Source organism: Urocampus carinirostris, chromosome 16 (assembly GCF_059441175.1).
Source record: "Urocampus carinirostris isolate Australia breed hairy pipefish chromosome 16, RoL_Ucar_1.0, whole genome shotgun sequence".
NCBI lineage: Eukaryota > Metazoa > Chordata > Actinopteri > Syngnathiformes > Syngnathidae > Urocampus > Urocampus carinirostris.
In genome coordinates, this window is record NC_142364.1 from 20,847,261 (window position 1) to 21,104,554 (window position 257,294).

The 257,294-nt window shown below is 39.8% G+C and overlaps 7 protein-coding genes across 11 annotated transcripts; 5 read left to right on the plus strand and 2 right to left on the minus strand.

The window, feature by feature from the left end:
* The first annotated feature begins 6,378 nt into the window (after positions 1 to 6,378).
* On the plus strand, positions 6,379 to 40,439 carry agxt2 (alanine--glyoxylate aminotransferase 2). Its single transcript, XM_088356004.1, has 14 exons — positions 6,379 to 6,568; positions 11,277 to 11,365; positions 14,311 to 14,501; positions 14,571 to 14,694; positions 17,691 to 17,785; positions 18,091 to 18,184; positions 19,198 to 19,291; positions 22,902 to 23,002; positions 24,298 to 24,390; positions 27,927 to 28,059; positions 30,626 to 30,714; positions 32,130 to 32,279; positions 36,047 to 36,145; positions 38,431 to 40,439. Exons 1-14 carry the CDS (start codon positions 6,502 to 6,504, stop codon positions 38,530 to 38,532), a joined length of 1,521 nt encoding a protein of 506 aa, XP_088212130.1. The 5' UTR covers positions 6,379 to 6,501; the 3' UTR covers positions 38,533 to 40,439.
* Positions 40,440 to 45,428: 4,989 nt separating this feature from the next.
* On the minus strand, positions 45,429 to 54,639 carry dnajc21 (DnaJ heat shock protein family (Hsp40) member C21). The gene is made up of 12 exons (XM_088355614.1): positions 54,271 to 54,639; positions 54,097 to 54,190; positions 52,306 to 52,429; positions 52,093 to 52,221; positions 49,612 to 49,916; positions 49,366 to 49,517; positions 48,074 to 48,173; positions 47,032 to 47,223; positions 46,897 to 46,945; positions 46,609 to 46,799; positions 46,454 to 46,541; positions 45,429 to 45,759 (listed from the first exon to the last, which is right to left on the minus strand). The coding sequence occupies exons 1-12, from the start codon at positions 54,365 to 54,367 to the stop codon at positions 45,595 to 45,597; spliced, it is 1,686 nt and encodes a 561-aa protein (XP_088211740.1). The 5' UTR covers positions 54,368 to 54,639; the 3' UTR covers positions 45,429 to 45,594.
* On the plus strand, positions 54,087 to 58,365 carry LOC148350690 (ribosome biogenesis protein BRX1 homolog). 2 transcript variants are annotated; one of them, XM_088355615.1, is made up of 11 exons: positions 54,087 to 54,182; positions 54,859 to 55,078; positions 55,179 to 55,290; positions 55,416 to 55,459; positions 55,565 to 55,635; positions 55,714 to 55,763; positions 55,848 to 55,921; positions 55,991 to 56,041; positions 56,347 to 56,448; positions 56,512 to 56,640; positions 57,890 to 58,365. In XM_088355615.1, exons 2-11 carry the CDS (start codon positions 54,935 to 54,937, stop codon positions 58,136 to 58,138), a joined length of 1,026 nt encoding a protein of 341 aa, XP_088211741.1. In that variant the 5' UTR covers positions 54,087 to 54,182; positions 54,859 to 54,934; the 3' UTR covers positions 58,139 to 58,365. The 2 variants fall into 2 exon arrangements, with proteins under 2 accessions (XP_088211741.1, XP_088211742.1); XM_088355616.1 differs by having other exon boundaries at positions 55,565 to 55,632.
* Positions 58,366 to 58,770: 405 nt separating this feature from the next.
* Positions 58,771 to 64,833, minus strand: rad1 (RAD1 homolog (S. pombe)). The gene is made up of 7 exons (XM_088355617.1): positions 64,739 to 64,833; positions 61,834 to 62,032; positions 61,660 to 61,771; positions 61,406 to 61,563; positions 61,222 to 61,322; positions 61,058 to 61,156; positions 58,771 to 59,657 (listed from the first exon to the last, which is right to left on the minus strand). Exons 2-7 carry the CDS (start codon positions 62,026 to 62,028, stop codon positions 59,480 to 59,482), a joined length of 843 nt encoding a protein of 280 aa, XP_088211743.1. The 5' UTR covers positions 62,029 to 62,032; positions 64,739 to 64,833; the 3' UTR covers positions 58,771 to 59,479.
* On the plus strand, positions 64,800 to 68,829 carry c21h18orf32 (chromosome 21 C18orf32 homolog). Its single transcript, XM_088355618.1, has 3 exons — positions 64,800 to 64,963; positions 65,258 to 65,461; positions 68,543 to 68,829. Exons 2-3 carry the CDS (start codon positions 65,279 to 65,281, stop codon positions 68,606 to 68,608), a joined length of 249 nt encoding a protein of 82 aa, XP_088211744.1. The 5' UTR covers positions 64,800 to 64,963; positions 65,258 to 65,278; the 3' UTR covers positions 68,609 to 68,829.
* Positions 68,830 to 71,592: 2,763 nt separating this feature from the next.
* Positions 71,593 to 148,478, plus strand: dym (dymeclin). Of its 4 annotated transcripts, XM_088319620.1 has the most exons (18): positions 71,593 to 71,791; positions 72,951 to 73,011; positions 73,954 to 74,144; positions 75,942 to 75,994; positions 76,094 to 76,187; positions 79,053 to 79,189; positions 80,360 to 80,432; positions 86,634 to 86,759; positions 87,410 to 87,549; positions 97,040 to 97,225; positions 98,402 to 98,580; positions 98,797 to 98,922; positions 98,995 to 99,108; positions 99,189 to 99,283; positions 106,296 to 106,395; positions 120,480 to 120,662; positions 128,966 to 129,079; positions 145,430 to 148,478. In XM_088319620.1, the coding sequence occupies exons 3-18, from the start codon at positions 74,005 to 74,007 to the stop codon at positions 145,577 to 145,579; spliced, it is 2,010 nt and encodes a 669-aa protein (XP_088175746.1). In that variant the 5' UTR covers positions 71,593 to 71,791; positions 72,951 to 73,011; positions 73,954 to 74,004; the 3' UTR covers positions 145,580 to 148,478. The 4 variants fall into 4 exon arrangements, with proteins under 4 accessions (XP_088175746.1, XP_088175745.1, XP_088175747.1 ...); XM_088319619.1 differs by lacking the exon at positions 72,951 to 73,011; XM_088319621.1 differs by lacking the exon at positions 72,951 to 73,011 and having other exon boundaries at positions 80,363 to 80,432.
* An 11,112-nt stretch (positions 148,479 to 159,590) lies between these two features.
* Positions 159,591 to 193,827, plus strand: smad7 (SMAD family member 7). The gene is made up of 4 exons (XM_088355749.1): positions 159,591 to 160,653; positions 162,166 to 162,219; positions 171,454 to 171,525; positions 192,942 to 193,827. The coding sequence occupies exons 1-4, from the start codon at positions 160,185 to 160,187 to the stop codon at positions 193,478 to 193,480; spliced, it is 1,134 nt and encodes a 377-aa protein (XP_088211875.1). The 5' UTR covers positions 159,591 to 160,184; the 3' UTR covers positions 193,481 to 193,827.
* Positions 193,828 to 257,294: the final 63,467 nt, after the last annotated feature.

The window sequence follows — 257,294 nt, forward strand, 5'->3', positions numbered from 1 at the left end:
AACCAATCACCTGAATCATCTAATTAACTCGAAACACCTTGCGAGGGTTTCCTGAGCCTTAAAAACACTCAGCTTGGTTCAGTAAACTAAATCACAAGTATGGGGAAGACTGCTGATCTGACTGCTGTCCAGAGGACCATCATTGATACCCTCCATCAGGAGGGTAAGACACAAAAAGAAATTTCTCAAAGAGCAGGCTGTTCACAGAGTGCAGTTTCAAAGCATATCCACAAAAAGTCTGTTGGAAGGGAAAAATGTGGCCGGAAACGCTGCACAACCAAGAGAGATGACCGCAGCCTTAACAAAATTGTGAAGAAGAGCCGCTTCCAGAATTTGAGGGAGCTTCAAAGACAGTGGGCTGAAGCTGGAGTCCAGGTATCAAAAGCCACAGTTCACAGACGTGTCCGGGAAATGGGCTACAATAGCCGTATTCCCGTGGTCAAGCCACTTCTGAACTCAAGACAACGGAAGAAGCGTCTGACTTGGGCTATGGAGAAGAAGCACTGGACAGTTGCAGAGTGGTCCAAAGTCCTCTTTTCAGACGAAAGCAAGTTTTGCATTTCATTTGGAAGTCAAGGCGCCAGAGTCTGGAGAAAGGCTGGAGAGGAGCAAAATCCAAGTTGCTTGAAATCCAGTGTGAAGTTCCCACAGTCAGCAATGGTTTGGGGAGCCATGTCAGCTGCTGGTGTTGGTCCACTGTGTTTCATCAAGTCCAGAGTAAATGCAACTGTGTACCAAGAGATTTTAGAGCACTACATGCTTCCATCTGCTGAAAAGCTCTATGGAGATGAGTATTTCATTTTCCAGCATGATCTGGCACCTGCTCACAGTGCCAAAACCACCAGTAACTGGTGCACTGACCATGGCATCACTGTCCTTGATTGGCCTGCTAATTCCCCTGACCTGAACCCCATCGAGAATTTGTGGGGTATAGTTAAGAAGAAGATGAAAGACACCAGACCTACAAATGCAAATGAGCTGAAGGCCGCTATCGAAGCATCCTGGGCATCAATAACACCTCAGCGATGCCACAGGCTGATTGCCTCCATGCCACGCTGGATTGATGCAGTAATCCGTGCAAAAGGATTCCCAACCAAGTACTGAGTGCATCAATGGACATTTTCAAATGTTTGATTTAGTTTTGCTGTTATAAAATTATTTTTTTTACTTGGTCTGAGGAAGTATTCTAATATTTTGAGATAGGATTTTTGAGTTTTTTTTCAGCTGTAAGCCAAAATCAGCAATATTCAAATAATAAAAGGCTTGAAATAGTTCAGTTGATGTGTAATGAATCCAGAATATATGACATTTTTGTTTTTTTAATTGCATTACAGAAAATAACGAACTTTATCACAATATTCTAATTTTCTGAGACAGTCCAGTATGTGCTGATACCAAGTTGCAGTATTTTTACTCATACTAACCTTTTTGAAGTATCAGTATTCTCAATGGGAGTCAATACAGTATCGGCTACTTCCAGGTGGCACTTTAACAACCAGGAACATGGAATTAAAGGAATAGTGAATTGCCTCAAAAAATATTTCATTATCAAAAGGACTGCTTGTACTTTTTCGGCCCTCCTATTAGTAGAAAATGTTATTAATTAAACAAAACAATTATGCTTGAAACAAAAATACATAAACAACATGTAGTTATTTATATATACTGTATGTTGCAATGCAACTAAAAACGAGTGCTAATAAGCACAAGGAAGAATACAAACTACTCAAAGTGACCAAAACCCTTTATTTAACTTCTCATTTTTTCACCCAGCCTTTTACCCGTAGCAGCAGTATGGCAGCTTCCTTTAGGCCATATTTGATAAACTTATGGCCCATGGGCCAAATGTGGCCCGCAACTGCAGGACAATGCTGAGAGAAGCACAACAGAAAAATAAGCTGTATCAAGTCAAACAACGCCTATTAAATGTGTCCACTGGATACCGCCAAAGCCACTTGCCATTCACAAAGCACCCTCAGGAGTTGTATTTGCTGACAACCATAAATCAATCAGAAAACCTTGAAACTTATCCCACAGACACGCTGTTTCAGGCAATTCATAAATACAAAATTAAAAAAGATAGCACCTGTGTGTCTTTGCCCAAGTTTAAAAAAGCTTTAGCACCTTTCTATAATAGTCATGGAATCAAACAGTGAAGTTCCAGTATTCATGTAAACATTTTCATTAAAACCGTAATTAACCAGCACAAATACTTTTAAACCGTTTAAATCAATCATTTAAATCCGTGTTTGTACGTTATTTTTGTCACTTTCCAGTCTATGTGAGTTTCTGCGAGTTAAATAAACTGTAGTTGGAATAAATTTAATTGATTTTTGTTTTTAAATAGACAGTTAACAAACACTACTCTAGATTAAATCTTAGTGAAGAAAAAGTGTATATATATATATATATATATATATATATATATATATATATATATATATTGAGGAATTAAGCCCTCAACAATCTTTTCATGGTCACATCTTATATCCCTGAATCTTGATCAGGGTTGGGTAGGGTTACTTTAACTGGATTACTTTCAATTACTATTGGATTACTCCAATACCAAATATGCTAATAAATGACAAAAGAAACTAAACATGAATAAAATTACTAAATTTTTTGCAGGCTTGGGGAGTAACGGAATACATGGAACGGCAAAAATGATGTTGGCAAGCTGTTTGGATGTATTTTCATTTTGTTTCTGTCGCATTTTATGTTAGTTTTGCGGGAGATCAAAGAGATCAAAGCCAGGAGAGAAAGATTACCACGTGTTGTGAGTTATAATTTTATTCAGATTTAGTTTCTTTTGTTTTTTATAAGCATATTTGGTATTGGAGTAATCCAAAAGTAATTGGCAGACATGGGGACTTGAGACTTAGTGACTTGGACTCGAGTCGACTCGAGTCGCTGTTTTTATGACTTGTGACTTGACTTGGACTTGGCAATCTAAGACTCGGGACTTGACTTGTGACTTGACTTGCCCAAGAAAAAAATACTTGGGACTTACTTGGGACTTGAAGGTGAAGACTTGAGACTTACTTGAGACTTGCACATGTGTGACTTGGTCCTATGTCTGGTAATTGGAAGTAATCCAGTTAAAGTAACCCTACCCAACCCTGATCTTGATTTAGTGTGAGCCCCCACAAAGACCCCCAGCCTAGTGATGTTTTTTTCTATCATGTGGCCCCCAAGCTAAAATTAGTCCACCACCACGGTTTAAGATCCTTCTAATTTCCCTACCTATGATTATTTTTTAAATGCACGTTTATATGATAATTCTTGTATTTGTTCCCATTATTTAAATCAATATTTGTTTTTGTCTTTTTAATCCCTTTAACTTAAACGAGTAACCTGAATGACCTCATGAGCAACGCTGAACACAAATGAAAAATCATACACAGGATTGTACTCTTAACTTAGGCAACATGGTCATTTAAGCTTTAAAAAAAATAAAACTGGTGTCAGGAATACATTTTTAAACATTATAGATGGTGTGCTTCGAGTTAGAAAAAAACCACAAAAGCAAAAACTTTCTGAGAACGTTGCGGAGCCTGATTGGTGGGTGAGAGGTGGCACTTGCTCGAAGTAGGGATGGGAATTCCGGCTCTTTTTAGAGAACTGGCTTTTTCAGCTCGGCTCACTGAAAAGAGGCGGCTCTTTCGGCACCCAAACGGTTCTTAAGATTGTTTTTGTTGCTTTAACAAAAATGTTACAAAAATGCAAGAAATTGCTCTAAAAGGATTGGAAACAAAGCATAAAAAGGAGGGGAAATGATAAAAGCAAGAAAAAAAGTAAAATGCTTGGAGAGGAGGACAAAAGTGGAAAATCAAAGGGAAAAAAGAGAAAAAAAGAATAAAATCAAAAGGGGAGTGTTAAAAGCTAGAAAAAAAGATCAAAACAAGAAAAAAGACAGAAGAATAAAATGGTTAATGGTCTGCATTTATACAGCGCTTTTCAAGTCAATGAAGACCTCCCAAAGCGCTCTACAATGTGCTTCACACTTACCCATTCACACACACACACACTCACACACCATAGGAAATAAGAAAAAAGACAGGTGTTCTTTTTTGTTGTTGCTTTTTGGTGTCTTGCCAACATCAACGTAACATTATGAACACAATTATTTTTTCTAAACAATTATTCTACCAAATATGAATAACATTTATTTTTTCAATCTACGGTTAACTTTTAACTATTTTAACTTTTTTTGTGGTAAGCAACTTCAAAGGCAAGCAACGCCCAATCCCTGAAAAACATAGAACAAATGTCAATTAAAAATATTGCATTTTCAGTGCAACAACAACTGAACTAAGCATTATAAGTCAAGTCAAGTTATGTTAATTTGAATATCCCTTAATCACAAGGACAGACAGATGATTGCAAACCACAGACTATTATTACACCATCCCTAGATCTAAAACCTACACGAGGGCAAGGAAAAACTCAAAAACCTCAACATGAGGAGAATGAAGGAACCTAGAGAAGGGACCGCACATGAAGTGATACCCCTTCCAGGATGACCAGGCTGCAATGGATGTTGCAATAGTAAATAATACACAGATATTGTCAACGTAAAATATAGGTTATTCATATGCTATAGAATAGAATTGTGTTTTAAGCCTAAATTTAAACAGTTCCACTGAGATTGCAGATCGAATCTCAGGGGGGAATAGCATTCCACAGCACCGGGGCCCGAATGGAGAACGCTCTGGAACCTGCGGATCTCTTCTTGGCTCTTGCGATCACTAGTAGACCAGCATTTTCAGAGCGAAGGCTCCGGACCGGAACATAGGGGGAAATAAAATCTGAAAGATACGAGGGAGCAAGTCCATGCATGATTTTGTATAATACCAACAGAACCTTAAAATCACATCTCAAGCTAACAGGGTGTCATGATTACTCATTGCACTCACCTATGTCTGCTCGTTTGGCGCCAGCTGCTGCTGGTTACCTGATTGGTCCCCCCTCCTATTTAAGCTCAGTGATTTCACTCGCCCTTTGTCAGTCCGAAAGCGAACCTCTGTTTCTACAAAGCAAGCATTTTGACTCTGATTCCCGCCGGACCGGTTTTGTCACCCGTATCCCACTCGTCTGATTCCCCGTTTGTCTCCGGCTACGACCCATTTTTGACCCCGACCACGTTCTGATCTCCCGTCCCGGCTAACGACCCATTTTTTGACCCCGACCACGTTTTGATCTCCCGTCCTGGCTAACGACCTGTTTTTCCATCTAACTACGCTACGATCTCCCGCTCTGGAAGATCCCCATCCGCATTCAAAACACGCTCCGATCCCGTGAGCAGCTTGATCATGATCATTGAATAATTGAATCCCTGCCTCTTGAGTTAGTTTATAATTACGATAAAAAAAAGCGTAAAATTGTCTTTTTTATTTTTATTTTTATTAAATAACTGCAATGCAAAGTTTAACAGTATCAAACATAAATATTCATGTTTCTATTACAACAGTTTCAGAGCAAAGACCAAGAGAGTCAAACCAAAAAGCAGCACTAAAAGGAAAATACAAATATAACAAAGTCAACATGACAACCATAATGCCTTCAGGAGGTAAAGCGCTCGCCTTGAGATCAAGAGGTCGCAGGTTCGATTCCCAGCTCCTCCGTGCTATATGTCGAAGTGTTCCTGAGCAAGACACTGAATCCATAATGTCTCCAATAAGCAGGTAGTTGCCTTGGATGGCTGACGCTGCTATCAGTATGTGTGTGTATTTGTGAATGGGTAAGTGTGAAGCACATTGTAAAGTGCAGACAATTTACATTTACATCCATTGCACAATATTTTGAAGTCTCAGTGCAAATATGGTAAACATCCATTCATCCATTATCTGCATCGCTTATCCTCAGTAGGGTCGCGGGGATGCTACACACTGGGGCTTTAACCTGCAAAACAGAAGGGCCTTACTATTTGAGGAACAGATTTAAAAGGACTGTGTGTATTAGTTAATGAGTACGCTGCCCTCAATGCCGAGGTCGGGCACACATATGTAGAGCAGGTTGACGCTTGACACCCAAAAACAATGGCGACAAGATGATGAAGGTGCTGTATCTGAGTCATATCAGGCGGCTTCTCCTGCTACTGGTAATCAGGGGGAAACCAATAATGTGTGTTTTATGTGGGGGAGCAAATCCCTAACTAAAAAAATGGCCTGGAGAGGGAACCGCGTTTATATTACAACAACACGAACAACGTTATCAAAGTAATGGTTTTAATTGGAAAACAATATCGATCTGTTTCAAGTAATCACTCAGTGTTTGTAATATTAATATTTGCATCGATCCAATCATATTCACTTCAAAGAGTCGGCTTTCAAAGTCAGTTCGTTCGCGAACGAAACATCCCCAGGGCTTCAGGCATCGTCCACACCCCCTTTTAAACTTGAACTCTAAAAGTTTATAAGTGAAAGTGGCAGATTTTAGAGACTACTCGGGTGACAATAACGTAACGCAAAAGTGTTTCTCTTAAAGAAAACGTCGTCGAAAATGCACAAAATGTCTTTACGTCGATACGCGTCGTTGAGCGCCCTGGTTAAATTCCACACAGCAGCAGGTGAGTTACCTTGGCAACTGCAGTCTAGGGTATTATTTAGCAAGGATTTGTGCAAAGAGTATTGTGGAATTGTAGAGTACAAGTAACGTATCGGGACAGTTTTATGTGGGTCACAGAATACATGTAACGGCGTTACCTAATCAGAATACCAAAAAACAGTCACAGAAAAAAGACGTCATTCATTACAGGTATGATTTAAAAATTGAAGCTATCGTGTGTTTAAATCAATATTGGGTTCCTAATGTGCTCTTATAGTCAACTAAAACAGAGCATATCTTAAAGTTTATATTTTTGATCAATACATTATACTAGGTGGTTAAAATGTGATAATTTTTTGATGGACTACAAGCAACGAACTGATCCTCCATGGCCGTAACCAGCCTGTTTTGGGGGGTTCCCCCCCACTACCCCTAAATTTACACCAAGCTCCTCCTAAAATCATGGCACTTTTAAAACTCCCTTTTCCTTAATAAAAGGCAGGATAGGCTTGTAAATGATGAATGACATTGGATAAACAATAAAACAAGTAAAAGGAAAAAAAGTGAACACCACAGCGTCAGAAATACTCCACTGCCTTGAAAAGGTTCTGTCCATTTGATTCCTGTTTAGTATGTGTTTTTTTTATATAAAAATCAACATTGATATGATAGCTCAGGTATTTTTGCCTAGTATTCAAATCAATATTTCATTTTACAGAATGAACATTAGTTGTACCACTAGAAGGCACTAAATATTACACACTGTCCCTTTAAGGATGTTTTTGAGCGTTGAGTTAATGTTGATGATCAGTATCCAACTATATGTGATTTAAAAAATGACTATATTTTTAATATTTGAATTTAATTACGATGTGAAAGTTTTATATAAATTGCATTTGGGAAATATCCGACTACAAAAAATATTTAATGACTACATACTGTATATACACGTGAATCCATATTTAATATATACTCACCATACATGACTTAGACTCAGTCTTCCACAATTATAATTGCATATTTAAAAAATAAACTTGCATAATTATAAAGTCAAAAAATGGAAAATTGAAATCATCAAAAATAAATCAACAGTACAAGAATTTCTGAGCTTGTTTTTTGTATTTTGTTCAAATGTGACTACTGTCCTATTCTTCTCTTTCTCTGTCTCTGTCTCCTTCTTCTCCTTCTTCTCCTTCTTCTCCTTCTTCTCCTTCTCCTTCTTCTCCTTCTTCTCCTTCTTCTCCTTCTTCTCCTTCTTCTCCTTCTCCCTCTCCTTCTCCTCTTATTCCTTCTCCTTCTCATTCTCCTATTTCTCCTTCTCATTCTCATTCTCCTCTTACTCCTTCTCCTCTTTCTCCTTCTTTTTCTTGTCATCATCATCATCATTATCATCATTATCATCATTCTTCTTCTTCTTCATCTTCATCATCTTCATCTTCATCTTATTCTTCTTCAACATCCTTTTTATCATCTTCTTCATCATCTCACAGTTAAGATGTTTTAGTAGTTGACTGAGCCTGTTTTAACCCTACTTATATTAAGCCCTTGTAATAAAATGTAACAACATAGTAATACATTTTTATTTTAGAAATGCATTTCAACCTGCACTTATGATAAACTAAAAAGTAGTTATCAGTTTCACCGTTGGTCACCCCTATCAAAATGACCCAAATTATCTTGTACTCAATTTTTTATAGTTTGTATTGTGTATCATTATTATTTTACGCATATTATAACTTTCCAATATATCCACAATTATTTTAACCCTTTTTTTGCAGTACAGATTTTATTTGTCCCATATTTCGTAAGCATTTTTAATATAACAAGATGTGCACGCCATATAACATTTTTTCTACAGGGGAAACAAAAAATAAAAATAAAAACATGTTTCCCATTTCAGCTCTAATTCGGATCGTCTATGTCACTGGTAGCAAAAAATTGTCACGATTGCCCATTGCCCTCACTTGGGCCCGCTCGTTTGGCGCCAGCTGCTGCTCGTTGCCTGATTGGCTCCCCTCCTATTTAAACTCAGTGCTCCCATTCACTCCTTGTCAGTCCGTCAACAAACCTCTGCACTTGCAAAACTTGCATTTTGACTCTGTCCGGTATCCTGCTCGTGAAACCAGTATCCAGTATTGATCCCATCTGTCCCGTCCTGTCCGGTATCTTGCTCCAGTATCAGGTATCGATCACGTCTGTCCCGTCCTGTATCTTGCTCGTGTATCCAGGATCCGGTATCGATCACGTCTGTCCTGTCCTGTCCAGTATCTTGCTCGTGCATCCTGAATCCGGTATCAATCCCGTCTGTCCTGTCCTGTCCAGTAACCTGCTCGTGTATCGATCTCGTCTGTCCCGTCCTGTCCGGTATCTTGCTCGTCTAATATGTATCCGGTATCGATCCCGTCCTGTTCGGTATCTTACTGTTGTATCCAATATCTGGTATTGATTCCGTCTGTCCAATATGCTGCTCGTGTACTCAGTATCTGGTATCCATCCCGTCTGTCCTGTCCGGTATCTTGCTCGTGCATCCTGTATCAGGTATCGATCCCGTCTGTCCCGCTCTGTCTGATACCTGGTATTGATCCCTTCTGTCCTGTCCAGTTTTGATCTCGTATGCCCCTGGCTTCCTGTTTTCCCGCGCCTGACTTCTCTGTCTCACTTCTTCTGCCTAGTGATCGCCGAATCGCTGGCATTGGAGTTCCCGCGCATGACTGCCTCGTTTCCGTAAAATAAAGCTTGTGTGAAAACGTTACGCGTCTGGGTCCACCGTCTGTTCGGGGTCCGACAAAACGTCATCAGAGATTTCATATACCGAACATATATACATACAAACATTAAACACACATATCTACTGTATACAAAGACATATTATGTGTTGCCCTTCTTGTAAACCTCAAATAAAGCTTTTACCGTAAATTCCGGACTATAGTGCGCACCTGATTATAAGCCGCACCCACCACATTTTCAGAGGAAAACCGATTTCAGTCATACACAGGCCGCACCTGTATATAAGCCGCATGCGCACACGTTAAAAAATTGTAACACAAACATTAATTTCATCCAATCCCGACTTCAAGTCGCGCGGTTGAAACAAAATGTCCTTCATTGAAGTACACAGTCCAAAAATCACAGCCGGCAAAATGAACAGAAAATGATACCGGTACTAAGGTTTGATGCAGACCGGCAGAGTCCGGGTACCCGTTGAAAAGAATCCAAGAAAAAAAAGTCTATATTTTCAAAGGTAAGGGTGGGAAAAATATATATCCACTATTGTCCGCTGCGATAACAGGTGTCACTCACCTTTACCCCACTTCCCGTCAGCCCGCGTTGGCTCCGCCCCTATTTTTAATTTGCAAAACATATCAGAATAAGAGTCTCAAATAAATACATTACAAAAATATACAGGTGCAAATACATATTGTACATGGGTTACACATATTTACAAAGAAAGACGGTACACCGAGAGAGTTTTCAAAGCTTTGATAATAATAATTATAATATAACTTTCATCCCAAATGGTGCCTGACAGGGCAGTTAATGGTAGCAACACGCTAGCACCACGCTCGCAACACAGTAAACGTGTCACAATCACCCGGATTGGGAACACCTGTGTTCAGGATTTGGCGCCAACAGCCAGGACAGCTGATTGGCGCACCCTGTACATTTGAATCCCCAGCTTCCGGTAACACTTTTATCCGATTGTACTATGTGATCTGTTGCTATCCGCTCAGAAAGCCCGACCTGCCCTGCCCGCCTGACTCCTGATCTCTCTTCCGAACACAACAACGCCCTTCTTCTCCAGCCCCAACCAACAACACGACGACTACGCCTGTCCGCGACCATTCCCGCCAAGCCTTACCCGCCTGTCAAGTCTCGACAATCCGTCAAACAACGGATCGAAGATTCACGTCTTGTCATTCCTTCCTTCCAATAAAAACCAAGAAACGAGTGCAAGTGATCTCCGTTTTCCTTCCGTCCCGCCTGACAAAACGGGTCTGTTAAAAAAACATACCGTACTTGTAAAAATCACGGTAAACCGCCCTCATCTTCCTCCTTACAACTGAAGCCATCAAAGTCGTCTTCCCCAGTGTCGGAAAGAAACAGTGTCATATAGACGTCATCCCACGCTCCCGCAGCCTCACTCGCGCGGTCACTGCCGCTGGTGTGCCCTCCTCTCCGTCACGGCTTTTCGGAACCCGTTTGTGATGGTGGATTTTTTGATGCTGCCCCACGCTGTCAGGATCCGCTGTCAGGATCCACTGGCAGACTTGCGAAAAATTTGCCTTTCACATGCGGCCAGTTTTAGTGAAAGATTTCTCACAGCTAGTCAAGCCAAGAAGTTGCAGTCTTCCTCGGCGCATATATTCCACCGGTCTAAATCTTACCTTTGGTACTCGAGCGCCGCTGGCGGCCGTTAGAAAAATTACATAAATTGGCCGCATCACTGAATAAGCCGCAGGGTTGAAAGTTTGGGGGAAAAGTAGCGGCTTATAGTCCGGAATTTACGGTAATTTTTATTATATCATATTTTGTTTTTTTGAGTCTAATATGGCTCTTTCAACATTTTGGGTTGCCAATCCCTGAGCTAGGGTTATGGCAAACTACAATTGATTGTTCTTCGGGTATCTGGAGTAAAAAGAGTGCATGACCTACTTATTATAACAATTGTTGATTTCTACATGCTTTTTTTCTAGATAACAAACACCCCATTGACCTCCATTTTTCCACAGGCCCTTTGTGTCAAAAATCTGCTATGAAAACAGTTGATGCAGATCGGTTGGAGATGCCACCTTGCAACTTTAAACCACAAGAATACAAGGTGACAACAAGCACAAAATAGCTTTCATGTTTCAAGTCACTGAGACCGAACAGATGGACCCTGACCGGTCCCATCAACAAACATTCACAGAATGAATAATCGCTGCGACACGTTAAGACAAATCATCCAAAAGGAAAAAAACAGGTTGAAGCAAAGGCTTATAGGCGACCTGCCCCTAAATAACCATTGTCACGGTCATTTGTTTGTCAATTTAGAAATTATCACATAGTTTAAACCTTTATATACATTTTACATTCCCTCCCCTCATTCTTCTCGACCTCACTCACTAGCAACAATACAGTCCATAAAAACTGGGTCAAATAGGGATTTTCACATGTGAATTTATCAAACGGGATCGGACGTGATACAACCGAACAGTGACTGTCCGTGTCCAGCCCCCCCTGCACACTACCCCCCTCACGTTGTTCTTGTAGCACAGTTAGCATTAGCAATGATATCAGCTATGTTGTTTTGTGGCAGTCAAGAATGTGTGGACCAACATTTACCCTGTGCCGTGTCCCATATGGGACATAGCCCGGTCAGCATGCATTTTGACTACTGTATCAATAGTCTTGGCCCAGGTCCAGTAGTCTCACTGATTGGAGCTTTAATCTGTGTCTTCTCGGTAGGCCCTTCGACAATGATTGGCACTCTAACCGGTAAATAATTGCACATATTGTGTCAGGTGATTTGGTCCTTGAAACTGTTGAAATGAATGACTTTTCTTCCTCTCCGTGTTTGTTGAACATTTGAGTTATGAGACAAGCTCTGGAACTAAGCAGTTCAGCTTAGATTTTAATTGAACAGAATGGTTTTGGTGATGAGAGGTATAGAATTAGCTGTATGCTTTCACTAAATGTTAGGTTCAAGTCTCCAACATTTATGATAAAACGCTCTGAAATAAAAGACAAAGAGAATCAATTAATTAGAATCTTGCAAGGAGAGGTTGGAGAATGTATGCCGCCAATCACCCAAATCACTCTGAAGAAATCTCCGAATCTCCTTTCTTTTTATTTAGATTTTGCCTGTAATACATGAGTCTCGATTTACTGAGGGGCGGGGATTCTATCTAACAAATTGAGACCGTATTCTAACTTTTGCTACGTAGAGTTAATTCATCTTCTTTCGAAGGCCTGCTTTCCATCCGATGATGACAGGTGCCCTCTGTCCCGGGCAAACTCACCTCCTTCTTCCCAGGCTCTTTGGTGAAGAACAACTTGAGTTATGGCATGCACAGATTTATTCCAGGTCAGGGTGCATCCATTGGTATGTGAGACAAAAAGACAGGCTGTACAACAAAAACAACTTATGGCCTTGAAGAGCAGCTTACAGGCTGAGAACTCTTCAAAATGGCTGAGAACACATATAACATATTAAATGTCAACTGTAGGATAAATATAATTATACAATCCTAACACAAATGCACAAAAAATGAGTGACAGTCACTTTTATACTAGGAGGTCAGGACTTGACAAACAAAACTTTAGAGGTAGTGGAAAAATCCCTACTTCCCACCTGCCCTTTCTCTGGACCATGTCTGGCAAATAATGATAAAACTGAAGGCCCCCTTACTGCTAACTTGTAACACCAATTGAAACAATGAAGGGACTGAATAACAACTGAATGAATGGATGTTTCAAGAAGTCAAGTAATTGTATTAAGAAGTAAATAACAACACTCAAATATTTGAATAATCATCAAGTGCATTCATTGCGACTAAATAAGTGAAGGACATATAAATGAATAAAATGATAAAAAGGTTATACAGTGGAACCTCGGTTTTTGAACGCCTCTCAGTTCGAACAAATCGGTGTTCGACCAAAAATTTCGAGAAATTCTTGCTTCGCTGTTCGGTCAAAAATTCGGAGTTCGAACGCCAGTAATGCCTGAGTGCGTACGCTAGAGTGCGATGCTGAGCGGCGTACGGGTGTAGATTGTGTATATTGCCCCCACCCCTCGTGACCAACTGTTATCACGTGCGCGCTTGCTTCTTTTTGCTTTCGCTTTTAATATCGGTGAACGGAGTGTTTTAGCCCCTAATTATGCCTCCGAAGAAGGTCGGTGCAAGCAGGACAGGTGAAAAAAGAAAAGTTGTTCGTACAACAATTGCCTTTAAGAAAGACATAATAGCTTAATATGAAAGAGTTGTGCGAGTTTCCGATCTTGCTAAGGGAATACAGCATGCGCCTTCTGCTGACCACCACAAAGGGAAAAAATTATTTTCTTTATCTTTTTTTTTTACACGTTCGTGTTAGCGTTATCTTTCGTACGGAAGATTACGATAACGCGAACGTACGATTAGCCTGGGTTAGCTTTATGATTCGAAGTAAACATTCAGGGTGTTGGAACTGAGCCCAAAATTCAGGGTGTTGGAACAGAGCCCCCTTTCCAATGAAGCGCTAGCCACTTGTGGTGCTAAATGACTTGTAAACGACCTGATTTTTTTATTTTTACACGTTCATGTTAGCGTAATCTTTCGTACGGAAGATTATGCTAACGCGAACGTACGATTAGCCTAGGTTAGCTTCATGTTTACGTTAAACATTCATGGTAAACATTCAGGGTGTTGGAACGGATTAAAACGATTTACATTATTTTTAATGGGAAAATTGATTTCGGTGATTGAACAAATCGGTTCTCGAACAGGGTTCTGGAACGGATTATGGTCGAGAACCAAGGTTCCACTCTGTAATAAGAACCCATATAATCATCAGTGTACTGTATATGCAGTGACTTGTTGAAGCTAACTTTGTCACTTCCCTTTCTTTGAATCAGCTCTGCATAGTAGCATATAATAAATCGGAAATCGAATGCAAATCACTAAAATACTACAAAAGATGTTGGTGATGGCAAAATGTGTGAATTTCCCTACGGGGATGAATAAAATATCTATCTATCTATCTATCTATCTATCTATCTAAAATGTCTGGGCCTTGTCTGTTCAGGGGATGTCCAAAGAACGTATGCTTGAGATCCGCCAGACCATCTGCCATCCCATGACGATGAAAGTGACCTACTACAAGAAGCCAGTTTACATCCATCAGGGTTACATGCAGTGGCTGTGGGACGTGGATGGGAGACGCTACCTGGATTTCTTTGCCGGGGTGGCCACCGTCAGCGTGGGCCACTGTCACCCGTAAACAGATGTTCTATTTTTTCAGCACATTTGTTGCCTTTGAAACCAACTCACTTGTGGTGGGTGCAGAAAAGTGACGGCGGCTGCAGAACAGCAGCTGAGGAAGCTGGTACACACCACCAACATCTACATTTATCCTACAATTCACGAATACTGTGAAAAACTGGCGGCCCACTTACCAGATCCTCTCAAGGTACTGAAAAGTTTTATTTTTGTACACCCGAATTGCTTGTTAAATGCTTGTCAGTCAATTGCAGACTTTAAACATTGTGTCAAGGACCAGAAACGGAGACAGGACCCACTTGCGTTCGTTTTTACTCAGCTTTCGTCACAATCACCCGGATCGGGAACACCTGTGCTCAGGATTTGGCGGCAACAGCCAGGACAGCTGATTGGCGCACCCTGTACATTTAAATCCCCAGCTTCCGGAAACACCTTGTCTGATTGTACTATGCGATCTGTTGCCATCTGCTCAGAAAGCCCGTACCTCCGACTCTTTGCCTGCCTCCTGTTTTTCTACCTGATCTCCGTTGCCGACCCGTTTCCAAATTTGCCTACGACCTGCCCTGCCCGCCTGACTCCTGATCTCTCACGACGACGCCCTTCTTCTCCAGCCCCAACCAACAACACGACGACTACGCCTGTCCACGACCATTCCCGCCAAGCCTTCACTCGCCTGTCAAGCCTCGTCAATCCGTCAAACAACGGATCGAAGAATCACGCCTTGTCATTCCTTCCTTCCAATAAAAACCAAGAAACGAGTGCAAGTGATCTCAGTTTTCCTTCCATCCCGCCTGACAGCTTTATTTACAAGGAGGAAAGGGCTGGGACCCACGATCCGGTGATGGTCAGTCGCGAGTAGCAGATCACTTGGACCGCGGAAGTGGCAATTCCGTGGCGAGCGAAGGCAGTGTCGAGAGCGGAGGAAGAACAGGTCGATGGCCGGGACGCAGGAGCAGAACGTAATCGAGTTCAGAAAAGAGGTCGGCGCAGGGAATCAAACGGGAATCAGGACAGGATTGAGTCAGGGGTCAAAAAGTGCTTGCCTAGCGTGGGGCTGAGGTTCGCAGACGGACTGACAACCGGTAACCGAAAGCTGGGGGTTTAAAAAGTGATAAGCAGCCAATCAGCGTCCAAGGCAGTTGGCACCAAAGGAGCCGACTCAGGTGCCTCGCATCAGTAATTATGACACATTGCCCTGTTGAGGGTGCGAACACTGTTGACGTACTTCTTAAACAAGCTCATGGGATGGAACAAAGTTTGAAACATCATGGAAGTGAAAACAGACTCTGTAGTCCATGTAGAAAATAAAAGTACGGTACATGAGCTATGTAGTCGTAAAGTTATGAAGAAAATCATTAGGTCGCCAAATCTAAACCCAAATACTTTTGTACAAAGACGGTCCCGTATTTTCACGAGCATAAAGCGTACTGTACTTACAGACACAGTCTCAGTTACGTGTGTCGTTGTATTTAGCTGACTCATAAGGCGTACCAGGTTTATATACAATCTAAATGTTAACAGTGACGTCTTCAACACAAACACTGGGCGCACAGCACGATCGGGCACAGGTTTACTCACAATCTGCGCACAAACACTTAAACCTGTGTTCAACTCCGATCATCCAGGGTCACATGTCGTCCATTGTTTTGGAGGTCTTTCTTCTTTGACTCAGATAATAAAAATTATTAGCTCGTTAGCATGCTGGCAGGAGCTTAGAATCACCAGTATTGGAGCAGAGAAATGTGACCTTTGAGGACCGGAGTTCCCAGCTCTGCTTTAATGACACCTTTTAACTCATAGTGCCCTCTATTTCATGTTTACTACGCACACACTGGGCACACCGCTCGACAGAGCGCAGGTTTACTCACAATCGAACACTTCACCCTGGGTTCACCAGTAAATACTTCATCCTTTATCTCATGGGGCTCTTAACTTCATGTCCACAACACACACTCAGGGTGCACCGCACAATAGAATGCAGGCTTCTATGAACTCCAAATGCAAACACTACACTTTGTTTTAACCCGATGTTCAGTCGTTTAGCGCACATTTCACCGTTTAACTCATGGTGCAGTGTTAGCTCTTTAGCGAACACTTTCCCCTCTAACTCACAGTGCCCTGTATTTCACTCTCATAACACACACACAAGGCACACTGCACAATAGGGCATACAATCTGCGTGTGAACACTTCACCCTGTGTTCACCCTGTGATCACCCTGAGTTCCCCCTGTGTTCACCCTTCGGCGAACATTTCACCCTTTAACACACAGGTGTCAAACATGCGGCCCGCGGGCCAGATCAGGCCCACTAAGGGATTGAATCCGGCCCGCGAGACAACACTCGGAGAAGCGCAAGAGAAAAACAAGCTGCAGGTTGAAAAATGTCAACTTGATGTTGCCAAAGGCAGGTGCCTCGAACAAAGACACTGTACTTGTATTTATCTCTCTCTCTCTCCCTCTCTTTCTTTTCCACCCCTTTTCTCCCACTCTGTCTCTGTCTCCTTCACTCTCTGTGTCTCTCTTTTTCTCTTCTTTTGTTGCTCTTTGTCTCTTTCTCTCTCTCTGTCTTTTTAACTTCATTTGCTCTAACTTCCTTTTTTTCCCTTTCTCTCTTTTCTCTTTCTCTCTTGCTACCCTTTGCGCTTTCTTTTCTCTTTTCTCTCCTTCTGTCTTTCTATTTCTCTTTGGATTCCTTTCTTCCTCTCCCTTTCTTTTCCTCTCACGACTTTTTATCTTTTGTTTCTCACGCTCTCTCCCTCTCTCTCTTTCTCCCTTTCTTTGTCCACCCTCTCTTTTTCTCTCCCTCTTTTTATCTTATTTCTTTCTCTCTTATCTACTAGTCCGGCCCCTGAGAGAATATTTGTTCTATCGTGTGGCCCCCGAGTTAAAATGAGTTTGACACCCCTGCTTTAACACATAGTGCCCTCTACTTCACATCCACAACACACACAGGGCGTACCGCACGATAGGGAGCACCACAGGTTTTGGAGAAAATGAAATACGTTACTGTACGCCTTATAGTCTTGAATATGTGGTCATTTCATTTGATTTTCTGAATCACCTTGCAATTGGTCGATTAAAAAATGCAAAACGTTAATCGCCAGGCTATCACACGAACGAATGACAGCTAATTCCAATTCTGTTTGGCCATACTTTTGGTGGAAGTTCCTTTTTCTTCCTTTTTAGGTCATCTATCTGACCAATAGCGGCTCGGAGGCTAACGAGCTAGCCATGTGTATGGCCCGACTGTACACTGGCAACTTTGACATCATCACTTTCAGGTACCTGCCCTTTTGTTTAATCTTTTTGTCCTATTACTACGTACATGTGAATAACTAATGGTTGCTTTGGTATGCATACGTATTCATAAGTAATGATCATGTACAAAGGTAATTCCTTTTAAGGTTGTGAAGACTCACAGTGTAAATGTAGATAGTTGCTAGGCTGCAATCAAATGTAAAGTGTCCGGACATGTTGATCTCATTTAGGGTCAGGTTGTGAGTGCATATTGTAGATTTTTTTTTTTTAACAAAGTACGTTAAGTACATTTCAGTGGATGCTAAAGATTGTTACTTTTCATTTACAGGGGATCATACCACGGGGGTAGTCCACAAACCATGGGTCTGACTGCACAGATGGCTTACAAATACCCAATTGCCATTGGCTTAGGATGCACCAACGTACGTACGAAGAATTTTAGCAAACATCAAAATGCAAATTTTTATTTACATTTCAAAAGCAAGTGTTTGGGCCATAATTACTGCAACAAATTGTGTCAAGAGACGCTTTACTTCTTTTTAAAAAAACAACCGAAAGAGTAATATCGTCAGAAAAAATCATTCGGTATATATTGGAATAGAAGTCAGATCTTAGTGGGTTCTGTTCTTAGTGTATATATATATATATATATATATATATATATATATATACACACTTCAAAATTTTAACTATGTAAATACTACAGAAATACTACAAAAGTACTACCATGGAAATACAAATGCAGAAATACGACAAAAATGAAACATATATATATATATATATATATATATATATATATATATATATATATATATATATATATATATATATATATATATATATATAATTGTATTAATAATCTTCATAATGAAGTGTGAAAATTGTACTGATTTGGGGGGAAAAAAATATCCAAAATTGTGAAGTAAATGTTTATTTGTACAGCCCTGAATCACAATGATTCTCAAAAGGCTGCACAGACCACAGATTATTGCAAACTGCAAACTATAACGTCCCCTGATCTAAAACCTACATGAGGGCAAGGAAAACTCAAAACCTCAACATGTGGTAAACCCTGAGAAGGAACCGCACATGAGGTAATCCCCCTTCCAGGATGACCAGGCTGCAATGGATGTTGCAATAACATAATACACAGATATTGCCAACATGAAATATAGGTTAGTCATAACTCTTTAGTATGTTTTTATTTTATATTGATCATCCAACGGGACACGGAAATACATTTTCCCCATTTCAAGATAAATAAAGTAAAACCAGGCTTTACTCTGGATTGTTTTCGAAAATTGCATCTCTATTCGTGTAATTTCTTCGTTGTACACCTTGCTTTGTCAGATAGTTCGCCTTGCTTTTCATGTAACTGTGCACGATACACGTTTTGGATCCTGCTGATTTTCTTTCTGCCCTAAAAATCAAACAGACCATGTGTCCTGATGTGTTCAGAGGTCCCTGGGGGGGAAGCCACTGCAGGGACTCTCCTGTGCAGACGACCAGAGAATGTAACTGTGCTCAAGGTACTTTGGTGTCCACTCAAGCTCATACAAGCTCTTCACAGTATTTCCTTAAATCAAGCATATATCCTGAATAGCGTAGAGTGCCTTGCAAAAGAATTGCCCCCCACACCAAGAACTTTTTGACAAATTGTCATATTTCAGGCTTCAAACAACATGTAAGACACATTCTTAAGAAGAAAAGAATTGACATTTTAAATTGTGATAACAAACAAAAATTGAAAAGTAGACGTTACAAAAATATTGACAACCTTTGAGTTGATACTACTTCCCTTTGCTCTGTTTGAAACTGAAATATTTCCCATTCTTTCTTACAAAACAGCTTGAGTTCCATAAGGTTTGTGTCAGGACCAGGTCAGGAACCAGGAAGCAAAACCCACTCGCGTAACGTTACTCACATTTTATTGGGGAGAAGAGGAATGAGCTCACACTCGATCCGGGGATCGTTGGTTGCGGAAGTAGATTGATCGGAACGAGGAAGTGGTCAAAATCAAACAGATCGGGGCGAGAACAAAACAGGAGCAAAACACAGGCAAAAACAGAGAGTCACAGGGCTTGGCAAAACAAGAGCAAAAACGCAGGCAAAACGGGGATTCATAGGGCTTGGCAAAACAAGAGCAAAAAACACAGGCAAAAACGGGTATTCACAGGGCTTGACATATCACAACAGAGTTTCGCAGGAGTTTAGCAGACGCTCCGACACCAGGCGACTCACAAGACAGCGTTTAAGTAGTCTGGGAGCAATCTGACAACAGGTTTCAGCTGGTGTCCATGGGCGGGGCCATTTGGGCGCCGTGACAACCGTGACAGAACCTGGCGCCACACGGCGGGGACCACTTTGGCACAATGGCAACCGTGACAGCTTAATGGTTATCGTTTCTGTACATACTTTTTCAGATCTTTTTAGTATAATCCTCAATGTTTTTTCAATAAATAACTTTGTTATGATAGTTCCTGTATTTTTGCCCAGTATTCAAATCAATTTTTTATTTTTATGAAAGTTGTCATACTAGGAAGAACTGAATATTACATACTGTTCCTTTTAGGCTTAAAGCCTGAAATGCGGTGTTCTGCGGAAATGTCCTCCCTACAGTATTGCTAATCTAACACCAAATTTTATTTTCTTTCTTATCAAGAAAAACTAGCAACACTGAAACTCAGAATTATTGCAAACAGACGTTTTACTCATGACATATTACGAGGGTTGGCATGGATACATACAGTGCGTGACTACCGGTTGACAACAGACACCATGCTAAAACACTACCACAGAAAAACATGCCAGGCTTAAGGGCTACATCAGAGAACAGTATTTTGAATGAGAGTTAAATTAGACTAATACTAGAAAAAAATTGTAAGTACTCTCCATAGGAAATCACTATCAGCCTTGTGCGCAGTTAGTCCAATATGCATTGGTAGGACGTCTCCACAAAGAAGGACAGTTGAAATTAAACAAAAAGTTCTTGAGGGGCCAATACTTTCGCTAGGCACTATATTTCTTAAACCACTGCATCTTTGTTTATGGTAAATATTTGAGTAGTTTGCGTCTTTGTTCTAACTCAGCAACATAAGCTGAAGGTCTCCTACTGTCAATCATTGACTTTATTTTCTGGGAACAACAGAAAAGGGTAGACTGGGTACAGTTGTAACACATTTTGCTTTCTCCCTCCCCATTTTATGATCTTTTTTACCAGTCCTCTAAAACGTTTATATATGGTACTGAAGGCAAAAGACATTCCGGTGTGTCGCTGCGTATTCTTTTCCGGGACCAGACAGTGTATTCGGACTTTGAGAAATAAAACTGGAGAGACATTTATTACAAAGTTTTAAAATAAATATAAAACGGAGAACTCTGGGCCGGTCTGATCAGGAGACAGTTCTTAAAAGTTTCAAAAGGGCATCGAAAATGGTTGACCTCAGTTTTTATAGAAAAGGGGTGTGGATTTACAAAACGGAACACGAAACTTCAGCAGGCAAAAAAACAAACTCACACCTTATTTAAGAGCCCTTTGTTAAAACTGGTCACTGCTATATTTTGAAGGTTGTATGTTAACATAAGATAAAGGTGGAAGTACTGATGTAAAAGGATACAGCAAGTAAATACTTTATTCAAATATGTGGATGAACATAAGTGCATTTATAACAACTAAATGAATAATGTTATTAATGAAGTAATTCTGTGATGATTAAATAATAAATGTGATATAGCTTGTTACGGGCAGCACGCCGACGCGGTGGTTAACGCTTGTGCGGCACAGTTCTGAGGTCATGGGTTCAAATCCAGCTACCAACCTTCCTGTGCGGAATTTGCAATTTCCCCCCGTGCTTGCGTGGGTTTCCTCCGGGCACTCCGGTTTTCTCCTACATTCCAAAAACATGCATGTCAGGTTAATCGGACAGTCAGAGCGAGCGAATTGTCTGTCCCTGTGTGCCCTGCGACTGGCTGGCAACCAGTTCAGGGTGTCCCCTGCCCACTGCCCGAAGATGGCTGGGATGGGCTCCAGCACCCCCACGACCCTACTGAGGATAAGCCGTGCAGATAATGGATGGATGGATGGATAGCTTGTTATGGTGACAACATACTCAGTGACCTATTCCGATAATCTAACAGTACCTTAATTTGTGTTTTACAATTATACATCAATGGTAGAGTGCTAAGTAGCAGTCTCTCAAACAGAGAGATACACCATATTTCAACCGTACCCTACTGGGCAGTTGTAACAGTGTGATTTATTATGACAAATAAGCTTCAGTTAGTTCAATATTTAAAGAACTCTTTATTTATTAGAAATATTTGACAAGAAGAACAAAGTGCTTGTGTCATAGCTATACTTTTGTATGGAAAGCATTTCTAATCAGAGTCTGACAAGCAGTTGTGGCAAATGTATAAGCCCGTGCTTGGAGTGTAGTCTTTGTGGGAAATTTGTTTGCAATCAAAACAGTTTTCTTTTTGTTCTTTCTTTTCTTTGCATTCGTCCATACAGACTATATAGGAGTTGTAATTTTTGGATGTGTTACAACGGTTCCCATACTTATCAGCCATCATTAAGCTAACATTTTGTCTTTTTGGTTGTTAGATACATGGGATTTAAGCCAAGAATGAGGACATTACAGCCATGTGGCAGTTATGTGTCAATCCAGAGTTTGCATGTTCTCCCCGTGTCTGTGTGGGTTTCCTCCGGGCACTCCGGTTTCCTCCCACATTACCAAAAACATGCATGTCAGGTTAATTGGCCGGTTTAAATTGTCCCTAGGTGTGAATGAGCGAGTGAGTCGTCTGTCTCTGTGTGCCCTGCGATTGGCTGGCCACCGGTTTAGGGTGTCCCCTGCCCACTGCCTGAAGATAGCTGGGACGAGCTCCAGGTCCCTCGTGACCCTTGTGAGGCACAAAAAATCGATAAATGGATGACATGACACAAAAAACAGTTTGAAAACTTACCTGAATTTGTGTTGTTTGACCATAAAATTCAGACTGTCACTCAGAGTCTTCAAACGTCTTATGTGTGGTATCCTATATCAGTAGCATCAAAAGTACTGTCTTCCAATTGCTCAAACTTTGACTGTTATAACCGTACCCCGTCTCCACTTCTCGATTCTTGTTATTTTTCTGCAGGCTCATGCGTGGCAAACGAAAACTACATCGAACAACTTAAGGAAACGTTGTTCACCAGCGTCCCGAGTCGAATAGCTGCTTTCTTCGCCGAACCTATTCAGGTCTTTCTTCCACGTACACACACGCAAACATAAATATTTTTTTGTTGTTTATTTTAAAATTCCACAGTTTGTAAAATTTGAAAAAAATTAATTGCTGGGATTTTTTTTCTCTGAGTCATGTCAAAACTAGTGTATCGTGTTCATGAAACGAAAGGCTTTTGTATTTCTTAACTTCTTCATATACTGCAGGGACAATGTGTATCATTCGATCACTAGATGTCGCTCTATTGTGCAGTGCAACTGAAATGTGTGTTAAAAAGCACAAGGAAGAATACAAACTATGGAGAATCAGTCCATTTTTTGCTCACCTTTTCAAGTGGTGTTCGGTTTGTGGGGGTTCCTGTAGCAGCAAGATGTCAAACAATCGTGTTGGCTGCCTCGATTGGAGCATTATGTTATGTAAAAAAATCCAATTTTCTTAGCCTATGAGTATTTTTAAAATGCATCTTTATATTATACATCATGTAGTTTTATTTGGATTAATCTTTATTATTCAAATTAATATTGTATTTTGAAATTGTTTTACCACGAGGAAACAATTGAATATGACTCACTGTCCCCTTATTGGCAATCCATCATTCCCAGACCTTAGACCAGTGGTTAGCACGTGTGCGGCACAGTTCTGAGGTCGTAAGATCAAACCTTTCTGTGTGGAGTTTGCATGTTCTCCCCATGCTTGCGTGCATTTCCTCCGGGCACTCCGGTTTCCTCCCACACTCCAAAAACATGCATGTCAGGCCGGTCCAAATTGTCCCTAGCTGTGAATGGGCGAGCGAGTTTTCTGTCTCTGTGTGCCCAACCAGTTCAGGGTGTTCCCTACCCACTGCCCGAAGATAGCTAGCTCCAGCACCCCCGCGACCCTACTGAAGATAAGTGGTGCAGATAATGGATGGATGGATATATATATATATATATATATATATATATATATATATATATATATATATATACATATAAAACAAAAAGCCAGACAGCCATTTCCTAATATACAATATGTTTAAAATATTTTCAATTATTTTTTTGCGATGCATCGTCTCTCCTGCCCCGGGTTTCGATTGAGAAATGATGACAGATTGAATAGGTCAGTGATGTCAGGTTTCTTTTTTTCCCCCTCACACGCACTTCCGATTTACAAGGTAATAGAGTCCCATGCTCCCTTCCTGGTAAATTGAAGGTATTTCCACTTGGAGAGAAGACGTGCCTCGAGACAAAAATATTAAATCACAAACCTGATTGCCCCTTGGCTGGAACAGGAAGTCAGAAAAAAAAAACATTTGCTGTTTTTGTTTTCACAGGGAGTTGGTGGAGCGGTGCAGTATCCCAAGAACTTTTTGAAGGAGGCGTACAAACTCGTGAAGGAGAGAGGTGGCGTCTGCATCGCTGATGAGGTTTGAAAAAAATGGCGAAAAATTAAATGGAATTGTCATTGATTTCAACGTTTTTAATTTTGTATGATCATAATAATATTATATAATATTATTAATCATAATAATATTGAGGTTTTGAGTTTTTCCTTTCCCTCATGTGGGTTTTAGATCAGGGGATGGGTGTAATAATAGTCTAGTTTGCAATAATCTGTGGTCGGTGTAGCCCTTTGAGGCTCCTTTTGATTAAGGGCTATGCAAATAAACATGACTTGTCTAGACTTGATTATGCAATGAGATTGGACATGGCACTCCAGGGCAAACATGTAATAAAGGCTTTAAGAAAAAAAAGATAAGAGAATATCAGGATAAAAGGCAGAAAAAATATTTCCAAAGCAGTGCATAGAGACTGGCCTAATAGTGAATGTTCGTGAACGATAAAGAATAGTGCATAGTGCCCTGCCCCTTTTGTATTACAGACAAGCATGGCACACTAGCAACTTCACAATCAAGTCAACGTGCATAGGATGGGAACCGAAACAAAGTTATTTGTTCTACAGAAAGTGTTTTATTTTTATTATGCTGCTGTTGGGTCAGTTAGTTGTCATTGAGAGAAGTTTGTAAATTACTACGGCCGCTTTACTTGAACTTTCTATCACCGGCACCCTTGTTAGCACATAACAAAAAACAAATACAAGCAAAGGTGGCGTTTGTAAAGTAATTTTTCCTTTATACACAATTAACTCTGAATCTGAATCTCTTTCTATTTGTAGTTGGTATGTGTCAGGATCAGAACGGGGACAGGACCCACTTTCTTTAGGTTTCGCTCAGCTTTATTAGAAAAGAAAGGGTTGCACCCACGATCCGGTGATCGCTGGACGTGGGAAGCAAGTCACTCTGAACGTGGAAGTGGGACTTCCGTGGCAAGCGATGGCGGTGTCGGGAATGGAAAAAACGGGTCAGTAGCCGGGACAGGAGAGCAAAAAACGTGGTCGGGATCGGAAACAAGTCGAAGGCCAGGAGAGGGGAGTAGACCTGGTCAGGATCAAAAAACGGGTCGAAGTCGGGAAACAGACGGGAGCAAAAACAGGTGGAAGTCAGGGTCGAAAAAGCTTGCCTTGAGTACCCTGAGGTTTGAAGACGGACTGACAGATAGACGTGGGTTAACAGTCCGAGGCAGTTGGCGCCAAAGGAGCGGGCACAGGTGCATCACATTGGTAATCATGACAGTACGGGGCTTCTGACTTCAGATCGCCAACATTTTGTATCCACTCTTACAAGGTTTTTAGGTTCTTTGCACACCTTGATGGCATGAATATAACTCTGTATACAATAATTGAGACCCTTTTCTACTGTCCTTTGAGATAAGTTTGCATAATAAGGAAGAAATGATACGGCTATGCCATTAGGAATAGTGACTAAAGAGTCGCTCGCTGTTGTTTCAGCCGCCCTATTTGCTCCGCGTGTGATACAGGGATACTGTAACTATGGTGGGCATGGCTTAGCACTCGCTGTCGGACCTATTAATAAGAACCACTCTTGTCATCTCCTAGAGAGGATCGTGTCCGAAGCTCTGGAGTAACATGAAGGTGCAGTCAGTATTGGGGGACACAACATCACTAACTTCTGTTTTCCTGATGATATTGCCGGATTGGCACGAGACAAAACATGAACTCAAAGATCTGATCAATCGCCTGGACAAAGCATCAAGCCAGTATAGGCTGGTAATCAGCACAGAAAAAAACAAAATTCATGGCCAACAATCCCCAAGGTATCATCTTAATCAAACATCACCATCAACCACAGAGAGCTAGAACCTTTCACCAAATTTAAATATCTTGGTGCTGTCATATCAGAAGAGGGGTCAGAACCAGAAATTACGGCCAGGATAGCTCAAACCCATTTTGACGGAGAAGAACATAGCAGTGAAATCAAAGATTAGACTCATGCAAGCGCTGGTTACTTCCATCTCCCTCTACGCTTGCGAGACATTGACTTTCTCAGCAAAACTGGAGAAGAAAATCCAGGCCATGGACATGCGATTCGACATGAAACTTCTAGGCATCAATTACTTAGCCCATATGACAAATGAAATGGTGCACAACGCCATCAGAGGGCAAATTGGACCCTATGATGAACTGTTGTTGATTGTGTGCAGGCGTAACCTTGAGTGGTATGGTCACGTCACAAGATCATCAGGACTGACCAAGATAATTCTCCAGGGCAAAGTCCAAGGGGGCAGGAGGAAAGGAAGACCGAAAAATAACTGAGCTGAGAACATATTGGAATGGACTGGTGCCAACTTTGCTACAACCCAAGAACAGGCCAGTGGTCCTCAACAGTGGAGAAAGCTGTCCAGAGTTGCGACTTCATTGGTGCTCCGATGACCCATGCGGTTTAGGGAACTATGACCCTCTCATTTATTTTTTGGGTAAATTTCCTAACGTGTTGCGTCACCAAGGGTCCATCCCTGACCGAGAGCTTTACACACAGGGCTTGTAAACATTTGCACTGACTAATAAGTTAGTGAATTCTTATCTCAAGAGATAACGAAGGTTCCACAAAATCATATGTGTGAGACTCACGGCCCGCGGGCCAAAAGAGGTCCGCCACATCATTAATATGGCCCGTGAGAGAAGAAGCACAAGAGAATAATGAGCCACAATGTTTGCTTTTTTAAGTATGTCCACTGGATGTGGCCAAAGCCAGCCGCTACTTGAAGATAACCCACTGTATTTTCTGACTACCATTGATCAACCAGAAAACATTCAGGAAACCCATCCCGGTATTATTTTACTTCAAATAATAGTCACAGACATGCGGATTAAGGCAATATGAATAATACAACATTTCAAAAAATAGCCTCTGGGTGTCTTTGCAGAAGTTTAAAGAAGCGATTGCTTTTTTCTGTAATAGATTTGAAATCTAACAGCATGGTTTCCATATTCTGGTTAAAATGTTCACACACAAAAATAATAACAATAAAAAGCTGAAAAACTGAAATACAATCATTTCAATTCCATTGGTTTGCTATTTTTGTCACTTTCCAGTTTCCCAGAGATAAATAAACTGTCCTGGAAATTAATTCAATTGTTGTTTTCCTTTTTGCTTTACTAAGGCGCAGTTGATAAACACTACATAAAATTAAATCTTAGCGAAGGAAAAAAAGAGTGTCATGGATGCCAAAAGCCCCCCTATAAATTTGTCGGCCACCCTACTGGCTACCACGCTTGCCAGTATATCATTAGATTGCTGTAGCATCAGTTTTGGATTTTAGTTTTGGTGTGCTACCCCAAGATTTTAGATGGCCACATCTGGCCACCCCTATAAAAACTTCTGGAAGTGCCACCACCCACCCTACCAGATGATATTTTTTCTGCCATTAATTAAATAGTCGCGCCCTCGTAAGAATGGTTCTCCTACCACGTGCCCCCCTGGGCTAAAAACAGTTTGACCTCCCTGCATTCAGTCATCAACAAAAATAGTCTGACAAAGAGCAAGAGCAATTTTCCCTGCACAGACACTGATTGAAATCAAGTGCATCATCAATGTCTTTACAGGTACAGACGGGTTTCGGTCGAACGGGTAGCCACTTTTGGGGATTCCAAGGTCACGACGTCCTTCCAGATATAGTGACCATGGCCAAGGGTATCGGCAACGGCATACCGATGGGCGCGGTGGTAACAACACGGGGTGAGATGACACTCGCGCAAAAAATGCAAGTTGTTTTTACACAAAATATGCTGAAGGTTAAAACTAAGGTTTTAGCCGATAGTTTTGTACTAGAGAACAAAATGTGTCTTAAATTTTTGCTGAAGAAACTTTTGCTTAAGGTCATTGATTCATGTCAAGCTACTTTGCTATCTGTCAGCATCTCAACCGCTAGCTTGCAGCTTGCGGGTTAGCATTCAAATTGCAAAATGCATACCAGTCGGCCTGATTCCGTTTTCTACCCAAGGTACAATCCTGCATTTGATCAATTCATTTTATGTGGGCAAGTTTTTTTCCATTTTGTTCTTGTGATTCAGATTTTCAAATAAATAAACCTACATCGTATTCACCCCTTGATTGGCAGAGCAAGAAAGTGATAAATATACTGCAGCACTAGTTTTATTGTACAGTGGAACCTCGGTTCTCGACCATAATCCGTTCCAGAACCCTGTTCGAATACCCATTTGTTCGATCACCGAAAATCGTTTTTCCCAAAGTAATGTAAAATTGTTTTAATCCGTTCCAACACCCTGAATGTTTACCATGAACGTAAACATGAAGCTAACCCAGGCTAATTGTACGTTCGCGTTAGCGTAATCTTCCGTACGAAAGATTACGCTAACACGAACGTGTACAACTAAAAAAATCAGGTCGTTTACACGTCATTTAGCACCCGGGTCTCCACAACAAGTGGTGAGCGGTTAAAGGATAAAGAAAAGAATTATGAATAGGATTTCTTACCTTTGTGGTGCTCAGCAGAAGCCATGCTGTATGTGTAGCAAGATCGGAAACTCGCACACCTTCTTCATATTTTGCTATTATTTCGTTCTTAAATACAATAGTTGTACGCACTACCCTTCTTTTTTCACCTGTAGCAACTTTGCTGCTTGCACCGACCTTCTTCGGAGGCATAATTAGGGGCTAAAACACGCCGTTCACCTATATTTAAAGCGAAAGCAAAAAGAAGTGCGCGCGCACGTCATAACAGTTTTTCACGAGGGGTGGGGGCAATCTACACCCATACGCCGCTCAGCATCGCACCCTAGCGTACCGGCGTTCCAACTCCGATTTTTTTGAACGAAAAGCGAAGCAAGAATTTCTCGAAATTTTGGCCAAGAACCGATTTTTTCGAACTGAGAGGCGTTCGAAAACCGAGGTTCCACTGTATTACTTTGACTTAAAAATTAACTCTATGCGCTGCTTCTTTAGGATAAAAGTATCGATAATCGCCCATTATTAATAAAGAGTCCTTGCAATGAGGAAATAATTACTGGATGGCTTGACTTGCTGCTAGCTTGCTAATACTGTGACTAATTTTCTTATTTGGGAGAATGGCATCCACCAAACCAGACTCCTTGGTCTCACTCTCTGCCATGTGGCAAGAGAATTGGGTGCCTCACTCTCCATTTGAAAACACTCAGCAATAAAATTCATAAATTAATGTGACAAATAAGTGAGTTTGAAAAAGAAAGTCATTAAATTGTGCAGGTAAATTACAAAGAACTTTAACACTGAACAAATATAACTGGATAAGAGAGTACTCAGTTGGTTTGGACACATGGAGAGGATGGATGAAGAGCGAATGTTGAAGAGGATCTACAGAGCAGAAGTAGAAGTAGAAGGAGACCAAGAGGAAGGCCGCGATTGACGTGGATGGATGGTGTTATGAGTGCACTGCACAAAAGAGGTCTAAATATAACGGAAGCTAGAGCTCTTGTTGGTGATAGAAAGAGGAGTGGAGAGGTGTTGTAAAGGGATAGTGGGATGTTTAGACGTGTTCTAAGAGATTGGCAGGGCACCTGTATGATGCGGCAGGGGTAAACCAGTGAAAGTTGTCGGGCCCTGCTGTTGAACAGAAGAGTGTGTTGTGTCACCCTGACCCGAGTGAAATGGCCGCTTTTTTGTGTCCCTTTTCATGTGGAGGGACAAAAGCATGACCAACTTGGGGGCCGAGGTGCCTAACTTGTTTGGGTGTTTGGGCATTTGGTTTGGCCATGGTCCAAAAAATTTTGTGTGAGATTTTTTTCTACTTTTTCCCTTTTTTAATTTTCTTTGTTTTTGTATGTGTTTGTCTTGCTGTCGGTCACCCCTCTTGGTGAATATGACCAGGGTAGATAGATATATATATCGATACCTCAAATAAGACATTTCAACCTCCCCTGAACCCTTTCTTTGTATCAAATCTCCTAGATAACAAAAGCAGACCCACCATAAAATGTGTGGAAATAAAAAAAACTGATGATATAAACAGTGGCTTAAGGTCAAAACAACCAAAGACATCAAGGCATAATAGTCAAAATGAATAACTGGCTTCCTATGCACTCTCCTTTGCAGGTGTTGAATATCAAAAACAGACTCAACAACAATAACCAATTACTGTATTTTAAATGTATTCCATGCTAACAGGTGAGGCACAACCTCATCTGCCTCCCCTGAACTGCACATCACTGTCTCCATTTAAGAACTGGTGTCTGATAGTATTTTAATTTAGCACAATCCTTCGAGTTTTTACTTTTGTCTGACTCTTGTTATTGGAACTTTGTTGCAGAAATTGCAGACGCATTCGCAAAGGGCGTTCATTTCAATACCTTTGCAGGGAACCCAATGTCTTGCGCCATCGCCTCATCCGTCATTGACGTAAGAATTCCATCTTATGTATACTCATAACCCAGATGTGTTTGCATGTGAACAGTAAATGCCAGTACAAATAATTGGTATGGTTTGCCTGTTGCAATGCTTATTTAAAAAAACTGCAAAAATAAAAAGAATACTATGCAAAAATTCAGCTAATGGAGTAAGATTTGTACTGTTTATTTTTTTTCTTGCTGTGAAGTACTGTAATCCCTTGCTACTTTGCGGCCTCAGTGGACCGCAGGTTGGATTGTGGCTTGCCTAAAATGAACTGCACTGTTTTGGCCACATTTCAATTTCCCCGGTCAACTATTGCTGGGAGAAGATGCCGAGACAGGATTATGTGTCGAGTGCTCCTCTCCCTAAAGTGAACAGTACCTGTGCGTACGCAAGCCCTTATCACTGGTCGACTATTGCTGCAAGCGGGGACTGGCAGAGACAGTTTTTGTTGGGCCTAGCAGCTCTTTCTTCTAGTTCTGTCAACCAGAAAGTGAAACGCACTTGTGTGGCCAAGATCCATTAGCCCCAATCCAAAGTTACTGTGAGCACAGACTGGCATTTTTGTTGGTAGGCGATCTGTTCTAGCCCACCTGAACTTAAATGCACGTTTGTGGCCTGGATCCATTATCCATAACAGAGTGCACATTTGTCTGGACCATTTTTCCCGCCTTAAATGAACTGTACTTGTGTAGCCAAGACGTATCCGCCCCAATTCAAAATTACTGCGAGCACAGAGGTGAACCGCTTTAGCCCACCTAAACTTGAATGCACGTTTGTGGACTGGATCCATTATCCCTAGCAGAATGCACTTTTGTCTGGTCCGTTTTTCCAGACTTAAATGAACTGCACTTCTGTGGCTGCATTCTATTATTCCCAATTCCATATTGCTGCGAGCGGGGACTGGCAGAAGGCACTTCTGTCGGTAGGTGTGAGATCCTGGGCAGCCTAAAATGAAATGCACAGCTGTAGCTGTGATCCATTATCCCGGGTCGACTATTGCTGAGAGAACGGACCGACAGACCGCAGTAATTTTTCGGTTTGTGCCACTGAACAGTTTTATTGTAAGCAGCTTAAAAACAACTTCACTGTTTTAGACACAATCCATTATCCCAATTTAATTATTGCTGAGAGCAGTGGCCAAGAGAGCCATTTTGTGTCATCCGTGGCGGCTATTTCTTTCTATTCTTCTTCCTAAAATAAAGAGCACCTCTGTTTACAGAAGCCATTATGCCCTGTCGACAATTGCCGACAGAGCGCATGTTTAAAATGAGAGGTGGGGGTTGTATTTGCATATCGTAGGGGCTTCGTATCCCTAATAAATAAATGAGGGATTAATATATTGTCTTTGGGCTGCAAATGAACCATTGTTTGAAAACTGCTGCAGTACACGCTCACAATCTACTTGACCTCTTGCTCTTCAGACCATCAAAGAAGATGGAACACAGCAGAACAGCTTGAAGGTGGGCACCTTCATCATGACCGAGCTCGCCAAGCTCCAAGACAAGTATGAAATCATCGGGGACGTTCGCGGGAAAGGATTGCAGATCGGAGTTGAAATGGTTAAAGACAAGGTAGCGGCAATGTCATTTGTCGTGTTGTTTTGTGTATAACAGCACCAAATGTTGATAACTGGGATTATTTAGCGATATTGTGAAAGACTTTGCTGTATTTGTGGACTATGATTGGTAAAATGTGTGAGTGTTACGGGGGACTGTGGTTACCTTACTCTTCCATTTTTGTTGGTTATGTTTTTGTCCATTAATGTTTGAAGCAATCATTTTAACAGGCAGCTACTAAGAGCTGTGTGTGTGTGTGTGTGTGTGTGTGTGTGTGTGTGTTTGTGTGTGTGTGTGTGTGTGTGTGTGTGTGTGTGTGTGTGTGTGTGTGTGTGTGTGTGTGTGTGTGTGTGTGTGTGTGTGTGTGTGTGTGTGTGTGTGTGGACAGAGAAAATTGCAGTAAATGATATTTATTTAATTCAGAACCAAAATTAATTCGACATAGCCTCATATTGTGTCCAACATTTCTCATGAAGGAAGCAGTACTGTAAATATATTTTAAATATAGCTTTAAATAATCATATTCACAGTTAATTGATATGGTTTATAATTGAGGAGTCCAGAAGGAAAAAATTACAGACACACATATAAATAATGCAAGTGGTTTGATACTAACAAACTACGTTTATTTGCATGACATGGAAAATTTAATCAAACGAAAGAATAAAGGACATTGTTGACAAGAGAAGCTAGCATTTCTATTTAATAAAGGCTAAACAGTGTTGAAAAAAGGAGTTGAGTAAAGATGGCCACGTTGTAATTTCTTAGGGAAACACACGATTCTGTATTGTTGTGAGTAATCTGAGAAATGTTCCTAACAAATGCGTACTAAGTTTGATGGCTACCCAAAATCACCCACCATATTGTCCAATTTGTGCTCAAGTTACCTTGATGAATGAGTTTGTGAGTCACTTCTTGGGACGCGGCAGGAAGCATTTGGTTGCTCCCGTCCGCCGTGGAAAAGACATGACGAGGGATAGATTCATCCACCTTTTTTAGCGTGACTTAAATCCACCAAACCTTGCCCATGAGCCCCTCCCTTGTGGGCCTCCTGAGCAGAAAATTGATTTGATTAACAAAAAAGAAAACTCACAATTTGGTTGGCAATAGTCAGCTTTTCAACCAAAACGCGCATGTAAATGTACATTTCTCAAACTAAAAATCTTATGATCAGGACTCCGATAACATTGTAGGAGAAAATGTAGGTTCGATAATCTTTTAAGACTTCTTACGTGATTTAATAAAGTGCACCGGAGCTTGCCATGAGTGGGAGCCTTTTATTTCGTCATCCCAAAAAAACTCAGAGAACTCCAGACATAACAACGCTTTTATAGCTTCAGTTTGAGTACAACCCAAAAGGCGGCCCTAGTCCACAGTAACAACAGGAAGATGCTGTCGTACCCTTATTAGGACATGTTGTTCGCCTCAGTTTGCTCAGAGGGACCTTGCACAGCGGGACCTTGCAGGTCCCATGCCCTTTTAGGGAAACTCAACTGTCTTGCCAAGGATCTTCTCGAATGATGTCAACATTCCCTCACTACTGTAAGCAATGTAAGCAAGTCTTTCTACATTTCTAAATGTATGCAACTCTATTCTACAAATGCAAGTCTATTTTCCACAACAACATCGGCCTATCACGACATGAGAACACACCTAGGGATTTTTATTACATTTAATAAACTTGTTAGTCATCTCTGGTGATCCAATTATCTGATAGAACAAAAGAGTTGTCTCGTGAGGGTAGGGTGTAGGACTAGAGTCAAGACACTTAATGCAAAAGTGTAAGCAGTTTCTGTAGCAGGAAGAAAAAGAAAAGGTTGTTTCTGTAGCCCGTCAGAGAATATCTCTACATGTTCTTAACAATATATATATATACATCTATTGCTCAAACATTACACACAGACCCTTTAAAGGACAGAAAATAACAAGAAGAAAAATGGTGCAGTTTGGTCACTTTGGGTCTCCGTAAGTTCAATATTCCTTGTACTATTAAGAACTCATTTTTGGTTGCACTACATTATACAACAACATCTAGAGGTCAAAAATTACACCCTGTCCCTCTCGACAAGGAGTACTCATTGCGGTAGTACTGGTGGATTTTAGTAATGTGTATTCAGTGCTTTGTATTTGTCAGGGCACAGTGGCATCCAGCTGTCAAATACAGCCTCTCAGCATGAACATTTATGTTGCTCATGCAGCACAGTAACAAATAGGAGACCTCCTAATGTTTTAAATGAATGGTTTGATTTATTACAATTATGGATATGTTTTTTTTTAAATAACATTACATATTTACTGAGTTTTTGATGACTAAGTGTTTAACTTAAATGTCATATGTGAACTTGCATTAACTTTTTTATATCTTACAATATGTGGGATCGGACCTCATTGATGGCCTTTACAAATACAAAAAATGATATTGATTAAATTACAATATAGCAATACGTTGGACATTGGAATCATTGACAAAAACATTTGCAATTAAAAAAGACTGAAACTTATTTCAATTTTATTCTTCTTCTTCGTTTATTTGGATTTCCCATATTTGATTTATAAAAATGTCAAGGTTAAAACTTGAGATTGTATTTGGATGAAGAAAAGAACACACTCTGAGTTGGTCATTTAGGATTTTGATAGCCCTTCCATCGGAGGCGCATGCTTTCAAGGTCGGCTCAGGAAGGAATCAGGCACACCCAATGGCTAGAGACTCATTTATTTGTAAACACAGGCAGAAAAAAATCACATCTGATTGGCTTAAGCGAGGTCACATGAAACAATGAATTAAATAATGCTGGTCGCGTGTGAGCATAATAAATGATCAGTAAGGAAAGTGAAACTTTGTAACACAAAAGGTACAATGCGTTATTGTGAAGTCAAGTTAGTTAAGAAAGGAATGCAGTTAGAAAAGGGAGGAAAGCTCTTGAGCAGACTTCCCGGCACTAAAGTGAAGGCCATTTTGATTAATAGTGAGCCGGCCCCAAGAAGATACAATTGTTGCAAGAATACAAACAGTACCTGGATATAATATTTGGCTTCGTTAAGGTACTTTTGAGGATAATACCATACAAAGCCACGTTCAAACTAAAATCAAACTATAATTTCCATTACATTTAGCGTTCAGAAAGAAAAATAATGTGCACATTCAATTATATGTTTTCGCTTTAAAATAATTTCATGTACAGAATCACAATTGGATTTTTTTCAGTTTTGTGATGGGTAGATTATTTCTACTTTGTAATTTTATATGTAGCTCTACTGCTGTAAAAGTGTGAGCACCCCTGCTTTAGACAAATATTACTGTCCCAAAAGATAGTGTGTATTATATGACCACTAGATGTCGCTGTATAATGTCGTGCAACCGAAAAAGAAAACCAAAAAACACACGGTAGAACACAAACTACAGAGACTAAAAGCGACCAAACCGCTCAATTTTCCTTCTCCTAATTTTGGTCCAGCCTTTTTGCTGTTTTTGGATACCCTTAGCAGTAAGATGTTGGACAATTTTGTTGCCTCCCTTTAGGTTAGGAGATTTTTTTGGGTAGAACAAATGCTAATTTCTTGATCTACTTGCACTTAAATATGACAGTTAATGCATCTTGGCTCATAATTTAAATCAATATTGCATTTTATTTTGTTTACCACTAGGAGAAGCTAAATAATACCGTCCCTTTAAGAAATAAAACCTTCCTATCCTCAAAATATAAAAAAAGCATAAGATAAAAACAATCTTTTTGAATTTTTTTTTGTTTGTAATGTTTGGTTTCTTGTGTCGTGATCTCAAGGCAAGCAGAGAACCGCTACCGCCCCAGGATATGGCGGCCATCTTTGAGGACATCAAGGACATGGGGGTCCTCATCGGGAAGGGAGGACTTTATGGACAGGTGCTGTAACTGCGTGTTGAATTAGTATTAAGTAGTATACTTTTTTTTGTTTAAAAGGGAAAAAAGTGGCAGGATTAAGAAAAGGAAATATTTGTTTATTATATTCAATGCTATTTACGGTTATCGACATCAAACCTCAATTTTCCATATAGGTGAGCTGGCAGTTAATTATTCTCGTACAATGATTTCAATAAATGAATAAATATAAAAAAATAATATATCATTGCAGAATAATATAAAAAAAGATTAATCCTTTGCTATATCGTGGTTTACCTTTTACTGTTACGCTACTTGCCGGATTTTCATCGTGCATTGTTTCCGGAATTCTGATTGGTTAAACAGTCCCCACACCCATTTTCTGCCTGTGTCTGCCTGTGCGCAGTTGGTAGGAACAGAGTACATTTACCTGAAGAAGTTTTGGGACATTTTGTACCTCTAGGAGTAATTTGAAATCACTATACTGTAGTTTTTTCTTTTACTTCAGTAGAGTCTTAAAAAAGAAACTGTGCTCTTACTCCAACAATTTAGACAGCATTTAACGAGTTACTTAAATCCCCGCCACGTAAGTATGTGTCTATATATACTGTATAAGCTTAACCCTTATAGAACACAAAATACTGCTGGAAACAGTGCATAAAATAATTAAAGTTTTACAGTGTACTACCATATTGAGCAATGATTGATCATTCGGCTAACATTGCTTATTATAAATCAGGGGTGTCAAACAGGCGGCCCGCGGGTCGATCAGGCCCGCTAAGAGATTGAATCTGGCCCGCGAGACAACGCTGAGCGAAGCGCCAGAGAAAAATTAGTTGCAGGTTGATGTTGCCAAAGCCAGGTGCCTCTTACAAAGACGCTGTGTCCTTGTATTTCTCTCTCTCTCTCTCTCTCGCTCTCTCTCTCTCTCTCTCTCTCTCTTCCTCCCTTCTCTCACTCTGTCTTTTTCTCTTTCTTTGTCTTTTTACATTATTTTGCTCTCTTTTCCTTTTCTCCCTTTCTCTCTCTCTCTCTTTTGCTTTCCCTTTCTCTTTCCCTTGTTCTCTTTTCTCTCCTTTTCTCTATTTCTCTTTGGATTTCTTTGTTTCTCTCTCTTTCCCCCCTCCCTCACTATTTCTCTTTTTATCTCTTTTTTTTCATGCGTTCTCTCTCTCCCTCTTTCTCCCCTTCTCTCTTTCCTTGCCTCACACTTTCTCTTTCCCTCTTCTTTTTATGTTTTTCTTTCTCTCTAATCAGCTAGTCCGTCCCCCGGGAGAATGTTTTGTCTATCGTGTGGCTCCTCAGGTAAAATGGGTTTGACACCCCTGCCATAAATGGAAAATATTAAAAGCAATAGGAATTGAACCAGGGTCACGGTGGTGAGAATGCTGAAAGCTAACCACTATACCACCAGTGGTATGGACAATGTATGAAAAGGAATTCGATTTTATCTCATTATTACATTACATTTTGATTCTTAATGGTGCAAAAATGGAGAAGATTAAAAGTTGTCCTAAAAGGTATAAACACAAAGTCTGATTCATTTTTAGATACACCAAAGAATTGTTTCCCCTCCTTGTACTTTTTTGCGTTTATGTGTCTATTTAATTCAATTTCTGTTTTCCTCTTTCTCTTTTCTCTAACATTTGTTGGCACCATAAAAATAGTGTGATCATGAGAAAATCCAACGCCTCTTCCTTTAATCTGTACCACTGGTGGTTGAGTGGTTAGGGTTTCAGGCTCTCATTGCTGTGAATTGGGTTTGATTCCCTCTGCACGGAAGGTTTTGCGATTCAGGTTGACATTTTTCGACTGATAAAGAATTGAAAAAACATGTTACGGTCATTCTCAAATATGGTAGCTCTTCCTGTAGTTTTAATCCAGCGCGTTTTATAGTCAAGTGCTTCTTACATGGATGACGTAGCGGCAGTGGCTCAGGAGGTAGAGCGCTCGTCTTAGGATCAAGAGATCGCAGTTCGAATCCCGGCTCCTCCGTGTTACATGTCAAAGTGTCCTTGGGTAAGACACTGAACCCCTAATACCCCCAATAACACAACAAGCAGGTTAGCGCCTTACATGGCTGCACGGCCGCTATTGGGAAATGTGAGGCACAATGTAAAGCGCTTTGGGAAGTCTTGACTTGAAAAGTGCTATAGAAATGCAGATCATTTCATTTCATTTCATTTCATTTCATGACAAATACACTACAAAAGGCTATTTTTGGGTGCGTGCCTTATAATCTGGTGTGCCCTGCAGTGCGGAAAATAGAGTGCTTTTGTGTGAGTTTCTCATTTTTTGTGCCCAAACAGACCTTCCGCATCAAACCCCCCATGTGCATCACGATGGCGGATGCAGAGTTCTTCTTGTCTGTTTTTAACAAGGCCATGCAACGCTTCACGGAGAGGTCATGAGCCCAGCCAGGGGAAAATGGCCATCGATGACATCTGCTTTCTTATCTTGTTCCTCATGTCATTGCAAAAACCTGAACTGCATTTGGATAACTACGACTTCAGTGTTACCTCACTTGTCGATGATAGAGTCGAAGCTACTCTGGGATAGGTGAAATTCTGCAAAAGTTGAGATTTTATGTGCACGGGATTTGACGTTGTCTGTGGCCACACATGTCCTCTCGTTCCGTTTTAACAGCACTGATAACAAGGATTCAAAACACCAATAGACTCACTTGGATTGTAATTTGATGCAATGTGACCCAAAATTCTAGTTCAGTAAAGCTCTTTTTAAATATGCGGGGTGAAATTTGAAAATGTATTCCTCTCTGCCTCCATCTCCTGGCTTAAAGTCATCATCGCAACCTCAGTCCTGATCGTTTATGAGTACAGACGCTCCCCTACTTATGACCATTTGACTTACGAAAAACGGTTGATACGAACATTTTTTTCAGGATGTTGAAAAATACCCGAACATTGCTGTAAATTAGATATTGTATTGTGTGTACCTTGTGTGTACAGTACTTCTTTCCGCCACTACCGGCGTGTGGCGCTGTGAGAGCTCACCCAGCATCCACCCCGAAGAAGAAATCTGGCTTCTTCTTCCTGGTTCGTGTGTAAACATAACGTGTACTGTATCGCTAGCGCGCCAAGAACTTTGACGTTTTTATTGTTTAATATCTCATGCATCTATTCAATATGGTTGGTGTAAAGTGTAGAGACGAGCCGTTTCTTTTGAAATAAAAGTGGAATAAGAAAGCTTGATGCGGTCGAGAAAATGGTCAGAACTCTTTTTCGGCCGATTTTAATCCACGGAGGAGGACCCCTTGAAGCGCATCTCCCAAAAGTAAGTTAAACCTCACTTTATTCATCTTTGTAGAGCATATTATTTTATGAAGTGTTTGTTTATTTAGTACAAAGCAATATAGGTGACTTATACAAGCCTAAACCTTAAACATCAAAAATATAACACTGAAGAGACTTACGAACAAAATCAATTCATGAACGATCGTCCGGGACCTGACTCGTTCGTAGGTCGGGCAGCGTCTGTACATGCATATCTCGAATAAACTCTTCTTTTTTCATGTTTTTCGGGGTTTGGATAGGGGTTTGGACTGTATTTGTAACTGGCCTTTTCTTACTTTAACCATTTTCTTGCTACAATAACAAAAAAACCCAGATGACAAGCGAAAAGTCGCTCTCCAACCTTACCCCCCCTCCTTCTACCTGATGTGTTTTGTGTCCCAGAACAGCGTTGCTAATAGAAAAATAAAAGCAGATAGGCGCAGAGGAAAAAAAACATTAAAGGCCCTTTGTACTCAGATAAGGACGCAGGCGGCAGTATCTCAGGAGGTAAAGCGGTCGTTTTGGAATCAAGAGGTAGCAGGTTTGACTTCCGTGTTAGATGTCAAAGTAGTTGCCTTGCATGGCTGACGCTGCTATTGATTAGTTAGTGTGTAAAAGGGAGTGAAGCAAATTGTAAAGCGCTTTGGGAGGTCTTCATTGACTCTAAAAGCGCTATATAAATGCAGACCATTTACATTTTAACTTTCTAAGGACACCTCAAACAATGCACGCCACCTCAATGAAAAAGGATCAGATCTGTTTAATATTTGGGATTATTTTAAAAACACTGTTTTTGTTTCTTTCCCAAGCTCTGGCAATCATTTCAGTATGAATTTATCTGCAATAAACAAACTGCCAAGTAGAGAGAGGACACTGTACAAATTTGAAAACGGCTAACAAACAAAATATATTACAAAAAAGAAGATTAAAATCTCACAATGAACTTGTCAAATATGCTACTGTGTTGTAATGCTAATTTCTTGACTGCTTTTGTTTAATAGAAATTGAATAAATTTGGGACACTACATGTGTGTGCTGTTTAATTCATCACAATGGATCAAAATTTATTTTAATCATCAATCTTAATGAAGATGTGTGAAGAAAAGAGAGGAAAAGGACAAGGAAGGGAGGAAGTAAGAATGCAATGAAAAAAAGGAAAACACAACCAAAAGTAAGGAAGGAGTGAAAGAAATTGAAAAAATGAATGAAACAGAAAATAGAAAGAAGGAAGGAAACTGATTAAAAGGAAGGAGGTAGGAGAGGAAGAAAACAGAAAAAGGAGGGAGGAAGGATGAAACAATAAAAAGAAAAAAAGTAAGGAAACCAAAGAAAGGGAAGGAAAGAAACTGTTTTGATGGTAGATGAATGGACCCATGAGGGAGGGGTAGGCAGGAACTTGAGGCAGGGGCGCTGAAAAAGAAGCTTGCATTTAATTCCAATACCAGGATCAATGTAGCAACAAAGAAGTGTCCAAAATCTCCAAACAAGAATCCAGGGACAAAAACCAAAACTACAAACAATGAAACTGCAAATGGAATAATGGAGGTAACAGAGAAACGAGAAACAAACTAACCTGATATAAAGGTGGATATGAAAATGACAATGAAAACCAGGATGACAATGGCAGATAAGATGAAAAATGACAACGACCCAACCAACCTGTGGGGATAAAAATGTATTCTCTTAAGGGTGCAGGTGCCCCGTTCAAACCAGGGTTGGGACTCTCTGACTGCAGGAGGCATGCCATATCCCGACAGAAATAGAATAAAGAAAGGAGTAATGACGGAGGACAAAAGGGAATTAATGGAGGAAACATTAAGAAGACAGAAAGTAAGAAAACTGAAAAAAAGGAAGAAATCTATCAGAGGAAGAAAAGGAGGTGAGAGAATAAGAAATTAAACTGCAAAATAGAAAGAAAGAAAGAAAGAAAGAAAGAAAGAAAGAAAGAAAGAAAGAAAGAAAGAAAGAGGTTACATTTTGTCAGGTGACCAGGGTTTTAAAATTAAACATAGTTTAATGAAATGTTTTTGGTCCAGGACCCAAACCATGGCTTGCTGGTAGCTGGGATGTTCTGGTGTCAAATAAAAGTAGGACCAAAAATTGGGTCTTTTCAAATGACAAAATGTTGCTAATAATATATACATATATATATATATATATATATATATATATATATATATATATATATATATATATATATATATATATATATATATATATATCCGGCCTGTAAGTTGAATACTTTATTGCATGTGGGTCCAAACATTTGAAAAAGCGAACCAGATTTGGTGAGCTGAAATGTGTGAGGGCAGAATATTCAGCCTGGCATTCTTTGCACAGTCTTTAACCTATTCACCCTCCGTGAAAGATTTGCACCGCTTGGCAATCGGCGTCTCGACGTCTAAGCTTGCCTTTGTAGCATTTTCATTTGATTCGTGAAAAAGTGCTGCTGTGTTTTTAAGATAACTGCCAGTTGCTTCACCTTTTCACAGCATTCGTTTTCCCTAGCTTTTTGTAGTCGGCGTGTTTTGTCTGGCATTGCCTCTTTATATTATACACTGTGCTCTTGGCAACTTAGCAGTTGTTTCGGATTATGATGAAAAATATTCCAATTTCCACTTTCGCCTGCCCTCACAGTCAACTTTCCTTTTTTTTCGTTTTTTTTTTTTTACAGTCGCCATATCGGAAATGTGGTGGGATAAAAATTCTCACGAAAGCGAAGAGCAAAGTGGTCAAAGGGCTACTGTAATCATATGGTGAAATTGTGATTTTCTTTTAGAACAAATTATTTTTATACTGCGGTCATTATTACTGGTGGGCTGCTTTGGATGAGCCTGCTTTATTGCCATATTACACAAACCAATGCATTTAGCTCAAAAGAATCAAATGGCAGAATTAAGCATAATGGCAAGCCTATGCCTGAAAATTTTTCTTTTAAAGTCTATTTGTGGAAACAAACTGCACTCAAGTTGCGTTCAACGGCGAACAATCATGTGGCCTTTTCAATAACTGCTGAGAGCTTTTTGTTACCTGGAAACTGGGCGCACTCAAGCGAGCATTTGATGAGCACACGCATACCTTCCCACCTTGTATTTTATACGTTTTTTATCATTTCAAATAGCAAAACCTGAATAATATTTTTCTGCGGGGAAAACATATAACAAACGTTTTTTATGTTGGACCGATTACGTATTGCCCATTTCAGCTCCAATCAGGATCGTCGACATCACTAGAAGCCGACGACAATGTCTCGTAGATTGCTAAAATCAGGGTTCGTATTTGTGAATGAAATGGTTGAAAATGCTTGAATTTTAATGTTGAGTTTTCAAGGACTGAAAACTGCTTGAATTTTGGATGAAGATGTTGTAAATGTTTTAAAATGTTGCCATGTTTTTCAAAGAATCTGCTTAAAAATGACGCCGACACCGCTGTCTCTTCGTCATTCCATTTATTCCTTCCTCGTGATAAATGGCAGCTGGTATTAGTTTGTAAGGTGTTGATTGTATGAAGCATCATCGCCTCCTATGGGTCACGCCTAAGAGTACAAGAGCATGCTACACATACACAGGGCACTATGAAATGTGTGCAATTATGGACATGGCACACATATATATATATATATATATATATATATATATATATATATATATATATATATATATATATATATATATATATCCCACGGGATGTGGAATAAAATAGCTTGATATTGCTGTAAGTATATATATATATATATATATATATATATATATATATATATATGTGTATATAGAGTTTCTTTGGGTATTCTATGGTTATGGGAGTCACTAGCGATAGTATTGTAGGTTTGGAATAACATTTTTTGTTTTGCAATTTTACTTTATGGGGTTTGGTTCTGTTTTCTTGTTTTGATTTTGAATAGATCTTCCTTGCAAGAAATCAACAGAATAGGGGTACACACTTGAAAGGTTCGGCTTCAGCTTACTCCCTTTGGGCCCCTGTTTATGTAATTTAAAGGGTGTTTCAAAAATGTTGATGTCCTCTGAATATTAATCATTATTGTAATTAGGGCTGCAACAAACGATTAATTTCATAAGTAATAAATAGGTCGTTTTTTTTTTTTTTTGATTAATGGATGAATTGGATTTCTAATTCCCCTCCCATTTCTTCAATTATTGACATTTTGGACAGATAGACGAACAATTTTTTTAAAAAGTTGTCAATTACCTTAATAATAGAAAAATGCATAGAAATGTGTGCTATACACCTGCAAATACTGTACGTAAGATACTTTTTTCCTACCATCTTATCCACGGATCATATTCAATTTAGATTTATCATACAAAACAGAAAAGAAATACAATACATTTTAATTTGTGTAGATCAAAAATGTAAACAAATCCACTTTTCAAAATGTTGTCAACAGATTTGATTTTGGGGGTGAAATTTTGGAATATGATAAACATTGCCAGTATGAAAATGATACATGCTCAATAATTTGCCCCTTGGGTAGAATTAAGCATGTAATTATTATAAATTTTCTTTTTACTTTATTTATTTTATACTCATTTTCTGATTTGGATTTTCTGCATTTTTTTTCTATTTCCTTGAAAATTGTTACCTATTTCATGATGAAACAGTCAAACACTACAAGGTTGAAACTTTTGTGTCAATTTTGTTTGGAAATATTGCAATGTTCAAAATGTATTACCAATGCTCCCCTACTTACGAACATTCAACTTACGAAAAATGGTAGATACGAACATTTTTTTCAGGATGTCAAAAAATATAGGGACAGCTGTAAGTTAGCTTTTTTATTGTGCACATTTTTCAGAGTACAGGACAGTACTGTAGTGCTTCTTTCCACCGCTACCAGCGTGTGGCGCTGTGAGAGCTCACCCAGCATCCGCCCAGAAGTCCGTCTTCCTCTTCCCAGTTTGTGTGTAAACATTCTATACTGTAGTTCCAGCGCGTCAGGAACTTTGACATTTTTACTGTTTAATATTTCATGCATCCATTCAATATGGTTGGTATAAAGTATAAAGAAGATACAAGCAGTTTCTTTTGGAATGAAAGTACAATAAGAAAGCTTGATGCGGTTGAGAAAATGGTTGGATCGCTTTGTCGGCCACTTTCTACCACGGAGGAAGTCGCCTAACTCTTGAAGCTCATCTTCCAAAAGTAAGTTAAACTTAACTTTATTTATCTTTATAGAGCATGTTATTTTGTGAAATGATTTTTTTTTAGTACAAAGCCATACAAGTTATATATACAAACATACGTATATAATCCTTAAACATACAGTCAATACAAAAGATAGCACTGGAGCAACTTACGAACAAATTCAATTTCTCTCTCATTCTTAAGTAGGGCAGCGTCTGTGTACATATAAAAACTTAACATAGCTTTTTTACAAAAACTGTCTTGGCGCCCTCTGCTAGACCAAAGCGGTACTACAATTCCCAATGTCACAACAAAATGGTGTGCACTCTAATTTGCATTGATTTAACGTTCTAGGTGGCTCATAAATCATGTGATACAATGAATCGATGATCTAATTAGTTGCAAACGCTTTTAATCTTCGATTTGAATCGATTTTGTCGATTCGTTCTTACAGCACTAATTTTAATACAAATGCTTCCATGTGCTAACTCGCAAGCAGACCATTTTAAAATAATAAGAAACAACTGGTAATCTGTTGCAGACTGTTATCCAAAATATGCTTCTGGGTGTTTGGCAGGAGCTGGTTTACAGACTTGATGTATTCCGTGTCTCAGGCGGTGCGCGTACTGAACATTTGTCAAATCGTTCACATATTACACATGCTTTGGAATTTCTCATTCAGATTTGAAAAACAAAATCTTATGATCTTCAACATTAATACTATAAAATTTAATTGCCTTAATCGTGTACTTTTTGTGATAGTTACATCTCATCACTCTCTATTACAGTATTGTAATGCACAACTGTTTTTTTTCATTAGTAGTTGATGTTGGTTTTTTTTGTACTGTGCCTAAATAAAAAGCATGACTTGATATAGTGAAAATCATTTAAATTACTTTATTTGAATATTCTTTTAACAGCCCATGAGAGATGACAAAAAACTGAACGTCATGCACGGCCACTACTTTGCACAAAAGTAGCACATTTTGGAGTGACCTCCTTTCCCAGAAGTTTGTTTTCAGTCTATCAAAAGCCATGTCATCTGTTTTTTCGTTTTTCTTTCTTATTCCGGCTGGCGGAGACGGGCAGGGTGGGATTGGAGGAGAGCACGGTGGCGTGGCCGCTGGATTTGAGGTGGTCGAAGAGCTTGTTTCTGGTAGGGAACTCACCGTTACATGTCACGCAGCGAAGCTTAGCTGGCTTCTGCGAGGAAGGAAAAAACGCTGAGAAATCCACACGGAAATTTTAATACTGTAAATTCCGGACCACAAGCCGCTACGATTTTCTCAACAATGCTGCTTACAATATTGGGCAGCCCACTATTTTTTATCTTTTTGCAAAGCTTTTGGTTGGCGGCGACATCGGACAAATGCCAGGCCCTTCCAACAGCCCGTAGATATGCGACTGATATTAAACCCTCCCATCCCTTGCACACATTAAAATGTAATAGGAGACCAAGTATTGTAACTACTACATTAAAATATAATTGTACATGCCAACACAAGTTGCTAACTAGGGAGAGGTACGCGATAATTATCAAGCTGATAACAGCTAATACGACGTTGCAGTTTTCAGCCCAATAAGGAAAAATAATCTGGTAATTACCATGGAGGGACAATAAAATATTCAATAGCCGATACTACTTGTTAGAAAGTTTGCAAGTATTCATGTACCATATTTTCCGGACTGCGCGGCACACCCAAAAGCCCCATATTGGGCAGAAATTTGAACGTGCATTATTATCCGATGCTCCTTATAATCCAGTGCGTCTTAAAAATCCGGTGCGGCTTGTACAAAAAGTTTCTTCCTTCAATTTGCGAATGTGGCTTTTCATCAGGTGCGCTCTGTGGTCTGTAATTTATGGTAATTCAGCCCTTCTATGCACGTCTGTACCAACCTCCGGAATCTGCTCCCCTCCTGGTTGTTCCGTGATCTGCTTTGGTTTGTCTTTCCCGCTCACCTTTTTTGATTTAATCTTTACAGAGCTAGCAGACACGGAGAAATGGTTCAAATCTTATATCAAAAAGAAGCAACAACAAAAACCAAAATCACCTCTTGGGTTCAGGAGAAGAAAGATTGTCCTCCTCCTCCTCCTCCTCAGCTTCAGCAGGGTTCGACAAATCTTCTGGAATCTCTCCCAGATCTTCAACATGGAAGGGTTCTGGGTGCTCTCCTGAAAAATCTTTAGCAGGTGGGGTTGACTTTGACTTGTCCACCTCTTTATGCTCCTTTACTGGAGAACTCTTTATTAAAAGTCAAGGGACAAAAAAAGATTTATTCACTCAGTAGTGGTTTGAAATTGTACAAAAGAAAAAAAAACAGTCACAACATGAAACTTACATCGGCCGCTTTCTGCTGCCTTCTTTTCTTCTTCTGCTTTTTGGAGAGCCTGTGTAATTACCAAGATAACGGTGTGTAAATATAAACAACGAAGCAAATATAATTGTGGCAATTGTGTTTTTGCTTGGGACCAACTTTTGTCTCGGTCGATCCGCCTCTTGTCCTTCATCCTCTTCCTCCTCTTCTTCTTCTCTTTCTTGGTCTGCCATGCAATTGTTGCCCTTGGTTTGGTCCAGAATCAAAGAGAGTGAATCTTCATAATGGAGCTGCTGCCGTAGCAACGCTACCATCTCTTTATGCTTCCTAGAGTTCTCGTGGTTGCTCATGCTGTCATAAGGACACAATGGAGTTAAGCCTGGGGGAGATTTCATTTCTGATAGCAATGCGATTCTGTAATCACCATTTTTATACAATGTTCTTATGATATAAAAAAATAAAGATATCATTGTATAGCAAAAAATGAAATGAAAATTGATATGTAGGGGGGAAAAGAAATACAAAACCAAATAGTTTTCCCTTATTTTTTTACAAATCCAAGATTTATTTTTATTTCAGGGAAAACTGACTTAACCCTAATGGGAGTATAAATAAAAAAAACAATGCTATCTACACTTTAACCAATTAGTTTCTTTCGGAAGAGCTGCGCAATAGAAATCTCTGCTGGCACAAAAAGGAACTGCAGTGATTGTATTTTTCGGGGTGCTAACAAACTGGATTGGAAGTTAAAGCAGAAGACTTCTCCAAAAATTATGAGCAATATCATAAATAAAGTATTTTCTACAACCAATAATTTTATTTAGATAAATTGCATTCAAATCGTTTTGGGTTAATGTTGGGCTATATGTTTTATTCTCTTTTCAAGGATGAATCATTTGACTACATTGTTTGCTCAAAAAGCAAATGTTTGTTGAAAAATGTTTTTATAAATACAGTATAGCCATTATGTATAGTACAGTAATATCAAGGCATGGATAGGGGGGACATGTCCCCACCAATATCGAGAAATCAATGTTTTTCCCTCCCTCACTAATATTATGGTACCGTTCAAAAAATGTGCTACCTTCCCACTGATACCAAGACCAAACCTACGCCCTTTAGTAATACTATGTAATAACAATTTTAAAAAATGTTTCCACTTACAAGTACGGTAGCTTAAAAAAAAATTGAGGAAACTCACGCTTTGTCTGATTTGAAGCATTTGTCACAGGCTGGGCAATAGAGATTGTCATAATAGTCGAAATTGCTATCGTCTACCACCAGCTGGTCTCCATCTGGACCTGTTGTTCAAAAAAATTCATTTTTGAGTAACCAGGTCAAGTCTTGCTCCGTACGGTGAAAGTCTAAGAATCCACAAAGTAGCGGCAAGTCTATTTTATATCAAAATGACGAATCGGTGATTTACACCGCCCCTTCCCCCCTACCCAAACATGAAAATGTGTAGATAAATGACTCCTATGTAAGGGGTGGAAAAAATTATATACAGTGGGAGCTCGCGAGGGTCTAAAAAAATAATAATAATAATAAAATAAAATTTAAAAAAAAAAGCATTTTTGAAGGGGCGTCGCTACTTCACGGTTCCACGTTAACAGGTTCAGAACTTTGCGGGTCTAAAATAACAATAATAATAATAATAATAATAAAAAATAAAATATAAAAATAAAATTTTAAGCATTTTTGAAGGGGCGTCGCTACTTCGTGGTTCCACATTCGCGGGTTCAGAGCTTCGCAGGTCTAAAAAATGATAATAATAAAATAAAATAATAAAACAATGTATTCATGCATTTTGTCATTTATTCATTTCAGTATTTATTTTGTCATGTATTTTGTTATGTATTTTGTCACAACCAAAGCTGCCCGAGCTTTTCACCTATCGGTTGTTTAGTCATGAACGAATCGGCTATATGTGAAGCCAGTGAAGACCACAATACACTAATTTACATCCCGTCAAAAGCTTGCAATAATTAATATGAGTGTGTCTTAGGGTGGTCCTTATTTTTCGACTTTTAAAATTTCATGCTCTGACCCCTTGAATATGTTCCAATATATACAAAACGTAATTAGGCAAAGTTTCATCAAAATCAAAGGATATTTAGAGGTCGCTCAAGGCCTCTGAAATTTTGGTATGAAAAATAAGGATTTTTCGCACATTATATCAGACCTAGTGTACAAAGTTACTTGTAACTTTTCTTGTGTTACAATTATAAGCAATGGACTGAAATTGGATGTTCTAAAACGCCGTACACATAGGGTTAAGATTTCCGTTTTTTCGCGAAAATTGCCAAAATTTTACCATTTTGGGAAATTTCAAAGTCGTTGAGCTACCTCTAAATATTATCCAAATTGTTCAAAATTGCACACAGTGTGTTTTTATCGATATAAGAACATATGCGGGGGGTCAGAGCCCAATATTTCAAAAAAAAAAAATTTCAACCCCCATTAAGGACCACCCTAGTGTGTCTGTCAACCCACCTAACGGTTCCTCAACAGTCTTCTGCAGCTCTTCGTCTTCACTCTCAGATGCGTCTCCAAACTCCTCCCCGTACTGCGCTTCCATTCGCTGCAGCTCCCTCTCCAGCTCCGACATGGCTGTCCAGCTTTGCTCCTTGTACTCCTCCACCAACCTTGAGAAAAAACAAATCCACAAAAGGTTTTTAATGTAGTTTTTGGAACACTGTCTTCCTGATTGATGGTCACCCTTCCATGGTTAATATTTACTTGGCCTGACTGAGCCTCTGCTGGCGCCTGAGCTCCTGTGCCTTCTTGTTCTTCTCGACATTGCGTTCCTCGACCTCCTTGCGGTGCGCCTGCACGCGCCGGTCACGCTTGCGTACGAAAGCCACTAACTGCCTAACTAGGTCGTTGTGCTCTTTGCGCGCTTTGTCCCGGGTTTTCTTGTTCTCCTTCTCCATGGCACGCTTCTCCCAGCGGTTGGACCCCTGTCGCGTGTCATACTCCTCCTTCCACGCAAAGTTTTTACGTGTGCAGAAGCTTTGCCAGAAGCCATAGAAAATGTGGACCACCTGTGATAAAACATCACTATAATTTACACTTCATCAGTGATCCCAGACAACAAACAAATATAACCGCAGTCCAATTTAGACCAGAGAATAATAATAACAATAATAATAATAATCTGTGGTCTGTGCAGCCCTGAGACTCTTTGTGATTAAGGGCTACACAAATAAACATGACTTGACTTGACTTGTGAAACATATGTCAAAAGGAAGTCTTATCTCTAGGGCTGCAAAGATTAGTCAACGTTGTCAAAAAAAATGGATAAAAGCATTAGTCGACGGACTCGACAATGACTTCCATTGTCGACCATCGTCGCCAGATACGGTTTTCCAACATCCCAATATCTGCTGAAATTTGCGATTATGCAATAGCGTCTATGCCTTAAGGGGTAACATACAGAAATTACGTCAACATCAAGCCATCATACCAAAACTATTAGCCTGGAGACGGTGAATAAAAAGTTTGCATAGCAGACTTTGCTTATTATGGCAGTACCTCAATGATGCACAAACATTTAAAAACCAAGCACGGCAGACATTTGAACAAAACCCGAGTCTGACTTGCTTCGGTAAGATTCAAGCAACATACAACATTGTGCATTTTTACTCATCTATTTCGCTATAAAAGAGAGCCTGAGCGTTACGTGAGAAAGACGTATTTGAAATTAAATGCATGCAGTCCAAAGAACAAACGTCAGTTGTTAAAACCATTTGATTTCAAACTGGTGAGAACCGTTAAATACTTGTATGACAGACTTTGCAGTTGAGCACTGAATGAACTTTACAAAATGCACTCCGTATTTGTTTTATTTACCATTTTACTGCTGCTGACAAGAGCACTGTGTCTAAATGGTTTTACCGTATATATGGCATTTTCATTGTATTCTTTTGCATCAATAAATGTTTAATGAAATATTTTTCTTTGAATCTATTTTCCTTGTGTTTTTCATTATTTGCCACATAATTAAATCAACTTCATGTAGACTTTAAGAAATAATATTAGAATTGTTTCAACAGTTGGTGACAAGTTTACTATTAGTAGTCATTAATTGCAGCCCTACTCAGCTCCTAATGTCTTTTTCTCATAAAACAATAAAGCCTAGAATACATAAACATTCATTGAAAATAAATCAAAAAAAAAAAAAAAAATAGAAGGGGAAAAAATAATTAAAAATAAAGTAAAAAAAACAAAACAAAAAACAATGACTACTTTTATTTGTCTTTTATTGGGAGTTCGCCAAATGATTGTTATGTTTATCCAACAAATTACTTTTTATGTGGAAAAAAAAATGATATAGGTATTTTCTAAATGAACATACCTGAAGGATAGTTTTCCTTTCCTACCCTAATAATCTAGCCCGCCCTTTCCCCTCAAAAAAATATTTTCGAATACAAACTCAATTTACTCAGGGGACGCTGGAACTAGTGTCAGCGTGAGGTTGGGCCGCATCGGGTTTTCAAGGGCAGAAACTCACCGAAAGATACATGTAAAATGCATCCAATGTCTTTTGAGCTACAGTTCAACAGCATTGACTATCTCCTTCCACACAATCAGGCAGCGTCTTGTTCCACATTTCAATTTGAATCAAATATTTTGAGTTAAGTTTGCAAAAAAATGGTGATTTAAATCAGCTTGGTTGTTGAAACTTTGAGTCTGTATTGGCGTACACGGCTTTATGGGTCTAACCAGGATGTAGCTAGCCAATCATTTTGCAGGGCGGACAAACATAGATCTCAAACATGCAGTGTTTCCAAACATTAATTGCCGTACTGTGTCGTGGGAAAGGATCCAATTTGTGTGCAGTCTACATATGGCATCTTTTATTTGGATGTACTTTTACCAGAGATGAAACGGCACGGACAGGTGGTGTCCCCGAGCGATTTTCTTATAAGAAATGTGCCTTCGTTAAATAAACGTTGAAAAACATTGAGTACATTTTGAGAGCTTCCTAAATAGTTATCACAGATAAGGCATTCATTTCAAAACCACGTGGGCCGCTTAAAAATTAAGCTTTCATTTTAGGTCAGGGGGCCCAAACTATTAAATTGGGGCCCGAAAAAGACCCGCAGGTCGCGAGTTTGAGGCCCCTGATATAAAGTCTAAAGCACTAAATATAAAATTTGAAACGCATGGTTAGAAATTCATACTAGCCCATTGGTGACTGATGAAGTAGGTACTTACTGTATCGTAGTCACTTTGAGAATCCCCAAAAGGTGGAAACTCCTCATCCTCACTATCTTCCACTTTTCCATGCTCCATCTCCTCCTTGACAACAGACTCAAAGACATTCCTGTAAACCGAGTAGAAGCCCTGCAGTGAAAAGAATTTAAAACTTTATATAAGCTGTAATGTTTCCAAGGTTCCTGTTCTTTCCCCCTCATTATAATCGCCAACCTTCTCGTCGTCGCCGTAACCCGAGTAACAGGTGACAGTAAAGAATTGCAGTAGGTCAATGCTGTTGTCCTCGTAGTCACCACTCACGCCGCCTTTGAGCAAAGCCTCTCTGTGATTGTCATACCTGAGAAACAGCATTCCCATTTGAGGTTTTGTTTTAAAACAAAGTGGTCCCTTGCCCTTTTGTGGTCCAACTTTTGCAGCCTTGGTGCATCGCGTTATTTATTTTATTACCTAGTTCTGTGGATCTTTGAGTACATGATTTCAAAATCACTCTAAGAGCGCCAGTAGATTGAAAGCAAATCAGAGAGCTGCCATTTGTTTCCTGGGTGCTGGTTAAAGCGATATGAATGAATTGTTGACATGATTATTCAAGCCATTTCCGAGCAATCCGATAAGAGGGGGCAACCACGAACGTCTTCATTACACAAATAGACGTTGTTTCCACAATCAACTTTGGGAAAATGTGTATTATTTCACCACTGTGTCATGGCAACGAAAAACAAGTGCAGAAGAAGAAAGAATAAAATTTACAGAGACTCAAAGTGACCAAACCGCAACTTTTTTTACTTAGCCATTCGCAAGGTTGGCAGAAAGATGGCAGAAAATCATGTCAACTCCAAGTGATGCTCATTTTAAGTCAATAAATGCATAATTTTTCAACAAAAGAGTATTTAAAAATGCATTTGAACTGCATTGTCTTTGTTGTCATTGATAAAAGTTGTGAAATGAGATGCAACAAGATTAGATATGACACTCCGGGCTAAACATGTAACCAAGACTTTAAAGAGAGACAAAAAAAAAAGATAAAAGAGTGTCAAGATACAGTAGATAGATAAAACTATTTACAACATAGTACTAAGAGATTGGCCAACATAATAGTGCAATTAAAGAAAAGTGCATTGGGTCAATGGTGCAATGAAACGTAGTACAATAACATTTAGCGTCAACAAAAATTCCAAAATAAGTCACAAGATATATATTTTGGGGCAGCACGACGGATGAGTGGTTAGCGCATCCGCGGCACAGTTTTGAGGTCATGAGATCGAACCTTCCTGTGTGGAGATTGCATGTTCTGCCCGTGCTTACTTGGTTTTACTCCGGACACTTTCCTCCTACATTCTAAAAACATTTATGTCAGGTTAATTGGCCGGTTCAAATTATCCTCAGGTGTAAATGAGCGAGTGAGTAGTCTGTCTCTATATATAGCCACGATGGGCTCCAGCACCCCTGCAACCCTACCGAGGATAAGCGGTGCAGATAATGAATGGATATATATTTTCACAGCGGTGCGCACTTGTTTAGTGAAGTGATGGCCCTGAGGAAGAAAATGTCTCAGCCTTTATGTCCTGTAGTGCCCCTACCAGAGGGTACCATACTTGTTCGCACTCACCCCAAAATTGGTCTACATGACTGTGTCCTTCTGTTTACAAGGTATGCAGTGTGTGGCATGTTGCAAGCATAGACTTACACTAGATATGAATGGATATGACTGTTGCATTCAATATCCATGGGCTGTAGCATTTTTGTCATAGGGGCTTTAGATAAAACAGGAGTGTCCCATCAAAAAAAATCAACCAATACACATGGCTTTTTGGCAAGTAAATTGGATTTTGTGTGCAGCATTAATCCCCGAACTCCAAGCTCTAAAGCACTTTGCTGCATATCCAGGATAGAGGAATACCTTACAACAATGTTTTCCTGTTGATATATAACACTAATTTAGCCTATAATGATGTAGACCTTTCAACTGTTACATAGCTACAAAAAAGTAATCAAAACAGTAGTTACCAAGCTCTCTCCTGTGGGTCACTCAGGACCTCATAGGCTGCCTGGATCAGCTTAAAGTGCTCGGCTGCTTCCTCGGCTTTATCCAGGTTTTTATCTGTAATTATTTAATAATAATAACCAATAAAAAGGATAATTTTCAGTAAAACAAAGATTTGTGAGGCATGTGCCACTTGCCAGGATGCCATTTGAGGGCCAATTTCCGATAGGCTTTCTTCAGATCGTCGTCGTCCGCGTCCCGCTGGACTCCGAGTACTTCGTAATAACACTTCATGGTGGATCTTGAAATTATAAACTGTATTTGCACTCTCTATTGCGATGTTCGGTGTTAGCATGTAGCTAAGACACTTATGCTAAGCACCATCCTGGATGTCAGTTCATGTAGAATACACAAGAGCTCCGGAATGTATTCAAATGATTAAAACAGTATTTTTTTCCACATTTAGGATACGTTTCTACTAAATTAATAATATTTTTTAAAAAACGGATACTGATTTTACAGTAAACGACTAGATGTTTGATTTTTCACTCGTACCGGCGCTAACTCACGCGAGAGTGAGACTCTCGCGGTCGGTTCTTCTTTACGCACATTGAAAACTCGTTGTTGCCACCTTGTGACGTAACGTTGAACCCTTTACAAACAGCTTATGACCCAATCATGACCGTTGCTCATTCATAAAAAATGTTATTTAAGATAATTTCCTAACTTGACAATTTTTAAAAGTATTTTCTTATTTTTAAAAAGCTTGTCTGCCTTCAATCTAGTGGAGTTTCCGGCCAACGTCGCTGTCGACCCCTGAATCTCGTTCTCGTCTATTCACGCGAGAATTACCCAACAAACATGCCGACTCGCAAACGAAAACGTGGGGGCGCCGGTGAAAAAAAATCTAAAAAAGTCAAATTTGATGTCAATGGAAGCAAAGACACTGCTGATAAACAAGAGGAGAAGAGGGATGAATTCACTGTTCCGCCTCCAGTTTCTATGGTACTTGCCAAAGCCGGCTTTAAGTCACTAAACATGTGATTTTGCTAGCTAGCAAGTGGCTAACCAATCAACATCTTGGGGGTTTTGTTTTATCTTCTAGGGAAAATGGACCAACAAGGAAAGGGTTCTCATCTTCTCATCCAGAGGTGTTGACTACAGAACGCGACATTTGATGCAAGACATGAGGAGCATCATGCCACATTCAAAAGCAGGTCAGTTTCTTTTGAACCCAAACAGTGATACTCTATTAACTTCAAAAGTATGGTCTTTAAATCTTTAGCGAATGGGAACAAACTAAACTTTTAATTACAATCTGAAAATGTTTACTTCACTCCAGATACCAAAATGGACAGAAAAGACAAGTTATTTGTGATCAATGAGGTAAATGCCCATGATATGAAATTACTGTATTGAAATACTACGAGGTCAAGCAAATAAGACACAATGATATAAATGTACCGTCAATGTAACCCTTTATCTTTGTAGGTATGTGAGATGAAGAACTGCAATAAGTGCCTATTTTTTGAAGCCAAGAAGAAACAAGATCTCTACATGTGGTATGAGTCTTCCAATACTTTGCTCAACCGTGGGGCCTGAAAATCGTTTTAAAATAACATTTTTTTTTAATCTCACAGGATATCAAATACTCCTAACGGGCCATCTGCCAAATTCCTGGTTCAGAATAGTGAGTGCCCACTATTCAATTTATTATTATTTTTTTTTACAAATGCCTCAAAGTGCTTTATAAACCCTGTATACTTGTGTACAGTTCACACTCTGGCTGAGCTCAAGATGACTGGGAATTGTCTGAAAGGTTCCAGACCGCTTCTGTCCTTCGATCCTGTGAGTGATGCCAGAATTGAGACGACTGCTGTTGGAAGGATATGTTTTTACAGCTTTTCTCTTTTGCAGACATTCGACAAGGAGCCTCATTACGCATTACTGAAAGAGCTTTTTATTCAGGTAGGTCTTGCCTTTCAAGTTTGATTAGATATTAAAACAAGGCTTTTTATTTCACTGAATGCATACCAGTGATTAAAAAAAAAAATCAGTGTCTTTAATCTTTGTCACAAAACGGTTGTCTCTGCTGCGTGCATTGTATTTGTGTAGTGAAGATATACTAGAGCACAAGGGCTTTCTCAAGTTAAGACGTTATAAGTGCAGTATGTGGCGAAGCCTTCATGTGTGGACCTTTATTCTCATTTAGTTAACAATTAGGAAGTATTAACCTAAGAATTTACGACAAAAATATCTCTTTTTTTCCCCAGACGTTTTCTACGCCACATTATCACCCAAAAAGCCAACCCTTTGTAGACCATGTCTTCACCTTCACTATTGTGGACGAAAGGATTTGGTTCAGAAACTACCAGGTAACTTGTTTCTAGCCCAATACAAAATGAAATATGCCAAATGTGACTCAATATTGTTTACAGATCATTGAGGAGGATGCAGCGCTCGTGGAAATCGGACCACGCTTCGTTTTAAACCTCATAAAAATGTTTCAAGGAAGCTTCGGGGGACCAACGCTTTATGAAAACCCAAACTTCAAGTCGCCAAATAGGGTAACCACCATTCTAAACTGAAACTTCCCAAAATATTTACATTTTAAGTAATGACCACTTTGTGCAGTGTTAACAACTCTTAAGTACAAAATCGTTAGGCTATGTTTTAGTGAAATGTACAAAAAAACATTTCACACTTGGTTTTTTTTATTTTACATTAATGGATTAAAGGAGAAAGAAGCCCTCCCCAAAAAATCTCAAAGGCAAGTTGTTGCCACCTTTCAAATGCCAATATCATAAGTATAAATTACGACGGTTAAACATTTACAGGCTAGCTGAAGGAGATAATGAAGGACTAGATGTAGAACGCCACTACGTTTGTCATCTTCACTTTTCAGTGTTTCCCATACATTGGAGAATCCAGGCGGGCCTCCAGAGTTGAATTAGCCCCGCCAGGGTCTTATAAACTTGTTAAGAACATATTTCTAAAATTAAATTAATGCAAGTTAATCAAAATAACTGTTTGATATCTCATTATAGAAATGGCTTCAAACACTGGTGTTTATATGTGCTACTTATCTCTGTCAAAGGGAGAAATTCGCCCTTTTGAATTAAAAAAGAATGACCAACCTGGAATGTATAGCAATGAGAAGCAAATATTTTAAGGAGGGGGTATTTTGAAATTTCTCAGAGTGGATTGGGCATTTGAGGTGTTGTGTTTGAATTCATCAGTGTAGTTTGCGCGTGGAGTACTGTATTTGTGTGTTACGCGCATTGGACTTTCTCATTTTCACTCTTTGTCTCAAAGTCATCCTAAAATATATATATACACACACACACACACAAAAAGCACAGCGAGGGAAACAATTATTTGGTGTATCTGACGATGAATTGGACTTAAGGACATGAACTCGATAGAAAACTGTAAATTTTATGTTGGTATTGTGTTCGTATTTGTCAGTAAATTATTTGAATCATGGCCGCATGTATTCAAAGTTTCACACTCAACTCAAAGTTTGAGTTTATAAATAGTAGCAAGTTTACACCGATTTTTATCGAATATTGGTGCGCGTGCTCTACACATACGGCCTTTCCTCCACACCCTTCTCACCTTTTTAAACCCTGCGCCATTTTCATGCCTGAATCATTTTTCATGAACCATGCATAAAAGTACTTCTAAAAATATCGCTTGAGGCATTGGATTATGAATGGTACAGGCCTGATACAAATGTATGGCAGTAATACTGTAATTTAAAATAAATTGTTACCAAGACAATTCACTAACAATTATGCCGTCGTGTCCATACAGCACCGGCGCGAGCTCCGCATAGCAGCAGCGGCCCGTGTGCGTGAGAGGCAGGTCGTGAAGGAGATGCAGAAGATGAAGAAGGCCGAGATCAAGCCAGAGATTGTCAGCGATGTGACCGACAGCGTCTTCGATACACCGGCACCTAAGAAACCGGTCGTGATTGAGACGGAGCCGCCCGAACGCGTTTCAACAACTAAAAAGAAGGGCAAAATGTTTAAAAGGAACCGGATGCAGAAGGCCCGCCTGTAAATGGACGGACTGTTAAGTGACAGGGAGAGAGTTGAAAGTACATTCATTAACTTCATGTTTTTTTAGTGTGTGCAACATATCAAGTTGCTTTTTGTCATGTTTCGAACGAAGCTTCATTTCTGCTTTTGATGTTTTGTACATTTTCAGACCAAAAAAAAGTACTGGCATAAAAATCTTAAACCTTTGGGTGAAAGTCAGTTTCAAGTAAAAATGGTGATCTATGTAAATTGTGTGGTTTCAAAGAGGAAAATGGTTAGTGTGTATGGGATTTCACATAGTGAATCAGGCGTTTGAGGTGGTAAGTTTGATTGTAGATCGCAAAGGTGGGAGTATTGTATTTACACGTGTATAACACTTTTTTAACCCCAAAAAATCAAAGTTTGTGTGTCGTTTACAATATTTTATGGTAGTACCGGTATATTACCTTATGTGTGCAATAGTGCTTTGGGAGGTCTTCATTGACTTGAAAAGCGCTGTATAAATGCACACCATTTACCATTTGATCAGTTTATAAATATCGCTGATCACAATCTCAAAACATTGGATTATAGTCTAATCGAACCCGGATCGTGGCATTGAGAGTACCGAAACCTAACCACAAGCCCTCTTGTAACATACAAAAAAGTATTCGGTTTCATTTCATTGTCAAACTATTTTATTTACAGTACCAGAGAAATGTCATTGAATGGAGAAAACGTCCTGAAAGATTTAGAGGCATATAAAGGCACGATGAGGGAAACAACTCTTGTGTATCTGATGATGCATCAGATTTTTAGGGGAAATTTTATGTTATTGTGTTCAAAATGTATACTATCAATGATTTTAATCATTGCCACACACATTCAACGTTTGTCACTTAACATGCTTAGTTTAATCTGAGAAAAAGTGAAACAAAATGGTATAGATTTTTAATCAAAAATTAGGACTGCATGTAACACGAAATTAGTGTCTTCTACACACCCTTCTCGCATTTTCAACCCCTGACTGTTTCAGGCTAAAAAATGAAACAATTTATTAAACCAAACAGTAGAGATTTAAAAGTATGTAGCCGCGTGTACTCAAGTTACTAAATGAATTGTTTTGTAGAATGGGGTCAATTGTTTGAAAAAAAAAAAAAACTACAGTACAGTAAAATTGACAACACAAAAAAAGCAGCAGCTTGCGCCCCTAGTGGTCATGTACCACCCTTACAATAAATGTTTTCTGACAGAGTCTACATAAAAATATATTCAAAAAAGAGCCAAAATGAGAAACAAGTTCAGTTACTTTGAGCACGTGCTTAATACAAGCTATGTGCAAAACCTCTAATTTATAGCTGCCTTTTCACATTTTTGTAGAGAATCACTGGTCATCCACTTCCTCATCCGGACAGCAATAGTAATCCACAAAACAGATCTGTCCATCGTCATTGCGCACCAGATACTGCAGCGACAGGACGCCCCTTTTGTCAGTCCTCACAGATACTTTGCTGGACAATGCTAGTGCCTTGGTGGACGGCTTCAGCAGTGACATTTTATACCTGTTCAGAAAGAAAAATAATTGATCAGATTACATGTTCACTTAGTCCCCATGTTGGTATCATTGGGACACACAAACTCCTCCACCATGGTAAGGTAGCGGATCACGGAGGACATCCACTTCCGAAATACATTTAAAAAGACCCCAAAAACAGTAAATTATTTTTAAATACATTTAAAAAAGAAACACTTTGTTAGGGCGGCAGTGGCTCGGGAGGTAGAGTGCTCGTCTTGGGATCAAGAGATCGCAGTTCGAATCCCGGCTCCTCCGTGTTACATGTCGAAGTGTCCTTGGGAAAGACACTGAACCCCTAATGCCCCTCAATAAGCAGGTTAGCGCCTTACATGGCTGCATGGCCGCTATTGGGAAATGTGAAGCACAGTGTAAAGCGCTTTGGGAAGTCTTGACTTGAAAAGCGCTATATAAATGCAGATCATTTCATTTTTTATGGGGCGGCAGTGGCTCAGGAGGTAGAGCGCTCGTCTTGGGATCAAGAGATCGCAGTTCGAATCCCGGCTCCTCCGTGTTATATGTCGAAGTGTCCTTGGGTAAGACACTGAACCCCTAATACCCCCAATAAGCAGGTTAGCGCCTTACATGGCCGCTATTGGGAAATGTGAAGCACACTGTAAAGCACTTTGGGAAGTCTTGACTTGAAAAGCGCTAAATAAATGCAGATCATTTCATAAAGCTGCGTTATTAATCTTTGGGGAAAACAATTTCTCTCGCAAAAGATGTTACCATTTAAGTTGGTTTCCGTCATCAAAATATAATAGTCTTTATTTGCTAAAGACAAAACAATATAACAGAGTAATGCTTACTGGTAAACTGAAAAGATTCAAACATTTTATAAGCCAAATGCATCTAAATAATTACTATAACAATAATTAACGATTAATTTTATACTCTACTACACTGTGGGAAAAAAAAAGTCATTTCACTGTTAAATTATTTTCCTCATTTTAACAATTATTTCTCCAATTTACATTGACCTTGTTTTCCAGTAAAATACGAATATAAATCATCTTCGTTATCCCTGTTTTCCATATCAAATTATTTGCCTATATCTCTTATAATATAAAATGGAAAATAATATTTAAAATAAATTAAAACTAATTGCGACTGGCTGGCAACCGGTTCAGGGTGGCCCCTGCCCACTGCCCCAAGATAGCTGGGATGGGCTCCAGCACCCCTGTGACCCTACTGAGGATAAGCGGTGAAGATAATGAATGAAAAACAAGTCTGCCCGTGAAGTAAAATAATTACAATAGAAAACAATTATTTTAAAATACATCTTTCTAAATTTTCTCAGACTTTTAAAAATTAATATAATTCCATACTTCAAGGTTAGTTCCGTCGTCCCATGAAATGTTCTTACAAACACACACAAAGTGCACTTACTTGTTGGTTTGTGTAACTGTGCAATGGAAAAGCTCCATCATGTCAGAATCTTTAGGATAATCATAATGAGCGCTTCCAGCATTGCCGAATGTTGACAGCCTGGTGTGAGAACAAATGAAAATTAATTTTATAAAGAGACTTTAGGATATAAAATAGGTCCTTACCGAAAGTAAGGCTGTTTCGGGGACATGGTGATCTGAAGCACCTCACTGGTCATGTCCAGTTCGGAAAATGCCTCTTTTAGACTCTCTGACAGCAGGATCACCTTTAAAACAGGTTTTCATTTTGGTTTTATCACACTTTCTATCACTTTCATTTTTTTTTCCCACATCATGACGTGCTCTCCACCTTGTTTGTAACGTTGCTGCTGCAGAACTCGAAGTCAATCAACTCCTCTGGCTCTTGAGTGTTGATCTTGCAGACAGTTACCACCCCACCCTCCTCCAGGAACAGGTTCAAGGGGTAACCATAGCCTCTGTAGCATAATCGCAGTGCGGTTGTCATGCCTAAGGCAACCACAGATACAGTAGATAAGAAATACTTCATCTGTATGTGGATTGAGAAGATATTTGAAAAAGACATTATTGTAGTATTTAACCCACCACCCGGCACGTTGCTTCCTCCAAAAATATTGAGACAATCCATCAGAACAGTGAGGTTGAGCTGCAGTCCCACCAAATCTTCCTTGATTGTAAATTCCTGAAAGATTTCAGCCTGGATTTGGAAGAAAGAATAGTTTTAGTATTAGCATTGTATTAATCAATCACAAAATATACCTGGATAAAAGCGTTGGCTTGAAGACATTTGGAGTCCTCCACTGTGACTTTAAGGCCATTGGGTGTAGCAGTGAATAGGGCGTGGTCTTTGAAAGCGATGGCTTTCAGGATGTTGGACAGACTGCGAGCATTGTCCAAGCTGGCCACCAGCACGTATGGCTCGTCCTCACCCTGCGACTGAATTGAAAGCGGCATTTTTCTGAGAGAAAAAGCACAAGATGAAAACTTTTTAGGTTGCCTGATTCATAAATAGCATTCAGTAAAAACGTTTGTTCAAATGTGAATACATCCCCTCTGAAATGGTGATTCATAATACAAATATCTTAACATCAAGTACACACTAATTGCCTTGATTGGTTAGAAATGAGCACACAGTCTTATGATATTGAGCAGTGCCCAACCTATTCTCTACCACGGACCGGTTTAATGTCTGACAATATTCTTACTGCCCGGCCCAAAATAAACATTAGTAATGATAGTAATACTATTGATAATAAAAAGCCTCTATCTACTGAGTAATCACTAGACCACTAAAGATCTCATCTCCCGCTTATCCTCATTAGGGTCGCGGTGGGGGCTGGAGCCCATCCCAGCCATCTCCGGGCAGTGGGCAGGGGACACCCTGAACTGGTTGCCAGCCAATCGCAGGGCACACAGGGACAGACAACTCATTCGCTCATTCACACCTAGGGACAATTTGGACCGGCCAATTCACCTGAAATGCATGTTTTTGGAACGTGGGAGGAAACCGGAGTGCCCGGAGGAAACCCACGCAAGCACGGGGAGAACATACAAACTCTGCACAGGAAGTCTGGAGCTGGATTTGAACCCACGACAGGTTCCCATTTTTTGGTTTGAACAAATTTATTGACACTAAAAACAGAAAACAATCATGACAATCTCAACAGCAATTAAGCACATTCACAATATTATATTCCAATATTACGCTTTTAACAGCAAACACAAAGTGAGGTTTGAACAAACCTTCTCGAAAATCAAACATATTCACAATTTCATTATATAACATCTTTGTTAGTGTCAATAGATCCGTCCAGGCCAAAGTCGATTGTCCTCGGTCTGAACAAATCCACTGACACCAACAGCAGCAAAACACAGCCATCAAGCATATTCACATTTTTTTTATATTTGACAATATGACGTGACGATATGACGTTTTAACATTTTTTCCTGACATTTTCAACATCAATGAAACAATTTCAGAGTTATTTTCTTTTAACAGTAGTTAACCAGCGTGTAAAAGGCAATACTATTGTGCAAGGGCATAGCTCTGCCATCCCACCCTCCCAAGCAGCATTCCCGTGACATGAACTGTGCCGCACAAGCGCTAACCACTGCGCCGCAGATGGCATGATAAAAATCATTAGATTTACCTCATCATCACACTATTTTTACTCACTGTACCAGAGATGAATCTAACATTTGACAAATCTAACATAGTGAGTAAAAATAGTTAGATGAAATAGAATCCAATGCCTGTTCATATGTCCTTTACATCCCTAAAGAAGGATTGGGTGCCCTCACCAATGCGATCCAGGTTCTATTTCCTTTAGAGCAAATATGTTCAACAATATTTTTCGACTGATTTATAATTGCTCAAATACAGCAATATACCATTGGAAAGTTATTTTAGGTAAAATGTGTTTATTATACGGTATAAGCACAAAGTAAGACTACTTTTTTATCAGATTTTTTCCCTTCAAAAATATGGAAAATGTATTTCTGTCTGAGCGACCCAGTACTGGTCAGCGACCTGGTAGTTGCTAACCAGTGGCCTAGAGTGCTAGAGCTTGAATCTTGTATTCTACTGTATCTGACTCACTACTGTAGCTTGGTGATGAAGTGCTGCAAATCGATTTTTAAGACATTCAAAAACTTTTTTTAAAACTTGAAACTGTTCAACACGCATAAATAGGCGTAGTTGGAAAAAATACATTCCCTAGAAGCAGTTCCCTGTTCATATTTTCGCCTATGTAGCTTAACACCGCCACACTCTCTCCCCATTGCCTGCTCCACCTAGTGCCTGATTCTCCCCTTTTTTTCCCATTTTTATTTTTTTAACAAATGTACACACACCCACTGCCTCCAGGAAACTACATCGCTTTAACAATTCAACACTTTAGGACCAAAATAAGCTAACCTTGCTCATTGCACAATCATCTACATGTAACATCCTACATGCCCACATTTCTTGTGTAAATATTGTGTCAATTATAACCTTTATCTTCTTTGTTTTCTTTTATCCTCACTGTTAAATGTGAAACTGGAGTGCCACGTCCAATTTCATTGTCACAATATGTTCAACCCATTTTGTAACAATGACAATAAAGGTATATTCTATTCTATGTACATTTGTTTACAACTCAGAACTTTTTGCACAACTCAGAACGTTTTGCACAACTCAGAACTTTTTGCACAACTTTTTGTTTACAAGGTACCACAATGCACTTTATGAATTACGTGTGCACTGTCTATTTACCTGTCGTACCGTCTACATGTGTGTCCTAGTATAGTGTCCTAGCATTTTTTTTTTATTTTCCATACACCAAAGGCTGAGATAAGAAATCTAAATTCTCTGTTTTTGCTGCAGAATTGACGATAAAGCTGTATTTGACTTGACATTCATTTCTTTTTTATCTTGTTTTTCTCTTTTAAGTAATTATTACAAGTTTATCTTAGAGTGCCATGCCTAATTTCATTGCAAACAATGTTCACGTTGTAATTTTGATGACAATAAAGACTTTCTTATTCTGAATGATAACGCTGTCAACTATGATTGTTTTACATGGCATGTAAAATTTATGCCTCACATATATAAGCTATCATAACAAAAAGTTCTTATTGTATGCATGTTCTAATATTCAAAAAACTCATAAAAGTCACTCACGTAAGTTCCTATTCAGAAATCCATTCTGCTAAGTTTTGAAGGAAGGCGCCCGATATGCCGCTACTGTACTTCCGCCTTCTTTTTTTTTCGACAAGTTCCGCTAGTCACCGCATGTGACCCGGAATTATACTCTACGCATGCGTGTTAGTTTACGCTTTACTGCGCCTCGTTTTCATCCCGACAGCTAACAAGTTAGATTCCGATTGTGTTTTTTGTCTCTCGTAGGTGAGTTACTTGGCGTATTTATGGTGACTTGCAATATTCAGTGGGGTAACTAAAATATGTTACCAACATCTCTGCTAATATATCAGCGTTAACCACGTAGCTAGTCATATAACCTAGTAATGACAGCTACCAAATAATCAACACGTGACGTCATATACCTAATCATATACTGTCCTGTATACTATGTGACCGATAATGGAAATTTTGAATTAATTAAATCCATAGGGTTTATGTATTTTTACAAATAAATAATTTGCATTTCACGGATTAACTATGTATGTCTTTGTGTTGTAGGTTTTGAACCTCGCCACAACCATGGTTTGCATCCCCTGCATTGTAATCCCTGTTCTGTTGTGGGTTTACAAGCGGTTCCTAGAGCCCATCCTCTACCCTTTTATTTCGCCCATCATCAACACATTTTGGACCAAAAAAGCAGTGCAGGAATCCGGTGCCGGTGACACTGCTGTCGGTGAAAAATGCAACGGGACATCAAAGGAGGTAAAATTAGGTTTTAAGTTTTATAAAAATGCATGTGACGATGCGATGGTAAGGCAGTTTCTTCCCTATGGCTATAGCCTTTACCACTCTAAACAAGTGCACAAGACTGTGAAAATATAGATCTTGCCTATGTAGCAGTTAGAAAATCTCTCCTTTTGGTGAAATTAGCTGTTTTGAAGTGAAAAGGAGTGACCCACGTGAATTGTGTAGATCCAAGGAAAAAATGTTTTGAGGTGATGGTGAAAACATATGGTGGCCAGAAGAGGGATGGGTGCCACCAGGCTGTACTTGCCCAAGACACACTACAGGAAATAGTGCCCCTACGACCCAAGTGGTTAAGGGAACCAATCAACCATACTGGGTTGTAGTTAGTAAATTTGAATCAAAATAGCGTAAATTCCGGACTATAAACCGCTACTTTTTTCCCAAATGTTCAGCCCTGCGGCTTATTCAGTGAAGCGGCCAATTTATGTAATTTTTCTAACGGCCATCAGCGGCACTCCAGTACAAAAGGTAAGATTTAGACTGGTGGAATTGTGCGCCGAGGTAGACAGCATCTGCATCCTCTTAATTTACGTTTGAATTGTCCGTACGACAAAGGTTCGTTCTGATTATGAGGACAGTTATAAGGAGAAAGCTGAAGACGGTTTAACGTGAATTTCGCAATTGCGGTACGGCTTTTTTTAACAGCTGCGCTTTATGCGTTGCGAGTGTGTTAGGAGTAACGTGGTAGTACCTTTCACAGGCACGATTTGGGATGAAAGTTATATTATTATTATTAAAGCTTTGAAAACTCTCTCGGTGTACCGTCTATCTTTGTAAATATGTGTAACCATGTATGATATGTAATTGCAACTGTATATTTTTGTAATGTATTTATTTTAGAGACTTACTGTGATAACTTTTCTACGAGCGAATCAAAAAGAAGGAGCGGAGCAAACGCGGGCTGACGGGAAGTGGGGTAAAGTTGAGTTAAATCTCTTTGTTGTTGCAGCGGACAATAGTGGATATATATTTTTCCCACCCTTAACTTTGGAAATATACATTTTTTTCATTGGATTACTTTCAACGGGACCTGGACTTTAAAGGTTTGCATTAAATTCTAACTACCGGTATCATTTTCCGTTCATGTTGCCGATTGTGGTGGATTGATTGTGTACTATATCTGCAGTTACAATCGCGGCACTTAAAGTCAGGTTTGTGTTAAACTTGTGACTGCGTTACATGTTTAATTGTTGGCGCATGCGGCTTATATACAGGTGAGGCTTGTATAAGGACAAAACTGATTATGTTCGCAAAATGTGGTGCGTGCGGCTTATAATCAGGTGCGCTCTATAGTCCGGATGCTCTATAGTCCGGCTTTTACGGTACGTGAAGTTCGTGCGGACGGAAATAGTTTCCTATTGGGCTGTGCACCTGTTACATTAAAAGCGAGGATCACAGCCCAGGGAAGATACAGCAAAGGATGAATCAAGCCGAACGTGTGTTTTTAGCCAAACGGGGGAGAGAATGTCCAACATATGTCATGATACATAGACTAGAAAGTAAAACAGCTCAAAGGATGCTAATTGTTAAGATCGACCATTGCGGTACGTAGAATCCAAACATCGAGAACTACAACGCAAATAAACTATAAATTTATTTGGTGAGTTTATATTTTTAATTTCTTGGCACATGGATCAAAGTGACTACGTTACAAAAGCAACCAGAGCATGTTGTAGAGAGCGGAGTTTCCCAGGGGGGTATTTGCACGGAAATAGAATAAAGAAATCCTGGCTGACTGATTAAGTGCAGCTTGAACTACTCGTGGATACCTGTTAATTTATACATTTTTTCCGCACGTTTTATGATTTCGATCATTTTGAATTGTGTGCGCCGTATATCAATTTTAGTACGCAAAGGTTTTCTTACCACAAAAGACAGATCCCGTCTTGTCCATTTCCGCTCTGATCCGGATCGTTCAGTAACTGGTAGTACGACAACGTCATTGTAGATTACTAAAGTAGATGGAATCTGCAAAATCTTGCACTGCTACGTTTGATAAGTAACACCAAATTTACTGCAAGTGGAGAAAGAACTAATTTTCATTGATACTTTATAAAGAACAAACCTCTCTCTTTGTCAAGGGAACAGATATTGGGAATTGGACCTACCGTAAATTCCGGACTATAGAGCGCACCTGATTATAAGCCGCACCCACCACATTTTAAGAGGAAACCGATTTTGTACTTACACAAGCCGCACCTGTATATAAGCCGCATGCGCCCACATTAAAAAAAATGTAACAAACACAAAATTAACCCAGACCCGACTTTAAGTCCCGCGATTGTAACTGAATATCCTTCATTAAAGTACACAGTCCAAAAATCACAGCCGGCAAAATGAACGGAAAATGATTCTGGTACTTCAGGTTTGATGCAGACCGGCAGAGTCCGGGTCCCGTTGAAAGTAATCCAAGGAAAAAAGTGTATATTTCCAAAGGTAAGGGTGGGCAAAATATATATCCACTATTGTCCGCCGTGTCCACAAACACTCACCTTTACCGGTCCCCACTTCCCGTGAAGCCCGCATTTGTTACGCCCCTTTTTAATTCGCCCGTCTAAAACATATCAGAATAAGTGTTCAAAATAAATACATTACAAAAATATACAGTTGCAAATACATATTATACATGGTTACACATATTTACAAAACAAGACAGTACACCGAGAGAGTTTTCAAAGCTTTAATAATAATAATATAACTTTCATCCGGGCAGTTAATGGTAGCAACACGCTCGCAACACAGTAAACGGGTCTGTTAAAAAAACATACCGTACTTGTAAAAATCACGGTAAACCGTCCTCATCTTCCTCCTTAGAACTGAAGCCATCAAAGTCGTCTTCCTAAGTGTCGGAAAGAAACTTTGTCATATAAAGGCTTTGTCCTATTTTTCCTCATTTAAGCCTTTTATCATGTTTTTATCCTGGAGTTCCAGGGTTAATTTAATTTTAAACAATGTTCACTATGTTGTTATTAATTTCATTAAAGGACAATTTTTATTCTTGAGAAAATAAATTTTGTATTGTTCCTTGTTTTTCAGATTGAGCAAAATGGAGAGCTTACCGCCAATGGATCCATTGCAGTGGGCGATAAGAAGACAGACTGATCATTCCTACTGCTTATGTGATGTAACACATTGATAAAACTGTAAATATTTGAATCTAAGTTAGTTGACATTGTTGTTAAATATTTCCACTGATCTTTTTTTAATCCAGATGAGTAAAATCTCAAAGTTGAAGGAAATAAATTATGAACTGTGTATATATATAGAGAGAGATTGTTCAGTTGAGATTATTGATGAAAATAAAAGCAGCAAAGAGTCTGTAATCATGTTTTATTACTTTAGTTAAAATATGTAGTTGTATTCTAATGATACACTTTTATTCTGGAATGAATACAATAAAAAACAAAGTAAACAACAAGGTGGCATGCTAGCCTGGTGTCCTGTTCACCTCTAAGAGTTGATCTTATTTGTCCACATATCAGTATAATAGTGTCGCTTTTTTAATTAACTACAAAAGTGAATCAACTCAAATCGCTTTATAAAAACAATGTCCAATAAGAAAAAAAACCTCCACATTTTCCCCAACTAACAAGCCAGAGCGCAAATACACACACACAAAGGCTAAAATAAAAGTGTCATATATCCATCCATTATCTGCATCGATTATCTTCAGTAGGGTCGCGGGGGTGCTGGAGCCTATCCCAGCTATCTTTGGGCAGTGGGCAGAGGTCACCCTGAACTGGTTGCCAGCCAGTTGCAGGGCACACAGGGACAGACAGGTCACCTGCTTATTCACACCTAGGGACAATTTGAACCGGCCAATTAACCTGCCATGCATGTTTTTGGAATGTGGGAGGAAACCGAAGTGCCCAGAGGAAACCCACGTAAGCACGGGGAGAACATACAAACTCCACACAGGAGGTTCGATCTCATGACCTCAGAACTGTGCTGCCGTGCTGCCCAAATGTCATATATTTTTATATAATTTATATCTTATAAGTATTGTGTATTGAGCATGGTCACGTGCATGTACCTGTCAGTATTAAAGGAAGCAAATGCCAAAAGGCCTATGGAGGTTGGATTAAGACACGAACGTGATTTGTTCAAACTGCCCTGCCAGAAATAATAAATCCTCAGACAAGACAAAGTCGTACGCATCATCAAGATATTACAAAAAATATGATGAATACAATTATGGCAAGACATAGTCTAACAATGCAAGGAAGCACTTCTGAATATGATACCAATTTAATTTATCTTTGAGAGTGTGAGGTACATGTAACTTGAATTTCGCCCTTAAAGTACGCACTGTTTCATGCCTTTAATAACTTTGTGTTCTCAGAGGAAAATGAATGTTAAATATTAAACCCACAAACTGAACCTTTAAAGCAGCCATGTCCAGAATTCGGTTCCGGGGCCAGTTACGCTAACGTGTAGCCACCCGGAGCGATCCGGCTTCAACGCCGCTAAACAGAGACACGAAAACCGGGGAGAATCGGAGAGGAGGCGGACTTGCTAACACGAGGTGGTGTATCCCTGGATTTTCACAAAGAAAAGTTTTCCATCTGCCGCAGGGATGTCGAAATTTTGGACTGGCGTGACGTCATCCACTTCGCTACAAGCACCCCTAGGGCATCATGTTCATCTGTTAATAAACAACAGGGTAGACTGCTGGAAGTGTGAATTTCCCTACGGGGATGAATAAAGTATCTATCTATCTATCTATCTATCTATTACATTTTTTACTGGTCTACAACCTCTGTCATAAAATTAATAATATGTGGCCCACCAATAGTTTTGCCTGCCACATAAAATAAATCTTGGACAAAAAAAATAATAATGACAATTTCACCAGATAATGTCCATCTTGCCCATGGCTTTTTGTGAGAATTTTAGCCCACCTTATATCCGACTTGGCGACTTTAATAAAAAAATGAAAATTGACTGTGAGAGCCAACGCTTCCACAACTTGTGGAAATGGGTGTATCTTTTCAACAAAATCCGAACCAACTGCCCTTCCCCTGAGATTTGATCTGCAACCTCAGTGGAAATGTTTAAATCTAAGCTTAAAACACACTTATATTCTATAGCATATGAATAACCTATATTTTATGTTGACAATATCTCTGTATATGTGCATTATTTGCCCTCATGTAGGTTTTAGATCAGGTGATGGTGTCATAAAAAGCAATAAGCTGTGGTCTCTGCAGCCCTTTGAGACTCTTTGTGATTAAGGGCTATACAAATCAACATGACTTGACTCAACTTGATTTGACTGCGTTGGCCTAATTTGCCAGAGACTGTGGCTGTTTTTAAAAAATATAATATTAAGAGGCACTGCCAGACGAAGCATTCTGACTACAAAAAGCTAATTGGAAACAAACACCATGACAAGATGAAGCAACTGGAAGGTGTTTTAACGGCACAGCAGCGCTCTTTCACGAGACCCTGCGAGTCAAATGAAAATGCTACAAAGGAGAGCTACGAGGTTGCGACACTGATTGCCAAGGACTGCAAACACGGAGGGTGAATTCATTAATGACTGTTCAAAGAATACCAGGCTGAATGGTCGGCCCTCACACATTTTCTGGCCTGCTTTCTGAAAGGTTTGGACACCCCTGCTTTATAGAGTTGTATTATTTAATGCTTCATATTTGTGAACAAAGCTTCATTACAAGGATGCTTGAGATGTGACAAAGAAGACAAGGAACTAGCAAGGAACCAAGGGGAAGGAATGCTAATAAAGGTACGAGAACAATAGAGGGAGCCACAAAAAACAACATGGGTGCAGGATCGTGACAGTGTGTCAATAACATTGTGGTTTAATATGCACTTATATATGCAAAATAGGTTTTTGTAACGTAACTCCCACAACAAATAAGGCTTCACAGTGTACATAATAGGTACAACAGAAAAGCGATTAAAGAACAAAAAACATTATTTGCAATAAAATAAAATATATTTGAATTTCGGTTTTTTTTGGGCGTAAGGACGCTCATGGGACATCACATGGAGGCGGGGCTCGATTGGCGTAAGGACGCACATAACGACCGGTTATATGACGTCATCACGCACGGGGTCTGTGACGTGGAAAACATGGAGGCAACACAGTGCATGTAGTAGAACTTACCGCCTTCTTTGTAATTTTTCTGCCATTGAAGCTGGTATATTTTCATTTCACAACTAGAAAAAGAACGCAGCTCTTTTTGGGGCAACACCAGTCTGGTTGACTTTGGTGTAGCACTCTTGGACAGAGCTACGGAAACGGCTAAAGCGTTTTGACAGGTAAGCTAAGCGGTCAGCTGATGGTGAACTAGTGCCTATCGTTCGCCGTCACAACAACAAGCTCAAATACAGCTCACCTGCTATTCAAATTAATTTAAACATGGCGTCTGTAAATTGCAGTTTTAAAGACAGCTCTTTAAGGTAAATAAACTGCGCTTTTCGGTGTGAGCCTACGTCATGCTAAATGTAGGACCAGGCAGTGCAGCATGAACTCATTTTCAAATGTTAAGTTTGCAGTGCACGTTGGCCAGCACACGCTTCACTGTTAAGCGTTAAATGGGTTCAAATCGTTTGGTGTGAAGTTTGCATGTTCTTCCCATGTGGATGAATATACCCCCCTGCAATCCCCTAAAATTATGTTGAGTGGATGAAGATTACACTGTTTTAAATTAACAATGTCCTACAACTGCATAGTGACCAGTTCAGATTGTAATCTGCTATTCAAGAAAGTCACCTTGGGTTTGTTTTTCTACACATCAAAAACAACAACATGGTGACTAGGTGAACATGTAATAAGCATACAGTACTATTATCAGGAAATAAGTGATATTCAGTCTTGAAAATACCTCAGCCTTGGGTAAATTTTGCCGTTTTGAATTAGAAAATTGTGGCGAGGTGGGCATTATGAGATTTCATTAAGTGATTTGTGCGTTTGAATCGGTACACTTGAAATAAAATTGTGTAGTTTGCACGGGCGGGAGTAGTTACCTGTTGGGCCGTGCAACTCTTAGTCTGTAACGAAGTGTATAACAAAAGTACTAAATGATTTTCAACAGTTTGAAATAAAATGGATTTAACGACTGACGTTTGTTCTTCAGACTGCATGCATTTAATTTTAGATATGTCTGGCACAGTCTGGCATAACGCTCAAGCTATCTTTTATAGCTAAATATTTGTGTATAGGATGTAAAATGCATGTCATCTAAAATAAAAACAAATTGTCTTCAACGAGTCAGACTCGGTTTTGTTCAACTGTCCAACGTGCTATTTAAATTTTTGTGCGTCAGTGACCTACCGCCATGATATGCAAGGTTTGCTTTACTAAAAGTTCAAGTACTGAAGTCTTTTTATTTGCCATATTCAGGCTATTATTATATTCTCAAATCGTTAAAAAATTTGCTACGCGTAGTTAACGTTGAGGTACCATTTCTGCATACAGACGCTCCGCTACTTACGAACGAGATACGTTCCGGACGATCCCTGGGAAGTGGAATTTGTTCGTTGCTTTTGTATGGAATGTATGTTTTAAGGTTTATATAAGTATGTTTAAGGCTTGTATAAGTAACCTTTATTAATTTGTACTAAGAAATAAACATTTAATAAAGTTATATGGTCTATAAAGATAAAGTAAAGTTTATCTTACTTTTGGAAGATGAGCTTCAAGAGTTAGACGACTTCCTCCTCCGTGGTATAAAGTGGCCGAGAAAAAGCAATCCAACCAATTTCTCAACCGCATCAAGCTTTCTTATTCTACTTTAATTTCAAAAGAAACGGCTCGCCTCTTCTTTATACTTTACACCAACCATATTGAATGGATGCACGAGATATTAAACAATAAAAATGTCAAAGTTCTTTGCGCGCTGGAGATACAGTATAGTATGTTTACACACGAACTAGGAAGAGGAAGGCGGATTTCTTCTTTGACGTGGATGCTGGGTGAGCTCTTACAGCGTCAACACACGCTGGTAGCAGCGGAAAGAATCACTACAGTACTGTCCTGAACTCAGATTTTGTATTGTGGACCTTTTTCTAACACACAGCAATGGCCGGGTATTTTTCGACATCCCAGAAAAAAATGTTCGTATCTACCGTTTTTTGTAACTCGAATGGTCGTAAGTAGGGGAGTGTCTGTAATTGTTACCGTTCGAGACAAATATGCTATTGGCTCTTGCGCATGCGTATTTTTCAGCAGTGATTATATTTCTGCAGAGATGTCTCTCTATGCTGAAAAACATTTCTGGCGAAAAAAGTCGACTATTGAATTCGTTTTCGACTATTTCTATAATCGATTTTTATTGATGTCGACAAATCGTTATGGCCCTAGTTGTACTGTGTAACATGTATCCTCCACACCTTCTCACCTCTTAAGCTCCTGACACATTTTAATGCCTGAATATTTGAAACATTGAGCGGCAGTTGTCACAATATACTGTTTTTCTTAGGAGTTGTCATATGCCTGCTGAACAAGCAGTGAGGCAGCACTGAGTCTGGAAATGGGTGCCAACACCAGCCAGCTCAGTGACCTGTCCAACAACGCTAGCCTTAAGGCCCTGGTAGGAGCGGAGTCCATTTCTGAGAATGACCCCTTCTGGAACCAACTCATCTCCTTCACTGTCATCAGTCCCACTAGCAGGTACTTGATCCTGAAGTCTAGTCACGTGTCTGAAGTTGTTAAGTCCCTGCCAGGAAGTACTCCAGGATGTTTGCAAAGTTAGCCACCACTTGAGTAATGATTGATCAAGGTAGTTGTGCATGAAGGGATCAGCTAGTTTGTGTTAAATTCGTTTTAAAGAAAGTATTGTTTATGTATGCCAGGGGTCAGCAACCTTTTCGGTGCGGAGTGCCACTTTCAAATTTTCTTGTAAATCAGTGTGCCACACCAAGATTAATGACTCTTGCACAACATTTTACACCAGTCCAAATATACAACATGGATATACATTTTAATCGTATAACTCAGTGTTTTTAAACCCTTTTTGTACCAAGGTACACTTTTATTTATAAAAAAGTTCCGAGGCACACTCTCCGTCGAATTTTTTTGAAAATGAAGTTATGTCAAATATTTCACTGTACTACCTCATAAGCAGAAAATTGGTATTTAAAAAGAAAATAATACTTCAAATAAAAAAAGAATGATGTGCTTTGTTTTGATTTTTTTACAGTACAATCTTAAACCGCTTTGTCAAACAAATTAAGTTATTAAATGTACTGTGCTACCTCACAAGCAGATAATTAGTACATAAAGAGTATATAAAAATCGACTGCCACCTACTGATATGGATAACTATTACAGTTCCTCGTCTGAAGAGTGCAAAAATACAGAATAATGGCCTGATTTTTTTGGAAAGATTAAATCCCAGCGGCACACTAGACAAGGTCTTAAGGCACACTAAGGTGCCCCGGCACACTGGTTGAAAAACACTGGTATAACTGACCTATTTATCTTCCACTATTCTTGTCCATCACTTAACTAAAATATGAATGTGAACAACATGTGGAAAGGCCTGCAGCCATTCTGACTACAACTCTTTACCACAAGAATTAACCAGAATCAACCATTATTCATCAACTATAAAGTACAATCAAAAAACAAATAATATGGTCAGCTACTATACCATTCATCAATGATATCTTGCAGAAAATATCAAAACTTGAAATAACAGGAGCAATGCAGAAGGCACGGCGCGCACACACTCAGACACGCGCACGCTCACACGCAATTTGTTAGATAGCTTCAGTGGTGGTGATTTTAGCAGTGACAAAGGTTTTCAGCGTCTGTGTTTGCCGTATCTGGACACAGCGCGTTTTAAAGTATCCGCCTTGAATACATGTTCATGTTTTGTCATGTAAAGACTTTTAACACTTGATGCGCGAGGTACAATGCTCTCGAGGCTTAATGCACAAAACAGCACGGCCATTTTTTCCACAAAGCCTCATTCATCTGTCCTCGCTGGCTGAAAAAAACGCGATGTTTTCGCTTTTTGGAGCCGTAATGATTCTTTCATTTATCGCGCGCGTGTGTTTCGTTGGCTGGGTTAAAACATGGATCTCTCCTCTGCGAGGCGCCGCGCAAACACGCACTGACACACGGAGGGGCGCTAACGTAAATGGTCAATGGTCTGCATTTACATAGCGCTTTTCAAGTAAAGCTTCTAAATAACACGGTGCACAACTGAAAATGTCTAAATTTCAGGTAAATGCGCTTTAAAAAAAATATTATTATTTTGCCGTAAGCTCGCGTGCCACTGGTTAACCCCTCGCGTGCCACTGCTGGCATGCTTGTCATAGGTTGCCGACCCCTGATGTATACTAATACAATTTGAATTTCTCAGCTGGGCTTTTTATGGACTTGCACAGACTACAAATAAATATTGTAGTAGTTATTTCATATGATGCGTTTGATTTTCCTTTTTTCCTCCTTTTTAAACAGTGGAGACTCCAAGTTGCTGGAAGAAGTTGTGTTGCCACTGGCCAAGCTCCTTAGTATGGCGACCTTCCTACATTATATCTTTATTAATACTGTAGCCAGGTACACAGAAAGTAGTTCCTGTTGATTAATGATATTTTCTTTCTTCTTTTAAGTTGAAAACAATCCCAGATCAGGAAACCTTGGCGCCTTGGTTAGAGTTTTTCTTGGACGCACAAAAGAACTGAAAATCTCCACAGAATGCCAAGAGTGAGTGTGGAATATTTTAGTGTTCCTTGAAAATGTGTTTTAAGATGCCAAATTAAATCAATAGCAGGACTGGTAAGGTCAAGATAATCAATTCAATGGGAAAGGTGATGGGCAAAATCATGTTATCATATTTTTCCACTGTTTTCCGAACTTGAGTTGCTTCTGTTTTTTTAGATTTAGCGACTGGTTCCCTCGAATTGATCATGTAAATTCAAATCATCTGTTCCACAATCAGACTTTCCACAACTTATATATTTATTTATTTTTTCCTTTTTTTTTTTTAAATATTTTTTTTCTTTTTAAACCTTTTGTGTGTTTTTAAATGTGTTATGGCGTTTAAGTCCCAATAGTGCACCAGGTAAGACCACCTGAGTAGCCGACGGACTGGTTCTGAAAATAATTCACAAGTGATGAGTCATCCAGGTTTTGATTTCTTTCTGGTATGAGAAATCATTGACATGATCAGTGTCTTAAAAAAATGTTTTGGTGGTTGACTTATTTTAACCCTACTTCTAATAATGATAATCTGGTATTGACAATCATTACATTGTAACAATATATTAATAACATAATTGGCAACTTCTGAAATACATTTCAAACTGGTAGCCCTTAGCTCTAATCATTAAAAACAACACAACACAAAAACAACACAAAAAAGTAACTCTCGGGTTAATACATTTTGGCGACCGCTGTAATAGGTCTTTATTAGGGTTTTGTTTTTCTCACTTGTGAATTATAGTGATTGTATGGTAAAACTTTTTAAACCACTGTTCATATTAGGGTTGTTATTTTCATTAGTTCCCTGATTGAAATTACACCTCATAACTCACTCACTAACTGACTTGAGATTAAATTTTAAATTAGAGCACCTCACATTAGGAGATGCCTCTGAGCTAAAATAAACAATAACTCAAAGGGACATATTATAAGGATGTGAAATGAAAGTATTATGACTAGAACTTTAATTGAGGTCTCCTGATGTAAAAATTGTGCAATGCCCGATAATCCAGTTTTGATGCAAAAGAAGATGTTCAGTAAGACCAAATAAAAGGCAAGTAGGAATTTAAAAGTGGTTGAAATTAACAACTTTAAAGCAGTGTGTAAATACCGTATTTGTTAGACCATAAGGTGCATCCAAAAACCTCAAACAGGCCACCACAGGGTCTGTGTTTGCCGTATCTGGACACAGCGCGTTTTAAAGTCTCCGCCTTGAATACATGTTCATGTTTTGTCTCGTAATGACGTTTAACACTTGATGCGCGAAGTACAACACTCTCGAGGCATAATGCACAAAACAGCACGGCCATTTTTTGCACAAAGCCTCATTCATCTGTCCACGCTGGCTGAAAAAAACGCGAAATAAATAAAAATAAGTAAACGTGACCCAACATAGGGGGGATTAAATTCTCGTAAGATAAATACAAATTTCACGACATGAGTGCTTAAAAAGATTGGGTTGCCCAAGCAGCCTTGGGCAACCCAATCGTTTTTATGATAGTTCATCTATTCTTACTTATATATATATATATATATATATATATATATATATATATATATATATATATATATATATATATAATATATCATCTCATTAGCTGCACCGCTTATCCTCAGTAGGGTCGCGGGGGTGTTGGAGCCCATCCCAGCAATCATCGGGCAGGGGACACTCTGAACTGGTTGCCAGCCAGTCACAGGGCACACAGGGACAGACAACTCGCTCGCTCATTCACACCTAGGGACAATTTGGACCACGGGTAGAACATACAAACTCCACACAGGAAGTCGGGTAGCTGGATTTGAACCCACACAGGGGAGGTTCCCAAGACCTTAGAACTGTGCCTCCACAGACTCCGCCACTCTTCCGCAAGTGACACTAGCCGGGTGAAAGAGGAGTGAGAGCAGTGCAAGGAGTGGACTGAACCATTTCAAGGCAGTGGAGTTCTGTATTTCTGAAGCTGCGGCGTTTACATTTTTTGCTTTTACCTTTTTAATATTTTTTTTCTATTCTGTCTACCCTGGTCATATCCCTCGAGAGGGGTGACCGACAGCAAGACACAGACAAAAATAAAGAAAATAAAAAAGGGGAAAAAGTAGCAAAGAACACACGCACAAATTTTGGACCATGGCCAACCCAAACACCCAAACAAGTTAAGCACCTCGGCACCCAAGTCGGTCATGCTTTCGTCTCCAGATGAAACGGGACACAAGAAAGCGGCGGCCATGTCACTCGGGTCAAGGTGACACAACACAGAGCAGGGCCCGACGGCTTTCACTGGTTCACCCCTGCCCATTATGCAGGTGCCCTGCCCAACCCTTAGAACGCGCCTAAACATCCCACTATCCTTTTACAACACCCCCCCACTCATTCCTATCACCAACAATGTTTTTTAGCTAGCGTTTTTAATTAAGACTACCCTGTTCTTTTTTAAGGAAAAGTGAGTTTTTAAAAGGCTTTCATTTTGGGGGTGCTCTGCTTTAATTTGAGGCTGCTTGGGCAACCCAAAAACGGGCTGGTTACGGCCATATACATGGGTAAATATGTTTTCATCTATATCAGAATCTTTACTCAAATTTCCTTTGAAATAAAATAGTAAAGTGTGTTCTGTTAACTTATTAACATACACCTGCATTTTTTCCCCACCAGTAAAAATGCATCATAAGAGATCGCTGCTGTTCCATTCATTCGGTAAAATTCCTCAAATATGGCTAATCGGGCTGGCTTTGGATAGAAAACTCTGGCCATGTCTACCAGTACTTATAATTTTGTATTTTCGTGAAAGATCGTGTCTCACAGCAAAACATTGTTTCTATAAGTTTCTCAGAAACCAAAATGCCTTCTTAGGTGGTTCCTTCTTTCTTCCACAGTCAGTTGTTTATCTGGCAGGCCCACAACGCTCTCTTCATGATCCGCTGCCTGCTCAAGGTGTTTATCCGGGAGATGAGCGAGCATGAGCTGCATTTACAGTTCAGCTACCAAGAGAGGGCGCCAGGCACCTGTGGGGGTGAGTCATGGCAACAACTCGTTAACCCACGCACACATCACACGCATAGATGATCTAGGACAGGAAGTTGTTGGAGGGGGGCATGGGAAGAGGAAACAATTCGACAAAATGAAGTGGTATGGTACATTCAAGGAAGCTGGGGTATTTGGACATTGTTCAAGACCCCTGTTATAAGGGGTGTGTGATACCAGATTTTTTTTAGATCTTTTCTGTACCCATGTCTCCTGTAATCTTGATACAGATACCACATACCAACACCATAAGTGCTAAACTTATCTTTCCTCTACAAATATATATTTTTAAACCACTTTTAAACCAAGTATTTATATATATATATATATATATATATATATATATATATATATATATATATATATATTTACAATATTAAATTTCATCAATGACACAGTACCATTCATTTTAATTTCCGGTTTTTGATTTAAAAAAAGGCCATAATAGACATTGGATACTGGTATATTGCAAGTATTGATATCTGACAAAAGGCTGCCATCAGCACTTAAATATATAGCTAGTATCAGTACTTTGCCATCCACGGTTATATTTCCCACACTTTAAGGCGCACCGGATAAAAAGATGGACCCTCGAAAAATGTCTCTTGTGATGTATTTTTCATATATAAGGGGAACTGGACTATAAGACACTTGGAATAAAAACTACAGTCAGCACTAGAGTTGCATAAATGAATAAATAAAAATAAATAAAAATTATGTATTTCACAAAACATAAATTAACATTCTGACCTCTGGTTTTACCACAAAAAATAATTTTACCAACAAACAATGAACTTGTTAACCACAAGAGAGCACCCGAAGACCACTCTTTATGTTCCTCAAAGGCAGAACAGTCAAGTTATGCATTGTCATTTAATCGTAACTGTATTTCCAATTTTATCCACCATATTTTCTGGTATATTAGGCGCATTGGAGTATAAGGCGCTCTTTCAATTCATGGCCAATTTTGTGTTTTTAGGTGCGCCTTATTGTCCTTTTTATTGCTTTTTATCTACCAAGTATTGTTTTGGTTTACGTACCTTTTCTAGATGACTGATTTATTTTTCCTTCTACAGACAGGCAGGGATTGTTGTTTTTAAATCGCTATACAAAGTTGAGCGCAAAAAGGGCTTTTAACATTTCTTTTTGTTGCTGACAGCAGCGAGCCATGAGGACCTCCTTGAGGAGCTCTTGTCCAACCTAGTGCACCTGATCGTTGAAGTGCCGCTGCTGTAAGTACTTCCAGCACGTATGTATGCACGCATGAGTCATGTACGTAACTTGTGCACATTTGAAAAAGGTCAAGATGTGCTCAGACTGTTGAGGAATAAAGACGGTTATGTTGACCGGGATCATTACAATGCCCCAACTGTTCCTACGCAGCTATTTAATAATGTCACTTGTCTGACATTTTATGTTGCAGTGTTGTTCCATTGCCTCCCTCTATTCTTCTTTTTGTCTTGATTTATTATGTCTGGGATGATACTTATCAACATACATATTTTAAAGCATTTTCGTTTTTAAATCTAAACAGAAACCTCTGCATCTTTGTGTTCTTTAAAATAAAAAAGTATTTATTCAACATAAAAGCTTCTTGATACATTAGAGTAGGAGTGGACAAACTATGGTCCGTGGGCTACCTTAGGCAATCCAACAGATTTAATTCGGCTCGCAAGACAAAGCTGAAAGAAGCTCATGGAAAAAATTAGCTGCAAACAATGAACTGCATATTCAAATATTTTAGCTGGATGTTGGCTAAGCCAAGCACGACTCCCTACTTTTTATCGACCAGAGAACATTTGAGGAAACAAAGCATCCAATGTAATTTTACTTAAAATAGAAGTCACGGACTCGCTGTTTAAGGCAATACGATTTCAGCCCACCTGGATTAAAAAAAATACACAATTACAAAATATTGGCAAAAGTTTTAAGAAGCTTTAGTTCTTTTCTATAATAGATACAAAATGTAACACAGACATTCCCAAATTCAGGTAAACATTTTCATTTAAAAAAAAAGGCTGATAAAGACTTTTAAAACATGAAATCAGTCATTTAATAAACTAACATATATGTTAAAAAAAAGTATAACTAATACAAATGAAAATATTTTTGGGTGCGTTTCTTATCCTGTGTCCCTTTGTGTAGCCATATACAATTATAATTTTCGTTGCACACAATTCAAATAGCTGGCTACATTTTCCTGTACTTGCTTTTTAAAATCAATTTGATCAAAATATTACATTTTATGCAATAAAACACTTCTGAAGTAGCTGCTTTGCATTGAGCTAAAGATCAAATGTATTGCTTAAAAAAGATAAATATTACTCCTAAATAAATGAGTTTTCAGACAATAAATCTGTTTATTTGTGTATTATGAGTGTTTCAAAAACCAATTGGGTGAAATTGTCCCTTTATCAAAAAGTAGGCAATAAAACAACTTGTGCAGATAAATACAAACAAAAATAAATGGATTTGCTTATGTTATCTATTTTTCTCATTAATTGGCGAGGTATTGGAATTAAGTCTATCCGCATATACAAAAAAAATAATTACCATGACTTGGCTATTTTTCTCTGGCCGGCCCCTATGCAAATTCCTTCAAACCACTGCCGCCTGTGACTCCAAAAAAGTGCCCACCCTTGAAGTAGAGTCAAGCTCTTACCCTCTGGAATAGCTTTTATTTTTGTGCGTTTTTCTTTTCTTTCTTTTTTAACCTTTTCCGCCGTGTTCCACCCATTAAAAATATTATGCAGGGTTCAAATATGGAGCAAACATACTTCATGTCTATGACATAATTTGAAATGTGCAATTTAACTCTAAAATGTCAAACTTGCTATTTATTTTCAAGTTTTCTATAGTAATTAACTTTTTTTACCCCTTTTTGTTATGATGTAAATCTATATTTTACAAAGTTGTCCTATCGATTCTCCAAACAATATTATTTACAGTGTGTCATAAAAGTGAGTACACCACTCATGTTTCTGCAGAGATTTCATTATAATGTTTAATTGAATGGCACTGAAGAAACATCGCTTTGACACATTAAAATGTGCTCTGGATAAAGCTTATATAGCAGTGTAAGTTTAATCCCCCCCCCAAAAAACTCAAAATATAGCCGTTAGTAGCTAAACCCCTGGTAACAAAAGTGAGTAAACCTTCAAGTGAAAGTTCCAGGAGTGTCAGTATTTTGTGTGGCCACCATGATTTTGCAGGACTGTCTTAATCTTTTTGGGCATGGATTCCACCAGAGCCCCAAAGGTTGTCACTGGAATGCTCTTCCTCTCCTCCATGGGGGATTATTGTGTTTTTGTGCTTCTTCTCCTTCCAGATACCCCAAAATGTTCTATTGGGTTTAGATCTGGAGACATGCTGGGTCAGTTCCTCACCTTTACACTTTGCCCCTTTAGAAAAGCTTTGATCATCTTAGAGGTGTGTTTGGGGTCATTGCAATGCTGGAACACTGTCGTGCGGCCTAGTGTCCGGAAGGAGGGGATCATTCTCTGCTCCAGTATTTTAACAGTACATGCTTGAGTTCCTCAACTCCAGTTGCACTCATGCGGCCCCAAACTATGACATTACCTCCACCATGCTTGACTGCATCAAAGATACAAAAATCTTTGTACTACTAACCTGGTTGCTGCCACACATGCTTCACATCCATCCATCCATCCATCCATCCACCCATCATCAGCACTTTTTATCCTCAGGAGGGGTCACGGGTGCTGGAGCCCATCACAGCTGTCTTCGGGCAGTGGGCAGGGAACTCCCTAAATTGGTTGCCAGTCAGTCACTGGGGACATGCTTCACACCATCCGAGCCAAAGGAATTAATCTTTGTCTCATCAGACAAAAGGATATTTTTCCATTAAGCCATTGCTTTTGTTAACATATTCTTAGCAAACATTTGGCCAGCTTTCTCATGGACAGCCTTCAGAAGAGGCTTCTTTCTGGTGCAACAGTCATTCAGAAAAACTTGATGAATTAAGCAGCGTATGAGTACTTACAGTCTGAACCCACACCCCGTCAATCTCTGCAGCAAAGCTGACAACACTCCTGCGCCTATCTCTCTTTGATAGCATTTGGATGTGACGCTGTGCCCGTTCACTCAGCTTCTTCGGATGTCCTACACAAGCCCTGCTCTATGTGCATCCAGATTTTTTTTATAACGCTGGGGAATCTTGGCCACTGTATTGCTGCTTGGTCAGGGTTTTGGCAATTTTCTTGTAGCCTTTGCCAGCCTTATATAGTACCAAAATATATTTTTAAGGTTCCCTTATAGTTCCTTGCCATATATATATATATATATATATATATCTCATCTCATCAGCTGCACCGCTTATCCTCATTAGGGTCGCGGGGGTGCTGGAGCCCATCTCAGCAATCATCGGGCAGTGGGCAGGGGACACCCTGAACTGGTTGCCAGCCAGGGCACACAGAGATATACAACCATTCAAACGCTTACTCATACCTAGGAACAATCTGGAGTCACCAGTTAACCTGCCTTGTCACGCCTTTGTAATTTTTGCGGGAACTGGAACCACTGGAGGAAACTCCATGTTGGCACGAGGAGAACATGCAAACACTGCAAATAGCTCTTTTTTTATATTATACTATACTATACCATATACTATACTATACTATAACATATATTATACCATACACAGCATTTACAAATTTGTAATTGTTTAACATGAGTAAGAAAGTGTAATTCACTAGTTTAAATGCATTTGTAGAGTGGGTTTAGCTAACAATGAATCACAGTTTACCTGCTTTCTGAAGCAGAGCTATAATTATTCGTCAGCTGAAACCCTAAAAACCTTCATTTCATTGTCACTAGACTGAAAATGTTCACCCAAGGGATGGATAACAAAGGGTAGATTGCTTCCAATCTCATATTCCACAAGCCAAAAATACTGCCTTTAGATTATTGAACACAACTGGACATTGTTAGGATTTTTTGGGGGTTGACTTCTGCTTTATTATAGAGTTTAATTAAATTTGACAGAAGTTTATAAGCCCGAGGAAAATTCAAATCAAATTAACCATTTGGAGTCCAATTTTATGTCTATTATCAGGCTATTAGAGACTGGTGGACCCCATTCAGATATTTGCTCAAATTTTATAGTAAGTAAATGCGTTCTCAATGTTGTACAAAACACGACCATCAGCCTGCTTTGGAAGGCCAGTTTTATCACAGGTAGCCATCGGCTTTAAAAGCAATGAAAATAGTCCTGACGAAAGATTAAAGCTTTTTCTGTAGTTGGTCAAAAGTCTTATTTTTCCACACCGATTTCACCCAAACATGGCAAGAGGAAGAGAATGGGCTTCTCCGACTCTGTTCCTATTTAATCCTGAGCACGCCGTCCATCAATTTTTGATAGTCCGTGGCAAAGCACATATTGTAAACAACCATTTGCACCTACACTCTTTAAAGAATCTCACATTTGTGTTTTAGGAATGCCGACGGGTGCCTGCATACTAGGAGGGATCCAAAATTAACACTTAGAGGATATGCAAACGCAACCAATATTCAAACACTGATGTCCCATTTAGTAGACATAGTGTGTGTAAGGTTTGAGGTCAAACTCATGATTGATTGAAGCAATCATTTTTAAAGAGGTGTGTTTGTGTTGAGTGAATTGTCATAATGGAAGACATCCTTTCTCTCTCTCTCTCTCTCTCTGTCTGTGTCCGCAGACATCACTCAATCCTTTGCGCTTACATAAACGCTTTGGACATTCCAGCATATTATCATTGTTCCTGTCTCTCAGACTTACTCTGTTCCATAGCTTTTCTCCCAGTCTTCCACCGCCCCTCCCGACCTCCACCACTTTGTGGCTCTCAGCCCATTTCCTCCTTAGTACGTGCTTGCAGTGCCGATGCAGTCATTACTTTGAGGTTACACACTCTTCTCGCTTTGATCGCAGCCATGGAAGACGTCTTGTTTTCCTTTTCCGATTATTGAAGCTTATTTTTTACAAGATAAATGTCGCTCCTTTCATTGTGTTTTTGACAGGTTTTCCCTTGATGGCTTTTGACATTTGAGAGTGATGATGATCACATGCTGTTTCATTTAGTTCTTCATATAAGATCATATAATATCTATTTAAACCTGTTTGCTTACAATACTTAGTGAACTAACCTCTTATTAGTACACCAAAATTATATCTTATTTTTTGTTGCATTATCACTTTTTATTACTTTTCACTGGAAAATGATGAACGCATTTTAGTGACAATTGTAAAGCCTTGTGATTCAGGGCTGTACAAATAAACATGACTCGACCTGTAAATCCAATAAAGTAACATTATGCATGATTGTTAGTTAGGGCTGGGCAATATGGCCAAAAATCAAAATTTCAAGGTCTATTCATCAACTGGGGACATTTCAGTATCTAATCAATTATAAACAGAACTACATAACCTAACCAACGTGGATTTCAAAAGCATCCTGTGCAAAAAGTACAGACAATAGTGATTTTACATCAGTTTACGGTAACAAGTTATTCATAGCGTCTGTGTAATTACCATTAAGACGTTCTTATAACCATCTGTTTCATTTGAGAGAGCAAACCCCTACCCAAAAAGAGAGCCTGGAGAGGGACTGGCTGTTTTTGCCCAGGACACACTCAGAGAAGTCGTGCCCCTACATCCCTAGCGGTTAAGGGATCCGTGAACCATGATGAATCATAGATACATTTGTAACTCACTGTATCCAGCTTTTCTGCACCAGCATTGAATTACTCAAGTCAAACAATTTAATTCCCACCCTTTGTTTCAAGATTTAGCAATTTATCTAGTTATCAAATGTTAAATCTGTAATGTTACAGTAACAATTTAATAGCTGTAAAAGTTAGACTGTTGTTGTTTTTTTGTATTGTAGCTTTATCTGGCTCAAAATATTTAAACATGGACCTTGTAAGACAAATACAGTATACATTAAATTGAATAAATTGGGCCTGTTGAGAAAAAAACTACACTCCATAAAATGCAAAATACTTTTAGGTAGCCTACTTCGGTCTTTAACTGATATTGTGGTTATAAGATGTAATCAAAAGTTAGTGCTGAATGCAAAACTGAATGTAAAACTGTAAGACTGTCAAAATTGCTGAAGGTGCGATGCCATATGACCTTAAAAATGTGTATTTCATGTATTATGTAATGACATTCACGTAGTCTTAGCACCTCTGGAGAGGTGTATTTGCTATATTTTTAGGAACAAATGCTACGGTTCTGTTTTTAGTCTCAAAGGATTGTTTGGTAGGCTGAGAAATAGAAGTAGGGGTTAATTCAAACTTTATTTTTTCCTGACAAAACGTTATTAAGAAAACACAGAATGAATGACCCAGTTTAGCCAGAATTACAACAGAAACTGTTTACTGATGCTGCATATTTGGACTTTAATTTCCACATTGTCACCTTGTATTCCTTACAGTGACATCACCTACAGCATCTTATTTGAAGCCGTCACAACCCTCCTGGTGTTCTTTTCCTACCAACTTTTCTGCAAGGAGATCCTCAGAGATGGTTTGATATACCAACACTTCATGAAGGGACGATGGTGAGCTCGCACACGATTTAACGTTTTTCGGAATGCTTTCCAAGGAATATGTTATTGATAAAATGTAGTGATGAAAAAAAAAACCGAATTAAGTTATTCAACCATTGCAGCTTGTTTAATGTCTGCTTACATCCCGATAGTTTAGTTTTTGGTTTTGTGGTCACAATAAAGACATTTTCTAAACCTAAAGCTGCAAATGCTAACCGTAAAGTTGGACCAACGTTCTCACTTTGTCCCTGAAGGGCCATGCACATTCTGTTGTTGACATAAAGCGTTTTAGATCTTCTCCAGCTTGCCGTGGGACTGTCGCAAACCACTGTCTGCTTCCGTGCAGCCAGACAGTTTCATCACGCACATGACAAGCAATGTCTTCATTTGTCATTCCGCTACAGGGAAATGGTTAGGCAGCCATCACCCCGCTGTCTCATTTATGACCTTTCCCTCACTGTCTGGGAGATGGACGTGATTTTGGAATTTTCAGGGATGACAGCCATTCCATTAGTTTCCGACCCAGATTTCTATTTTTAGTTTACATGTTTTAAACAATCTTGCTCCCACGTTATAAGAAAAAACTTGCGAAATACTGAATAATTTCCTTTTTGTACACATTTGGATACGCTTGCAAAGAATATACATTCTTACCCCCCCAGCTTGCCACTGACAAGTCGTCTGGTGAAGACATTGCTTTATAACTTCATCCGGCAAGAAAAATGTCCACCCCCGACAACGCACATCTTTGAGCCCAAAGAGGAGGGCGGTCTGCTATACGGCCTCGCATCTGGCGTAGCAAGTAAGAATGCACTCAAAAGCACTGAAATTCTCTCACAGCCTGAACTCCAACAAATGAACCATCAGCAACACTATGCACCACTATGCATGTCAGAAGGTTCGCCATGAGAAAAGAGAAGTCACTAATGGCAAACTGTAATCATTCAACGAGTTAAACTAATTAGTCACCTATAAACATTTACCACTTTTTTGGTCGGTTAACTAACAGGTCTTTTATTTTTTCTAGTCATTCACTATTTTTTAATTGCATTTGCGCACTGTATTTCATTGATGCCCAAGCCATCGATTAATGCCTGTGTGGATTGCCCTGTAGAAATGTGAAGTAGTATAGATTGATTGGTTGACATTTTTATTTTTTTCCATTGGTCATTACATATAAGATGAAAGTGATGTTTGAAATGCTACCTATCTGTGTCAATACCGGGTTAATACTCATATCCGTGGCTACCCTTTTGCGGGAGATCTATTGGATATTATTTTGCGAATATCTGGGGCTTTAAAAAATTTAATATTTTGGGTTTGTTTATTTTCAATATTCTGTAGCACATTTTTTAAAGTCATGGCCTGCAGGCTGGATGTGAGCCGCGAGAAAGTATTCTACGGCCCCTTGAGATTATCTTGATCCACTATTGGATTATACACAATTGTGTTTTTTATTATTTTATTTTCCATTACTTCCCCTTGCAGTAGGTGTGAATGTGTTCACTTCATTATATTTCAATCCAACTACTCATGGTTCTTGGTTAATTAATTAATGCCTTAACCGCTTGGTTGTAGGGGCGCCACCTTCTCTAGTGTGTTTTGGGCAAGTACAGCTTGGAAGTGCCCATCCCTTTCCAGACCCGTTTTCTGGGAAAGGTTTTGCTCTCCCACATGAAACAGATAGTACTGGTTTCCATGGTCACCAGTAGCAGGAGAATCCTCCTGATCTGACTTGGATACAGCACCTTCATCATTTGGTCACAGTTTTTTGGTTTAAAGTGCTATCCCGTTCTTGAGAGATGAGCCGGACCCCGTCAGTGACTGGCAGCAGCATCTGACGTACCAGATCCTAGTTATATTTAAAAACACATTTAATTTGAATAAATGATAGAAAATGGCGGTTTTTTTTTTTTAGCTCTTTTTCTTCTAAAATGTAAACCAAAAAGTACTAATGGTTCTTAAATAATTTGTTTTTTTTATTTAATATTCATGCTATGGAGATTTGTATACAAGATATATTTACATTTTTGCCAGTTGGAAGATTCATTTAATTTAGCTATATTGATGGAGCCATAAGATTTTTTTTTTAATTGATTATATTCGGTTTACTAAACTATACACATAATTATAAAAAATTTCAACATTTGTCCGTCCGGCCCTCAGCTTGTAGCCATTTTTTGTTTGGTCCACCGTCTGTCTGACTTCGACATCCCAGTATTTGACCCTTTCATTTTGCATTAACATTAAACCATGCTTATTTAATTAATTACTGCAGTGTTTTTCAACCGTTTTTGAGCCAGGGCACGTTTTTTACATTGATAAAATTTTGCGGCACACCACTAACCAAAAATGTTATAAAATGACACTGAACAGTATGTTTAATTACAATATAATTTATAATACCCGGAGTCTTTACAGCATAGACACTTGACAATGACATATTTGCAGAAGATGATAATTGTTTTATAAAATTTTAAAAAGTGACAATGGATAATTTTTCACGGCACACTAGTGTGCCCGCGGCACAGTGGTTGAAAATCACTGAATTGTCAAAAACAGATACTTAGAGCAAAGGAAGTTTAGGCAAATATACTCTTCCGATATTTTATCAATATTTTATCATCGACATTAGACACCACTAAAATGTTCTACCTATGTCTCTTTTCTTCTCCGACAGTTTCTTGTCTTTTTCCTCCACCACTATTAAAACAGCGCCCTCATTGTACTTCAGTTGCATTTGAAATTCCGAACTGCCTCCAATAAACACCTTGTTGAACCATGTCAATAAATCTTGCTTGCTGTCGGCGTCACACAAAAAGCTGGAGTTGGCGGTCTCGCAGTTTCGAATGCAGGAAAAAACCTGCACTAAATACTTGTCTGTCTTTTGTAAACGGTTGTGATTATAGATGTACGCCCACGGGGTTCTGCCTTGCAGAAAAGCGTTCATTGTGGGATGCTGATGCTAGATGATGTCCAAAGAGGCATCGGCATTTACAGGATTTTCTGTCTGTGCGTTTGTGTGCATGTATGTGGAAGGGGACCAGGCACAGACGAGCCCAATAATGAGTTATGGTGCCCTGTCCTCTTCCGTAATCCCTCAGAGCCCGTCTGTCTGCAGCCGCCTCCCTTGTATACACACGCACATCAACAAAGACAGGGCAACCCTTATTGTCACCACTAGGAGAGAGCTGCAATTTTTTTTCCTGTCGAGAGAAGTGCGCACATTCCATTTCCATGTGGAAAATATTGTTTCCAACCAAAAACAGCAGGAAAAACTTCTGAAGGAACATTTTCAAGTTGTTTTTAAGTCTTTTTTCCCTAAAGCTGCCGAGGGAGATTTTCTATTTTTTGGGTGGTATAGCTTTTTTCTTTGCTGCACTGCTACGTATGCATTATAGGAAAATATATTCCTTTGAACACGCACCATTTTCTCATATGTATGAGATAATTTGATCTGCGTTTTGGCATCTTGTCTAAAAAGCAACAGAAACATCCCAAATCTTTGACCTCCTTGCTTTCATCTTTGTTTATAAATTATAATTTGTAACCTGACCCAATACAATAGCTGCCTGAAAATTATCTCTCTATTAATATACTGTAGATTTGTTTTAACTGCAATGTGAATTAATTTGTGCTGTAGACCCGATTGAACTACTTTCACAATACATCCCCCAATCTTGGCTGATATTGATCTTTTTTTAGAGAGAAAACCTAATATTAAAGGTGGGGTGCGTCATTTTAGGTGTCCTTAAAAAGTTGAGAGTTACATATTTTCTGTATTAAAGGGACGGTGTGTAATATTTAGTTCCTCTTAGTGGTACAAAAAATGATAACTCAGTTATAAAAGAATAACACCTTGATTTGAATATTAAGCAAAAATACACAACCTATCATACCAATATTAATTTTTATAAAAAAATAATAGGACAAGGGATGTGTAATTCTTTTACATAGTAGAATCTATACCTAAGGTTGCTGCAATGTTTGTGTGGCTACTTGCTGCTACACTGTGCTCTGTAGCACTGGTTTTCCTGTGCATTAGACAATGCAGTGCCTTCTAGTGGTAAAATATTACAGACTGGGGCTTTAAGTATGTGTTAACAATTCCCAACTAAGTTCAAAGATCCTTTATATTTTTTTCCCACTGGACCTACCTGCCTTTATCTTACATTTATCAATGCCGTTCAGGACACGCAACACATTAGGGATCACAAATGGGGCAACATGCGGGGAAGGAAGGTGGAGAGGATGGTCATGCTCGTCCCCACGGTTTTTCATTAGTGTAGTATTAAAATGGCGAAAGTAAGATTACGCCTGTTTCAAAGACAGTCCAAACGCCAACGCAAAAAGAGGAAAAAGGAAAAATTATCAGAGTGCGTCCAAAAATTGTACGTACAGTGGGCCCTCTGTTATCGCGGTTAATGGGGACCAAAACCACCCGCGATAAGTGAAAATCCGCGAAGTAGCGGCGCACCTTAAAAAATGCTTTAAAAAATAAATACAAAAAAAAATATATATATATTTTTTAATTTGTATTTTATTATTATTATTATTTTTTAGGCCCGCGAAGCTCTGAATCCAAGAACGTGGAACCACGAAGTAGCGACCCCCCCTTCAAAAATGCTTAAAAAATAAATACAAAAAAAAAAATATATATATATATTTTTTTTTTAATTTGTATTTTATTATTATTATTTTTTTAGGCCCGCGAAGCTCTGAATCCGCGAACGTCGAAGCGCGAAGTAGCGAGGTCCCACTGTACTTGCATGTGCCACAAATGAGCTTGAAAAGAGGCACTGCAAAGATGACTTAAGCCAGAAGATGGCATCCGCGAGTAGAACGTCTTTCAAATTCTGGACAGCACATATAGAGTAAAGGATGGATAATTGTTATCGTAATTCTTTTTCTTTCCCAACCCTTTGTCCCCACAAGGGTCAAAGGGATGCTGGAGCCCATCTTAATACCATAAGTTCTCCTTGACATTTTGTTCTGATGGCAATGTTTTGAATCTAACACAAAATGTCAAATATAAGTATGTGTGTAAAGCCCATTGACTGTGAGAATCTTTTATGAAGGACTTTACAAATAACAGAAGATTGCATATACCTCCTGTGCTTGATTGACGCAGAAAAGTTTTCCACCTATTAATTGCCCTAATCTTAAATCCTCTTTAAGAACAGCTCCCTAGGTGTTTTATCAGCCTCTATGTCACTGTGTAACCCTTCCCATTTTTGCTTCTCGCTTCCCTTTCCTCCTTTTCAGCTCTCTCGAATGGGCGACTGTAGCTGAAGCAGTCACAGCAGTTATTTAGGGACTGGAAAAAACCCTCAGCGAAGGTAGATTAAAGCTCAGTGAGTGCAGGAAGTGCAGCAGCCTGACTGGCTTCAGTGACATAGTCGGCCAGTCGCTGTGGTGCCAGCGAATCTTTGAATATGGCCGCGTCACTTACTGGCGCCGTCTCTTGGGTTCTTGTTTTTTTCTCAGAAAGACTTTGCCTAAGCACATTTGAGAATGGGGCGCTGCAGATACGTCATTTTTTTCCCACAGAAGAGTTACACACGCACGTTTAGTGACGAAGCCCAAGACCACATATCCAGAATTTGAGTGAAGCTCATCTGAAATTGAATGCATATGATGATCGATTCATGTGCTGTTTACAAATTAAGATAGAAAATATTATTGATGAGAAATTGCATTTTTTGGGTCCATTTCATGGCTTAGATTGTAAACGTTTCAATTTTGAGGTACGTTAAAGCCCCAGTGCTTATTATATGGTGCCTCCCAGTGGTGAAAAAAAAGTCCTTAATGTACATCAAAATGCATTTTTAAAAATACTTAAAAAATACTACTACTAATCTGAACCGCGAGATGATGCTGCGAAAAGCATAAGAAAAAAAAAACGAGCCGCTTCTCGTCAGTTTTGAATATTTCCACTTGATGTTACAAAATATGCCATCATTTATCAAACAGAGAATTTTTGTGGAAACGTCTATCCCAATGTTTTTTTTTTAATTCAATAAAAGTCTTTGTTAAAGGTGATACTATTGCACTCACCTGGATTTCTTAGCCTGTGTCTCTTTATGTGCCTCCATAAAAACGTTTTCATTGCGCTCAGGGGCAACATTTGAATAGCTGGCTCCATTTTTCATGTATGTTTTTTTTTTTTTTTTTTTTTTAAATCAATTCAAGTTGTTTAATGTCATGCAATAAAACTTCAGAAGTAGCTCCATTGCTTCGAATTTTTAATGCAAATGATCAAATTTAGTGCTCAGAAAGTAATATATTACTTTGCTATTACTCAAAATTTGTATTCATAAATTAATATATTTGTGTATTTTGTGTGTTTTAAAACTATTTGGACGAAATGGTCCCTTTTCAAACAGATACACAACTTGTGCAGGTAAATGCAAACGAGAATAAATATATTGGCTTATGTCAGGTGTGTCCAAACTTTTCAAAAAGCGGGCCACATTTTGTTAGCTGAAAATGTGTGCACAGCGACTATTCAGCCTGGCATTCTTTTGAACAGTCTTTACTAAATTCACCCTCCATGAAAGGGATGTTGCGTTTGGCGTTCAGCGTCACAACCTCGTAGCTCGCCTTTGGAGTATTTTTGCTTGAATCGCAGGCTTTCGTGAAAAAGCGCTGCTGTGCCGTTGAAACAGCTTCTAGTTTCAAAGCGTTCGTTTGCATTTAGCTTTTTGTAGTCAGAATATTTCTTTCTGGACTGCCTCTTAATGTTGAATACTTGGAAAACAGCCAAAGTCTTTTGGAAAATTCGGCGGCAGTTTCAAACTCAGATTTCCACTATACGGTCGACATGTCAGAGAAGTTCGGGGTGAAATCTCACTTAAGGGCAAGGTGGCCAAAAGGCTACTGCCATCTGGTGAGATGGAAACAATTTTTTTGGTACCAATTTATTGAATACTGCGGTCAACAATATTGTCGGGCCACATTACACGGTATCAATTTTATAACAGAGACCGCTGGCCAGTAAGAATTTGATAACTGGTCCCCGGGCCAGACTTTGTACATGCCTGGCTTATGTTATCTATTTTCCTCATGTAAAGTATCGGATTTATACAAAAAAATATACACACATCAATTAGCTATTTTTTGTTTCTCCGGCCCGTGTGGAATTTTTTTCAAACCAATACGACCTGCGACTCAAAAAGTTTGCTGACACTTGGTCTAGATCTTTATTTTTATAAATGACATGGGTTGAGATGCCTCATTTAAAGAAAATTGATATTGTTAAATATCATACAAATGAAGTGGGCAGCTTTTGTCAGCATGACAACGTAAAATGGAGCGAAGCCCTGTTCTTGGAGGGACCGAACCCGTTCAGAGCAGACGTTCAACCTCTGTGTCCAGACTGCAAATGAATGACTCTTGCTAAAGGCACTTTTACCAAGATTTCCTGTAATGGTCCACTTTATCGCCCAAAACACCCACTTTGATAGGTCAACAAGTCTTTCGTAGAGATCTCACAAAAAAAGTTGGAACAAGAGCTGAAAACAACTGATCAATCTACCCCCCCAATGAGGCATTTAATGTTGTTGCTTTTGACACCAAAAACAGGAACATGGTGTACCATTACACACAGGCCTGGTTCTAGTTTTGTTATGGTTCATATCGAACCTAGTAAGATGTGTAAAACTGCCAAAACCGCTTCATGTCACCCACCACTCCATGTTAGTGCTTTTTTATACACAGCTGAGAATTTAACAAGCAATGTAAAAGGGCCTGTAAAAATACACCATTCCTGAATATAACTATCAAATAAAAGACACTCTTCATAGATTCAAATCACAGGACATTAAAGTCAATGCTAATCTGGAATCTTCTTTTAGGGCTCTGATTAGTTGAAAATTATGATACAATACATTATACAGTAATCCGCCATTTTCCGCAGGGGTTGCGTTTCAAAAAGGTCTCGTGATTGTCGAAACCCGCAAAATAGAAACCTTAAGTCATTTATTTAATATATATTTGTGTATTAAATACTAATATACATTGAAGCCAAAGAACAAATACAATTTCCAGGGTCAAACAATTGTTCATCAAAACAAAGTACTCTAATTTTATAAATACGTTTTAACAAATCATTTGTAAACTGTCATTTGAAATAAAAAAAAATATCTTTTGAATTCAGGACACTACGTTTTCACTTCACATGATTCTTTTTTGCCATCATGTAGCCATTATGGAAATCTGCATTTACTTTCCATTGGGCAAGGGTCAACAACCCAATATGTTGAAAGAGCCATATTAGACCCCAAAAAAATGTCTGGAGACGCAAAATAATAATACAACTTTCGTGCACCTTATAAGGAAGGAAACACATACAGTACTGTGTATATTTATAGTCATTGGAAAACGTTAACAATATGTTGTTTTTTCATTCCTAAACAAACCATATATTTTTCTAGTGTCAAATACTTTTGAAAATGCGCCAGAGAGCCACTAGGGAGTACCAAAGAGCCACATGCAGCTCCAGAGCAAGTTTAGCGTGTGGAGAGAAGTCCAACTCTGTTGGCGATAGAAAGACTCTTCCTCCATCTTTTGGCCCCAGCCGTGGGTGCTTTTGTCAGTTCAGAGTGATTTTGACATGATTGCTTTTAGCAAAACGTCAAATTAAGAAAGATTTGCGAAGACAAACACAAGCAGAAAAGGAGCAGGGTGACTTTTTAGCCAATCAGAATGCAGAACACAATGCACAATGAAATCCACAAAGTCGCAAAACCGTGAAACGGCAAGTGATTACTGTGTAGTCAATAAAATAATACACTCCCCTTTTAACATTCACCACTAGATGGCAAAATATCTGCTTGGCTCCAGCTCTCAGGCTGGGCCAACAGCAGGCTGCCTATCAGAACCCCCACCCGGCTTCACGCTTGCATCATCACAGCTACCCTGTGGCTAGACGTCCGGGAGCCAGAGGGCGGTCATCCGTGTGCCTCGATGCTCATGCTTCTCATGACGCCTGAACGCGCCTGCACTTCAATTGAGAAACTCAACACATCCCCTCACCACCAGCTAAAAAAATTGACTGTATTAGCTTCAGTAGGTTTTTGTTCCATGGCGCCGTCTATGTTTTTTCACATTGCAGGCGCTGCAAAGGGTCACCCCTAATTCCATTGTGTCGTTGTGCTCTTGATTACATCAAGTCTGGCGGCTCGTTTCCTTTTGCATTCCCTCTCTCTTCAAGCATAAATCAGCCTGACTTTTTTATACAGGTTGGTATTTTTGATAAGTAGATTAGAGTGATACTGCAGAAAATTAGGCGTACATTTTGATTTATTGCTCAATGGTGCCACAATTTACATCGTTTTGACAACCGTTACTTGAATATCGAAAGCAAGAAGGCATACGATACCAAAGCATACCTCATCAAAGTCCAATTTTTGCTGGATTTACACCTTTTAAAACTTTATTCTAGCAATGTTAGCAATGTTTGAGGTTTGAGAACTTTTGTCTAATTTTGACTTATTAGAGACAGGTGATAGTTTGTATTAAATGTTAAATGTAACCATTTTTTAGTCACATACTGAAACACTACAAGTCAGTTAGTTATACAAATGTCCCAATTTGATTAAAAATGCAGTATGACCCGAATTATAATATTGCAGCGAGATCATCAACTAGAAAATTCTCACATACACCTGTATTGTAATTTTGTAAATTGATCCGGTGACAATGAAAATAAGCCTGGCCTTGCTTTGTCTTGTGATTTACCCGCTGAAAAGGGCGGAGGGTGATTTATTTAAATTGAATTATAGAAAATACGTTTCCTGATATGAAAGATTTATGCAGGTATAACTGCTAAAGTGGCCAAAACATTCCTAATTCAAATCAAACTTCATGAGTAAAGTTGCCACCAGAGCGAGCCTGAAATTCAAAGATGGACGTCATCCTGTATTATTGTGACATGCCTACGACAATTTGATGTGCCATTTTTTGGTTGTTTTACTTATCGTTACATCAATTATTACCATGCTACAAATGACGATCATAAAAAAACAGGATTTTGAATAGCATTTAAAGTATGATGTAATTTAGCATGGTGCTGACAACGTTATGGGTTTAGGTGTGCACTTTCATTTTCAGAAAGTTTTTGTTTTTGTAGTGTAACAGATGACTGTTTTGCTTTGACAGTCTTACACCGTAAGGAAATAAACCGAGAAGTATCACACGTGAAATAAAACGTCAAGAAAATTAAGCGAATGCTTCCCTCCTTTTGTGAACTACAGTAACAATATCAATCATATTATATTGTGTGTCTCCAGGTGGTTTATGGAGTGTCTTCACTTTGGGTGGAGCTGGCAGTAAAGTGGGGGTGGACCTGGACCACCATCCATTACCACTGTCCAATCAGAGTCTTCTGTTACTGCTGGTTCTGGCCAACCTGACGGATGGGCCCGACTGGCCCAACCCCTACCGCCAGGCTATTACAAACTTCAGAAACACACAAGGTATTGAGCAGAGTGGTCTAAATTTTTGGCAGCCAAAATCACCCTTCCTCCTCCTCAGAGTCCTCACAAATGAAATATGAAGATTCGGGTTTGCCTCAGGCTTAAATCAACTTAATTGGTCGGTCTCAGGCTGGTTCTGGCTTTTATACTCGTGGGTCGGAATGATTTGGGCTAGACGGTTTTAGGCACAATCTTACCTCGAATCAACAATTTCGACAAAAATTGCTGATTGAAATCGTCAATTAATTCGTTTGTAAACTCGGCAGACACGTCTTCCAACAGATTTAGAGTTATTTTCACTTGAATATAATCTCTGCTGGGAGTCGCTCATGCGCAATAGCATCTCTTCTCGAGTGATTAAATGAACATAAAGAAATGGCGGCGTCAACATCAAGTACGCATACCAAAACTTCTCAAGTTTGGGAGCATTTCAGCCTGGATACGACAGATAAAAAGACTACTTACATTGTTTGCAAAACAGACCTTGCGTATCATGGCAGTAGCTTGGTGGCGAACGAACATTCAAAGAGCATTCCAGATAGTTGAACGAAAGTGAGTCAGACTCACCTCTGTACGATTCAAGTAATGTTCAAGCCAATACGGTTTTCATGACATACATTGTACATTTTATTCTCATATATTTCGCTACAAAATAGAGTTTGAGTGTTATGCCAGACTGTGCCTGACAAACGTGTTTAAAAGAAAATACATGCAGTCCCAAGGAACAATGTCAGATGTTAAAACTTTAAAAACGACAAATTGCAGTTGTTAACTGTTTGATGTCAAAATGTATGTTCAATAAAAGATGTATTTTCCATTTTACCCATTTCTTGACTACAGACGCTGTGCTTTTTATGAACGAGACGATCGTTCGTAAGTTGAATTTGTTCGCAAGTTGCTTCAGTGCTATATTCTAGGTAGAAGCCAAATTTCTTCTTCGGGGTGGAAGCACTACAGTAATGTCGTGTACGCGGAAAAAGGTGCACACAATACAAAATCTTGCAGCAATGTCCGAAAATTTTTCGACGTCCCGAAAAAAATGTTAGTATCTACCGATTTAAGTCTAATGGTCGTAAGTAGGGGAGCATCTGTTATCATTTCATTAGTCTGTGACTATTAGAATAGTCCTTAGTTGTAGCTCTACACTATAATAAATGAGGTTTGTGTCCCATGCAGACACATCTTCCATTCCTATCGATCAAACCCACACGTTCCAGATCAATTTCAACAGCCTCTACACAGCGCTCTGCGAGCAGCAGTGCTCTGACCAGGCTACCCTGCTGCTCTACACGCTGCTCCACCAGAATGCCAACATGAGGACCTACATGCTCTCCAGAACAGACATGGACAATCTGGTGGGTAGTTCTGCATCCAAGTATTTTGGCAAACAGTGTCTGGGTAGCCGTTAGTTTAAAACCACATAGTACTGACAACCACTCTACATGACCAGCCTTGTTCATGTGACTGGTAAACCAGGGCAGACTAGTTGAATCTGTGCTTCAGTAGGTGCTGATGTTTTGGTCTGCAGCAGAATTACAGCAAATGAAAACTAAGCTTTCGACGTCTTTTAGGTTTTGCCCATTTTAGAGATCCTTTACCATGTGGAGGAAAGAAACTCACACCATGTCTACATGGCACTTATCATCCTCCTTATCCTTACGGAAGATGATGCCTTCAACCGCTCTGTTCACGAAGTCGTATGTTTGATACACAACTACATGCAAACTTTATGTACAGGTTTTAAAATGTTTTTGGTTTTTTTAACACAGATCTTGAAGAACGTCACGTGGTACTCAGAGAGGTCGTTGACAGAGATTTCCCTCGGCAGCTTGCTCATCCTGGTGGTGATCCGCACCATCCAGTTCAACATGACTCGCACAAGGGTAAAGGAATAGATCACTGGAAAAGTGTCCTAAAATGAATTATATAGTTTTTCTAAAATTTGTACTGGTTCCGTTGGTAGGATAAATATCTCCACACCAACTGTCTTGCTGCACTCGCAAACATGTCCGCCCAGTTTCGATGTCTTCACCAGTATGCTGCCCAGCGTATCATCAGGTAGCGATTTTCCTCTTTACCTAGATTTTTTATTAGATGCATGAATGGAAAGATAGGACACTTAAGACGGATACTATACCAGGGCTTACCAACCTTGTTGAAGCAGGGAGCTATTTTTTCCTACAAAGAGCGACCTATTTAATATGCATTTATAAAACAACTGATCTATTTATCAATGTTATTATATTGTTACTTGGACAAAAACGGCCTTATTTGATCACAAAAGCGTCTTTTTTTAATATATAACTTGTGGTCGTTTATGCTTAAAGGTGGGGCAGCACTGTGGCGCAGTGGTTACCACGTGTGCGGCACAGTTCTGAGGTCATGAGATCGAACCTTCTTTGTGGAGCTTGCATGTTCTCCCCGTGCTAGCGTGGGTTTCCTCCGGGCACTCTGGTTTCCTCCCACATTCCAAAAACATGTATTTCAGGTTAATTGGCTGGTCCAAATAGTCCCTAGGTGTGAATGAGCGAGCGAATTGTCTGTCCCTGTTGTCCCTGCGACTGGCTGGCAACCAGTTCAGGGTGTCCCCTGCGCACTGCCCAAAGATAGCTGGGATGGGCTCCAGCACCCCCGCGACCCTACTGAGGATAAGCGGTGCAGATAATGGATGGATGAATGGATGCTTAGAGGTGGCATTCTTTTGATTATATTATGATTAAACATGTTAATATTTTTTATGATGTAATTAATATTTTTCCCCTACTTTCACTTTGGAGTGAATCATAGTCTAGAAAATATTACTTTCAAAAGTTCGAAAATATTTGTATTGACATCAATCTGCAAGGTAAAATTAGACTAATGGACTGTATATCCAAGTTGGATATGATTATTGAAACTAAAGACAATTTGACTTTTTTTGTCTCAAGGATTTATACAGTCAATATATTGGATATTGACAATTTACCGTAAGATGATGATTTTAAAGTGTATTAAGAAAATACTTTTATAATGGAAACTGTTAAAGGGATATGATGTTTGTGTATGAATACCGGTTGGATACAATTAAATGTATAAAAAATGTGAGCGTTGTGATAACAAACATTTTACCGGTCGATATTATTTTCTATGATATCAACTTTTAGAATTTGGTAGAATTCATAGCCATTTTTCCTACTGCACTGCGACATTTCCTTTTGAAAAACAATATTTGAATAAAAGATGACTGCCAATATGAAAAACACAAATATCCAATAGAACAATGCCATTTTATTAGTTGATGCTGAATCAGCACAATGCGCACCCACTGCGATTATGAAGTGTCAGCGTGAGTGTGCGTGCTTTCAGAAAAGGAACAAAATATGAAATATTGAGTTTGTGCTGCGACTGTGTTTGGAGGATTATGTAACGTCAAAAGTAGAGATGTGAGAATACACATCGAGGCATTCACTTTTCATTGTCGAGTTCCGACCGCACAGGAAAGAGCGTTTCCTCCCCTTGCAGACACAAACACGCACCCATCATCATGCAAGCACAAACATCCTCTTATCTGTCCTGCTGCATAGCTTCATATCTCTTTTGCTGAAGAAGAAACCCGTCTGTGAACATTGCCAGTCACGCCGCGGGGTCCAGCTAGCGCCACAGTGATAACCGCGATGAACTAAATGGACTGTCTGAACAGATAAAAGGGGATTTCCTGGGCCGGAATTTCCAAAAGTCCAGACAACAGAGAGTCAGACCGTTGACCCGGCCTCCTTTTAATGGAGTCCCAGACAAGCACAGCGGCGGTTGTTTATTTACACGCCGCCGCTTGAATTTCCTGCTGACAGCACACCCGATGCCGCCATTTCCTTTTATTTACCGTTCATTCTCTTTCGCCACAATAACGCGTTCTCCCGCTGCGCGGTCCCTGGCTGCATTAAATCACTTCCGCTGTCTCTCTTTTCTGTCTCGCTGTTATTTCTTGTATACTCACAAATTGTGGGACGTTGGTGCGCCAAACAACATATTTCCATCAAGTATCAGAACAATCTGATTGGCATTCATGAGGAAATTGATCCATCCCAACGGAAACACAAGCACACGGCAGTTTAAATTCTGTGTATGTCTTTGAGTTGAAGGAAAAGTTAAGTGCGACACGGTCATGCTTTGACCCTCACTGAGGCCAAGAAGTCCAAATATGGACCTGCTCAACCTCCCGCATCCAGAATGTCTGAGTCTGTCAGTCCAGTGCACATGACACTGTTTTTTACTGCCTTTTTTTCAACGCAGTTTTGATTAAATTCTGTAAAACGGTGTGGAAGAAAATAACTTGTAATTGTTTCTAGTTGTGCCAATGTTTTCCTGCCATTTTTAAAGTGGTCAACCCTTTTTATAGTCAAATTTGAATATTCACGGTGATAACCTAGAATTTATTCGGCCTTTGTACGACGTGTAATGACTAACCTCGTGTTTAGGGATATTTTGCAATCCCGAGACTGCAGTTTCAAGTGTGCAGACTGGAATGTTTGAGCTTTTTTTTCGGTTTGCAGACAAAATTGAAGGGATGAAGATGACTCTGAATGTTTTCACCTAAATTGGCGGCATGTAAATTCGGAGCATGTAAACGTATCATAGTTTCACACTCTGAATAAAGAAAAGTTATATCTCAAAAAGTACACATTTTGCAATGTTTTTTTCACCGTTTGCTACGGACAAAAATTAAGTGACAGTGATCCTTGCTAATTTTGTCTCTAAAACCGAAGTAAGACAATTTGAAAATAAAGTAATTTTTCCACTGATCTCTTCTGCCCTCTTCAACTGTGATAAGAACTGGTAATAGACATTTAAGTTTTATCTGGGAAAACTATTCCATATGCCAATTTAACAACCATTTACTGGCATTCCAGTTATTTGTCAATGATTATTGATAAAACAAAATTGGATAGTTAAAGGTTTTTATGCTATTAAAGAAATCGGGATTGACAGAAATCAAGATCGGCAGGTCCAGGTTCATTTGCCAGAAAGTTGTGGTCACTGCCTTCCATTTTTATTGCATTATTTTTACTTTAAATGTGTTTCTTAAGGGAGGAGTGCATTGAAGGTGAAGGTGTCCTTAAAAAGTTTAGAATTAAATATTTTCTCCATTAAGTATGTGTTAACAATGCCCAACTGAGTTCAAAGAGCCTTTATGTACCTTTTTCACCGTGCCTATCTGCTTTTATCTGACTTTTATCATTGGTGTTCAGGCCACAAAGTGCATTATGCTGAAGGGAAGGAGATGGGGCAGTTTGGTGGAGGGGACTGAGTGGTTTTCTAGATCTGTGGGATGGTGTAACTGTTTCAAATACAGTCCAAGTGGCTATATCCAACCCCTCTAAAAAAGATGAAAAAGGAAGAGGTTATCCGAGTACATCTGAGATTTTCAAATACTAGCACGTGCAACAAAAGGCGATTACGACCTTGAAGATTTCATTTTGTTTTGTTTTAACATTTGTTCTCGTTTGAAAATATATACAGCATATTACATATTTGAGTGCTGTATACAAATATTTTCTAATAAATGAACAATGTCTATTAATTATCTTACATTATTCTGTACATCCTAACATTGCAAACAGTAACACTGAAATACATTAAAAAAAAACGCTCAACATAACTTTTTAATAATAAAATGTGATTTTAGGTTTTGTTTTTGTAAGCACATAGGCAACCACACAAAACGGTAAGAATCCTTAAAAAGCTATAGTACCAATGTATGACAAACTCATACATTTTGCAGAAGTAACATTAGCTTATAGATAACCTATTTCCGCTGTACTTTTTCATGCAAATATACCAATTTTCTTCACCATTGAGCCGTAAATGTCACAATCCCAATGTAGAATATAGGAATAGAAATCAACCATACATATGTACAAAAGATTGACTGTTCAGTATGCAGTCTTCGCAGTATGTGCATAAACACAACAGAGGGGGTCTGTGTTTATGTTGATAGACAGAACAGTGAATACCTGTGCCGTTAAATATCGTTACTTTCACCTTTTTGACTGATCGACAACGTGGGAGTCCGCCCGTTGTGCTTATTTCAATGGCGGTCGCTCACAACACTGAACCTTATTGTGCGGCCGGGTCCCAGCTGGTGCTCAAAAATCACAAGACAACATGGCCGACTGGCTTAACAGACATTCGCGCAAAATTGCTCAATGCGTGTTTTATTTAATTAAAGCAAAGCCATAATAGTCCCAATGCTGACAGATGAACAGGTGTGGCTGGAAAAATCCCTTGTCTTTTATGGCCCTCACTTTTTGTTAAACGCATTCCAGTGTGTTCTTCTCTTTAATTGCTCCCCAATGGATGTTGGTTTATTTAAAAACTCAGTCATGAATGATTGACTTTTTATCTTTTTCCCCTCTGTTCATTCAAGTACAATATTTTCAAGATCAACCAATTTATATAACCACGGAGAAAAACATGTAAAAATAGGGCTTACAGGAAAAATCCCGGACCTTATCTTTGTCCCATCTTCAACGTGGTGCCCCATAAGGACAGCTAAGATGCCCGCGGACCTGTTCTGAAAATAGCTCACCATTGCTGGGTCATTGGGATTTCTAGTAAAATTATTTATGTAGTGTCTGACTGAATCTGTTTATCCCTACATGTAATAATTAACCTGTTAATAACATAGTAACAACATGGTAATAAAATTAGTTATTTTAGAAATGCATATCAAACTGGGTGCCCTTTGCGTTAATCAGTGCCAAAAAGTAGCTCTCTGCTCTGAGAAGGTTGGAGACCCCTGATCTAAAGACTTTTCACAATAATTGTCTTATATAGACGCCAATGGTAGTGAATAACCTAAAATGAAATGTGTTTTTAGTTATCATTGGCAGTGAATACTTTAAAAACACTTAAGTACCATGCCTATTAGGCTAGTTCTTTTTAATGTAGACACCATTCAAAAGTACAAAATGTTGTTTTAACCCCTTAACGGCCCGTTGATGGGCCATCAGACTTTTGATATTCAAATACATGTCTGTTAGATGTCACCAGTCACTGAAATACGCCATGCCTCATATCAACCATTTTAAAATCTACTCATCATGTAAACATCACAATCAGTCTGAAACAAGATACCCGAAAACTATAAAGCCCTTGTAACTCACCAATAACTTCCCTTGGCCGTCATTAAATTCTGTTGTCTTGAATGTATGCAAAAAGGGTTTTGTTACATCCAGGACAATTCAGAGATACCAAGCATGTAAAATATTTACTTTAAAACTTAAAATAATGCTGGCAGATAAATAAATATCTGCCTATATCTGCTTTCTGGTGTTTTTTTTTTTTTGTATTTCGTTCGTTTGGTTCCAAAAATAAACAGACTTGTCAGATGACTTTAGGTATTTCTGATAGCCTCTGACCTTTTTATTGACACCACTCTCAGCCAATAGCACGCTTCTTTTCATGGTCCACATCTTGCATTAGTCTATACAGGCTTTTTTGTTTAGAGGAAGATTGCCTCCCGTAGATCCAAATATCTTCAGCCACTAGTAACCAAATCAGACGATGATTGACACATGGGTTAAAAAATGAAAATCCAAAATATTTTTGGGCCATTTACCAGGGTTGTATTACGATCAGAGCCAAAAATAACATGTGCAAGCAATCCGTGAATCATTATTAGGCACCAATTATTACCTTGAATTGTGCACAATCATTGATTTGACTTCTGGAAAGAGGAGTCAAACATTTACAACCTTTTCACAATGTCTAAAGTATTGGCCAAAGTATGGTACACATTTGCAAAAGTTTTAGTGTTGTAAACTGCTCGTCTTCAAATGGACACTTTTGGAAACGCCTAGACCTACCCTTAAAAAAGGTGCAAAATACAAGGCTTAGTTTTTCAGATTGTAATCAGATATATTCTGTGTTCTAACTCTGATTACTCAATGTTAGTAGCATTTGTGTTAATCATTTAGATTTGGGACAATACTTAAGAGTCTACCTTTCAAAAGAGGCTCAATCCGTCCATATTCTCCAAATGGTACAAAACCAGCATTTTACTTTGGGTATGTCTTGGATTGGGATTTTAGCCAAGTTGTGAATTACACCTTACCCAACCAGGTTGATATTTTTCTTTCATATGACAGCGTTTTTAACTAAACATTACCAAATGTAATCATACATATAATAATGTCGTATAATCCAGGCCAGGTGTACCATATTACAGCCTAGTGGCAATTTACAGGTCTTCCAACTATTTTGCTGCTTCCCAGTGAACACATTAAAAATTAGTAAATATTTAGTCCTATAATATATTTTATACACTACGTTTTTCTCAAATATCCAAAGATGAAAATAACTTAGTAAAAATTTTAAGGAACTTTTAGGGGATAAATTTATAACTTTTGTGAATTTTGAAACTCAAAAGAATGCTATTAGGGTTAAAACAAAAACCACAAAACAAAAAAAACCATTTGTAGTTTTTAAGTAAATTGGCCCCTTGAAGAAAAATTCCTTCAACAAGACTAAAGTGCATCCTACTTCCTGTCCTAAATCGATGTGCCAATGCAGATTTAATACTACTAAGATTAAGTTGCCTAAAAATGATGGATCAATTAAAATGAGGTTTTATCATGAAAAGATGACATTTCAATTAAGTGAATGGTGAATTTATTTTGCTATATGGGTAGACTGAGTTTGGTCCTGTGACCATTTCAGCCTGCAAACCCAAAGAATGTTTATTTCCAATTGTGCTGTCTGCCTGTCACCCCGCATATGTTAAAGTGTGTCAGTTTACTGAGACTTGAACACTATTGATTGTGTGGATGCGCTCGTGCCCAAGGTCGCTCGAGCACATTCCATAACTCCTGACTTATATTTATGTGAAGCCATCACATGCAATCATGCATTCCCATAGGGTTAAGGGCAAGAGCTGCTTGCAGCTCCGTCATGTGGAGGGATAACAAAGACGAGACAATTTCTATAGAAAAGAAAAAAAGGGGTAAATAAGTTGTTGGTATTGTCAATGCCATCTTTCAGCATTGAACTCACTTCTGCTTTTTCTAAGCTCATTTGTTTGTGTCTCCTATAGTCTATTTGCCTTGCTGTCCAAGAAGCACAACAAAGTGTTGGAACAGGCAACACAAAGTCTGAGAGGCAGATCAGGTGAAAACACGGTCCTGCCTGACTATGTGAGTATTATACACGGAGACGCAATTGTTTGTTGTGAATAGTTAAAGAATATTTAGTTTATGCTCAATGCTCCTGATATTGTACTCAGCACACCATGCTCGGTTTGCAGACAAACAGGTATACTTTCTATGACCGTCTCAGCTCTCATTCACGTCTTCCTTCAGGTTTGGCCGTTTAAGTCTAGCTGTCACATTAAATTTGCATATTTCTTTGCTTAAGTGCGTATGTATGAGAAGGCGCGACATATATGAGGATGCCCCCAAGTGTATTGGAAAACATGAGTGCTCCTTCAAGCATGCAACTGCTGTCTGAAGAGACACTTTTTGCAGGCACATCAATGCGCGCTTAAAGGTTCTATGTGAAATGCAATTATTCTGATATGTTTTTAGGCTTGCTTATTTTGCTTGAAGTGCTGTGTTTTATCAAACAGACTATATACGCTCGGGCTGTCCTTCTTTCCTTCTTTCCTTCCTGCCTTATCATCCTTCCACTCACTACTACTTTCCCTAATTTCTTTCTTCCTCTCCCTCCTTTTTTTTCCTTCCCTCTCCCTCATTTCCTTTTTCTTCTTTCCCTCCTATTCCATTCTTTCCTCATTTTCCTTCATCCTTCACTTCCCACCTTACTTTTCTTGCTGTCTTTTCCTTCTTTCTTTCCTAGCAATTCTTTGTTGATTATTCAGGGAGTTTCTTCGTTTAGTGGACACTTGGATCAGTGGTAGAGTGACCACCTCAGATCCTAAAGCAGGGGTCGGGAATCTTTTTGATCCGAAGAGCCATTAAAGCAAAATACTTATATTTTTTTCTTTGAGAGAGCCACACAATGAATTTTAGGACAAAATTAAGCGAACCACCAAACCTGCTCTCCAGATAAAAGATGGGTCTTTAGCACATTTTACTTTGTATTGTGACGTTTAACGTTTTGATAAAATTTGTAATAATAATGCTAGAGCCTGTGTCCCGCATCAATATAAATTTTTCTCCCTCCTGCAGTTACTTGAGTGTGTTGAGGCTCTTTTTGACCATCATTTTTGTCATAAATATTGGTTTCAAAACACGGCATTTGGTGAAAGAGAAGGGAGTATGAGCATAGGTACGCCCATCCCTACCGACCACCCCTACCGCCCACCCAATAAAATTGCTCTGGGTGCTTTGCGGAAGTTTTATATACTGGACAGAACCACAAGCGATATTAGTGTTGCTTGGGGCTTTGCTTGTATAAAAGTTGGCTTTGCACATACCATAATTGGAATGATATAGAGAAGATTTGCTTGACTTAAATTTTATCTCTGAGCCATATGTACTCATGAAAAGTGCCATATCTGGCTCGCGAGCCATAGATTCCCAACCCCTGTCCTGTAGGTTTTGTCTAATACCTAACTTATACCAAGTATGACAATATTGTGAACATGTCAAAGCAATTTACTGTATCCCCCAGTGCATCATATATAAATTGAGCAATCAAAATATTCCTTCTAATGGGGTTACAAACAAGTCAAGACTGATAATTTTGAATAATAAATTAAATAAATAAATAAATAAAGATCAAAGCGGCGCTGCCACGAGCGGCTGCCTTTTCCAGCAGCTGCCCAACTGTTTTATTGTCTGCTCCTATCTTCGGTGTTTTTTCTTCCCGTTTTGACAACTACACTATGGATTACTTCTATCCTATGGACATGGGTTTTAACGCACAAGAAATGCGTGTATTTCAACTCCTTGCCCTGAGGAATTCTCGTGCCGGCATGATGAAGGGGCCCATGGTGGAAGAAAAGCCGAAGCTAGCGAAGCGGCTAGCGGCGTTATAAGTCTTCGGTACCATCCGTAATCATGGTAAATGCGAACTCACGACCAAATAGGATCATCGAGTGCTTTTTGAAAACATCGAAGCGCACAGGGAGCGCAGTTGCTGTGTTTTGCGGAAACGTGGCTCACGTTTAGCATTCCGGACGCTAACGTGTAGCCACCCGGAGCCACCTGGAGAAATCCGGCTTCAACGTCGCTAAACAGAGACATGAAAGCCGGGGGGAATCGGAGAGGAGGCGGACTTGCTAACACGAGGTGGTGTATCCCTGGATTTTCACAAAGAAAAGATTTCCATCTGCCGCAGGAATGTCGAACTTTTGGACTGGCGTGACGTCATCCACTCCGCTACAAGCACCCTCGGGCATCATGTTAATCTGTTAATAAACAACGGGGTAGACTGCTGGAAGTGTGAATTTCCCTACGGGGATGAATAAAGTATATATCTATCTATCTATCTATCTATCTAATTGAAGGGTTCGATATTTCTCTCAAAACATCTTTAAGTGTATGTGGAAAACGCAGATCTTCAGATTGAGTTGACTCTTGCAACGTGAAAGGATTGTAGCCAGTTGACAAAGCTTTCTGTCTTACTATAAAGCAATCTCTTGTAAGTTAAACAGATATTCAAACTAATCTATTTTTTACCTGACATATTTCTTCACTTCAGTCACAAGTGCTGAAAAATAGCTGCTTTTGGGTTGGAGGTGACTTAGAGGCGATTGAAGGCAATTATTTTCCTGACAATCCTGTACATTACAGTGATCGGTGTGTATGTATATATATATATATATATATATATATATATATATATATAATTTTTTTTTTTTTTACCTAAACAAATTACTTCGGCAAATATCTCAGCCTCTTTGATTACACAATGGGAACAGTTAAGCAAACATGACATTCCCATTCTGACACAACCAGCAGTATCAATAACCAATAACCCATCGGTACGCCATGAAAGCTCAGCCAGACCACAGCTTATTAACCAAAGACATTTTGTCCTTATCCCAAGGGGACATTTTCCTCTCTGGTCTAACTTGGTATTCCCCCCTCTTAAATGGTGCGTGACATTCAGTCTGGGTCAGAGAACTGGTCAGCATCTGTGATAGCGCTGTTGTGCTTGACTTTAGACTACACCAACATGATGTGACATCAGTTCCCATGTCAGTCAGTTTTCACAATTTACTTCTTTTGATGTTTGACCATGAAAAAGGCCCATGATGTATTGTTTGCTCACAATCACACAGACACACACACACGATTACACGCCTCGCCTTTATCTCGCCTTTGTCACAAATCACAAAAGAATACAACTTCAGGCAGACAGATCATTAGATTATTTGGCGCCCAACGCATTTAGCATGGCCTGATTAAGTTGTATTTTATATTGAAAGGTCATAATTTAATTACGATGCATTTGGGACATTGTATTATCGTAAACATAAACTGAATAAAAAGAGCCCATTGATTTGCAAAAATATTTAACCTTTATTGGTTAAATACTCTACAAATGCCAAACTAATGAATTGTATTGTGGGGGACAGGTGGTGAAATAGACAAATTTAACAAACCTCATCAAACACCTATTTCAAACACACTGTAGTTGAACAATCAGATTGGAAACTACGTGCCCTGATTGATAACTAAGATAATTCCGGAAATGGTCATCTTTTTATAAGCAAAAAAACAAGTCACAATAAAAGCAACAGAACCCCCTAAATTAAAATAAGGCTGATAGGAGAAGCCGTTTTAGCTAGTAGCCATGTTGGTGAGCTCAAACTAAGTCAACTGGGCCAATATGTTTTTTATTTCATGCCTCAAGTGGCAACTTTTTCATGGGCTTCTTTGCTTGGAGTCAGTGAAATGTAACTGCAATGCATTATTGAACAGCAATGTGAAAATAAATGGAAAAAAATTGAATCCTGCACTCACTTGACTTTTCTGTAATCACCTTTGCACCGCTTATATGTACCCCTGGTTATCATTCAGTCTTTGCAATTTTCCCTGCTGCGTCAGTACTCCATAGTCTATATTGTTCCTTTACTGATTTGCAGTCCGCATCCTCATTTCTGGAAGTGAATATACAAAGAATTACATGCTGCAAGCATAGTTGAAACGCATCCCTATAGAAAAAAATATATTTGCTGAGGAGGTGGCGAGGGCCAATGGAGACAGGGCATCTGGAAACAATGTCATTTGGCGGAGCCTGGCCCTGTAGAGAGAACTGATGTTTGTTTAATGTGGGATTGCCTGGACATGTAATAGGTTCCTTTACCAGAGAGGTTGTGAGACAGTAGAATAAATTTGCAGATCTGATCAAAGATCTGTTGTTTTTCCTCTCTCGTCAGTCTTTCCCCTCCATTTTTATTGCTCTTGATGTTGTCTTTGCCACAACACGACCAACCCCACCCTCTTTTTCTCCAACCAATATCCTCATCCCTGAACGTGTTGTTTACGCTGCTGTGTCTGGTTAGCATCAGCCAGGCAAGAGTGACGAGCAATGGGGCCCCCTTGAATCACCTCCAACCCCCACCCTCCAGGGACAGCCAAAGGCTCCCCGGTTTAGTCGTCGCTCTCCTGCGCTCGTTTGCGCTCTCCTTTTTCTCTTTCTCTTTGAGAAATGGCTGAATTATCAGCGGTGACGTGCTGCGTACGTTAAAAGATGTAATTGCGTGCACAGTTTTGTATGTCGATGTTTACTCTCCCAGCCAGTGGTCATACTAATGGTGCTTCTGTTTGTCCGTTTACTGTTGTTATTACTGCCTTTCTGGGAAAAGACACCCACAGTCACCCATACCAAGCAACACGCGCTGAGCCGGGAGATTACAGGACCACCCTGTCAGTGTTTATGCAGCGGCAGTTGAGTCACAAACAGTGATTTTTTTTTTCTTCTTTTATTTTTGTATTTTTTTAATAGCCTCGTACGTATGCTCTGTAGAGGTACTCGATGAATTGAGGGTAATAGTCCAGGGCAAGGACACATCAGGTAACATACAAATTACCTCTGTTTTTTTACATGGCTTTACCAAGACTTGTTTTCTCGCTAACCATGCAATAATAGCTCCTATTTACTGTCAGCAAAAATTCTTGGACCGGCTGATGTTTTCAGATATTACTTCTAAAAAAAAAAAAAAAAATTCATGGTGGTTTTCATCATAAAGTGTCTTAACATTGAAAATACATTGTTTAATGAGATTCCGTATACAGGAAAGAGACGTACAGCCAAAATGGTGTCTGTTGGTCTAACACCGTGACTGTAAACTGTAATTGGGCCTCTACCTGATATATTCTAGACCAAACCAATTGTTTTGCATTTACTAAAATTTGAAACGATACAGAGAAAGTTAGCATGATCTTTAGTTTATCTCTGAACCAGATGAAATGAGCCATACCTGGCTCGCAAGCCATACGTTCCCGACCCCAGCACTAAGGGATGGATGCGTACCAATACCTGGTATTTGTATACAGGATTCCATTTTTTAATTATTTAGAAGCCAGATTAACAGAACTTCAGCTATAGTGTGTTTGGGGTGTAAAATAAAGTGTAAAAAAAAGTTATTCAAAGCTCCCTTTTAGAATTAATTATTAAAAAATGTATTTGATGCGTGCGTATTAACCTTCAGATGCAGACCTGTAAGTAAGGTTATTTTTTCAACATGGACCTTTGTTTTCTGAAATAGTTAGACTTTTTTCTTTTTCAAAAAAAAGACCATAAGCCCCTTTGGCATTTCAAAATGTGATATAAAGCTTGAGAACTTGTTGCACTTTAGCAGCTTGTCTAAGAACTAGAAGAATGTTTTTGTGGGAATCGGTGCAGTTTTCAGTGCCTTCCCGGGAATGATGACTACAGAAGCATTAGACTGAAAATAATTTAAGATCTATTTTACGTGAAGCCAATATGGGTTGTCAGCTGCAGTTGCTTATTTAGGTTTCTAGAACCCAACACAAAGTCAACAGTAAACTAAAACCAATATTAGCATCATTTTCTTTAAATTTACCCTGAAATAGAAAGCGATAAGTAAATGACTGTTCTCGCGAGTACTTTACAAGCCTGGGATGCCTACGCCTCCAGGCTTTTCTTGCACCTCTTCAGCCATATCGCCCTGATGTTGACAGTTTTATAAAACAACATATTCACATTCCATTTTTTCCGACGAGAAAATTATTGCGTTTTTACGTTTATCCAAACAAACCCCAGGCATAATCTTTATGTGTGAGAATTTGGCTTGAAACAATCAGCGCCGTTTTGACGGAACCGTATCAGAAAAAATGCGGGTCAGACCATGACCTATTTAAAAAAGTCCCCAAAGACATGACAGACACACAGACTGCTGATGGGTCTGCTAAGTCAGACTGACCTCTATGCTTATGTGTGTCCACAGGGTATATGTGTGTGTTTTCTGATACATTTTCCGGATTTTATCTTTTTGATTTTTTTAATTACACTTGTTGTTTGCCTTCTACTGCTCACAATAAGCATCTTCCCATTGTTCATTTGACCAATGCAATAGTCAGTCTGCTTTTTTCATTCCATTTGGTAATTTGAGCTGGGAATCGGTAAATTTGCATTCCCTCTGGTGACGTGTGTTTTCTTTTCCGTTTTGAGAATCTCAGCATAGACTTGGATTGGTTTGGGTCCCTCTCAATTCTTCTTCTGAGTAGCCATCAAAACATGAAATGATTTAATATCAAAGTTGGGCATAACTCTTGGCAATTCATTTTATCTTGCATATAAAGTTTTTATTAAGTCACTCGTAATCCGCAATCAATTCAAAATAGACTACATCACTATTTGCGCGCTGTTTGCTTTCAATGTTTTATGTTACTGGGGCACAATAGTTCAGAATATTTTAATCAATGTCTGTCTTCAAAACAAAACCGTAAAAATAGATCAAATTAATAATACATATTTTGGGTTCTGCTGTCTTTAGTTAAAATATTGAAATGCAATTAAAAGCATGAGGATGCAACAACAAATTGATGCATTGACAACTAATTAATTTTGAAAAATAAATCACCATTTTATAGGCTTGCGCTTGAAGCTTTAGTTATGTTCTTTTATGTTTGAAAAAAATTTTTTTTTTGCATGTTTTCTGACATATTTTATTAATTGACATGTATATTTAAAACAATGCTCTCTTTATTGTAAATATACTTATAAATTATTTTATTAAAATGTTATGTGAATTTAAAATGAGGCTGTTTTTAAACACAAGTTTCTTTTGAATCGATAATCATTCAACAAATATGGTGACCTTTTAGTTGGTAGGTATGGCGGGGGATTCAACCCTGACCTCCCAGTTTCTTGGCTGGTACTCTACTACCAAGCCACCGGGCTCAAGTTTTGGATTTTAACAAAGATGGCCAACAAAGTAGCACACGCCAAGGTTAAACAACAGTCAAATGTAATTTTTTTGTTGCTAAATTGTGCAAACTAGCTGACATTTATACTAGAATGTCAATTGTGAATAACGCTACATGTTTCAGATGAAAACAAGTGGGCTTAATTGTTGAAAGAAAGACTGAGAAGTGGAAATGCTGATGGTATAAATACAAATGTGCACATAAGGGAAAGGTTTGTGACCTTGCTCAAAGGCTACATTGTAAAAAAATATTTTGAAATCTATATTCGAAGTTGGGCAGCACGGCAGCTGAGTGGTAAGCACGTCGGCAACACAGTTCTGAGGTCGTGGGTTCAAATCTAGCCACCATCCTTCCTGTGCGTAGTCTGCACGTTCTCCCTGTGCTTGCGTGGGTTTCCTCCAGGCATTCCGGTTTCCTCCCACATTCCAAAAACGTCCATGTCAGGTTAATTGGCAGGTCCAAATTGTCCGTAGGAGTGAATGAGCGAGTGTGTTGTCTATGTGTGCCCTGCAACTGGCTGGCAACCAGTTCAGGGTGTCCCCCGCCTACTGCCTGGAGATAGCTGGTATGGGCTCCATCACCCCGTTGACTTTACTGAGCATAAGTGGTGCCGATGATAGATGGATGTGTGGATGTACAGAAGTCTTCATGCTGAAAAAAAAAATCATATTTTATTGAATGATCCTCATTTTAATTTTAGATCAACAAAATAATATACAAATATCGTTTTTAAAACATTCAAGTGCCCTAATGACCAAAAACTAGTCCAAGAACGATCAGCAGTGGAGAAAGCTGTCCAGAGTTGCGTCCTTAGTGGTGCTTCGATGACCTAGGCGGTTAAAGGATCTGTGAACTGTAAAAAAAAAAGCACGTTACTGTACATTAAACTACTTCTTTTGATATGTTTATTGGCGGTCGTGACTTGCATCTTCCTTGACACCACCTGTCTCACTCTTACCTCGGCTTATGGTCTAGAAATTACGATAAATGGTTGTTGCTGTTTCCTACTTTTTTGCTAACTTTGAAACAAAGTACAGATAAAAAAGTAAAGTATCGGAGACTGATACATATCTGCTTTTCAGTTCTGTCAACTGTGCCTTATCTTTGTCAGCTGTGCTACCTGATAGGCCCACCCGCTTTGTCTGCCTTGCAACAGTATCCAGGGAATCGCTAAGCTAGTGGTTCAATTCCGGCACCTACTTGAACGAGGAGTTACAGGCCTGCTACTTCTTAGTGCCTGGAACCAGGAAGCTCTATTACCTGCTGTGGAAAAAAAGGCAAACCAACACGAGTTTGATGTCTGGTTAAGCTGCAGTGATCGACCTTGTCAGATGTCTGGCGCAGGCAGACATTTGCGCTCTGCAGGGGGAATAGCACCATGCCTCTTGTCATTTTTGTGCAAACGACTGTAAAATAGGGCCGAGTGAAGATACGGTCTGTTATCCTGGGTGTGGGGAGGCATTAAACAGCAGCAGGATTGGTTCGTAACTCAACATTGCGGGGAGGCGAGGGAGGCACACCAACACACAGCTGGCATTTGTATGCGTTTCTATTTTCCTACACTGTCTGGGGTATTCAAATTTGGTAAAAACAAGCACAAAAACCGAGGAGCGCGAAGAAATGAGGAGTTAAGATATTTAAATCCTGTCTGGGTTTCAAGTAGACCTCTTAATCTCATCCACTTGACACACACACACACACACTGGGCCAGTCAGACGTCTAGCTAGCCTATTTTCTTCTGACCTGAATTCCCTAGCGTGGCATTTTTTCCCCCTGCCAGGCCAATCTCATTAAGCCGCAGCAAGCGAACAAAACACACTTGCCACCTCAATTCTACACTTCATCCGCTTCTCCGTTTTAGTTCTTGCTCCCTCTTCGACAGGCTCAGGAAATTACGGAATACATGTAAAGGCATTACGTAATAAGGATAGAAAGAAACGCAAATGTATTCCATTACTTTTAGGGAAAAAAAGACGTAATCAAATTACAGGTATATTGAGTTGAAATACAGACTACTTTGCAGGATTACAACTCAATTTAAAAGTATATTTACATATACATAATTTGCAGATAAACAAATTGTTTCTATCATCATTATTTTAATCACTGACACTAGAGAGACAGACGATATGAGGCTTAAACATGACATGTGCACGGATCGTGCATCTGTTGCGCGGATTGTACGGATTGCATGTTGGTCACACTGTGTTGCAGGTAAAAGTACTTTTGTGGTTGTTTGTATTTTATTTCTGCTTCAATGGAGATCTCATTTTGTTGAATTGGCGTTAGCCTGCAGTTTCATGTGGCTATTTACGTATGTGTGTACTCTTGCGCTCGGGACTTGAGTGACATTTAGTCAATTTTATTGTCGTCTTATTGTATTTTTGTAGTAATTGTTGTTCAAAATTCCCTAGATGGTCACGATATGAATGTGATCTTGATATTGTGAACCAAAACTGAGCATATATTGTCTGCAACCTCAGTGGAACTGTTTAAATGTTGGCTTAAAACACACTTATATTCTATAGCTTATGAATGACCTATATTTCATGTTGACAATATGTGTGTATTGATTATCCTAGATGATTTCTTCATTTTCCTTGGGTTTTTGAGTTTTTTCATGCCCTCATGTAGGTTTTAGATCAGGGGCTGGTGTAATAATAGTTTGTAGTTTGCAATAGTCTGTGGTCTGCACAGCCCTTTAGAATAGAATAGAATATACCTTTATTGTCCTTTTGATTAAGGACTATACAAATAAACATGACTTGACTTGGCTGACATTGGGAAAGAGAGTTTTTTTTTGCTCGATAAACAATACACTACTCTTAATATAAGCTGCAAGAAATTTGACATGAGATGATGCCCGACATGCTAGAAGAAATCCAAGTCACGAGAATTTCCAGACAGACTGAGGATTTAAAGTCAGTTTTTTATCATCTTATTTATCCTATTACTGTATTTTTATTCTAGATTATGATTTGAATGTGTTTTTAGTGATCAGGAAAATGTGTTTTTATAGCTATTTAGGGTTAACTTGGATATTTTTTTGATGCCAGGAACAGATTAATTGGTTTTTCGTTATTTCATATCAGGAAAATTCGTTGAAGATATGAGGAATTCTACATACTTGCCTTCCAAGCAGCTTGCCGACTTGCAGTGCTACTGTTCTCAGACTGCTTTCATGCGGTGTTAGCAAATTCTTGTTGAAAACAGGTCATCGACATCACAACAACGAAGGTGTTTGTCACAGGCGGATGCCAGCAAGTTGCTTATTTTGTCTGAAAAAGGGTTAGCGTATTTTCCAGACTCTTAAGTAGCTTTGGAGTGTAATTTAATCGACAATTATTTCACTAGTACATTTATTTTTATTGCCAGCTTTATTTTATAATTTATAAACTGATTCAATGCCAGATGTTCTTAAATTTGGAGAGACGATGCCTACCAATTGTTGCCTTTTAGACCCATTTTTGAAGGCCTACAGAAAATATCGTTTTGTAGCTTCATAGTCATTGGACATATCAAAACAAAGCCTCAATCCTCATCTTTCATCGGAAAAAAAGTATGTATTTAGCTTTTACCATTGTTTAGTAAACAAAAGTAGAACATTGCAAAGTGTCTTAAAAATACTGGTTTCCAAGAAAACTTATGAGAAAAACGACATTTTGTCAAAGGAAGCATTTCAAGGAGAACTTTCACTTCAGTGTCTTTTTTTGCATTTGTGATACCGCCAATAGCTAAACAATGCTTTTCATAAACACATGGGTGCTTTGATTACAAAATAACATTTTATTGCAACAACATTGAACCTATTCATGAATGATGCGTGCAACTTTTTAAGATATTTTTAGCGCGCAATGTTTTCGGCTGACGTGATCAAACGATTTCGCTCCCCAATGGTGATCGTGTTTCTTTGTACCTGCACAAAACCTCATCCCTGTCTGTCCCGACGATGACTTAGGGACTTTGTTGGAAAAGGAAAAAAGCTCGATACAGTCACTGTGTACTTATTCATATCTTCACTACACTGACTACACTGCTATACTACGCTTCTACTTGCTGGATACAGGAAGCAAGACTAGGAAGTTGGGGCTCTCTCAATGTTTAAGGAAAGATCTGATCATATCCACTTCTGCCATCTAATGGTAATTTATCATACTGACATCATTCCCAGAGGGCAAACCCTATATAATAGTTTAAAAACAAAAACAGTATTTCTTTTGTTTTGGCACTCAGGGAACAATGCTTCTGACAACATACTTATGACACTGGATGATTTAATATTTACATGTATAATGATGGTCTGTGAAATGAGCAATAAATATTTAAAAAGCGTGGTATTTTGTTTGTTTGTTTGTACATGATTCAATTGTTTGTTTGTTTGTAAATGATTCAAATTGAATCTTTTCTTCCGGCGCCGTCACGAATGGCAGCCACTCCAGCAGCTCCCGTGTTATTTTCGATTGTTCTCGATTGTTCTCAGCTCAGGGATGCTGCTGGAAATGTGAATTTCCCTTCGGGGATGAACAAAGTATCTATCTATCTATCTATCTATCTATCTATCTATCTATCTAATATTGTGCAGTTTGTTATTGTAAATAAGGAGTGTGGGAATAGTTTGCGTTGCGTGGAAGATCACAATGTCCAATTTTGTCGTTTCCTTGTTGAATTGCTGTGCATGCAAAATGTGGATGTTATCTCGTCTTGGCGGCAACTGTCTTTTGAGGCGCTGACACGTGACAAACCCGACCAGAGGAAGCACCATGTAACCCATGAAGAGCAGAGGGATTGATTTGAAATGTATGTTCTATCTTTAGCATGCTTTGACATGCATAGTCAGTCTGAAATAATAATGTAAGGGTACTTAATGTACAGCTGGACCCACTGAACCAAGAATCTGATACTCCAGCTGATGAAGCTTCGTTTGTCAGAAATACATGTCTTCAATAATATTGACTTAAAAATAATCTGTATAATTGAAACCACCTTAATTCATTAGAAGAAAATTGGAGGATACACAGGCCACTTTTTTTTTTTACATTAAATTAACTAGGTCACACCAAAACTGTTAAAAAATACACCACACAATTAGCTATCAAATTAATTTAGAATTATGTATAAATTATCAACAATAATGTAAAGAAAAACAAATTCTTTGGCAGAACATTTTGCCCCTTTGCATATGATTTTCCTCTTTTGTTCCTGACTTAGGTAAAAAAAACATTTCATGATTTTCTCAAAGGAAAATATATAATACCTGTATATATCCCTCCATCCATCCATTATCTGCACCGCTTATCTTCAGTAGGGTCGCGGGGGTGCTGGAGCCCAGCCCAGCTATCTTCAGGCAGTGGGCAGGGGACACACTGAACTGGTTGCCAGCCAGTCGCAGGGCACACAGGGACAGACAATTCGCTCCCTCATTCACACCTAGGGACAATTTGGACCGGCCAATTACCCTAATAATGCATGTTTTGAGAATGTGGGAGGAAACCGGAGTGCCCGGAGGAAACTCACGCAAGCATGGGGAGAACATGCAAACTCCACACAGGAAGGCTGGTAGCTGGATTTGAACCCATGACCTCAGAACTGTGCTATATATACTATATATATATATATATATATATATATATATATATATATATATATATAAAAAGATCAGCACAGCGGCGCAGTGGTTAGCACGTGTGCGTCACAGTTCTGAGGTCATGAGATTGAACCTCCTGTGTGGAGTTTGCATGTTCTCCCCGTGCTTGCGTGGGTTTCCTCCCACATTCCAATAAAAACATGCATGTTAGGTTAATTGACTGATCCAAATTGTCCCTAGGTGTGAATGAGCGAGCAAATAGTCTTTCTCTGTATGCCCTGCCGACTGGCTGGCAACCGGTTCAGGGTGTCCCCTGCCCACTGCCTGAGGATGGCTGGGATGGGCTCCAGCACCCCCACGACCCTACTGAGGATAAGCGGTGCAGATAATGGATATATATATATATTTTTTATATATATATATATATATATATATATATATATATATAATATGTGCCATATTAGATAACTTTGCTCTTATACATATCTTTTTATTTCACCAGAAACAATTCACATATTGGAAAATTAGGGTCTTAATGCCTAAAATAAGCAAACTCCTTTGCCAATCAAGTATTTTTTACAATGTAAAGATCAGAAATTAATATTTGTTTCATTGGACATTTAACACATTCATTGCTATTAAAAACTATGAACATCAATCAGCCATTTTTATTAATTCTTTTTAGGAGTATCAGTTTTCATTATATGCTGAGGGGTGCTTAAAAATGGCCAAATGGCCCTCTGGTAGTAGTTTGGGGTTTCCTGTAATAAAGTTTGGTTTTATGTGTTTGAATCAATAAAAATGACTCTGAAAGAAACATGAAGAATTGACGGAGAATGGGTGTTACAAAGTCTCGAAGTATTGACACCCCCAACATTGTGTCGGGTTCGGACCACTCGTGACTGTGCACTAGGATTGACAATTGTCTTAAAATTACGTGAACTTGGTCACCAAATGCACCTGAATTCATTTGAAATACTTCTGTTTTGGTTAGGGTATGTTCAAATAGCTTTTGATCATCTTTATTTTTCTACCTTGGAAACCAAGGTATTTATTTTTTAGAGATGTTTATTTTGGAGGAGTTGAAACCATCTAGTCGACAGATATCGAGTAATACGTTAAATTGTAATGATCTCCACCAGTATTAGCTTAGCAAATGAAACGCTTTTTATAGCTTCCATATTGCCTTTAGTATTTTTGCCTTCATCCCCCAAAGTACAAACATTAATCTCTCTGGAAGAAATAATTTGAAAACACCATTATAGGCAAAGCGAGTGTTGTGAGAAGGCAATTAACCTTTGATGTCGTCCTCCTTCGTCTTCCCCCTCAGGCTCAGGACTTGAATGTGATTGAGGAAGTGATCCGCATGATGCTGGAGATCATCAACTCTTGCCTCTGCAACTCATTGCACCACAACCCCAACCTGGTCTACGCCCTGCTCTACAAGCGGGAGCTCTTTGAACAGTTCAGGACACACCCGTCCTTCCAGGACGTCATGCAGAACCTGGACACGGTCAGTATCCAGCAAGGATCACTTCAAGGTTTCCCTGTTTTCTAACATGATCATGAACAAATTAAAACTCGTTCGTCTTTAGGGCCTCTTCATTTTTATTTAGGCTTGACAGTTACGATTAAGTGCATGCTTTTCCTTATCCAGGTAAAGACTATCTTAAAAAGACTGAAATGATAATCATTGGTCCATCTAAATGCCATGACCTGTTCATAAACACTGCTCTGAACATTGGCAAATGTTATATCACCCAGAGTCAAGGTTTCATAGTTTCTTCATGCAGAGTTTTCCCCTTGCCCTCATGTAGGTTTTAGATCAGGGGAGGGTGCAATAATAGCCTTTAGTTTCTACAGCCCTTTGAGACTTCTTTTGATTAAGGGCTTTACAAATGGTGGAAAAGTAGGTTCGGAATACAAAAAGATTTTGCAACATTTACACATCTTCTAGAACACTGTGCAAAAAAATAATATCAAAATAGAGAGTGCATAAAACCACTGAAAACTTACCAAGACCTTGCCGTCCCTATAAACCTTCGGCCTAATAAAGGAGAAAACTAATCAGAGAATCAACCAAGAGGGTAATTATCACATTGGATGACCTGCAGGTACACAGCTGAGGGCGGACCATCTGTGCACAAGACAACTATTAGTCATACTCTGTATAAATCTGTCCTTTATGGAAGATAGATAGTGATAGATAGATACTTTTTTCATCCTTGTAGGGAAATTCACACTTCCAGTAGTATCCTTTTGTTGAAAAATAAAATAGTAAAATAAAAGAAATAGAATACAGAAATACCCAATATAGAATAGAATAGAATAGAAAATACTTTTATTGTCATTGTTACAACATGGGATATATTGTGACAACGAAATTGGACGTGGCACTCCAGGTCCACATTTTACAGTGAGGATAAGGAAAACAAAGAGATAAAGGAACAAAGAAGATTTTTGTACTGTCCTTGTTGTATAATAGGCTTTGTTTTCCTCCGGAGGGGGGGGGGGTGTATGAGGGGGGAGAGGGACAGACAGAGATTGGCGGATCTAACTAGATGTTTGATCTTACTGTACACACGGTCCAGTTTTTTTTTTCCCTAATTGCTCAGTCCACGTATTTATTGAATTTGGGAACTACAGTCCTTAAACATGCCCGATTAAAGTCGCCGGCGACGATAAAAGACGATAAAATAGCCTCATGGCATGAGGAAGAAATGATCTCCTCAGTCCGTGGAACAAGACTATGACAGCAGTCTGTCGCTGAAGCTGCTCTTCTGTTTGGAGATGATGCTGTGTAGTGGGAAGAGTGGGAAGACAAAAGCCTTTTCTGAAAGAATACTATAAAAAAGGCCCATTTGGCTTTTGCAAGATCCTCATGGGAGAGAAATAACATGTGGAACAAGGTGCTCTGGTCAGATAAAACCAAAATTAAACTTTTTGGGCTGAATGCAAAGTGTACATTTGGCCTAAGAGTCACACTGCACATCACCCTGAAAACACCATCCTCATTATCAAACATGGTTGTTGTAGCATCATGGTCTGGGGTTGCTTTTCTTCAGCAGGGACTGAAAAGATCGTTAGAGTTGATGTGAAGATGGACGGAGCCAAACACAGGGCGATTCTGGCAGAAAATCTGTCACTAGCCAATGATGTTAATGTCGCTAATGCGCCTACAATCTCATACACTAGCTGCTATTGCAAGCAAGGTGAATGAGGAGGGTTAACACTCATGCTCGTGTCACACCTGCTAGCATTGCGGCTGTGAGGCACTGATTAGTTAATTAGTGGCTCATTGTCAGTTGCAAGAACATTTCCAAATCTTCATCAGTCATATTCAAAAGTGATTAGAATATGATTTGAAAACTAATATCGGTCTTGTTTTCAACCCATCTGATGAGCATTTTTGGCACATGCTTCCTACTTAAAAGATCACAGTTGCCCAGGGCCTCTCATAAAAACTCTAAAGCTGAAGTGCGATTGGTTATTATCCGAACCTTGAGCAACTGTGGGGTTTTGGGTTTGGGTTTTTTTTATCCAAAAATGGTTGCCCCATCAGATTATATCTACGGAAACAAAAAATGAATTGTCTTTCTTTACTTTGATAACAATGTAGTGAAACAATGTATGCAACAAGAGTAGACTTCTCATTCTCTGGTAAACCTATCATAAACTTTTTACTGGGAAAATAAGATGAAAGGCGGTCAGGATAAATGGGAAAACATACTTAGGATGTAGTGCTTAGAGAATGGCCTAAGTCATGACAATCTTGCAATGAAAGAATAGTGCCAGAGGGCAACAGGTCAAGGTGGTGGTAGCTGGGGTGAGAAGAGTCCTTTATAGTGTTAATGGCTATGCTGCAATATAGCAACTTTTCAGTGTCCTCCAGACTGGGCAGAGAGAAGTCAATTATCTTTTCGGCTGTGTTGATTACTCTTTGTATGTTCTTTCTGTCTGCTGCTGTGCTGCCATCATACCACACAGTGAGACCGTATAAAGGTATTATGTTAAAAAATAATAATGATAATCAGAATGCTGCATTAAACAGGCAGGAATGTATTATTGCAAATAGCGTTTTATCAATCGATTGATCTGTTTATCTAAAAAGGAACGATGCAATTTTTGTAGCTACTTTTATTTTTAATAAACAACGTTAGTTTCAATATTTTCATTTTTTTTTTCTACTTCCCCAAAGGACGCCCTTTTTTTCTGCTGCGCGTGTTTACTGATATATTTAAATCTATTGGTTACAATTTCAAGTGTTCCCCTTTCAATTTGACCCAGACTATGATGTTGTCGGAAATTGATGAATTCATTAATTCTTCTCTTGCATGCATTGAATGCTTTTCAAATATTTATCAATAGCATTTATGTTGATAGGGCAAAGTGGGGGTGCCAAGTGAAAGCTGCCACTCACTGCTTTATTAATAGGGGGAAAAAATGAAAGTGAGCCAAGCTTTCTCTTATTTGCTTATCTGTATGTGTGTGTGTGCGCGCGCCATCAGGGGGGTTGCTGCATAGTACATCACCATAGGCACCGCTGTTCTCCATAAGTATGAGGAAGCATGCTTCTGGATTCCCTCGGTTAAGTCAGCTTCCCTCAGGCATTTCTCCAAAGTCCCCCCCCTTTCCCTGCTCGCCAACCCACGCGTATATGAGATGTCGGATTGAGGGAACCGCTCCTCAAAATTAACCCCATATGGGAGGCCTTCACAACTGATGAAGAGATTAGTTTTTCGCTGCGGACGCGCAGGATGCGCTCCTGGGCTCTGTTCAGGAGAGACGAAACGCGGCATGCGGATGTGTTTAGGGTTGTCGGTTTGCCAGATGAGTGTATTGGAGGGGGGGGGGGAATATTAAAAAGACTCTGTTACACAGGGATTTTTAATTACCAAAGATCATACATTTCTCTAGGGCAGAATGAAATGCAGCAAACATCAAGAGCGCTGTGCGCTTGATCTCTTGTTTGGGCTAAAACCCAATAGGCATCACATCATGGATGGAAGGAATAGTTTGTTCCAAGCAGTTCCGTTGAGTACATGAAATCTTGTCATGTACTTAAATAATTAGCAGAAGGCCAACTGTGCATAATTCTTTGTTTTTTTAGATTCTTTTGTTAATTTTGTAACTTATTCATTGCCAGACGTTTCTCTTAAATGGGATGAGCTATTTTTTTGCCATTTAGACTCATATTTGAAGACTTACAGAAAATGTTCTTCTGCAACTATGTAGGCATAGGACATATTAAAAGAAAGTTTCAACCATCATTAGAAAGAAGTATGTCTCTAGCTTTTTTCAATGTTGAGCATTGAGTTGAACATTACCAAGTTTCTTGAAAGTACTCGTTTCATGAAACTGGACCGAAGACAACGAAGAGACTCAAAGCGTAAACTGGCTTTACTTATCCATTTCTTCGCTACAATGACACACTGCTTCACTCCGTCCATCCTCATTCTAAGTTGGCCGCCTACAGTCTTCAATTGCTGTATACAGGAAGCAACACAAGGAAGAGAGGGCTTCCTCAATGTGTGGACAAAGATCTAATCAAAGCCGGTCCTGCTATCTAATGGTGATTTTTTTTTATACTGAAACCATTTCCAGAGGCTTGACACTGATGAACTCTGTCAAACCGTTGTGAAATGCCTTTTTTTTAAAAAATAAAACGAGAAATTATTTTTATGTTTTGGCACTCAAACACAATGGTTCTGAGAATGTATTTATACTTTATGGCGCTTAATGACTTAATATAGGACACAGTCAACCGTAACCGGATGACTGCACTGCCAAGGGTTGTGTATGTATTTATTCTCTTAATTATATCGAAGACAAATTTTTGCCAGAAGTTGAGCTAAATGGCTAGGCTGTAAACAAAACTGTATAGCTAAAGTGTGAAGCAGTTGCATTTCTTGCGCTTTAAAGCTAAGGCTCCCAAATGGGTGTACCGTAATCCCTCGCTATAACACGGTTTTATTTTCACGGTTTCACTACTTCACGGATTTGCATCGTGCAATGTGTTCTGCATTTTTATAACCAAACAGTCTCCAGGCTATTTATTATTTGACGGTACAGTAGTTCTTTTACAAATAATAAACATTTACACAATTGGTTTCAGTGTACAATAGAGTATGTAATTGTGTAATAATTGTAAAATTATATAGGTTTCTACTTAATGGATTTTGCCTATCATGGTAACCCCCGTAAAATACGAGGGATTCCTGTACTAGATATTTAGAAATACAACTTAAAAAGTACCATCAATTGATCAAAAAAACTTGTGCCGGTCTTCTGGTGGTCCCAAGAGCAGAGAAGTGTTCTGCTGGTTCGAGAGCGTTCTCCATCCGGGCACCGGTGCTGTGGAATGCTCTTCCCCCTGAGATCCGATCTGCAACCTCAGTGGAAATGTTTAATCTAAGCTTAAAACTCACTTCTACTCTATAGCATATGAATAACCTACTCTTCTTGTCGGCTCCAGAGCAGGGGAATGTATAATAATAGTCTGAAGAATAGTCTGTGTAATATAGTGTAATAACCTGTGAAGCCCTTTGAGACACTTTGTGATTTAGGGCTATACAAATAAAAATGACTTGAATTGGCTTGACTTTTTACCTCCACTAAAATGTGTTAGCAACTATTAGCAAATAATTTTGCTCATTTTATGTGTTTATTTATCTTATTTTATTTTTGAACCTTTTTTTGGTCACTTAAATTTAAAGAATAATACTTAAGAAATCTTGAAATAAATCTAGAAAAAAAATCCTCTGAAATGAAAAAAAAATTTTTTTACCCGGGTTAATAAATCAAAAATGTAATCACAACTACCTCCCATTCCATAAAATTTTCCCTTACTATTAACAGAAGATCTAGAATAAAATCTATTCTTTTTTACAGACGATACGAGGAAGAAATATTGTCTTTGCTAAAAAAAAAAAACTTGTTTGCCTCCATGAAATGCGTGCATTGTAAACATTGTAGTGTTTATGGAATGTGAAGTTAACAAAGTAAATAAAATGACAAACATATCGAGACTGTTTTCGATGATATAATAAAAATTTTAAAAAAATCTAAGAACAGTCTCTGAAACCAGAGTAGGCAAGTAATTTTGCTCATTACTAAAAAGTTGAGCTATTAAATATAAAGATAAAAAGAAAAAACACAAATTTTAGAGCAAAACGTGTTGAATACATTTATAAATTAAAAAGTAAAACCTGAAATGAGCTAAAGGATCAGTCAATGGACCCAGATTTATGTATCTATTAATTAATGTTTTTTTACTATTTACAATGTGAAATATCCTCCGTGAAGCACTGCTTGAAGGTAAAAACATATTTTACAAATACGTGACATTTGGAAACATAATTGGTAGCTGACTTTATTATATATTGTAACACCCCTGTCTTTGCTGTGGTATTTGTAACAGAGCTAAGATTTGTTGTGAAGCCAAATAGAATGACCCTTAGGTTTTCTAGCAAAAACTAAAACAAAAGAAAAAAAAACTAAGAATTGTTTGTCGAGCCTGAGCTAAATTCAATTTAATAAGTGCTGATATCTTTTTTTTTTTATTTCAAGCAGAAATTTTCCATTGACCGTTACTTCTAACATTGCATGTGCAATTGTGATGACAACGTCTTGATCCTGGAAATGATTTCCCAAAGGGTAAATCTTAGGGGGGGGGGGGAATTCCGCACTAAGAATTCAAATAAGAAATGTCTGAAATCATTGTGATGTTATTACTGTTTTTTTCCCCTCCCTACTCTCGATTGCGCGAATGTTTATCCAGCCTTTGTGCTTCTGCATCAATGATGATTGCCGTCTTGTTGTTCAAGCTGCGACAGCTGACATCCTACAAACCCCGGCGCATATAGGGAAGAGCTTGCTTTGTTGCGCGCTTCCATACGTATCATTAAAGCTCCATATTGCGAGGAGTGTCATCATATAAGGGCGCTCCTGCTGCAGGCCTGACACACTCATGCTGGGATTAGACCAAGCTTGGGCTTGCGATTGATATTAAGCTTTAATGAGATCAGCATATGATTGTCTCAAAAGAAGCAAGAGTTTTTGTGCTTGTGAAAGTCATTGGCAGCGTTAATTTCCGCTTTTTACGTCGACATTCTCAAAGTGAGTCATTATTTACATATCTAAGGGATTCTAGCGCAAGAGAACTGTTGTTTCAGGTAGGTTGTTTGCTTGTTTTCAATGTTGTGGAAGCTCCAACACATAGGCAATAAATAGCTTAGGGAAAACATGGTGTACTTGAGCTTTCCGTTTGACTGATACTTTCTGGACTAAAAGCCGCACTTGACTATAAGCTACACCAAATACATGTTTTGAGGAAAAAACAATTTGTATGTAGATAAGCTGCACCTGACCATAAGGTTTATGGTCACAATGGAACCACTTTGGCCATGTGTTCCAGTTTAGGCCACCACCTTTTGTTACCCCTGAAAGCTTTATTTTTTATATTTTTTTACATTGCTCCAGTTCCTCCCGCTGCCGTTTCCAACCATTCGCCATTGATTCATTCAGTTCAAAAATGATGTGCAGCAGCTCCTTTTTACATCTTATTGGCCAACTTGATTGCTTCTAATTTGAAAGCTTTTTACATTTTCTATGGTGAGGGTCAGTTTATGCAAATTGTATTTATGTACAAAGCAGATTACCTTCTGTTAAACTTCCTTTATGTTGTTTTTTGGCAGCTGTGACTTGCATCCTCAACACCACCTGTCACATTCTTACCTTTTATAACAGAGCGCCACTGGCGGCCATTTGAATACTTTTATTTATTAGCATCTTTGCACAAGCCAAAGGGCTGAAATTGTGTGACAAAAGTTGCATGTTGTAGTCAGGAAATTACTGTAAATTGTTTCTCTTGGGGGGGGCAGCACGGCAGCACATTGGTTAGCAGGTGCGCGACACAGTTCTGAGGTCGTGAAGTCAAACCTTCCTGTGTGGAGTTTGCATGTTCTCCCCGTGCTTGTGTGGGTTTCCTCCGGGCACTGCGGTTTCTTCTACATTCCAAAAACATGCATATCAGGTTAATTAGCCGGTCCAAATTGTCCTTAGGTCGGAATGAGCGAGTGAATTGTCTGGCTCCATGTGCCCTGCAACTGGCTGTCAACCAGTTCAGGGTGTCGCCTGCCCACTGCCCGAAATTAGCTGGGATGGGCTCCAACACGCCCAGCGACCCTACTGAGGATAAGCGGTGCAGATAATGGGTGGATGGATGTTTCTCATGGGGATATTTGTCGTAATTCAGATGTTGCTACTGTGTAAATCTGGGGTCTCCAACGTGGTGCCTGCAGGCAAAGACCAACTAAGTAGCCCGCAGACAGTTTTTAAAAATTGATGACGCTCACTATGATTTTCTTGGAAATTGGATTTTTGACTGGCCTGATTCTAGGTGGTTGACTGTCTATTTTAAGATCTAACATTTACAATGTGATAACACAGTAATGACATAGTAATATTATAGTGATAACATGTTATTTTACAAATGCATTACCAACTGGACCCCGCTCACATCAATCAGTAACAAAAGAGTAGCTCTTAGCTTTAAAAAGGTTGGTGAGCCCTGTTGAAGACACTATTCCTAATAACAATCCAGTATTGACATAATAACATAGTAACAATGCAGTAATGAATGGTCCTTTTTTTCAGAAATGCAAATTGAGCTTTTAGCCCTTTTTCCTAATCAGTAACAAAAGCATAGGTCTTGGCTTTCAAAACATTGGTGACTCCTAGTCTATCAAATTTAAAAAAAAATCCCATTTTACGTGGTTGAACAAACTTGCCTTTTTGTAATTTCCTCTGTTTTAGGTAATTGCCTTCTTTAGCCAACGGCTAGAGCAGGCAGGAACGGACCTGTCCGTGGAACGGGTACAGGAGGTGATCATGAAAGGAGCCCAGGCCCTGCCTACAGACAGGCTTAAGGTAAGACAGGTCCACGAAGCAGTCTGTAATTACGATTCATGTGCGGGGACGGCCGAGGCGTTAAGTTGAGTGCGAAGGTGGGAAAGGAATTACGGCAGAGGAGAACTGGGAGGAAAACGAAAGAACCATTGAGACATGTGACAAAAGGCCAAACCTAGTTCTCATTAGCTGAAACGCCCCTGTGCCTTCTATCCCTGCCGGCCTGCTCCATGCGAACACGTAATGACATTTCAAGGAGATGGGATGGGGACCGGGGGAACTTTGTCACGGGCACATGCGATCAGGATAGGCGGGGCAATGCTCAGGGGTTTGGATATAAATCTACCTCAGCGCCTCGTTACCCAGCACTCCCACCACTCCTGCCGGGTCTGCGAACCCCGGCCTCTCTTGGCGTGCCGCCATTAATCAGCAAGGAAATATGTATCCAGTCCTTCCCCCTGCTCGGCTCCATGCCGCCGCCAAAGATCCTAATTGCGTGTTTCATCATGTGTTCCGTGTTTTATACTGGCCACAAGGCATTTGTCTTGCTAGCGTTTGGAAGAGGGATGCTGCTTGGCCTTTGCCGTCTCCACCTACGCACAAGGTAGCCGTTGATGAGCCGTGTGGACAACCCCGGCTGAGCATGTCCACAACCCTGCTGTGTCTTTCATCCACAGTGCTCGAAAACAAGGTCACATATACCACCGCCTGAGCCAACATTGAGCATTCTCTTTTCTTTGCAATCAAATTCACCATAAACCTGATTGTCCAAGACCTTGAAGTTTTATCAATACTGATTATGCTTATTATCTTAGCAAAAAAGCCTAATTATTTCACTTTGCAAAGTCTTGTGTTTGCATTGCCTCAGAACGATAGCCAATTAGCAAGCTGGCTGAAGGTTCCAGTGGTGCTAGACACATTGGATTGAGTCTTTAAGTCCTTCTATAGTAGAGGTCAAACAGGCAGTATGGTCTCCTTGTGGGATTGTTGCTGGAAAAAGCAGCATAGGGAAAATTGTCAAGGTGATGAAGAGAATGGTCCATATTACCATTGCCAGTGGTTAGCTCCCAAATATTATTTTAGCAACTTATTAACCTTTATAGAGATGTAAATATTATTTCAAAGTACAGTGATATATTTTTTTAAAGAAATTGCTATATACCATATTTAAATACACCTGCACAGAGCTGTAGCCATTAAATATACAGGCTAATGGGAAATAAATCATTTTGTGAAATGCTGAGATGGAGGGTACTTAGAATCTAAGGGTGATCCTCAAAAATCAGATCATTTAAGTCTATATAATCTAAATTGTATCAAAATGTATCTTATCAATCTATCTATCTATCTATCTTATCTACCAAAACTACTTAATAAATCCCGTTGGTTTTTTTATCTGTGTGTTTGTATGTAAATCATAGGCTCCAAAATGGCTGAACAAATTTTCGTGAACATTATTCAGTCTTACTTTTCCACAAGTGTCTTTAGCTTGGTTTTGTGTGAAGACACTCCCAATAAATACAAACAAAATCGATAAACATCTGCTCCGGGATCGTCTGCAGTAGTGGGGTCTGTAGTGGCCAAATTGGGTACTGCTGCGCTCCCGACCACTGACAACTCCAAGCGGCCGAATCCAATCTCCAACGCCGGGCCATTTTTCTTCCTTTAAAAAGGATGTCCATTCCAATCAGGATCAACCGTTCACACCCCTTCCGCTGAATCCTTTTGACCTGTTGTCATGCACATCTTTTATGTTTTGAATCATGCAATCTGATTAACAACTCAAATACGATAGCAAAGATCAAACATATCGCAGAGGATAAAGATCGATTGAGGTAAAACTAGGAATTCTCATCAGACTGTTAACATATGGAGATTTCAGAATTTTTTTATGCTGACTCTGATATCCGTTGCGAACCACCACAGACCTGAGGGGCAGACCTAGTAAGCCGTTAGCCTGGTTGCTTAGCTTCAGCAATTGTCACATGTAGCTTAGACATACGCCATGTTTGACCTTTATTCTGGATTTTAGTGTCTCAAAATACCTTTTGCTAAATTAGAAGATTACAGTACCACACTTGTGCTTAGGCCTCACAAGTGCATCTGAGGGCGCGGTGAATGGAGGAGACAATTTGGGCAATGTGTCCTCGGGGAGACAAGGGCCACTATTTGATGGTGGCCTCATTCTACAAAACAGCTGTCTTTCTCCACATCTCACGCCGGCCTCCGTATGATGAGCTCATTCGGCTACTCAACACACAGCACGGAAATCCTTAGGCTAGATTAATGTTGTGTGGAATTATCAATGAATTGGTAATTACTGCTAAAAGCTCTTGGCAGCGGTGGTGTGGAGAATGCTGACAAGGTAGCAGTGAAGGATAATCGCTAATTGGGTCAAGTATCGTTGACTTTGAGGCTTTTTTTTCTTAACTTATTCCAGTGTCTTTGCCAAGTTTGGGCATTTTGCCTTTGAATTCCCAGGAAGCGGTGACAAGTTATGATCCACCTACTCTAAAGCCTTCAACACCGTAATTCCGGATTTCTTTGGCACGATACCATCAAGTCACATTGGCTTCATGTTACTTTGGTGGCTTATTTAGGTGGTAAACTATCTCACACCATTATCATATCTATGGTTACTTTGATGAAACTCCATTTATATACCCTTTAATTGCAAATTCTGTAATACTTTTTTTTTTTGCTGTTCAAAACAAATACTCAACAATTTTAAAATGTCTTTAATAATAGAATCAGTGTTAACTAATTTTTTGTCCTAAAGTCTGGTCACGTTTTTTATTTTTAAACACATTTTTGGCATATTGTGAACTCACTTTATATCATAGAACTTGGCCTGGCTCCAGTGATTTGCTTTAATCTTGCAAATTGATGATTAACAGTAACTAACCAGTAACTAAATTATAATGAATGCTTTTTTTAACATGTTATTCATGTATCATTTTTTTTCCGATAAACCAATCAACAAAAAAAATCAACAAAATCTATTATTATTGGTTGTACTTATGTTGATGTAATTCTCAAATTCTCAAATAGATGGCACCCATGAATTTTGACCTCTTTATTTAATCTCCAGTAGACATCACCTAAACAGACAAGCAAATGTTCAAAGACGAAGATTCTTAGGAATTTTATCTTTCTGCCTACTGAGAGATTGGTGGATTTTTTTTTTTTGCTTCTTGTTGTGTGGATTTAGGGAACAAGGTTTTACAATTTCAAAGCACCCAGTCTTGGTGTTTTCAAAGGCCTTTCGGTGACGTTAACATTTGTGGACCACTTTGCTAACTGACAAAACTCTTGCTCTTGATCAATGGCAAACTGTTCGCCCAAAACATGCAAAAACAATAGCATTCAAATTCTGTCACAACTAAAACAGGGGTTTTAAATGCAATGGCCTCGGGGAAGACCGACCCTCATTCTTGTTTGTGGGTGTGTATTGTCTGTTGTTTTAGCAACTCTCATGGGCAGTGGTTGTGGAATGTGTTGTTTAGCCTATCGAAATCTGCCTTATTGAGCAGCGATAACTGACAGACTCTCTGGCTCCTGAGGACAGGGGCCAAGGGAAGAGGGCGGCTAGTTATCTCTAGACCATGGGCCTTTCTCCGACCAGAAACTTGCTCACATTAGGAATTCCCACTTCTAAATATTTTAGACAAATAATTACATAATAACATACCCTTATCTGAAACTTGTATGCAGGCAAGGAAAACGTCAAGAACCTCAGCATGAGAAAAATTGTAAACTTTGAGAAGGGGCCACACAAGAGTAAATCTCCCTTCCAGGGTGACCAGGCTGCAATATATGTGATTTGGGTAACAAAACATAATCAACATCAACATTAAACTTAGGTAATAACTAAAATTGTTCATGACATCCAAGACAGTGACAACGCAGCTTAGTGCGTGTGATAACATGGCTCAGGTCCAAGTGCTGGTCCGCTGACTCTACCACCAGCCTGGGCTCAGAAAAGGACAGGAAAACACAAGTATGAGGTCAACATCAATTATAAGCTATGGAATATTATATGTGTCTTAAGCCTAGATATCAACACTTCCAATGAGGTTGCAGATCTTCTCGAGGGGCAGGGCATTCCACTGCACCAGGACTCGAATGGAGAACGCTCTTGATCCTGCAGATTTTCTACTTGGCTCTTGTAGTCACAAGTAGAGCAGGAACATAGGCTGAAATAAAATCAGACAGATAAAATGGATATGTCCATGCAAGCTTTTTTATGTTAGCAACAGAATCTTAAAGCCAAGAAGAGATCCGTAGAATTTGAAAAGTAGAAAAAGACTTGTTTTCTCACCCTTCATTTGAGACTTATTTTGTCACGTTGAATGACTCCAGTATGTTATATAAGCTATTTGCAGACATAACAATCAAAGTGATTAGACATTTTGAAATAAGTTGGCACAAACACACAATAGATCAAAAGGTGAATATGCAATTCAAATCTGCACTGCAGTTCCTTGTAGGAAAGTAGACTATTTAATGGTACATCAGCTTTTTTCACTGCTTCAAGGAATTATTTTCATATGAATATGTAATTAAGTGATAGATTGTTTTTTTAATCTAAATGGGGGACTGAAAAATGAGAATATATGGATTATTAGTGATCATTTTAACATCCCATGCAGCCCATAATGGATACATTTAGACAATATTACCTTCTTGGTAAGTATTTGATCATTTTTTCCAAGGGATGCCCGTTGTTCATCATGGAACTAATCCACGTTACGATCTTGTTTGAAATTAAAAGTAACCTATTATACAATTTCACAAAAATATATTAAAGTAGCAAGCTATATACTTTTTTCATTAATTAAAAAAAATGCTCATAAACCTTGGAGTTACCTGAAATGTATTGTAAGCATATGAGAACTCATACTTTATAAACTGTGTTTAATTAAAATGAAAAAATATATTTTACAATGTAAGAAGGTTATTCATCTTGACCATAATTTAAATCCAACTCCTTTATAAATCCCAATGTGTGTTTCCACATGACTTATTGGCTCCGAAACGGCTGAACCGATTTTCTTAAAAATTGACACTGTTAAACTTTAGGCCTCTGCAAGTGTCTTTGCCTAAGTTTCATGTGAAAGTACCCCAATAAAAAACAACAAAATTGATAATCGCCTGATTTGCTTCTGTGGTGTCTCTAATGCCTTCTGGCGGCCAAATTGGGTACAGCAGCTGCCAACCACCGACCACTCCAAACAGCGGAATCTAATCTTTTATCAAGGGCCATTTTCTTGTATTTCATATTTGTCAACCTAACTACCAACACCTACCGTAGTATTGGGCCTGGGAAGAGTGTACATCTCTATAAAGGTTAATAAGTTGCTAAAAGACACATGAAACATTGTTTTAAAATATTGCTGTATTTCTTGACAGCTATAACAAATATTAACATTTTCATTACATTTGATCATCCATCATAAAGAATATTGAAGCCAATATAAAAGTTGTAACTTTTGGCAAGTTGTTAGTGTTAACATCAGCAACTAAAATTATATTGGTGTTTCGGATAATGGGTCAAAATAATCTGCCCTCCAAAAGTAAAAATGTATTTGGATTTTATAGTTAACCAAAAGTGTTAAGAAATTTTAGGTGTGGGCTCATACAGGCTCGAAATATTATATAGCAGTGGCCCCTATTGTTTCTGTACCACAGACCGGTTTAATGTCTGACAATAGTCTCACGACCTGGCCCAATCATATTAGTAAGAATTATGATAATAATAATAGTCAGCTGAAATACATGTATTCACTGAATCACTAAGGATCTAGATGACATTGGAAAAGACATTCAATTTCATCACACTATTCTTCCTCATGGTACCACATTGTATGACGTAGTTTTAAGTCAAGTCATGTTTATTTGTATAGCCCTTAATCACAAAGAGTCTCAAAGGGCAGCCAAACTCGTCCTCATAGTTCTCTATTACAGCGTCTAAAAACGTGGCACTGTAAGTTAAAATAGTTTGATGATGAGATAAAATCGAGTCAATCTTATGTCATCTATAATCCTAATTTCATAGCAGTTAGGATTTGGCATTCTCACCACCGCAATCCAGGTTCAATTCTCTGCATCCAATGCTGAGCATTAAGTGGTCAGCAATATCTGTTGATTGATAAATCATTGCGAAAATACAGAAATATACTTATGAGTTTTTTAGGTAAGAATATGTGTGTATATGCTAATAAATACAGTATATGCAAAAAATAAGGCAACTGTATTTTCTTTGCGACCCATCTGCGGCCCCGGTGCTTGCCGACCAGTTTTCTTTAGTATTCAAGTAATCCAAACTTCAAGTTTAAAATTGTGGCATATAGCAAACAACTTTAGCATGCTATCATTCTATAGGTTACAAAACTGCTTGAAGAATACAAATCGATGGATTTATTTCTGCAGTAAGACAAAACTACTGCACAGAGTAAAACGTTGTCAAGAAAACATAAATCTATTATTCCTTCCAGTGCGGTCTGTGCACTGAATCCAGCTCCCCAGGATGGTGAGCATTGTAAGATTAATAATAGATGGTCTTTTTTTGACAGATCGCCAAGCTCTGCTTATGTGTATGTTTCTGAGAGGTTTGTTTTTGACAGATTACAGTGCTGTGCCTTTGTGAGTCTGTATGTGTATCTGATGGCGGCTCAGGCTCGTTCCTTAACTCTCATTTTTCTCCGTCAAGCCGAGCTCTTGACAGCGGGAAGGGAACACGGCGCCCTCGAGTTAAGACGTGAGGCCAGCCAGTCTGTGTCCAGAGGCGAGGCCGCGACCCGCCAAGACCTCCAAAGAACTGATAGGAGCTCAGGCCAAGTGGGCCCTGACAACGCTTCTGACTGCCAGGCAGGGCGAGACGCTGTAGATATATTAAGAGGGGAAGGCGCTGTGCAGACAGCCCAGGCCCCAAGATAATGTTCCAAGAAAGTGCCTGAAATCCAGGGGAAACATGTTGTTTTCAGATACTGGTCGTGGCTTTATCAGATACCCCCAATAATGAAAGAGGAGGAAAGTCTTGCCATTTTGACGCAGTGCTGAGGAGAAACTGTTCGACAAACCTATTTAAATCTGATGATAGTTCTACTAAAGCCAGCTTTCACTTTGTGACTGTTCAATCTTTGTGAAAACACAACACCGTTGAAATGCAAAACAGTCAATCCAGCTCCTTGTGATGCTGAGCCTTGTAAGATTACCATGGATACAAAGATTTGCGTCCACTATAGTGGTCAAAAGCATGAAAACCCTTACCTCAAAGATTATTTGTGTTAATTAACATTAGCATAGTCCAGAAACAACTTGAACTCTTGACAGTATTTTTTCACTTTAAAAGTGAGACACATAGTTTGAGAGGTTCTCAGGAAAGTAAAAGTAGAGTATTTTCTTTATTAAGTATGTTCTTACCTTGCACAAATGAGTTTGCAGCGCCCATATGCTTTATTTTCAACTGCTTTTATCTTACTTATAGCAAAACTATTTGGGGCGTAACACATCTGTTAAGAGAAATGAGGGTGCGGGGGAAGTGCTGGAAAATGACGTCATGCTTGTCCCTACAGGTTTATTTTGTTTCTATTTGTCAGTGTAGAATGAAAATGGTGATAAAAAAGTTAATTCATGTACGTCTAAGAAATGCATGTACGTACACTGGCATCATAAATGAGCTTATAAAGACTGCAATGATGACACAGGTCAGGAGAAGAAAGCCTTGAGTATTAACGTTCCAAATTTTGTACACCTCCTGACTTTAAGGACTCGTGACGTACAGCCCGATTTACTGACTTTTGGAATTTGGATATCGAGGCCAATTATTCAGCCCCCCTCTCAGCAATAGTAGACTTTGGATAATGGATTCCGACCAAAACAGCGCAGTTCATTTCAGGTGTGCGCCTATGGCATGGTTCAGTGGCCCAAATCCCCCCAAAAAGGGTTTGCCCCAGCCCCCTGTAAGCAGCAGCAGCCAGCCGAGGGTAATGGATCACGGCCACAATCGTGCATTTCAATTTAGGCAGGCAAGAACGGGCATCGCTCCCAACAATATTGCCTTCTGCCAGTCCCTGCTCGTAGCAATATGGGATTATGGGACTATGGTTCACAAGCATACTGTTGATCATTTCAGGGCCTACTAGAAAATTGAGTAACTGCAAAAAAGAGCTGCCAGGACTGAAAAATGCCCTCCTGCATGAAATGTGCCCCCTCGCACAAACGTCACTGAAACAACTTTGTATCTCATTGTTTGGGGAATGTTATAGACCCTAAAAACACTGAGCTGTTGCACCTTGCATACCTTGTAGAAATGGCTTGATGTATTTTTGTGGTTGGTGACATTTTACAGACACATATTTGTTTTTCAAACCATTGTGGGTCCACATTAACAACTAGAGAACGACAGATGTGATCTTGTGACCTAAATTCTGCACATCAAAAACCTATCGCAAAATCCAAAGGTTTATACAATTAATACTGGATGACCTCTGCTAAGCATTCTGTCAGAAAACAAAAGCCCAAGAACCACTTTGCGGGCCAAATCCAGGAAACAGCAGGTAGATAGAGGTGGGGCATCAATAATACAAGAGCGCCTCATTATAGGCTGCTGTCTGCACATGCATACAGGATCAAGGCGCATACATTCGGTAATCAGCTGTGGTGAAAGACTGGCTTTTTTACGTTCGGCCTGTCCCTATTCGGCGCTATGCTATCGCTATCACAATGACCCAGACATCGGGGCTAGCGGGGTCACAGGCCATATGCCAGAAAACACACGCAAGCGTACATTGTGTTGAGCGGACAATGCAGCCTCGCTATTATCTGTCTCGTAGACACCAGCTCATCAAATGTTAAACAGCGGCTGTGCTTACCTGTCGCAGCGGAAACACAATATTCCGTTGACATTTTTGTATTTTCAATTAAAATCTCCCCAAATTCGTAAACATGCAAAATTTGAGGGAAATAGTACATGTTTTTTTGCATAAAATCTATAAATATTTTGTTGCTATATTGCAATTATTGTCCGTGATAATACATTTTGAAGTCGGCACGGCTTTAGCATCTTGAGGTGTAAAGTCATCGGAGGAACACAAGCACCCTAGCAAGCCACTTCTAATATTCTTTTACATGTTAATTAGTCAAAGAGTGTTTTAGTAGTTTTTGTGCAGAACGCCTTGTCACTGTGTCGTAGGTGGATGCAGTAATGGTAAAACAAAGGGTGAAGAGTCCAAAAAAGGCTAACTGAAAACATAAAGCACATGCGGCTAACTGGGTCTGTTCAGCAAAATGCGGCCGCAGCCTCGGTGGAAAATCCTGAGCCTGGCTGAGCAAAAAACACGTGGTGAGCAGACAGGCTAATCAGGAACATACAATTAAAACCGGCAATGGCTATGGCAGCAACAAGAAGCTAGCAGGGAATAAACCAAGGGCCACAGCTATCTGGTTAAAAAGCATGCAGTGAGCTGCCAGGCTAACAGGGACCAAAAAAAAAAAGTGGCAATGGCTCCGGCGACAATAGCAAAGCCGGACGGGCATAAACAAATCAAGGAACACGGCAAAACTGGTGCTAATGGCAGGCTAACCTTTAAAAAAAAACAGTGAGTAGCTAGGCAAACCGGGAACCAACAACGAAAAGCAAATGGCAATACATGCGTAGCTGGCCAGGGATAAACCAAAGGACATTGCAAAACCGGCACTTAAATCAAGCTGCTGGCCAAACAACACACAGTGGGCAAACACTGAGCGCCAACGGGGAGCAAACATAAGAGGAAGGCCCTCAGCAGCCCCAATGCTAACCGGGACCTCATCTCATCTCATCTCATTAGCTGCACCGCTTATCCTCAGTAAGGTCGCAGGGGTGCTGGAGCCCATCCCAGCAATCATCGGGCAGTGGGCAGGGGACACCCTGAACTGGATGCCAGCCAATCGCAGGGCACACAGGGACAGACAACTCGCCCGCTCATACACACCTAGGGACAATTTGGACCGGCCAATCCACCTGAAATGCATGTCTTTGGAATGTGGGAGGAAACCGGAGTGCCCGGAGGAAACCCACGCAAGCACGGGGAGAACATACAAACTCTGCACAGGAAGTCCGGTAGCTGGATTTGAACCCACACAGGAGGTTCCCAAGACCTTAGAACTGCGCCTGCACACGCGCTAACCACTGCCCCGTCGTGCTGCCCTAACCGGGACCTAGCCGGACAAAATTAAACCAACCACGCCACATGCAGTGAATAACAAATGAAAAGACACAATTGCCTACCTCCAACCATAAATGGTATGCAATCGCTGTTCACTACAATCGCTTGCTTTTCCTGAGCTGGCCTCACATGTTGTGATAATTTAATTCACCGTTTTGAAAGTGTTGTGATCCTTTAATGACATCACAGCTCTTCCGCAAACAAGCCAGATGGAATTTCGAAACTTTATTTCTCGAATCCCCCAGCGCGTAATATTTTTCATAATTGTGAGGAGGAACACTACACGATCTATGCCTTGTTGGGAAAAAAAATATGTTTGAAAAAACCTTTAATCGCCATGACATTAAGGAGGATCTTACCTATTATGGGACAATTGTAAGGCGACAAAGATAATTGAAATGTTAGCAAGAATCGCTTTCAGTCGAAGGTGGAACTCTGCCGCAGGGTGTCGTACAATCCTAATTTGGATCCACGCCCGATGGCACCTCTTGTTGAAGTTTTCTTATTAAGATTCATGCATAATTCAGTAATACATGAATTGAAAAGGGCAAAAAACATGCCCTCTTGTACTCGAGTAGGATATTCAATCGTTTTCTCTTCAAGTGTTGTTGTCAAATGTTGTGCTAACAGTGTTCATCGTTCAGCAATTTCAATATCAGGACTGCTGCTGTGTATTTTCAAGTAGACTGCCGCTCTATTGAAATATGACTTCCACTGTATTGGAATTCCCAAGTATTGAAATAAAACACTGAAACAGACAGAACGATTCATTTTCTATGCCACTACATTAGGGAGCACAAGTCTACAACGTGTTAATAATAATATCTTGAGCATAAGATAAAACAAAAAAAACATGAACCTTCAAGCTTTGACCAATCATAAACGAAAAGAAATATTCTACTATTGTATAAACATTCTGGTGCAGAGTTCCTACAGCTAAAGGCAAGTTACATTCAAGACCTTTGAAGACTCTTTTATTGCCTTTTGAAATCAAATTTAAGACCAAGCCCACAAAAAAAAACAATCGGAACAAACAAAAAACACAAATATTTTCTGCACTCAATACATTGTACCTCGTACGCATTACCTGGGGTTTGTCTAAGGCCACATTTTCCTAAATGTACACTTTCCCATGGTCGAGAGTAAACACCTCTGTCCGAAATTGCTATATGTATTGTGGGTAGACTAAAATATGCATCTGCTCTATAAGGCCCGACTGAAACCGCATCATTGTTTTGATAATTCCGATATCATGGTCACGTGAGATTGCCACAAAAGTAAATTGGTGACTTATTAAAAAAACAATAGACAAATCGTATTAAATATTTTTAATCAAACAAATATTAATCTTATGTGTTCAAATTTTAAGACTGGATTTAAAACACTTTAAAGCTTATTCTTTTAAGAATAGTAAATTCAATGCCGTTTAGGACTTTTCAAGGATCCTGTGGTATTGCTTCTCTACTTTTACCATACTTTACATTGTTGTTGTTTTTTTACTAATAAAAAGAATTAAACAAAATATATATATTTTCTCTAATATTGAAAACAGTACTGAAGCCACTTAATATGTATCGTCACACTAATTGAAAATTATTTTTTCCATAAACCAATCTACAGTGAAGAAAATAAGTGTTTGAAAACCCTTCTATTTTGCTATTTCTCCCACTAAGAAATTATGGAGGGGTCTGAAGTTTTCATCAAAGGTGCATGTCCACTGTGAGAGAGATGAACTAAAACGAAAAATCCAGAAATCACAATGCATAAATATTTAATGATTTATTTGTGTGGTATAGCCGCAGATAAGTATTTGAACACCTGAGAAAATGAATGTTAATATTTGGTTCAGTAGCCTTTGTTTGCTATTACAGAGGTGAAACAAATCCTGTAGTTTTTCACCAGGTTTGCACACACTGCAGGAGGGATCTTGTCCCACTCCTCCACACAGATCTTCTCTATATCAGTCAGGTTTCTGGGCTTTTGTTGAGAAACACAAAGTTTGAGCTCCCTCCAAAGTTTTTTGATTGGGTTCAGGTCTGGAGACAGGCTGGGCCATGCTTGAATCTTAAAATGCTTCTTATGGAGCCACTCCTTGGTTTTCCTGGCTTTGTGCCCTCGGGTTGTTGTCGTGTTGGAGACGCCAGCCACAGCCCATCTTCAATGCTATGAGTGAGGGAAGGTTGTTCCCCAAAATCGCACAATACATGGCCCCAGTCATCCTCTCTTTAATGCAGTGCACTTGTCCTGTCCCATGTGCAGAAAAACACCCCCTTTAGACCCCCATGCTTTACAGTAGGGATGGTGTTGTTTGGATTGTACTCTTCATTCTTTTTCCTCCAAACACGCTTCGTGGAATTATGACCAAAAAGTTCTAGTTTTGTCTCATGTGACCACAAAAACTTCACCCATGACTCCTCTGTATCATCCAAATGGTAATATGCAAACTTAAGAAGGGTCTTGACATGAGGTGGTTTATGCAGGGGAACCTTTCGTGCCATGCATAATTTCAAATCATGACGTCTTAGTGTATTACCTAAAGTAACCTTAGAAATGGTGGTTCCAGCTCTTTTTAAGTCATTGAACAACTCATGTCGTGTAGTTTCGGGCTGATTCCTCACCGCTTTTAGAATCATTTAGACCCCACAAGGTGATATCTCGCATGGGGCTCCACTCCGATTAAGATTGACCGTCATGTTTAGCTTCTTCCATTTTCTACTGATTGCTCCAACAGTGGACCTTTTTTACCAAGCTGCTTGGCAATTGCTCCGTAGCCCTTTCCAGCCTTGTGGAGGTGTACAATTTTGTCTCTGGTGTCTTAGGACAGCTCTTTGGTCATCGCCATGTTACAAGTTAAAACTTTACTGATTGTATGGTGTGGACTGGTGTCTGTATGCAGCTAATGACCTCAAACCGGTGCATCTGATTCAGGATGATACATGGAGTGCAGTGGACTTCTAGTGGCCGGACTAACCGGTCTCTCAGGGTCAGAATTCTAGATGAAACACAGGTGTTCAAATACTTATTTGCAGCTGTATCACACAAATAAATTGTTAAACAACCACGCATTGTGGTTTCTGGATTTTTCTTTTCAGTTTGTCTCTCTCACAGTGGACGTACACCTATGATGAAAATTTCAGACCCCTCCATGATTTCTAAGTGGGACAAACAGCAAAATAGCATGGTGTTCAAACACTTATTTTCTTCACTGGATGTATATCTTCTAAAAGGCATCCCAACCCGAAAATACAGGTGTAAATATTACCCATCTTACTCCCCTGATTGTCACCCGAGACAGCGTTGTTTGTCGTCTGGACTGCAGTGTAAATAGTACAACAATGCGTGTGTGCGTTTGTGTGTCTGCGGTCCACGCTATCCTGGGGAGTCCGACCGTCGTTAGCGAGTAATCATGTAACTCGGCACCTCGCCGCCGCAGGCTCAGACAATAAGGTCAAACTGTTGTGCAAAACGACACCGCTCCGTGTTCGGTTTCATTTTATTACGCTCCCCTGATGTGTTTACCTGTTATGAGCACAGGTCAGGCACATCCAGCAAAGATGTTTCCTCTTATTTCCCCGGTGTGCGAGCCACGCACCGCCGCTTTGATTCGGCAAACAGGAGCCGGGGGTCAAAAGGCGGGAGAGGCGTCACGCGGCCCCGTTAGTTAAGAGGTCGACCCTCGGACCTCCGAGTTGATCCGTGTCTCAGTGGGACCTGTAAGCAATTCAACTTCTGAGTCAGGTGGAATTACATCTGCTGCTACTGTAGGAGCTTTGAGTGATTGCTTAGTTGCCTCCTGTGTGAAAAGATACCTGCCACGCCATTTCATGGAACATAAACGAGTCTGTATGGCATATAGGTGGCCCCCTAAACCTGATTTAAAATAGCCACATACAAAGAGAAATTCTAAATATTAATAAAGCGTGTGCCAAACATTGATGATTATTTAATTATGTCGTTAATGAAGATTAATATAGTGGGCGGTCAGCAACACTATTTTACTTTTTTTTTATAAGATACTGTTAAGGGAATTTTTTTAAAACTCTGTCACTCCCTACAGTGAAGAAAATAAGTATTTGAACACCCTGCTGTTTTGCTATTTTTCCTAATTGGAAATCATGGAGGATCAGACTTTAACTTATAACATGGCGAAGGCCAAAGAGCTGTCCAAAGACGCCAGAGACAAAATTGTACACCTCCACGAGGTTGGAAAGGGCTACAGAGTAATTGCATATGACCATTTGGATGATACAGATGAGTCAAGGAAGAAATTTTTGGGGTCAGATTAGACCAAAATAGAACTTTTGGTCATAATTCCACTCAGCGTTTTTGGAGGAAGAAGAATGAAGAGTACCATCCAAACAACACCATCCCTACTGTGAAACATGGGGGTGTAAAGGGGGTGTTTTTCCGCACATAGGACAGGACAAGTGCACTGCATTAAAGAGAGGATGACTGGAGTCGTATTATAGTAAGATTTTGGAGAACAACCTCCTTCCTTCGGTCTGAGCATTAAAGATGGGTTGTAGCTGGGTCTTCCAACACGACAACGACCCTAAGCACACAGCCAGGAAAACCAAGGATTGGCTCCATAAGAAGCATATCAAGGTTCTAGCATGGCCCAGCCAGTCTCCAGACCTGAACCCAAACGAAAATCTTTGGAGGGAGCTCAAACTCAGCAACAGCCCAGAAACCTGACTGACATAAAGAAGATCTGTGTGGAGGAGTGGGCCAATATCCCTCCTGCAGTGTGTGCAAACCTGATGAAAAACACAGCGAACATTTGACGTCTGTAATAGCAAACAAAGGCTACTGTACCAAGAAATAACTTTCATTTTCTCAGGTCTTCAAATACTTATTTGCAGCTGTATCACAAAAATAATTCGAAGTGCGCTGCGTGGATGCGTGACACATAAAGCCTTTTTGTAACGAAATCCAAGTTAAACAAGACTAGTTAAACAGAACAATGACACAAGGATAATACAAAAAAAATATGTGAGGGCAGCAAGGCCCAAACGTAATGATTGATATTTTAGGCCCACCCAGCCAAAAATTTGATTGGGTCGGACTTCGACTTACAGGCCCACCTCACTACCCACTACCGATGCTTCTCATATCTCTTCTGTGCCTAGTACATAGGAGCCAGCATGCTCCCTGCTGTGATCCGGCTTTAATTCCCATTGCATCCAATGTTTTTCGGGTGTGATCAGTGATATATTCTGACTAGAGGTAAGATTTTAGGTACGGAGCCCGAACCAAGCCCGAGGTCGGGCTTAAAATGTCAATCAAATAAGTTTGATTTCGGGTCGGGGACGGGTTTCGCGCTGTGTTTTTAAGAATTGTCCTTCTTGTGATGTGATTGAATATAAGTAGTGTTAACCACCACTAGATGTAGCTATCCCTTTAAGAATGTGCGCCACTGCAGTGACGAAATGTTATTAATATCCAGTTCTATGCAATGCCATGATGGTTTGGTGATTTCCAAAATAAACATCTTCGTCATGGTTCTGTTTTTTTTTTTCTCTTTGTGCAAGGTCCGCGCGATGGAATCTGGGTGGGTGCTGTAGCAGAGTATGTCCAAATTGCCCTTACCCCTCCGGATTCCTCAAAAAGATTATAAAAAAGCCTGGGTTTGTTTCCTGCTTGGTACCTTTAATGAGGTCAATTGGGCTGTGCGGGGGGTTTAATACCTACAGGCCGGGTCGGGCTGTTTTTTTTTTTTTTTTTTTAAGAACCGATCTTGGCTCTAATTCCGACTGATCACTGCATAAATACGTTATTGTCTTTATTGATCGTGCAACCCAAACAGTACTTTTAATTCCAAGGGCCTTATAGTCCGGTGCACCTTATTCATTAAAAACGAATCACTATAGATATTTTGCATCCCTAGGATTGAGGTGTTATCAAGCATGGCAATACCAGCCAAAAATATTTGTTGTTTATATCCACAATCACCCTCCCCTAAATATAGTGCATACAGAAAAGGCTGCAGCCTCAGTACATGCATAGCAAGGTCATCATCTATGCTTTTGCGTCTTATCGACTGCAACGCTGAGAGACGTGAGACCTTGAAGAAGCGAGATGTCACTCTTAGCAAATTTCACAAGTGTGCCTTTCCTCTTCATGCATCTTAATCACTTTCCTGAACATCCCTCCCACTGTGCAGAAGTTCCCAGAGCTGAAATTCAAGTACGTGGAGGAAGACCAGCCCGAGGACTTCTTCATCCCGTACGTTTGGTCGCTGGTCTTCAATTCGGGCGTGGGCCTCCACTGGAGCCCGGACGGCATTGAGCTCTTCAGCATGGACTCCGGATGAGGCCAACTTGCGGTTTTTGTATGAGTATGTGTGTCGAAAGGTGTTTTTTATAGGACACTGCTTCATAAACGCTCGGACTTTAAGTTACAGCGCAACCTCATTTTATTATTTTGTCGTTAACCAAACAATCCTTCTGGTTTCTCCACCGGGAATCTTCCTGGAGGCTTGACCTGCTTCCACAGCGCAGTAACGCTTGCATTCGCCATCTGGTTGCTACGGCAACAGGCGACTGATAATCATCCTGGTCGTTGTTTCTCATTTATAGAAAAAGAATTGTATCAAAATATCATTGAAGAGAAACCTCATATGTCACAATCTGGCCCACTTTGGTCAACGGGCGCAAAGCTCATATTGAAATATGGAGAACATGCAAGAAAATATTTACAAGCGCCATGAGCATTTCCTAAATATGCTTAAAATGCTCACTTTTTACGACTGCTTTTTATGGTACACATTTTGGTTTTGAAGGAGCATTAAGGCCATGCTGAACAAATATTTGACTTCAGGAAGATTCTGAAATCGGAGAAACATCTTCAAATATTTAATAAATAGGTTTTTTGTTTTGTTCTGTTTTGGTTTTTCCTTTCTCATTATAATAGGAATGTTTATAAATACCTATAGAATGCACAGGAAGGGAGTGAAATGGTACCATTAACTCATTCAGTGCCAGACATTTTTTACGACATCTACCTTTTTTCAACTGACTCTCCTCAAAAATGAATGAAACTCTAGAGAAGACAAATGTGCATTTTTAAGTAAAATTTAGTTATAAACTGAATTAAAATTTACTGAAAATTAAAAAGCTTCAAGGATGTTTTCTTCCGATATTTGTGCTTCAATTTATTTCTAATTGTGCTTAAAAAGGCAAATTTGTCTCTTGCTGCATTTGATAACATTTTTGTCATGTAGGTGGGAAAAACTATAGCACTGAACGATTTTTGTAATTTTCCGATTTCTTTTACTTCAATTTATACGTAAATTGTACCTTAAAAGGGCAAAATTGTCCTCCTTTGCATGTCATGACTTTTTGGCGGAGTGTTGGAAAAATTCAAATGTAAAATATGTCTTTGGCACAGAATGAGTTAAAGAGGCTCTCATGCTTATTTTCATTCATTGTATTTGAACCAAGATGGACGACTTTTGTCTCAATATTGCACTTCAACTCATTTCAACGTCTTTGATACCACCATGGTGAGCAAATAATACTTTGATTGCTATGTCCTACCGGTAACTAAGATTTTCAATACCAGTTTTGGTTTTGGAGCTGCTTTAATGCAAAGTTAAAGTTTTAAGGCCTCTTTACCTAAAGCAGTTAAGTTGCTTTAATATTTTAACTAATGTGTTCAGTTTCAGTTAATTCAAATTCAAATATAATTTTAAAACTTTAAAAGCATGAACTGCTCTCTTGCCTGTTGTTCTTTGGGTTTGTTTGAGGTGGGATTTATTTATTTTTGTATAGAAACTGTTGAAATTGTTAATTATACAAAAAGAAACTTTAAACGCATTATACCTTATATAGGAGTTGAAGTTTTAACTCATAGTTAAAGCTATAAATCAGTTAACTTTGAGTTAAAGCTATAACTCTTAACGCAAGGATGAAGCTTTAACTCAAAGTAGAAGCTTTAACACGGCCCTTAACAAGAATTGACTTTTCCCTATCACAGCGAGCATATGTCTCATAAAGGTTACAGCGTTACAATCGGGATGTTACGAGTTTTATTGAAATATTTTTCGTCATAGTACTTTTAGAATAAACATGAGATAAATGAATTGACTCCAAATCAGATATTTGAACTATAATTATTCACTTGTACTGAAATTAAGGTTGTGATTTAAAAGTTAAATACTGGTTGTGCAAAATACTATGAGAGGGATTATATGACCGTTAAATTGTTTGTAGTAACCGATATACTTTCAACAATAAAATACGCCCTTCGAATTGGGAATATGTATTGCTCAATAGTTAAAATCATTATATGATAGATAGATAGATAGATACTTTGTTCATCCCCGAAGGGAAATTCACATTTCCAGCAGCATCCCTGAGCTGAGAACAATCGAGAACAATCGAAAATAACACGGGAGCTGCTGGAGTGGCTGCCATTCGTGACGGCGCCGGAAGAAAAGATTCAATTTGAATCATGTACAAACAAACAAACAATTGAATCATGTACAAACAAACAAACAAACAAAATATTCATGTTTCAATAAGTGGAGTGTTAAGGTGAAATGTTCTAGTACTTAATCTAACTTCTATTAAGCAATCTGGAGTATTTTCCTCTTAACTGCTGTGTCAATATTTTTTGGGGAAAAATAAATCATCTTGGGGTATTTTCCATAAAACATACTATGGTAACGCTGTTCATTGATTGATATATAATTCACAGTATTATGAGATGATGAGAAATATTTGATTCTTAAATGTTGAGGTGGGGTTAAAAAAACGTTTTTGTAGGGTCCCCCCACCACCACTTTTAGATTTTTCTATTTGATTTCTAGTTTCTTATCAATTTTGTCGAGGGGAAGGCGTTTCAGTGTGCTTCTAATACTTCATTGTACTGCTTGAATGCATTCAGCTTGTTAAAAATGTTTTATAATATAGCATATTGGAGTATATTTTCAGATGCAGTACTGAAGCAGGTTACTTCACTTCCTTCCTCACGTTGTCTGTCATCAAGAGAAACAAACTGGTAAAAGCAAGTAATCCAACCTTGTCTTCTTTGTATATTTATATGCATGTTTAGCATTTTTATTGAATTTTGTTTCCCCTTGTAAACAAAAAAGCTCCTGAAATGTGTGAAAATAATACAAAATGCTTCCAGTTATACCTGAGAAGCGCATAGCAAGAGGTGAATTATACTTTTTCAGTCGGGGCTTCAATTAAAAACGAGTCAAAGCAGCAGTTGTGTCAAATTATTCACCCTGTGAAACTTCATCCTGGTACAAATTAGATTGATCACTGTCATAAAACCAAAGGAGGGAAGAGTCGCAAAAATAAAGTAGCGTAAATTCCGGACTATAAGCCGCTACTTTTTTCCCTAACTTTCAACCCTGCGGCTTATTCAGTGATGCGGCCAATTTATGTTATTTTTATAACGGCCGACAGCGGCTCTCGGGTGTTGCTACCATTAACTGCCATGTCACAGCCACCGTTTGGGATGAAAGCAATATTATTATTATTAAAGCTTTGAAAACTCTCGGTGTACCGTCTTTCTTTGTAAATATGTGTAACCCATGTCTAATATGTATTTTCAACTGTTTATTTTTGTAATGTATTTATTTGTAAGTATTTTAGACACTTATTCTGATTTGCACGGGTGAACGAAAAATTAGGGGCGGAACTAACGCGGGGTCCCGAGTTTAAGTGGGGACTGCTAAAGGTGAGGGACAAAGGAGGAATGAAGAGGGGGTAAAAAGTTGGTTAAAGAAAAAGGAGTTGCATGAGTAAATGTGTTCATCTGATATATTTTTCCCACCCTCACCTTTGGAAATATACACTTTTTTCCTTGGATTACTTTCAACGGGACCCGGACTCTGCAGGTCTGCATCAAACCTTAAGTACCAGTATCATTTTTCGTTCATTTTGCCGGCTGATTTTTGGACTGTGGACTTTGATGAAGGACATTTAGTTTCAATCGCGGGACTTGAAGTCGGGTTTGGGTTAATTTTTGTGGTTGTTTCACATGTTTAAATGTGGGCGCATGCGGCTTATATACAGGTGCGGCTCGTGTATGTACAAAATCGGTTTTCCTCTTAAAATGTGGTGGGTGCGGCTTATAATCAGGTGCGCTCTATAGTCCGGAATTTACGGCACTTAGTGAAAAAACTACTGAAGCACTGAGTAACTGTAGCAACGTCTTGTTTATTGATTTTGTTTTTAAACAACCATTACGTCCAATCAACAGTAAATTCCAAGTCTGTGTCATTTTAAGTCTATTTACTCAGTTTGTTTAAGTGAACCCTCTGTGGATTAAAAAAAATATATGTGAGGCGACAGCTGTTTACACTGCGCATACAATACCGTTAAAAAAGTTCTTAACCCTGCTCACAAGTGCCACCTGGTGGTAGTTTGGGTCAAATCTAAATAAAAGAAGGTCTCTGACAAAATAAGTGCACCTTAGCAGAGACAGACACGTATTTAGTTGGAGAGGATTTAAGTAACTGCTTTAATGTAGCCCGATGTAGCAGAGTAAGAGTAGTTTCTTCCCCACAAATCTACTGAAGTAAAATTAAAAAGTATAGTGATTTTGAAATACTCCTAACTAAAATGTCCCAAAACGTACTCAAGTTAATGTAAAGGAGTAAATCCAACTCATTACTATCAACCTCTGCATAAAACAGATAAAACATTTGTAGAAAAATAAAAAGCGAGACAGTGTTAGTAATACAAGGTTTGATGTGGAAATCCTTGATGCTCACTTATTATCTCTAGTCGTCTTGTGTTTTCTTTAAGTGAAAATAATGCATAATATAGGAAACATCATATATAAAATAAGCAAATTTAACTGCCAGTTCAATAAGATAACATTATTAATTTTATTGCATTTTCCGAAGTGAATTCTTTTCACCAGGGTTGTCAAACTCATTTTTTGTCGGGGGCCACACGATAGAACATTCTCTCGGGGGCTGGACTAGTAGATTAGAGAGAAGGGGAAAGCGAGATAAAGGCTCTTTAAACGCTGGGCATTGTTAACACACACATAATAGAGAAAATATGTAACTTTCAACTTTTTAAAGACACCTCACCTAAAACAAGTCACTTACATGCTTAATTGAGCCGTGAAATGTGTTATGTCGATTTTAACCAAAAAATGAGGGTTGAGGGGTACACCTAAAGAAATACGCCACAAAGCGTAAAATAACAGTCCCAATCCTGTGACGGTCGAGGTCACGGAACCCAGTCGCTCTTCTTGCCCAGGAAAATAAAACGGAAATTACAACTGCTCCACAAAGGAGGTAAAAAGGACATTGAGAGAATTTCACGCCATTGTATGGATTTTCTTCCCTCAAGTTGTGGCTCGGTCAAGGACAATGCTAATGCTTTTCTCTCCAGAGTGGCCCGCTCTCACCTGCAATATGGGAAGCGAGGGGGGAGGGGAGTATTTCGGGGGGCTTATCTAGCAGATGGCTGAATGGAGGTTCTTTCCTAAGTGACACGGCCCTCCTTTGCGCCGCAGGGTCACCTTACCGAGGGCTCCCATTTCAGCAAGATGGATGAAGCCGCCCACTGCTGGAGCTAAGTAGGACGAGGAAAAGTTCCATTTGTGGTCTCTAATAGAAGTATGGGAAAGGGGAGTCTGCATCAAATTGGTCCACGTGAAAAACCCTCAACCAGAAAGACTATTCTTAAGCTCATTCAAAGGCACAGGCAGACTAAGAAGACCTAAACCACACCCTGTGGTCTGATGAGACCAAGATAAAATTGATTTGGGTTTGGAGCGTGTCACGCAACCGTGGGTTCGTCTGCCTACAATTAAGCCTGCCGGTGGGAGTGTCCTTATTTGGGAAGGGCTGGAACTTGGCATCCCATAACAGAGAGGCGGAAAGTCAAATGTTGGCTGTGTGATACCATCGTGGACAATTGAGAAAGAGGGTTCGAATGGTTCGTGTCTGGTGTGGTGCAGTCATTTACAGATAAATCAACTTACATCTTTGATCATTTAAATGGGAAAGCAAAGTAACTAATAAGCTAAAGCATGGATTGTTTTTTGTCTTATAAATAGTCTACACTCTACAATCACAATGGCCCGGCATTGCCAGGCATTCTACTTGGGCGAGGTTGTTATGTTTAAAAAGCGCCAGATAACCACTGGAGCAGCACTATCAAACAAGACAAAGAGAAAAAAGACAGAGAGAAAACTCAAGCTAAAAAAAAGAATGGGAGAAAGATAGAGGGAAAGAGAAATAAATAAAGAGAAAAAGAGAGAGAGAGAAAGAAGAAATAGATTAGGATAAGGGAGATTACAAAGACACGGGAAAAGAAAGAAAAAAAATGGTAAGGAAAAATTGAGAGAATTGAAAAAGACAAGAGAAAGGATACGGGATAGAGAAAGAATAAATCAAGAGACAGGAGCAGCAAGACAAGTAATAATGGGACGGAGAGAAGGAGAAAAATAGAGGGTGAGAGAGAAAAACCAGGGAGACTGATAGGAAGAGAAAGAGGGATAACTAGGGAGAGAAAGAGCAAGACATGAAAAAGAGAGTGAACAAGAGAGCGTGAGACAAATAGAAAGACCGATGAGGAGAGAAAGAAATATAGCCACCGTTGCTTTGTGAGTAATGCCTGGATTTGGCAGCATCCAGTGGTGTAATTTCAAACTGCAAGTCATGTTTCTCTTGTGCTTCTCTCAGCGTATTCTCACTGGCTGGATTAAAACTCTTGGCAGGCCTTAGTCGGCCTCCGGGTTGCTTGTTTGACACTGGAGAGTGCCAAGGAGCCGCATGCGGAGCCAATTGTACTAGAAAGCATATGTTTATCATGTTTGTTGATATCTAGTGGAGGTGTCTTGACACAAAAATTAGCTAAAGACACTCGCAGGGGTGTAAAAAACAAAAATATTAATTTTCATGAATACCAGTTCAGCCATTTTGGAGCTTATATGTCACATACAAACACATCCACACACAAATCGGGATTTATAAAGAAGTTTGGATTTAGATGTGCTGTTCCTTTGGAATAAAAACATTGATAGCAGTGGTGGGCCTTGAAGGTCTGCAAGGCCTTCTTTACTTGCCTAAAAATATCAGAATCATGTGACGTTATAAATATTTTGTCAATCAATACTTATCATACAATTCCAGCTTGTCCGCCAACTTCCTTTCATTGATTCCAGATGTGTGATTTTATATTTATGCATATAACCAATCACAATTCAGCAATTAGTTGTTGCCAGGCTCAAAGAGATCGTGCCGACAGCTGTTGAGCAAGGAAATACGCTGGTCTGTTGATTTAATAGCAAAAGGTCGGCCAACTCCGAAGCAAGCAAGCTTTTTGCAAGAGGGAAAAAGTTGTGTTTGCCACTTACAGCCTAGAGGTAAGATCTTAAACCAATTTCGGCCCGTGTCGGGCAGAGCTTCTCTCTCGCTGCCTTTTTTCCCCACCTGTCAATCTTTATTGTCTCTGTTTATGCGGTCTTGTTTGACTTAGATTCCGTTACAAACGAAAGGCTTTATGTGTTCCGTGGCAACTTGGGGCTGACGTATGCGCCAAATCAGAATCACTGGTCTCCCGATCGCCCTATGCCATGAGGCAGGGGTATTACGTGCATCACTCTGCAGATGCTCAGCACAATAATATCTTACATACTATCTGTATCATAAATATTTGAAAAAGAAAATCCCCAAATAGTGTCAATATTTGAGAAAGAATTGAAACACTGAATAAATCTAACCATGACAGGTGAGGCACAGGCTCACCTGCCTCCCCTGACTGCACGAAAAATCAACAACACGAATCCCTCATAGGTTTCCAATCCCTTTTGTTGCAATGCGTTTAAATAATCAAAACTTCAATCTACATCTATCAAATGGGGTGCACACTACTTTTCTTTGTGCCATTAAAAGTGAAACAGGCTCAGCAATTTCCTATTCAAAATTCATATTTATGTACTGTACTGTGTATGTTTGCTGTAAGCTGTATGCATAATGCAGAATGTCTTGGAAATGAAAAAGGACAGAGATGCTCGCTTCATTCCTCGCCACTGTACACAATATTGATGGGAAATCCGGTTCTCTTTTTGGAACCGGCTCTTTCGGCTCGGCTCCAAAAGGCTCCTCAGATGTGTTTGTTTTTAACAATATATACTGCCAATAATGATGAAACATTATGCACCAAATTAATGAATTTTGAAAATGGATGATACTATAGTTTAATAGCTCTCATTGTTTCAAGATAAAGCGAACATTTACTTAATTTAAACTCTCAAATTGTTCATACCGAGCAACCAACAGAGATGGCGCCACTCCTATTGACTAGTCACGAGCGCCTTCAAGAAAGCGGGATGAAAGAAGAGTATGAGAAAGTAATAGTAGAGAGTGGGAAAGAAAATAGAGGTGTGAGAAAAAGTGTGAGAATGGAGAGAGGGATTGGAGAGAAGGATATAATGGGAGGAGTAGAGAGAAAAGCGAGGACAGAGAAAAAGAGAGCGAAAGCGCATGAGGAATATTATCTTATAGACAGCGAGAAGGAGAGAGAAAAAGCAAGACAGTTATAAAGATAAAGGAAGAGAAAAAAGGAGAAGGAGCGAGAGAGTGGGAAAGAGGGAGAGGGAAAGCGATAAAAGGAGAGGGAGAAAGAGATGTGAAGAAAAAGTGAGAGAAAGAGGGGGATTGAGATAAAAGGTGTGAAAGAGCAAATAAAGGAGAAATAGAGCACAGCAGAGAGAGAGCAAGAAAAAGAAAAGAGAGTTATTATGAGAAGAGAGCAAAAGAGAGAGAGAAAAAGTTTGAAGAAGTGAGCGTGAGGAAAAAGAGTCACAACGAGAGAACGCAAGAGTGCAATAGAAGGAGAGCTTGAGAGAGAAAGAGAGACTGGATAGAGCGAAAGAGACAGACTGGATAGAGAATGAGAATAAAATAGACAGAAAAGAGGTAGAGAGATAGAGAGACCGTGCATGAGAATGAGAAAGCGATTGAGGAAGAGACAGTTAAGAGAGATGAGAGGTAAAGGGAGTTAGCTAGAGAGAGGGAGCCGGCTCATAAAGCCTGTTTGCTAGCGAACGACGCATCACAAGTCCATAAAGAAGAAGGCCTACACGGAGTCACTTCCACAAGCGACTGATGACTTGTAGACGAGTTTCCCCAAACTCGTCCTGCTTCCAGTTCTCAATGGCGCCACGCCGCGATGACAAGACAATAGGAAGGAGCGATTGACTCCAGCCTCCTCTCCCCATAAACACACAAACACGAACGCACACATCACGACCCCATCGGCAAACATGGAAACCCCCCGCTTCCCAGTTTTTGCCCCGCAGCCATGTCGCCACATTAACATAGTGATGCGTGCGTGCATGCAAGTCGTCCTTGTGTCTAGCGGGCAATTACACGCGCACGCGCACTGACTCATGCAAATTCAGCACAATGACTGGATTCTTCTCCGAGAAACACAATTAGCATCTCGCTAATAATAACGAACCTTTAACTACAAGGAAATCTGTAAAAAAGGAGCGGGTGTGAAATGATATTACACTTGTGGCTACACCCATAGGGATACTTTTGTATTTTTTAGATAACAGAAGCCTCACCTAGAGAGAGATGAACTATATAATCGTGCATTTTGAAGATATTCATAGTTCAAGAAATTTGGGTTTATTTTACACGGTTGTGGGCCGTGGGGGCCTGCAACACCTTCTCTGCTGGCCTAAAAGTATCGGAATCATGTGATGTTAGTTATATTTTGTCCTCCAAGTAGTCTGTCAGCTTCCTTTAATCGGTTCTTCCTGTTTGTGTTTCTTACAGATGTGCGCTTTCATATCTAAGCATTTAACTAATCACATTTCAGTCATTAGTCGTTACAATGCTCGGAAATCTACTGTAAGGCCTTTCATAAAAATCCTGAAGGCTGAGTCATTAACATCAGTCTTCAAAAAAGCTGATGGTTTAGCCATTTAGAGAGATAGATACTTTCCTATTCATTCCTGCAGGGAAATTCACAAATTTAGATTCTGAGTTTGCGTCCGAGAGCCTGCAAGAGGGCCTTACGAAATGTCACCAGTTTCTCAAACTATGATTGGCGACAGTGTGGTAATTTATCCGGCAATCGGCCATTAAACTTGAAGAGACTGGGCTGCACAAGGAAATGTATTGTTGTGTTGATTTAATAGCGGAGGGTGGGACAACTCCAAAGCGAGCAAAAAGTTTTGTCTGCCACTTACAGCCTAGAGGTAAGATCTTAAGCCCAAACCCAACCTCATCTTGATTTCGGGCTGGGTCTGTACACTGGGGTCAGGGCAAACTTCTGTCTCGCAGGTTTTTGTATTGTATGGTTATCCACCCGTCATTGTTCTTCTTTGTCTCTGTTTATACAGTCTTGTCTAACTTTGGTTTTGTTACAAAAGACAGGCTTTACGTGTCTTCTCACGTTCTTCCTCCTTATTGCACGGACCGCGCTGTCAGCTCCCTGAGCGGACCATGCTCGGCAGCAGCGTTGTCTGGCATAGTTGGACCAAGAAAACTGGTCGCACGGGCCAGGATCTGCAAAAATCACTTCTCCACCCGAATTCTCATAAACAAAATGGTAAATTCCACACGAACGACACAACGAGTCAAACCAGAGCTGAAGGCCTAGGTGTAAAATCCAAAACCCGCCACTGATTTTACATAACATGAGTCTCACTAAGGGAGCTGACATGATAGTCTGCCTTTTTGCTGCTAAGGGTACCAGAAAAAAACAACAAAAATAATAGAAAAAATATAAAATTTCAATCTCCATAGGCATCATTCTTCCTTGTGCACTATAGCACTCATTTTCAGTAATACTTCACAACACAAATGTATAGTGGTCAAATATTACACACTTTCCCTTATACAACATACAAAAACTCTTCTTACAACACAAACTAAATGAATTTCCCCTTTATCATTTTGCGTTTCGCTGTCCATTGTTCTAAACCAGAGGTCTCCAATGCCGTGCCCACGGAACTGTTCTGAAAATAGCTCATCAGAGCTGGGTCATTCTGATTTTGTAGTTAAAAAACTTTTTTCCTATTGGTTGACTGAGTCTATTTAACCCCAATTCCCTTAATTAACCAGCTAATAACATGGTAACAACATGGTAATAACATAAGTTGTTATTTCAGAAATTCAAATATACAAATTCCAGTTCATGGGCTTCATAGACAAACAATGTATTTAAGTATTGACAATTATTTTAAGCAATTAGGAGAATAGAATGAGAATATATGAATGTATTATTTTGTTTTTTAATCACCTTATTTTAATGTATTTCGTTTATGAGGTTTTTTTTAGCTAGCCGTCTGGCTACTTTTTTAGATTGTTTGTTAGCAAGCTTCCAAGCTTTTTAGATATGTAGCTAGCTTTTTACATGGTATTTTTTGCATGATATATAGCAAGCATTTTATAAAAATCTAGTTATCAAGCTCATTTATGGCCTGCTTTCTCGCAAGCTATCTAGCTTTTTTTGTTTTGTTAGCTTTCTAACTGGCGAGTTTTTTTTTCTCACTTTTTTAGCTAAGCTAATTAGCTCCCTTTAAGTTATTTTTTAACCTGTTTACCTTTTTAGCTAGTTATCTTCCTACCTCTTAGCTGTCTAGCTAGCTTTTTACATAGTACTTTTTGAATGATATCTAGAATTTTTTTTTAAACAAATTGTAGTTTTCAAGCTATATTTTGGCCTACTATCTAGCAGCTATCTAGCTTTTTAAATTTTTGTCAGTTTTCTATCCAGCGAGTTCGCTTTTCACTCCTTTAGCTAGCTAGCTAGCTCCCTTTAAGTTTTTTTTTTACCTTTTTAGGTAGTTTTCTTTTAGCTAACGATCTGGCTACCTTTTTAGACTGTTTGCTAGCAAGCTTCCTACCTTTTAGGTATCTAGCTAGTTTTTTTTTGCATGCTATCTAGCAAACAATTAAAAGATAAATTCTAGTTATCAAGCTAATTTTTGGCCTGCTTTCTGACAAGCTATCTAGCTTTTTTATTTTGTTAGCTTTCTATCCAGCGAGTTTGTTTTCACTTTTTTAGCTAGCTAGCTAGCCAGCTATTTTAGCTTTTTTAGTTTTTTTTATACCTGTTTACCTTTTTATATAGCTATATTCCTACCGTTTAGCCATCAAGCTAGCTTTTTACATGGTATTTTGCACGTTATCTAGCAAACATTTTTTTAAAATGAAGTAATCAAGCTTAATTTTGGCCTTCTATCTAGCTATTCTATCTCTAGCTTTCTATCCAGCGAGTTCGCTTTTCACTCTTTTAGCTAGCTAGCTAGCTAACTAACACCCTTTTAGTTTTGTTACCTTTTAAGCTAACTAACAAGCTCCCTTTTTAGATAATTAGCAAGCCATGTCGCTAATTTTCTATTTTAGAAATCCATATCAAACTTTGCGGTAATTAGTAGCAAAACTAGCTTTCGGCTTGAAAAAGGTTGAAGACTCCTGTTCTAAATAGACACAGGCACATTGAATATAATACATGTGAACGTTTTTGTTAATTATTTTGGTGCAAATCCAGATTGTAAAGTAAATGTGCAGAAAACACTATATAGAGTGCGTTCTTAAAACGTCCATGGGGCGGCAGCCGCGAGCAAGTGGCTCAATAAAGTTACATGGGACTTTTGTTTGAATCCTGTTTTTTTCCTGCAGGCGCACTGAAACCTTCAAGTGTGTTGTGTTATAACACGTAACAAGACGAAAAAGCTTTTAAAGGGTCATTTGGAAACTTTTAGTGCGCAATATGTCAACTTGAGAAGCGAAACGAAAGCGTACTGTGGCCTCTCGAACGAAATCAGGGAGAAGGATTGTAACAGTTCAAAACGGAAAGAGTCATCCTTTGAATGCAAAAGTTTTGACTCTTTTAGCAGCCCAAAACCAGGTCAAGTTTTATAAAAGGTGGGATCCTGTAAGGGCAGTGGGGTGGTGTTCTCGCGGTCGCAATTGAGTCTGCGACCGGATTAATAATGCGTGTTTGCAAATGAGGCGAATTCCGGCTCTTTTTTTAAGAACCGGCTCATACGACTCGGTTCCCTGAAAAGAGCCAACTCTTCGGCTCCCAAACGCCTCTTCAGATTTTTTGATTTTTTCTTTTTTTTTAATCATCATACTTTACCAAAGATAATAAAACATGATGCAGCAAATTAATTTATTCAAATTTATAAAATGAATGAAATGCAATTAGGAAATTCTATTTTTATTTTATGTTTACTTCGAGGATTGAAAAAAAAAAAACAATAACAAAGGTTCATATTGTGCTAATGCTAGAAAACGCAGCATGTAATAATAAAAAATAAAAAGCAACCCTTTGAAAAGGTAAATCAAATCACATTTTCACTGTTTAAGATTTAATTCTGTGTCATTATTTTTCTGTTTTAACCTTTGGGTTCCATGGCGGATCACACACACACACTAGTTTGCTACCTGCCTGGCTAGTCATACTGCCCCTTTAAAAGAGACAGAGATTAGGCCGCCCAGAACGGCTCTCACACAAGGGACATGGAACAAAATTAGCAAAGGAGGGATGCGCGTACCTACTCAAGTAACGGGTTCAATGTAACCTAATGTAGCGGACTGAGTAAGAGTACCGTTTGTTCTTCACAAAAAAGGCTGAAAGGAAAGCAAAATAAAGAAAATAAAAGAGAAATGGAAAGAGGGAGAGCGGGCAAGAGTAATAAATAAAGAGAGCGGGTATAAGAAAAAAATAAAGAGGGAGGGAGAAGGAGAGAGAAAACAAGACCGATAAGAGAGAAAGATAGAGAGAAAGAGCATGGAAGACAGATATTAATAAAGTTAGACAGAGAAAGATGGAGAAAGACCGTGAGAGAAAGAGTGAGAGCGAGAGAAAGAAAAAAGAGAGAAGAGAGGGTGCAAAAAGAGTGGGGAAGAGAAAGATAGAATAAAAGCAAGAGAGAAGAGAGCAAAAGAGGAAGACAGAGCAAGAAAAAAGAGAAAAGCAGAGAGTGAAGAAAATAAAATAAAGAGAAAGATATCTAGAAGGAGAGAGAAAAAGAGGGCAAGAAAAATGGTGAAACAGAGTGAGAAAGAAATAGAAAGAGAGAGAAAGAGAAAGAAAGAAAGAAAGAAAGAAAGAAAGAAAGAAAGAAAGAAAGAAAGAGAGGGAAAGAAAGAGAGAGAGAAAGGAGAGAAAGAGAGGGGAAAGAGTGAGAGAAGGAGAGAAAGAAAAAGAGAGAGAAGGAGAGAAAGAAAGAGAGAGAGAGAGAAAGGATTTCGAAAGAAGCCGGTTCCCTATTAACGGGGAGCCGGCTCCTGTCGTTTAATTCAAAGAGCCGGCTGATAAAGTCCTTTCGTTCGCATGCGACACATCCTTAGTGTTTGCGCAACAACACAATCCCATTTCTTGTCGAGCGACAGGCTGTCTAGACGCCCATGTGACCGGGCGGGCGCGTCAATGCGCACCGTGGAGAGGACACGCACGCGCGCACACATCCACGCGCGCGTGCTCGTTCACTTGTACCCCCGCTCGTGGGGGGAGGACACACACTCGGTGCCACGCACAGACTTGGCCGTGTACGCGAAGGGAAAGGCTGCAAGATTCCACGCTCAAGGATTGCACGGAGCGAGTTGAGGGAGAGAAAGCACAAAATCCCGCAGTTTTTCCTTCTTTTGGAGGGATTCTTCTTCGTTTTGGGATTAAAAGAGAGTCCATTTGCGTGGAAGTCCTCCTCGATGTGGGTAGCGAGGATCCACTAAAGCGAGCCGAGTACCGGCGGCGGCCCAGCGGACTGGCCGGACTGCGAGCTCTCTTTCCGGCGTCGCGCTGCTGCTACCGCAGCCCCGCCGGTCCGCTTCTCCGGCTCGCCGCCTCTTCTCCACCGCCGCCGCCGCCGCCGCCTTCCTCATTCCCGGACACGGACCCGGCAATCTTCATGGTTTGCGGACACCATGCCCGTTGTTTAGCCGGGGATCCCTCATCTCGTCCCGCATGTTCAGGACCAAACGATCGGGGCTCGTCCGGCGACTGTGGCGGAGCCGCGCGCCCGCGGAGGGCGACGGGGAGGCGGACAGGGGGACGCATGGCCCCGGGGGCTGCTGCATGGGAAAAGCGGCCAAGGTGGCGGCCAAGTCCCACGGGGGCTCGGAGGCCGAACTGAAGGCGCTCGCCCACTCGGCGCTCAAGAAGATTAAAGAGAAACATTTGGAGGTGCTTTTGCAGGCGGTGGAGTCCAAGGGGGGCGCCCGCAGCCCCTGCCTCCTGCTGCCGGCCAAAGTGGACGCCAAAGTGGGTCAAGTGTCTTACTCTCTCCCCATGCTGCTCTACAAAGTCTTCAGGTGGCCCGACCTCAGGCATTCCTCGGAGCTCAAGAGGTTGTCTTGCTGTGAATCTTACGGGAAAGTCAACCCGGAGCTCGTCTGCTGCAACCCGCACCACATCAGCCGCCTCTGTGAACTCGGTGAGTCCCCAACAACGCAACGCAAAGTCCTCATTTCTGAATACAAACGGTATTACAATTAGTTTCATATTTTCTTAGCTCGAAATAAAGAGTTGTAAGCCGCAAACGTTTCGAATACGATATCTTTAAGAAGGAACGTAATTACTTCCCACGATGCCTTTCTTTTCTTTCAGTCAGAAGCTTGTGCGCTTCACATAGACTTTGCAAGTCGGCAATTTGAAACTGTATAGGAGTTATTTTGAAAATGTGTTTCACCTCTTGTCATTGTAAGTGAGAAACGTTGATGAATATGTGCAGCCACAATTTAAATCACTTAGATACTTTATTCATCACCGTAGGGAAATTCACACTTCCAACAGTATCCTTGTGTTGAAAATAAAACAATAATAAAGGAAAAGTAATATATCACATAAATACCCAACGTGTTGATATAGAGTATTCAAATAGTGCTACATAAAATACACGCTGTAATAAAAATAGGGTAATATGCAAATGTGTGGGTGTGGTTTAATGTGGGCTTTTACTCCCCCGGGTGGGGTTAAAGAGCCTCATGGCATGAGGAAGAAATGATCTCCTCAGTCCGTCCGTGGAACAAGACTGTGACACTTATCAACAACGTAAACTTTGAACACAATACATTATAACATTTACAATGTCTTTATTAGATGTCTTCAGATACACCAAATGTTTGACTCGCGATTTGACCTCTAGAGGCTGCTGCAACCAAAAACGAGTGCTACACAGCACACAGAAATATACAAACTACAGAGACTGAAAGTGATCAAAAAGCACAATTTTTCATTCAATTTTGCAAATTATAAGAGAGGAGAAATGAAGATATAGTGAAAAAGACAAAAAGGGAAATATAATGTCTCAATGACAATAACTATGACATTAATATAAAAGAATGTTCTATTATAGTTCATGTATCTTTCCTTATTTTTTTCTATCATAAGGTTTTTTCCTTTCTTTTCTACCAGTAAAAGTAACAAAATACAGACTGTCCCTTTAATAAAAAACAACGTATTCCAATATTTCAGTCCTGATTGTTTGATCTACTTTATAAAAACTCGTTTTTTAAATTTCCTTTAATTAGTTCCAGTCAGTTCACTTGGTACTCAACTCGTGTAAAACGCACAGCCATGTTTATGACAAGCACCTATCCAAAAGTGCACGGGGAAGTAAAGTGTGTGTGAGAGCAAGGGAGTGGGGCCCCTATCTGAGTTTGTCCTAGACGCTGATAGTGGCCCTCCTGGCGCCAGGCGGCCCCCTTGTTTATCTGGCTGTCAGTGAAAGGCAATAGCCAGCCCCCGGGGCCTCACCGTCTTGCTCACAAAGTCCCGAAACCGACAGGGGAAGGTATCATTATGTTCATTATTGGATACCAGGAGGAGTTTTTTGTTACATTTAATTCCCGACTATTGTATTTATCCGGTGGGTTTCTTTAAAAACATCGAAGTTTCCCTCACTTTGTATTTCTTTTCTGACTATTTTATTTCTTCCCCCCCTTAGAGTCTCCTCCTCCTCCATATTCCCGCTATCCCATGGATTATCTTAAACCACCAGGTGAGCTCACATACATTTTTTGTACTAATACTAAACGAGGATTAAATATTCGACTTCATTTTTCAATCGTGTAATGTGCATGCCGGGCCACTAGTTGGCGACATTTTTTTGGGGTGAGCGACGAAGCGACTTTCGGAACGTAATAACACAGCTTAGCATTGGGGCAAGAAATTCAAAATAGAAATATCCTTGGATTTAAAGATCTTTCTCTATTAATTATAGGCATTAAATGTGATACATTTTATTATTAGTCTTAATGTTGTCCAAGTCATAATATTTTAATTTGCATGTATTCCAATAGTGTTATGTGTATGTCCGGCCAGTAGTTGGCGTCATTTTTCGGAGTGAGCGGCGAAGCAACGTTTGAAATTTTATTACAATTTAAAATAGTAGTCCTTCACAATAAATTAAATGTATATTTTTTAAATGGGTACAAGTTCCCTTTGATGCATTGGAAACATTTATATGATATAATTTATATAAAATAAAATAAATCTGAATTTGGTGGGGATGTTTTTTCCCAGGAGAAATTCCGCATTGTTCACATGCTGGACTTGCGATTTATTCAAAGACCAGACGCGCAGTTGGAACTTTTAAATATTCAAAGAAAAAGCTCTGGTGTGTGTTTTTTTTTTTAAGCTTAAAGGGACAGCGTGTATTATTTGACCACTCGACGTTGGTGTATTGTAAAGTGCATCCAAACACAAGTGCTAAAAAGCACAAGGGAAAATACAAACTACTGAGAACCAAAAGTGACCAAGCCACACCGTTTTTCTCCTCATTTCTTTGCGTAGCCGTTCGTGAGATTTTTGTTTTTCGGGTACCTGTAGCAGGAAGAAGTCAAAAAAATTCTATCAGCTCCCTCTAGATGAGGCTCAAATTCAAATTTCCAGACCTATGAGTATTTTGAAAATGCACGCTCTTTTTGCTCATTTTTTAAAATCAGTATTCTTTTTTTAATGAATGAAGGTGTTTTTTTTTAACCACTAGGAGTCGCTAAATCTCTTTTTATCCCTTTTGATTCTCAGTCTCTCTCTCTTTCTCTCGCTCTCTCTCTCCCCCTTTCTTCTTTCTTTCTTTTTCTTTCCTTCCTTCTTTTTTTCTTCTTCCCTTGCTTTTCTCTCTTTTTCACTTTCTTTGTTCCTCTTTGTTTCTTTCTCTGTCCTTTTACTTTCTTTTGCTCTCTCTTTTCTCTCTCTCTATCTTGGTTTCCCCTTCTCTCTTTCTGTTTTTCATTTTCTCTTTGGATTTAATTCTCACTTTCTCTTTTTTCCCCCTCTCACTTTTTATCCCTTTTGTTTCTCATGCTCTCTCTCTCTCTCTCTTTTTTCCTCCTTTCTCTCTTCCCTTGTTCTTTTTCTCTTTTTTTCTTTCTCCTCAACCGAGAGATAGTTTGTTTTATCGCGTGGCCCCCGAGTTCAAATGAGTTTGATACCCCTGCTCTAAGAGCAATATCCTGGTTTTGTCTAATTTTGTATTATTTTTTTGTAGTAATTTTTTCGTACTTTTAAATGTTTTACAATTGTATTGTCGACTTCTTTTACACTTTGACTTTATTTCTAAATAATCTGCAATAGGAGGTATTTTAGTTGCCAAGTTTGAAATCAATATAAGTGAAATGTCCCGGTTGTGTAGTTTTTATATGAATACTTTTTCCATTTTTTAGACTTTATATTGAGTTGGTTGTCGCGCGTGCGCAAGAATGTCGGCGAGCGCGCACAGGAAGCCTCTCCGTGTTCGCGGATGATTTATGACCGCGGTGCAGAGGCACCGGTGCCGGCTGCGCACTTCTCGCGTGGCCGGCGGCCAAATGCCTCCGTCGGCCTGCCACTGCGTCTTGGTGGAGCCTCTTCGCACCCGCGTTTAAAATAGGAGCTTCGCGTGGGCTTTTTTTTCTAAATAGCGTCTAAGGTTGTTTACGTGACGGCTTGTTTGTTTGTTTGCCGGCCTCCGCGCAGCCTGAGCCAGACGAAGGTTGTCACCTCGGTGCCAGGGAGGCGCAGCGGGTTATGTCATGGTTTCAAGTGGAGCGTGTCGCCTCACAGACACGCGTGGACTGCGTGTTTTAGGATTGCTTCACGCACAGCGACTTCTATTTATGACGTGTTTAGAGGGCACTTCCCTAGGTGACGGTTTTTTTTTTTGAGGGGAATGGTGTGCGTGCGATGATTCCCCAATCAATAGATTGGAGGTGGGTAAACTTGTGACCCGCGGGCCGGATCAACCCCGCCAACAGATTTAATCTGGCTCGCAAGAGAACGCTGAGGGAGGTGCGAGAGGGAAAAATGTCAAATATGAGAGGCAGCTTGAAATGTTTTCTTATTCTTTCTTTTCCTCTCTCTTTCATCCTATTTCTCTCTTTCTCGTTAATTCGTTTTTCCCTCTCTCTTTCTTTATTTCTCTCATTTCCTCCTTTCCTTTGGTCTTTTTTCTTTCTCTTTCTCTGTTTATCTGCCTTTTCTCTGCCTGTCTCCACATTTTTCTCTCTCTCGCTCTCTTCTTTCTCTCTTTCAATATGTTTCTCTATATTTCTTTCTCTCTCGCTCGCTTTCTTTATCTAACTTTTGCTCTCTTTCTCTCTTTTCTGTACTTCTGTCTCTTGTCATCATTATTTCGCTTTCTCTTTTACTCTCTTTCTCTGACTTTTACTCTCTCTCTCCTGCCTCTCTCTTTCCCTCTTTCTACTTCTTTTTTTTAATCTACCCTTTCTTTGTCTCTCCACATTTTTTTTCTTTTCTTCTCTTCCTTTTCTCTTTCATTATGTCTCTCTCTCCCTCTCTCTCTTTCTGTTGCTTTCTTTATCCCACTTTTGCTCTCTTTCTCTCTTTTCTCTACGTCGCTCTTGAAATCGTTATTTCCCTTTTTCTCGCCCCCATCGTTTTTTCTCTCTTACTCTTACTTTTTCTTTCTCTCTTTTGTCCCCTGCCGACTGCCCGATGATTGCTGGGATGGGCTCCAGCACCCCCGCGACCCTACTGAGGATAAGCGGTGCAGCTAATGAGATGAGAGAGATAATGAGACTCTTACTTTTACTCTTTCTCTCTCTCCAACCTTTTTCTTTCTCTTCTTTAGATTATTTTCTCTCTTTTTTATTTCGTTCTCTCTCTTTTCCTCTAATTCTCCTTTTTTCTCTTTCTCTCTCTTTTTTGTTTTTTATAATTTTTGTTTCTCTTTTCCACCCTCTCTCTATCTCTCCCCTCCTCTCTCTGTCCCCTCCTCTTTCTTTCTCTCTTTTTCTTTCTTCAGGATTTCTACAGTTTAAGAGAAGTTGAATTAAAGACATTTTAATGCCAAATTTAGGACCAAGTCGACAGAAACAACGCTACAGTTGAAACAAACGAAAAAAAAAAAAACAGCGTATGATTTAGAGGCAATTTTAAACAAATGTTTATTGTATTTAGTTTTTTTTAGATAACATTTTGGTCCAGTAAAAATCCTTTTTCTTCGAAAATTATAGCACTCTCCAAAGATTTAGACCTGGAAATATATAAATAAAAAGGATGTTTACTGTACTTCAGTCAAAACTGGCATTTTTAGTATGACGCATGAAAAGTGACTTTTTCTCTAAATCCATTTAGTTCAAACAAATCTAAATCTTAATACTGTAGTGTGTTCACATTTTTAAGACTCTCAAAAGTTGGACATTTTAATGACAATTAAAGACCTTATTTTTAGAATTTAATGCCTTTTAAGATATTTGGAGGATATGTGGGTACCTTGTTCGTCCTTTCTTTCTCTTTCTTTCTTTCCTTTTCTCTTTCTTTCTGTCTTTTTTTTCTGTCTTTTGTCTGTCTTTTCTTCTTTCTTTCCGTAGAGTGTATAAATCAAATGTTTTCGTTGCAAGTATAATTTGCATCAGTGCCGATTCCAGCCTTATTTTAAGATATTAGTACCAGCTGATACCAGTAGGACCTGCCCTCTAGTGGCCGTTTAGGAAATACAAATTAGTGTAATAAATCATTTTTATTTTGAGTAAATATGTTGCGATTTAAAAAATACAGTCATATTTCCGCGAAGAAATTAGTTTTTCTATGTACTAGTATTCTCCGGATTGGATTTTTTTTTTTTTTTTTTTTAAGTATGGCAAATCCCTGTTAAAGATACCAATCTCTAACATTTACATGTCCCAGATTGGAGCCGTTGGCAAGTTGAAAGACGTCAATTATACTTGTTTACTGTTTACGGATCATCAGAAGTATCTTCGGGCATTTTTGCCAAAGTTTAGCAATGTTAACAATAATCAAAGGATGCCTTTGATAGTTGACGCAAGGCTCAACATGTCGTACGAGCAGGGTTGGGTAGGGTTACTTTAACTTGATTACTTTCAATTACTTTTGGATGACTCCGATACCAAATATGCTAATAAAAGACAAAAGAAACTAAATATGAACAAAATGATGACTCACAACACGTGGTAAGCTTTCTCTCCTGGCTTTGATCTCCGGCAAAACTAACATCAAATGCGACAGAAACAAAATGAAAATAAATCCAAACAGCTTGCCAACATCATTTTTGCCGTTCCATGTATTCTGTTACTCCCCAAGCCTGCACAAAATTTATTCATTTCATTCATATTTAGTTTCTTTTGTCTTTTATTAGCATATTTGGTATTGGAGTAATCCAAAAGTAATTGAAAGTAATCCAGTTAAAGTAACCCTACCCAACCCTGCGTACGAGTATCGCGTGCTCTTAGATACAATCACAACGGGAGAATATTGAAAATGTGCCACGTCGTTCTGAAAACAAGCGTCCTTTCCTAGATTGAGGCACGGGAGGGAAGCTTTAAAGTGAGAGTGTGTATTATTGGACCACCATGTGTTGCTGTATAATGTAATGCAACGAAAAATGAATGCTACAAAGCACAATGAAGAATACAAACTATGTCGACTCAAAGGGACCAAACTGCACCATTTTTCTTCCCCAACCTTTCGCCAGCTTTTTGGTGTACTGTATTTATTCGAGTATAATGTGCAACCCTTATTTTTGATTAAAAACATCAGGCCAAGCTAAGCATTGTGTCAAATGTTGATGAATATGTGAGGCCATGATTAAAATAATTTATTGTCAACGTCAACTACGAACACAATACCCCAAAAATTTAAAATCTATGTATTTAAGGTCCTTCGAAGTCCGATTCATCATCAGATAAACCAGAGTTGTTTCCTATGTCATGCTTTTTTGTGTCTTGTTTTCCCCATTCAGTTTCCATAGTCTGTGTTTTTTCGTGTGCTTTGTAGCACTCGTTTTCGGTTGCTCTACAACCTTTAGCGACATTTATTGATCAAATACAACAGTGTCCCTTCAACTCAAGTGGTCTTGAAGACGCTTTAAACCAGGGGTGTCAAACAGGCGGCCTGTGGGCCGGATCAGGCCCGCTAAGGGATTTAAACGCTGTGTTCTAAATGCGGTATTTTGAAGTCAATGTCGAAGTAGAACGAAGTTGAGTAAAGTCAGTAGAGTTTTTCGAGAACCGGCTTCTTCGGCTCGGCTCGGCTCACTAAAAAGGACCGGCTCTTTCGGGTTGTTTTTACTTCTTCAATCCCTACATGACCAAATAATATGTAAAAATTATGCACAAAATGACAAAGGAAGGGGGGGAAATAGAGCAAAAAAGAAAAAAAAATACCAAAATGAAAAAGTAGTGAAAAGCTGAGAATAAACAAAAAGAGCGAAAAAGAGAAAAAAAGAGCAGGAAAAATTCAGGGAAAAAGCCAGAAAAAAAGAAATAAATAAATAAACGAAAAAAGGTAATAGAGAACAAAAAACAAGAAGAAAAGTAACAGTTAGGAAAAAATAAACACAATGAGATTTAAAAAAAAAAAAAGAAAAAAACAGGTACAAATAAAGTTTGTGTTGCATTCAAATAATTTCCAATTTATCAAGTCAATCTTGTTGCCAACATTGTACTTCCACTAAAAAATGTGACTAAATACAGTTCTGCATCTTGCAACCGACCCAATAAGCCCCCAAAAATGTTAATATTATGCGAGAAAATATATCAGCAAATAAAAAAAAAATGGATATCTTGTGAAAGAATTGTAAGAACAAACGACGTTTGTAGGCCCTACAACCTTTGCAATAGTACATGAGTCAATTCATTCAAAAGTGAAAAATAATTTTGCATTGCCGCAAAATGTAACTTGATGTCAAGTTTTGGACATGTTTGATAATGACTTAGTTGCCACACTTGGGATTGCTGTTGCTCACTGTTGTTTCGAGCGTTGCTCACCGACTTTGTGTGAACGCTCAGACTCGAGGACTATCGTACAACTATCTTCATTTGCGAGCAGGCTGGTCGCAGCTTCAAAACTTGTCTAAGTACGACAGAACACGGTGCAAAAAACATTTTCCACAATGTTAGCATTCTCGCTAACCTGGAGGAAGTTGTCACACGGCCGGCTGATTGACAGATGCCCCAGGCTGGAGGCAGGGGGGGGCGGAACCGTCTACGACCTATTGTCCTATAAATACATGGCCGCGGAGTCTCTCCCGCGGTCGCGATGGTCATAGCAGCTGCGCCCGCTGGGTCACGACAAACGGCGGAAAAAAGTCTGACATTTGATTTAGGAGCTAGGCTAGCTGCTAATTTCCTGCTTCTGCCACCGCGCTCCCACACTCATTCCCGGCCCTTTTTCCAGTTACATAATGGCTTCCTGTATTCCTGAACGGGTTTCCTATTTACTTCAGCCTGCGGGATGCCGGCCGCTAGCGTGAATGACAGCGCCGACGCGCAGCTTTGGTATGACGCTGAATAAATAATGGTGGATAATAGGGCAAAGAGGGGGAGGGCGAAGGGGAGGGCAGGTGCAGAGTGGAGAGGGGAGCTCGGACTATGCTATGGAGTCACAGCTGCAGCTGCAATGACTTCCTATTGTTTCCACTCACTGAAAGCCACTTTCTCCCATTCGGGCTGGCGGACCCCCAGCCAGCTGCTCGTCTGGCAGGGGTCATTGTCTGGACCCTCTGCTTTCTTTTCCGCTACTGGTGCACACCCACGGCTAAATGAGCAGCCAATGCTGGCTGGGGGGGTAAGGGGATAGAGAAGACTCCCCCCATCCCCAGTACTTTGTGCACTGTAGTAACCCCCAAGTGACAGTTTGACTGCAGCGTTACAGTATGAAAGGGGCGTGGCTAGACAGAAAAGCGTTTTTTTACTTTAATACACGTTTTTTATATTCTCTCCATTGTAGCTACACTGTTACCGGGCAGATTTTTATTTGGACTTTTATCACCAGAATCAGCATTTCCCCTAATATTTTCAAACGAGCGCCTACTTACCATTTTTTACCTCGGGACTGTGTGTATCATGTAGCGCCTCTAGTGGTGAGAAACAATATTGAAAAAAATACATGAACCATCACTTCAAACTGTATCTTTTAAATATTTGTGAGTCAAAAGATTTGTATTTTACTTATCATGAGCCTCACCTAGTTTATATGATTGTCTGCTATCTTGCTACCAAAGGTACCATATTTATTCGCGTATTACGCCTTTTTTTTTTACAAAAAGAACAAAACAAAACTCAAGGTGTTGCACGTTATACACGAGGTTTTACGCAAGCACATTATCGTTTTTTGTGCAATGATTGATCCGTCGAAAAATATCGCAAACCACAATCACAAAACATTGGATCTAACGGGAATCGAACACGGGTCGTGGCGGTCTGAGCTCCAAATCTTAACCACTACATCACCAGTGATATAGATGACACAGAAAAGGCATTATAGTTTATCTCATCATCACACTATTTTTACTCTTTGTTTTGGCAACCGTAGCAGCAAGATGGCGGAAAATGTTGTCAGCTCCCTCTAGGTTAGCCTCGTGTTCAGTAACACAAACACAAATTGACCCTTTGAGTATTTAAAAAAAAACGTGTTTATATGATAGTTCATGTACTTTTTTTACGTTTGAAATTAATTTTGTTCTTTTATTTACCACTAGGAGGCGCTCAATGATACAAGATGTCCCTTTAAAGTTCTACCTCTGTGTTTTGTGTTTGTAGATGAGATTTTCTAGAGAGTTTCTATATCTTGACTCTGTTTTAGTTCTTGTACTTCCGGCAGTAAATGGCAATTAGGAAAAGAGCTTGTCTATCTTTGAAGAGAAACACCCCTGGGCAAATTGTGTTGCAGGTTTTAACCTTCTTGACATGAATTTTAATCCTCTGGTCGTAGTTCTTTTGGACAAGGTACCCAAAAGTTGACATACTGTATCTCCCTTTTGTCGTATGCTCTAGGTCAGGGGTCAGGAACCTTGAATTTGTCCTTAATAACGGTTTCAAAACAATGTGCATGCAAAGTTCTTTTGTAAATATGTCACAAGTTACTGCAAACAATAAGCATATTGTCATATTCACTTTCGGTGTAGACTGCACTGAGCGAGAGAGAGAGAGAAGGAAGTGCCTTGCGCTGTGTGCAGGGATCCGCCCACCCGCACTGCTCACCCAATCAAAGTCGTTTGCCAGCGGTTTTATTTATCAGTTTAAATGGTTTGTTATCGAACTTCTGCATTAAGTTGCTTCGGCTGTATATGGACCAAAATCAGGATGAAATCACTTGACTTTGGAACGCCACAGAGAGATGTGCAATAGTTACATTTTATTTTGGAGCCATACGTATGAAAAGAGCCATATAACGCTCGCGAGCCATAGGTTCCCTACCCATGATCCAGGTTGTGTATGATTTTACCTTGAGAGAGTGTCAGAAAGGATGTAGAAAATTCACAGTTCTTACCGGCAGGAAGCGGAAGTGACCTGAGTATCCTTCCCTGCCCACTGCAGCGTTGGCATCGCCAACGTCCATACATGAAAGCAGCCCTGAAGTCAATCGCCACCTTGTGGGGGCTCCGGTGGGATATAATCCAGTTAGTGTTTACCTCCACGGCCCCCACCCCCTTCCTCGAATCCTGCGGTCGGTTGTGAACTGTCGCCCCGGTGACCAGGCCAGGGCCGCTGGCAGCCAATGAAAGCGCGAGCGAGGTTGGCCGGCCAAAACGAATCGTTTGGCCGCGTCGCAGCTCGTTAGCATGAGCGTAGCAATGCCAAAACCCGCCAGTAAAACTTCTCTGTCCGAGCTCCTTCCGATTTTTAGCCTACGGGGTTAGCGTGTTTCCTGAAGCAGGATTATAAAAGATCTTCCTAGCTATTTTTCTCCATCAAGCATTGATTTAATCTTGGTGAGGGACAGTCTTGCAGTCTTTGTCCACCTACTAATTCCAATTCTTTCTCGACTATAGATTCTCCGGACTCAGGACCTTCATCCAGTGAGACCGGGGGAACAACCTACTCAGCCCCTGTGGGGCTTTCAGGTAAACTTCTTTACCGTGCTCTTCGTGATTGCGCTAATGTGAAGGAGCTGGTGGTTTGGAACACAGTCTGGGTTCTGTGTATTTGCAGAACCACAGCAGAGCATAGTTAGCAAGAGACGCAGTTGTTCTCCTTTTATTTTTTCAGGCCCTAGTTTGGGGCTTCCTCAGCTTTCCTTTCCCATAATCCTCTTTGGCCAACCTCCCGAGCCGGCGCCGTGGCCGCGGGCAGAGTTGTTCTCTTCGGGCCCATCAGATGGTTCTCATTACCGGGCCCTTTTAGAGCCTGTTTTATGTCGGTTGGTGTTAGCGGCCCATACCCCAACCCCCATCTCTACATAACCACATCCACCTCCCTTTTAACCCGTTTTTGTTTCGTAGACGCGGATTCCCAGAATCGCTTTATTATCTTTATTCTTTAAATTGATGGATATTGTCAACTACCAATGTGGGCAAAGACATCAAAGATCCATTTTTACTTGGAGCTTGGAAATCCTATAATATGGGTACTCTGTAGAACTGTGCAGTACTTGCTACCCAAACACGTGGTTTGTTATCTGTTAAATTGAGCAAATTTTGACCCATAGAGTACTAATGACGGCCACAGACGTCGTAGATCCATTTTTACTTGGGGCCGGTATTTAATGAGAGATCTCTCCAACGTAGGCACTCTAGCGAACCACCCACTGCTTCTTCACTGTTAAACTACATTGATTCATAGAATACCAATGACTTCTATATATATATATATATTGAAGTTACATTTTTACTTGGGGCTGCCAGTAAATGAGATCAATACAATAGAATAGAATAGAATAGAATGTACCTTTATTGTCATTGTTACAAAATGGGTTGAACATATTGTGACAACGAAATTGGACGTGGCACTCCAGTTTTACATTTAACAGAGAGGATAGAAAAAAACAAAGAATATAAAGGAGCAAAGAATATAAGGTTATAATTTACACAATATTTACACAAGAAATGCGGGCATGTAGGATGTTACATGCAGTTTTGGGATCGTAAACCCTCGTACTGAGGTTCTTGGGTGCATCCTCTACTTGATTCCCTGTGTGCCCTTCTCCTGCGCAATTTCCTGGCATCAAGTAACTCAGTGAATGGGCCTCCTCAGCAAAGATGCCAGAAAAGCGGTACCCTCATGGTTTACCCTGGCAAGCTTCCCCCCTCTCACCTCCCTTGCGCCCTCCCTCAGGGGCCCTGACAAAAGAAACATGGCTGTCCCAAGAGGCCTGTAGCTGACCTTCTAGCTCCCTCAATCGCCCCCCTTTTTTATGTTCCTCTCCAGACGGCGCAAGAGGGGAGCCAGGGTCGCAATTTATGTTTTTCCCTTGGGGTGGGGGTAGGGAGTGCGCTGGCGTTGAATATTCAAGCGCTTCTTGACTGGGTAGCATTACCAGTGTTGGGCGCGTTACTGAAAAAAGGAATGGGTTACAGTTGTTGGTTACTCCATTTAACAAGTAATTGCGTCACAGGTTACTGACTCTGAAAGTAACTATCCGCTTGCAAACTACTGTATTTACTTGCATTGAAGCATACCCCCTGAAACTACTTAAAAATAGTGACATAATAAAAGGAATAGAAGATCTTTTTCACAGCTTGCAAACTTACACTGCCGAGACACTCCATATCCATTTTGTCCTTTGTTTACAAACCTTCCTTCTCCGTTTTTGGGTAATGTCCAAGGCGTGTTTTTTTTCCATTTCCACCCTCTCTTACTGTAAATTCTGTGCTGACGTTTACCCTATAGATTTTGTTGCTCCTGTATAAGCCACGCCCACTCCCAAGCACTGCCTACCATTTGCTACTGGTGACATAAAATCTCATTTGCGCATGTTAATTGACTCCCTGATTTTAGTATTTTAATTCATAGTGTTAAATGTGCCTTGGTATAACCAGCTCGGTGGCCTTGGGCGTAGGGCGCCTGCCCCGAGACTGGGAGGTTGCAGCTTCAGGCCTCGACTGAGTCATACCTAAGACTTACAACATTGGTACTTATTGCCTCCCTGCTTGGCGCTCGGCATTAGGGGTTGGAATTGGGGGGTTTGGTCACCTAATGACTCCCAACACATCAGTTGGGTTGAGCGAGGGGGCTGGGAATCCCCTCCTCTGTATCAATTCCCAGAAAGAGTCAGAAATGTGAATGTGTTCTTGACTCTAGCCACCTCCCACTAGGGGGATATGGCTCTGGTCATATAAATGTGCCTTAGATGTGAGTATATATGATAGGGAGAATATCAGTAGGGGACGAGCGTTCTCGTACTCTGGATCCAGTTGTGTTTTATCGGTCCACCCTATATATAAGTAACCAGCGTTGTGTTGCTGGTAGAGAGCACAGGAAGATCTGAACTCGCTGTAGTCCATGGTCTGCTTTTAAAAAGTAACTGTGAAGTGCAGGTTTTAACAGCAGTTGAGTAACAAAATGGGATTAAAAACGCGTTACTGTACTCGTTACAGAGAAGAGCAATTGCGTTCCGGGACGTGTTACTTTGTAAGCGTTACTCTAAAGACCCACAAACTGCCAATCGAGGGACTCGGACCAGAAGGAGTTAAGCTAGCTGCGGCGACAGTGACAAGCACGAACGCAGAGCGGGCCGCCTGCCAGGCTGGGGGCTCCGTGGCGGGCTCTCGCTGCCTCGCGCCATTCACTTGGAACAGCAAGCAGAACAACGAGGGACGGTTGGAGGGGGAGGGGGTTACAGTCGATTGAGCGGGTTTCAGTCGACCACAGAAACCGATGAGACGGTTTTGTGAATGGAGAGCGGCACGGACGTCAGTATCTCCGCCAAGGAAGTTTTTTCCGCTGTTTGTTACGACTTAGCCCAGTTCCCGAGAGAACAGAATCGACTTTATTGTCTTCCAGATGTATTTAATAGTTTCGGGATGGTTTTGTTTACATTACTAGCTTAGTAAGCATTAATGAGGTAATCGCAACAGGATTTTATTAACATGACCCCTATGTCATGTTTTTCGCATAGCCGAGTGGACAAAAACGCTGAAATTCTATCGTGTAGGAGAGTTGTGATTGTTTAATTTCAGTTTAGTTAATTAGATTCACAATGATCTACGTACTGATACGTCTATAGTTTGGTAGTAGTCGTTTTACTAGCATGGTATTTTCCCAACATCAAGTTTTTGAGTTCTTATTGATTTGAATAACTAGCTAAAATACACTTACTATCATATGAACATGCATTTTCTTTTGAAAAATCGTAGGTCCAGAAATTTGTTTGAGGGAGTTGACAATGCAAGGACATTTAGTGGTCAAATATTACACAGTGTCCCTTTAGAAATTGAGGGTATTGAGAAACCACCATGTTTTCACATGACACATGCATTGTTTTAGTTTCATGGCGGTTGCTTTGTTTGCTCGTGTTCTTAGCATAGTGGCGGAAGTCATTAATTTTACCTGAGAACATTGGCTATACACATAATTTGGCTGTTTTGCTGGCGAGCCGGGTGCAGTGTATATATAAATAAGCTTCTTTTTTGTTTTACAGTACGGTTTAGCTTTGTTAGCAAAGCATTTTCAGTCCTTAACATAGCAATTCTTTGTTCACTACAATTTACATGACAAAACAGTGTAACTAAAATCTATAGAGCATAGAATACCGCTCATTGTATTGGAGTATTTGGCCATGTACTGTGAAATCTATAGTTCCCGGTATTTAGCTGACCTTCTGAGTATATGCTAGTCCTTGTTCTCTTTTGTTTTTCAAATAACTTGGCACAATGTTAGAGATGTTTTCTTCACTTTCCGTGTTAGTTTTGTTTGCGTAACGTCTTAGAAAGTCTACATCTCCTTGTTTATCGGTTGCTTCGATCCCAACCTTGTAGCACAAGTGGTCCATCACAGGGTACATAATGTTTAAGTAGTAAATTTGTCATGTTCATTAGCACAGCATTTCATTTTCTCTCTCAAAACGCCTTTGACATGCGGGGCATCCATAAAATCAATGCCAGTGTGGTCAGAATTGTGAGTGTCTGGCCTTCTTTAGACTTAGCATTGATGCTATGTTTTTTCACCAACCCTATGCGCATCCTGTGCACGCAACCTTCACCCACGTTCGGTTTAGTTTTTAACAAGATTTGACCTAATGACCGCTGAAGTCGTGGCACCAGGCCACCGCTTCCATGTGCTGTCTAAAACGCATCGAAGCTTGGAAGAGTCTCCAACTGCGTGTATTTGGGCCATTTACTTGCTCTTGGATCGTGTTTTTTTTTTTTATTTCAAGCCCGCCAACTTCTCAACGGTGTGTCAGTGGCATGCCTCATGGTGCCACCCTGGACTGACTGTGATCCAGTCAGGCTGTGATGTCTCACACATACACACAGGGATTGAATGACCAGTGCGAACCCTGGCAAACTGCCCACTGTCACACAGGCGCTTCCTCCCGCCGCCGTTTAAATATAGCCACCTTTTTTTTCTAAATTCCTGTCATGTCTCTTGGCAGCCTGTCCGTAGGAAATTTATGACTTTTTTCGGTTTCTTTTTCACAGACTTAATATATTTATGGCCTAATACTTTAGTCCCAGATCATCGACACATCCTAGCGGAAAAAAATCATTGGCTGCTCTGCCCAAACTGCCAGTTTGCAATACTCTAGCAGATGGTAAATGGTCTGAGTTTATATAGCGATTTTCAAGTCAATGAAGACCTCCCAAAGCGCTTTACAATGAGCTTCACACTTACCCATTCACACATACACTCACACACCAATAGCGCCGGCCTGCTTATTGGGGGCATTCGGGATTCCGTGTCTTGCCCAAGGACACGGAGGAGCCGGGAAATCGAACCTGTGATCTCTTGATCCCAAGACGAGCACTCTACCTCCTGAGCTAATGCCGCAGACCCAACAACATTATAAAGGACTTATCTCACCCCGGGCACCACCTCTTTGACCAGCTGCCCTCTGTTAGGCGCTACAGGTTCTTTAAAACAAGGACTCTGAGATTGTTTCTTCTCCAGGGTCATCACCATTCCAAACAAGTGCAAAAGACTAAAAATAGTATTTAGCCTATGTATATAAACCATAGGTATTCATGGATTTATTTTGGAATTGTGTTTTTTCGCAATATTTTTCTTAGCAATATTGGGCAAACAACGGCCTGCGGGCCACACGTGACACGTCAAGCTTTTAAATCCGGCCCGCCAAACGATAATGGTAAAAATATAATGATCATAGATTGGGAAATTAGGTACTACTAATGAAAAAATGTGTTTTACTGACACCTTTTCCATATTGTACTTTTCCAAAAATATGTTTTTTCATGAAGCATTATGTGTAAATACACTCAAACCTAACAAGTAAAGTGCTTGAAAACAGGGACGTGATATATATATCTTTAATTCTGGGTGCTCAAAAACCAATTTAAGACAGTTTTCTAATCGTAAACAAATACAGAATGAAATAGTATATGTGGACATCTGCATCTTTATGTATTCATAATTAAGAACAATTGAATAGTTACTATTGTATTTCTGATTATTGAGTCAAGAAGGGTTCAAGACTATCGGTAGATACAAAAGAAATCAAATAATCTTTTTTTTTTACAACTTATGTGAATTTCCAAACAATACATTCTAAATAAGTTTGCCTAGTTATGCAGACATTCTTTTATGTTATTTTTTTCTTTTAAGTCTTTATTCTGTTTATCCTGGAGTGCCACATGTCATCTAATCTCGTTAACATCGGTCACTACGTTGTTATCAATGCCAAAGACAATTCTCGTTATAATTTTTCGAACGGCAGGATACTCGCCACCTGTATAACGAAGCCATATTTTTAAGAATTCTGCGGCGCTTTTTAAAATGGTGTCGAAAAGTCCTCAAGCCACTGGAAGTGTGAGCGCCATCGTCGTCTCCGGTGAGGGGGATTAAATTTAGTCCAGGCTCATTAAATCAAACCTGCCGTCCTAACGACTGCCCTATTTTTTATATATTCACTAATGACTGGAAGTGAAGTGTCACCCTCATAATCATGTACATTGTTTCCTTTTTTTTAAATCCGGAAATGTAGTTCCAGTTTGACTGCTGAACAGAGCGCTTTCAGTGTTACTGCTCTTGCTCTCTCGGCATTCCCGCCTTGTTTGGGTTAGCGAGGAGAGGAAAGGGCAGCGCAGGATATGACTTCATGTCTTTGAGCCGGCGGCGGTGAAAAAAAGCACCCGCTCAAGAGAAGCAGAAAGAAAGAAGAACAACTGAGTCGGTTAAGCGAGCATCGAATAATTGAATCTGGATTCGAGCATCTTAGTCTCGAATACGGCCAACCAACCTACACACCAACACACAAAGTTATGCTGATTGTTTCCCTGTGCAGTGGGTGTATTTTTACAGGGTTCGTACGGGTGCTTGGAATCTGTGAATTTTAAATCGTTGTTGAAAAGTGCTTGAATTTTGGGAGAACTTTCTTGTAAATGCTTGAAATTGTTGCCTACAAGTGGGCTTTTAAATGATGCCGTCATTGGTTTCTGGTGGTTTTGCTTTGCCATCGCATTTAGTCTTGCCTCGTGATTAACGGCAGCTGGCATGAGTTTGTGTGGCGTTGTCCTATGAAGCTTCATCGCCCCCTTCGGGCCGCGCCCAAGAGGACAGGTGCATGCTGTGGTGAATTGTAATGGGAAGAACTTGCCGTGAATGAAAATGTAACCTACATTTTACTGTCATTTCTACCCAACACCTATATTAGAAGAGATTTGTCTCCAAAATATTTACACACGTATTGTTCAGGTTTACTCATATATTTGTGTATGGGGCGGCAGTAGCTCAGGAGGTAGAGCGATCGTTTTAGGATTAAGGGATCCCAGTTCGAATCCCGGCTTGTCCGTGTTACATGTCGAAGTGTCCTTGGGTAAGACACTGAAAACCCAATACCCCCAATAAGCAGGTTAGCGCCTTACATGGCTGCACAGATCACGGCCGCTATTGGGAAATGTGAAGCACAATGTAAAGAGCTTTGGGAAGTCATTGACTTGAAAAGCGCTATATAAATGCAGATCATTTCATTACATCACTCAAGATCTAAAAATGATACGTCTTGTAAATGCACATGAAAGATTCAAAATCTCATATGTAAATTTTGATTTGATTTTTCTTTAGATAGCCACACCATATACTATAAGAGAAAATTCAACAAATCCTCCAAATCTGCTTTCCCGCATAGTTTTGTAAAATTATCTCAAAATACTGCAAATAAGTATAACAACATATTTACCTTCGTTGCAGACGGCACTTGGCGAGGGGAAGAAAGAGTATAGCTCCACCCATTCCTACCGCTTACCCAATCATATTGCTCTTGGTGCTTTGATAGAGTTTTGGGGTGTTTACAGTTTGTTCTGTGGGTTTTCATCCTAAGTGTCACAACAGTGAGCTTAGATTGTTTAATGATCTTTTATAAAAAAGATTCTTCAGTGATGTAGAACCAAAACGAGGTCAGTCGGTGTGACCCCATTTAGTGTTGTTCCAGCTTTGCACGGGCTACATTAGGCTTCGCATGTGTCAATGCAGTAATTAATCGTGCAAGTTCCATTTCTGAGCCAAATGCTCTCATGAAAAGTACCACAAACGTCTCGCGAGCCGTAGGTTCCTGACCCCAGCAGTAAAATCAGTTTTAAATGCTTGTAGATGTGTTGTTTGAATGACTTGACCGTTCTTTCACTACTCACCACCTGAAACCGAGCAAATGGAAGCCAGTCGGTTTTAGAGACAAATACAGAAGCTTCGTGTTTTCTTCGAAACGGCGTATTCTGGGCGGAGGCCTTACGCGGCCGTCCTCTGTAATTTTCAGCGAGCGAGCGAGCGGAGATGCCGGCCGGGGGCCTCGCTTTGGAACCGGCGTCTCTCATTACTCTCCCACTTCCTCTCTTTGCGAGGCCGCCAAAGCCGCCTCTTGGCAAGGGGCGGCTCCATTTTGGGTTTTGGCCGTCCTCTCTTCTCTCCACCCTGTGTCATTACGCCGAGCAAATCGAAAAAACAGCGAGGTTAGGGATCGGAGGGGGAGGGGAACGGAATGCGGGTAGTGATGTGTCACTCGCGAACGAAAAGACATGATGGGCCGACTCTTTCGACCGTACGAAGGGAGCCGGCTTCCCGCCCATCAGGAGCCGAATCCCTTCGAGGTGCTTTTTTCTCTTTCAATAGGTCAATATTATTTTTTCTTTAGGGATTCTAAGTTGTTGACTTTAAATTTGTTGAGTTTATAAAAAACATTGGTTGTGGTTTATCTGTTTGTTTTTCTGGAGGATTTTAATTTATTTTTTGTTTCCTGTGTTTCTTGAGTATATTTCCCGATTGGCTTTTTAAAAAAAAAGTATTTTATTTTTGTGTTTCATAGTTTATTTGTTGTTGCACTGAAAAGAACATCTTCGTACTTTACATTTTGCTGGTTTCGCGTGTTTTTCAGGGAATCCGAGTTGCCTGACTTCAAGTTGCGTTGTATGAAAAGTTTAGATAAGTTCGTAGTTCACTGTAGAGTGAAAAAATAATGCTATTACAATTTAGTAGAATAAAAGATTAAAATATATTAAAATATGTATTCATTTTGGGCATAGGGCCACATTATTATTGGTAAAACAGTATACTGATTGAAGCAAAAAATGTCCTTTTCTTCTTTTATTTATTTTTTCCTAGCTTTTTTCTCACCTTTTTCTTCTTTTTTCTCACTTGTTACGTTTTTGCTTCTATTTTGTCCTCTTTTGTTTGTTTGTTACAGTACTTTATTCTTTTGTTTTTTTCCTATTGTTTCTTTTTCCCTAGTTTTTTACTTCTGTCGTTTTTCTTCCGTTTCTCTCTTTTACCCCTCTTATTTTATCTTTTTCTCCTTTACTTTCCTATCTTATTACTTTTTTTTCTTGCCTTTATCTTCTTTCTTTTCTCTCCATTTTACCCCTTTTTCTCTTTTTCCATTGTTTCGTCTTTTCCTTTTTTGTCTTATTCTCTTTTCTGCTTTATATTAAGTTACCTTGTGCAAATTATCACATAATCATTGGTAATATTCGGATTAAAGTAACAAATCCAATCCGAAGAGCCCTTTGAGAGCCGAAAGAGCCCGTTCTCTAAAAAGAGCCGGAATTCCCATCACTAAATGCGGGGCCCCTAGCTTTGCCTGCTTTATACTGAATCTTCTCCCTTTCCGAGGCGTTTAGGGTTACCTTTAAGCCGGTGGGAGAGCAGAGATTTTTTTGGAGGGGAGCCCAGAACAAGTTGAACATTGTTGCAGTGGAAACGCATTCTGAAAAAAAAAAGGGGGGGGTGAAGTGGAAATACATGCCTACGCATTCCCGTGCATGTGTTCGATTCCTGCAAGTCTCATTCATTCGCGTATGAAATCAACTGGGCAGAGGTCAATTTTGATAATGGCCCCGAGGCTCCAGATTGTGTAATGAAAACAGCATATTGCGTAATCATGCGCACAGAATAGGTGTTTAGGAAAAACACAACAAAAGGCCAGGCTGGCTCTGTGGAGTCTTTTTTTTCCCATGATACACAAACGCCACGGGGGGAGCAAGTGGACGTGACCAGCTTGACCCATGATTGTTTGGGTGTTGATTTTATCGGTTATAGTTTTTGGCTTCATCAAACAAAGAAGACCTTTTTAAGGTTCCTCATGTAATAGTTGTGCTTTTTTTTTGTTTTTTGTTTTTAAACATTTTATGATTATTATCATTTTAGTTCTTCTACCCAATTCACTTCATCAGAAGGCGATCTGTATTTAATATTGTGTTGTACCTTTTTGTGTCAACAAACAATATGTTACATAGAGGAGAAGTGTGTAATATTTGGCCACTAGATGGCACTGTACTGTCCAATGCAAACGAAAAGCAGTGCCATTGAGCATAGCGTAGCAGCAAGTTGCAAGACAAACGTGGCAGCAATCAGGGGTAGGAGTCCACTAAAGGGAAAAAAGTGTGGAAAGTGTTTAAGTTTTTTTGTACCATTAAGAGGCACTAAATATTACGCACTGCCCCTTTAAGGAACAGTGTGTACTATCTGACCACTAGAATCCGCTGTTTTGTGTACTGCTACCGAAAACGAGTGTCAAAAAACGCAAGAAAGAATACAAACTACGTGAACTAAAAAAAAACGCAGTTTTACTTTTTTTCCCAGCTTTTTTGAGTTTTTAAGTACCCTTGGCAGCAGGATGGTGAACACTGTAGTCAAAAATATGTTGAATAAATGATAATACCTCAAGTGTGTTAAAAATGCATCTTTATATTTTTGTAGTTATGTTAATTGATTTAAATCCCTCCATTGGCTTCCCATTTTTTCCGCAGTGCAAACCTAGCTTTAATCAGTTATCTCACAGCCTCTTCAATCATGCTGCTGTCTACAAAAAGATTGCAGAGTCTCAAAACCAGAACCAGCAGGCTCAAGGACAACTTATTTCTTCAGGGTTTTAGGACTCCCTTTCTCCCTGCCTTCTGCCAACTTAATTCAAAACATTTCTACTTAAATTTTAGCTATACTTTACACATTTTTGTATTCTGATTCTTATGTATTTTTATAATTTTATTTGCATACCTTCTTTACCTTACTGTTATTTGTTATTTGTATTGTGTCTTATTTATTGTTTGTTTGCACGTAGGGCAGAGAAAGTCATTTTATCTATGCTGTATGTTGTGTATATAGCATATTTGACAATAAAATTCAAAGTTTAGGTTAGTTTTACTTCCAAATAAAACAGACATAGAGTAAGAAACAAGTCTAGAGGCAATATTTTTTTTGTTTAAATTTGAAAAAAAAGGGTTGATTTAAAAATGTATTTTTCCAATCGAAGGGGAGAAAAGTGGTAGTCTCACGCATAAAATGGTAGTGTTGGCGAGTATGGAATACAGAAAACTGAGTGGGTGTGTCCCACCATCCATTTGCATTAGTCAGAACAATATAATTTCCTCTGGCGCTCGCGTGATGACATCATCAGCGCTCGCCTGGCACTTCTCACCGGGCAACGCGGTGTGTTTATTTGTCCTGTCGTCCTGGGAAATCTGGCCATCGGGGATGATGATGATGACGGTGGTATGTGTGTGTGGTCAGCCTGATGAACTGTTGCAAAAATAAAAAGTCAGTCAGCATGAGGAGGTAGGAGGCGTTCCACAAGAACAGAATGTTCTTCTGATGATGATGATGTTTCTTCTTGTGGCGGTCCAGACGTGGAGATCATGTGATTATGTCAGCCAAACATTCCAGCCCTTATCTTCCAGCCCGGATGCTTCTGGGAAGAAATCGCATGTCTGCGAGTGGTTGTCCAAGATGTTGAGATAACCAAAGTGAGCAACTCCCATGCCAGGCTTTTCCTGCCATAGGGGCCCGCTCGGATTCTCTTCCATTGTGAGAACGAATATTTGGAAGGACCAAATGGTGTTTCTCTTTCCTTGCCAACACAATTAACAGACTTCTTTTTTTAGAGACTATTCACCTGACTTAAAGAGCCAGTGTGTATTGTTTACTGCCACCTAAGGGTAAAAACCCTTTGTAAGTCATAAGAAAAAAATATTAATTCCAATAATTTAAAATACTATTATTACTATCTATTACTGCACCCACTATCATTTAAACATTTTTATTTCAGATCAAAATATTTGAATTTATTTTACATTACGTGTGTCTCACTCAAGGGAGCTGACTTGACACAATCTTGCTACTACGGATACCCACCAAAACCCCCCAAAAATTGTAAAAGTCACTTGGTAGCACTCGTTTTTGGTTGCACTACACAATACGACAACACCTTGTGATCACAAAGTGTCCCTTTACAACTATAGATAACTTGTTAAAGTTTGTCTATCAGCAAAATATGATTACAGCATTCACACTTGAGTGTTACCACAATAACCTTGCAATATAAAGATCTAGTATTACCATATTTTCTGTAGTATAAGGTGCACCTAATTACAAGCCGGACCCTCAAATTATTGCTATGTGAGCTCTGTTAGCACATAATCAAAAGGCATGACATTAAAACTACAGGGTTGCATTAAAATAGATAAGCTAATAAATATATATGTATATCATAGAATACAAATAAATCTAATTTTGCATATAAGTTACCTTAGCTTTAAATGGTAACCGTATGTATTAGCATTTTATTGTTATGCATTTGTAATTTTATTTACTGTATTTCCTCTCTGTAAGGCGCACCAGATTATAAAGCGCACTTTCTAATTCCTGGCAAATCTGTTTTTTAAGTGCGCCTTATAGTGCAGAAAATTCGGTAATAGTTTTTGTAAACCAAAAATGACCTCTTGTTATATCAAAGACATTCCCTAACCACATTTTGGGAACAAAATACAACATTACTCTTACAACTTCAATTTTACCACAGCAAACTTGTTGGCTGTTGTAATTGGTTGTTAGCATTCAATGGCTACCCCAAGAGATGGATAGAAACGTGTGAAACTTGCCTCTAAACTCACATTTTACAAATAAAATATTCATTTTAGATTGAGTTCATGTTGTCTTTCTAAACATTATAGGGACACTGTGTAATATTTGACCGATAAATGTATTGTGTAATCCACCGGAGAACAAGTAGCATAAATGTAAAGCACAAGGATAAAGAAAAACTACGGAGACACTAAGTAACCAAACCACAACACTTATTCTAATGTTTTTGCCCAGCCTTTTGTGAAGTCCTTGTATTTTGGGTATCCGTAGCAACAAGATGGGAACAATCAAGTCAGCTCCCTCTAGTTGATATTTATGTAAAATAAATAAAAAAAATTCAACCTATAAATGTTTTTAGAAACGCATGTTGATTTTAAAGTATATGTATTTTTGCTTTGAATCAATATTTGTTTTAAATGAATAAAGGTTGTTGTTTTTTCACTACTAGGAGGCGCTAAATAACACTGTCCACTTAAACATTCGGTGGAAAAAAGCTGAAATTTTTTGGGAGAACTCCATTGACTTTTTGTCTCACAGTACTATTTTTTATTTTTATTTTTCACCCGCCAACGTCTCCAAGTACTTTCCGTTTTACGTGCCTTTGTGTGCATAAGACGAGTGAGACGTCTGCTTCGTAACAGAACAAAAGGAATGCTTTGGCGTTGTGACCTTTGAACCTTTGGAATAGACCCCCGTCACTGTTCGAACCCCCCACCTCTGCTTTCGCCTCCTCCCTGCTAGCCCGGGAGAGGGTGTTGACTTAGAAAATAAGGCGCCTCCGCCAAGAGTTCATTTCCTTCACGTCTTCCCCATTCCTGCCTTTAGCTGCTGTGTGTTTTATGTTTTTTGTAAGCGCGGAGACAGACTGAGGTAATGATTAACCTTTTTAGACTGCGAGATTCCAGTCAGTTGACAACCCCCCCTTCCCTTCTAGTACAACTCAGAGATAAGTTAGCAAGGATGCTAACATAGCTCCCCAGTGTACTTAGGTTAATCATCGTTTTGTAAATACACAGTTAATAATATTGCTGTCGTCTCCTTAACTCATTCAGTAGCATAACCTATAAATACAATTTCAAAAGCATTGTCCCTGAGTGCCAAAACATAAAAATATATACATAAAAAATGTATATATCGTATTAAAAAAATCACCATTAGATGGCAGGATTAGCTTTGATCAGATCTTTGTCCACACATTGCGGGAGCCCCCACATCCTGGTGCTTCTTCCTTTACCCAGTGATTTAAGTGTGTAAGATGCCCCATATGTGAAGCGTTTTGCGAGAGAAGCAAATATATGTATAAGTACAGACCTTTTTTCTTTTCAAAAGAAGTGACAAAGTCCCTTCGTCATCGTAGGTTCAGAGAGGGATGATGTTTTGTGCACATCTACAGGATGGCAATCACCATGGTGACCGAAATTGTGTGATCATGTCACTGGAGACATCGGGCGCTAAAAAGTGTGCAGAGTTCATGCATTATTCATGTGTGAGTTCAGTTTTCTTGCGATAAAAATGTTATTTGCTGGAATGGCACGCCTCCAGAGTACCCTCCGCTGGTCCCCGCTTGCAGCAATATGGGATGAGGGATAATGGATCGCAACCGCACAGGCGCAGTACATTTTCAGCAGAAATACATAAACAGTTATTTGCTGTTTGTTTGCTGTTATTTGCCGCCAGTCAAAGGTGCTATCTTTCGGTCCCGACTCGCAGCAATTAGGGATAATAGTTCGGGGAAAAACGGCAAAAACTAACCGCCAGGCCAAACCAAATTTACTCTATATTATTTTAACACACTGAGGCTGCAAAATATGTAGGCATTATCACGCGCAGCAGCATACTTTATTGATGGTGAGATTAATTAAATTGTCTTTTAATTTGTCAAAATGTAAACACACAAGTGGCGGCATTAGCTCCGGAGGTAGAGCGCTCGTCTTGGGATCAAGAGGTCGCAGGTTCGATTCCCGGCTCCTTCGTGTTATATGTCGAGGTGTCCTTAGGCAAGACACTGAATCCCTAATGCCCCCAATAAGCAGGTAGGCGCCTTGCATGGCTGACTCCTTATTGGTGTGTGAGTGTATGTGTGAACGGGTAAGTGTGAAGCACATTGTAAAGCGCTTTGGGAGGTCTTCATTGACTTGAAAAGCGTTATATAAATTCAGACTATTTACCATTTGAAAGCAAAGTGCCCTTGTGTTTATGGAATGCATTGTTTAGAACTTGCAAAATGCAAAAAAAGAAGCACAACAAAAGAAGTATTTTCAAGAAACTTGGCAATGTTCAACTGTTGTTTAACAAAAAAATGGATGAAGCTAGAAACATATTTTTCTAATGAAAGATGAGGGTTAACACTTTATTTTGATATGTCCTATGTCATCATAATTTCGGAACTAAATCTTCTGAAGGCTTCCAAAGTGAGTTAAAATGGCATTAACGTATACACACACGAGTGTGACAAAAAATATTTTACATAAAGGGTTTGAATCTGTCCTATCGGGCCAAAAACTGCGACGTTATATTAGGAAAAATACATCCAATAATTAGTCACCTTCTGCTGCGTGACTTGGTAAAAGGCCTCGGATTCAACCAACGTACCATAGAGTCGCTGCCTCGTTTTCTGCGTCCTCAAGGGAAAGTTGTTGTTCCCCACCCTGAACCCCGCCTCAGTGGCGTTGCATTCGAGGCCGCGGGCCAGAATGACGCAGGCGCAAAAGCCAGGGCCGACAGATGGCCTTGAGACTGCTGGCTAGCCAGATTATCCTTAGAGAGGACAAACGCTGCGGGCATAAAGTTGCCGGCCGTCACAGACAGACGGACGGGGCAGACATCCGACATCCAGACGGATGTACAGCGGTACCTCTTCATTTGAGTTTAATTTGTTCGTGGTTCGAATTGCTTGTGTATCGACTTTTCCCATTATGAAATAATGAACTGGCAAACACAATAGTCCAGGATATCATTCACCCACTACACCAGGGGATGGGAACTGTTTTTACCCAAAGAACCATAAAAAGCCACACCATATATTTATTTTTTCAGCGCACTCTATTTTACTGTGTAAATTTGGTTGGCTTTAAGTACGTCAACCATAGAACAAACCCAGTAAACTATTAAATCCATGAAATAATAATAATGCCAGATTCTGTGTCCCATGTCAGTAAAAATACCACTTTAAATTTGTCTCCCTCACTCAGTTACTTACGATAATTGAGGTTGCTTTTTACCTTCATTTTTTCGTAAATAATGGTTTCAAAACAAGGTGTAAGCAGAGTTCTTTTGTAACCATGTCACCAAAAACTGCAAACAAAAGGTTTATGGCTTTATTTCCCTTCAGCACATTAGGCTGCATAGCTTCGCCCAAGCTTAACCCTCAACAAATCAAATTGTTCTGTGTGCTTGGCCAGCATCTTTGGGAAATTACAGTTTGTTGTGTAGGTTTTTATTATAAAGTGTCTCAACAGTGAACACACATTTTTAATGAGCTTCTGCATAAAATATTCTTTAGAGATGGGCAGCCAATATGGGGTCGGTTGGTGTGAGACCTTGACTATAGATTGTAGGTAAAACTGTGCCCTTTTTATACTGGACCAGACAATTGCTTTATCAGAGTAGCTCCGGTTATGCATGCACCAAACCTTTACCAGGATTAGAATGCTACGGAAGAATTTGCACAGGTAGCATTTTATCACCGAGCCATATGTACTCAATGAAAAGAGGCATAAATGGCTCGTAAGCCATAGATTTACTACACCAATACTTCATCCCACTACCATCAGGGCACAGATACAGGACAAATCTCATCCTGTCCCCCTTCGGCTTTAATCCGTATCATCTCTTGTCCTGGTAGCAGACGACAAAGTCGTCGAAAATTTCTAAAAATTTTGGGGTATTCGATACTAAAAATTTCAGGACTAAATAGTATTACCCCCCGTGATTTAGGATCTAGTATCAGTATTGCTGCCCTTCAATGCAGAGGTCCCGCTCAGCTCTGGAGAGCGAGATGACGCTTTTCACTGAAAATGACAGCGATCAGATGATGAGGGAGCTGTATACGAGTCAGATAAGAAGGCCTCTATTGCTACTGCTAACCATGGAAACCAGTACTATTTGTTTCATGTGGTTGAGCGGGCCCCACCCTTAATAACCATCCTTGAGTTGGATGGGCACCACTAGGCCGTACTTGCCAAAGTCACACCACAAGTAGTGGTGCTCCTACGACCCTGGTGGTTAATGGGCTTTGTGAACCTTGATTCTACATAGTCTGTCTTGCTGTCCGTAGGTGCCGCAATTTGTTTGTAAGGTTAATTGGAAGGAATTGCAATCATTATTAAGGGAAGCAAATGTGGAGGTTGACAGGTATGATCGAGAGACTGTTGATGATCCGTAAACACTTACTGTACACTTAGAATTAAAGTTACTGTAATTTTAAATGAACGTACACACCCAAAATATTTACAGCACATTTTAAAATTATTTATGCCCCTAGTAGTTTGCATGAGAAAACTGGATACAAACGGTGAGCGGTCACGAGTGGTGAGCGGTCTCAAACGGTCTCTAGTGGTAGCCTCTGGGACTGCTCGTGACCTGGATTTTCTTCGCAAGCAAGATTTTGCTACATATAAAAGTCGTATACCAAATCCTCGTGTTTAGAGGTGCTCCTATTAAGAGGTACCACTGTCTATGCCCGCCAAGGCCCGGAGGCGCAGGCAGACAGCACCTATGGCGGGCGCCGCAAATAGCATCAGTCTGAAAGCCGAGGAGGCCCGTCCAAAATCGGCAACGAGACGCGCTCTTTCTTCCCGCGTATGAAGTCGTAGCCAACGCGCTGTCAGGACAAGCTGTGAACAAGCTCCTGACAAGGCAGACGAGCACTTGTAGAGCTAGCTTGCGCATTGCTAAGAAATACCTTGGAGGTTACAGCTTACCTACGCTCTACTCTTGCCAGAAATGTTGTTTGCCCTGGAACTAAAGTCATGTTTGCTTCTTTTTTTTCCATCACATTTTCTTTGATTAGTTGTATGATTACATTTTCTCCTCAATTTGAGAAAATGATGACTGTTTTGTGGTACTATTGCTACTCTTAGTAGTATCTTCTCTGAATATATCACAAAATAGTTGGTTTGTATTCATAACAATATTTTCAGGACAGCACTTTTCTAATAGAAATACAAGTTTCTTTTCAACAGTACGTCTTGTTTATTATTACTTTCTTCATCATAGTGCTATGTTTATCATTTCGTTTATCATAGCGGTAGCGCCACGCTGGGAAATAGGGAAAGAAATTGTTGTTTTTATCAATTTTAATAACTCAACAAAAAAGCTAGACTAGAGAAAGCATTCCTTACAAAATATACAGAAAATGAAAACGATTTAAGATAAATTAGAGCAGAAACTTGGCTTTTGCAAAAAAAAAAACCTGTGTATTGTTTGCCCACTCGACGTCGCTTTATGGTGTAGTGCAACCAAAATCTAGTGCTAAAAAGCACAAAGGAGGTATACAAACTACAGCGACTTAAATTTAATTCTCTTTTTTTTTTTTTTTGCCCAGCCGTTTTGAGGTTTTTGGTCCCCGGAGCAGCAGGAAGGCGGATAATCATGTCAGCTCCCTCTAGATGAGCTTCATGTTATGTAAAAGAAATACAAATTTTTTGACCTCGAAGTATTAAAAAAAAAGGCTTGTTTGCGTGGTAGTTCATGATTTTTAGTTTGTCATTAAAATCAATATTGTTTTTTATTGGTTAATGAAAAAGGGTTTACCTCAAGGGGGCTCTTAATAATACACAATGTCCCTTTAACAAAATTCTGAATATATTATAAATAATCACCCGATCAATTCAACTGTGATCAAATTCCATGAATTGTGGATGAAATTAATTGCCTTGATTAAACCATTTGATTTCAAATGGATTTTTTTATAATTAAATAAAAATCTTAACTGATGAACTCAATAACTTATTTTGCTTAGTATAATATAACCTTTTCCCTAAATACGACATTGCCCTTATTGTTGCTGCGGTCTCTGAAACTGCTGCATGTGCGGTAAACTAGTTTTCTCAATTTTATCTTGTTTTTGTTATAGTTGTTTATCCGCCCCTATGTGTTTATCTTCAATCTTTGTGTCATTTAATGCTTCTTCCTGCCCGGGGCTATAGCAAGCGTGGGTGGAGGAGGGGGTCGGACGGGCCGACTGCTGTCGTCATGAATAGCGGGGTGTTTTCTGACACGCTCAGACAGGCGGCCCGGCTCTAATGACCTCTGACGCCAGGCCTCGTCTCTCCGAGCAATAACAAACAGACGCGCTTTCCAGGTCTATGCCCACCCATTGGCCCCCACGCGTACACACAAACACAACACAACCGCCCTCCCATCGCAGGTGAGAGCCACCGCCAGGCCGTCATTAGGGGTCAGAGACGTTTGCCGTGTCTTATCTAGAAGATAAATGCCTTTTCCCCCTTGCGTTTAGTCTAAGGTAGATAGTTGGGTACTTAGACGTCCCACCCCCCCTTGCCTGCGCCCCACCAGGATGGATTTACGATAAACTCCCCCCGAGGCCCGGCTCCGACCAACTTCAAAGAACACAGCTCTGCTTGTTTTATAGAAGGCTTTCAGTCGCCGCCTACCTCCCTACCCCCACCACCTCTTGCCTAAAGTCCCCCCTGTTCCTCTCCCTGATTCCGTCTGCCGGTGCCGTCTAATGAAGGCTAATGATAGGCTGCGGCGAGGCTGGCTAGGACCGCCACGGATCCTGCCGCATTAGCCTCGCAGTTTGTCTGTGGCGAGACTTTCCAAATGACAGCTTACATGAGGGCCAAGCGGTAGATGAAACGGAAGAACTGTAGGGCTGAGGGGGGACTCCAGGGCTCAGGGATCTGACGGAAGGCCTTCTTTTGCTTTCGGAAGTAAACATATGTCTAACAGAGGACGCCGCAATCAGTCAAGGACACAAAAGTTGCAGTCCAACTCTGACACTTCCCCCACTCCTGAAAGCCCCCTCTCCACTTCCTCGCGCCTCACTGGCTCCCACCTTTTCAGGGGTTGGTGGCTTGGAGCCACATTTCTGCAGGATGGTGATACAAGGAGAGAGGGTGCTGGAAATTGGAGCGCGGCCAATGCTACGCTTCTTTTCTACGCTCTGGGAAACTTTAGACCGGCTAGGTCCTGTCGCTCTTACCGCACGTGTGCCCCCCCCAACTGAGGAGGGAATGTTTATGGGAACGTTACTCAACTCGACAAGACGACCCCCCATGTCTCCGCCCTGTCTGTTTTGCGGAATGATTTCCCGCAGCACGAGGTTGGACGATAGCGGCGCGGGCCGACCAGGCGCTGACGTCACCATAAACGAAAACACGGTGAACCAGACTGGAGATAAGCGCTTTAATGCCTCGACAAATAGTGTTGTGCATGCGGACGCTTGCCCACCAACGTCTCTTCGTTGCCGTTTTGGCCTAGAGGAATTTAAAACGTGGCTTTATGCCGCATGGCAAAATGCAGGGCGGAGAGCGCCGTTATGCGGTTCAATCAAGGAATTTGGTGGACTCAGTTTCCTTTTAAAGACATGTGGTCATCCTCCAGTCTTCCCTGCCCGCAGGCAGTGTGTACATTTGAAGCTTTTTTTTAGACAGTCTTAAGAACTTTTTTGCAGTTTCTCTTCCTACAAGGGTAGATTTTGGTGTATTCTGCTTGAAAACATGCTTCTGCTATTTTTTCTTAAGTATTTGTCTGAAAGATCAACACTAGGATTCCTCGGATAATCTGGTCAAGCAGGTCAATCAAAGCTTGTCTTCGTAGGGAACATTTTTATTGTCAGTTTTTTTGTGTTTTCCTTTAGTAACCAAGTAGGCTTATGTTGCCACACTGTGCTAATGCTATTGCTAGCATATGGTGTAGTGTGTCTTCAGCAGGTCATGCATCCAAAAAAAGCAGAGTTGGTCTAAAGAACGCTGGGTTGTTGTGGTTGCTCAGTACTAGAGACTGAAATTATGGGATGCGCTACTCCTAATTTATGTAGGGTCACCACCATCTTGGGTATTAGTACTAAGCTCAAGGACAAACCTTTTTGAAACCATTCCTAATAGTTTACTGGTTTTGTTCTATGGTTGACGTACATAAAGCCAACCAAACTTGTGCTTCAGTGTGTAATCTTGCAAAGTTTCTTTTGGGTTCAGTAGAAATTGACGACAGAATATAGAAAGCAATGCTAGCAACCAAGGAGTTGTGCGACATGGATAGAGTAATCATTTACCTTAGTTATGGAAACTATTGACCTGGCAGTTGGTCTGGTGTCTAGAGTTGAAATGCACACCACACCACACCTCACTTAGTTTTTCCATCATTGTGTGATAGACTTTGTTTGGCATTCCACCACAAGTAGGCACTATTCATACTCTTTCCGAGAAATTCAACCTATTTTCTCAAGACCAATTCTCTGTAACTTAACGTTAACACAAGCCAGAGAATCAGATGCCTGCCTTGGAGGTTCCAGTGTTATGAGGTATTATTGGATAAGCTAGACCTAGTTTGTCTAATCTAGACGTAGGGAACATTGGTTCTCATAGTGCAAGGGCCAAAAAACATTGAAAACGGGCAGGACTATTGCTCTTGGGAATAGGGTTCCTGGAGCAGGTAGACATGAAAATAGACAGGACTCTGTTCCTCGGGCAGGGGCACGTAAATAATTGTGTGTACACGTGGGTGGCTCTTGAGGTCCAATCATTCCTACCAAAGACCGAATGTCACTTCGGCCTTAATAAGCTCTTAGAACTGTTATGCTTTCATATGTTGATATGATCATAGGGCAACACCGGTTAAGGTGTAAGTAGTATATCGTTGTTGTAGTTGTTTAAGAGTTTGGGGCAGAAGGTTGGGTCGAGATTTTCCTGGTTTGGTTACCCCACTGCTCTCTCACCTTCAACTTTCCATTGTTCGGGTCTTCCAACCTAGACTTAAATGGTAAATAATGCGGTGCTTTTTGAATCTATGTCCAACTTTTAACAATTGTGTTTTTTTTCTGCCCTCTGTTTAGATTCCCTGGCCATGCAGGAGTCGGGGGAACGGTCCCACTGGTGCGTGGTGGCCTACTGGGAGGAGAAAACCCGCGTAGGGCGCCTCTACTCGGTCCAGGAGTCCTCCCTGGACATCTTCTATGATCTACCTCAGGGCAACGGCTTTTGCCTAGGCCAGCTCTGCTCGGACAACAAGTCGCAACTGGTGCAGATGGTGCGGGCCAAGATCGGCTACGGCATCCAGCTAACGCGCGAGCCCGACGGCGTGTGGGTCTACAACCGGAGCTGCTACCCCATTTTCATCAAGTCGGCCACACTGGACAACCCGGACTCGCGTACGTTGCTGGTGCACAAGGTGTTCCCCGGGTTTTCCATCAAGGCTTTTGACTACGACAAAGCCAGCAGCCTGCGGCGGCCCAACGACCACGAGTTCACGCAGCAGCCGCGAACGGGTTTCACGGTGCAGATCAGCTTCGTGAAGGGTTGGGGACAGTGCTACACGCGACAGTTCATCAGCAGCTGCCCCTGCTGGCTGGAGGTTATCTTCAACACCCGGTAGCAGCGGCCCCTCCCTCGGACACTAAGCCCCGCCCCTATCCTTTTTTTGTTTGTTTTTGTTCCAGAGGTCTAAAACGGAGAAAGTTAACGCGGAAGGAGAAACACGAGACCTCCGTGAAAAAAGTGACTCAAGAGTTAATAAATAAAGAAGCGAGAAATGTATTTTATGTTATATATAAATATATTATTAATTGTAAATACGAAGACGTTTTATATGCATCATTATTTATGTATTGTGCAATGTGTTGATGAGAAAAAAAGAAAATAAGATGCACTTTGCTTAATATAAATGCAAAACAAACAAATGCCAAAACAAAAAAATAAAAATAAAAATACTAATATCCTCTGCTTCATGTTGGTTTCTTGGAACTTGTGTCATGTTCACCATGTGAGGGACAGAAAATAGAACGGAGATCGTTTTATTTTTTTTTAAGTTTTGGTCTTGTGATTTGATTCCTTTGATCATTTTTTTTATATTCAGTTGCCAGATAAGGATTGACAGATATGCAATTATTTCGATATGTGTTGGTTATATCCTTTCTCCCCCATCGCTCAATCTCTTCCACACTTTAGCTCTCTCTCTCTGTCTCATTTCTTTGATTCTTAATCTCTGCATCTCACTCTCACCTTCTCTCTCTCCAACTGTCTATCTCTCACTTGCGTTGTCTTCCTTTTTCTCTGTTAATTTTCTTCATTCTCTCTTTCTCCCATCTCTCCCCCACATCTCCGTCTTTTTTTCTTTCTCTTTCTTGCTTTCTGTCCCCATCTAAGTCTCACCTTCTCTTTCTCTGTCTATCATTTGTCTGTCTTTTGCTTTATCTCCCTTTTCTCCGTCACTTTTCTTTCATTCTCTTGGCCTCTTTCTCCCCCCCACCTCCTCCTCTCTTGATCTTTCTCTATTTATCTACCCTCTCTCCTGGTTTTTCTCCCTCTTTCTTTGTCCATTGTCTTTCAATCTGTCCCTACCTTATCTCTCTGACCATCTTTCTACCTTTATCGCTTGCTTTCTCTCCTCTTTTCTTTATCCGTCACTTCTCTTTCATTGTCTCTCTCCTTCATCTGTCATCCCCCTCTCCTGCTTCATCTTTATCTCTTCATCCCTCCAAGTCTCTCCCTCCGTCTTTTTGTCTTTCTGCTCCTACCTCTTTCTCTCACTTCTCATTTTATCTATGTTTCTCTCTTTGCCCTTTCTTTATCTTTCTCCCCTATCTGTGAGTCTCTTTTTCTTTATTTCTCTGACACCCTGTATCCCTCAATCTCACTTCTTATTCGCTCCCCCTTCCTCTCTCTCTCGCTGTCTCTCTCTCTCTCTCTGTCTCTCTCTCTGTCTCTCTCTCTGTCTTTCTGTCTCTCTATATCTCTGCCCCTCACTCCCAAGCTCTGTCTCTTACCTCTTTCTCCCTCTATTTACCTCTCTCTCTCTCTCCCTTCTTTGCATCACTCTCTTCTCTTTCTCACTTTGCATCTCACCCCCTAACCATCCCCACAGCATTGAAATTAATTATTAAGAGTAAGTCTTATTCCTAACAAATTATCTTCTATTTTCTCATCACAACTGCTGTTGTCCCTCTTTCCCTTTGTAATGTGGCAAACTTTTTATTTACCTGACTCTTCTAAACATACCTTAACGTCAAATTACTGTCCCAACTTTTTGTTCTTTTCCACAAACGACACAAGAATGACTTACCAGGGCATTCCGTTTGACCCGATTAACTTCAAGACGTGACTAATCGACCCTTCATTGTTGAACGCGACTATTTTTGTCATCTCATCCAGAAGGCTCGTAATTCCTTCTTAAAGGGTCTCCTTGCTCGGAGTTATTTTGGCAAGGATGTCCTTGATGACCGATGACATCACTGGCAGGAAGCGGCGCCGCACATCAGGAAGCCCCCCCAAGTCAACAGACGTGCCCGTCTTCCTTGCTGGAGTTTCGGCGGCACGCCTTTGGAAACGAACGTGCCGGAATGTTTGTGATTGTGTGTGTATACTACCGTTCAAACGTTTGGGGTTGCTCAGAAATACACCCCTTACATTGCTAATGTAGGAAATTACTACTATAGGTGCAAATAACTGTTTTTAATCGTGTATATATACAGTACTTAGAGTGGGTGCATAGAGACCCAGTGTCCTAATAGTACATTTCATTTTTCAATTGTCTTTGAGGGCTAACGGATAGTCAAGTTAGCATTGCTGAAAACAGTTTAGCTGGTTAGAGAAGCTCAAACTGACCTTCCTTTGAGCTAGTCCAGTATCTGGAGCATCATATTTGTGGGTGTAATTTTACTTTAAGAATTGTCAGAAAAAGAGAACTTTTGTGTGAAAGGCTACAGTTTATTCTTGTTCTTAGACTTTAAGGCTTATCCATGCAAGGAATTGCCAAGAAACTGAAGATATCCTACATCGGTGTATTATACTCCTTCCAGAGAACAGCACATACAGGCTCCGATTAGAGTAGAGGAGCGGTAGGCCCTACTGCACAACCAAAGTAAGAGGATAATTACATAAGAGTCTTTGGTTTGAGAAAAAGACGACTTTAATTCCTTAACTAGCAGCTTTGTATACCCAAATTCTTAATAGTGGAAAATGAGAAAAAAATAGTACATGGTTTTTGTAGGAAATCTCTCTCTCTCGCTCCCTCTCTCAATATATATATTTTCTATTTCATTGATATATTCCAAATATTATCCGAGATAATACATATTGAAGAAAACCTGTCCCGTCTTTGACTTCCTGAGCTGTGACATCATCTCGAGAACAACGGCACCTGATCAACTTACTCACCATATTGGTTTACGAGTTAATTAGTCAAAGCGGATAAGTCAAATTTTGGTAGTTTTTGTGGAGAATGCCTAGGCGTTGTGTCGCAAGTGGATACAGTAATGGTACAACGAATGGAGAGCAGCCAAAATGGGGCTAACTGGCAAAAATAAAACACAGATAGCTGACAGGGCTAACTGAATGATCAATGAGAGGGGGCCGCAGCCCTGGCGGAAAAACGCGAGGCTTGCCTGCCAAAAAAACACGCAGTAAACAGTCAGGCTAACTGGGAACCAACAACAAAAAACAGCTACTGCAACAAACACAAACCCAGCCAGGAATAAACCAATGGACACGGCAGGCTAGCTGGCCGCCAATGGGAGCTTACCTGGAGCAACCAAAACTGGAAGCCTTCGGGAGCCACGATACTAATGGGAAGCTAACTGGACAATATTATACACATATATATAAAACACAAATGAAAAGCAATTGCCTATCTAAAAGGAGGTGAGGGCAAAGAAAGAACGCATGCTGTAATGGCGGAAGGTAAACTTACCTCACGCCGCTTTTGGAGGTCAAAGCACACAACTCACCAAAACAGTCACAATACCCCAGCGTCAGGATAGGCAAAGGTTCAATTTCTCCAAGCAGAAAAGAGCTGTATGCGTTAGCTGTTCACTACAATCGCCGTCTGTTTCGGAGCTGCCCTATACGTTGTGTTAAGTGGATTCACCCTTTTAAATGACTTGTGTTTATCCGATGATGTCACAGTTCTGGAGTGTATGAGCAAATTTCTCGAGTTCTTATGAAATATTTTGCAACATACCTGCGTAATTGTGGGTAGGAACACTACATGTTCTTTGCCTAATTGGAAAACAAAATTGGTCTTTTTGAGTCTCTTTAAATAGCACCTGCAAAGCCCCAGTGTCAACATCTACAGTGAAGAGGAGACTCCGAGATGCTGGCCCTCAAGGCAGAGTGGCAAAGTTAAAAGCCTGAGACGGGTCAACAAACGGAAAAGATGGGCAAAAGAACACAGACATTAACAACTCATTTGATAAGAAAATATTCCGAGTGACCCCAAAGTTTTGAACGGTAAGTGTATTTGGAGTTGTGTCTGTATGCGTTTGTGTGCGGCCATCGCCTGTCTGGGCCTCATCTCGTCCTGTCAGATGGGCGTCTGTGAAGCGGATTACTACAGTAAGCCTGCTTTACCCACTTCCAGCGTCTCCAAGGCCTACATTCGCAAGGCCTACTTTTGGCGACATTGTTTGGAGGAGTGAAAATATTCAGGGAGGTTGCGTAACCATGACAGCGTGTCAGAATATTATGATAGTTGGCGTGAATGCCGGAGATGGAGATGGGCAGTCATGTGACGGACCCCGATTCCTTAAAGTCGCAGACCTTGTAATGGACGGCGTGCCCTCGCAGCGATAATCCTTGACTACGCTAATACGGCAGAGTACAACCAAAGCACCGTGTGTATATTTGTGTGTTTTCGTGTGTGTGCATGTTGGCATATCCATGACTTCCCTACTTAATGATGTTTATCCAAGTAACATCGGCCTAACACTCGATACATTTATCAGGATACTTGTTGTTGCTGGCTGAATCCGTTTTTTTTAGCAGAGAAAATTCTTTCTTAAGGCACCCTACCTGCCAACGCGCCTGTTTTTGATTAGATTACCATTTTTCTTCTCTTAAAAATGCCAGCCAATTTTTACATTTAAACGATAACAAAAAAACTTGACTCGATAATAGTATTTCGGTCTACGGTCCAACAATTGCTTGAGATTTCCATTTTTATAAAACTTTGCCACATCCAAGTTTAAACAAGCCTTATCTGTATTTATTTTTTCTGTAGTCTGCTGTCGGTTTCTGACTTACACGTAAAAATGAAGTGCAAGTGGGATTGGAGCGTGTCCCGAATGCGGATGTGGATCTTCTGGAGCGGGAGATCGTAGTGTAGTTAGGTCAGTAGCTGGGACGGGAGATGAGAACGTGGTCGGGGTCAAAAAACGGGTCGTTAGCCGGGACGGGACATCAAAACGTGGTCGGGGTCGAAAAACGGGTCGTATTAGGAGACAAACGAGGAAATCAGGAACGGACGAGGGGAAAACGGGTGACAAAACGGGACAGATGGGAGTCAGAGTCAAAAATGCTTGCCTTGTGGTTCGCTGACGGACTGACAACAGGTGAGTGAATGGACAGAGCTTAAGTAGGACGGGAAACCAACCAGATAACCAGCATCAGCTGGCGCCAAATGAGCGGGCACAGGTGAGTTTAATGAGTAATCATGACATAATCATGTCACTTTTTAGGTTTTCTGTCATTTTTTTCAGCCATCACGTTTTTTTCAGTCTTTGCATCATCTCATTTTTAGGTTTACTATGAAATTTTTTTCTACAGTAATTTAGGATCTAGTATCAGTATTTTCACACATTCTTTTCCATTAATGCCAAAGTCCTGCTTATCTCTGAAGAGCAGGATGACACTTTACACTGAAAAACAACATTGACCAGATGATGAAATTTAACTCATGTTCTTCCATGCTCTTCCTGCTTATTGCAACCATAGAAACCAGTACTGTTTGATGTAGGGGAGTAAACCCCAAGCCAGAAAAAATGGCCTGGAGAAGGATGGGCGCCACCAGCCTGTACTTGCTAAGACACACCACAGGAAGTGGTGCCTCGATGACATTTTCTCAGCCGCATCAAGCTTTCTTAATCCACTTCCGTTTCAAATGAAACGGCTCGCCTCTTCCTTACACTTTACACCAACTATATTGAATGGATGCACGAGATATTAAACAATAAAAACGTCAAAGTTCTCAGCACACTAGCGATATAGTACACTTTGTCATGTTTACGCGAACTAGGAAGTAGAAGCCGGAGTTCTTCTTCAGGGTGGATGCTGGGTGACCTCTCACAGCGCCACACACCGGTAGTGGTGGAAAGAAGGACTACAGTACTGTCATGTACTCGGAAAAAAGTGCGCACAATCCAAAATCTAACCTACAGCAATGCCCGGATTTTTTTCGACATCCTGAAAAAAATCTTCATACCTACCCTTTTTCGTAAGTCGAATGATCGTAAGTAGGGGAGCGTCTGTATAATGACAACTTTGAGACAGTGTGTATTATTTGACCATTTGATGTCGCTGTATGGTCTTCTGCAACTGAAAATAAAAACTATAAAGCAGAAGGAAAAATACAAACCATGGATTATTCTTTTGATATTTTAAAAAATGTTAAAATACTAAATAGAACAGAAAAGGCCAAACATGACTGGAAATAAGACAACACACCCTAAAATATTATAAGGATATTTTGCACTACGGTCTTTTGTTAAAGAGTCACTTTGTTATATTTGACCACTAGATGTCCCTGTATTTTGTAGGGCAACTGAAAAGGAGTGCTACAATGCACAAGGAAGAATTGTAACATTTTAAAATGCTTTTTTAAAATTGAACATTTCAACATTCCAACTGAAATCTTCACGGACCACCCGATTAACAATACAAATCCATCAATATTAAGGGAAGCAGAAAAAGAGAGTAAATAAATAAAATAAATCAAGTAAAAGAAATAATAATTATAAAACAAGTTCTGTTATTGTAGTTTGGTCATCACAATTATTTTAAATAATTATCATTAAAGATAGAGATATGCACATTTCTTCCTTTCAGAAACATATCTTTGCATCCCTCAAAGAATTTTTACTTAGAATTTGAAATGAAATATTATAAACTCAGAGGAGATTTACCTTTTATCTACAATCCCAAAATTATCAATAGTTAGGGATTTGACAAGAGTCAGTGACCAAAATACACCATTTAACTTCTTGTTTTTTTTTTTAAACCCGGACTTTATGAGGGTTTTGGGTAACTGTAGCAGCAAGATGGCAGAGAATTATGTCAGCATCTCCCATTAGGTGAAGCGCATTGTATGTCAAATACATTCTAATTATTTGACCTACCGGTATTTAGAAATTCAGTTCGTGTGATAGTTCATGTATTTGTGCTCATTATTTCAATCAATACTGGTTCTTTTTTTGTTACTAATTCTTTTATCACTCCAAAGTGTTTATAATACATGTTGTGGTGTGTTCAGTTACTAGTTGGAGTCAAGAAATCTTGTCTAGGTGGTGTTAATGGTGGACATTCCTGGTGTCGTTTTTGTGTGAAAGTGCTTTAGGGTGCGTACTCACATGCGACCTCCAGCCCGATCTAAACATCCTCTCGATTGTTTGAACGCGGAATGTGAGTCATCCCTTAAAAGTTGATTTTTGTTTGGAGGTCTTCGGGCTGTTTTTAGATCAAGCGCTCTTGCTGCGGCCTTGCATGGGCCTGCTGTGCGTCATACGTGTAAATACAGTCCATACGTGTGTGAGAATACTCGCACACGTGCATAAGAAGCCATTTGAGAACTACATGGTACTCTCACATGTGCACAACTATATACTCTCATACACAGTCATACGTATGCACAAACACTATTATATGCTCTCATACACACTACTATACTTTGTCGCCCTTACATTATACTCTCATATTCACACTAGCAGTGTATGTGAGAGAGTACAATAGTATGTGTGAGAGTCTATTGTAGTTTTTGTAGGGGTATAGCGGAATGTGTATCATTGCACAGTAGTATGTGTGTAAAATCATAGTAGTGTATGTACGAGAGTATAGTATTACATGTAAGAGAGTACACTACAGACCATTGGTCTCCAACCTGGTGCCCACAAAGACCAGACTGCCCCCTAAGGACAGTTGAGGTGCTCGTGGACTTGTTCTGAAAATAACTCAACAGTGTTGGGTCATTCTAGCTAACTGTCAAGCAGTTTTTTAGCTATTTAGCAAGCCATCCAGCTATATTGCTGCTATGTCAACAAGACCTACAAGACCAGCGGCCTACAAAGCAGCGAAGCAGAGTGGCAAGACAGCGGCGCGACGAAGAAGCGGGCCGGGCTAACAGCTAGGCTAAAGGCTAACCCCTCGACGAAGCGGGCCGGGCTAACAGCTAGGCTAAAGGCTAACCCCTCTAACATTCGCTCTCTGGACAATAAACTGGACCATTTAACAACTGGAAGAGGCATCGAACCGCGAGATGACGAACTGCTGCGCTAAAATTCTGACGAAGACATGGTTAATCTTATCTATCCCGGCTGACGTTCAAAGAAACTGTGCGGGTCAGATGTATCGACATTTCGTTCTGTATACACGTGTACACGAATGACAATAAAGTAAATCTGAATCTGAATCTGAATATTGCATTTTTTAAAAATGCATACCAAACTGGGTGCCCCTTGCGCTAATTACTAACAAAAAGTAGATTGATGCTTGAAAAAGGTTGGAGACCCCTGTTATAGACTCTCACATACACCATTAAAATTGCTAATCTCATACAGACACGGCCATACCCATGCACAAAAGCTACTGTTGACCCTTTGCACGTGACTTTGTCTTCCCTGGCAGAATGAGAGCCATGACGGACGGAAAGAAGCACTTTGAATAAGCATTTGAGTGAAAACAAATGTCAATAACCACGACAACAAATCTCAATAACCACCACTTTTTCCGATGTTGGTTTATCGCTGTGCGGGGGGGAAAGGTTTTAAGCCCGATTTGGAATTGTATCCTTTTTGAGAAAGAAAAAGGAGGGCAATGTTTATCTGCAAATTGTACAGAGGCACTGGTGTTGTGCCAAAGCAGCCCTCAAGTATTCCAGCATCAAGATTGGGGGGATTGCTCTAAAAACGTAATACAATACAGTTACTAATTAGCTGTTGTAAAAATGTAATCAGTGATGTAATCCAAATACCCTAATATTAAAGTAATGTGACTCGATTGCTTTCGATTATTTTTTGATTACTCCAATACCAAATATGCTGATAAAAGACAAAATCAACTCAATATAAATATACTTACTAAATTCCAACCACGTATTTTAGTGTATTGAGCAAAAATGAAACTTTCTCTTCAACATGGATGATATGCTTTGTTTTGGTTCACACTAATGGCACATGAAGAATCTAATATCCTTTTAAACAAGTGTTACTTTTTAAATTTGGGATAGACTCTGGGACTTCTTATCATCCCTCTCTGCCACTCTAGTGACAGCTTTTGAAAATATAATATACACAATTCATCCATGAGTGCCTTATGTGTTTGTAACTGTAAGACAGATATGAATGAGTGCATTAAGTGAATGAATGGATGCTTGAAAGGATGCTGTGAAAGAGGGCACATGCTTCCGGGCATTAAATCGCATTCATCATATCATTTCATGTTATTTCATTTCTTCATACTTGTTTGTTGATGTTGTCTCATTAGTTGCACTTTGATTACAGGGTTCTTTTCTGTTAGTTTTTTGACGTTTTCAATTATACAGCCCTTTTTTGAAGTCAGTCACCTGGGGAGGGGTCCAAAGAGTGCTCTGTATGTGAATAAGACCACCGATAGAGAGCGGAGCGAACATAAACGAAGCTAATACATATGATGAAAAGAATAAAAAGAGTTAAAAACACTCACCGGACTTCAATATTGTCCCATGTAATGTGTAACATGTCAAGTCAAATCAAGTCATGTTTATTTGTGACACCCTTAATCACAAGGAGTCTCGAAGGGCTACACCGAACACAGACAATGGCAGACTACAGACGATCATTACACCTTCCCTTGATCTAAAACTACATGAGGGCAAGGAAAAACTCAAAAACTACTACAATACTCTGTCACATATATTACTATATTCTATCACAAATCGTACTATACTCTCAAACACACTATAATACTCTCTTATACACTGGCCAAGGGATGTAACCTGTGTGAATGAGTGAGTGTAGTAGTATATGTGAGAGAGCATTGTATTATGTGTGTGAAAGAATAGAGACATACAGAGAGTATAGTTGTATGTGTGTAAAAACATAGTAATGTGTGTTTGAGAGTATTGTAGTAAGTGTGAGGGAGTATAGTAGTGTGTGTATTGCGGCATAGTACACACACTACTATGCTGTCACACACGTACTATAATACTCTCTCTCACATATACTACCATACTCGCATACACACACTACTATACTCTCATACGCATATACTAGTATTTTCTTGCACACATGTTACTAAACTCTCATACATACACAACAATACTCTCACACACATTTAGAGTCTAGTATTATGTGTGTGTGTAGGCAGAGTTGTGTGTGTATGATCATCTAGTAGTATGAGTGAGAGAGTATAGTAGTGTGTGTATGAGAGTATAGTAGTATGTGTAAGGGTGAATAGCAGTATTTGTGCATGTGTATGATCGTAAAGTAGTACAGTAATCCCTCTGTTTTCGCGGTTAATGGGGACCAAGACCACCCGCGAAAACTGAAAATCCGCAAAGCAGCGGCGCCCCTTTAAAAATGCTTAAAAACCGTATACAGGTATACTATATACCCCCCCTGTATACAGTACACCATATAGAATACGGGTAGAGAGAGAGAGAAAGTGAAATTCATGTTATAACAAAAAAAAAAAACTGTAAAATATGTTGTATGTACACGGAATAGGACTGCGGCGAAACCACTACGAACCATTCAGTATGATTGCATTAACCGCTCTCAACCACATGCAGCTATTTCGCTTTATTTCGCTTGTTAACACTACCGGTTACATATTGAAAATAAAAACAGTGAAAATGTGATATTTGATGAGTGTTTGAGAAGCGTTTTGTGAAACAACAGTTAAAAATGGTCTGTGTTCATTTTAATGAAAGTAAAAAAGCTACCTTCTGACAATAACAACATACTTTAGCTAACGGCTTTTACAACAAATACACGAAACCACACGAAATTAGCCGTGTTTAGGTAGTACAAACAACCGCTCGCTTTTGGTATAATAAAGTCAAACTTGAGATCAAATGTGACAGAAGAGAATATACTTACGTCGCGTCGCCGAGTTCCCCCCTTGATAAACTGAGCGCCACATAAGAAAGGGGTGAGGTGGGAGGAGTTGAAGGAGGGGGGGGGATGTGCGAAGCGGCAATGACTAAGCATTGTGTCAGGGCCTCCCCCGCCCCTTCACAATAAGCTCTGAACCCGCAAAAGTGGAACCGCGAACTAGCGAGGTTGCACTGTATAAGTGAGAGAGTACAGTAGTGTGTATGTGAGTATAGCACTATGTGTGAGGGGGAGAGTAGTGTCTGTGCATGTGTATGACTGACTATATGAGAGTATAGTTGTGCATGTGTATGATCATATAGTAGTATGAGTGAGAGAGTGTCATAGTATGTGTATACGAGTATAGTATTATGTAAGGGAGAATGGTAGTGTTAGTGAGTATGACTGTGTCTATATGAAAGTATAGTTGTCATGTGTATAATGTTAATGTGAGAGTGCTCATGATGTACTTCCCTAATGGCCACTCAACACGTGTAAGAGTACTGTACATGCATGCATGGATGTCTGTGCCTATAGACTCAAATTCGAAAAGGGGGATGGTCGTGGCACAGTGGGGGTGGCACAAGACAGGCTGTCTACTCCAAGCTACTGGGGGGTTGACGAGAATTCGAGAAAAGAGATGCAGTGGGGATAAAATCTGATCATTCTTACGGTACCTGTAATGACATGCAGCGAGGTTCATGTCTGATAGTCGGATTTACGAATAAATTCTTTCCTCCTGTTCATAATTTGAGTAAAAAAACAGTTTCCTAAATTTAATTTCTAAATCTAATCTCAAATTGCTATACATGATTAAGGATTTTTGATGATTTGTTTCCCAGTCTAATACCTGTGCTAATTTTTTAAATTGTCATTGATATTTATATCAATTACTGATAATCACTGAGTGCTTAAAATTCCGACTCTCTGTTTTACCAAAAATGACAGAAATCTATTTCTTCTAAAAGCATTCATTTGTCAACATAAAAATGGCAAAGCAATAAGTGACAAAACAATATTCCTACAATTTCTGTTGCTGCATTTAAAAGGCCAAGGGAGGGCAGCCAATATTGGCAATGCCATTTTAGGTTCAGAGCTTTGGGTTAGGATTAGGGTTAGAGTTAGGGTTAGGGTTAGGTTGCCAGGACCAGAACATTTCTCTCAGTTTCATTGGGAAGAAAGGAAAGGATTGCACACACGACACGGTGATCGCTGGTCGCGGGAGGCAGGTCGCTCTGAACACGGAAGTGGCACTTCCGTGGCGAGCGATGGCGGTGTCGGAAACGGAAAAAAATGGGTTAGTAGGACAGGAGAGCAAAAACGTGGTCGGGATCAGCAACGGGTCGAAGCCGGTAAACAGACGGAAGTCAAAAACAGTAGTGAGTCAGGGTCGAAATGCTTGCCTTAGAGTAAACTGCAGTTTGCAGATGGACTGACAACAGGTGACAGATAGGAGGTGGTTTGAAAAGGGACAGAGAGCCAATCAGAGTCCGGGACAGTTGGCGCCAAAGGAGCGGGCACAGGTGAAGCTTATCAGTAATCATAGACATAGGGTTAGGCTTTTTTTTTCACTGAAAGTTATTTAGGATAATTCAAATAAGCTAGGCTCATCATTGTTGCATTCTATTCAATGCAGCTAAATTAATGACTAATATCCTTTGATGATAACAAAGTCATGGTATTAGTTGGTAAAATATTTGTTCAATATAACCACTGTATAACATACTATACTATAACAAACACCGGAGCCTCCACAGACTCTGCCGCTATGCCGCAAGTTAGATTGGCTGAGCGAAAGAAGAGCAGGGAGGGGGCGAGAATGGTGCTCTGAATCAAACGGACTGAACCATTTTAAGGCAGTTACATTATTTACTTTTTGGTTTCTTTTAACTTATTATGTTTTATGTAGCATTTTTCATCATATTTACGCGTATCAAGGTAAAGAGAGTTTTAAAAATGCTATAATTTTTTGGAGTGCCTGAGCCTCCGGGAAAGGCTCGTGATGCTTGGCAATCAGCGTCACAACCTGGTAGCTAGCCTTTGTTTCATTTTCATTTGACTCGCAGGGTCTCGTGACAAAGCGCTGTTGCACCGTTAAAACAACTTCTAGTTGCTTCACCTTTTCACAGCGTTCATTGACCTTTTTTTAGTCAGCATGTTTCGTCTGGCAGTGCCTCTTGATACTATACTCTTTGAAAACAACCACAGTCTCTTGGAAAATTAGGCAGTTGTTTCAAATTTCGATGAAAAAAGTACTCTAATTTTGGCGGCCCTCGCAGTCACGTTTCCAACATCGGAAATGGGGTGGGCGAAAATTCTCACAGAAAGCCAAGGGCATTCTGGCCAAAGGGCTACTGCCATCATCTGGTGAAATGGCGAATTTTTCTGTGTCATCATTCCTAGTGGGCGACATTTTATAAATTTTATGACAGAGGCCATGGGCCAGTAAAAATTTGATCACGGGTTGTTACTGACCCGCCCGGCCAGACGTTGGACATAGCCGCCATAGGGGATGTGTAATTGAAGCTTTAATTCCCTCTTCGGATGGTGAAGACGGTAAAAGTACATTACAATGCATTCAGATAAGGTGCCAATAACTAAAAAAAATAAACTGCATAAACTTTACATCTGTCTGCTCAAGATAGAGTTGTTGATACATCATATAAACACTTTTAGAAACTTACGGTATTGCTTTGTTAATGGAAACTTCTGACTGATCAAGATTTGATTTTTTTAATTCATTTTCTCATCTTTTGTTATGTTGACTCTTTTGATAGAAACAAATCGAATACTAAATGAGACATGATCAAAATTGAGGGGAAGATGTCAAGGCGGAAAAAGTAAGAGCGTCAATGAAAAGAAAATAAATTATATCTATTTCCTAAAATCTTCCTATTATACTGCACATGATAATGCTGATGTTTTTTTCCTAAAGTGTTCATGATTATTTCTCTTGTGTGATGATGAGACATGATTTATGCTTCATTAATTGCCTTGTTATACAAATCAGATTACGTGACATGATTAACGTGAAAAGTGTTTTGATTGTCAAGGGCACGGGAACAAATAAGTCCTGACTTTTTCCCGTCAACCATTTTTTTCCCCTTCTGTTTTGTAAATTGTCGATCAAAGCTTAAACGCATTATAACCTTGTATATGATCATCAGTGGAAAAAATGTTAAATAGCAATCAGTCAATTCTTCAACATGGATGGAGATGGATTAGACATGCAGAACCGGAAGTGACTTGGAAACCCTGAAAGGAGTCTTAATTCGCTATATTTTCCATTTTAGAGCTCGAATAAATACAACATATCTATGTAGAACACGTCTTAATCAATTTAGATCCGTTTTTAGCCTTTATTTAAAAAAAAACAGTTGCTGTAAGGGCAAAACGACATATATTTGACTTATTTCTCTTTTTTTCCTGGATTTTTTTAAATATCATTTTTCTAATCCAAAATTCAAACCTAAGTTCCTTCCTGAATGAACGCATATATAAAGCAAAGTCAAAATTGGAGTCTGCTTGTCTTCCGTTTTGTGAGCTTGACGTGAATTGCAAACGTTATTCCATTCATGTAACAGGCTTCTTGTTCAGTGCAAAGCTTTTCCCCCCGCAGGCTACTTTTGATGCTTCTATCATAATCCCGATGATATATTCCATGCATGTTTGCGTCATGTGCCATTATCGTCACCTCCTTCTTCTGTTTGCCCCTTACGTTTCTATGACTGCATGCATGTTCGGTGTTATTAGCAGGATAACTCAAGAGAAATGTCAGTGAGCACGGCCTAGCAAATGTGATGGACGGCGGCAATATCGCCACCCGACAGACGACAATATCCTTCTTCGACAAGGTTACGGGAAAAACTATGTTTTTTTTCTACTCCCCAGTGGCCTGGATCGTCAGAAGACGATTAGTATCGGGTCTGGTATCGGTGAAGAGGGGGCGATCGCTCGGCCCTCACAGTTTTGTGCGAGGTGACTTACACGTACGTGCGGATGACACCCGTTTGCCCGTAACGCCGCAACGCCTACAACAAACCTAACCGCAGGATAAACCTTGAGTTATATGTGACAAAGTCTTGGCTTGCTGGTAACATGAAACAAAATTGAATTAAACATGACCACGCTAAGAAAAACCCAACGAAATTGACAAGAGAAACTCGACTAAATAGAATAGGAAAAGACAATAAAAAAACAAGAAAAATACAATACAAGAGAAAACGAAACCAAATAAAACAATCAAATGTCACGGTTGCCATGGCACCCAATTGGTCCCCGCCGTGTGGCGCCAGGTTCTGTCACGGTTGCCACGGCGCCCAATAGGCCCTGCCCATGGACATCAGCTGAAACGTGTTGACAGATTGCGCCCTGACTATTTAAACGCTGTCTTGTGAGTCGCCTGGTGTCGGAGCTTCTGCGAAACTCCTGCTAAACTCTGTTAGGATAGGTCAAGCCCTGTGAATCCCCGTTTTCCCTGTGTTTTTTGCTCTTGTTTTGCCAAGCCATGTGAATCTCTGTTTTTGCCTGTGTTTTGCTCCTGTTTTGTTCTTGCTATGATTTGTTTGATTTTAACCACTTCCTCGTTCCGATCGATCTACTTCCGCGACCAACGATCCCCGGATCGAATGTGCGCTCATTCCTCTTCTCCCCAATAAACTGTGAGTAAGTAATGTTACGCGAGTGGGTTCTGCTTCCTGTTTCCTGTCCTGGTCCTGTCATCGACAGGAAAATTAAATACAATTGAATACAAAAAAAAGCTATAAATAAAGCAAAACAAGAGGATATAAAATAAAACAAAACAACAAATATCAAGTATAAAAAGCAAACGTGAAAAATCAAAACCTCCAAAAAACCAACAAAACAACAAAAATAAAACAAACCAATCAACAAAAACAGATACTAGTAAAAATAAACTGCATCTATTCCTACCTCACAGACCACAATTTCTCAGTCAGTATGGATGCATGTTCCTCCATAACCCAAGAAGTTAAATGTGGAGTTCCCCAAGGATCAGTTTTAGGCCCGGTACAATCTTGGTAGGGTGTAGTTCAATGACTGAAAATCCTGAGCCCACATAGTGCCATCCCTATCGGTGTGGATAAGCCTCCTTCAGGTCAATTTCCTCTTATGGTTAGTCTGTGCTTTGCCATAATTATATTTTATTTCAATTGCTATTTGTTTTATTTTTATTGTATTATAACCATTGTGTGTCTGTTTATCAGATGTTTTGGGTTGTTGGATGGGGATAAACAAGTGGATTGTATTATTTTATTGTACGCAGAATGTGTTTACACAGCACTTTAGTGGCAATGCAAAGTGCTTTACAATTAAATTTCAAAAGCTTGCGTACTAACATAGCCGAGAAACTCCATATCCATTTTGTCTTTTGTCTGCAAACCACTCGAATATTTCTATCTCAATTTCTGGGGAATGTCCAAGACGTTTTCTTTTTTCCCCAGTAAATGTTGTAAATCACATGTGAATTTAAAAAGTAGAGGCTTAACGTTGTAACGTTATCAATAACGTGTTACAGTACATGTTTGCTTTGTAACGCGTTACTCCCAACGCTGCTTATTATGGGGGCAATTTCACTTAGGTGTGTGCTCACGTTGCGAGCGTTTTTAGAAATTGATGGCTGAGTGTGGGTAATTTTTTTATTTTGTTCTGGCGGATTGCAGTACAGTAAACGGAAACCGAGGATTGCTAACACGGACTAATCAGGACGGGTCTTCAAGGGGTAACCAGATAGCAGCTGGCCCACTTCAGAGGAACAGGAAAAGCACAGCGTGGATTCACCACCTCCCCAAGGAGACGCTCAGGCTAGGACCCCCGGGGCCCTGGGTCCCCCCGGCCCCCCCTTGGCTCGACCCAGTGGCCAGATCACTATCAAGCTTTGTGTTGTGTATTCACACAAGCCGTTCATAAGGAGCCTTGTGGTTATCAGTTCATGCCGGAAAACCCTTCAATATGGCAGTTTGAAAGAGTTTTGCAAAGAAGAGTGGGCCAGAATTCCTCCATAGGGTTGTGAAAGACTAATTACCAATTATCGTAACCGTTTGATTTCTGTTATCGCTGCCAAAAGTTGGCCCTACTCACTCTTAGGTTCAAGGGTAATTACTTTTTCACATGAGGCCAGAAAGGTTTTGATTTTCTTGGGACTTAATAAATGGAATCAACATTTCAAGAGGAAATATCTATTACCTTGTTTGTGTGTTATATAATAAAACTGGTTTGATGATCTGAGATCTTTGTGAGCGATAAATATGGAAAAAACACAGAAATCGGCACAGAACAAATACATTTTTACGGGCAGGGTTGGGTAGGGTTACTTTAACTTGAATACTTTCAATTACTTTTGGATTACTCCAATACCAAATATGCTAATAAAAGACAAAATAAACTAAATATGAATGATATTACTAAATTTTGTGCAGGCTTGGGGAGTTATGAAATGCATGGAACGGCAAGCTGTTTGGATTGATTTTCATTTTGTTTCTGTCGCATTTTATGTTAGTTTTGCCGGATATCAAAGAGATCAAAGCCAGGAGAGAAAGCTTACCACATGTTGTGAGTCATCATTTTATTCATATTTAGTTTCTTTTGTCTCTTATTAGCATATTTGGTATTGGAGTAATCCAAAAGTAATTGAAAGTAATCCATTTAAAGTAACCCTACCCAACCCTGCTTACGGCACTGTACCACTATATCCGCAAACAAATACATACTAGATCTCATTCCATGTTTTACCCTAGGGGTGGGCAACTATTTGGAGTCAGGTGCTGCATATGGCATGTTATACTTATTTTTAAATAGATTTCATCAAATTTGTTTTGAAACGACCACAATTAGAACAAAATAGTATATTAGTTCCCTGTTTTGAGCACTTCATTTGTTATTTAGTTGTAATGTATTACTGTAGGGTTTTTTAAAGTGTTTTTGAGTATTTCTGAAGTCAATTTTTATTGAAGTTATGTAGATTTTTATAGTTTGATTGTATTTTCATTTTTGTACTATTTTATAGTAATTAATTTTTATTTAGTACTTCCATAGTAGTATTTTTTTAGTATTTCTGTACTATTTCTGTTGTATATCGAAAGCAGATTTTGTTGTTGTTGTGTTTCTGTGGTAATTTTATTAGTTTTAGGACTATAGTATTTTTGTAGTATAACTGTAGTATTATTTGTTTTCGTATTTTTGTACTATCTTAATTGTATTTGTAGTATTTCCATATAAGAAAGTGTGTTGTATATCTGTAGTATTTATGTAGTATTCTTGTAGTACAATGTTACTGTAGTTTCATTTTTGTAGTATTTCGGAGATATTTCCATAGGATAATTTTTGTATTATCGCAATAGGTGTAATTTGCAGTATTTCTGTTGTCCACCTCTTGTAGTAGCATTTTGCAGTAACATTTCTCTAGTAGTTTTTTATATTATAGTTTTATGTATTGGTATTTTTTTAGTATTTCAATAGAAATATAATTGATGTATTTCCAAAGCAGTACTTAAGTAGTATTTTCCTAGAATTTTTGTAGTATTTCCCTAGTGGTATTTGTGTCATATTTCTTTAGGATTTAGTATCCTAGTATACTGAAAATATAACGCCATTATTTATAACGCGGTTATTCGCAACACTGGTGAGAGAGTGTAGTAGTGTGTGTATGAGAGTATAGTAGTATGCGTGAGGGAGTATAGAAGTATGTGTGAGAGAGAATCATGTTTTTGCATGGGTGTGACTGTGTCTGTGAGAAGGTATACAGTAGTTGCAAATTTGTGAGAGTATGTTACATTTGAGAGCAAGTACATTTTACTTCTGAAACAGGCTCCCTCATCCAATGACTGTTGCTTTCATGAGGTGACCTGACATGCAAACTCCGCACGGGGAGGCTGCAGTAGCTGGACTTGAACCCTGAACCTCTGCACCGTGGGGCTACGCGCTAACCACAGAGCCACCGTGCCTCTAAAACTGTTCATCTATCCATTATGTGTATTGCTTATCCTCAGTAGGGTAGCGGGGGTGCTGGAGCCAATTCCAGCCATCTTTGGGCTGGTGGGCAGGGGACACCCTGAACTGGTTGCCAGCCAGTCGCAGGGCACACAGAGACAGACCACTCACTCGTTCACACCTAGGGACAATTTGAACCGAGCCGCCGTGCCTCTAAAACTGTTCATCTATCCATTATGTGTATTGCTTATCCTCAGTAGGGTTGCGGGGGTGCTGGAGCCAATTCCAGCCATCTTTGGGCTGGTGGGCAGGGGACACCCTGAACTGGTTGCCAGCCAGTCGCAGGGCACACAGAGACAGACCACTCACTCGTTCACACCTAGGGACAATTTGAACCAGCCAATTTCCCTGACATGCTTGTCTTTGATATGTGGAAGACAAGTGGAGTGCCTTGGGGAAACATGGAGAACATGCAAACTCCGCACGGGGAGGCTGCAGTAGTTGGATTTGAACCCTGAACCTCTGCAATGTGGGGCTACAGGCTAACCACCGAGCCGCCGTGCCTCTCAAACTGCTCATCTATCCATTATATGTATTGCTTATCCTCAGTAGGGTTGCGGGGGTGATGGAGCCAATTCCAACCATCTTTGTGCTAGTGGGCAGGGTACACCCTGAACTGGTTGCCAGCCAGTCGCAGGGCACACAGAGACAGACCACTCACTCGTTCACACCTAGGGACAATTTGAACCGGCCAATTTCCCTGACATGCTTGTCTTTGGTATGTGGAAGACAAGTGGAGTGCCTTGGGGAAACATGGAGAACATGCAAACTCCGCACGGGGAGGCTGCGGTAACTGGACTTGAACCCTGAACCTCTGCACCGCCGTGCCGCTCAAACTACAAACATTTTGACGCTAATTAAACAGCCATCGCAAAGCACTCGAGCAATACTGTGTCTTCCTAAATTAGAGTGCAAAAAGCTTTCCAGCAACACACACACTCACACAAATGTGAAAAATGAATCCCCGAGGCCAAATTTGGTGTCTGGCATAATTAAGAGGATAATCAGCACATACTTTTAACACGTTTACATGTGAGAGTGTTCCACGGCCCGCAAACGCACAACACTCCCACACAAGCACTATTAGGATTTTTGTACTTTCTGGTAACGCCGGGCCCCGGGGCCTTGTTATACGAGGAACTCGATCAAAGAAGGAAGAAAGCGATAAGCAGAGAGGAAGAAGAAGGCAACTTTGACTTTAATTATCTGGCTTCTATCCTTGGAAAGCGTCAGGAAGAAGAAGAAAGAGAAAAAAATGTTTATTCAGAGTGCGCGAGTGAGATCTCGCTAAATATGTGAAGTCTACAATAGTTATTCTTGCTTAGGTGACATCTCTCACACTGACGTCAACTTTGGTACAATATGAAGTTCTTGGATATATCTGATATTTACCGTATTTTCCGTACCGGATTATAAGGCACTGTCAGGACCAGAACGGAAACAGGACCCAATTGCGTTACGTTTCTAGTTTTATTGAAGGAAAGAGGAAGGGCTGCGCCCACGATCCGGCGATTGCTAGGCGCGGGAAGTAAGTGGATCTTCCGTAGCGAGCGTTGGCAGTGTCAAGGATGGAAAAACAGTTTGATAGCCGGGACAGGAGAGCAAAAACGTGGTCGGGATCAAAAATGGGTCGTAAACCGGGACTTGAGAGCAGACGCGGTCGGGATTAAAAATGGGTCGTAAGTCGGGACAGGAGAGCAGACGTGGTCAGAATCAAAATGGGTCGTAGACGGAGACAGACGGGAGCAAAAACGGGACAGGTGGGAAAGGGGTCGGAAAAGGCTTGCCTAGTATACACTTAGGTTCGCAGACGGACTGACAAAAGGGGACAGACAGGACTGGGTTTAAATACTGACCGGGAGCCAATCAGAACCCACGGCAGTTGGCGCCAGATGAGCGGGCACAGCTGAGTCACATCAGTAATCATGACAAGCGTACCCCCTAAAATAGTCTTTTGTTACGAGCACGTTTTGACATCGGATATCTCGGAAACTATTAATAATATGAAAATACTAATGGTGAATTCAGAAATCTTGTGATCTCAGTTTTTTTTATGAAATGTTTAAAGATGTTCAAACAAATTTAGGCTTTTTAGATGCGCCTTATACTCTGGAAAATACGGTATATCCTTTTGGTTTGATCTTAAAGGGACACTGTGTACCATTTAACTACTACTAGATGTCACTGTATTGAGCCTTGCAACTGAAAACGAGTGCTACAAAGCACTAAGGAGATTACAAACTGCGGAGACGCAAAGCCACACATTTTTTCTTTTCATTTTTTCAGGACCCTGGTTTTTTTTGGTAACCTGTACCCTAGGTTAGACGAGTTTTCCACTACCTAAGTTCTGACAGTTAGGTTGATTGGCTGGTCCAAATTGTCCCTAGGTGTGAATGAGCGAGTGAGTTGTCTGTCTCTGTGTGCACTGCGACTGGCTGGTAACCAGTTCAGGGTGTCCCCTAATAGAACACTTTCAGATTATTTTTGCAGTCTACTGTTTTCCTTCCCTTCTATAGTCCTCACATTCCGCATTTATTGTCTTACCACTCTAAGCTAGCGGCTTTTTACATATATTTTACATAAAAATTACTTTGCATCATAAAACATCTGAAAAATCAACCAGATGTCTGCTTTCTGTACAAGTGTAATAAGCCTTTTCACCAACGTGATTTTCTAATTAGGTGTTTTATAAGCATTTCACATACTTTTATTAAACTATTATCAAACTCCCAATTGCACAGTCACTACTGTGTGGCTTTACTCGTTGGAATGGTTTTTTGACCTTCACTAACACAAATCTCTTAAATACTGGAATCGTTCCATGCAGACATAAATGAAATAAAACAAAAAGTCTACTGGCGCCGATACACCTGGCCAGTAAAGGCAGACAATTGGCACCTCTTTGAGCAGTTCAGTAAAACACATTTTGTTCGGTCTCCCAACACCAGTATAATAGTTTTCTGGAATCTTCCTCTGGCGCATTGTGAATTGTTGTAAAAATGTTAGCATTATTTGACGTTTTGATATCTGGGAGAGCTGGCCGCCAAAAATGGCGAAGTTGCCACATTTTGGAGCCGTGATGTCAGGGGAGGCAGATGAGGTATCATCAAGATATTATAAAATTTTAAAAAGATCATTAAATGTTGATATTTATTCAGTGTTAAAGTTCTTTCTCATTTAACCTGACAGTTTGAGGATTTCATTCTTTAAAAATCACTGAAATTCTACAATCGAGTATGAATATTATTAATATAATCACCGGTAGTAAGAAAAGTATTACAAACGCTGCCCTACTTACGAACAAGATAGGTTCCGGACGATCGTTTGTAGGTTGAATTTGTTTGTAAGTTGCTCCAGTGCTATATTTTGTATGTTTAAGGTTTGTATAAGTAAGTTTAAGGCTCGTATAATTGACCTGTATCGTTTTGTTCTAAAAGTCAACATTTCATAAAATAATATGATCTATAAAGATAAATAAAGTTGAGTTTAACTCTCCTTGGGAGATGCGCTTCAAGATGTCCTCCTCCGTGGTTAAAAGTGGCCGAAAAAAAGCGTTCCGACCATTTTCTCAACCGCATCAAGCTTTCTTATTCCACTTTCATTTCAAAAGAAAGGCTCGCCTCTTCTTTACACTTTACACCAAGCATATTCAAAGGATGCACGAGATATTAAACAATAAAAATGTCAAAGTTCAAAGTGCTGGAGAAATAGATATAGACATAGTATAGACAGTATAGAATGTTTACACACGAACTAGGAAGAGGAAGCAGATTTTTTACTTTCGGGTGAATGCTGGGTGACCTCTTACAGCACCACCACACGCCGCTAGCGGCGAAAGAAGCACTACAGTACTGTCCTGTACTCGGAAAAAGGTGGACACAATACAAAATCGTTCTTACAGCAATGTCCGGATATTTTTTGACATCCCGAATTTTTTTTTTGTATTCACTGTTTTACGTAAGTCAAATGGTCGTAAGTAGGGGAGCATCTGTACTGCGGTGAGCTTCTGGGGCTGCAGAGTGAGGCACGCAATTCTCTTGCCTCATGGCAAAGAGCAATGGTGAGACCAGTGATTCTGATTTAGTGCACCAAACAAACTGACTTGCAAGATCTTGGCCTGTTCTAAAGTGACTGAAAGCCTCTAGAAGCAGGCTGTTCGGATAAAAACAAAAGGTATGACCTTTTCAGCCGTAGCAAGACAAGTTGATCGTTCCAAATCTGTGATTTCAAGAATATTGAAACTTGAAAATTGAAACTACAAATGCAATTACGTCGCCTAAGAAGGCGGATGTCCACGGAAGACAAATGCAAGGGAGGACAGGTCACTGCGGAGTAAATCAATGGGTTATGGTTTCCACACTGCAGCTGCAATTGCTCGCCAATTCAGTGCTGAACATGGTAAGGATCTGTCTCGCCATACAGCGTCTCACCATACAGTGTCTCGCAGTTTAAGAGCATTTGGACTGAGAGCCCAAACTGTCATGACCAAAACTTTTATAAGGAAAAAAAATATATCATCAAAAATATAGTCTAAGCTTTGCTGCGGAGCATGTCGTGTGGACAGAGGAGAACTGGTCCAGCATTCACTTTGGTGAAAAAAGCAATTCTAATTTGTTTAGGTCTGATGGGAAGCAGTATCTTCGGCGACACATAGAAGAAGGACTAAACCCAAAGTGTGTAAAAAAGTCAGTGAAAGGGAGAGGAGGAAGTGTCATGGTTTGGGGCATGTTTTCTGCATCAGGAGTTGGGCATCTTGTACATGGCTGAGTGAATGCAACTTTGTACCAGAACTTTCTTCAACAGCACATGATTCCTTACTGGTGTTCATCGCCCAATCATCCCTGCAGTCTTCTTGCAGGACAATGCTTCATGTCACACAGCAAAACGGGTAATACATTGAATTACTGGCACAGCCTGCACAGAATCCTTATCTCAACCGAATAGAGAACCTTCTGGAAAATCCTTGGTGTCAAAGTTATGGTCAAGAAACCCACAGCAATCACCGAGCTGCGGAATAGGCTGGAAGAAGAATGGACCAAAATCAGACTAGGGCAGTATGAGACTATTGCTATCCTGTGGCCACAGATAAGCTGAAGTCATTCACAGCAGAGGCCTGTACACTTCTTACTAATTGCTTACTGTTGTAACCTGCAGATTTTTCCCCACACCAAAATCATTGTTGTTCTCTAATTTTGATTGCGGTTTCTGAAAAATGTTTTTAGTAAAATGCCTTTAGTCATTTTGTAAGAAATAAAAAAAGGCTGCAGTACCATGATATAGACACAATACTGTAAAGAATATTTTCACTAATGTTATTATTCCAAAATGATTCCAATTTTTATGAGTTGTTCTCTAATTTTGATCGTCCATTTTGGTGGTCAATTAATATTGTGTATACGTTTCGGCCTTTCATGAGTGTTTAACTTTTGAAGGATTTAAAAGAGAACATCATATGCGAAAACATCAAAAAAGTGGATACAGCGCTGCTGTTGCTAGGTAACTGCATGCCTCCAAGTCAGTGGAATTTAAGCCGTGGAAGAGATCCAATTTTCCCGGGGACCCGTTTTAACGGCGCACAAGTAGTGTGTACTGGTAAGTGTGCGCGACAAGGCGCGCGTGTTTATCTGCAGCGTGAACGCGAGTGGGGGTGAAAGTGAACCTAACTCGGGAAAAGAGAGAGGCCAAACGGGTAATCGATTTGGATGCGACAAAAATATTTATATTAAAAAAAATGAATACAGTAAATAAGTGCCCGTGCTAAAGACACACACAATCATGCGCAAAAACGGAACTCAATTTGTTAACTCGATGTAGACGGCCTAGAACGGGGGTGTGAAACATGCGGCCCACGAGCAGGATCAGGCCGCCAGGGGTTTTCATCCAAGCCGGCGTGACAATACTGAGAAGCACAAGAGAAAAAGGCTGCGGTTTTAAATATGTCCGCTTATAATTATTGATATCTCAGTGTTCTCGTTTGCCCGCGTCCCTGAGTCCTAGATGCATCATTTTTGCTGGAGACGCATTGGTGAAATCAACGTGCATCCCCGGGACGCAACGTTTTTGTCACCAAATTGTCATTATTACCCGATACTTTTTTTTTTAAGAATACTAGCAAGAAAAGGACTTTTCTGCCCAAATGGACTAAATTATATTCCTGGTTACGCTATGAGGAGGATGATAATGGATTGGACCTTGAGAAGGCATTACAACTATGGCGGGACAGCAAACCACGAAGAATATCTGAACTGAAAAATTTGAAGTGATAACTGCTTTGTATTACCAATTAATTGTGATGATTAAAACTGCATTAATGTATAAATATTTCAGCAATATTATTTTGTATAGTGTACAATATTGTCAACTGAAAAATCTGAAGTGATAACTGCTTTGTATTACCAATTAACTGTGATGATTAAAAATGAATGAAAACATAGATTCATATAATTATTTCAGCGATAATATTTTGTATAATGTACAATATTGTTGTGAACTGAAAAATCTTGAAGTGATAACTGATTTGTATTACCAATAAACTGTGATGATTAAAACTGAATGAATATATAGATTTATATGATATATTTGTCTCCGATTTACAATTTCAACCGCGATAACACTAAATTTTGGGGACCCATAGATCTCTGTTGGGACCCATAGATTTTTGAGCATGCGAGTACCTGGGACCCGTCACTTTTCACAGGTAAAATGAACACTGATATCTGACCTATGTAGGTAGATTTTGTTATATTTAGGCACAAAAGAGGAGCTAGCTGTAAAATGTAATTGATGGGGAAGATGAAAGGATAGGGAAAATAAGCGTCTGCTTCTTAGCTTCTTACTATCCCTTTTCGAACATGTTATGTTAACATTTTTGTTGTTGAGTCATTGTTTTTTTCCTATTTTTTAATAATGTCCAGATTTAAAAAAAAGGGTTTTTATGTTTGAAATAGTTTTCATTCATTCAAGTTTTTTCTCATTATCAAGAATGATTTCATACCAAGACTAGAGAGAGTAATACTTATGAATAAGAAAGCTATCTACCACCTGTCACAGTAGACAATTTTGTTCATATTAAGTATTTTTTTTTGTACTTTATTTAAAAAATAAATAAATAAATAAATAATACACTTAAAATTAGCAACCTTTGCTGCCAATTGGATAAGATCTTTTGTCCTGGTGTAGAGCAAAAAATTATAATGAATCAAAGGTATAACCATTCCACTGCTCCTTTGTGACATCACAATGTCAGCCATCTTGGATTCGTCAACTGGATTACCCGACTAATCCTATTACTGGTACTTCAAAACAGTAAACAAGACTATAAAGTAAATCGTGTTACGTACTAAAGAAGTTCTCAAACTTAATATGAGCTTCAAAAAATATTACTGTATTGGAATACTTTTCAAAATAAAAAACACAAATGTTATTAAATGCTATTTGATAACATGCGTAGGCCTGGGGAGGGATGGGCGCGACCAGGCTGTACTAGCCCAAGACACACTACAGGGAATGGGTGCCCTGACAACCCGTGTGGTTAATATATTGCCATATTTAAAGCTCCAGTGTGTAATGGTTGAACAGTAGATGGCGCTGTTGTCGAATGCTTCTACGCTGTGCTACGTGGCACTGGTTATTGTTTGCAAGATGCCAGACAAACACGGTGGCGACCTTTAGGTATGCATTACTATGAAATGAAATGAAAATGAAATGATCTGCATTTATATAGCGCTTTCCAAGTCAATGACTTCCCAAAGCGCTTTACAATGTGCTCCACATTTCCCAATAGCGGCCTTGCAGCCATGTAAGGCGCTAACCTGCTTATTGGGGGTATTAGGGGTTCAGTGTCTTACCCAAGGACACTTCGACATGTAACACGGACGAGCCGGGATTCGAACTGGGATCCCTTGGTCCCAAGACGAGCGCTTTACTTCCTGAGCTACTGCCGCCCCATGTTATGTAAAATAAGTATACATTTCTCGACCCATGATTTTCTTTTTAAAATAAAATTTTACATTGGTAGAATAGCTCATGTATTTTTGCCTTGTGTTTAAATCAATGATTTCGTTAACTTGTCTTGGAATTGAGAAGTCGCAGGTTCGATTCCTGCCCACTCCCTGTTAAATATCGAAGTGTCCTTGGGCAAGACATTGAACCCCTAATGCCCCCGATAAGCAGGTAGGCGCTATGCATGGCTGACTCCCTATTGGTGTGTGAGTGTGTGTGTGAATGGGTAAGCGTAAAGCACATTGTAAAGCGCTATGGGAGATCTACCTTGACTTGAAAAGCTCTATATAAATGCAGACACTTTACTGTTTACCGACAAGTTTTTTTTGCACCACTAGGAGGCACTAAATAAGACTTTAAACCCAAAGATAAAAAATTCCAAATACTTTGTAAGAATCAACAACATTTGAGACACATTCGTGAAAAGAAACCAAATTTTGTCACCGTTTGACATTGTGCTAACATATAAAAACATTGAAAAGAAGGGGTTGCAAAAATATTCACCCCCTTTATTTAATACTTTGTAGATCCTCCTTTGGCTGCGAACACGGCCACAAGTCATTTGGAGAATGTCTTTATTAGTTTTGCACGTCTAGAAAGAGAAATATTTGCCCATTTTTCTTTAAGGTTTAACAGTGATAGTTTGTGCACAGTATTTATCAGATCTTTCCACTAATGCTCTCTAGCAGGGGTGTCCAAACCTTTCAGAAAGCAGGCCAAATTTGGTAAGCTGAAAATGTGGGAGAGCCGATTATTGATCTTGGCATTCTTTGAGCAGTCTTTAATGAATTCAACCTTCGTGAAAGGTTTGCAGTGCTTGGCTATTCGTGTCACGGCCTCGTAGCTTGCCTTTGTAGCATTTTCATTTGACTCGCAGGGTCTCGTGAAAAAGAGCTGATGCGTCGTTAAAACAACTTCCAGTTGTTTCACCTATTCACAGCGTTAGTTTCCAGTTAGCTTTTCGTAGTCAGCATGTTTCGTCCGCCAGTGCCTCTATATTTTTTATCCTTTGAAAACATCCACATCTCCTTGAAAATTAGGAAGATGCAGTTGTTTAGGATTTTGGTTAAAAAATACTCCAATTTCCACTTGTCCCGGAAGCGGCGGCCCTCACAGTCAACTTTCCTTTTTTGTTTTCAGTCGCCATGTCGGAAATGGAGAGAGCTAAAATCTTTACAGAAAGCCAGTGGCAAGGTGGCCAAAGGGCTTTATTTTATACTGTGGTCGACATTACTGGCGGGCTACATATGATTAATTTTATGACAGAGGCGGCGGGCCATTAAAAATTTGATCATGGGCTGTAACTGGGCCCTGGGCCGGACTTTGGACATACTTGTCTTATAGTGTTAAACCATTCCATTCAAAATTTTGCTTTATGTTTAGGGTCATTGCCCTGTTGTAGGGTGAACCTGCACCCCGTTCTCAGGTCTCTTGCAGATTCCAACAGATTTTCTACCAGAGTCGCCCTGTATTTGGCTCCATTCATTTTTTCATCAACTCTAACAATCTTCCCAGTCCCTGCTGAAGAAAAGCAACTCTAGAGCATGATGCTGCCGTCACCATGTTTGACAGTGGGGATGGTGTTGTGCAGTGTTACTCCAACACCAAACTTAATGCTTTGCATTGGCCCCATAAAGTTCAATTTTGGTCTCATTTGACAACAGCACCTTGTTCCACATTTTATCTTTGTCTTCCAAGTAACTTCTTGCAATGCCAAAGAGTCCTTTTTATGGTGTTTGCTCTCTTATTGCCACTTCCATAAAGTGCAGATTCATGCAGAGTAGATGTCCTATGTATCACATCAGCTGTGTATACCTCCAGGTCCTTGAGTGTGATCATGGTTACTCTTGGTTGTTTCTCTGATTAGTTTTCTCCTTTGTGCCAAACGTTTAGAGGGACGGCTAGGTCTTGGTAAGTTTTCAATGGTTTTATGCTCTCGCCATTTTGATATTATTGTTCGTACAGTGCTCCAGGAGATGTGTAAATGTTGTGAAACCTTCTTGTATTTCACTGCTGCTTTTAACTTCTCCACAACTGTATCCCTGATCTGCCTTGTGAGTTCTCATAATGGTTCGTACTGCTGTCTGTCCAGGTGCGTTAAAACTAAGGCTTAATGAAACATATGTGTACTCAGTAGTCATCAGGAAATTATGGAGTCAGTTGGCTGAGGTGAGAACACAGGGGCTAATATTTTTGTCTAGCATATTATTGATTCCTAGAAAATATTTTCAGTTCTTTAGCTTTAAGTTCGAAGCCTGAAATCTGGCAAATTGACAAAATGTTACCGGGGGGACAACACTTCGGTATGTTCTCTTGTATCGTTGCTTTTCCTTTCCAGGTGTGTACAGAGCCCGCCCGCAAAGATCGATTTCCCTGGCCGTCGGCGTTTCGGCTTACCTGTTGGGATTCGCCAACCGTGTTTGGGTGCAGGCTAGCATTAGCGGGCAGATTTGAAGGAGATTAAGCAAGGAGAGGGAAAGCCGCCTTCGTGGGCTTTTGCGGCAGCCAGCTGCTCGCATTTGCGTCGCTTTGGTTTTGCTAGCGCCCGCTAGTTCGCTAAGTGGCCCGCGGGAATAGAAGCTGAGCCGTTGGTGTTCTCCATCGTGCTGTACCGTTTTCCAATCGACTGCAAGACGAAATGGAACATCTGGAGCAATTTATTAGGTAGATGCTACAGTGGAAACTTGATGCACCTTTGTGAAAAGCGCAGCTCAGGGAGTTTGTTTCAGCGACAAAGTTCTGTTTACATTTCATGACAATGACCTCGTTTTAAAGACATTATTTCCACATTTTTCTAAGCTTTACTTTGTGACAACGATCTAACTTGGAATTTAACACGATTGAGTACATTTGGATCGAATCATTTGTTCATGTGTTTTATTTACTCAGACGAAAACAAGCGACGGGCGGTTGAGTCCCAGGGACGTCGGTGATTATACCGTTGTTACCAATACTGATTATTATCTCTATCAGTATGATGACCTCAACATACTGCCTACATAGTATTGAAATACTTTATATAACGATCAAATGAAAACAGGAATTATGGAGATGAATGTTCATCCCTCAACGTTTTTCAGGACTTCAAAATCATATCACCGCGAATGAGTGGTATATACTACTTACGTAAAAAAAGTCCGTGCAACGAGTAATAACGACGGAATGGCTTGACTTGCTGTTAGCTTGATTTTACTGTCAATAATTCAATTGTTTGGTGCACTAAATCAAAATCACTGGTCTCACCATCGCTCTCTGCCATGAGGCAAGTGAATTGCATGCCTCACTCTGCATTCCAGCGCAGTACAGACGCTTCCCTACTTACGAGCATTCGACTTAAGTAAAACGGTGAATACGAAAAAACATTTCGGGATGTCAAAAAATATCCGGACATTGCTGTAAGTTCGATTTTGTATTGTGTCCACCTTTTTCTGAGGACAGGACAGTACTGTAGTGCTTCTTTCCACCGCTACCGGGATGTGGTGGTGCTGTGAGAGGTCACCCAGCATTCACCCGAAAGTGAAAAAATTTGCTTCCTCTTTTTAGTTCGTGTGTAAACATTCTATACTGTCTATACTGTGTCTATACTATCTCCAGCGCGCTAAGAACTTTTACATTTTTATTGTTTAATATCTCGTGCATCCATTGAGTATGGTTGGTGTAAAGTGTAAAGAGGAGGCGAGCCGTTTCTTTTGAAATGAAAGTGGAATAAGAAAGCTGGATGCGGTTGAGAAAATGGTCGGAACGCTTTTTTTCGGCCACTTTTAACCACGGAGGAGGACATCTTGAAGAGCATCTCCCAAAGGTAAGTTGAACTCAACTTTATATATCTTTATAGATCATATTATTCTATGAAATGTTGACTTTTAGAATAAAACAATACATGTCAATTATACGAGCCTTAAACATACTTATACAAACCTTAAACATACAAAATATAGCACTGAGGCGACTTACGAACAAATTCAACTTATGAACGATCGTCCAGAACCTATCCTGTTCGTAAGTAGGGTAGCGTCTGTACGTACAATAAAAAAAACCAGGAAGTAAGGAGATTAATTCATAATCATTGTATGTTCCACCTTTATAACCTCACTGTTTTTCACGATTGTTCAAAATTGTAACACTGCAAATGATATGGAGTAATCAATATTAATACAGTATATTCAGCTGAATATACTGCTTACATAAAATTTAAATAACACAATAACTATCAGATGAAAACCAGGAAGTTAGGAGTTGCTTTTTACGATCCTTATATGTTTTGCTGTAGCCATAATGTATTTCAAGACAGATTGAAATCGTACTGTTAATGATACTTGTACTTGTAATGATAATACTCTGCAGTGTAATGAGTTCAATGATAACATTGCATAAAAATAACACAATTAGAATCAAATTTGAAAAATAGTATATACTGTACAATAAACACTCACATTGTTTTTGGTTTCTGTTGCTGCCCAATTTGTCAGTTTCATGTTCTGTTCTTTTCTCGTGTAATTATTCATTGACATCCACATTAACAGAATGAAGGTGGCTATTATGAAAAACACATAAAGATGGCACCGGACTATCGTACTGCATACTTGCGACCGAAAAATTGTACACGTGTATCGATTAGGCTGAAAAAAATGAATTAATTCTTACCCTTTGACAGAAATTCTTGCTTGGATAAGAGAAGAGAAGAGAAGAGAAGAGAAGAGAAGAGAAGAGAAGAGAAGAGAAGAAGAGAAGAGATATTATTTGTATTGATACTCGTTCATTTCTTTTTCATTCACAAGAAAAACAGTCAAAAAAGTATAGTAAATAGGAAAAACGTAGCACTGCGCTGATGTATGTCATTAAAGTGTTTATATAATATGATCGGTCCGGCAGTGGGCGGGCATGCACGGGCTTTATTTAGACCGACTTGATGTCCGCCTGCGCTTAAGCTGTAGCAAGCTGATTTTTTTTCTCTCCAATTAAAAAAAAGAAGACAAAAAGCTGTCAATCATTTGTTAAGAAAGTAATAGAGTTAAATGAAATAAGAAAAAACTATGCTTTTCACGTTTTTATTTTTACTCAGTGGCATCTGGTGAGGTTTGTGTATGGCGAGGCACAGTCGGGTATATGAATAAATAAACCTATTCATCATTTCATTGGCAGAGCAAATAAAATAATAAATTGTGTTTCATCCATCCATTTTCTGCATCGCTTATCCTCACTAGGGTCGTGGGGGTGCCGGAGCCCATCCCAGCTCTCTTCAGACAGTGGGCAGGGGACAAACAGCTCACTCACTCATTCACACCTCGGGATAATTTGGAGTCACCGATTAACCTGACAGGCATGTTTTTGAAATGTGGGAGGAAACCGGTGTGCCCGGAGGAAACCTACGCAAGCAATGGGATAACATGCAAACTCCACACAGAAAAGGCTGGTAGCTGGATTTGGACCCATGACCTCAGAACTGTGTCACACACGTGCTAACCACTCATCTACCGTGCTGCCTCAACAGATTCAGTGCCATGAAAAAGTATTCGCCTCGTTATTGCATATTCATTGTTCACAAAGGTTTCGGACCATCAAACCAATTTTGAATAAAACACAAAGTCAAACCATGAAAGTATAAAATGCAGTTTTTAAACGTTTATTCCAATATTTAGGGTTTTGAAAAATAATCAAAACCTATCTTACCCCAATGTCAAAGCACAAGGAAGACTATGGAAACTCAAAGTACACACAGCATTATTTTTTTTTCTCTTTTTTTTGCCTAGCTTTTTACAAGGTTTTGGGGTTTTTAGGGGTACCCGTAGTAGCAAGATGACGGATAATTAGGTCAATTCCCTTAATAATAATAATTTCCTTGTATTGTCATTCTGTGTAACAATGTACACAGAACGAAATGTCGATTGCACCTGACCCGTTGTAGCGAGCCGATGCAGCCGCAGCCAACAGAGGGCGCCGCCGACCACTTTTTAAGTCTAGGTGAGGCTCATGTTGTTTGGTTGGTTGGTTGGATCCCTTAATCACTAATGTCGTAGGGGCACCATTTCCTGTGGTGTGTCTTGGGCAATTTCAGCCTGGTGGTGGCCATCCCGCTCCAGGCCATGTTATGTAAATTAAATACAAATTTCTCAGCTCACAAGTATTTTTAAAAAATGCTTTTTGTCCATATAAATAATAGAGGTTTACAAAAAGGGAAAACTTCAGAGTGAAAGCAGATTAGCAGCTGCTCCGGCACCAGCGAGTGTCTATTCGTGCACGCCATTGCAAGACAAAACATGGCATAGCATTTCTCATATTTTCAGTATTGTTATTCAGATCTTAGTAAAAATAAAAAGATAAAGGGGAAGAAAACAAGTGACTTCATTTTTTGTCTATTTGTTATTAAAAGACAGAACACTTTTTCTACATTTGCTAAAAAAAGTATCATCAAATAATAAATACGACAAAATACCAAAACGTACAACACTGCGCAGTAAGGTAAGATTTGCAAGTTCCTACAGTTTAGCACGCAGGTGTTAAACAGGCGGTCTGTGGGCCAAATTAGGCCCGCCAAGAGTTTTAATCACATACCTGTCAACTTGTACGGTTTTACCGTACAAAGTACGTTTATTGTGCATTTTAAGACGTGTACAACGTATAAGAAAATCTGTACGGAAAAACGCAAATTTGTCAATTATGGGTACCATCGGTATACACCGACTCTCACAAAACGGCAAATCAATCAAGTCAAACAAGTTCGCCGCGGAAGCCTCTATCTCGGTATTGTTTTTTCCGAAAGCGAGCGGTTTGATGTAGTGAAAGAAAGTCCGTCTCTTTTTAGAGAACCAGCTTTTTCGGCTCAACTCATTAAAGAGAGCCGGCTCTCAAACGGCTCACTTGCTTTGATGCATTCTATTACGAAATATTATGTTGTATAAAGAAGTTAAGAAAAAAAGGAAGTATACAAGGAGAAAATTAAAAAAGACAAGTTTGTGGTTATCCCTTTAATCAGTATATTACCATCGATATTTTAATGCAGAAAATGAATGAATGATAATTTGAATAAGAAAATGTATTTGCATGTATTCTTTTCCTTCTACAGTGAACGTCCAAGCTACTTAATTTTTGAACTTTTTTTTATAATAAACCTCATTCATGTCGAGCAACTCAGTATCTCACAACAACATGTTAATTAACAATATATATGATATATCGAAACACATGTACAATATAACATGTTAAACTACATAAATAAACTCGTTTGAAAAAAATTATGGTGTAAGATTATTTTGTATTTTTTAAGGGAAAATACGACAGTTTGTAAAAGGGCATGGAGCCCTGGAGGTTGACAGGTATGTAATCATGGCCTGCAAGACGACACTGAGGGAACCTGTACTGGGATAATCCGGATAGTTTTCCCGGTCCATTCGAATCCAGATTACCCGATTCTTATTGTATATTGTAAAAAACGTATCCGAATACAACCTCAGCCAAAATCTCACGATGCACACGTCAGGCTATCATGACAACAGCATGATGAACGATAGCAGGCCGTCTCAACCATATGGCGCTTCCTCTCGCGCCAGGGGCGCCAAAGCCCGGCCAGAAATACACAAAAACAAACCTCAAAGTGAGTCAACAGTCGGAATGGAACGCCGAATACGGTAACACGGAGGCGCTGCCAGTTCACCCGCCGGTGAACTCTGCCGGTGACACACACAAACGCGTGCACGGGGGCACGCTCGCACGAATGGTGCGAGACGGAGAGGAGGTGTGGGCGCTTCGTAGGGGAAAAGAGACCAAGTGGTTTGTGCACTCGTGTATTTGTGTGTGCTCGTCACCTCCTCTTTTTGCGGCGCTACCTGAGAGTGTGACAGCCAGACGACAGGAAGCAGGGTACAAGCGTATGGCGCCTGCAATATTCATTGTCTCTAAACGTGAGATTCAAACATACTGTACACAGTATTACCTCAGGTATAGCGGTTTATCGGGGGGAAGACCCCCTTCCCCCCTCCCCATGAAACTCGAAAATCCACAAAGTAGCCAAGACCCTTCCTAAAAGCTCCCAAGGGTCAGATCTACCTAGAGATGACGTCCTCACTGACTGAGAGTATACAACTGGGACAAAATAACGATTAAAAACACCAAAAACGGAATTGCGGTTGAATAGTCATTATACAACAGGGGTGTCAAACTCATTTTAACTCGGGGGCCACACCATAGAACAACCATTCTGTCGGGGGCCGGACTAATAGATTAAAGAGAAAGAAAAAGAAAAAGAGAGATAAGGGGGCGGCAGTAGCTCAGGAGGTTGAGCGATCGTTTTAGGATTAAGGGATCCCAGTTCGAATCCCGGCTTGTCCGTGTTACATGTCGAAGTGTCCTTGGATAAGACATTGAACCCCCAACTACCCCCAATAAGCGGGTAAACGCCTTACATTGCTGCACAGATCACAGCCGCTATTGGGAAATGTGAAGCACAATGTAAAGCTCTTTGGGAAGTCATTGACTTGAAAAGCGCTATATAAATGCAGATCATTTCATTCATCATTTAATTTCATTTCATAAAGAATTAGGAGAAAGAGGGAGGGAAAAGGAGAGAGGGCAGGACAATGAAAGAAAAAGAGAGAGAGAGGGAGAGAGCGTGAGAAACAAAAGATAAAAAGTCGTGAGAGAGGGGGAAAAGAAAGGGAGGAGAAGAAAGAAATCCAAAGAGAAATAGAAAGACAGAAGGAGAGAAAAGAGAAAAGAAAGCGTGAAGGGTATGAAAAGAGAAAGAGAAAAGAGAAAAGGAAAAAAAGAAGTTAGAGCAAAATAGGTTAAAAGACACAGAAAGTGAAAGAGACAGAGACAGAGTGGGAGAAAAGGGGTGGAAAAGAGAGAGAGAGAGAGAGAGAGAGAGGGTGGGGGAGAAATAAATACAAGTACAGTGTCTTTGTGAGAGGCACCTGGCTTTGGCAACATCAGGTTGACATATTTCAACCTGCAGCTTGTTTTTCTCTTGCACTTCTCTGAGTGTTGTCTCGCGGGCCAAATTCAATCCCTTAGCGGGCTGCCTGTTTGACACATGTGCCGCACACAGTATTACCTCAGGTATAGCGGTTTATCGGGGGAAGACCCCCCCCCATGAAATGGGAAAATCCGCAAAGTAGCCAAGACCCTTCATAAAAGCTTCCAAGGGTCAAACTTACCTAAAGATGATGTCCTTACTAACTGAGAGTATATAACTGGGGCAAAATAACAATTACAAACACTAAAAACTGTCACGGTTGCCATGGCGCCCAATTGGTCCCCGCAGTGTGGCGCCAGGTTCTGTCACGGTTGCCACTGCGCCCAATTGGCCCTACCCATTGACACCAGCTGAAAAGCGTTGATAGATTGCTGTCGGACTACTTAAATGCTATCTTGTGAGTCGCCTGGTGTCAGAGCGTCTGCGAAACTCCTGCTAGACTCTGTTGAGATATGCCAAGTCTTCTGAATCTCGGTTTTTGCCTGTGTTTCGATCCTGTTTTATTGTCGGCCTGATCTGTTTGATTTTGACCACTTTGACCCTGTTCCTTTCAAGCGACTTCCGCGACCCTCGATCTTCGGATTAAGTGTGCACTCATTCATCTTCTCCCCAATAAACTGTGAGTAACGTTACGCGATTGGGTTCTCATTCCTCTTTCCTGCCCTGGTTCGTGACAAAAACGGAATCGCAGTTGAATGAATAGTCTTCACAGTTGCGATACAAAATCCCCTTTCAATGTACGAAAGTGATTTAGGGAGCAGCTGAGTAGCTGCACGTTAGCATCGGGTATCCTTGGGATGAGCCAGGGATACTAATGATTAAAATACAATCCGCCCAAATGTAGCGTTTTCCCACGAGTTGTATCTCCATGTCATCCTTTTCATTTGTAATGGATCTGGCGTTGGTATCCTGCAAACTCCTAATCCTGAGTTTTGAGTTCAGATGCTCCCCTACTTACTAAAGTTCGAGTAACAAACAACAGTACAGACGAACATTTTTTGGAGGATGATGAAAAATATCTGGAAATTGCTGTGAGTTAGATTTTGTATTGTGCATCTTTTTCCGAGTACAGGACAGTACTGTAGTGCCGGCATGTGATCGCGCTGTGAGAAGTCACCCAGCATCCACCCTGAAGAAGAAATCCAGCTTTCTCTTCCTAGTTCCTGTGCAAACATTCTATACTGTATCTCCAGTGCCCCAAGAACTTTGACATTTTTATTGTTTAATATCTCGTGTATCCATCTGATATGGTTGGTGTAAAGTGTAAAGGAGAGGTAAGCCATTTCTTTTTAAATGAAAGTGGAATAAGAAAGCTTGATGCGGTTGAGAAAATGGTTGGATCGCTTTTTGTCGGCCGCTTTCTACCACGGAGGGGGAAGTCGCCTAACTCTTGAAGCTCATCTTCCAAAAGTAATTTAAACTTAACTTTATCTATCTTTATGGAGCATATTATTTTATCAAATGTTTATTTTTCATATCAAAACCATACAGGTTGCTTATACAAGCCTTAAACATACTTATAAAACCTTAAACATACAAAATATAGCACTAAAGCAACTTATGAACAAATTCAACTAAGAAAGAAAGGAAAAAGAAAGAAAGAGAGTGAGAAAGAGAGTAAGCAAGCAAGAAAGAAAAAAAGAAAGAGAGTGAGAAAGAGAGTAAGCAAGCAAGAAAGACAGAAAAAGAAAGAAAGAGAGTAAGCAAGCAAGAAAGACAGAAAGAAAGAAAGAGAGTAAGGAAGCAAGACAGAATGAAAGAGTAAGCAAGCAAGAAAGAAAACAAGAAAGAGAGTAAGCAAGAAAGCAAGAAAGAGAGTAAGCAAGCAAGACAGACAGACAGAAATTAAACATATGGAAAAGTGCAGCTCATTTTTCTCTTGCGCTTTTCACACCGTTTGTCTCCTGGGCCAGATTCCCTACCCTGGCGGGCCTGATCCGGCCCGCATGTTTGACACCTCTGTTCTATATTGATGCTCAAAAAAATGTTTTTTTTTTTTTTTTCAGTAAAAACGTATCGATGGTAAAATGTACACAAAAACCTCTCGGGACCTGCCCATCATTTTCTGCTCATGCACAGATGAGTGCAGACATGACCTTTAAAAGCCCCTCCGGATGCTGACACTTTGATGCTAAGTGCTAAACTGCACCGTGGCGCGATCTGCGCATTTTAAAAGTAAAAAAGAGAAAAGAGGGAAGAAAAAAAGAAAATAAGGAAAAAAAAGCTTGGAGTGACTCATTGTGTTGACTGGCGGCACCTCGCATGAGCGCACTGAAACGCATGTGTGAACCCAGGTGCCAGCCGTTTGCACCCGCTCCCATTTAAAGGGACAGTGTGTGACCTCTAGATCTCCCCGTATTGTGTCGTGCCACCGAAAACGAGTGTTAAAAAGCATAAGGAAGAATAAAAATTACGGAGTTTCAAAGAGACTAAACAGGCATCATTTTATCTCACGTTTTTTTCTAGGTTCTTTGGATTTTCAGGGTACCTGGAGAGGAAAGATGGTGGACAATCATCTCAGCGCCCCCTGGGTGAGACATATGTGATGTAAAATGAATAAAAAATGACTCCTACTTATGAGTATTATTTTAAAAATGCACGTTTTTATGATACTTAATGTATTTTTGTTTATACCTGTATTTAAAACAATATTGCTTTTGAATAAATGTCGTTTTTTTAACCACTCATGACTACCTTGATTAAATGCCATAAACTACTAGTTAATAACCGTTATGTCAGAACCAGAACAGATACAGGACCCAATCGCGTGACGTTCTATCACAAGCTTTTTATTTTATGGGAAATGGGAAGTCATGCACGTTAGGAAGCCGGTCTGGCGTGGAAAGACAGGACGCCAGAGACTGACGAGATCAATAACGAATCAGGGTAACAGAAATAAACAGGAGAAACTGGACGGGAACCAAAACTGGGGAAACTAACCGACAGGACAAGAATAGACAGAAAACAAAAATGGAACCCGAAATTAAACAGTAGAAAAATAAACGGGAACAATACCGGACTGCAGAGATCACAGGAAAACAGGACAGAACCCACCTCTTGTGGGGCTGACGTTCATTGACGGGCTTACACTGAAGCAAGCGAGCGCTGAGCTTTATATACACAGAAAGTCAATCTCTAAACGAGCCGCAGCTGGCACAACACGGCCAATTGGGCACCACGGCAACCGGGACACACACAGGCGCGGCCAAGTGGGCGTCATGGCAACCATGACACGTTATCTAATTTTTGGTGATATGAACGAAACCTATAATTTTCTTTCATCCAGATTATAATCAAGTACATTTTAAAATTCATGACTGAAACGTATTTGATACAACTTAACTGTAACTGTTCCGGAATGTTATAGGGTTCGATTGATTTTCTCAAAGCTCCATCTGTTTTTTAACAAGGCCTGAGGAGAGATGGGTGCCACAAGACTGTACATGCCCAAGACACACCAGGAAATGATGCCCCTACGACCCGTGTGGTTAAGGGATCCAAACACTCAGAGGCATAAGCGACCACTAGGGGGCCCCTAAGAGTTTCCTGGAAACGAACACTGTGAAAAGGTGGAGCAACTGTAAGGTGTTTTAACGGCACAGCAGCGCTTTTGCAGCAGACCTTCCGAGTCAAATGAAAATGCTACAAATGCGAGCTATGAGGTTGTGACGCCCATCGCCAAGCACTGCAAACCTTTCACAGAGGGTGATTTCATTTCAGATTTTTCAAAGAATGTCGGCCATCACCTGACACATTTTCACATACCTGTCAACCAGTACGTTTTTGCCGTAGAAAATACGTTTCTAATGCATTTTAAAGTGTGTACGACGTATAAGGAAATCTGTACAGAAAACCGCAAATTTGTAAATTATGAGTACCATCCGGTATACACCGACTCTCACAAAACGGCAAATCAATGAAGTCAAACGAGTTTGCCGTGGTATCATCCATCTCAATATCGTTTTTTTTTTCGTTGCAAACTAAGCGAGCGGTTTGATGCTACTGTGCGCATGCGTCTGCCGCCTGGGGATTTCCCATCATGCATCATAGCAGTAGGTCTACATTACAACATAGTTTTGAATTTTCTTTGGATACAATCATCAATTTACAAAGGCCGAACCTGAATTGAAACGCCGTAAGTCATTCTGATCTGAAAACAACAGGCGGGGTTGATTGAGTAAATTTGAAATAGACGTGGTCTTAACAAACATTGGATTACATTTGGTAGTTGTGTAGTGAAAGAAATTCCGTCTCTTTTTAGAGAACCGGATTTTTCAGCTCATCTCAGTAAAGAGAGCCGGCTCTCATACGGCTAACTTGCTTTGAAGCATTATATTACGAATTATGTTGTATGAAGAAGTTGAGAAAAAAAGGAGGTATAAAAGGAGAAAATGAGGTTTGTAGTTATCCCTTTAATCAGTATATTACCAACAATAATTTAATGCAGAAAATGACTTCATAATTTCAATTAAAATTTATTATTCTACTTAGATATATTTGCATGTATTTTTTCCTTCTACAGTGAACGTCCGAGCTACTTATTTTTTGAACTTTTTTTATAATAAACCTCATTCTGTCACGGTTGCGATGGCGGCCAATTAGTCCTAGCCGTGTGGCACCAGGTTCTGTCACGGTTGCCTCGCCGCCCAATTGGCCCAGCCCACGGACACCGGCTGAAAGGCATTGTCAGATTGCTCACTGGGAGTACTTAAATGTGGTCCTTTGAGTTGTTAGTGGTCAGAGCATCTGCAAGACGATTGGGTTCTACATTCCTGTTTCATGTCCAGCAACTCAGTATCTCACGACAAAATGTTAATTAACAATATATATGATATAACGAAACACATGTACAATACAACATGTTAAACTACATAAATAAACACGTTTGAAAAAATATATATATGGTGTCCGATTATTTTGTATTTTGTAAGCGAAAGGGCATGGAGCCCTGGAGGTTGACAGGTATGTTTTCAGCTCACCAAATCTGTCCCGCTTTCTGAAAAATGTGGACACCCCTGAGTTAAGGGATCCGTGGACCGTGAACACCAATGAAAAATGTTGAGAGTAGGCAAAAAATTTGACAATCCGAACACGTGGTCATTCCTTTGGGACCCGACTGCATTTCTTAAGCAACCCCCCTTGTTAAATATTCAACAAAAAACATCAGAGGCAGGAAACACATAGCTTAAAAACACAAAGAAAGGGATATATTTTGCAGGATGACATTGACGGAGATAACAACCACGAGCATCTGACTCTTCCCTACTACATTCGCGTGCAGAAACGTTTAGTTAACAGTCGCCAGATAACAAGCACGTCACTCAGCCAGACGTCATCAATTGGTTTCCTCATCAAAAGGAAACTTACATGAGATTCACCTATAGCTCATCGAGCCTCCAGGGAGCAGACGCGGCTCAGAGAGCGGCTGCACGGAAATAGAAGCACGCCATATAGCGCGGGGATCCATCCTTTTCCCCGCGCAATTGTTCTTCTGAGTTATAGGGGGAGGGTTCACCATTTTCTGACTTCCCTTTCATGTTTCGAAACATTGGAAATATCTTACCTAGAAGAACTTTCATGACAGTAATCCACTACGTGTAGATAGGTTCTGCTGACTTGATGTACAGTGGTACCTTTACTGTAGTAGTAGCTTCGTAACCTGAAAATGTCGTAAGTAGAGACGCGTTCTGAATGTAAATGCGCTAATCCGTTCCTAGATTTGCAAAAGGACAGTATGTTATTTTTTCAATAAATCATAAAAGAGCATCTGTCATGGTTGCCATGGCGCCCAATTGGTCCCTGCTGTGTGGCGCCAGGTTCTGTCACAGTTGCCACGGCGCCCAATTGGCCCCGCCCATTGACACCAACTGAAACGCGTTGACAGATTGCTGCCGGACTACTTAAATGCGACCTTGTGAGTTGCCTGGTGTCAGACCGTCTGCAAAACTTCTGCTAGACTCTGTGTGATATCCCTAGTCCTGTGAATCTCCGTTTTTGCCTGTGTTTTGATCCTGTTTTATTTTTGGCCCGATCTGTTTGATTTCAATCTACTTCCGCGACCATCGATCCCTGGATCGAGTGTACGCGCTTTCCTTCTCTCCCCAATAAACTGTGAGTAATGTTACGCGACTGGGTTCTCATTCCTGTTTCCTGACCTGGTTCGTGACAGCATCAGAACATGAAACAAATGTGAAAGCTATATTACCTCACAATACATATAAAATGAGAGGCACAACAAAAACAATGAACAAAGGAAATCATGAAAATATTCATATACCTTTTTGCCTGATGTTCATTGAAAAACTGATCCAATGATGTCTACTTTTTCCAGCTTTTGACAATCTGTTGGAAATGCCCGAGGCAGACATCATGATAAGCAATAGCCCAACTTGTTAACACTTTTGCCGCGTGATTCTATTCCACGAATTCCGAGACTTCATGGAATTTTGCTTAAATGTCTTTAATTTGGGCTGATGATAACTGCGTCCTCCTCCCCAATATCTGGCCGGAAATCCTCCTCGTCTCTTAACTGTGAATTGTCACAGAGACAAGAAGAGCATGCTGGGAGCACGCGTGCGCAGTGGGTTGCCAGGCAGATTTAAAGCAATAGGTAGTTTGTTTACATTTGATTTGAGTTTTACTGCCATGTTTATTCTGTTTTTAATAATGGACACCTGCAAAAGAGATTGCATTGGATGCCAACTGTTTCCATCTTTGTCACTTTCGGCCAATCGTGTCGCTGTTCTTTGATTCCCACACTCTTTAGGGCGGATCTGCTTTTGTAAACTTATAATAGATAGATAGATAGATAGATAGATAGATAGATAGATAGATAGATAGATAGATTATTTAATAAACTCAAATAAATCATGTATAATGTATCTCCTGAAAATGTTTTTCCATCTTTTGTCTGGTATGGGCAGAAAACGTGTCAGACACGTTTGTGTTTGAACTTGCACGTCTGTCGCCTTGCATTATCAGGCCCCCCCAGTCACACTGCCTCCCCCACCCCACCTCACCCCCACTGCCTTGAAAACAACCACAAAAAAAAAACACGAAAAATAAGAACTAAAAGAAAGAGTGAGAGACGCATCGTGTGGACTGCAAATTTCCTACGCCAGCGAATACATCGCCGCAGGCTTTGACCCCCAACCCCCAACATATAGAAGAACTTGACCTTTAGCATCACCGGAAGGTCACCCAGACTCTTAGTAGGGGGTCAAGGAGAAGCCGCCATCCCTTCCTCCTGAGTGGTTCCAAGGCGGTGGGACAAGGACGAGGCAATGGGAGAATGACGCGTTCGGAGTCTGTGGGGATTTACATCGTCCGGCACTGCAAAGATTGAAACTTCAAGATAACAAAAAAGTAACGATTTTTGCCAGGATGATAGCAACTGTTAAAAATGATAAATGTTGAATCCCTACAAATGGCTATTCCTGTATGGGATTTATAAACAAAATGATAATTTGTCAGATTAACCGTTTAAATTATGCTCTAAGACAGGGGTGGGTAACCTATGGCTCACGAGCCATTTATGGATCTTTTTTGGCATGGAGACAAAATTGGCTCACCACAAATTTACTGCATGTTGTTCCAAATTTAAGCAAAGGAAAGCTATAGCTGTGCACACAAAGCCGAACAAAATCAGAATTTCTTTTTTTAAGGTAGTACTCAGTTTATATAAGGCACATTTTAAACTACAGTTTGCAGTTAAGGTGTCACACACACTAAAAAAATCTCATTCCGGCTGTAAATTGCTAATGAATCCTTTTTACGGAAGCTCAATTAAATGGTCTGCATTTATATAACGCTTTTCAAGTCAATGAAGGCTTCCTAAAGCGCTTCACATTTACCCATTCACACACACTCACACTCAGTGTATTACCCAAGGACACTTCGACATGTAACACGGAGGAGCCGGGATTCAGACCTGCGATCACTTGATCCCAAGACGAGCGCTCTACCTCCTGAGCTAATGCCGCCCAACAATCTATGATCATCATTGAGACACTTTACTATAAAAATCCACGTAACAAACTGTAACAACACCAACATGCCAGGAGAGCACCCACAACAATTTGATTTGGTGAGCAGTAGGAACGGGTGGACCTATGCAAAGAGAGCAAGCACTCCCTCTGTGCCGAATTTAAGTACGTTGTGCACTTTGTTTGCAGAATTTGGTGACATTTTTATAAAAGAACTCTGCTTGCACCTTGTTAAAGTGGTAAATTTTTTGATATTTTGGGACACAGGCTGTGGCATCATCCTTTTTTTTTAAATGTTATCAAAGCACGTCACACAGTAAATAGAAATTTGTTGAAGAAGAAGCATTTGTCTAGAGCGCAGGTTTAGCGGTTTTGTTGAATTTGGTCTTGAAATATATGGTGTGGCTCTTTCCCAAAATCAAATCAACATATTTTGCTTTTATGGCTCTTTGAGTCAAAAAGGGTTCCAACCCTTGCTTTAAGCTTACCGCTCGGCAGGCCACGTGGTCACCCACTCCATCCTGGCTGACATCAGACATTGGACAGGGAAATCCCTGGTCTGATTTCCAGCAAATTACAGGGAAGATGTACACATATAACCCCCAAAACATATTAAATTAAACAGTTCAAGCTCAAATATCAATAAACACAGAATAAAAAATATTGATTCAGTAAGTAGTGATTTTTCGCAAGTGGTAATTGGTCTGTGTTTATAGAGTTTAGCGCTTTTCAAGTCAATGAAGACCTACCAAATGCACGTGTGCGCGCTGGGTTGCCAGGTAGATTTAAAGCAATAGCTAATTATTTTACATCTCAAAGGGAAACAGCTGTTGATTTGTAGGAAGCCTTTGTTCACTTCAGAGAGCCGGATCAACGAATATAGGGCTCACGTTTTTCGCAACCCAATGCTTTACAATGTGCTTCACACTTACCCCTTCACACACACAGTCACACACCGGTAGCAGTGCAGCCATGCAAGGCCTACCTGCTTATTGTGTCTTACCCTGCTGTCACAGTCTTGTTCCACTGACAGACTGAGGAGATCATTTCTTCCTCATGCCATGAGGCTCTTTAACTCCACCCGGGGGAGTAAAAGCCCACATTAAACCACACCCACACACTTGTATATTACCCTATTTTTATTCCAGTGTGTATTTTATGTAGCACTATTTAAATACTCTATATCAACACGTTACATTGGGTATTTATGTATTATATTCCTTTTACTTTATTATTGTTTTATTTTCAACACAAGGCTACTGCTGGAAGTGTGAATTTCCCTACGGGGATGAATAAAGTATCTATCTATCTATCTATCTATCTATCTATCTATCTATCTATCTATCTATCTATCTATCTATCTATCTATCTATCTATCTATCTATCTATCTATCTATCTATCTATCTATCTATCTATCTATCTATCTATCTATCTATCTATCTATCTATCTATCTATCTATCTATCTATCTATCTATCTATCTATCTATCTATCTACCTACCTACCCAAGGACCCTTCACCATTTAACTGGAAGGAACCGGAAATCGAACCTGTGACCTCTCGGTCCCAAGACGAGAACCCTTGAAACTTGAAGCCGTAAATGTAATTTCTTGTGAAAATACACACAAGCACCCAACAGTGTAAAAAGGTATAGGATCTATATATAATTTTATGGTACATTTATCTAATTGAATCTTTGCACAAAAAAAGACTTATCATTCATTCTTTATCCAAAACGCTTAATCCTGACTGGATGCTGGAAGTCACGCCAACTAACATCAGGGAGTAGGCTGGGGACACCCTGGACTAATTACCAGCCAATCACAGGCAACACATACACAGACAAGCATTCACATATGCTTTCATTCTTAAGAACAATTTGGAGACAACAATTCACCTGCCCTGCATGCTTTTGTAATGTGGGAAGAAACCGAAAACCCCACATAGGCACGGGGAGAACATGCAAACTTCAACACAGAGAGGCAGGAGACTGGAATTGAACCCGAGATCTCTGAAACGTGAGGCAGACAAGCAAACCAGTCATCCAGGGTGCCACCCATAAGAGTGACAAGTCTATTCTATTCTAAAGGAAAATAAGAGGGTTTTAAGCACAAGAAAGGACCAAAAAAATAAGTACCGTAAATGAATAACTCAAAATAAAAACTTCTGTTCTACTCCCTCATTTTCAGAACCAGTACAGGCTACTATTCTAGAGTTTCACCATATGAATGAGTGGTTTCTAAGCCCAAAGTTTAAAGGGATATTGTTTATTATTTTGTGCTTCCTTGCTGTAATTTTTGTTTTACCGTAATTCCCAAAATAAAACAATATTGATTTGAATAACAAGCAAAAATACATGAACTTTCAAAGCCAGTTTTTCAACCTCTCCAAGAACCATTTAAAGAGGAAATCCTACACTATCTTATTGTAATCAATAATTGATTAATCATTGTTATCATTATGTATATTAATCCCCACAACACTAACGATGTTTTAAGGTCCTTTATTCTAAAGTTGTATTTTTCTTCATTTAATGAGTAGTCCATCGAGTCAGAAGCATTATATTACATTACTTTTAAGCATTTACAAGAAATTAACCCAAATTCAAGCATTTTTATAAACTTTGAAAACATTATAATTCAATTATTTTCAAGGATTTCAAGCTCCTGTACAAACCCCAAATACATTTTAAAATGTGTATTTTAAATGTATGCTACTTAACCTTTATGGACAATCTAAATTCTAAAATATTAATACATTCAGAAATGTTCGACTTTTTTCCTCTATTAAGTATGTGTTAACAATGCTTCAACTGAGTTCAAAGAGCCTTTATATATATTCTTTTTCACTGCGCCTATCTTAATTTTACCATCGGTGTTCTAGCCACGGAGTGCATTACGCTGGAGAAAAGGAAGTGGGAGGATGTTGATTTCATGCGAGTGCTCGCGTTTCTTTATTATTCTAGGATGAAAATGGTGAAAGTAAGAGAAGGACTGTTTCAAATACAGTCCAAAAGCCAACCCAAACACCTAAAAAGAAAGAGAAAGAGTTTATTCGAGCGCTTCTAAGAGAGACACGTACATGCACGTGCCAGACAAATAGCTTGACAGAGGCTGCAATGAGGATTTTAGCCAGAAGATGGCGTCAGTTTAAGGAATATTTTTATGGACGCCACCTTTGAAAAAGTATTCTCTACGAGTAGTGCAACTTTGAGATTTATTCGATTAAACAAAGTGTGCCTTAGCTCAAAAACAGAAGAGAAGAGAAACAGTCATTTAGTGAAACGATTGCTACGCCACACTGTCCCTTTAAGAGAACAGAATGCTGTTTGGTTAGGTGGTTTTAATAAATGTGCTTATTCGAATCATTGGTTATTTTTCTACTTTGACTTTTAACCACCTTTTGAAAATAAAACCGTGTAAAAAAAGTCACGTTGAGGTCAAACTTTTTCCCGAACTGGGCGTGAAACGCCCGTGCAGGTGTCGCTAAATTTGTGTCGGCGCGGTATATTTTAAGGTTTTAAGCTAACATTGTGGTCAGCTCATGTATTTCTTTCGGGGTCAGCATCCAGTCGCGCTTTTTCTTTTTCTTTTCGGAAAAAAAAATATAAACACTTAAACACACGTAGGCCCTGTTTGGTCCCCTTCACATGGGCCGCCCGGGGCAGGTTGCTAACACCTGCGTGATCATTCGAACCGTGCAACATTTTCCTACAACAAGAAGAAGGCATTAATTAGGGCTGCAGCAACTCGTCGATACAATTGATTATTAAGAGCGTTGGCAACTAATTTCATCATCGATTCGTCGTGAGCCAATAGGCTCGTTAAATCAGTATGATTGCGTTGAATTTTTTTGTGAAGTTGAGGGTTGTAGTACCACTTTGGTCTGGCAGAGGCCACATTGAGGCTGTTCTTATAAATAATGTATTTACATTATTGAATATTTTTTTTTATTAACCATTGCATTATTACACACTGTCAGGATCAGAACAGAAACAGGACCCAATTGCGTAAGGTTTACCACAAGTTTTATTGAAAGAAAGAGGAAGGGCTGCCCCCACGATCCGGTGTTCGCTGGACGCGGGGAGCAAGTCGCTCTCGTACTCGGATTGTGATCCGAACATGGAAGTGGATCTTCCGTAGCAAGCGATGGCAATGTCAGGAACGGAAAACTGGTCGGTAGCCCGGACTGGGAGAGCAAGGCGTGGTCGGGGTCGGAAACGAGTCGTAAGCCAGAACGGGAGAGTAGACGTAGTCTGGATCAAAAAGAGGTCGTAAGCCGGGACGGGAGAGCAGACGTGGTCAGGATCAAAATACGCCGTAGCCGGAGACAGACGAGAGCAAAAACTCTTCTTTTGGACTAGACTATTTTTCTTGCCATCCGAAACTTAAATATTTGACTAAAGGAGGAAATACATTTTTTTTTTTAGAAAAATGTGATTCATCCATCAATTAAAAAAAAATAATCAACTGAATCATCAATTATTCTAATATTCGTTAGTTGCAGTCCAAAATTATGAAATGTTTAGTGCAATTATTGATTTTTGTAAGGAGTACTGTAACAAATAATTAATAACATTTGGTTACCCGGCTACTTGGTAAAATCAGTTAATGACAACGTCCTCCGATTGCTAACTGTTCCTTCACTCACGATGTAATATGCAACCCTGATTCCACCAACAACAGTTTAGGGTGCGCGTGTTGTAATGTTAACCTACAAAGCACAACTGAACACATTTACAGTGACAAAGATGCAGAATTTCCCACCGGATATACTCGCATTCGCTGAATCAACAATTATGATATAAACTAGAGGGGCTGTGTGCCTTTAGAGCATCACCCATGTTGAGACTTGAAATCTTTTCTGGGTGGGTTTCTTTTTTGGGCAAGGGTCATACTTACCTTAAGAGTGACCTACTTGATGTCTTGTGAAAGATAGTGATCCTGGCCTAACTTGAGAGCTTAGAATGTGTTTTTGGGGAAAAAAATGCAGTCAAAAAAATCCAAAAGTTAATTTTTTGAGGCATTTTCACATCTTGGTTAACCTATCTGACTTCCTGTGAAAGATGGTGCTGATATTAAATGTTGTTTTGTTCTAAGAGAGTGGAGTGTCTTACTGGGAAAATGCTTGGTCAACAAAACTAGGAGTGCTGAGTCAGCTGTTATTGAAATTTGTCACATTAAGGGTAACCTATCTGACTGCCTCTAAAAGATGGTGTCGATATTTAATGCCATTCTGGCCTGGAAGAATGTGATGTCTGTCTGAAGGTTGAGTCAGCAAAAACGATAATGTCGAGTCAGCTTTTTTGGGAAGTTTTCACATTTGGGGTAAGCTAACTACTGCCTGTGAAAGATGGTTTTGCTATTCAATGTGATTATTTTCCCTGAGAGAGTGGAATGTCTTTCTGGGATTACCTGCTGAGTTACCAAAAGTACTGACTCATTTTTGGGAGCATTTTTCACATCTAGGGTAACCTATCTGACTTCCTGTAAAACATTGTGGTCATATCCAAACGACTTCCCATTTCTTGGATGGACGCACAGTCAAACAAACACAATGCTGAGTTAGCAAACCAAAAGTAGTGAGTCAGCATCTATGTTTTGGCTTTTTTTTTAACAACTAGGGTAACCTACCTGACTCCTTCCACCTTTTCTTAGGTTGACTTAAGCACAAAGAAACAAAACAACAACAAAAACAAACCAAAACAAATGGATACATACCAAAACAAAAACATTATCACAATCCTCAATTTCCTTGCATGTGATAAATATTGAAATCAGAACTTCAGTTTAAAACCGCATAATTTGTCGTGTTTAACCAGTAGCGAATGGTAAGCCGTGTGGGAGGAGGGGGCGTGGCCTATCCAGGAACAAAGAAATCAATGGGGCAAACGTGAGCACAGAATTTACGGTATTTGTATTTGTAAAATACACCATGCCTGCAGAAAAACTAAACAAAAAGTCTTGGACAGTACCTTGAATTGATTATGTAGCTAGTTTATAAAGTATATAAAGTAATTTTTAATAACAGTTACTTTCATAGTAACACGCTATTTTTTGCTGTCTGTAAACCCAGGAGTTATTCCATAACTTTTTAAATGAAGTAACTTGTAACCGTGACTAATTACTGTTTTTCGGCGACTCACCGTCACCCCCGATCGATAAGAAAATCCATCCGGTAAAATTATAACGTGCCCGATAATGTCGTCTGTCACAAATCAGTTCCAAGAGGGAAATCAATGAGTTTGATCGGATTTCCTAACAAGTTTGTCGATGAGTTGATTGGACGCTTTCATGTCGACTTGATTTTGTTCAATGCGAGACGTTCTCAAACCAATTAGCGGCTCATTAGCTGCGCGGGCTCGATGTTTTCTCTCCTCTCTTTATTGTTTAAGTGACAATAAGAGAAAAGCAAACTAGGACAGTTATTATTTCTAGCCCACAACTTGTTTTTCTTTTTTCAATAATGTCATCAATGTAATGAGATGACAACAGGGATGTCAAACTGGGTTTGGTTCTGTGGCCCGATACAGACTTTCTGTTCTCAGGTGGGCCTGATCAGAAGAAGAACGTCACATTAAAATTCTGAATTTAGCATAATTTTTCAGTACTATGCGTTGTCATTCAGCCTACTTTAGTAGTTTACTTATCTATCCATCCATTATCTCATCGCTTATCCTCAGTAGGGTCGCGGGGGTGCTGGAGCCCATCCCAGACATCTTCGGGCAGTGGGCAGGGGACACTGGTTGGCAGCCAGTCGCAGGGCACACAGGGACAGACCACTAACTTGCTCATTCACCCCTAGGGAAAATTTGGATTTGGCTTATTAACCAGACATGCATGTTTTTAGAATGTGGGAGGAAACCGGAGTGCCAGGCGGAAACCCATGCAAGCATGGGGAGAACATGCAAACTCACTCACTCATTCACCACTAGGGACAATTAAGACCAGACATGCATGTTTTTGGAATTTGGGAGGAAACTGGATTTCCCAGAAGAAACCAATGCAAGCACGGAGAGAACCTGCAAACTCACTCACTCATTCACCCCTAGAGACAATTTAGACCTGACATGCATGTTTTTGGAATGTGGGAGGAAACTGGATTTCCCAGAAGAAACCCATTCAAGCACGGGGAGAACATGCAAACTCTGCACAGGAAGGCTTTTAGCTGGATTTGACTGTGTCACGGACGCGCAAACCACTCAGCTGACGTGCTGCCCCTAGTAGCGTACCTTACATATTAAAATCATGAATGACAAGGGACCTTTTTCAAGCATAACACATGTAATCACAAACAATAGGGAAAAATGATTTTCAGGTTTGGCATTAAAAATGTTAGCTGGTTTATTTTGACTGTTGATTGAATGCTCTTTTACATCTGAACCAACTCACCATGCTAAGCAAACTCAAGCGGAAGGCTTAATGGTCTTACAAATTTGAAATTCCTAAAACATAAATACAAAATAAAAGTTTTAGCAGTGCATGGGAAAATCGATTAAAGCACATCAGATCAAACTACTAGGCTGGGGCTACTAAAGCTGAGAATATATCCTTTACTACTCTCTAGTGGCCAGAGGGAGCATTTGTTTTGTATTTATCATCATTTATCATAACATTTGATAGAAATGACCTTAAGAATGTTTTTTTTGACTAAATTTGAAATTTATGGCAGGCCGGAGGTTTGACAAGCCGGGATTAAAAGACTAAGACATTGTAGCCAAATTTAAAGTGACGAAAAAAAACAAAAACTATTTTGTGTTGAATAAGATAAAAGTGTGATGTGACGCAAATGAAATCAAAGGGTGGATTTTTGTAGGTTTATAAGATTAAATTTAAGATGAATTAAAAGCCTTCTCTCTCTCGTTTTTTAGCTTCTCCTCTCGGACCACGTCTTTCTGCAAGATAGTGTGCCGGCTCCTCCCATGGGCGTGACAGGGAAGCCCCACGTGGGCTCCACCACCTCGCCTCGATGTCTGAAAAACTCAAAACAGCAGAGCGTTTCCCAAAACATTGCCTGCCGTCCCGTTCCCGCCATTCCTGTAAACAATATTTCCTACCAGACCAGGGTGCCCTGAACTTTCACTGCTCATTGAACTTAAGCTTACTCGGTGAAAATCTTCATTGCACTCAATAAATGTAACTTGTATTCAATCGTATAAAATCCTTTATAGTCAAATGTATCAAATCCTTCACTATATATACTGGACCTATCCCTAATAAGGGAGATGTTACGTCATAAAACGATGCCATACAATTTAATTCCAGCTGCTGTTGATCATGTGGTAAGAAATGCAATGACATGGCGAAGCTAGTAGAGATCATTGTCCGTATCATTTTTAAGCAGACTTGTTTTGAAACATGGCATCAATTTAGGATATTTACAAGCACTTCACCCAAAATTTAAGCTCTTTGCAATCCTTGAAGGCAAAACATTCAAATTCAAGCAGCTGTACGATCCCTGTAAATGTAACAGGTGTAGTAATAACTTTCGTTGTAAACATTAAAACCACAGCTGACAAATCTCGCAACATGCACAGTGGTGTAGTTGATGTTGTCAGGCTGTTTGGATTTATTTTCGTTTTGTTTCTGTCGCCATTTATGTTAGTCTTGTCGTACGTTGTACTGAAATGCTAATTCCCCTTATAGTGTTGAAAGCCAGCGGAGGTTGTAACCACATGTTGTGGATATTTTGTGTCACTCATTGCAGGTAAATTGTTCCCGTTTTTACACTTGTTGTTGTAATTATTTCTATTTTCTCGTATGTATAAAAAGGATGATGTTGGTTAAAATTCAGGAAAAAAATGTTGAATTAAAAAAACACTATATGATCACTTGTTAAAAGTATCTTGTTAAAATGTATGTAAAAATGTATTGTGATGTTTGATATTCTACGATGTATTTTATGTAAACTGAAAAAAAAAACCTATTTGATATGTTTGGAGCAGTCTCCAGCGCGCTGCTAACGTGTTGAAAGCCAGCGGAGGTGCTAACCACACGTTGTGGATATGTTGTGTCACTCATTGCAGCGACTGTAATAAAAGTCTCATCATCCAGTCCAGCCTGAATGTGGATCTTTGGTGGGACGGGTAAACCGCGGTTACATAAATATAATGTGGATGGTTTCTTTGTATTGTCTGTTGATGCCCTTGCAACATCCATTGCACTGGAAGGGGGTTAACTCTTGTTGCCCCTTCCAAGGTTTCTTCGTTTTCCTCATGCTGAGGTTTTTGAGTTTTTCCTTGCCTTCATATAGGTTTCAGATCAGGGGATGGTGTAATGTTAGTCCGTGCAGCCTTAAAGTTTGAGGGGATGAATAAAGTATCTATCTATCTATCTATCTATCTATCTATCTACATTACCCCGATTTTAGCTAACCTGCATTGGCTCCCTGTAAGCTTTAGATGTGATTTTAAGATTCTCTTGGTATTATACAAAATCATGCATGGACTTGCTCCCTTATATCTTTCAGATTTAATTTCCCCCTATGTTCTAGTGCGGAGCTTTCGTTCTAAAAATCCTGGTCTATTAGTGATCCCAAAAGCCAAGAAGAGATGCGCAGTCAAGAGCGTTTTCCATCCGGGCCCCGGTGCTGTGGAATGCTCTTCCTCCTGAGATCCGATCTGTAACCTCAGTGGAAATGTTTAAATCTAGGCTTAAAACACACTTCTACTCGATAGCATATGAATAACCTATATTTTTTGTTGACAATATGCATTATTTGTTATTGCAACATCCATTGCAGCCTGGTCATCCATGTGCTGTCCCTTCTCAAGGTTTCTTTGTTTTCCTCATGTTGAGGTTTTTTTTTAGTTTTCCTTGCTCTCATGTAGGTTTTAGACCAGGGGATGGTGTAATAATAGTCTGTAATAATAGTCTGTGGTTTGCAATAACCAGCCCTTTGAGACTTGAGAGTGATTAAGGGCAATATGAATAAAAATGACTTGACTTGACCTTATGAGACTTTTTGTGATTAAGGGCTATACAACAAAAAGTGACTTGACTTAGCCAGCCCAAAAACATAGAAACTGCTGATATGAGCAGCTGTTCTCCAAACTAACCCCCACACTAAAACCCCACCAGTGGCAACAATCCTCACGATAAAAACTACCCTTGCATTTGCATGGCCACGGACGTACACCCCAACGGCCCTTTTGTGTCGGCGCGTTTAATATTCCGAGCCGGAGGGTGCCGAAATCAAACAATGGCGACTGTTGTTGCCGCTATGCCGGCGACGGCCTCGGGGTGACGGCGAGGGCGCCTCAGTGCTCCTTTGTCTGCTGTTTGCCTCGCGACTCCACTACAGTCGTAGCGCACGCCGAGACATGACACGACGCTGGGGGGGGAAATGGATCTAATAAAGGACTCCAAAGAGGAGCGAGATGCTCCCAGCCCACACACACGCCATAATTACCATATATATTATACTAAGGCTCAACCCGCGGCAAAATGAAAAAGGAAAAATGTAGTTATTTAAATACATGCGCATTCTGCTTGTGTGAGTGTGTAACAGACTCAACATAATTAAGCTTGTTATTGTTGTCATGAAGCCATTCGAGTGGCGATAATGAAAATTCAACATTCTTTAAAGTTTAGAGGACAACCTTAACCAGTGGTGGGCTGCAAGGCCTTCTCGGCTGGCCTAAAATATCAGAATCATGTGATGCTAATTATATTTCTCTTGGGATGCCACATGTGCGGTCCCTTCTCAAGGTTTCTTAATTTTCCTCATGTTGAGGTTTTTGAGTTTTTCCTTGCCCTCATGTTGGTTCTAGATCAGGGGATGGTGTAATAATAAACTGAAAAAAATAGTCTGTGTAATAACCTGTGAAGCCCTTTGAGACTCTTATACATATAAAAATGACTTGACTTGAATTGTCTGTTAAATAATTCCACATTGTCTGTCGGCTTCCTTTGATCGCTTTTCACCTGGTTGCCCTGAATCCAGATATGTGCATTCATATTTAGGATTTTAACTAATTAAGTATAAGTATTTAAACACCCTGCTATTTTGCTAATTCTCCCATGGAAAATCATGGAGGGGTCTGACATTTTCATCGTAGGTGCATGTGCACTGTGAGAGAGATAAACTAAAAAGAAAAATCAAAATGCATGATTTTTTAACGATTTGTTTGTGTGATATAGCTGCAAATACATATTTGAACACCTGAGAAAATGAATGTTAATATTTGGTACAGTAGCTCTTGTTTGCTATTACAAAGGTCAAACTTTTCCTGTAGTCTTTCACCAGGATTTTTGCCCACTCCTCCACACAGATCATCTCTAGATCAGTCAGGTTTCTGGGTTGTCGCTGAGAAACATGGAATTTGAGCTCCTTCCAAAGATTTCTGATTGGGTTCAGGTCGAGCCTGGCTGGGCCATGCTAAAACCTTGACATGCCACTCCTTGCTTTTCCTGGCTGTGTTCTTCGGACCATTGTTGTGTTGACCCAGCCACAGCCCATCTTCAATGCTCTGACTGAGGAAAGGAGGTTCAAGGCCCCAGTCATCCTCTCTTTAATGCAGTGCACTCGCCCTGTGCCCTGTGCAGAAAAACACTCCCAAAGCATGATGCTACCACCCCCATGCTTCAGAGTAGGGATTGTGTTCTTCGGATTGTACTCTTAGTTCATCTTCCTCCAAACACGCTTAGTGGAATTATGACCAAAAAGTTCTATTTTAGTCTCATCTGACCACAAAACTTTCCCCCATGACTCCTCTGTATTATGCAAATGGTCATACGCAAACTTAAGACGGGCCTTGACATGTGCTGGTTTAAGCAGGGGAACGTTTCGTACCATGCATGATTTCTAACCATGACGTCTTAGTGTATTACCTTCATTAACCTCTGAAACGGTGGTCCCAGCTCTTTTCAGGTCATTGACCAACTCCCGTCATGAAGTTCTGGGCTGATCCCTCACCTTTCTTAGAATCATTGAGACCCCCACAAGGTGATATCTTCATTTTCTAATGATTGCTCCAACAGTGGACCCTTTTTCACCAAGCTGCTTTGCAATTGCTTCGTAGCCCTTTCGAGCCTTTTGTCTCTAGCCTTTAGAGGGCCTAATGAACATCAGAGGTTTCACAAAAAGTGATTGGCTGGGCGGCGGTGACAGAAGTAACACACTTTTCAGCACAAAATAGAGAAAAAAGAAAAATGTGTGCCATAAAAACGGCAGGACAGGCTAGATTTTCTGCAGTAGCTTTGATGGCGTTAGAAAACCCCTTTTTGATTGAACTGAAATAATCTGTACGACAGAGTTACTGAAATAATCCTGTCTTTAGTAAGTGCAGTATACTGTATGTTTTATAGCCATAAAATAGTTATTGCAGATCGATTCAGACGCAACACTACCGAAGGTAAAATGCACGGCCCACCTTTGCTTCGGATTGGAGCGAGCAATTACATGGTAGGTTGTTATAACAGACCGTAAACAGTCAATTTTTTTGTTCCAAATACGTTTTAGACAAGTGTCAATTAACAAATCAATCAATATGTTATCCTCCTGGCCTGGCCCCTCTACACAATTGTAGATCCCAATGTGGCAAAGGTTAGCCCCATCCCTTGTCACGGAATGGCGTGGTGGCGTGGAAGGTGACCGGACCAGAACGGAGGCAGGAGGCATGAAGGGAGAACTCAAATGCGTTGACGATCCATAGGTTTTATTTAATAAAATAAAAGTCGCCCAATACTCCGAGGCAAAACAGAACAATACAGAGTTCCTCCGGCACGAACTTAACGGGACATGGCATAACAGACTAAAACAGGACAAGGCATAACAGACTAAACAGGACAAGGCATAACAGACCGGGACTGTGAAGAATGAGTAGTATTAATGAACCCGCCACCGCAGAGCCCACAATGCAGCCTTAAATCAGACACACAATTAGTGGAAACTGCTTCAGCTGTTGCCCAGAGGGCGGGGCAGACTGGTCACCAAGGCGACCGTGACATCCCTGGAGTTTAGTGATTGTTTCTCATAGCATCATTGTCCCCTTTTTTGAAATATAAATCTTCATATTTTCTACTCGTAGCTGACTTAAGTAGTCAGGAAACCAGCGGAGGTGAAAGACAGATGCAGCAGTGTGTTACAAGACTCCATCCTCATTAGCTTAGCATTCTGGAAAAAAATGCATTTAAGAATTGGGGCTTAGGTGGGGTGGGATTCAGGCACGCATGTGGTCTTCCCCAGGTTTGCCAGTCCATATTCCTTAACCGAGATCAGGGCCTATTGTCAAAAACCAAGAAAAATGTTTTCGCTATCTAGCATCCATAGAAATAGCAGACTCCATTAAGGGATAGGAGTATTTCACATCAATCATAAAATTCATAATAGGGCGGCACAACGGTGCAGTGGTTAGCACACCCGCGGCACAGTTCTGAGGTCATAGGATCAAACCTTACTGTGAGGAGTTTGCATGTTCTCCCAGTACTTGCGTGGGTTTCCTCCGGGCACTTCAGTTTCCTTCCACATCCAAAAACATGCATTTCAGGTTAATTGGCCGGTCAAAATTGTCCCTAGGTGTAAATGAGTGAGTGAGTCAATGTGTGCCCTGTGATTGGCTGGCAACCAGTTCAGGGTGTCCCTTGTCCACTCCTCGAAGATAGCTGGGATGGGCTCCAACACCCCCGCGACCCCACTGAGGATAGGCGTTGCAGATAATGGAAGGATGGGTAAAATTCATAATAATACATTTAATATGATATGCACATCATTTTGACAAAACCAAATCTCAAAGTGCTAAAATATTCCAACCAATACCCACCGATTCAGCAAATAAGAGGTAGAAGGGTTAAAAATATGAAATTCACAGATAAATCTCAATTTATTATTATTTTTTTAAATTGACATGCTGCTGTGGTAGAGATAAACTGAGCAATAATAAGTTTGAATAATACAACTGCTTTGAAAAGTATTTTCTTTTATTTTGACAATTTTCAATATTTTACAATTTAATACATTTTATATTTTGCAGTCCTACTTAAGAATATGTGACATAGGACCGGAGTTAAAATATTAGAGTTGAAATAATAGCAAACAATCAAAAATTGTGAAACTAAGAGCAAAAAAATATGGGTACTTTTGCTTTTATTTTGAAACAAACATATTTCAGAGCCTAAATGTCCCACACATGCATGCACTCACACAAACACACAAATCGGGATTTATAAATAAGTCTAGACTAAATTGAATAAATATGCTTTACAATTATAAATACAGACAACGAATCAAATAAATTGAGAGGGAATTTTTTGATTCATTCATTTTGTTTTTGCAAACATTTTTGAAAAAATAAAGTAAAACATAGGGTTGGAATCAACAAGTTTAAATCGAGATGATCAGAACACTCAGAAATGTGTTTTTTTGTATTTTAAACAGCAGTGTGTAGTTTTTGACCACTAGTTGTCACTGTCTAATGCGAAAAAAAACAGTGCCACAGAGCACAGCGTAGCAGTAAGTTGCCATAAAAAATGGTGGCGACCTTCGATAGTGATTCCACTGAGTAATAGAAATAAATATTTCTCGACCTGTGATATTTTTTATAAAATCTAAAATTGGTATGATAGCTCATGTTTTTTTGCCTAGTATTAAAATCAATGTTTTGTTTTACTGGATGAAAGTTTTTATACCAACAGGAGGCACTAAATATTACACACTGTCCCTTAAAAGATTCAAAATGTTTATTTAGTTGGCAATTTGTGTCAACAACTGGGATGGTTAGTCATCGGGCAGTGTCAAACCGTGAAACGCTTACAAAACAGGTGCATATTCCATTTGATAGATAGATAGATAGATAGATAGATAGATAGATAGATAGATAGATAGATAGATAGATAGATAGATAGATAGATAGATAGATAGATAGATAGATAGATAGATAGATAGATAGATAGATAGATAGATAGATAGATAGAATTTATTCATTCCAGTAGGGAAATTCACACTTCCAGCAGTATCCTTGTGTTGAAAAATAAAATACAATAATAATACAAAATACCCAATATAACGTGTTGATATAGAGTATTCAAATAGTGCTACGGAAAATACACACTGCAATAAAAATAGGGTAATATGTAAATGTGGGGGTGGGGTTTAATGTGGGCTTTTACTCCCTTGGGTGGAGTTAAAGAGCTTCATGGCATGAGGAAGAAATTATCTCCTCAGTTTCGACATAAAGACACATTGTATAAACAAAAAAATGAGTTGAAAGAAAACGGCCTATATTAAGATGAAATGAGTTTAAATTATATATCGAGTTAAAAAGTGGTTGCTATAGCAACAGCATTCGCTTGTAAAAACAAGCCAAATGTGTGACAACCTCACAAATGGCAATAAAAATAAGTTTTCCTTGGGTTCGTAAGTCACGTACGGGCGGTGGGATCTTCTCGGACAAAGTAGTACCTTGTCCGCGTGTCGTCCCACCTCTTTGAAGCGAATCGACGCAGGGAAAACGCCTTTGAGTCCTTAAAAAAGGGCCGAGACGTACAGATGTTTTCGTAACGACGGCGTTCAAGGCCTTCCCTCGGGAAGGCTTAACTTGTTTCCTGACTTTTTGGGCGTGAAAGAGGGGAGGGGGATGATGTCGGTTGCCTGGCAACAGAGTCCCGACAGTGGCTTGGCAGGAGCTCAGCAACAAAGACATCAGGTGGCACTTGGTGCGCGGACCCCCCGCGTGCAAACTGGGACCATTCCCTGGCTAATTTTAGAACATGTTGAACACAATGTTCCCTCTAAGCTGCGTGTGTGCGCAACTGCGCACTACCCAGAGCTTTTCCGCGCACAAGAAAATCTGGCCAGCTCACAAAAATGAGGGCTCAAAATTGCTAATTAAGAAGCAAATTATGTCAAAGTTACAGTGCATGAAGGTAAAAATACAAGGGTTCCCCTGACGCTGTGTTCTAAATGCGGTATTTTGAAGTCAAGGTCGAAGTAGAACGAAGTTGAGTAAAGTCAGTAGAGTTTTTCGAGAACCGGCTTCTTCGGCTCGGCTCACTAAAAGGAGCGTTTCTTTCGGGTCTTAAACGGCTCTTCAGGTTGTTTTTGCTTCCTTCATCCAAACATGACCAAATAATATGTAAAATTATGCACAAAATGACTTAAAGGAAGGGGGGAATGGAACAAAAAAGAAAAAATACCAAAATCAAAAAGTAGTGAAGAAGAAGTGAGAAGAAAAGAAACAAAAACAAGAGAAAAAAAGGAAAAATTCAAAAAAAGCCAGAAAAAAAACAAAAGAAACAAAGGAAAAAAGTAAATAGAGAACAAAAAGAAAAAAGTAACAGCTAGGAAAAAAAACACAATGAGATTTTTTTTAAATGATTTTTTTTTAAAAAGTAGAAAAAAAAAGAAAAAGAAGAAAAAGTTTGTGTTGCATTCAAATAATTTCCAATTATATCAAGTGAATCTTGTTGCCAACATTTTACTTCCACTAAAAAATGTAATTAAATACAGTTCTGTATCTTACAACCGACTAAATAAGCCCCCAAAAATGTTAATATTATGCGACAAAATATATCAGGAAATAAAAAGAAATGGATATCTTGTGAAAGAATTGTAAAAACAAACGACGTTTGTAAGCCGTACAACCTTTGCAATCGTACACTAGTCAATTCATTCAAAAGTGAAAAATGTTTTTGCATTGCCGGAAACTCAGCAAAATGTAACTTGAAGTCAAGTTTTGGACATGTTTGATAATGATTTAGTTGCCACACTTGGGATTGCTGTTGCTCACTGTGGTTTCAAGCGTTTCTCACCGACTTTGTGAGAACGCTCAGACCCGTGGAAAATTAGAGGGAACATTGGTTGTACACACACGCACCTCTAAATATCCAAGCCAGAAGGCGCACAAAAGAGGAATTCCAGACCTCTTCCCATTTCCTCATTCCATGCGTTTTTCCCCTTAGCACAACATTCCATGGCTTAATAGATCCGACAGCGCTTGTTTTCAGCCAATCAGAACGCGAGGCCGACGACAGCCCGGCCCCTTTGGAATCACAGACAAGCATGGCACAATCAAGACAACAATCAAGGATCGATGGGCACTAAGTTATTTGTTCTACAGTGTTTTATTTTTATGACGCTGATGTTGGGTCGGTTCAGATGTCAGTGAGAGAAGTTTGTAAGTTACTGCGGCCGCTTTACTTGCAATTTCTTTGAGTATAGCCTATCAACCACGTCTCTACCACCCTAACACTGAGAACTGGCTCCCCCCAAGGATGTGTACTGAGCCCCCTGCTTTTCACCCTCTACACCTCCGACTCCTCACCGACCCACCTCACAAACACAATTGTTAAGTACGCCGACGATACTACCTCGGTCGGCCTCATCTCTGAAGGGGACGAGGCGGCGTACAGGGATGAGGTGGAGTCGCTGACAACGTGGTGTTCGAAAAATCACCTCATACTGAACACCACAAAAACAAAATAACTTTTTTTTCTTGTGTAAATATTGGGTAAATTATAACCTTTATCTTCTTTGTTCCTTTATATTGTGTAAATTATAACCTTATATTCTTGTTCCTTTATCTTCTTTGTTTTCTTTTATCCTCACTGTTAAATATGAAACTGGAGTGCCACGTCCAATTTCGTTGTCACAATATGTTCAACCCATTTTTTAACAATCACAATAAATGTATATTTTATTCTATTCTATTCTATCACTTGCGCCCTCGTTAGCATTTGACAAAAAAAATATAAGCATAACATTTGTAATTAAAGAAAAACTTTTAAATTAGTATTCCTTTCATATACCGTTATCTCTATTTCTATGTGTAGTTGGTACGGGGTTTCTGACTCCCTCATAGTTTGCCAATATTTTGCATCCACCCTTACAAGGTGATAAGCGTCTTTGGACACCTTGATGCCCTGAATAACTTTGTATACAGACACTCCCCTACTTAAGACCATTTGGCTTACGTAAAACGGTAGATACGAAAAAAAAATGTTCAGGCTGTCTGTCGAAAAATATCTGGACATTGATCTTGTATTGTGTGCACCTTTTTCCGAATACAGGACAGTACTGTAGTTCTTTCCACCGCTACCGGCGGGTGGTGGCGCTGTGAGAGGACACCCAGCATCCACCCTGAAGAAGAAATCCGGCTTCTACTTCCTAGTTTGTGTACCTAACATGTACTGTATCGCTAGCACACTAAGGACTTTGATATTTTTATTGTTTAATATCTCGTGCATCCATTCAATGTGGTTGGTGTAAAATGTAAAGAAGAGGCGAGCTGTTTCTTTTGAAATGAAAGTGGAATAAGAAAGCTTGATGCGGTTGAGAAAATGGTCGAAACACTTTTTTCTGTCACTTTTTACCTCTTGGACCTCTTGATGCGCATCTCCCAAAAGTAAGTTAAACCTCACTTTATTTATCTTTATAGAGCATATTTTTTCATGAAATTTTATTTTTTTGGTACAAAACAATACAAGTTACTTGTACAAGCCTTAAACATACTTATATAAACCATAAATATACAAAATATCGCACTGAAGCAACTTCCGAACAAATTCAACTTACCAACGATCGTTCATAAGTAGGGCAGCGTCAGTTTTAAATTTGGTTTGATGACCTGAATCCTTTGTAAGTGATAAATATGCAAAAAAACAGAGAATTTGGGAACGGGGCAATACTTTTTCACGGAACCTTAGTAATAACATGTTATTTTAGAAAAACCTACCAAACTGATAGCTGCACAAAAGTAGTTCTCAGCTTCCAAAAGGTTGGTGCCCCCTGCTATAGAATAATGTCATACCTGTCAACCTCCAGGGCTCCATGCCCTTACAAAATGTTGTATTTTCCCTTACAAAATACAAAATAATCTTACACCATATTTTTTTTTTCAAACGTGTTTATTTATGTAGTTTAACATGTTATATTGTACATGTGTTTCGTTATATCATATATATCGTTAATTAACATTTTGTTGTGATATATTGAGTTGCTCGACATGAATGAGGTTTATTATAAAAAAAGTTCAAAAATGAAGGAGCTTGGACGTTCACTGTAGAAGGAAAAAATACATGCAAATATAATTAAATAGAATAATACATTTTCTTATTCAAATTATTAATTCATTTTCTGCATTAAATTATTGTTGGTAATTACTGATTAAAGGGATAACCACAAACCTGTCTTTTTTCATTTTCTCCTTTTATACTTCCTTTTTTTCTCAACTTCTTTATACAACAATAATGATATGTAATATAATGCATCAAAGCAAGTGAGCCGTTTGAGAGCCGGCTCTCTTTAATGAGTTGAGCCGAAAAAGCCGGTTCTCTAAAAAGAGAAGGACTTCCTTTCACTACATAACTACCACATAAAATCCGAGGCGGCAGATGCATGCGCACAGTGGCATCAAACCGCTCGCTTCGTTTGCAACGAAAAAAAAAAAAAACGATACTGAGATAGAGGCTACCGCGGCGAACTCGTTTGACTTGATTGACTTGCTGTTTCATCATAGTCGGTGTATACCGGATGGTACCAATGATTAACAAATTTGCGTTTTTCCGTACAGATTTTCTTGTACGTCGTACACGTCTTAAAATGTATAATAAACGTACTTTGTACGGCAAAAACGTACAGGCTGACAAGTAAGTAATGTTGCCACTTTTCATCTCTTGAGGAAGATTGTTGAACAGAAGATCGTTACCATCCACTGCGGGGTTAGGGCCGTCCCTATTTCAGTCTCTAGGTGCAAGAACCGGAACGGCTTTGAAGGTCCAGCAGCATCTGGGAGGGGGGGTGTGGCGAGCGTTTTGGCTCTATTTAAGCTTGATTTACTGACACAGGAGTTCCTGCGCCCTAAAAGGGCCGCCGAGACACTTCATTCAGGAAGCGTAGAGGTCGTGATATCATTTCCTGCGCTGCCAGGCCAGGAAACGGCGACACCGCTTTTCACTTTCTGTTCGGCTTGACATCAGCTCCGAAAAGTTTCCCTACTTTACAGCAAAAAAATCTTTGAAAAAAAAATTAAGTGGTCATGGCATCATTACATTCAGCTGTTTCTCAATAAAAAAGTAAATGAAGATTATTATATAAAGACAAAAACATTCTTTGAAGGTACTTTAACCCTATTTGGTGAACTAGTACAAAAGAATGTTTCCATGTTACCTACCATAAATTCTACATTAAAGAGCACATCGGATTAAGTCACGTGCTCAAATTCAAGAACAAAAC

Excerpts from the sequence above, each read along its gene's own strand:
- rad1 (XM_088355617.1), bottom strand. The coding sequence starts at position 62,028 with ATGCCGCTTTCAATTCAGTCGCAGGGTGAGGACGAGCCATACGTGCTG. Across the intron at positions 61,772-61,833 it reads AAGCCAACGCTTTTATCCAG|GCTGAAATCTTTCAGGAATT; the intron begins GTATATTTTGTG and ends TTCCAAATCCAG. Across the intron at positions 61,157-61,221 it reads CCGAAACAGCCTTACTTTCG|GCTGTCAACATTCGGCAATG; the intron begins GTAAGGACCTAT and ends TTCTCACACCAG.
- c21h18orf32 (XM_088355618.1), top strand. The coding sequence starts at position 65,279 with ATGGTTTGCATCCCCTGCATTGTAATCCCTGTTCTGTTGTGGGTTTAC. Across the intron at positions 65,462-68,542 it reads GCAACGGGACATCAAAGGAG|ATTGAGCAAAATGGAGAGCT; the intron begins GTAAAATTAGGT and ends CTTGTTTTTCAG.
- smad7 (XM_088355749.1), top strand. The coding sequence starts at position 160,185 with ATGTTCAGGACCAAACGATCGGGGCTCGTCCGGCGACTGTGGCGGAGC. Across the intron at positions 160,654-162,165 it reads CAGCCGCCTCTGTGAACTCG|AGTCTCCTCCTCCTCCATAT; the intron begins GTGAGTCCCCAA and ends TCCCCCCCTTAG. Across the intron at positions 171,526-192,941 it reads AGCCCCTGTGGGGCTTTCAG|ATTCCCTGGCCATGCAGGAG; the intron begins GTAAACTTCTTT and ends CCCTCTGTTTAG.
- dnajc21 (XM_088355614.1), bottom strand. The coding sequence starts at position 54,367 with ATGAAGTGTTATTACGAAGTACTCGGAGTCCAGCGGGACGCGGACGAC. Across the intron at positions 52,222-52,305 it reads GTTACGGCGACGACGAGAAG|GGCTTCTACTCGGTTTACAG; the intron begins GTTGGCGATTAT and ends TTTTCACTGCAG. Across the intron at positions 46,946-47,031 it reads GCGGATCGACCGAGACAAAA|GCTCTCCAAAAAGCAGAAGA; the intron begins GTTGGTCCCAAG and ends GTAATTACACAG.
- LOC148350690 (XM_088355615.1), top strand. The coding sequence starts at position 54,935 with ATGCCGACTCGCAAACGAAAACGTGGGGGCGCCGGTGAAAAAAAATCT. Across the intron at positions 55,460-55,564 it reads AGTTATTTGTGATCAATGAG|GTATGTGAGATGAAGAACTG; the intron begins GTAAATGCCCAT and ends TTATCTTTGTAG. Across the intron at positions 56,449-56,511 it reads TTTGGTTCAGAAACTACCAG|ATCATTGAGGAGGATGCAGC; the intron begins GTAACTTGTTTC and ends TATTGTTTACAG.
- agxt2 (XM_088356004.1), top strand. The coding sequence starts at position 6,502 with ATGCACAAAATGTCTTTACGTCGATACGCGTCGTTGAGCGCCCTGGTT. Across the intron at positions 23,003-24,297 it reads TCTTCGCCGAACCTATTCAG|GGAGTTGGTGGAGCGGTGCA; the intron begins GTCTTTCTTCCA and ends TTGTTTTCACAG. Across the intron at positions 24,391-27,926 it reads GCGTCTGCATCGCTGATGAG|GTACAGACGGGTTTCGGTCG; the intron begins GTTTGAAAAAAA and ends ATGTCTTTACAG.
- dym (XM_088319620.1), top strand. The coding sequence starts at position 74,005 with ATGGGTGCCAACACCAGCCAGCTCAGTGACCTGTCCAACAACGCTAGC. Across the intron at positions 99,284-106,295 it reads GCTGCCCAGCGTATCATCAG|TCTATTTGCCTTGCTGTCCA; the intron begins GTAGCGATTTTC and ends TGTCTCCTATAG. Across the intron at positions 120,663-128,965 it reads TCATGCAGAACCTGGACACG|GTAATTGCCTTCTTTAGCCA; the intron begins GTCAGTATCCAG and ends CCTCTGTTTTAG.